Here is a 282,218-nt window from a genome sequence, read left to right on the forward strand (position 1 = left end):
GCTGGATCTCTCCTGATACTCTTGCTGGAATAATGCATTTTTTAAATAGCAGGCATGAGTGGAAGCCAAAACAAGCAAATTTGCCTTTAACTGGTGCTTATAAAGTCTTAATCAGGTAGAAGAATATGAATACTGAATTTGTGAATTCAAACAGATTATTCCCCAGGAGAGTACTAAGACCATGTGAGCAAATGCTATGTAACTGTGCCAAACTGCTGCACATTAATGCACATTGAAGCTTCTTGTGGTAATTCTAATGCAGGAATTTTACTCACTCGCTGCTCATTCACAATCAATCAATGGTTTATTCCTTGTCCTTCGGCTGATATCTATTTACATCTTTCTAGTTTAGGGCAGCAATATTTTCCAACATCTCAAAATTACAAGGGTTGCTATTTTGCATTGCAGAATACCATTTTCTGCTGATTTTTTTCTTTTGTAGGAGACTTAGCTGCGCACTGCATATTTTAGCTGTTGAATTATCACATTCTGAGTCACAGGTTTTTCTCTGACTACTCAATAGGTTCGCTCTTGACGCATAATTCTCATGTGTATCGTAATGCAAAGAGTGAGCCAGGTGTGTTCTCCTTTCCCACCGGAGATGAGATCACTTGGAATTATGGCTAACTTTCATAAAAGCAGCCGACAAATCTGCTGCCGTCAATATTTTGTTTCTGAAAAGATAGAGCAATACGGTCAGCCGTATTGAGTTACAGAGGCCCAAAAAACTATTAGCAACTATTAGCAAGGTAAGCTTGAGTTTACTACTTTGTTAAATTGGTTCATTCAGTCAATTTTATAATATGCCTCAGTTTATTTATTTTTAAAGCAGAAGCTGTAATGTAACTACAAATTAATCAGAAGATGTATAGACTGACCATTAAAAGTCAGTGCTCTCTAGATTTACTCACAGTCTAGTATCTATTTGAGGTGAGTATCATTATTTGGTAGAGGTCTCTGTTAATTGGCCTCTTATTCTATGGACATGCTATTACCAGTTATGCAGGTTGGTCTTGTGAATGTACGAATGTTCTTATTACATAAAGCAACACAACAATCCTTTACTTACAAAGTGACAAATTATACGGGCTACCGATTCTAACTGGAGCAACTGCTATGAAGATGCGCTTTTTTAAAGGTACAATTCCCAATTTTTCTTTTTCAGGCTAGACTTTTAAAAGAACCACACAGGCACTCACAGACAATGGAAAACTGTGGCAATCCACACAGTCTCACATTCCCCCAAGTGGGACGAAAGAAAACAGACACTTAAGCCCCTGGGGACCCAAAAAACCTCCACCACTCGGTTGGCTTCACCTGAGACTTTTCAAATATTTCTGAGATGACACATCAAAATGCAATGATTTGTCCTGAAACAATAACAGCAGCAGATATGAACTAATAGAATTTCTCAGGAATATACTGCCATAAGGACTGCTTACCCAATAGTGCGGTAAGAAGTCTCACAACACCATATTAAAGTCCAAAAGATTTATTTGGAATCATGAGCTTTCAGAGTGCTGCTCCTTCATCAGTTGAGACTCACCTGATGAAGGAGCAGCGCTCCGAAAGCTCATGATTTCAAATAAACCTGTTGGACTTTAACCCGGCGTCGCAGGACTTCTTATCATGCCACCCCAATCCAACGCCGGCATCTCCACATCATGGCTACCAAACAATAGGGACAGAATGAAAGACAATGCTGTACTGAACATAGGTTTTGAAGCTGTATGCCCCTCTGCTTCTTTCTCTCAGACATATCGTGCCCTGTTTTGCAAAATAACCATCCTGACAGCGAAATCTGCTGCAAATAGACCTTTTGGAATAAACTGTAAAAATATGCTTCATACATTTATACCCAGGAAGACAACTGAAGAGAAAGACCACATCATACAATCACTGCATTAAGACCAGCTATGAAATAGCTAACCGTACGCTCCTCTGTTTTATTTTTCATGAACTATAAAAACTCTACATACCTATCCTCTTACTCTGCCATCCGTACGTGTGTGTTGTAATTTATCTAGTTTTGTAAAGTTTGGGATATGCTTTAAATAAACTTATCTTGTTCTTTGATTAACCTAAAACACCCTGCCTTACTATTCTTTGAAATCTGAAAGTGTAAATAGTGGGACTCTTACACAATTGGCACAGCACACCCTTTCTAAGTTCACAAAAAAAGTAAGGTCAAACCTGAAGTTGGAGAATAGGGGAGACATTTCACCTCTCCTCATGTGGTAGTAACACAGCTGAAATAAGAATTTCTAAGCAACCAGATTCAACACTGATCTCAATCTCTTGCACATCCCTAAAGCAACATTTATGGGGAAGGAAAGTGCCTTGACTCAATAATCTCTCATACTTATAGGTTAACTTTCATACTCGAAATGACTCTTATCGTGACTTTAAAAAAGTGTCATACTTTCATCATGGGCGTTACTATCAACAGGCTATTTGAGTATAAGGAGAATTCTACACATTAAACTGCTGAATACTGAGTTCCTTCAAATGAGTCTGGGTGACGCCATATCCTCTGAACATCAGTCATGAGTTACAGTTCACCCATCCTCAGTTAGTGAATACAAGATGAAACATATGATTCTGTTTTAGAAATTCATCAAAACAGTTCTAAGGATTTTTTTTACCCCGTGGATAAACTGTGATTTCAAATTTCAGTACCCCTGAAGTTACACAGTCCAAATATTAGTGTTTGAATGATGTCGCTTTGTCCATTGTTTTAAAAGGATCTAAAGCCATTTGAAATAAACGAATGGGTTAAAGTGTCCTTTAAAATAGCGGACAAAAGAATGCTATGTGAGGACATTGTGTTTTCTACAGTAAAAGTAGCAATGTTAACGTTTGTGAATCTTTCAGCGTGAAGGCATCCATTTTATCATAAAGGGCAATGTCCTGAACTACGAGAAAACCAGAGAGTTTGAAGCTGATACTGGCTTTACACCTACACGGATGAAGTTAGCTGAAGCCTTAGATCAATGCTGCATGAACAAAGAGCAGAATGTATAGAATACTGACTATGGTAATAATCAAAATAACACTTAGCAAGTTTTATCACTGAATTACACTCTATTCCATGTGTCATAGGCATGACAAATCAAGCAAATTAATATATGCAACATTTAAGTCATTCCTAGCAGCAGTGTCCAAGGACATTATTAGGACATTGTTAGCTTAGAAACCACATCATTATAGACTGGGACTAGACCAGCTTGTTTCTAGATTCTCTGAACCTTGCCCAATTCAGGGCAGTATTGTTTATAACTACTTCGCAGGAAGCAGGAATGCATGTGAATGTGGATTATTAACTAAAATCTAAAATTAAATACACAGCAATGTTTTTTTTAAAGTTACTGCTAAGGACTTGTATTCATTCCTTTGAAGCTCTTGTCAGCAATAGCAGCTTCAAGCTTCAACTCTGATCCCATATGTTGACATGAACCAGAGTCTCAAACTTTGGGTAAATAAACAGTTGCAAAAAGATCAGTAACATGTCAAATTTTCTTCAACTTTAACTTTGGGAGACGTGGAGACACTGCAGCACAAGGTAAACTCCTGGCTGAGCAAGTTTTACAACATTGAAAAGCCACTTATAAAATTACTTGAATTTCCTTGTTCTGCAGGCACCCAGATTACAAATGAGCACAAAGTTTGAATCTGACAATCGTGAATTCTGCCAGTGTTCATCCACACTTCCATCTCATCTACACTTGGGTCAATCTCCTTAAACCAGTGTCCTCCTGGACAGAAACATTGGACAGTACAGCAAAATATGGGGTGACATCCCTCAGCCAGTGATAGAGAAGGTAGCAAATTCAATTGTCCTTTTGGGGTTTCTTTGGCTTCTCTGGTAAATACAGCTGCTGTTTTGTTACCCAACCAATTTACAAATAACCAGAAGTATTAATTTTTGAGTAACAGCACTGTTTCTTAGATGGTTGTCACAAGATGCAACTGCACTAGGTATAATGAGACTATGTGGCGCTGGAAACATTTCTCTAGATCTGGGTGGATCTAATCTGTGAGCACTCTACGTTGACCAGGATCTCTCTCTCCCTCCCCAAAGTAAACAGTTAACAAGATAACTTCTCGAACAGCAAATTTAATACTGATTTTGATTTTGTGACACTCTAAACACATTACAAAACTTTTTCTATATAGAATTGATAGTGCACCATTACCCACCCCAATTACAGACACACTGACTGTTGGATTGATGGAAATATTGCAATACTGAGGTTCTTTTCTATCGCAATTAATCATAATTTTGCATCTGGGCAAGTGAAAATTGGCAGAATGCACCCAATGACGGTGAAGTGTCGCTTTTAGGGGGTATGTCAGATCCAAACATTTTTGTTCCTCCTTAACCTGAGATGCAAATTCTAATATGTCTTAGTTATTGTAAATATCACCATTTAAAATTGCACATACACAAACAGACATGATGAGGGGCTTGGCAGCTCGTCCAGAGGATGCTCGGAGGCTGACATACAACCAAATTTACAATTAAGTCAAAAAGACATTTTAAAAATAAAATTTGATCAGAGGGAAATGAGTTCATCAGGGAAAGACCACAACAGGATTTGACTGTACAATGTCTACCCTATCCCTGATTTATACACATGCTAAAAAGTAGGAGCAAACGAACAAAGCCCAATCTGAATTGCCCAAGGTTAAATGTAATAAGAGTGTGTATGGAGCGACCACCTCCTTAGTTTCCAGAGACTGGAAGCTTGAAGAAACTGCAGAGTGAGGGTGCTGGGCTCATACAACTCCCGATTTTGGGCCAGTTTGGTCTGGTTTGACTTCTTGTTCGTATCTCCCTAATAAAAAACTAGCTATGTAGAAAATAGAAAACGCTTTTGTTTTGCCTTCAGCTAATAATTTCAAACTGTATTGGGTAATGTGCAGTAATACATTAAAAACATGGTTGTTGAGTTCACAGTCAGCTGTCAGCAAACCTTAGCACAAGTTACACCTGACAACTTCTATTCACTGATATGTTAATATGAGATGATCACATTGGCAGCTATAAAAATGATATGAGAACTTTTCTTTCAATTTAACGCACAGCGAACAAACAAATGATAAATATACATCTAAATAGTCTGTTGCGGAACAGTACATATAATAGGGAAGAAGGTGGCTATAGTCTATAACATTATATAATCCTGATTGCCTTCAGCCTTACGTTCAATCATCGTCAATTGCTTCTGTCTTGATCTCACTTCCACCCTGGCCGGCCAAAGCTAGGACTGAATGATTGACAGCTGCCATTTCGACAGCCAATGAGATAGGGTCTTGCTGATGGTCACTATGGCAAGTATTTTCATCCTATGGAGAGGAGGAGGGGAAAACACAAACTGCCATATAAGTAGCACTGGATTTAACAAAAATTCAACATAATCTTACAGTTTAGCTTTAACATCAATTGTGTGTCCATCTATTTTCTGGAGGCCGCTCTGTAAAAAAAAACTCTCTCTTATTACACTTAGAACTGCACTCTCAGAATCTCAACAGGTCAACCTTCGGCTCTCCATTCACCAAGGCACTCACTGCCCTTGCCCTGAGCTCACATTTTTCTCTAGTTTCTTGCCTATCTCTCCTCATGCCCTCCCTGAGCTCACCTTGTTCATGAGGCCCATTTCCTTCCCTCAATCCTATTCCTATTAAATTCTTGACCACCCAACTTCCCTCTATTACTCCCATGCTAGTTGACATTGTTAATGGTTTTCCCTCCACAGATGCTGTGCCCTTCTCTTCCAAATCTCCCTGTCATCAACTCAAGCCTCAAAAAGCACTTCACCTTTGCAAACGACCACTCCATATTCCACCTCCCCATCCTCTCCAAAGGCCTTAAACATTGTGTAGCCTCCCAACAGTACCCATTTTTCCTAGAACTCCACATCTGAACACCTCCCCATCATGTTTCTGCACCTGTCACAGTACCAAACTGTATAAAATCATGAGGAGCACTGGTAGGATGAATGCACAGTCTTTTTCCTAGGGTAGGAGAAATGAAAATTAGAGGCTGTAGGTTTAAGGTGAGAGAGGAAAGATTTAAAAGGGACCTGAGAGGTAACTTCTTCACACAGAGGATGGTGAGTATATGGAATAAGCTGCCAGAGAAAGTGGTTGAGGCAGGCTCAATAGCAGCATTTAAAAAGCATTTGGATAAGTATATAGATGGGAAAGGATTAGAGGGAAATGGGTCAAATGTGGGAATTGGGACTAGCTGGGAGGGCACTATGGTCGGCATGGACCAGTTGGGCTGAAGGGCCTATTTCCATGCAGTATTGCTCTATGACTCTAAGTGCATCTTATCAAAGTCACAAATGGTACCATATATGACTGTGACCACTGTAAAACTCCTCTTGTTCTTCTCTATGCTAAATGCTGTTTGATAATATTCCTATGAATCTCATTGGGACGTTTTACTATGATAAGAGTGCTATATAATAAAACCTCTTCTACTCTCTATGGAGATACATCTGTATGTCCACTGCCTGAGGTGTAACTTCCTCAACCACTCACTTGAAACAAACATTTATCCAAGAAACCCACAGAAGATGCAGATTTTTTCCCAATATATATAATAATAATTGCTTATTAATTCTCTTCATTAATGAGGCCAGTGAATATTCTTCCAAAATTCTTTATCTTCCTGATTCTGATATTACAACATTGCACCCGCTGTGGTCAGGTGCTAGAATTGTTAACATTGAGAATCTATGATACCAAAAAATTCCCTGGATATTTATTTAGAGCCTTTGATTTGGATATTGTATGTGCTGTTTTAAGAACAATAGAAAATAATAATGGAGCACGTGTCAGCAACTATCTACAGCCAGCATTTTTTAAACCAAATCTCACTCTAGATATCCTCTCAGGACTGGAATAAATGCTTCTGAAGCAAAATCAGAATGCTTTTTTCCGTTAAAAGCAAATTATTGTTGGAGACAATGGCTGCTTCATTTTAACTCCTCCAACCAGTTAACACTTTTTTATACAAAGAACAAGCTTGGAGGAGTGATTATTGCAAATGTTATCTAACATTCATCAATAATCCTATTCATCAAGATGTGGAGATGCTGGCGTTGGACTGGAGTGGGCAGAGTAAAATGACTCACATCAGGTGACTCACTTGATGAAGAATTAGTGTTTCGAAAGCTCGTGCTACCAAATAAACCTTTTGGACGTTAACCTGGTGTTGTGAGACTTCTTATTGTGCCTATTCACCAAGGCACTGTATCACTGCTTTCTAATGAGTGTCTGAGAGTGAGTGATAAGATTCTAAAGTAATTTCGCAGATTTGGATAACACATAAAATAGTAGAGCCTTAGTGGTTTCTCCTAAATCAAATGAGGAACAGTGTGTGCAATTTCAATAAGATGCCCATTGGAATCTGACACTTCAAGCAGGGCGAGGATGGCATGACCAGTGATGCCTTCACGTCAGGTTCTTGCCAGGCTGGAACAGGAAACATTTCCAACATCTTGCAGCCACTGTTATACAATGGCAGTCACGGATGCTTTGGACGGGGAGGTTTTTAAAAATTCTTTCATAGGATGTGTGCTTTTCTGGCTAGGCCAACATTTAGTGTCCATCCCTAATTGCCCTTGAGAAGATGGTAGTGACCTGACTTCTTGAACTGCTGCAATCCATGTGGTATAGATACACAAACAATCTGTTAAGGGAGTCCTGGATTTTGATCCAGAGGCAGCAAGGAATGACAATATAGTTCTGAGTCAGACAAGTATGTGGCTTTGAAGGGAACTTGGAGGTGGTGATTTCCCCATGCATCTGCTACCCTAGTCTTACTTGGTTTTTGAGGTCACAGGTCTGGAAGGTGCTGTCTCAGAACTTTGGTGATTGCTGCAGTGCACCTTATAGATGATACTCAGTGCTGCTACGATGCATTGGTGGTGGAGGGAATGAATGTTGAAGGTGGTGGGTGGAATGTCAATCAAGTGAGCTGTTTTGTCCTGGATGGAGTGCTGTTGGAGCTGCACTCATCCAGGCAAGTGGAGAGTTTTCCATTACACTCTTGACTTGTACAGCAGGCTTTGGGAGTCACAATGTGAGTTACCTGCTGTAGGATTACCAGCCTCTGACCAGCTCTTGTAGCCACAATGGTCCAGTTCAGTTTCTGGTCAACAGTAACCCAAAAGATGTTGTCAATTGGGGAATTCAGAGATGGTACAGCAATTGAGTGTCACAAATGTAACTTGCCATTTATCAGCAGAAGTCTGAATATTGTCCAGGTCTTGCTTCATATGGACACAGACTGCATCAGTATTTGAGGAGCTGCGAATGGTCCTGGACACTGTGCAATCATCAGCAAACATTTTCACTCTGACCTTACAATGGAAGAAAGGTCATTGATGATTGACCTCCAACAAGCACAACCATCTTCCTTTGTGCCAGCCATGATTCCAACTAGTGCAAAGCTTTCTCCCTTTTTCCCTTGACATAGGTTTTGATAGGGCTCCTTGATGCCACAACCATACAAGTGCATTCTTGATGTTAAGGGCAGTTGCTTTTGCCTCACCTCTGGAATTCAGGGCTTATGTCCATATTTGAACCAAGGCGCTAAGGAGGTCAGAAGCTGAATGGCCCTGGTGGAATCTAAAGTGCGTCTATGACCAGGTTATTGCTGAGTAAGTGTTGCTTGATAGCACTGTTGATGACCCCTTCCACCACTTTAGTGATGATCGAGAGTAGACTGATTGGATGGTTTCAAATATTTTGTACAGATTGTCTATAGCATTGGATTATTTCTGTTTTTGTGGATAGCACATACCTGGGCAATTTCCACATTGCCGGGTAGATGCCAGTGTTGTAGCTGCACTAGAATAGCTTGATGGGAGGGTGGGGTAGCGTGGCAAGTTAATAGCACAAGTCTTCTGTACTTTGCCAGGATATTGGCAGGGTCAATTGCCTTTGCAGCATCCAGTACCTTCACATTGGGTGAATCGAGTTGGCTGAAGATTGGCAACTGTGATGCTGGGGATCTCTGGAGGAAGCCAAGATAGTTCATCCACACAGCACTTCCTGCTGAGGGTGTTTGCAAATATTTCAGCCTTGTTGTTTAGTATTGATATGTTGGGCTCCCACATCACTGCAGATGGGGATAGTTGTGAAGGCTTCCGGCTTGTTCATTGGATGTGGCTGGACCTGCAGAGCTTAGATCTGATCTGATGATTGTGGGATCTGTTGCATGCTGCTTATGCTGTTTGGCATGCAAGAGGTCCTGAGTTTGTAGCTTCACCAGGTTGACTCCTTACTTTTCGATATACTTGATGCTGCTCCTAAATTTATTTATTAGTCACAGGTAAGACTTACATTAACACTGCAATGAAGTTATTGTGAAATTCTCCTAGTCGCCACACTCCAGCACCTGTTTCGGTAAATACTTCTAACCATATGTCTTTCAAATTGTGGGAAGAAACTAGAGCAGCCAGAGGAAACCCATGCAGACACGGGGAGAACGTGCAAACTCCACACAGACAGTGACCCAAGCCAGGATTCAAACCCAGGTCTCTGAAGCAGCAGTGCTAACCACTGTGCCACCATGCCACTCCCTGGCATGTCTTCCTATACTCTTTATTGAATCTGGGTTGATCCCCCAGTTTGATGGTAATGGTCAAGTGGGAATATGCCAAGCCATGAGGTTGCAGATTATATCTGAGTGTAATTCTGCTGTTGCTGATGGCCCATAGCACCTCATAAATACTCAACTTTGAGTTGCTAAATCTGTTCAAAATCTAACCCCTTTAGCATGGTAGAGTCACACCAGATGATAGGCAGTATTCGCATTGTGAAGTCAGGACTTTGTTTCTCTACGAGTCTGTGCAGTGGTCACTCTTACCAATACTGTCACGGACAGATACATCTGTGGCAGATTGGTGAGTATGAGATCAAGAAGGTTTTTCCTTCTTGTTGGCTCTCTCACCAGCTGTTAGTTCCAGTCTGGCAGCCACATCCTTTAGGTCTCAATCAGCTCAGTCTGTAGGTGGTATTACTGAGCCACTCTTGGTGACGGGCATTGAAATCTCCCACCCAGAGTACAGTCTGTGCCCTTGCCATCTTCAGTGTTTCTTCCAAGTGGAAGGAAGAGGCAATTCATCAGTTGAAATGGAGTGGTGAGCAGGAGGAGGTTTTCTTACACGTATTTGACCTGGTGCCATGAGACTTCATGGGGTCCAAAGTCAATGTTGAGGATTTGCACGCGAATACCCTCTCTACTATATATTAGTGTGCTGCCACCTCTGGTAGATCTGTCCTGCTGGTGACAGAACATACCCAGGGAAGGTAATGGTGGTGTCTGGGACATTATTTGTAAGGTATCATTCTGTAAGAATGACTATGTCAGTCTGTTGCATTACTATTCTGTGGGACAGCTCTCCCAATTTTGGCACATAGCCCTATGTGTTAGCAAGGAGGACTGTGCAGGGTCATCAGGGCTGAGTTTGCTGTTGTCATTTTGGTGTCACATCAATGCCAGGTGGTCTTTTTTTAGGCTTCATAGCAGTATGTTGCAACTAGATGGCTTGATAAGACAGTTAAGAGTCAATGACATTGCTCTGACTCTGGGGTCACATATAGGCCAGACCGACTAAGGACGGTCATGGCACCACTGACTGCACAGGTAAAACTGCATGAGTCTGATGGAAATTCAGAGGCACAGTACAACCAGAAAGGGTTCCATTCTCTCAATGTCCAGTTGGCGTGTGATTGTACACATCACATAATGCAGGTTAATAGTTGGTATCCTGACAGCAATCACGATGCTATAAAAACAGAGAATAGTGGGAATACTCAGCAGTCTTGGCAACAATCCATGGTGAGTGAAACAGAGGTAATGTTTCAGGGTTGCGGTCAGTTGAGTGTTTATAGCATTTTCTGTTTTTATTTCAGATTTGCAACGTCCATAGTATTTTGCTTTTATATTAGAAATCACAATGTCTTTATTCTGTGCCAGTTCACTGTGTGCTACCAGCATTCCAGTCACCATGAGAAACCAGGAGATGATGGGTTGGTCGAAAAGGCCTATTTACCAAACACACGGCTCATGACTCCAGTGCCATAACCAGTGTGTCGGTGAAAAGCATGCATGTAACTAGAGACATGCTGCCGCTTAGGCACTGTTACTTTGAAAGCTCTGGAGGATTCTTGCACTACTCACTTAAGCTCATGTCACATTTTGCTGCAGCCTCCATAATCTTGCTCATCATGATGTAATAGTGCCTTCCTCCAGGAAAGCATCTAAGAAAGAGGAGGGAGGATGAAATCAACACATCCCCTTTCTGGCTGGGGTTCTCTGAGATTGGTTCATCCAACTGCATTAACAGTGTTCACAAGCCCAACTGCCCAAAAACAAAGACCTGAATTTTCCCCTGCCGCCCGCCATGGCAGGATAGGATCATGAGGTCCTTTGACCTCGGACAGGATTTTCTGGTTTTGGTGCGAGCGCAACCCGAAAATCTCACCCAAATAGTCCAATACCTTCCATTCCTTCTTTTACTCATCATCGCAGCAACCTCTTGACCACAATGCTGAAATAAACAATGTCACAAAACAAAGGTCCACACCGCTTTACCAATCAGACCATCCACAGCAGCATGGTAGCACAGTGATTAGCACTGCTGCTTCACAGCACCAGGGACCCAGGTTCGATTCCTGGCTTTGGTCATTGTCTGTGTGGAGTTTGTACATTCTCCCCGGGTCTGCGTGGTGTTCAGATTTCCTCCCACATTCTGAAAGACATGCTGGTTAGGTGCATTGACCCGAACAGGCACCGGACTGTGGCGACTAGGGGAATTTCACAGTAATTCATTGCAGGGTTAATGTAAGCCTTACTTGTGACAATAAATTAACTTTATGTCCAATAGTCAGCCACTCCTTCGCGAATTTCCTTAGTGTCTGTCTCCTGTGTATTTTTGCTTACCCTGGCTTTCCTGCCCCTCTGGGGCTGCAGAATGGTTGATGGGTGGAAGGCTGCTGACTTCCCATGAGGGAGACTGCAGACAGCTTTACAGGATGAATTTGCGACACTCTGGCCCCAGAAAGTCCAACTTTGAATGTCACCACCTCAGAATAGGCAGCAGCTGGATGACTGATAGACTGGCGGTGGTAGGAGGACAAATGCTGTCATCCTGAGAGAGGATAGCAGGTTCATGCTGAACAGTGCCATTGCCATTCCTCTGATGGAGCGGTTTAGCAATGGTATCAATGGGTTGAGGGGTTGATTGCTGTGAGACCCTGTCTCGTTGAACACTGGTATCCATATCCATGATGGATACAGACTGAGCCTGCATGGCAAACAAACTGCTCCTGTTTGACTTTAATTTAAGCTTCCACTGCTGAAAGGTGACATTACATAACCACAGGACAGGACCTGCATGGGAAATCCAGAACTAGGCGATACAATTTGAAAATAATAGGTCTCCCATTTTAAGATGAAGATGAGAAGGAATTTCTTTTCTGAGTGCCACTGACATTTGGAATTCTCTTCCACTGCTCAGTCATCGAATATATTCAAGGCTGAATTAGATAGTTTAATTGACAAGAGAGTCAAGGGTTATGGGAGACAGGCAGAAAAGTGGAGTTAAAGCCACACCAGATCAGCCATGAACTGATTGCCTGGCAGAACATGCTCAAGGGGCCAAATAACCAACTTCTGCTCCTCTTGAGGTTCTAGGTCTTATGACTCCGAGCTCTGTGCAAAGCTGGTTCCAAACCCTTCCGTGCTCCTTGGTTAGAATTGTAGGCTTTCTGGCAGACCAGCCAAAGCACCAAGCATTTCATTCTGCATAACCTCAGTCTTTTTCTCTGGTTCATCCCATCAAAATACTCACGTGACTCCACTGCAGAACTTGTGTATAACCTTAAGATGGAATGGCACCTCTGCTACCCTTTTGCACTGCCTTGGCAACTACTCACTCATGCCCAGTGTATCACCCACCATATGTAGATTCCCCCACCTAAACCATGCACAGTCTCAGTATCTGAATTGTTGGCTGTGAATGAGAGATTGAATGATAGTGTTCCTTTATCACCCGAATCTTCTTCCTTTTGTGTTCTTGCTGCTACACTGCTGCCTGGCCAGGTTGCAGCTCTTGGGCATCAGGAAGGAGTAGTGGAGAAAAGCAAAATATGCAAACTTAAGACCATCTGGAGCTTGTGAATCAGAAGAGATTGTAGGATGTGAGGGAAGTAGGATGCAAGAAAGTCCCCTCATATTTCTCGCTGGGAGATGGTCACCCTGGCTGTGCCTGTCCCAGCCAGTTAGATGCTGCTTCCTGCAGTTGTGTGCTACCTTCCCTGCAAGAGTGAGGGAAGCATTTTAAGGGGCGTCTTAGTTCAGCTGGGTAGCGTGGTTAGTGCAGGCTTGAGCGATGGAAGGTCTGTTAATGTGCTGTAATTTTCTTTGTTCATGTCATTTGTTAATAGAATCCAAGCTGGCTGATGAAGTCAAAATCAAGACACAGGACTTCTCTTTATTGAGAGAGTTTATTAACCAGTTCAATGACCCAGTTCCTCTCAATACCTAGTGCCCCAACTGTCCCGATGGTCCTTAAAGTACTTAAGATGCATGGGGAAAATCATGTTTAATTAACAATATAACATTGTTCATAACATATGTTATAGCGTAACAATATAACATATTATTCATATACAGGAGGCCGCCATTTGGCCCTTCAAGCCTGCTCCACCATTCAACCTGATCACGGCTGATCATCCAATTCAATAGCCTAATCCTACTTTTTCTCCATAACCTTTCATGCCATTCACCCCAAATGCTATATCTAGCTGCTTCTTGAATACATTCAATGTTTTGGCATCAACTACTTCCTGTGGTAATGAACTCCACAGGCTCACCATTCTTTGGGTAAAGAAATGTCTCCTCACCTCCATCCTAAATGGTCTACCCTGAATCCTCAAACTGTGACTCCTGGTTCTGGGCTCCCCCACCATTGGGAACATTCTTCCTGCATCTATCCTATGTAGTCCTGTTAGAAATTTATAAGTCTCTATGAGATTGTTTGAATTCCAGCAAAAACAATCCTAACCTACTCAATCTCTCCTCATACATCAGTCCCGCCATCCCTGGAATCATCCTGGTAAACCTTCTCTGCACTCCCTTGAGAGCAAAAACATCCTTCCTCAAAAAAGGAGACAAACTGCACACAATACTCTTATGGATTATGGAATTTAATCCTGACAAATGCGAGGTGATGTATTTTGGAAGGAATAATGCAGAGAGGAGCTACGTGATAAAGGGTAGACCGATTAGGAGTATAGAAATACAGAGGGATCTGGGAGTGCAGGTTCACAAGTCTATGAAGGTTGTGACACAAGTGGAGAAGGTTGTGAGGAAAGCTTATGGAATGCTAGCCTTTGTAGGAAGGGGTATAGAGTATAGGAGCTGCCGTCTAATGCTTCAGTTGTACAGAACGTTAGTTAGACCGCATTTGGAGTTCTGCGTCCAGTTCTGGTCACCTTACTACCGGAAGGACGTGGAGACTCTGGAGAGGGTGCAGAGGAGGTTTACCAGGATGTTGCCTGGCATGGAGGCACTGAGTTACGAGGAAAGGTTGGAGAAACTGGGACTTTTCTCCTTGGAAAGACGGAGATTGAGGGGAGACATGATAGAGGTATATAAGATACTGAAGGGAATAGATAGAGTCAATAGTGAGAGACTGCTCCCTAGACTGGGTACAATTACGAGAGGTCATGATCTAAGGGTGAGGGGGGAGAAGTATAATTTGGATGTGAGAGGAAGGTTCTTCACGCAGAGGGTCGTGGGGGTATGGAACGCGCTACCGAGTAGGGTGGTGGAGGCAGGAACGTTGGACTCGTTTAAGGTTTACTTAGATAGACACATGAGCGAAACAAGGATGGAGGGTTATAGTAGGGGGTATTAAATAGGGTCAGAGCCTCGGGAGACACCGGAAATGCAGACTTATATGTTAACGTTTTTATCTTTTTATTCCGCAGGTGGAGGTCCACCTTGTTGTCAAACGAGGGGCATGCACACGGTGGGTCGTGCGTGGGCTGCTCTTGGAGGTTCTGGGAGTGGTCTAGTACTTTGTGTCGGTGTGTGTGCTTGATCCTGGACCAGTAGACGGGCACCGCAACAGCTCAGTGACTAGCACTGCTAGCTGTGCAGATACATGGATTTGGGCCTGTGTCTGTGGGAGTTTGCGCATCCTCCCTGTGGTTGCGTGGGTTTCCTCCGGGCGCTCCGGTTTCCTCCCACACCCCAAAGATGTGCTCTTAGGCTGATTGGTTTACCAAATTGACACTATTCTCCCCTGAATTTGGCTAAGTAAGGGGTTCCACTCGCAGACATGCAGGGTAGAGTAGGTGTAGGAGGATGCGGCGGCGCGGGCTCGTTGGGCCGAAGGGCCTGTTTCCCGTGCTGGGTTGTTCTTTGTTCTTGGTGTGGCCTCACTAAGGCCCTTTATAACTACAATAATACATCCCTGCTCCTGTACTTGAAACCTCTCACAATGAAGGTCAACATGCCATTTGCCTTCTTTACTGCCTGCTACACCTGTATGCTCACCTTCAGTGACTGGTGCACAAGACACCAAAGTCCTGCTGCACACTCCTCTCTGCCAATTTACAGCCATTCAGGTAGTAATCCGCCTTCTTGTTTTTGCTTCTGCCTTCTTGTATTCACACACCCCTAAGTGCGGTGAAATTTGGTGATATTTCTGACCTGGCTGACTAGCTGACAGTGAGTACAAGCTGTGAGTCTTGGGTGCAAGGTTGTAGCAATTCTAAGTGTGTGAGGGTGAGGTCAAGCTACAATGTGAGGTATGAGTCGTGGTTGATGGATATTCTTGGTGGATGAGTGAAGGGGTGGTGGTGAATTGAGCAGTGTGCAAGGCCAAGGGCTCATTTGTAAGGGCATTTGAAGATGCATTCTCTGACCTTCAGTGAGGTCACTGAACTACTTACAGCATTGCATGTAGGTTCTCGTGGTCACACAGCTGCCACTGACCACAATGGCTATCTGTACTATCTCGAGGGCCTCCTGGTCCACTGAGGATACAGTTCTTCTCTGCTCCTGTCCCCTTCCTGCACCAAGGCCTCCAATGCTATATCAGTGAACCTTGGCGCATACTCTCTGGCCTGTTGTGCCAATTTTCAAAGTTCTTCCTGTGCAGACATTCTTCCCCAGTCACTTCCAGCATCTATTGCAATCAAAATGCACCTCTCTAGTGGAGGCTAGCCTTTATTTGCACTCACTGTTCAGGCATGGAAGCACTCACCAGCGCACTTTGCACTGGCTTGCACATCCCATGCAGCTTACATTGAGAACAAAGGACTGCATTGGGAACAAAGGGCATGGGGTTAATCGCCCATAGTGATCCTGATGCCCATTTTCCAGCCTTGCCATATTTTACAGCAATTGTCTTATGGTACCTCCTATAGAATCCTAGGGTCATAGAGGTTTACAGCATGGAAACAGACCCTTTGGTCCAATTTGTCCATGCCACCCAATTTTTATCTCTAAGCTGGTCCCAATTGCCCACATTTGTTCCATATCTCTCTATACCTATCTTAGCCATGTAACAGTCTAAATGCTTTTTAAAAGACAAAATTGTACCCACCTCTACTACTGCCTCTGGTAACTAGATCCAGATACTCACTACCCTCTGAGTGAAAAAATTGCCCCTCTGGACCCTTTTGTATCTCTCCCCGTAAACCTATGCCCTCTAGTTTTAGACTCCCCTGCTGACTATCTACCTTATCTATGCCCCTCATTATTTTATAAACCACTATAAGATCACACCTAAGTCTCCTCGGCTTCAAGAAATAAGTTCCAGTCTACCCAGCCTCTCCTTTTAACTCAAACCATCAAGTCCCAGTAGCATCCTAGTAAACTTTTTCTGCAGTCTTTCTAGTTTAATAATATCCTTTCTATAATAGGGTGACCAGAACTGTCGACAGTATTCCAAATGTGGCCCCACTAATGTCTTGTACAATTTCAACAAGACGTCCCAACTCCTGTGTTCAATGTTAACTGAAGCACTGCAATCAGAATTTGATGCTGCCTGAAATGCTATTGTAAATACTGTTGAAAGTGTTGCTCAGAAAGTGTGAATTAGATGCAACTTGCATTCTATTGTTAAAAGGATGTTAAAATCTGCTAAACAGATTTGTGGATCTATTAAGCAGCAGCTGGTGGGTTCCGATAGGTTCTAAATGCTTCAATTAGGAATCTGTTGTTTTATGAAACATTGGCTGGTTAAATGAAAATAACCAAGGTTAGGTTTTAACCTGGTTTTTATATGCTAGGGTACTTGAAGAATGTATTGACAAGACTTTACCAGTGATCAGGCAAAAACCTAACTACACTAAAGCATATCCCTCATTGAAGGACATCAATAAAGACAAATGGATGATACTTTTAAATACAAATCAATATAAAATAAATAGCAATCAGTAAATGCAATAGTCAATTCCATGTGGTGTCCACTGGTTAGCTTGCAAGATTCAAATGTTTCTGATTTGCTTGCTCTCTGCACCAGGTTTGTAAAGTCATGCTACTCAACACAAGGGCTGTCTTTTAAAAAGTGTAAACATTCTTCAAATGTTGTTTTGATGAAATCACGTCAAACAAATGAATCTACATTAGGTAAATACTTCAAATCAGTCGTAAGTAATGCAAAGAAATCCAACAAAACAATGCAAAAAAATTATTCATCGTAATCTTAAAACACAAGATATATTTAGAAGAATGCATTAGGTCGGAGTCATTTTGAGGCCTAATTGCTCAATTAGTAGCCTGTGAGGAATAACTTATCTCTTTGAAAATGTGTGTATCAAATCTTAGTGTCAATGTGAAGCTAATCACACTAAGTGTTAGTGAATCAACTGCACAAATTAAATCTACTGGAATACATTGGTTGACTTGTGTAATTCACAGAAAGGAAAATCTGATTGCTGATTTGAACAAAAACATTTAACTGGATAAAGCTCACTAAGCAAGCACTAGGACATTGGCTGAGTGTGGCTATTCAGAGTGAGAGTTTGGGAATTTGGCGAGCAATAGAATTTTAAGGGTTAATCTCTTTGTAAAATGTAGTTCAGTTTTCATTTAAAATTTCGCTACAAACTAGGGTGGCACGGTGGCACACTGGTTAGTACTGCTGCCCCATAGTGCAGGAACCCGGGTTCAATTCCCAGCTTGGGTGACTGTCTATTGGGGTTTGCACGTTCTCCCTGTGAGTTTCCTCCAGGTGCTCTGGTTTCCTCCCACAGTCCAAAGACATGCAGGCTAGGTGGATTGGTCATGCTAAATTGCCCCTTAGTGTCCCAAGATGTGTATATTAGGGATTAGCAGGGTAACTATGTGGAGTTATGGGGGTAGGCCTGGGTGGGATTGTTGTCGGTGCAGGCTCAACGGGCCTGCACTGTAGGGAGTTTATGATTTTATGATCCATGATGGCAGCGTTTGTCAGTTCCATCATGTATCATCCAAATATGATTCGACTTTACTATTACAGTTAAGTTTCTTTCGGTCTTAGTTAGGGATAAAAGAGCTCCAGAACGAGAGGCAGCTACAGTTAGCTGAGTAGATAACTAGTTTGTACCAGATTCTCTGGATGCAGTGCTGACTCATCTCTGTAGAATTTCAGCTAGTATAAATAGAGGACCTTGCTAACTGGACAAAGTGAGCAAGCAAGAAGACAGCAGCTACAGTTAGTTGAGTAGATAACTAGTTTGAACCAGACTGAAAGAAACTTAACCGTAATAGTAAAGTTGAATCATATTTGGATGATACATGATAGAACGGACAAACACTGCCATCATGCAAGCAAGAAGACAGCAGCTGGTCACTGAGTGCAGCAAGTCACAGAATGTGTTAAAGTTTATATTTATTAGTCACAAGTAGGCTTACATTTACACTGAAATGAAGTTACTGTGAAAATCCCCTAGTCGCCACAGTCTGGCACCTGTTCAGGTACACTGAGGGAGAATTTCGCATAGCCAATTCACCTAACCTGTACATTGTTGGACGGTGGGAGGCAACTGGAGCACCCGGAGGAAACCCACGCAGACACGGGAGAATGTGCAAACTCCACACGGATAGTGACCCAAGCTGGGAATTGAACCCGGGTCCCTAGTGCTGTGAGGCAGCTGTGTTAACCACTGTGCCACCGTGCTGCCCAGAGCTTGGGATTTTGATGAGTGAAGGAATTCATTGCAGTGAGAGAGGGGGTGCTGTTCACATAAACAGCTAATTATTCTTTTGTTTAAAGGAACACAGAGAACAGTTTAAAAGAGCCAGGGGTTTCAGTCTGAAAACAATTCAGAAGCTAACATCACTGAGAAACAGGTAAGTCAAAATCTGGTAATTTAGTCGTAACTATAAGATTTTATTAGTAGTAGTAGTAAGGTTTACCAGTAGTAAAGTTTATTAGAAATAGGAGGGTCCAGGTTTCTAATCTCCAGTTTGTAATAACTAGTCTGTAATGTAAAGTTATGGTAGGGCAGCTCAGCTATGTGGAATGCCCATCCTGTAACACATAGAAAGTCATGGATGCTTCCTATGGCCTAAGATGTCCACACGTGCAGAAGTTTAACAAAAACAGAAAATGCTGGAAAATCTCAACAGGTCTGACAGCATCTACAGTGAGAGAACAGTGCTAATGTTTCAAGACTGGATGACCTTCCACCAGAGCACGAAGCAGGAAGTGTCACCAGCTGCAGAAACTTAAGCTCCGTGTTTTAGAAGCTGAGTGGCGACTGGAGTCACTGTGGTGCATCCAACAAGCAGAGAACTACGTGAATGCTGTGTTTAGGGAGCTGGTCACACTGCAGGTTAGGAGAGTATAGCAGACGCAGAATGGGTGACCATCCAGGCAGGTAGTGCAGGAGTCCCCCTGTATCAATCTTATTCAATAATAATAAGTTTTTGAATAATGAGAGGAGTGCAGCCAAAGACATGTCTGTGGCACTGCCACTGGCTCAGCTGTCCAAGGGAGGAGAAGGAAGAGTGGAAGAACAGCTGTAGGGCATTCTTATGGAGGAAGGCGAACAATCAGAGGCTGTGTTCCACACTGGTACCAATGACACAGGTGGAGAAAGGGATGAGATGCTGAAAGCAGATTTGAGAGAGCTAGGAGAGAGGTTAAGAAGTGGAACTTCAAAGGCAGTCATCTCAGGATTGCTCCCAGTGCCATGTGTTCATGAGTTCAGAAATAGGAGGATAGAGCAAACAAACTCATGACGTCAAAGATGTGTAGGTGGGAGGGCTTTAGTTTTCTGGGACAATTCTGGGGTAGGTGGAACCTGTACCAGGTGAATGAGTTCCACATGAGTAGGACCAGGGTCAATATCCTCGCCGGAAGATTTGCTAGTGTTATGGGAGAGGATTTATACTAGCTTAGCAGTGGCATGGAAAACAGAGGGATTCAGATAGGAGCGAAACAAAGCTGGTACTGGTAGGAAGAAAAGTAGTAAGCAAAATTGGAAGGTAGAGGTAACAAAGGCCAGCATCAAATAGGATCAAAACATGGGAAAATGTTGAAAAGGCAAAATTAATGACACTTTATCTGAATGCACACAGTATTTCCAATAAGGTAGATGAATTGACAGCACAAATAGAAGTAAACTAGTCTGATCTAATTGCCATTAAGGAGGTGTGGCTGCTGGGTGACCAAGATTTGGAATGAAATGTTCAAGGGTATTCAACATTTAGAAAGGATAGGAAAAAAGGAAAAGGAGATGAGGTTAATAACAGATCACATCAGTAAATTAGTGAAGGAAGATTTTAGGGTTGGATTTTCCAGCCTCTTCCACCAGCAGGATCTTCCAGTTCTGCCAAAGTCAACAGACATTTGAATGGCTCATCCCACATCCGCCATGGCGGGCCCAGAAAATCCTGGTTTAAGGTTGGAAGATAAAGCTGTCGAATCAGTTTGGATGCAGCTAAGAAGCAACAAAGAGCAGCAAACATTGGTAAGAGTTATTTATAGGCCACTGAACAAGTAGTGGTAATGTCGCACAATTTAAATCAGGAAATTAAAGGTGAACATAATAAGGATAATACAGTAATCATGGAGGACTTCAATCTACATTCCGGTCAGGTAAGTTAAATTGGTACTAATTCTGTGAAGGGTAAATTCTTGGAATGTATACAAGATGGTTTTCTTGAACAGTATGTTGAGGAACCAACTAGATAACAGGCTATTTTAAATCTAGAATTGTGAAATGAAAAATAGCTAATTAATAATCTCATTGTAAAGGAGCATTTAGATAGTCATGATAATATGACAGAATTTTACATTAAGTTTGAAAGTGAGTAATTAAATTCGAAACCCAGGTCTTAAATCTAAACAAAGGAAACTGAAAAAACATGAGGGGTAGGTTGTTTGTGGTAGATTGGGAAAGTACAGCAGATGGTCAACAGGCAATGGCTAGCATTTAAAGAATTAATACACGGTTTCTAACAAATATACACTGAGGTACAAAAACCCAGCAGGATAAGTCATCAAACCACAGTTAACAACAGAAGTTAAAGATTGGATTAGACCAAAGGAAAAGGCCTACATAATTGCCAAAAAAGTACACCTGAAGACTGACAGCAAAAGAAGACAAGAAACTGATTAAGAAAAAGCAATTAGGACATGAAATAAACTGGCGAGAAACATAAAACCAGACTTTTAAAAATTGCTATAGGCACATAAAAAGAGAAAGATTAGCAAAGACAAGTGTGGGTCTGTTATGGGCAAAGATGGAGATAATTTATAATGTGGAATAAGGAAAGCAGAGAAACTAAACAAATATTTCACAGAGGAAGATGTAAAGGACTTCCCAGAAATGTTAGAGAACCAAGGGCCCAGCAGGAATGAAGAATTGAAATAATTAGTTTGAGTCAAAAATGTAGTGCTGGAAAGGTTAATGTGGTTGAAATTTGTGTCCCTGGGAGATGATGATCTATATCCCAGAGTCTTGAAAGAGATAGTGGTTGCAATGCTGATCATCTTCCAAGTTCTACTGATTTTAAAATGGCTTCTGCAGATTGGAAGGTAACAAATGTAACCTTACTGTTTAAGAAAAGAAGGGAGAGAGAAAACAGTGACCTATTAGCCTGATGTTAGTAATAGGGAAAATACTAGAATCTATAATGAAGGATGTGATAACTATACACTTTTAATATAATTGAAGGATTGTGCAAAGCCAACATGGATTTATGAAGGGAAATAATGTCTGATTAACCTGTTAAGAGTTCTTTTTTGAAGAGATAATTGGCAGAATAGAAAAGGAGGAACCAGTGGATGTGCTGTATTTGAGCTTTCAGAGGGCTTTCAATAAGGTCCCAAACAAAAGATTAATAATAAACCAATTGGAGTGCACAGGATTGGTGTAATAATTGACTAAAGGACAGAAAACAGTAGGAATAGATGCACCATTTGCAGGTTGGCAAGCTGTGATGAGTTGGGGACTATAACGATCAGTGCTTGGGTCCCAGCTATTCACAACCAATGAACTAAATATTGGGGGTCAAATTAAATATTTCCAAGTTTGCTGATGACACGAAATTAGATAGGAATGTGAGGTTTGAGGAGGATGAAAAGAAACTTCAACAGGATTTAGACAGATTAAATGAATGGGAAATGGAAAATAATGTGGTTTGGGTAGGTAAAACAGAAATATTTTTAAAATAATGAGACATTGGGAAGTGTTGATGTCCAAAGGGATTTAGATGTCAATAAAAACTAGCATGCAAGTGCAACAAGCAATTAGGAAGGCAAATGGTGCATTGACATTTATTGCAAGGAGGTTTGAGTACAGGATTAAAGATATGATGTGGAGATGCCGGCCTTGGACTGGGGTAAGCAAAGTAAGTAATCTCACAACACCAGGTTAAAGTCCAACAGGTTTATTTGGTAGCAAAAGCTTTTGGAGCTTTTCATCACATTCCGTCAAATGCTGTCTTGATGTCAAGGCCAGTAACTCAGCACTTAGGTTCATGTTTGAACTGAAGCTGTAATGAAGCCCGGAGCTGAGTGGTCCTAGCAGAACCAAGATTGTGCATTGACAAGCTGGTAATTGCTGAGTATCATGTAATAGCACTATTAATGACTTATTCTACCCCTTTTGTTGATGAGTGGGAATATGCTGATGGGGCAGTAATTGAGTTTGTCCCATTTTTTGTCAACAAAGCATACGTGGGAATAGAGTTAGAAGGCTATTTTATCATGAAGGCATCATATAGCTGGCAGATCTGGTCTGCACTTGACATTCACTTTTGAGAGATCATGAGCAGTGATCAAAAGCAGGAATCCTAAGCTTGTTGTGTGGTAAGTCTAGTTGAGCTCTGGGAATTAACATTCTACCATGCTGTGTCCAAAGAGGGTTTTAGAACTGCATAATGTCCTGCACTTCTCTTAAAAAATGCACTCCCATACAATCAAATTATCTCTAAAGTTTGCAAAAAACTTGTCTAGGTTCTTGTTTCCTCCTTTAAATGCCATCCATAAGTCCCTCCTCCCATCTCATATGTGCCAGCATCTTTGTGAACTGGGATTCCTTTATGGCTTGAACACACAGTATGAACCATAACAGCACAGTGAAGTTGTCTCTAAGAACACTTTGCAGAATTCATGCTCCTACCAACAAATGATGATTTAGATCTAGTCTTAAATTGCCTATAATGAAAACCATTAATCTGTCATCTGACAAATGGCTGCTCAATGACACAGACTAGAAGATGGTAATAAGTTCTATTTATATAAAAATACATTTATTAAACACACCTGTTAGAGAGAAATAAGAAGATTCAAAGAAGTAACTTTTGTAGTTCTAACCTCTAATAGTCGTGACTCACTTGCTCACAGTAGTCATTGCCCTCGATGTCGTCACTATTGGAATGTCCACCAGGACTCTGAACATCAATCCCATGGCTCTCCAGGATTGCTGCTTCTTTGAAAAGAAGATTGATCAGAAACTAACTAAACTTAAAAAACAACCTACATTACGTATACTTTAAAAGCAAGCCCAAATCTGTAAAAGCAACTATTGGTTTCCATCAGGGGTCATGGTCACAGCAATCATGAGTGGAAGCTCTGGATGGCATTCTCCTCCCTAGCCAAGGTCATGAAGACTTACTGTCACATTAACTGAAAGCAGACAAAGCAGGGCAGACTGAAGATGGACTTCCGCTTCAGTATGTCTAAATCAATTGGGAGCTCAATTCTATGAACAATATTCCATTTAAAGAAAAAATAATTAATTATTTACCTACTTTAAAAGGGTTACAAAAATTAGTGCACTTTTCTTTAAACAGATTTTTTACTTTCTCTTTAAAGGTGCAAAGCCAATGCCCAGAACGGATCAGAAAACCCAAATCCATTTCCTGCCAGTTCCAAAAACCAAATTCAAATTTCAATTGAATCAAGTTAATGGTCCCCACAAGAGAAATCAATAAGATCCAAGCTGACAAGATGAGGCGTTGCAACCCATCTCAGGCTTGATCTGATGCTTGATCTTAGCCAAAGGGCTGAGAAACAAAAAATTAGTGTACTATTAAACTGAAATACTTTCTGCCATATGGCCTCTTGTAGCAGGATAGTCAGCTACAGACAGAATGAAACCTGTTCTGCTACACATTTGGTCAATGCAGCTGTGTTTTCAACACTATGTGGGCAGAATATCTGTCTGAATCTTGGCTTGCTACAGTGTGGTGTTTCATCTAGAGGTCAGTGGAGAGCTGGATGTAGCTGTGACCAGAGCTTGAATACAAAAGAACTTCATTTTTAAATTCACCACGATGTAGAGCTGAAGCAAGTATTCGACAGCTTGTAAATTTCTGCAAAATTGTCAGATATTTTATATTTTCCATTGGATTATAATTTCAGGTATCTCAGACCTTATAGAGAGAGATTTCAATGGCCTTACCTATGTTTGCCCTTCTCTTCATCTCCTTCCGACGATTTGCAAACCAGTTGTACACTTTCAGAGGGGTAACTCGCTCAAACTCTGATAACTTTTTACCTGATAAGAGTAAGCAACAGACAGGAAAATTTGTTAAACTTAAAAAAGACTTCATCATACATATATACATTTAATATAATTATCTGATGTTAACAATGTCTTTTTTTTTACAATAATAGCAGAAAATGTTGGGGAAACTCAGCAGGTCTGGCAGCATCTGCGGAGAGAGAAACGGATTTAACATTTTGAGCCTGTATGACTCTCCTTCAGGGCTGAAGACTGGGAGAAATGTATACATGTAAGGGGTGGGGCAGATGAAGTGAAATAGAATATTAGTGATAGGTGGGAGCTAGGAGAGATTGCACAAAGATATGTATGGCACAAGACTACAGGTAGCCTGGGTCTGATGTTCTGTCAGAGTTATATTGTGTGTGTTTGTGTGTGTATATGGATGAGCTGTGTGTGTGTGGGTGGGGGTGAAGGGATGTGTGTGCGTGCATATGCATCTAATTACAAAAGGGATCAAGATGGAGAGCAGAGCTCACAGTCTAAAGTTTAATGTTTATTTATTAGTATCACAAGTAGGCTTACATTAACACTGCAATGAAATTACTGTGAAATTCCTCTTATCGCCATACGCCTTCGCCTGCTCAGGTACAGAGGGGGAATTTAGCATGGCCAATGCACCTAACCAGTACATCTTCCAACTGTAAAAGGACACTGGAGCATCCGGAGGAAACCCACACAGACTTGGGAGAATGTGCACACTCCGCTCAGTGAACCAAGCCAGGAATCAAACCTGTGAGGCAGCACTGCTAACCACTGTGTCAACATAAAGCTATTGAACTCAGTCTGGGGTCCTGAGGGCTGCAACGTGTCCAGTTGAAAAATAAGTTTCTGTTCCTCTAGCCTATGTTGGGAACATCTTCCTTTAATACAACATCAATGTTAGAATTCATGAAAGTTACAAAAGAGTTTTAAAAAAGCTTAACTTGCAGTAGAACTTGATCGGTTTGTATTGATCAATAACATAATGGGCATTTAAAGTTGGCAGCTTGATTGAAAGTCTTGTCTAAGCTTTCCTGTTCTTAGTTTCCCAACACTTCAGATTTTATATGACTGCTCACTTTTTATCCAACAATCATTGTCTCTATACTATTTGGGCTTGCGAATGTTAAGATTGAGGATGAGCAAAGGAGAACTTTTAAAACACTCAAAGATTGCAGCTTTTGTGTAGGAGGTTCACCACTTTTTGTGTAATGTCATATCTGGCTGCTTCGTAATTATGTAGATTTAACAAAATTTGTTTCCTGATACAGCATGCCCATTTTATAACTCTTCCAACAATCTGCTCATCGCCATTTGAAAATATGCAAAGTTTGAATTGAAAATACAAGAGGCTTGCAAAGTGTTCAGTGCAAGTGGTGCAGCACTAACCAAATTTTGAAATAGTGAATACTGTTCTGTATTTGGGCTGTTTTTGACACATTTAGTGCCAGAAACCAAGTCATTGATTTCTAGGGATTTTCCAGTCTCGCCTGCTGTAGGGATCATTGGGGTGGAAGGAATCTTTGGCAAATCAGCAAAAGGTCCATCAACTTCAGGCAAGATAACCCTGGCAAAGCTGTTTCTTTTTGCATTATTTTACACTAACTGCAAACCATGACTGCTTACCTGGTTTCTGTATGACTGTATTGCAGGCATTTGCAATTTCTTCACGCTTTGCCTCATCTGGATACTGATTTTCACCAAAATAACTATAAGACATTGAAATCAAACAAAGCACAATTACAAACTAGCTCAAGCTCTGATATGTTGTTATTTAGTATTTGCAGTCAGTAGAGGAATATAAAAATGTTAAAGTCACTCTTGTGCAAAATCAAGTTTCACATTAACTCTGAAGGTTAAGTGGTGTCCATTGGTTATGAGCTACGGCTCAATGTATGGTCAATACAGTTATCAGCTGAGAAGTAAATTGAACTCTCATTTGGCTGTGCTAATAAATAACTATTTTAAGGCCTGAATCATAGGATCCCTACAGTGCAGAAGGAGGCCATTTGGCCCATTCAGCCTGCACTGATAACATTTCCACCCAAGCATTATTCCCCGTAACTCCACGTATTTACCCTGCCAGTCCCCCTGAAACTAAGGGGCAATTTAGCATGGCACATCTTTGGAGTGAGAGGGGAAACCAGAGCACCCATAGGAAACCCAAGTAGACATGTGGAGAATATGCAAACTCCACACAGACAGTCACACAAGGCTAGAATTGAATTCAGGTCCCTGGCGCTGTAAGGCATTTGTGCTATCCACTGTGCCACCATGCCATCCTAATTTACACTAGATAGTGACTGTGGAATTCTGACCAGTATTGCTCGTAGAAACCTTTATAGAATCCCTACAGCGCAGAAACAGGCCATCTGGCCCATCGAGTTTGTACTGACCACAATCCCACCCAGGCCCTACCCCCATATCCCTACACATTTACCCGCTAATCCCTCTAACCTACGCATCTCAGGACACTAAGGGGCAATTTTAGCATGGCCAATCAACTTAACCCATTCTTCAGTCTCCAATGCAAAAAAGATTTGGTGGTTCATAGCAATGGTATGATTATACGTAGTTAGTTATAGAAGCCCTCACTGATTCTTGTCCATATGAGAACAACACATGGAACTCTGTATTAAAGTATGGCACTGCCCACTCAATCATGTAACATGTGGCATTTATCACCAAGAGGGGAAAATCGGAGGGAAGTATTAAGGAAAATATTCTAAGATAGCATAAGCGGCCAGTGTAAATTGGGCTGGAAATGTGACAGTCTTTTTGTAATGAGATGCTGTTTGGTTTTTGCACCAGAGGACTAATAATAGCAAGGTATCATGAAAGCTAGAATGTCAATCAGACACATGGTGTATACAGCAGCCATTATGGCCATTTTTGGCTCAATTTATACTGGCCAGTTATACTGTTTTAGAATATTTCCCTCTGAGCTTTCTCTCTTGGTGAAAAATGCCACATGTTGCTACATGATTGAATGGGTAGTACTTTACTCCAATACTTCATTCCATGTGTTATTCTCATACGAATACCTGGACAAGAGTCAGTGAGGGCTACCATAACTAAATCCAGGCCTATATTCACTCTAGTTTCAAATATGCAATGTTGTATTAGGCTTGCTGGTTGGGAGGGGAGAAGCTTACTGTCCTCCATCCCCAGCTCACCCTATTCTGGGAACACAAACCAAGTGTGCACTGGTGTAAACAAGTCTTTGAAATGAGTGGTACCCCTCCATTTACCAACCTTTCCATGACAGACAGGCACTCTTTGCGCCAGGTGAATCTACTTCCTCTTCTAAGACGAAAGTTTCCGGTCACTGGACTGACGTTTGATCGCCACTCAGGATCCTCTGTTGTTGTGGTTGAAACTGGCCTCATACTTAAAGTAGCACCTGAATGGGTAAAAATGAAAGCTGTACTGATATTGTTCACCTGGATTTTATTAGAAAAATATTTGATTTTTCATCAAGCTTAACTCAAGTCCTCACAACATATTATTACAAATGTTGTCTACATGGGTGGGAGATTGTTGAATTAGATGACAGGGAAAAATTATAAGGTTATATCCGTGAAGAAAGAATGTAAAATGAACTGCAATCATAGGTAAACAAAAAAAATACTGCTTCAAATGCAAAGCTCCTATAATTTCTTTTCTAAATATTAACAATATGTTTATCACACATGGTGAAGCAGGAAGTAACTTTTTTACACATTTACAGAAATGCATTCGATTTGTATTTTTATGTGAGGTTACACTCTCTAAGTGGATGCATCTGTTTCCTATGTCCCACCCTCTACTTTTGCCTCAGAATAGTCTGAAATAACATTGCTTAACGATAGAAGTTTGCTGTTTGTCCAGGACATTTAAGGATTAATTCCATACGACTGCAGTCAGAATAGAGAAACTGTGTCCGATGGAACAAGGACTAGAGATAGCCCTAATTCTTCAATTCGTGCTCACTAAAAACGTGGACATATGAGTTAACCAATTAATCCTTTGGTACACAGCTTAGGTTTTTTACCTCCTCATCAGTGGAGGTACAGAGGGTCAGATTTCCAGCAGCCAGTCTGAGCCAGATATAATTCTACCCAACTTATGCATTTAGAATGAACAGTTGCTTGGTTGGACAGATCTTGAATATTGCCAAAAAGAGAGGCAGGTTGCTGAAGTCTTTTGTCTTGCACTCATCAGGACAAACACACAAATGCCAAATTTCAAATGATCACAACAAATTTACACTGCAGAAGGAAAATGTTGGCAAGTTGGCTCTGATTGGCTGAGAAGTTGCCAAGGAAAAAGCAAACTATCAGTTCCCCTAGCTCCTGGGTAATTTAAAAAAGGTGGAAGGCTTGAACATACAGTATTCCTTTTATTTGCAGAGATTGGACCCTCAAATGTAAATGCTCGTAACATGGCTCATTATTTATCAATGCTTGGCATTTATTGAAAATTCAAGGACAATGGGTAAACTTGAAGTTTGTTTTTTTACATTACTTCACTTGGACTTCTTTTTTAACTTTACAGAATGTTGCTCACCTGGACTATTTTTTTCTAGAAGGTACCATCTATAAAATGCCCTCTTCTTGGGCTCACTCATATCAAGACCCTGCTGCAACAGCCACTGGGATATATAGCTTTGGCTAATACCTGTATTAAAAGAAAATTCAGAAGTTAATTCGAATTTTACAATAAATAATTAAAGCTATCAAGGTTAATACTTTTATTTCTTTCCTTCTGAAATGAAAAAAAACTTCCTATGTCCAAAACACTTTGCAGCTCACATTAAATAAAACTACTGAAGGTTACATATCAAAATGATGCTTTTAGGGCCCCTGTTCCTGTTTTAGCTCTTTTGCTAAAGCAATCCAAAACTAGGCCCGCTGCCCATGCGCGCTCTCTCTCTCCATAACTCTGTACTTATCCAATTTCCCCATAAAAGATACAGTGATCATTACGTTATCAAACCCTATGGCAAAGCATCCCATGTCCCAACAATTGACTTCATAAAGACTGATTTAATTGCAGCGTTGAAGTCTACATGCCTGGATAGGACCATACACATTTCATACAGAGGCTGCATGTTCAACCCCGTTCACCACTTTTCCCAAAAGTCCACTGGCAAGCCTCTATATTAAAAATCGTTTTTCTATCCAATTACCATCTCATATGCTATTGATCCCATTTATTAAACACAGTAATAATAAATAGATGCAAGAGCACAAGTGAAGCTTGCAAAATCACACCTGGATCATGCCGAATCATGAATTCAAGGGGAGAACAAACAATGCTGTTTAATACGTACAAGGAATGGAGGGAATGGGAAAGGAACAAATCAAAGAGGGACAAACTAACAGTATAGCATGGCTCGAAGGGAAAAATAAGAGGGGGGGAGGATGGGAAGAAAATAAGAGCAAAAATAAAGTTTTAGCCTTTGAAAATTGAATATGTTTTCAATGTTTGAATCCAGTCTTACTAATTTGATTAAAATGTGAAAGCAACTTCCAATTTCCCTCAATTATAAAGCTGCTGTCATACTATTTGGATTAACAGTGGTAGAAACTGAAGGCACCCTTTAGCTTCCTTAAGATCACAGCCTCAAACCTTTGAAAATTGTTGGGCTAATATCATGCAGAGTCACTACTGCTTACTATTGCATTGTTTCTTTCCTGGGCCCTCAAATTCTAAAATTCAAATCACTGCCATCTTGGGATACAATGCACAAAACTTGAAAACCAAGTTTTTTTAAAACATGCTAATCAAGCTGTAAAAAGGATAGGCAAAGGAGAGATGAAAGGGGATATGATGTAAAGGAAAGGGATAGTGGGAAAGCAAAGAGTGAAAGGGAGGAATGTGAGAAAGGAGGACAAAAGGGACAGGGTGTGGATAGGAAGGGAACACCAAGCATTACAGGCTGCACTTTCCTTGCATTTATCACAGAAAAATATTTCCAAAAATGCTAAACAGTTCCTTGGCTCATCCCTCCATATCATCTTCCAACAGAAAGGAACAAAAAAATTGCAGAAGAGACAGAGTGAGTAAGTAAGAGAAAAGATACACTGTACGCTCCCGCTTATTGTGAACAATATCAAATGAGATCCAACAATATAGATTTTTAAAAATTCTCTCACAGGATGTGGGCATCATTGACCAGGCCAGCATTTGTTAGGCCGTAAGAGGTAGGAGCAGAAGTAGGCCATTCAGCCCATAGATCTGCTCTGCCATTCAATGAGATCATGGCTGAACTGATTAATTCTCAACTACATTTTATTGCTTTATCCCCATGACCATTTATTTCCTTACTGATTGTTGCCTATCCAGAATAGCTCTCGAGAAGGCGGTGGCCCATTGTCAGGAAGCAGAGGTAGTTCTAAGTGATCTATATCCATATTGCTGAATGTTAGAAATAAGGTACAAATTTAAGTGGGTTTAATTTAGTATTTGTGTGTGAAAAAGGGTAAAATTCTAGATAGATTCCCGTCTGCTCTTCTCTCTGCAACTGGATCCTTGACTTCCTAACCCACAGACCACGATCTGGAAGGAAAGGCAACAACACCTCCTCCAAGATTATCCTCATCACCCGGTGCCGCACAAGGCTGTGTCCTCAACCCCTTACTATACTCCTTATACAACTATGACTGTGTGGCCAAATTCCACTCCAACTCCATTTTCAAGTTTACTGATGACACCACCATAGTGGGTCGGATCTCAAACAACGACGAGACAGAATACAGGAAAGAAATACAGAATTTGGTGAGATGGTGTGACAACAATAATCTCTACATCAATGTCAGTAAAATGAAGGAGCTAGTCATTGACCTCAGAAAACATAGTGCAGGGCATGCCCCTATCCACATCAATGGTGCTGGAGTGGAGGTGGTCAAGAGCTTCAGGTTTCTAGGTGTCCAGATCACCAACAATCTGTCCTGAACCCTCCACACTGATGCTATAGTTAAGAAAGTCCACCAACATCTCTACTTTCTCAGAAGGCTAAAGAAATTTGGCATGTCCACTATGACTCTCAACAATTTTTGCAGATGCAACATAGAAAGCATCCTACCAGATGCATCACAGTGGAGTACAGCTCCTGCTCTGTCCATGACTGCAAGAAACTACAAAGAGCTGTGAATGAAGCCCAGTCCATCACACAAACCCGCCTCCCAACCACTGACTCCATCAACTCTTCCTGCTACCTTGGAAAAACAGCCAGCATAATCAAGGACCCCACGCACTCCAGTTATATGCTCCTCCAACTTTTTCCAATGGGAAAAAGAGATAAAGGTCTGAAAACCTGTACCAGACTCAAGAACAGCTTCTTTCCTGCTGCCATCAGACTTTTGAATGGTCCTATTATAAATAAAGCTAATTTTTCTCTTTACCCTACTTGTAAATACAAAACTATATTCTGCACTCTTTCCTTTTCCCCTAAGTATTTAATGAAAGTTATGTTTTGTGTGTATAATGTGCAAGAACCAATATTTTTCACTGTACAAGTGACAATAATAAATCAAATTAAGGGTGTTTGCATGTATGGGAGTTTTGGTTTCAGTTCAAACTATGGCTGTAGAGTGCTGAGAGAATTTATGACATGTGAAGTAAACACAGGACCTGGAAAAAGAATGAGATGTTGCTTAGCAACTAGGGGCCACTTTAGGAGAGACAGACCTTGTGATTTTATTTTAGCTGAATTCAAAGCAGATGGAGCTAGGAAGTTAGCATAGAGCAGCTCTCTCAGCTCTGCCAGAAGCAGGGCAAGGGAATTACAAAAAGTAGACTTCTCAGAAAGAACACCTGAAGCTAAAGAACAGTTAGATATGGAAGCTAAAGAATAGAAAGAGACGTTCCGGGAAGTTTGAAGAAACTGGAACAGGGTACTGTTCATTGAAGTCACAGGCACAGCTGAGAAAAAGTTGTCTAGGGAGAAGCCAAAGATATCTGAAGTGATCATAAAGTTTGTAATAGTTTACTATAGTCAATGAAGTGATAGTTGATGCAATTGTGAGACAACACGTGGCTGGATCTCAAGAGTTTGTGTGAAAGGTTGAAACCATTCAACACAAAGGAATAATGAAAGAAGAGTTTCAAAAACTGGAAGCAGATCCTTGTTGCTGAGGGCAAGCACTGTTTGAAAGAAGATTCTAAAGCATGTTGTTTTGAGAGTGGAATTTGGAATCATTTGTGTGGAAGCCAGAATCCATGAGATAAGAACATAAGACATAGGAGCAGGAGTAGGCCATCTAGCCCTTCGAGCCTGCCCCGCCATTCAATAAGATCATGGCTGATCTGAAGTGGCTCAGTTCCACTTTCCTGCTTTCTCCCCATAACCCTTAATTCCCTTGTCTGTCAAAAACCTATCTACCTGTGTCTTAAATATATTTAGCGAGGTAGCCTCCACCACTTCAACGGGCAGAGAATTCCAGACATTCACCACCCTTTGAGTGAAGAAATTCCTCCTCAACTCTGTTCTACACTGCCCCCCCTTTATCTTGAGGCTGTGCCCTCTAGTCCTGCTGTCCTTTCTGAGCGGGAAGAATCTCTCTACCTCTACCCTATCCATCCCTTTCATTATCTTATACGTCTCTATAAGATCCCCCCTCATCCTTCTAAACTCCAACGAGTACAGACCCAGTCTATTTAGTCTCTCTTCATAGTCCAACCCCCTCATCTCCGGTATCAGCCTAGTGAACCTCCTCTGCACTCCCTCCAAGGCCAAAATATCCTTGCGCAAGTGCGGCGACCAAAACTGCACACAGATAAAAGCAAATTACTGCTGATGCTGGAATCTGAAATAAAAATAGAAAATACTAGAAAAACTCAGAGGTCTGACAGCATCTGTGGAGAGAAAACAGAACTAATGTTGTTCACTCTCCACAGATGCTATCAGACCTCTGAGATCTTACAACATTTTCTGTTTTGGTCCAGTGAGATAGGTTGGCTCATGGTGCAAGAAGGGGGATTTAAGGAGAAATCCAAATATGTTCACTTGGGTAGTGTCTGTCACTTGGTTTCAGAGTGGAATGTCTCTGACCACAGTCAGCCTGTGGGTTTAAAGTGACTATATGTTTATTGAGAACATTATAGCATAAGATATGTTGTGTAATTTGTGTTTTCCTTGAAATCTGAGTATATTGTTGAAAATAAGAGAGAAGTGAAGGAGTACTGTATTATAGTCAAACTTTTCATGTTTAATGATTTTTTTTCCCCTTGTTGTTAAAAGCTATTTGGCAGTCCTGTGACTCTGTTAATTTTATGTTTTCTTAAAAAAAAAGTAAAAATTACAATCTTTTGAGCCAAGGTTCCATTCTGGGTTCTTCCCATCCAGTTATAACATCAACTGTGATCATAGGCGGCATGGTGGCACAGTGGATGACACGGTGACACAGTGGTTAGCACTGCTGCCTCACAGAACCAGAGACTCAAGATCTATACCCATCATGGGTCACTGTCTGTGCTGAGTCTGCATGGGTTTCCTCCGCGTGCTCCGATTTCCTCCCACAATCCGAAAGATGTGCTGGTTAAGTACATTGGCCATGCTAAATTCATCCTCAGTGCACCCGAACAGGCACCAGAGTGCAGCGACTAAGGGATTCGCACAGTAACTTCATTGCAGTGTTAATGTAAGCCTACTTGTGACACTAATAAATTTTTAAAAATCCATACTGCCTGTTAGGAAGAGAATTCCAGATTTTTGACCCAACGACAGTGAAGGAACAACAATGTTGTTCTAATGTCAGATGGTGTATGGTTCGGAGGGGAACTTTCAGATGGCGGTGTTCCCATGTATCTGCTGCCCTTGTTCTTCTAGGTGATAGGTGCTATTAAAGAACTCTTATTGAGTTTCTGCTGTGCATCTTGTAGATTGTACACACAGTGCTACTACTATGTTTTGATAGTGGAGAGAGTGAATGTTGAAAATGATGGATGGGGTGTGGATCTAGTGGGCTGCTTTGACCTGGAAGGTGTCGAGTTTCTTAAGGGTTGTCATCCAGACAAGTTGCACATTAAAAAATAAGTCTGACATCTACTTTGCTGCCCACAGTAACACTCAGCTCTCATATCTAAATCATCAATTGTTTTTTTTAAAAACAGCAAGTTTATTTTGAGCTACTTTCTTCTGATCTGGAGCCAGCAATTTACAAGTACTTATCAATCTATAAACTACATGAGATCTTATAACACATATAAATATATAAAAACTTCAACAGCAGTGATTGTGCTAACTTTTCTATTTCTGGAATATACCTCAATAAGATGGTTTGCATTAATTGAAAAAAATTGACACAAACCATCTTGCTCAACACAATATGTTCCCCCTTATTGGCTGATTACAAAAGGGTACTATTATTTGAAGCTATGCTAATGTCTCTGCCCTATTTACAAACTTGACAGTGAAAGGGAGAAACAGCAGAAGCCCAGTACAGGGAGCTCTATCTGGAATTAGCAATAGAGTACCTTAGACTCACCAAAGACAATTTTTTTTGCAATTTAATTTCATGCCTGATTTCAGGAACAGTGCAAAGCACAGATAATAAAGTAAGCCAAAGAATAATTGACCTCATAAGCAATTTTGACCCTTTTTAAACTTACCTGTGACTTGCCCGACTACAGCCTGAGAAATTCTCCGATTGGCTAAAAATGCTTTGATTTCTTCTTTTACTGCATTACTGTCCCTTCTGGAAAAAAAAGAGAACATTCATTGATTTGTCAGTTTGCTTTATTATTTCCTTTCATCCCCCACACCAGCCCGAACTTCCCATTTGTTCAGACTGTGCATGCTGACCTGGTCCTCCTCATCCAGCAAACCCAGCTGCTTTGGTTCATGAACATAATACACTGCCACCATCAACATTGCTCCTACATTGGCCAAGGGAGGAAGCAATTCAGATGTGACCTTTTTCCCTCTGTCTGCAAAACACCTCTTTCTGTATTAGAATCCTTCAAAATAGTTTATTAAAAGTTAAAGTTTATTTTTTAGTCATAAGTAGGCTTACATTAATACTGCAATGAAGTTACTGTGAAAATCCCCAAGTCACCACACTCTAGCGCCTGATTGGATACACTGAGGGAGAATTTAGCATGGCTAATGCACCTAACCTTTTGGACTGGGTAGGCAAGAAAGACAAAACTCAAGCTATGATGGATGGTGCAACTTAATCTATGACCTTTTAACAGCTGTGGAGTACAAAATCCTGGAACTACCCTGAATACTTATGTGTCTACATGGATTTTCCACATTACCTCATGTACTCCTCCACTTTATCCTCCAAATCTGCATCATCATCTCCTGTGTCAAAACTATATGACCTCTGACTCCCACTGTTCTGGTACCGCGGAGACAATGTTCCGCTGGCGACAAGTCTCTCATTTGTGGTGCTTTCTCGCCCTGTGTGGCTTGCATTGTAGGGTGGAGGCGATGTATCGTAGCTATTGCTAGGTGACGGCGATTGCGCTATACTTTGAGTCTGTGTAGCAGCAGAAGCAGTTGAAGAGGACGCTGACACGTTGTTGCCATAGTTGCTGCTGTAGTTGGGCCGCCTGACAAATTTCTCATTTTGTTCCTGATCTAGCCGTTCCATTGTTTCAAGTGCATGAATGATTTCGTGTTTAGTCATTCCTGATCGACGCAGGCGCTGCAGAAGATCAATTTGTTCAATAGTGTATCGGGGCTCATCATTGTAGTAAGACATGATGTCATCTGCAAAGAAGAAATAGGGGACAGGTTAGTGAAAAATTAGAGAAACCAAGGCTGGGGATGTCCAATAACTACACTGAAGACTTGGTTACCTATTAAGACTCGCATTCCAACCATTATCTTGTAATTGAGTTTGTATCTTTATACGCCCTTTTGTGAAACAAATTCTGCACTCACCTGATGAAGAGGCAGCGCTCCGAAAGCTCATACTACCAAATAAACCTGTTGGACTTTAACCTGGTGTTGTGAGACTACTTATTGCGCTTACTCCAGTCCAATGCCAGCAACTCCACATCATCCATTATTTTTACTCTTCTAGATCAAACATTTACAACCAGCTCTGATTAAAGATTCTGATCTGAACTGGTCACTTCTTTTTTACTACACAGATGCTGAGTATTTTCAGCATTTTCTATTTTCATTTCAGATTTCCAGCATCCATAGTATTTTGCCTTGATATCCACATTAACTCCTTTAGCTCTTCCCTCTCCTCCTAAAATGTTGACTTTTGCTTGGTCTTATCACAACAAGGGTTACTTCAGTCTAGTGGATACTCCCCATATCCGACTCTAGACAATGAATGTTATCAGGCTCTTCACAGGGCATTACAGCCCTGCCCACTTCTATTTTCAGTTGATATGCACACAGTTTAATTTTCTAGCATAGAAAGGTTACAGGATATTAATCAGGGATGAAAACATTAATTAACTTTCATCTTTCTAATCTGAGCACAGGGGCACCTAATGTTACTAACCTGGCTGAGATAGCTAACTCAGCATAGAACAGAAATTAAAATCTTTTAGATTGTATGATCTAGTGCTTCTCCTGAGAAGCCTCTGAAATATGAATGTTCCGTATGATGTATCTTTGCAAAACTTTGATTTCTACCGATGGAACATTACACTACACTCTTTTGCTCAAGTTTTTGTTCCCAACAGACAGCCTCTCCTTTGTGGTGAAAGTCGTAAGTCCCACCCCTAAACAAGGCACTTCTCATTGTTGTGGAGGCTGTAACAGGGAAGCGATTCAGGCCACCTAAATCATCAGCTGCCTCCACTAAAGTCAGATTTTGGTAGCCCAAAAGTGCACCAATTAAACCAGGAATGAACTTTGTAGATTTGTTTGGATTGCCGAGATGCCTCTCCAAGAGCACCTTTGGGAGGTCAAGTATCCTATTTGGGGAGTTAAGGTGTCCCTTTGGTGGGAACAGGTGCCGTTTGGAATTGTTAAAAGTTAGCATGAATGTGCATAAGTATCAGGAGGATCTATCAAAAGTGTGAAAACACCTGTTAAAGGGAGCTGTCAAAAGTGTCAAGAGAAACTGTAAAAAGCACCTGACAAAGAAAGCTGACAAGGCATTTAAAAGTTCTGCTCTGTAAATCTAGGAAAAAATGGAGTGTAAAATAATTGATTGCTTGTTATTTTACTCCTGTCTTTTGACAAAAGGTACAAGGAACGAGTAGCGTGTGTTGACATGGATAGGGCATGGAAAGTTTGTCAGGGGCCAGGGTGTGAGGAATAATGGCTAGAGCAATGTTTTTAATCTAGTGCACCCCATTTCACCAAAACGAAAATCTGATGTCTGGGCAGCCATTTCTAGAAGTTGAGTTTGTAGATCCAGAAAGTCTCCTGACTCTGCACGCCTGACTCTCAGACAAACATCCAACCATTAGATCAATGTCAATTACATTCAGTTTTGCATCAATGAAAGAATGCAGCATCAGTAAAGTTGGACAGATGACATTCTAGCAGATGGTGCGAATCTACTTTGAAGATGCAATCTCACGCTGGTTCAACTGCACTTTCATTGTTATAAACATTCATCACAGACTCACAGCTGCCCTATTATCATTTTAAAATTGTGACCAGGTTCTTTATTTCCATCCATCCCTTTACAAAATAGTTGGTGCTGAGGCGATGAGAAAAGTTAGGTGGTGAAAGTCACTCTTTGCCTCTACGTATGTTCTGCCTTTGCAGATCAATGCAGGCTTGAATCCGTCACTCTTTGCCTCTGTGTATGTTCTGCCTTTGCAGATCAAGATGTGGATATGCCGGTGTTGGACTGGGGTAAACACAGTAAAAAGTCTGACAACACCAGGCTTAAGTCCAACCGATTTATTTGATAGTAAACTCACAAGCCCCCTCCATTCACCTGACGAAGGGACAAACCCCGAAAGCTTGTGAGTTTACTATCAAATAAATCGGTTGGACTTAAACCTGGTGTTGTCAGACTTTTTACTTTGCAGATCAATGCAGGCTTGAATCTGTCATTGCTTCACTGATTGTCCACTTCATCAAATCTTCCAAGATTTCATCACTTCATCAAATCTCCAAGATTACAGTAAAATTCATTTTCAGTTTATCATTTTCCCTCCATTTCTGAAAAGGTAAATTTCTAAACTTGTGAAAATAATGGAGATAAAGGAATTTGATGTGCTTGTCTATGGTTTATGGCCCATCCACCTTGACTTGGCTGCCGATTGAACCTTTCCACAGAAACTTGCAACATTAACTTTTGATTAACTCAGGGATTCTCCATCAACATGGACTACGTGCATTCTCTCTAAAATTTCACAATTCTAACGCGTGCAGAATGAGATTTGAACATAAGAACATAAGAAATAGGAGCAGGAGTAGGCCATCTAGCCCCTCGAGCCTGCCCCGCCATTCAATAAGATCATGGCTGATCTGTCGTGACTCAGTTCCACATTCTCGCCCTCTCCCCATAACCCTTAATCCCCTTGCCTATCAAAAACCTATCAACCCGTGTCTTAAATATATTTAGCGAGGCAGCCTCCACCACTTCAACGGGCAGAGAATTCCAGAGATTCACCACCCTTTGAGTGAAGAAGTTCCTCCTCAACTCCGTTCTAAACCGTCCCCCGCTTTATCTTGAGGCTGTGCCCTCTAGTCCTGCTGTCCTTTCTGAGCGGGAAGAGCCATTTGGACCAAAAAATGCATGGCAGACCAATTTCAAAATGAGTTTAACATTAACTGTTCCCTTCAACTCTGATCTAGGCATTGGTATAATCATAGAAGGCAGGGAGAGGCCATTTGGCCCATCGAGTCAGTACCAACTCTGTGTAAGGACATTCTGTCCAGTTCTACTCCCTGCCTTATCCCCGTAACCTTACACATTTTTTCAGACAGCAACTCAATTCTCTTTACAATACCTTGATCAAAACTGTTTCCACCACCCTCTCAGGAAGTTTGTTTTAGACTCCAATCACCTTTTGAGTGGAAACATTTACCCTCACTCCTTTTCCCATTATTTTGAATCTGTGCCCTCTCGTTCTCAATGTACTCTTCAGAGGGCACCGTTTATTTTCCACCTTGTCCATACCTCTCTGGATCTTGAATATCTCTGTTAAGTCTCCTCTCAGTCTCCTTTTCTCCAAGAAAGACGGATCCTCTTCAGTCTACCTTCATTGCTATAGTTTGTCACTGGATGAGTAATCCAGAGGCTAATGCTATGGAGACATAGGTTCAAATCCTGTCACAGCAGTGGTGGAATTTGAATTCCATTAATAGATTGGAAATATAAAACAAGTCTCAGTAATGGAGGCCATGAAATGATCAGCAATTATTGTAAGAACCCATCTCACTCACTAAAGTCCATTAGGGAAGAAAATCTGCCATTCTTACCTGGCCTGGACTACAGGTGACTCAAAGCCCACAGCAATGATTTGATTTGATTTAATATTGTCATATGTATTGGGATACAGTGAAAAGTATTGTTTTTTTGCAAGGTATACAGACAAAGCAAACCATACATAGAGAAGGAAAGGAGAGGGTGCAGAATATACTGTAACAGTCATAGTTATGGTATAGAGAAAGATCAACTTAATGTATGGTAGGTTCATTCAAAAGTCTGATGGCAGCAGGGAGGAAGTTGGTACGTGACCTCAGACTTTTGTACCTTTTTCCTGACAGAAGAAGGTGGAAGACAGAATGTCCGGGGTGCGTGGGGTCCTCGATTATGCTGGCTACTTTTCCAAGGCAGCGGGAAGTGTAGAAGAATTAATGGATGTGAGGCTGGTTTACCTGATGGACTGGATTTCACTCATTATAGTTTCTTGCAGTCTTGGACAGAGCAAGAGCCATACCAAGTTGTGATATAACCAAAAAGAATGCTTTCTATGGTGCATCTGTAAAAGTTGGTGCGAGTCTTAGTGGACATACTGAATTTCCTCAGCCTCCTGAGAAAGTAGAGGTGTTGAGGGTTTTCTTAACTATAGCGTCGGCATGGAGGGACCAGGACTGGTTGTTAGTGATCTGGACACTTAGAAACTTGAAGCCCTCAACCATTTCCATTTTATCCCCATTGATGTAGACAGGGCCATGTCCTCCACTATGCTTCCTGAAGTCAATGACTATCTCCTTTGTTTTGCTGACATTAAGGGAAAGATTATTGTTATCGGACCAGTTCACCAGATTCTCAATCTCTTTTCTGTACTCCAACTCATCAATGTTTGAGAGTCGATGCACTACAGTGGTGTCATCAGCAAACTTGAAAATCGAGTTAGAGGGGAATTTGGCCACACGGTAATAGGTGGATAAGGAGTGAAGTAGGGGACTGAGAACAGAGTCTTATGGGGCACTGGTGTTGAGGATAATCGTGGAGGAGGTGTTCCTGCCTATTCTTATTGATTGCGGTCTGTGGGTTAGGAAGTCTCAGATCCAGTTGCAGAGGAAGGAACCGAACCCCAGACCACAGAGTTTGGAGATGAGTTTTGTAGGAATAATCATGTTGAATGTAATTGTGGTTGACCATAAGCTTCCCTCTGAAATAGTTTAGTGAGTCAGTCAATTCATGAGCAATTAGAGATGGGCAACAAATGCTGGCCCAGCCGGCGACGCTCATGTAAGAATAATGAAAAACTAAATCAAATGCGACAATCCTCAAATAGCCACTTTGAAAGTACATGCCACAACTTCAAATGTCTGTGGTACGGGGCTGTTTACTCACAGAGGAAAAATGTTGTCACTGATGTGTGTTCATAGAGGTCTTAGAATCCCTACAGTACAAGAGGAAGCCATGCAGCTCACATGAGTCCGCACCAACTCTTGACAGAGCATCTTATCCAGGCCCTATCCATGTTTTTACTCCATAAATCCCCCTAATCGGGCACTATGGGGCAATTTAGCATGGCCAATCAAGCTAACCTGCACACCTTTGGACTATTATCTGTACACTGCTGTTTGAAATGATCCTTCAAGTCAGTCATATCACAGTAAACTGTTCCCAATGGTGTAAGGATCAAGACCCAGATAACTCAGATCTAAGGCCACTGGCAAAAGCAATGGCAACACTAGGAAAACCTTTCTCACACAGTGAGTTATTAGAACCTGGAATAGAGTTCCTGACACTGTAGTGGGAGCAGGTTTAATCAAGGCACATAAAAGGGAATTGGATCACTACATGATTAAGAAAAATGTGCAGGGCTACTAGGAAAAGGCAGGGAAGGGGCACTAGGTGATTTGCTCCTGTAACTATTCCATGTTTCTACGCAGTTCTCACAATTCCTCATGATACAAATAGTCAAAATGCACCAGCAGGTCATGCACCAACCTTGCTCCCTCATTGACTGTCAGTTTAAATAAAATATTCCAGAGGAACAAGTTACTAACCTGAAGTGCAGGAGCTCCAGTTACTACAACTCTCCACATCTGGGCCTCCTCGAATTATAAACAGCTCCTGTCCTCTTGGCCTTTCTTGTGCAGCATGGGGAAATCCACAAAGGAGGAAAACAAAATAAGTCTTACATAAATTTTAAAACCAGTCCACTACCAGAAGTATTTGGCTCCACAAATTCACTGCATTCTCCCCTTACCAACTGGAGATTTCTTACAAACCTGACCAAACGTAAATCAGCAGGTTAATATAAACTGTGCCAATTTTCGTGAGATTTGCCAGCTGAAATTTATCGGAATGTCTCTGCAGGAGAAGCTACAATTTGAAAAACAAATTTTTGCTGAATATGGTTCACAGTGGTTAGTCTTAACATGATGACAGGAGAAACAGGTATTCCATTTTGAATTTAAACCTAATCTTGCAAATTCATCTGTCTGTATGAACACTGTTTTGCCACAGTACCAGCTGCATGGCAACTATATCGTACATGTTAACTGACCAAATTCCTTTAGAGCCTCAAGTTTAATCGCGTACACCTTTGATGACAATTTTCTCACACTTAACAGGGCAAGAATTGATTCCAGCTAAACACAGACAGAGGACTTATCATTAATTGTATTCTCTAAACAAGCTACAACGCTGTAAATTTGTCATTGACAAACTGCTTCCAGCTGTTTTGCAAACAGCTCCCAGCCTGTGGTTTTCAAATTTAAAGTTTTTTAAAAACTTTATTCATTAGTGCCACAAGTAGGCTTACAATAACATTGCAATAATGCTACTGTGAAAATCTTAGTCGCCACACTCTGGCACCTATTCAGGTGGATTTACTGAGGGAGAATTTAGCATGGCGAATGCACCTAACCAGCACATCTTTCGGGCTGTGGGAGGAAACAAGAGCACCTGGATGAAACCCACGCAGACATGCGGAGAACGTGTAGACTGCACACAGACAGTGACCCAACCCAGGAATTGAACCCGGGTCCCTAGTGCTGTGAGGCAGCAATGCTAACCACTGTGCCACCGATGTTTGTAGTTAGCAAAAGGCTGCCGAGAGGCTGAAGGTCGTTACTCTTAAAGGTGTTTAGATGAAGTGAGTGACAAAGTGGTGACTGAGGAAGGGAGCAAACAAGAACACAAATAATCCTCTGATGGAGTACCAAGGGAGAGAATCCACCAATGTGGAATTTGTCAAGTCTTTGACGGACTGTCCACCATTCAGGTCGACCATAACTAAAGTGATAATATATCTACTCCTTGAAGTTTTCTAGGAACATCGAATCTAGAAACAGGAGTAGGCCATTCAACCCTTCGAGCCTGTTCTGCTATTCATTTTGATCATGGTTGATCATCGAATTTAATTACCTGATCTTCCCTTCCCCCTAGAGGTCATTTGATAAAGTGACAAATCAAAGGTTATTGCAGAAATTAAAAGCTCGTCATGTCAGGAAAAAATGTATTGGCATGGATTAAAGATTTGCCAAATAACAGGAACTGAAAAATGTCAAATGACTGCACTTCATTAATGGCACTGTGCTCATTTTTAACTCTTTTTTAAATGGGGGTAATGCACGAATCAAACAAGCAGTCAGCATAGTACAGAATTTATTCATGTTTACTTAATAACTTCTGTGAATGGCAAAAGAAACAAAAATCCCATATTATACTCCATTGCATCCGTTTGTGAATTTTAGTATAAGCAATCCACAGGACAGCAGCAATGTCTGTATGGGATTCCCCTGCACAGAAAACTCTCTGGCCAGAATTTTATATCATTTGAGTGGGTGTGCAGCTGAGCCGACAGCATGTGAAACTGTGTGAGAAGACATCGAGCACAGTCATCACGCACTCGCGTGATATTTCATTCAGCTGGCCCACAACGGTCAGAAGCATGCCCGTGGACAAATAAACTGGAAATTAAGCCCATTAAGGAGTCATTTGAAAGTGATTTTATGTGGCCTGTCCACTTTTAAAGTTGGTGAATGGGCAAATTGCTCATCAAGGTTTTGCAATAACCTCAGTGTAGGCCGCGATGAAATGTCCAGGGTGAATATAATGTTAAAAATTTCTGGGGATTGATGCTTTCTGAGTTGTGATGTCAGGTGCTTGAATATGCAGCATAGACACAATTTGCTGTATTTTTTAAAACTTATTTAATTTGTACAGGTCTGCAGCTCACTGAGACAGAATCACAGCAGCTGTCTGAGAGTTTGTCAAAAGTGCCCGCCCACATCCTCACTTTTCTGTGTGCCGCCCTCTCCTCCCTCACTGCACCTCCCGCACTTGGACTTTCCTGTTTATGTGGCTGAGCTATTCACTGAATAAACTCACGAGCCATCTGGCAGCTTCTTAATTACAGAAGTAAATTTAAGCTTCCTTGACTGAGCCATTTACAATGTCATAGCTTTGAGTTGTATGTAGTCACCACAAGGTTTACTGCTTACTTTCGGAGTTCCAGCACCTAGAGACGATAAAATCTAGGCTTCCAGCACTGAGCCAGCCACTCGGCCAACCACTCAATGTAAAGATGTTTGTGGTTACCACACTCCCAGTGGGTCATTAAACTTTCACGAGGAAATCAAGCCAGGTCAGGCAACAACATGACGTTGAGCAATTCGCTGGCATCTTATACCTTTTTTTGGGGTATTTTCAAAACCAGAAACCTGCATTCATCATACGTGGAATGCTTTATTTATTGTGCATTAAGGAAAAACATTCATCACGGTAAGATTAAACTTAAGATGTTTCAGAATTGGCTATGTGTTTGAAACCAACAAGTAAATATTAACACATGAAGGTGTTTCCCAAATATACAATGAACTTACAGCACAGAAACAGGGGCCGCGATTTTTGCATCTCGACTGCAACTTTTCTGGTGGGTTGGGATGGGAGATGAGCATCACTGGCCTTGTTCCGGGATTTGTGCATGCGCTGGGAATGCATGCATCTCCCAGAACAGTCGCAGGACAGACCACAGGACACTTTGCAGATGACACTAAGATGGCTGGACTGGCAGACAGTGAGGAGCAGTGTCAGACAATACAACAGGATATAGAAAGGCTGGTATATTGGACAGATAAATGGCAGATGGAATTTAATTCTGATAAATGTGAGGTGATGCGTTTTGGAAGAAATAATGTAGGGGGGAGTTATATGATAAAGGGTAGAGCTATTAAGAGTATAGAAACGCAGAAGGACCTGGGGGTACAAGTGCACAAGTCTTTGAAGGTGGCAGTACAGGTGGAGAAGGTTGTGAAGAAAGCTTACGGTATGTTAGCCTGTATAGGAAGGGGCATAGAGTACAAGAGCTGGCGTCTAATGTTGCAGTTGTATAGAACGTTGGTTAGGCCGCATTTGGAGTACTGCATCCAGTTCTGGTCGCTTTACTACCAGAAAGACGTAGAGACCCTGGAGAGAGTTCAGAGGTTTACCTGGATGCTGCCTGGTATGGAAGGACTGGGTTATGAGGAAAGATTGGGCAAATTGGGGCTGTTTTCCTTAAAAAGACTGAGAATTAGGGGAGATCTAATAGAGGTGTATAAGATTATGAAGGGTATAGGTACAGTAAACAGTGGTAAGCTTTTTCCTAGATTGGAAACAAATATTACGAGGGGCCACGGGCTTAGGGTGGGTGGGGCGGGGGGGGGGGTATAATTTGGATGTTAGGGGGAGGTTTTTCCACACAGAGGGTTGTAGGGGTATGGAATACACTGCCAAGTAAGGTGGTGGAGGCAGGCACGCTGGAGTTGTTTAAGGGATACTTAGATAGGCACATGAGCAGGATGGAGATGGAGGGATATAGGAGACTGTTTTAAATAAGGATCAAGAGCCTTGGGATGTCCCTGGGAATCAATTGATTCCTATGGACCTTCCAACATATTTTCCGGCTCACTTGTTTTACTTTTGAGCTTCTGCGGATTCCCTTGAATGTTTGCATAAGATGTACATGTTATTGATGTTTTTCTCTTTTAATCCACAGGTGCTTCAGTCCATCTTGTTGTCTAACAAGGGGCATACCCGCGGTGGGTCGTGCGAGGGCTGCTCTTGGATGTTTCAAGAGTAGCCTAGTGCTTCACGTCATTAGTGTACTCTTAAACTGGACCAGCTGATGGGCAACACAACAGCTCAGTGACTACCACTGTTTGCTGTGCAGATACATGGATTTGGGCCAGTGTCTGTGGGAGTTTGCGCATTCTCCCCATGCTTGTGTGGGTTTTCTCCGGGCGCTCCGGTTTCCTCCCACACCCCAAAGATGTGCTCTTAGGCTGATTGGTGAAACAAATTGTCCCTAAATTAGTCTCCCCTCAATCTGGTTTCCAACGTGGAGTGCCATAAACGTAGACAAGGGTCATGGGTGGAAGAAGGGACGCATTGTTGAAATGGCGGCGCGGGCTCGTTGGGCTGAAGGGCCTGTTTCCTGTGCTGTGTTGTTCTTTGTTCATACTGGAAACTGACGGGAAGGCAGGTAAGTAATGTGAATCTTTTTTTAACATGTCTTAAATTTCTTTTGAATTTAATTATCAGGAACTTACTGTTCCCGACTGAATCTCCCACCCCTGCCAGAAGTACTTCATTCTGGCGGGGTTTAGAGTACCTCCCCATGTTCAGGGCACCTGCGGGAGACCCCACTGGAATGAAGGAGGGGGTGGGGGAGGGGTCGAATGGTGGTGGAGGGTTGCCCCCAGGATATGGGCACCCTGGCAGTGCCTGCCTGTGCTCCATCACAGGCTAAGGGCAAAGTGCCCATGCCTGGGGGACACCTTGACACCAGTATCAGGCAGTGCCAAGAGGGGAGGGGAGGGGCGCAGGGCCTTTTGTGGGCGAGGCCTAGAGGTGATCAGTGCCACTCTGCAAACAGGATAGGTCTGGGATGGAGGGAGGGCAGTGATCAGGGTGGGGAGGGCCCTGCCGGGTTGAGGGTATCGCCACTGCTGGGGAGGGGGTTCCTGGAGGGGCAGCACTGTGGGGGGTCCTGGACTGGCCAGCGATTGGGCTGGCCAACAAACGGGGAGTCTGACAAATCAGGGTCACTGCGCATGTCCAGGGTTCCAGAACCGCCTGCTCCCCGACGTGGGTTTTTAATGACATTCACGATTGGGACCTCAGCAGTGCACAGAGTGCAGAGATTTGGGTGAGGAGTTGAACTGACAAAACAGTCAGGATCCAGCACAGTTTTCCCGCCAATTCAGCACTTTTGGGAGAATTGCACCCAAGGTTTTTGACCTAAAGTCTGTCTATGCCCCATTAAAGCTTCCTCATCTTCTTATTCATATAATGCTTAGCTTAACCCTTTTCACTCTTATACTTATCTAGTTTCCACTTAAATTACTTTTTTATTGACCTTTCCCATTCCCTGTGAGTTCCGCATTCTCACCACTTTCTAAGTAAAGAAGTTTCTTCTGAATTCCCTATTTCTTGGTGACTAACCCACATTGAAGACCTCTAACTTTGCTCTTTTCCACAAGTTGAATCACTTTTCTGTATCTACTCTATCAATCCTTTCATAATTTTAAAAGACCTCTAACGGATCATGCCTCATCCTTCTCTTTTCAAGAGAAAGGAGATCCAGCCAGTGTATCCTTTCCTGAGAGGTAAAACCTTTGCAATATCAGCCTTGCAAAATCTTTGCGCCCTCTCTGGTGCTTCTTTATCCTTTTTATAATATTGCAACCAGAACTGTACAAAGTACAATACTGTTCTCTAATAGAAGTACAACATATAACTTCTCTACTTTTCAATTCTATCCCTTTAGAAGTAAACCCAAGTGTTTGGTTTGCTTTTTTTAGGCTAAGAGTGATGTAAAAGAGGGATTATATTGAAGATTAATTTTCCATTTGACCGTCTCTACAAAGTAAACTGTAAAACTGAGACATGGCTCCTAAAGACAGCAACCTGACCTCATTCTAAACTAATTTAGCCACCACTGAATTACAGTAGAAAAAGCTTCAAAGAGCAATTTGAATCTGTATGATTCCACATGTTTTGTTACTGGAATTCACTATAAAATAAAACGTAATGTAAAACAGCAAAAGAAATTCTGTTTTCGATGGAACAAAAGAGTCAAGGAAAGGAACTATAAGATTACTAGTTTAATCATAGCCACCTACCCAACCTTTACATAAGCCTTTTAATGTCTAATAAAGCAAAAAAAAATCCTTATCCTAAATATAGAATGAATGTTTCAGATTTCACTGAAAACACTAGAAAGTCCCTCTAAACTAAGGGAACATTAGTTTTGTAGAGAAAATGCTACTTTTATCAATGTTTTTCCATTTAATTGTCAGTTTCTCTCAGAAGCTCCTACAGTCAATGTTTAAACGCCATGTATTTATCCTACAACAGAATATCTGAGGAAGGATGTCCTTGCTATTGAGGGAGTAAGTATATGTTTGCTAGGTTGATTCCTGGGATGGCAAGTCTGTCACATGAGAAAAGTTGGTGAGGATTATATTCACTGGAGTTTAGAAGAGAGGGGATTTCATCAAAACTATAAAATTCTAACAGGGTTATACAGGGTAGATTCAGAAAGAATATTCCGAGAGTGGCAGAGTCCAGGACTAGAGGTCATAGTTTGAGTGCTCAGCAGAAATTTATTCCGATGGTTAAAAAGGACAGTAGGAGGAGAGGTAATAAGCCGTGGGTAACGAAGGAGGTGAAGGAAAGTGTTAAATTAAAAGCGGAGGCGTTTAGAGTAGCTAAGAGTAGTGGGTGAGAAGAGGATTGGGAGAGGTTTAAATGTCAACAAAGATTGACAAAGAAGTTGATAAAGAAGGGTAGGAGAAACTATGAAGCTGGGCTAGCACTTAATATAAAAAAGGATAGCAAGAGTTTTTATAAATATATAAAAAGGAAGAGGCTGGCTAGGGTGAACGTTGGTCCCTTAGAGGATGAGAAGGGGGACTTAGTGGTAGGGGATGGGGATATGGCTGAGGTCTTGAATAACTTTTTTGTTTCTGTCTTCACGGAGGAGGACGTGAATAATTTGCCAGGTGTTAGAGATGGAAAGGTGGTAGGACTGGAGGGTCTTAATGACATTACTGTTACTAGAGAGGCGGTGCTCGACAGACTGGAGGGGCTGATTGTGGACAAGTCACCAGGACTGGATGGAATGCATCCGAGGGTTCTGAAAGAAATGGCAGAGGTGATAGTGGATGCCTTGGTGGTTATTTTCCAGACGTCGCTGGATTCCGGGGAAGTGCCGGAAGATTGGAAAACGGCTAATATTACCCCGCTGTTTAAGAAGGGTGCCAGGCAAAAGGCAGGGAATTATAGGCCGGTTAGTTTAACGTCTGTTGTAGGTAAAATGTTAAAATCCGTCATCAAGGAGGAAATAGCGAGGCATCTTGAGGGGAATTGCTTGATAGAGCAGACGCAGAACGGTTTCGTTAAAGGGAAGTCGTGTCTGACAAATTTACTGGAGTTCTATGAGGATGTGTTTAGGGCGGTGGATAGAGGAGAGCCGATGGATGTGGTCTTTCTGGATTTCCAGAAGGCGTTTGACAAGGTACCTCACAAGAGGTTATTGCAGAAGGTCAGGGGACACGGAGTTGGGGGTAGGGTGTTAGCGTGGATAGAGGATTGGTTGTCAAATAGGAGGCAGAGAGTGGGGGTCAATGGGTGCTATTCAGGTTGGCGGATGGTGACTAGTGGAGTGCCCCAGGGGTCGGTGCTGGGGCCTCAGCTATTTACCATTTATATAGATGATCTGGAGGAGGGAACCGAGTGTATGGTGTCAAAATTTGCTGATGACACCAAGATTGGTGGAACAGCAAATTGTGCGGAGGGTGTGGAGAGTCTACAGAAGGATCTAGATAGGCTGGGCGAATGGGCCAGGAACTGGCAAATGGAATTTAATGTTGGCAAGTGCGAGGTGGTCCACTTTGGTAGGAATAATGGTAGGAAGGACTATTACTTACGTGGCGAAAAACTGCAGCAGGCGACGGTGCAGAGGGACCTCAGGGTCCTTGTGCATGAGTCGCAAAAACCCAGCTTGCAGGTGCAGCAGGTGGTCAGGAAGGCAAATGGGATGCTGGCCTTCATAGCGAGGGGGATTGAATATAAAAGTAGGGAGGTCTTGCTGCAGCTGTATAGGACATTGATGAGGCCGCAGCTGGAGTACGGTGTGCAGTTTTGGGCGCCGTACTTACGCAAGGATATTTTGGCCTTGGAGGGAGTGCAGAGGAGGTTTATTAGGCTGATGCCAGAGTTGAGGGGGTTGGGCTATGAGGAGAGGCTGAATAAACTAGGCTTGTACTCGTTAGAGTTTAGAAGAATGAGGGGGGATCTCATTGAGACGTATAAGATGATGAATGGGATGGATAGGATAGAGGTGGAGAGACTCTTCCCGCTCAGAAAAGACAGTAGGACTAGGGGGCACAGCCTCAAGATAAAAGGGGGGCGGTTTAGAACGGAGTTGAGGAGGAACTTCTTCACTCAAAGGGTGGTGAATCTCTGGAATTCTCTGCCCATTGAAGTGGTGGAGGCTACCTCGCTAAATATTTTTAAGATGCGGGTTGATGGGTTTTTGATAAGAGAGGGGATTAAGGGTTATGGGGAGAGGGCGGGAATGTGGAACTGAGCCACGACAGATCAGCCATGATCTTATTGAATGGCGGGGCAGGCTCAAAGGGCTAGATGGCCTACTCCTGCTCCTATTTCTTATGTTCTTATGTTCTTATAAGGGTAAATCTTTTAGAACTGAGATGAGGAGAAATTTCTTCAGCCAGAGAGTGATGAATGTGTGGAATTCACCACCACAGAATACAGTTGAGGCCAAAATATTGTCTGATTTCAAGAAAAAGTTAGATATAGTTTTCAGTTTAAGTGTATTTATTTGTCAGAAGTAGGCTTACATTAACACTACAAAAAAGAGTTACTGCGAAAATTCCTTCGTCATCACACTCCGGCACCTCTTTGGGCACACAGAGAAAATTTAGCATGGCCAATGCACCTAACCAGCACATCTTTTGGATGGCGGGAGGAAACTGGAGGACCCAGAGAAAACCCACACAGACATGGGGAGAATGTGCAAACTCCACACAGGCAGTGACCCAAGTCGAGAATCAAACTCAGGTCCCTGGTGCTGTGAGGCAGCAATGCTAATCACTGTGTCACCCAGGGGCTAAAGGGATCAAGAGAAATGGGTGGGGGTGGAGAGAATATGATCAAAATGAATGGCAGAGCAGGCTCAAAGGGCTGAATGGCCTACACTTGCTTCTAATTTCTATGTAATAGAGTTGCACAATCATTAATTAAAAATGCTAAGATGATATTTTCTGTATAATTAACACCAAGAAAAATAAGAAGAATATCTCATTTTACAAATGGCTTGTTCTACCATTTGCAGATATTCTGCCTCCTGTGATTATGTTACAGGTGACTGCAGCTGTAACTCCCAATTGTGTAAATAAGCCTAAGTTACTGAACTGTAATATTAACCATTTAAAAGAGAAATTTGTGTATTGTCTAAAACAACAGATATTGGGGAAGGTAAAATATACCACAGTCTAGGCCATTAAATTGTGCCAAAGGCCTGAACTTAGACCAGTGTTTCACTTGAAGGCTACTGGCCGGAATGTTCAAATAATTTGTATTCAAGGATAACGATGAGGGTCTATGCCCACAATTCCTCATGTTGTGTTCCTGATTTCAACTGTGTGGTAGAGTCACCAGGTGGCCCTTTTCACTTGTGCTAATTACATCTGGATTTCCCACCCCTTTACAGTTTATTCACTTGAACAAAAGAAGGCGAAACAACACTGAATCTTGGGAAAATAGGGACAGGAGAAGGCCATTCAGCCCTTCAAGCACATTCCACAGTTCACAACTAGATCATGACTGATCTGTACACTGACTCAATTCATCGGCCTTTGCTCCAGATCTATTACCAAGGGGGAATTTTATGGAGGCAAACCAGGATTCAGCTGCCGGCTGGAGAGTTGGTGAGAGACCCACCAATCAGACAGTTGAGGGATCTTCCAAGAGATCAGAGCCTGGGGTGGGAATCCCACCCACTGAAAGCTGCTGGCCAATCAGAGGCCGGTAGCTCTTTTGCTCACAGCACCACTGCTGGGGCAGTGGTTGTTGCCAGAGCGACCCCCACCAACGGTGCAGAACACCTGATGGCGAGAGGAGTTCTGGGAGTGGGGTCATGGGGGTGGGTGTGCAAGGCAGTTGGAAGCAAGCTTGCCAGGGTAACTCTCCATAGGTCCCCATTCCTGATCATGCACAAAATGCCTTTGAACAATGGCAAATCCACCCAGTGGCAGTAGGAAGAGGCCCGTAATTAGGCATTAATTGCCCTGTAGGGGCCTCAATTGGCAGTGATGCAACAAGGTCATCCATGGCCTGCCCACCTTGGACTTAGCTGAGTGGAGGTGCCAAGTCATCACACCCCACCCCCTTCCACCATTACACCAACTAAATACCCGCCCCACCTCCAAACTCACCAGAGCATAAAATACTATCCTGGAATAGTAATATTGCTGAATTTTACGTCAGGGAGGAAGTTTCACAGCCGGCTGAAAGAGGGTCCCAAGACTGAGTGAGTAGGTTGTGGTCAGGTTGTCATCCAATTGAAGATGACTACCTTCCTCTCAGAGCTGCCATCCCAATCAACTGAAACAACTCCATGATGGTTTAGCCTAGGACACCATCAGTCTTTGCTGGCAGTAATTACCAGCTCTAACCAGTTGCCTAATTAACTAAACGTGCAACTGCCACTTGCAAGCAGTTTGTTTATCACTAACACTATGGAATAAACCACAAGATTAGTATTTAGCTAAATGCAAAATTTAACTAAATTTTGGAAAGAAATCAATCCTTAAAATTCCCACATCTCTGAACTTCGTGCTCTGTACAGTCAACAATACAGTAGAGATCGTGCATTAGAAAAGCCTCATTTATAAACACATTTACAGTATTGTACTAAATTCTATTCTCATTTTTAATCCCAGAAAACCGTCATGACTGAGCAAGCAATTTTTTAAGATGATGGTAGAATAAAATGGCCATAATGTGTGTGGAGAGGCTACACCACCCATTAGCCCCTCAGAATGTAAAATGTTTTCAGAGACAATCATGTTTTTGAAAACACATTTAATCTTAAACTTTCAGAAAGTTTTTTGATCCAATATATAAATGACCTTTTGTTTTCTATTAGAAATGATCATTTGTTATAGTATTATGGCTGTGTATTTAATTATTAAATAATAATTGCAAGAGCAATTAAACCAGCCATGATACAGTATTTTAAAATGTTGCCTGAAATATTTAATTCTTTATAAATTATGATCATAAATGATTATGATCCCAGGACATTGTGGGAGGCTAGGGAGGAAACTGTGGGTCCCCTAGCCGTGATATTTGAATCATTGATTGTTAGAGGTGAGGTGCCTTAAGATTGCAGAGTGGCAAATGCCTTTGTTTAAAAAGAGCTGCAGGGAAAATCCTGGGAACTACAGGCCAGTGAGCTTCACATCTGTGGAGAGTAAATTGTTCCAAGGTATTTTGAGAGACAGGATCTATAGGCATTTAGAGATGCAAGTACTGATTAGGGACAGTTAGCATGGCTTTGTGAGCGGAAAATCATATCTCACAAATTTGATTGAGTTTTTTGAAGGGGTAACCAAGAAGGTAGCTGAGGAAAGTGCAGTTGACATTGTCTACATGGACTTTAGTAAGGCCTTTGATGAAGTACCACATGGTAGGTTGTTGCATAAGGTAAAGTCTCAAGAGATCCAGGGTAAGGTATTTAAATGGATCCAAAATGGCTTCTTCACAGAAGCCAGGGGGTGGTTGTAGAGAACTGTTTTTCAAACTGGAGGCCTGTGACAGCAGTGTGCCTCAGGGATCAGTGCTGGGTCCACTGTTACTTGTTATTTATATTAATGATTTGGATGAGAATATAGGGGGCATGGTTAGTAAGTTTACACATGACACGAAGATTGGTGGCATAGTGGACAGTGAAGGAAGTTATCTCCAATTGATAGGGGATCTTGATCAATTGGGCCAGTGGACGACGAATTTAGACAAATGCGAAGTGATGCATTTTGGTAGACTGAACCAGGGCAGGACTTACTCAGTTAATGGTAGGGCATTGGAGAGAGTTCCAGAACAAAGAGATCTAGGGGTACATGTTCATAGCTCATAAAGTGGAGTCACAGATGGACAGAGTAGTGAAGAAGGCATTTGGCATGCTTGGTTTCATTGGTCAGAACACTGAATACAGGAGTTGGAATGTCTTGTTGAAGTTGTATAAGACATTGATAATGCCACACTTGGAATACTGTGTGCAATTCTGGTCAGCCAATTATAGAAAGGATATTATTAAACTAGAAAGAGTGCAGAAAAGATTTATTAGGATGCTACTGGGACTTGATGGATTGAGTTATAAGGAGAGGCTGAATAGACTGGGACTTTTTCCTCTGGAGCGTAGGAGGCTGAGGTCTATAAAATAATGAGGGGCACAGATCAGCTAGATAGTCAATATCTTTTCCCAAAGGTAGGGGAGTTTAAAACTAGATGGCAAAAGTTTAAGGTGAGAGGGGAGAGATACAAAAGTATCCAGAGGGGCAATTTTTTCACACAGAGAGTGGTGAGTGTCTGGAACAAGCTCCCAGAAGTACCAGTGGTGGCCGGTACAATTTTGTCTTTTAAAAAGCATTTGCATAGCTACATGGATACGATGGGTATGGAGGGATATGGGCCATATGCGGGCAATTGGGATTATCTTAGTTTTAAAAAGAAAAAGGATGGCATGGACAAGTTGGGCCGAAGGGCCTGTTTCCATGTTGTAAACCTCTATTACTCTATAAACTTAATAAAATAAAAATGATGATTTTGATTCAGGTCAAGATTAAATCTTCCGTGAAAGTGGGTTTCAAATCCCATTTGTGATATAAGGTGGAATATTTTCTCTATTCTTTCAGTGAGTGTTGCTGGCAAGGCCAGCATTTGTTGCTCATCCCAATTACTCTGGAGACAGTGCTAAGCCTTCTTCTTGAACCATTGCAGTCCATCTAGAGTAGAAACAACCAGAGGATTCCTTTTCCACTTCAGCTGTTTGGTACAACTGAGTGTGAGAGAGAAGTTAAGAATCAACCAGGTTGCTGAGGGTATGACCAGGCCAGGCCAGATAAGGACAACAGATTTCCTTCTGTAAAGTACACCAGCGAATGAGATGGGTTTTACAACAATCAGTTTAATTTCCTCCACTACTGAGACTAGCTTTTAATTCCAGATTTATTTATTAATTCAATTTAAATTACACCAGCTGCCATGGTGGGATTTGAACACGTGTCCCCAGAGCATTCGTCAAGCCTCTGGATTACTAGTTCAGTAACATTGCCATGACCACGTCACTACCCCCTTTTATCACAGACTTCATTTATTTAACATGCAGTTGCCTTACAATACCAGATCTAAGAGATAGCCTTTCAATTGAGTAAACTGAAAGTCTTAGTATTAAGTATTCTGCTCTCTTTAGTTGAATATTTTTAGGAAAGGTGTTTCTGTTAGTGTGCCTTACTAGTCGTTCAAAATACCAGATGGTTGCTCATACCCAAGGAACTGCATCGCAGTTAGGGTAAGCGTAACAAGGGAGATTGATGGCTAACTTGTATTCCTCGGAATCAAAGGTTTACGGATAAATAAACTTGTTATTAGTGATCATTTTTTAGCATCCTCATTTTTACTCCACTGCAGGAAGACCAATCCATCAGAAATACCCGATAAGTGAATTAAAACAATGTCATTCTTTCCATTGTCTTCAGTCCTTCAACTGGCCTCAAGATAGACCACTTGCTCTTCATGAAGTAAACTGCAGTTACAGCAGCTAATCACAAGGGACACTCACAGATACACCAAATGTTGGAAGTTTGTTACAGTGTGTTGCATGCTACAGGTGATGTTTACAAATCATGGTCAAGCATTAGCTGTACTTTGTGCAACATTTCCAATGTAGTCCTTGACTATTTTCATGAAAATAGCCATACATTAAAAGTTCATCAAGAAGCCAAGAATGAAACTGCTTTGGTATTTTGCTGAACAGTACATGTACAATCTATTAACAATCACCCAATGAAATATGGCTTCGATGAAAGGGTTCCGTAGCAAACTGTGATATCAGTTCTTTCCAAATTTATTCAGTACAATATTTAACTAGTAACTCATGGATTTTCTATTTTTCTGTGATATTGTAATGCTGCTGGTTTTTTTAACAGCTGTTGGAAGTGTAAATTAAACATTTGCTGAGTATTCCGTTTTTACATTTTTTAAATATAACTCCATTATAAAATGCTGTGCAATTACTTAAAAGCCAGAAAACCTCAAACCACAAAGCAACTTCAGATTAGTGCACTGTGCTTCATCAGTATCTAGACACCAATTCATAATTACTATCAGTTTGCAGTTTTGTGAAACTTGTAACCCAAAACAAACCACAAAAACAATTATTTTAATGTCCTGCAATTTTTTTTTGTTTCCATTATAATGAATCAGCACAGAAGCATTCTGCAAGGGTTAAGATAAAAATTAAGGTTTGGAGGGCATTCCAGATAATAACATACATATTTATATCATGGTAAACTTACAATTTCAAACTGAGCTTCTTATGTACCTATTGAAATGTACTCGAATTTAGTTCCTAAAATCATCAGTATGCAAGGAAAGGCTTATCTGCAGTAACTAGATCAGGTCTGATGAAGGGTCATCCTAACTTAAAACATTGGCTCTATCCTCTCTCCACAGATGCTGTTAGACTTGCTGAGATTTTCCAGCATTTTCTGTTTTTGTTTCAGATTCCAGCATCCGCAGTATTTTGCTTTTATTTTAGCTCAGTTATTTGTCTGATGCTGTACTAAACTATTAACAACCTTGGCATCCTATGCTACCCTGGTCTGGTCATACTATCCTCATCATCACCAAAACATCCTGCTTTTGGTTCATTGGATTGCTTGTCTCTTCCCCTTAACTCAACCCATCTCTGCTGAAGCTCTCAGCCATGCCTTTGTTACCTCTACTTAACTATTTCAAAACTCTCCTGGCCAGCCTCCCTTCTTATGCCTTCCGTAAATTTGAACTCATCCAAAACTCTTCAGTCCATATCCGGACTTGAAACAAGACCTACCACCTCTGTGCTTGTTGATCTGCACTGACTCCCAATCCATCAGCCCCTAAATTTTTAAAGTTCTCATTCTGCAAATCCTTGTCTGGTTTTGTCCCTCTCTTTCCTTGTGACCTCCTCCAGCCCTACTAGCCCCTAATAACTCTGCATTCCTCCAATTCTGGCCCCGTGCATCTTCAATTTCCTTTGCACTCAATTTCCTTTGCACCTGTGGCCTCAGCTGTCTCATGGCTTAAGTTCTGAAATACCCTCCCTAACCTTCCCAGTCTCTCTCTCTCTCCCTCTCTTCCTTTAAGACATTTATTAATCTCCACCTCTTTTACCAAGCTTATGATATGTGGCCTTGGGTCAAATTTTACCTCATAACACTCCTATGGAGTGGCTTATTATGTAGACGATGTTATATAAATACAAGTTTGTGCTGTTAATAGGTCCAATGTTCAAACTTCATGTTGCAGATAATGATTTTATTTTTTTTTCATTCTGCGATAGAGGTTCTGGGCATGATACTGTCTCCCAACAACATCCTATTTTGTCTACAGCCAAATATAAGATGTCAAGAAAGATTTGCTTTTCTTTTATGTTGATGGGAAACCATTTTGCCTCCGCTGAAATTTTCACGCAGGAGCGAAGGGGATTAACCCAGATCTTCTTGTTTCAGTGATGCAGGACCTTTCCAATTTTTAGTTACGTCTCTGGTCAATTTTGACAAAAATGCCAAGAAAAAGTTACCTCAGAAAAGCTAATTGGGTGTCAGTAACCAACATTTTTTTCCTCATGTTTCATTGATTAAAGTAGACTTTTATGTTGCTGAATTCCTCATCTTATTAATCTCAGCCGCTGTTATCCTCCATTTCTATAATAACATGTTTAAAATTTCTCACACTAAAGAGATTAAAGGCCTGAATCTTCTGGGGAAGAGACAACTATCATTGGATTGCCATTTGCTTCTACTTTTCTGTGCCATGCCACAGCTTCAATCCAATTTGTGGAGCATACCAGAAATTGGACTCTTTCTTGCAGTGCTAGATTACCAGTAGAAGAACTGCTACAACAAGTCTTTGAACAGTAAAGGAATTAAGGGTTATGGTGAGCGGGTGGGTAACTGGAGCTAAGTCCATGAAAAGATCAGCCATGATCTTACTGAATGGAGGGACAGGCTCAAGGAGCCAGAAGGCCTACTCCTGCTCCAAGTTCTCATGTTCTTAAAATGAGGGCCATTTGCATGCTTAACAGACTTAATTAATTACCCTTTCAATTGTCAGTGGGCATGCTTACAACTCACATTCAACTGCGTCCTCACCTGTCGTCCGAATACACCTTGGCGGGCCTTGTTGCTGTCGGGCGGTGGATGTCCCTTTACGGAGGGATCGCCCCCAATTACATCGGGGACCTGGGGTGGAGGGTGATGCATGCAACCGTTCCACACAACCTTAGGATTCACTGGTTCACAGGCTCCGAAGCTTGCCCCTTCTGTGGCCTTGTGGAGTCCGTGGACCATGTCTATGTTGCGTGTCCTAGGTCGCACTCCCTTTTTGTTTTCCTGAAGAACCTTTTTTAATGTTTTGCTTGCACTTCAGTCCCACACTCCTGATCTACGGGCACCTGGTGTGAAGAGGGGAGGGTTGGGATGGCGACCTCCTCATGAACCTGCTCCTGGGCCTGGTGAAACGCGCCATTTACATGTCCAGGCGATGGGCGATTGAGGGGGTCGTCTATCCTGACTGTCTGCCCCTCTACCGCGGCTACGTTTGCGGCCAGGTGTCCCTGGAGAGGGAGCATGCAGTGTCCAGGGGCGCAGTTGACGCCTTCTGCGCCCATTGGACACAGCAGTGGATGGGGTGCATTATTGACCCTAATAATCACATTTTAACTTAATGTTTTCAAGTTTCCTTTGCACTTTGATTTTGTTCGGGCTGTTCCCCTTCCTTTTGGGGGGCTGCCCCTTTTACTTTGTCCTGATTTAACTTGAGTTTGTTTATTTGGTTTGACCTTAAAAGAGGCCAACTTGCATTCAACTGAAATTTCACACATCAGGGTGCTTGTTGTAATAAATTCAATCAGGGCACTGAGGTTGGCCTATTGGAATATGAACTCCCTGATTAAGGATTGGGCCAATCAGGGAGTCTTTGCCTTGTACTTAACTGGGAGTATCAGTTCCTCTGACACCCCCAGAAGTAGACTGCAATTGATAGCAGTCTGTGTACTGCTGTTAAGAGCTTGTAAATAAAGGGATTTGTTCAAGGGACTTCCGCCTCCGAATACTTATTACACGTGTTTGATGTTTTTCTGTGCAATTCCATGCAGACTTGTGTCAAGCACACACCTGTTCAAACTGGGTAAAATTCTGGCTAATGTCATCAATCTTCACCTGCCCTCTGTTTTCATTCCTTTCTCACTATATGCTCCTCCTATTCATTTAGGCCTCAAATGCCATCCTTCCCCCACACCACCTTCACAGCTACCCATTTTATTTTCCTTTACCTAAATGTGTAATTCTTAGCTCTTACCTGTATTCAAAATTTCCAGATGCTGAGAAACGTGGTGCAAAAATATTGTTCATCACAAGTAGGTAGGGTGAGGAAAGGGCAATTCAGAGAATTGTGAGCCTAAGTTAGACACTGAAGTATAAATGGAAAACATACAATAGTAATTTGATCCAAGTCACTAATTTATAGTTTTTACAAAAATATACTCAGTTGCTGAATTTGACCTGCAAAATATTGCTGTAAGTTGCATGATTCCAACCAATAAATGTGGATTAATTATATTTGCTAATCTTATTTAAATGACTTTATTAATATGCTTATCCCATAACACACCACATGTTAATATCAAAAAAGCATAACCTTTGATTGACAACAAAGAACGCAAAGGGAAAAATCACTGCTAATATGTTAAGAACATGCTGCAAGGCATACACTTTTTAAAATTATTTCACGGTATGTGGGCATCCCTAATTGCCCTTGAGGAAGCTGTGTTCAGTTGCATTCTTGAATTGCTACAGTCCATGTGTCGTCCAGGATTTTAACTCAGTGACAATGAAAGAATGGTGATATAATTCCAAGTCAGGGTGTTGTGTGTCATGACAGGGAACTTGCAGGTGATTGTTTTCTACGCATCTCCTGTCCTTGTCCTTTTTGGTAGATAGAGGTCATGGGTTTAGAAAGTGCAGTCAAAGAAACTGTGCTGCTGCAACACAACTTAGCTAAACACTACTGCCAGTGCATGTCAATGGTAGAGGAAATGAATGTTTAAGGTGGTGGATGCTGTGTCAGTAAAGTGGGTTGCTTTGTCCTGGATAGTGTTGAGCTTCATGAAGGTTGTTGGAGCTGCACCCGTACAGACAAGTGGAAAATATTCCATCACACTCTCGACTTGTGCCTTATAGAAACTTTGGAGAGTCAGGAGGTCAGTTACTCACTGCAGAATTCCCAGCCTCTAACCTGCTCTTGTAGCCATATTATTTATATGGTTGGTCCAGTTAAATGTTTGGTCAATGGTGACCCTCCCCAACAGGATGTTGATCGTGGGTTCAATTCCAGCTTCAGGTGACTGTGTGAAGTTGGCATTTTCTCCCTGTGTATGCATGGGATTCCTCCGGATGCTCCAGTTTCCTTCCACATTGCAAAGATGTGCAGGTTAAGTTGATTGGTCATGCTAACTTGCCCCCAAGGGGATCAGCAGGGTAAATATGCTTCTAGGTGGGATTATTCTTGGTGCAGGCTTGACAGGCCAAATGGCCTTTCTACACTGTAAAGATTTTATAACCTCTTTTTATGGCCTTAGTTGCCATTTTCTGTTAAATAAAAACTTCAAGTATCCCAAAGCTGCTTTGAAAAGCTGCAAAGAGAAGGCAAATGAGTAAGGGGGTAGGGTGAGTGAATAAATGGGTAGGGTGGGCAAGAGGGTAGGGTGGCAGTTGGGTTGAGCAGTTAGGCAAGTGGGTAAGGGAGCAGGATGGTTGAGGGGTTGATGGCAGGTGAGTATAGCAGTTAAGTAAATGGGTTAGGGGTTGGTTGCTTAAGAGGGTAGGATGGCAGCTGGGCAGGTTGATGAGGTCAGGTCAGGTAGGGAAATTCCCAAAGAGTCATTCCATTGGGACTTCCGAGGGATGCTGTAACACATATTAGGCAGTAGGTCCAGACTCTGAGATAGGAAAATCTGGGCCTTTAGTTTCAACATTTCAATTGGATTGAATTCAATTTCTATTCTGATTTTAATACAGGATCAAATTGCATCTGTACTTTATAGACTACAATAACAGAATGGAATATAGAAAGTAGGCTATATGTGATAAATAATTTGCAATTCACATACAACATATTAAAACACATTATGGTCACCAATAAACAAAGGCCACTGATAACTACCCTAACAATATGTTAAAAGGTCAAGTTTCAATCGGCAAAGGGATAAGGCCGACCTAAAATGTAGCTGTGACATTTTGATCTAATGCATTATTAGCTAAACTCAATTTTTTTCAATCACTGCACTCTTGGCTTGCATTTTCAGAAGTTATACTGTGCACTTTGAAATCTACTGCAGTAACAAACAAAATTACTCTACAATTTATACACAATATAATCAAAAACTAAAATATTGCATTTTTGCACAAGCTGGCCTTTTACGCTGTCACAGGTTGTGCTCTATTATCTGCTATCACAATTAGAGATCCATTTTATTGTTTTGTAAACCATATCTGATCATACCGGAAGTTACAAATCTGAACCATTAAATTTAGCTGTGGGGACAGATGGAACAAAAAACATATACCACAAGTTTGTAATAGTTGTGAAATATGCAAATCTGTGGTGTAACCTAGATCGGAAAATATGAGTGCAAATCCAAATTGTAGATGGTACGAAAGCAGAATTGATTAATTATCTAGATGGTCAATCTTAGGGTTCTGATGACTTACAAAAGTGAGGGAAGTAAAAGACCATTTGATCCATCAAGCCTGCCCGGTCATAATGGCTGGATCTTCATGATTGAATACTTCCTATTCCTCTCCATCCATCCCCCACAGACCATCCCCATTCTGATTCCCTACAGTTTTGAAATGTCCTGGGAGAGACATTAAAAGAAGAGGCACCACACTTCAATTGTTTACCCTGAAAGCACCTAAGCTGCTTCTGCTTTAGTAGAAATATTAACTATTAAAAGCAGAGAAAAAATGCAGAAGAGCCAAAACAAAGCATTCTCAAGCAAGATATTTAATGCCACCATCTGTATTTAATTATTAATGATCTACAAGAGGTTCCAAGAAGTACTAACAGTTAGAAAGCATCTGGTTGCCAAACCAATATAATCTTAACAATCGGTTATTTCAATTTTTGAGTGTAACTGATTGAAAAAAAACGAGTTAAAGCTATTCAGGGTCTTTGAGCATTTCTGTGCTATTCCAATCATTTTAATTAGGATTTGGGCATTACTGGCCTGATTGGCCCTGACCTGAGTGGCTTGGCTAGGCCATTTCAGAGGACATTTAAATAGTCAACCACATTGCAGTGGATCCGGAGTTACATATAGGTCACACCAGGTAAGAATGGCAGATTTCCCTCCCTAAAGAATGTTAGCGAACCAGTTGGGTTTTTGTGACAATTGACAATGGCTTCAACATTAGAATTTTAATTCCAATTTTTACTAAATTCAAATTTCACTATCTGCTGGTGTGGGATTTGAAATCATGATGTGGAGATGCCAGTGTTGGACTCAGGTAAACACAGTAAGAAGCCCCACAACACCAGGTTAAAGTCCAACTGGTTTATTTGGTAGCAAAAGCCACTAGCTTTCAAAGCACTGCTTCTTCATCAGGTGAGTGGGATTTCAGAAATCTGTATTCTGTAAAGAAGTATTCTGAAATTCCACTCACCTGTTGAAGCAGCAGCACTTCAAAAGTTTTTGCTACCAAATAAATCTGTTGGACTTTAACCTGGTGTTGTGAAACTTCTTAGTGGGGTTTGAACCCAGCTCCCCAGGGTAAAGCTCTCTGGATTATTAGTCCAGTGAAACTAACTGCACCACCAACTTCCGTAAATATGTTTATGTCATATTTTTAATGGGAACCTCATTTCAGAAAAGAATTTCCTGTCAATTATGTAATTCAATAGGCTGAGCAATTCTCTGACATTCAGAAATGCCTGCTATTTAAATTGGCATCTAGGATTGTGGGCACAGAAGTAGATTTAAGAGCTCAGTTTGAATATTTCAGTAACATTTTCAAAAAAGCCCTCTTCCTTGCTATTAGTTGTCAGAAGTCTTTGTGGCAACTGGTGTGGTTGTTTTGCAATGCTAATAGTGATACAATGGGTTTCAGTGAATCAGAGAATTGTTACAGTGGGAATCACCCTGTACTCATGCTTATGTTTTTCTTCAGGAATGTAAGGAAAGGCAATGGAAATAAGCCAGACAGGTAGGCTGCATTACCAGCATCTTACACTCACCAATTAGTACCATGACACTTGCATTTACACAGAGAGGTGTAAAGACCTGCCTTTATTAATGAGCTCTGTATGCCCAAAGAGAGGGCATGATTGTAGATCTAATGTCATGAACGCAACCCGTGAATCTTTAATTAACCTGAATGCTCTTAGTTCCGTAAAAGCATTCCAATCACAGTATTCAGACTTTCAGATGCTATTGGAAAAGGCATGTTAGGGAGATCAAAAGTCAACAATACTTGATTGCTCATTGCTGACATAATATCACAAACCATATCTGTATATCCAGATATATCAGTTTGCAAGAACCACAGGGAACTGTTCACAGTCTCCAGGTAGAAAGAACTTCTATATATGCAGCATCTTCCCATTACTTCAAATTCCAATTGCTTCACTATCAATGAAGTCTTTTTGAAATGCACTTATTGCGAAGAAACAAGACAGCAAATTTGCATACAACAAGTGCCCACAAAAGTATTACGACAAGGATCAGAAAACTTTGAGGACTGAATGCTGGCTGGGTCTCTGGAACAAATCTGCTCTTATTTGCATCATTCAGGTCAGTAGGCATCCCTGAAGCAGAGTTAATAAGCACCATTGCCAGTATACAGTTCATTTATTTATTAGTCACAAGTAGGATTACAGTCACGCTGCAATTAAGTTACTGTGAAAATCCTCCAGTTGCCACACTCCAGCACCTGTTCGGATGCACTGAGGGAGTATTTAGCATGGTCAATGCACTTAACCTGCACATCTTCGGACTGTGGGAGGAAACCAGAGCACCCAGAGGAAACACATGCAGTCACAAGGAGAATGTGCAAACTTTACACAAACAGCGACCCAAGCTGGGAATCAAACCAGGGTCCCTGGCACTGTGAGGCAGCAGTGCTAACCACCATACCACCATGCTGCCCCTGTTGCAGTAAATCCTCAGCTGCAGCCACAACTCTGTCTATAATGCCCATACCACACTGCTCTCAGGTTGAGTGTCTCAGAATGTAAAACAAGATGAACTTTCCAAAAGCTTCTCATGTCTTGCAGCTACTTAAGTGGCTCATCCCTTCAAACATTACTGTATCAGAAAATACACCATGTTTTCTGAACTACAATAAAAATCCTTGCTTTCATAGTGCTTTTCATGACCACCTGACGTCGCAAAGCAATATACAGCCAAAAAAGCACTTGTAAAGTATCGTCAATGTTGAAATGAACAAAATAGGGGAGTCAAATGTGTGCATAGCAAGCTGCCACAAACAGCAATTAACATTGACCCAGTAATCTGTTTTTGATGTTGATCAACTCCCCTGCTCTCAATACCACAGGATATTTTACATCCACAAATTTTGCAGTCGAGTATCCTGCATTTGGGGACATCACAGGCGTTAGCACACGCACAGCGCAACGGGATAGTGTAAGAGAATTTGCTCTAATACTTGTAATTGAAATACGTGTGATGAAGCAGGTTCAAAATGGAAGATGGAGTGAAACCAGCATGGCACTCAAAGTATGTTATCGAATGTAATTAGTATAGTAGTCAGACTGATATGACTGAATGAAATATAACCAATATAATTACCCATGTAACCCACCAAAGTTGGTATAGTAAACACTTATTAATGAATATAGACAGTAGCCTCCTGAGGAACACTGGACATTGTCCAGTTGTCCAGCTTAATACGTGACTATAGCAAAAAGGAGAGTAAAATAAACACGTTTTCTTCACTAATTGATCTAAGTTAGCTAAACCACGATTATTGTATAAACAGAATAGTTTAGATAAGGGCAGAGACTGGAACTACCATGGTTTCAAGGGCAAAGAGATGTATTAATGAGGGACCAATCTCAAGCAGGGTAGATAAAGGGCTAGCCCAGAAATAATGATGGCTAAAACAAGGAAATCTAAGGGTAAGATAAGAGTTCTGAGATATAGAGCTGTAATGTGCATAAAAAGACTGTAAGCAGAATGATTCATTGGATTGATCCGGACATCCTGGCTTTATTGTCTTGTACTGGAAAATAAAGTCTACTGCTTGGAGGATTACGACTCAGACTCTCTATTTCAAAAGGTTAAAATCAGTTGTTGTCCTGGGGAACCACGACAATAGCCTCGTCCTGAGCAAACCACCTGCTTGATCATGGTTTCACCCCTGTAGGAACAGGCAGGGCCTGGAGTTAATGTGTCATCTGAAAGACAGTACTTCCAACAATGCAGCACTTCTTCAAACATTAGAGTGTCAGCCTTGAATTTGTGCTCATGTCCTAGAGTGGGACTTGAACTCCTGGAGACATGTACTACCAACTGAGCCACAGCTGAACAGATAAACTTCTCTGCATCACATGCAACTGGACATAACGCCTGATTGAGAGCTGAATGTATTCTCTTAACCTTTTTTTTATATTAAGCATTCCATGGCAATTCCATTCACAAGAACAGAGTCATCTCTGTATCTCCTTCCCCTTTTTTGTAATCCAAGTCACTTGCTAACTTTGAAAGGAGCTAGCAAGTTAGCTAGGACCTTAGGAAAGAAAATCTGCCATTCTTATCTGGTTTGGCTCCATGGAGTCTATATGTGACTCCAGACCCACAGCAACGTGGTTGACTCTTAACTGCCGTCAGTAATGGAAATAAATGCTGGCCTAGCCAGCGATGCCCACATCCCATGTATGAATAAAAAAGAGATATAAAGCAGGAACTTCCTGCATGCAGAAACTATGGTCCTGCGTCTACTCTTCTTAGCTTACTTATTTCTCATCATCTTGACCTTGTGATTACAAATAAAAGTTAAACATAAATTGAAGGAGCAGAACATTAGATCATATAATCACCTTTTAGTTTATCTGTACTCTGAAACAATGCACACAAACTAACCTCTTTTGTTTTCAGTTGCAATTTAAACCAAATACACCACCTATCAAACACATCTCTTTTTTTATTCATACATGGGATGTGGGCATCGTTGGCTGGGCCAGCATTTATTTCCATTACTGAGTGCAGTTAAGAGTCAACCACGTTGCTATGGGTCTGGAATCATATATAGGCCAAACCAGATAAGAATGTGGACAGAATGAAGGAGAAGTTTAGAGAGTGAATTTTGGAGCCTTTCCAGTTTTCTTATCAGCTGACAGTAACAATTCACCCCGAAACATACACATTTGATCTTCACCATATTTCCTGCAGAATAACAATCTGACCTCCTGCAGCTTTTTTTTCTGATATGACTATAAACATCACTCTGGAAAATGATACCAGCACAATTTATTTTCCAGGTTTCTGTTTAAACTAATGTATTTGCATTCAAAATCAAAAGTTAAAACTTATGAAGAAGTTACAGAAGATACCCTTAAGTTGTTGATCAATGGTAATATATTCTCCTACATCACGTTTTACTTGACTTCTTTCTCTCCTTGATACAAGTTGTGTCCTGTGACTAGGCTACTCCAATGACCTGACCCAGACTTCTCTATGTGGCTTTGTAACATGCTCCAGGAAATGCAAGTCTTATGGAAAAGGATTCATTTGTCAACTTTCCGTTCTAGCATTTAGAAAATGACTCGCTCCAATGGGCTGGCTTACCACTTTCAGGGCATTTAGTTCCTAATTTTCAGTTAGTTAATTATCATAAGCAAATTCTTCAGTGAAGGTAATGGACCTAGATGCCACACATATTTTGTCTTCCATAAGTCCCCCTCACTTGCTGTAATTCAGAACGAAGTTCTGGCAGCTCATTGCTAGTCTCTTCTAGTCAACCAGAATCCATATCAACCAATGCACTGTCAGGTTTCACTCCCAGCACCAACCTTTTCAATTATTTTTGGATTGCTCACTTAAGCAGAATTCCTGGTCAAATATACACAACTTCAAGTTTTTTTTCTATCTCACTGGCTTGCAACTCTAGCTTCATTTTGAGTACTCAGAGTGAGACTTAATTTAAACAACTTGGTCCAACTTGCTTGAGCCCCAACAAACACTTGTCATATCTCTGCTCAAATTTCATCCTATTTAAGAATGAAAGATTTTTAGCAGCTATACAAAATATGGAAGAAAAAATTTACTGAATAATTTACCTTCTCAATAAAGTTGATTTATGATCTCACATTACACTGTGTAAAATTAAAATATAAATACTTTTATACAAGAAATTCCACTGTCCACAATTTAATTGAAGGTGGTCATCAGTTTTTTAAAAATTCATTCATGGGATATAGGCATTGCTGAGAATATATTTTATTGTCCTTCCCTCATTGCCCTTAAGGGAAGGTTCAGCTACTCCTTGAACACAACTGAGATGATTGCTAGGCCATTTCAAATCTAAGTGTCAACCATATTTACTGTGGGTCTAGAGTCACATGTAGGCCAAAGCGGGTAAAGATGACAGATCCCTTACCTAAAAGGTACGAATGAATCAGATGAATTTTACATTAATCCAATAGGTTCAGAGCTACCTTTAGTGATGTTAGCTTTGTCATTGCATATTGAATTTAAATTGAGATTTGAATTACTTTTTGAATCTTTTGTCCAACCACTTAATCACCAGCCCAGTGACACAACCTGTGTCACCATAACCCCAATGTAAACTAACACTGAAATAAATCTTGTTTACATGCAGTAATATTAAACTACACAAATTCAAATCCCTTAAATGTGTTTTGATTACATCTGGGACCTGATTTGAATAAACATTCCTGATGTTTTTTAAGAAAATGGTCTAATGCAGCAGATTGTTTATGTAATATACAGCATGGTGACAAAACCTGAACCAGACTAGGCAACTCAAATATTAAACAAAATCTGAAGAATCGCATGTCTCAGGGATCTGTTTCCACAGGGGGGGGCGGAATTTATTGTAGCAAACATTTTGTATTATAGTCAAGTCTCATTCATTTTGAGTTTCAACATCCAATTTTGCTGTAAACATCTTAGCCCTTTAGCCAGAGCCAACTGCAAGGAACAGAACTTGATGCACCTAAATTATTTTGCAATCTGCCCAATCGCTGAAAATGTAATGGCTTGTAAAAGGAAATTCTGGGGGTCAGGGGCTGGGGAAGAAAAACAAAACCTCGACTCTCTCCCCTTTACAAGATTAGAGAGATATTTAACTTTGCACTGGTTCGGATATCCTTGATGGCGAACAGTAGGAGAGGGAGATAAACAAAAAACACCATTCAAATGGGCAGATCTTTCTTTAAAAGAGGATGAAAATGATTGTAAACAATGCACGGGGGTGGGGAGCCTCCAAGCTGCTGATCTGCATTCTTTTATTACAGTTCACTTCACAAATTGAGGGGGGGGGGGGAATTTAAAAAAAACATCCGAACATTAAACAAAAGACCGGTTGAAATTTTTTTTTTAAACTGTGGGGACAACTCCGCGGCTTTGGGTTCAGGGAGGAGTGCTGTCCTCCTGAAAACTCGCCACCAAAACACAGCGAACAATGTGTGGGGGGGGGGGGGGGGGGCGGTGGCGGTTCTCAGCAATCAGAAGCTCTCATCTCCTGAGCGGCCGAGGTCCCTCCAGGAGGAGGGAGAAGAGGAGGAGGAGGGGGGAGTGGGGGAACCCGCCGTCCCGGCAGCAAAATATCAAATAAATAAATAACCACACAAAATAACTCACCGGCTCGTCCTGGCGATCCCCCGCCCGGGCCGCTTTCAGAGCCGCCACCGCCGCCGCTCCGAGTTACACTGAAGCCAAAGTCTGAGCTCCATCATTCGCCATGACAGCCTGTGAGGAGCTCTCACCCCTGACCCCTCACCTCTTACCCCTCCCCTGACCCCCCCCGCACCCCCGGAACTGATTGCGATGGAAGGCAGGGCAACTTGGAGGTGCCCCTGTGGAGAGGGAGAGGTGGGTTTGTCCCTCATTGCTGCTATAACACACACACACACACACACACAGTCCTTGCTGTAACCGCACGTTAAAAAAAAGTGCTCCAGTGTTTGGAGATTTTATTTATTTCTGCCTCACGGTTGGAATGTTGACATGCCACTTTTACCTAAGTACCAGGTCTCACCCAAGGAGTGGGTGACCCATTTCTACAGAGCTATTAATACATTAAAGATCAGTTATACATTTTGGTGGCGCAACTTTATTGTGGGAACAGCCTGTGCAAGAAACAATACTTTTCACTTTACTAATGTATGTGACAAATCAAATCCTTCTCCCCTATGTACTCAGTGAATGGTCTGTTTTGCCTGTATAGCACACAAGTAACAGTACTTTTCACTGTATACTAATATATGTGACAATAATAAATCCTTCTCCCCATGTACTCTATGAATGGTATGTTTTGCCTGTATAGCACACAAGAAACGATACTTTTCACTGTATGCTAATACTTGTGATGATAAATCAAATTCTTCTCCCCTATGTACTCTATGAACAGTATGTTTTGTCTACAGCATGCAAGAAACAATGCTTTTCACTGTATACTAATACATGTGACAATAATAAATCAATAAAATTGAATTCTTGCTGCAGTCGCATTCTCCCCTCTTGTGGAGATACTACAGCCCTGTCACTGGCAGGACAGGGTAATTACATCATGATATGTTTACATCGATGCTTTTCATTCCAAATGTGAAGCCAATGTCCCCAGTATCAATGCACTGGTCACGCTTGACCGGTTGCAATGGGCAGGCCATGCCTGCATGTCCAACACAAGATTCCTGAAACAAGGGCTCTACTTTGAGCTCGGCAATGGCAAACGGTCATTAGGAGGGCAGAGGAAACACTATAAGGACAGTCTGAGAGCCTCCCTAAATAAATGCAACATCCCCATTGATGCATGCGTTAGAACGCACAAACTGAAGTAAACACATCTGCGAAGGTACCAATCACCTTGAGTGTCACCGGGTGCAGCATAAAGGTAAACAGTGAAAAGAAAGTGCAGAATCCAGAACACTCCACTCACCCACTTCATCAAACACCACCTGTCCCACCAGTGGCGGAGCCTGCAGCTCCCTGATTAGACTATTTAGCCATGGCAGAACCCACTTCCCTGGAGGTGAAGCAAGTAGTCCTCGACCCTGAGGGACTGCCAAAGAAGAAGATACAGCCTACTAAATAATGCATCAATGACATCCACAAGCCCTGAATTATTCTAACCTTGCTTCGTTTGAATGCTATACTTGGTCTTGATTCCTTCTCTATTATTATGTGGGTGGTTGACTGGTAATATATTGGCTTGGACTTTGCACTAAGAATAACGGTGAACATGCAGCATCATTATGGAGTCAATCAGACAGCCATTTCTATAGCACACACATACACAATTAAACATGGAAATTTGCCAGTTGTGGTCCATATTACACTGCATCTCCACAGTCTGCACTAACACAGTACCTCACTGGTAGATTCAGCATTGAAAGTTTCTATACTTACCCACCACTTAGGGAAAGTTAAGACTGATACATTAGACAGTAGGTAAATTTGTGATGGCTCGATTAGCAATAGTTGCTGCCAAACTACCTCTGGCCCTGAAAATTGTAGCGTGCAAGTGCAAGATCTCATTCCTGACAAAGTTTTAGATTTTTCCTGTCTCTTTTATTTTTCCCTCTTAATCCCATCTTTCTTTCCTAACTTTTTAAATTTCTGTTACAGTATTTCAATCTATTTTATAATTTGTGGTTTATACTTCCTAGTTTAGATGGTGTGTCTCAGTGAGCATTCTTCAAACTGATTGATCGAAGAATCTTACTGTCTCTGGTTTTCTCACATCTGCCACTGATCATCTCACAGATCACATCTCTCAGATACTATAAAGCATCAAGCAAATCACAAGAATCATTAGTAACAGGCAAGAAGCATCTTGAAAAGATATAAAAGTAAAAGTGAGAAAGCTAGTATTTTTCTGCCCTTTTCCAATCTGGTCTTTACCCAAAGGTAACAACTAAGCATTTACAATCAGTTGCCAGTCTAAACTCAACATTCCCTTAGCAAATATAAATATAATGAGGATTATGGGGATAGGACTTGGGTGGGATTGTTGTCGGTGGGCCAAATGACCTCCTTCTGGGGCAGCACAATGGCACAGTGGTGCTGCCTCACAGTGTCAGGGACCTGGGTTTGATTCCCAGTTTAGGTCACAATCTGTGTAGAGTTTGCATCTTCTCCCCATGTCTGATTGGGTTTCCTCTGGGTGCTCTGGTTTCCTCCCACAGTCCAAAGATGTGTGGGTTAGGTGGATTGGCTATGATAAGTTCCCCTTGGTGTTAGGGGGACTAGCTTAGGGTAAATACATGGGGTAATGGGAATAGAGCCTGGGTGGGATTGTGGTTGGTGGAGACTCGATGGGCCAAATGGCTGCCTTCTGCACTACAGGATTCTAGAACATAGAAAGAACATAGAAAAACTACAGCACAAACAGGCCCTTTGGCCTACAAGTTGCACCAATGATATCCATATCTACTAGGCTTACCTATAACCCTTAATTCTACTAAGTTCCATGTTCTCATCCAGAAGTCTCTTGAAAGACCCTATCGAATTTGCCTCCACCACCACCGACGGCAGCCGATTCCACTCACCCACCACCGTCTGAGTGAAAAACTTACCCCTGATATCTCCTCTGTACCTACTCCCCAGCACCTTAAACCTGTGTCCTCTTGTAGCAACCATTCCAGCCCTTGGAAAAAGCCTCTGAGAATCCACCTGATCTATATCTCTCAACATCTTATACACTTCTATCAGGTCACCTCTCATCCTTCATCTCTCTAAGGAGAGAAGACCGAGCTCCCTCAACTTATCCTTATAAGGCATGCCACTCAATCCAGGCAACATCCTTGTAAATCTCCTCTGCACCCTTTCAATAGCTTCCACATCCTTCCTGTAATGAAGCGACCAGAGCTGAGATTCTGTAATTCACTTCTGCATTGTAGATTCTGTGATTTAAAATGATTATTTGGGTGTCATTTGATAAAAATCTCCTCTCACATGAAACAATATATCCATAGACCTGCAGTAATGTGAGAGGGAGAAGACTCAGTTTACGTACTATAACTTTCCTCCCTATTACTGGTTTGTCCCCACTCAGACCTCTTCCCTCCAAAATTGACCCTGTTTCTCCCATTATATGGTAAATATTAATTATTGATTGTGGTTTGTAGTGGTATTCATCCAAAACAATAAAACCTGGTAGCAGTGGCGCATTGTGAAATTTCTACAATAGGCAACGATAATCATTTAATTGTTGGATCATTCGTTCCAACTGAAGGTAATATATGAGTTCAGGTATCAATACCTAAATCTGTTGAGTTCTTTGCATCTGAAGAGAGATTCATTCATTGGGGGACACTGAATGGTTTATGATCTGTCGTCATTTTGAGATTGTTACCATCAGTCAAATAAATAAGAACATAAGAAATAGGAGCAGGAGTAGGCCATCCAGCCCTTCGAGCCTGCCCCGCCATTCAATAAGATCATGGCTGATCTGTCGTGGCTCAGTTCCACCTTCCCGCCCTCTCCCCATAACCCTTAATCCCCTCTCTTATCTTACTGTTACTAGAGAGGCGGTGCTCGACAGACTGGAGGGGCTGATTGTGGACAAGTCCCCAGGACCGGATGGAATGCATCCGAGGGTTCTGAAAGAAATGGCGGAGGTGATAGTGGATGCCTTGGTGGTTATTTTCCAGACGTCGCTGGATTCCGGGGAAGTGCCGGAAGATTGGAAAACGGCTAATGTTACGCCGTTGTTTAAGAAGGGTGCCAGGCAAAAGGCGGGGAATTATAGGCCGGTTAGTTTAACGTCTGTGGTAGGTAAAATGTTAGAATCCGTCATTAAGGAGGAAATTGCGAGGCATCTTGAAGGCAATTGCTTGATAGAGCGGACGCAGCTTGGTTTCATTAAAGGGAAGTCGTGTCTGACAAATTTACTGGAGTTCTATGAGGATGTGTCTAGGGCGGTGGATAGAGGAGAGCCAGTGGATGTGGTCTTTCTGGATTTTCAGAAGGCGTTTGACAAAGTACCTCACAAGAGGTTATTGCAGAAGGTCGAGGGACATGGAGTTGGGGGTAGGGTGTTAGCGTGGATAGAGGATTGGTTGTCAAATAGGAGGCAGAGAGTGGGGGTCAACGGGTGCTATTCGGATTGGCGGATGGTGACTAGTGGAGTGCCCCAGGGGTCGGTGCTGGGGCCTCAGCTTTTTACCATTTATATAGATGATCTGGAGGAGGGAACCGAGTGTAGGGTGTCGAAATTTGCTGATGACACCAAGATTGGGGGAACGGCAAATTGTGCAGAGGGTGTGGAGAGTCTACAGAAGGATCTAGATAGGCTGGGCGAATGGGCCAGGAAATGGCAAATGGAATTTAATGTTGGCAAGTGTGAGGTGGTCCACTTTGGTAGGAATAATGGTAGGAAGGACTATTACTTACGTGGCGAAAAACTGCAGCAGGCAGCAGTGCAGAAGGACCTCGGGGTCCTTGTGCATGAGTCGCAAAAACCCAGCTTGCAGGTGCAGCAGGTGGTCAGGAAGGCGAATGGGATGCTGGCCTTCATAGCGAGGGGGATTGAATATAAAAGTAGGGAGGTCTTGCTGCAGCTGTATAGGGCATTGGTGAGGCCGCAGCTGGAGTACTGTGTGCAGTTTTGGGCGCCGCACCTGCGCAAGGATATTTTGGCCTTGGAGGGAGTGCAGAGGAGGTTTACTAGGCTGATACCGGAGTTGAGGGGGTTGAGCTATGAGGAGAGGCTGAATAAACTAGGCTTGTACTTGTTGGAGTTTAGAAGAATGAGGGGAGACCTCATTGAGACGTATAAGATGATGAATGGGATGGATAGGATAGAGGTGGAGAGACTCTTCCTGCTCAAAAAAGACAGTAGGACTAGGGGGCACAGCCTCAAGATAAAGGGGGGGGCGGTTTAGAATGGAGTTGAGGAGGAACTTCTTCACTCAAAGGGTGGTGAATCTCCGTCAATGTTAGCTTTTAAAATTAAAAATAGGTGCTACATACACATAACTGAGTCATGTGGTTCCTGGTTTTACCGCATCAAGAAAATACGCAGATATCATTCAGTCTTGGACACAATGTCCTCTGAAAAGCTTCTGTACACTCTGGTACATAAGTGGAACTGGTCTCTTAATCTATATTTATATAGTTCTGTTTGATCAGTCCTGGGTACATGCATAGATAGAGCTCATTGTTATTTAAAAGCAAATTACTGCAGATGCTGGAGTCTGAAACAAAAACAGAAAAGGCTGGAAAATCTCAACAGGTCTGACAGCATCTGTGGAGGGAGAATAGAGCCAATGTTGAATTTTCCCTTCCCACCTACCACGGGAATCATAGTGGGCGGGATACAGACCATACAAAAGTCTGATGACCTAGGGCATGACTTTCTAACTTCAGGGCAGGTGCAGCCAGAAATTCCTGCCCAATGTTTCAAGAATACCTGATTCTGTTCTGACAAAGGGTCATCCAAGCTCGAAAGCATTTTCTGCTCATTGTTATTGAGATGAATATTCACTCAGTCTGGATTAAAAGAACTGCTGGACAATATGCTTCCACCCTTAAGGTGAAAGTTCTCTTCACCAAGACCAGAAATTTAGAGGGAAAGTTAAATCCCCAAACCTAGCTAATGTGGAATTGAATTTTGGTCCCATTGATCCATTAATATTCTTGAAACTGTTAAGCAAATGGCCTTGAAATCAAATCTTTTCCAAAGAAACTAATCCCAACCTCCTTAAACTTTCTTCAGAACAGAATGTCACCCATGTTGACAAAATGTTCTGGGCTTCGTTCACGACCCTTTGTAGTTTCTTGCAGTCTTGGACAGAGCGGGAGCCATACCAAGCTCTGATACAACCAGAAAGGATGCTTCTATGGTGCATCTGTGGGGAGTAAAACAAAACAGAGCATAACACAATTAAAGAGAATGTAATATTTTACCGCATGACGATCTGAAAGTTCAGGATTTTAAATTGCAGAAGACTGTATCTTGAATGAGAGTATTAAGTACTGCACCCAATGAAGTACTAATAAGCTTTTATTAATCTATGAATTATCAATTTATCGTTGTTCCAAAACTTTCTGATAAACATTTGCACTGATTTAAGTAATATACGACACCAGAGGAATGTATAAGAATTGCTTTAAATGTAAACGTGAACAACAGTATCAACAGTGGCATATTTTACTTATAAATATAAATTCAAAAAATGAAAAACCAGAGTTCCATTTGGAACAGTTGATAGTCTAAAATGGTTTACGAATATATCAGTTTTGATCTATTACCTTCTATATTATTCAAAAGCCGCACCTTCATTTATTTTTGAAATTTTTACAGATGCACCATAGAAGTGTCCTTTCTGGTTGTATCAGAGCTTGGTGTGGCTCCCGCTCCGTCTAAGACTGCAAGAAACTACAAAAGGTCGTGAACGAAGCCCAGTCTGTCATGCAAACCAGACTCCCATCCATTGACTCTGCATACAATTCCCGCTGCTGGCATTGATCAAGGCATGATCAAGGACCCCATGGATCCCGAACGTTCTTTCACCTTTCCTCATCAGGAAAAAGATACAAATGTCTGAGATCACTTAACAACTGATTCAAGAACAGCTTCTTCCCTGCTGCCATCAGACTTTAGAACAGACCTACCTTGCATTAAGTTGATTTTTTTTACACCATAGCTATTACTGCAACACTACATTCTGCACCCTCTTCTTTTCTCCTCTATGAATGGTATGCTTTATCTGTATAGCGCAAGAAACAATACTTTTCACTGTATACTAACACATGTGGCAATAATAAATCAAATCTAATATGACCAACATTGTCAGTTTTTGAGTCTGGAGACTGTGTTCAGGGTTGAATCGGAGACTGGGATTTTAAAAGTCTTGGCTCAACCTGAAACGTGGATGGAGATGAAATTGCTGGTGAGGGTAGGAATTTTATGCAAATACCGACCATAATGACTTTGGTCTTCCCGATTTTTAATGGGAAATTGTGGTTTATCAAAGGTTGGATATTGAACAAAACAAGCAAACCAACAGAGGGAGCAGATAGGAAGAGAGATAGTGCAAAGATAGAGATGACTCCATTTTGCAGATGGTACCAAGAGACAGCATATAGATGAGAATGAGGAGGGATAATGATGGAATCAAAGGTCAGGGGAGTGGGGGTGGGAAATGGGTGCATGGAGAAAGAAAAAGGAACATTTTCTGAAGATGTTCTGGTTATAATTGCATGGGTAAACAGAACTTAATGTGGTTGGTCTCTGTGAGTTGGACAATAGAAGAAAAGAGGATGATGTAATTGACTTTGCAGGAACAAATTGAGTCACCCGGATAAGATGAACTCAGCGGTGACATGGAGGAAAATAAAGAACTACAGGAAATGGTGGGGTTGTTGTGGGGAAAGATTGGTGCAAGATACTCTTATTGGACAAAGTGAAGGGGAGTACACAAGAGGAAGCCTGACAGATGGTTTCAATCTTAGTGATAATTCAATTGCAAGCTGATAAAGAAGCCCTTGGTCTTTCTGTAGTTGCTGATGATGTTGATGGTGGAAGAAGTATTCTCAGCAGCTTCATCAATGATCTTCACGCTGTATTACTGATGATTTCAGTGTGCTGTTCAATTTGCAATTAATTTGATGTTGAAACAGATAATGCAAGACTAAAGTGAGAGCTGGGTAATATCCTGGTTTGGGTTGACACATGGCATTTAACACAGGCAGCACATAAGCATAAAACATAATGACCTTTTTAACTAACATTGTCATGTTCTCCACTGTCAACAGTTTAGAAGTTCCTGATTAGAAGCTTAATAACACCAGTCATATAAATGCTGCAAGAATGAGGGAGAAGCTGGGTACTCCGACAGCTGTGGATTGATAGATCCACAAACTATAAAGGCATTAAATCAGCTGCATGATGGAATGCTTGGATAGATGCATCTGCAACAAACACCATCTTAAATGAAATTTGATCCTATCAATAGGCTCAATACCCACTACTCTGCCAGTTGACTGTGGTTGTAACATATTATTTTCCATGAGGCACTTCCACTTTTAGCCACACCAAGCACAGCCTTAGCTATCTTGGCTCTATCCTTCATAACTCTGACTACTGGCCACTTCCGTCAGCTCTCCCAAATGCTTAATCATCCATCCCTTACGTTGTTTCAATCATGCTTTCCATGTGAAATGGTTGAAATGCAGGTTTCTTTTAATGCGTTGGGAGCATGGTAGCACAGTGGTTAGTGCTGCTGCCTACACAGCACCAGGGACTTGGGTTCAATTCCTGCTTGGGTCACTGTCTGTATGAAGTCTGCATGTTCTCCCTTTGTCTGTATGGGTTTTCTCTGGTTTCCTCCCATAATCCACAAGACCTGCTGGCTGGTACATTGGCTGTACTAAAAAAAACTCTCTCAATGTACCCGAACAGGCGCTGGAGTGTGGCGACTGGGTGATTTTCATAGTAATTTAATTGCAGTGTTAATATAAACTTGTGACACTAATAAAACAAATTGCCAAGCATAATGAGTGAGCCAAATATCCTTTGCATGGTGTGAATATTTTAGAAAGACTTACTTTACAAATGATGGCAGGATGAAATGCTGTCCAAGTGGCAATTGCAAGCATAATAAAGTGCTTTAAAAATATCTATTTTATCAATCATATTTTTAAAAAAATGAATGCAGCCCTCCCTGTTTGAATGGATTTGCATTCTTTGCAAGTTTAATTGACTGAGGTGAGGGTGGGAAATTACATTAGCTGCAGTATGACAAACATTACACTACAAATCCTATCTGTATCTTTTTGGCACGACTGTTGCAGAGAGCACGTGACCCCCATTGACCCGGCCCCGCCCCTAATCCCAGTTCCGCCCCTGCGCACCTAAGTCCCGCCCTCCGGCCCCGCCCCCGGTCCGGTAAGAGGAAAACACTCCCGGTCCCGCCCCCTCGCACCCCGGCCCCGCCCATCCACACGTAACCGCCCCAGCCCGGCCCCGCCTCTCCGCCCCTCTTGCACGTGACTCGCCTACTGACCGCGCCCACTCCCGGGCGTAACCACGTCAGTTCCGCCAACGCAACAGTCAGTCGCCGCTAAGTCACGGAGGTGGACGGTGCTGAGTGTTTATCGAGCTCCTTATTCCCCGCGCTTGTCTCCTGTCTGAGTCTCACTGCTACCTGGGCAGGCCCCGCCAGGTGAGTTTACCGCGGCTGCCTTTCCGTGCGAGGGCGAGGAGTCGATCTGTGATTGCCCCTATTCCCGGGGGTGCGAGCTCTTCGCCGAGAACGGGCGGTGGCGCAGTTTTTTGGTGCTAGGCCACACAGCCTCCTCCTCCCTCCTTCCTTCCCCCCCCCCCCCCCAGCCCAGCTCTCTGGAGCTCTCCTGTAGCCGCCTAACTTTGGATTGAGGTCGTCCAGGGATGCTGTTTTCTCCCTACCCCCAATATCTCGTCTCTCGGTGCTATTGGGCGAAGCTTTGCCATCATGTTTTTGTCTTTTGTTCAGTTTTGGGAGGAATCGGATGTGAGCCCGCTTCACTGGCGAGAAAAATCCCTTTCACCTTAAAATAAATGTCGCCTTCTTCACCAAGCAGAAAATCTCAATTTCATTTCCTCCGGCGCATATCGTACCGCCATTGCGCTGGGTGTTTAGTAAAGCTTGAGTGGTTTATACAGCTTTCAGTGGAGAAAAACATTCGGCCCCTCCAGCACTCCGATTTCCGTTTTACCCCTCTTCCTCAATTGTAACCTAACTGGGTGTATTAATTTTGAAATTTTCAATTGACTTCCAGCCTCCAGTATTTAGGGGTTGAAAATTCCATATTTCCGCTACCCTTTGTCTGTTTTCTTATATGGCTACTGAATAGCCTACCTAATTTGAGCCTGGATGAGGCAGGATTATCCAGACTTGAAACTCTTTCTCCCTGGATGCTGTCAGACCTGTTGAGATTTTCCAGCATTCTATTTTGAGCTTAACTAATTTTTCAACTGTGACTACTTTACTCCCGCCAGAGTAAATTGTTTCCTTATCTTCTATTGTCTTTTGCTGTATTCCTCCAAACTAAATCACAATCTTCTAAACGTAAGCAACTATATGCAACTTAATTTAAGCTCTTTCACCTGTTAAATCTGCTCAATCTACACTGCACCTTTTTACAGCAGTATAACTTTCCTGTGGTATAGTGCTCAGATGAATGCAGTGTTCTGGCTGAGGGCCTATTAAAAGGTGTACAGCCTTTCCTCTGTCCTGAACACTTCACTTTGGATTACCTCCTTGTCTTTGGAGAGCTATCACTGAGTCAAGGTTTGCACCTTGTGTAATGTTTTGTTTAGTTGGGCTTCATGTGCCAGTCCTCATATTTGTAGGGGTAAAGGTTGCATTACATTTTTAGATGGGGATAAAATTAAGAATTATGGTGGCCTGGGATGACTACAGGTGGCATGTAATTGCAAAATATAAATCTGACCATTTCCTGACCCTATATTTGAAGCTGTGATATCGCTAACCTCTCTACCGTGGCTACGTTCGTGGCTGGGTGTTCCTGGAGAGGGAGCATGCGGTGTCTGCGGGCACAGTCGAGGCCTTCTGTGCCTGTTGGGCACTGCAGGGGCTGAGGTGTGTTATAGACCCTGACAATCACGTTTTGATTTGACTTAAGTTTCCTTTGTACTTTTTCTGCTTGGGCTGTTCCCCCTCCTTTTGGGGAGCTGCCCTTTTCCTTTGTCCGAATGTAATTTGTTTACTACTTTTGACCTGAAAGACCGAGTTATGTGGGTGAAAATCAAGCATGTTGCTTGATAAGTTTGTCACACCCATCTTGTCTGCTGATTTTTGTTAATGAGTACATAGCCTAATTCTACTTGCACTGCATACATGCCCTTTTAATAATTCTTGAATAGTTACATAGTTATTAATAGTTGACAGTAGCATATATTTCACAGATGGTGAGTGGGACAGGAGGTAGTAATAGAGGTGGGTACAATTTTTTAAAAAGCATTTAGATAACTACATGGGTGTGATGGGTATGGAGGGATGTGGGCCAAATGTAGGCAATTGAGATTAGCTTAGGGGCTTTCAAAAAAGGTGGTGTGGACAAGTTGGACCAAAGGGCCTGTTTCCATGCTATAAACATCTGACTTGTGTACTGCCTTTAGTGTGATAGTGTCCAAAAATGTAGCAGTTATTTGACAAAATATTGACCCCAAATCTTGGGGGATATTAGGGCAGCTGAACAAACTTGTTTAGAAGTATGTTTTAAGGTCAGTCTTTAAGTAAAGAAGTTGAGGGAGGGAATTAGTAATTTAATTCTGGAATGCTCAAAATTCCTGAATTGGAGAAGCATGGAAATCTCAAGGGTTGTGTAGCTGAAGGCAGTGAATAATACTGAAAGCTGAGAAAATGGAAAAAGAGGATCAAAATTTTAAAATTCTTTCATTCTATTGTGAACCAGATATAAAAGGGAAGAGCTAGAGTAGATGCTTAGCAGTTTTGTGGGAGTTGAGTTGAGTGTTCGGTGGTTGGTCTTGAGTTTTAATTTGGAGGGTGTGGTGGGGTATGAGTGGAGATGAAGGAAAATGGAAATTTGGGCTAGGATAGGGGGAGACCAAGGGGAGAGAAGCAACAGTACCTGATCAGGTGGTCTCAATTTTGGTGTTAGAAAAGCTCATGTGCTCCTTCCACTTAGAAATGAGGGTGGAAGAGTGATTGGTAGTAGAGAAACACAGATGATCTTGGACTAAACAATTTCAGTAGGCAATTATTGGACCCATTGCACTGGGTCTGGCAATGAATCACCAATCTAATTACCATATTATTCAAAAGGCACAGACTTGAACTTGAGAGGTGGTGATGAGCACAACTAGGGGAACAGCCAGGGTGAGGGAGTGTAAAGGTTTTAATGTGGGACTAGTGATGGAGGCAAGGGTGTGCTTCAAATCAGTAGCTTACTTCAATAGATTTCATAAGTTTCAACAATAATTGGCAGCAGCTCTTTCTTGGTTAACTTTTTCTAACCCTCCTAGATCATGACTTTAACAGTTCTAATTGTTCACCAGGAAATCTATAACTGCTCTTTATAATTAAAGTTTATCAAGTCAGTGGCTTGAATCTCAGCTTTTACCCTTTCATATTAAAATAACAATCTTGGTCACTTTCCCTTTTAAGGTGCTGAAAAACTAAGTATTCCAGCTGTGGTTTAATAAATTTGTCACTGTTCTTGTGTACACAAAGTACAAGGTTACTGTTTTTCTTTGTGGTCTTATCTACTTGTACTACCAGCTTTAAAATAACCTGTGTATCTGCACATCAAGGTCACCCTGCTACTCTGTTTACGACGATTACTTGGCCAATGGCAACAGTGTGGACGGCCCTCTGAATGAAGTAGAGTTGAGGGGCTGAATAGCTGCACTTCCCTAATTCTATCAAATTGACATCCTTCCCTCAAACTTAATTGCAAATATTTTTTGCTACCCTGACATGCATCTTTCCAGATTGAGAAGTTTTCTTCACTTGCTGTGTACAGAAAGAGCTCCTATGAAAGCCACAGATGCCATCTTATTCAATTGAAAACAAACTATCTCATTGTTCTTGCCCTATTAACAGCTCTTTGCATGGTTGATCATATTATCCTCTGACATTCAGCTGGCTGGGCTGAGATTCCATTCTTTACATCATCTTAGCCAGGAACTCACTTTGTGGCTTCTCCTCACTTCTGCAGTTATCCCCACTGTCCCTTTGCCCCCTCACTTACCTACATGCTGTCTTGTGGCATCACTGGAAAAACCTCTTTCTACATGTACACTGGCATCCAGCTTTACTGTAGTGCCACTCTTCCACTCTAAATTCATACTGTCATGTCAAGTACTGGATAGGCAGAAATTTCCTGTAATGAAATATTGGGATGGTCAAAGCAATGGTCTCTCCTGTGCTTGCCACAAACTTTGTTCCCTGGCTTCTGCCTTCATCCCTGTCCCTGGCAATTGTCTGAGGATGAATTGGCTGTTTTGCAATCTTGGTATCATATTTGACCCAGAGATGAGCTGCTGTCATGTCTAAGATTCCCTGCTTCCAGCTCTGGCACTGCCTGGCTTTACCCTGCCTCATATGATATGGGATGGCAGTGGTTAGCACTGCTGCCTTGGTGCCAGGGTTCAATTCCTGGCCTGGGTCACTGCGAACTCTGCACATTCTCTCAGGTTTCCTCCCATAATTGAAGATGTGCTGGTTGAGTGCATTGGCCATGCTAAATTCTCCCTCAGTGTACCCGAACACATCCCAGAGTCTGACAAGGAGACTTTCACTAACTTCATTGCGGTGTTAATGTAAGCCTACTTGTGACACTAATAAACATCATCTAGTAAAACCTTGATGATTTTGTTTCCTCCAAACTTGGTTGTTCTGTCATACTCCTGGTCTACCTCCCATGTTCCACCCTCAACATAGCATCTAAAATCCTGCTCATGTACTAAACTCATCCCAAGATTTGTTCATCCATTATCCTTAAATCTAAAATTTTCATTCTTATTTTCAAACCCTCTCTGGTCTGGGTCTTATCTATAATCTCTAGCCCTACAATACTCGGATATCTGCACCCCTCCAGCTCTGGTCTCTTGAGCACCTCCAGTTTTGACAGCACCACCATTGGTTGTTGTGCATACAACTGTTCAGGCCCTAAACCCTCTACCTCATTTTCCTCCTTGAAGACATTTCTTAAAACTTACCCCTTTATCAAGCGATTGGTCATTTACACTAATTGCCTTGCATGGCTGTTTATTTTGATTTCTGAAGTGCTTTGCAACATTTTATTACTATTTTTGCCACAGCTCTATCCTTAAACATTTCTCCATATATTGCATTATCTTTGTCATATACCTCAAATGGTATCTTGCCATAGTTTTAAATGTGTTTTTTTCTTTTCTGGATAATGTTTGTTCAAACTGCAGTTTAAGTTCCATTTTTGGAATGGAAATGAATTGATATTGCAGGCTGATAACTATCCTCACAAAGGATACTTGAGGTTCTGGCCCTAACCTTCCAGATAGCTTTATTTTACAATTAATGCATGATTGCTTCAACATCATGAACAGCCCCTCTGTCTTTGGTTAATGGCAAAGCAGTGTAAATTTTGCACCAACTTCTGTATTTTTACCAAGTTGTGATTTGCACAATGGCAAATGCAATTAAACTCGTTTGGCAGAACATTGTGTTTGTGCAGTTTGGTAGAAAGTCTGACACCAGGTTTCAGTCCAACCGATTTATTTGATAATACTCACAAGCTTTCGAGGGGACTGCCTCTTTGTCAGGTGAATGCCATAGGTAATTTGCTGGTTCTTTGTCTTCAATCAAACTTTCACTTTTGCCTAAGCAGCATGCACTAAATGCTGTTAAATTTGAATTAATGTGCCCAATGATTCAAAATGATCAATACATGTTTGCTTGCTACAATGATTAATTTGCACTTTTTGTTTCTTTCCCACTTGGCATTCAGCTGCTGGGATTGCACATTTGTGATTTGCTCTACATTTGCTAGGGTGCCTAAAAGAGGTCCCATTCAAATTGAGAGCTTTATAATTTGATGCATTTTCTTTTGACAACTTTCTCCAGTGTTGCCTGTAGTGACTTTCATTATCAAGTACAGTAACTGAAACTGCTTTATTCTTTCCTAGATTTCCTGAGTTTCATCATGGCTCGTGGACAGCAGAAGATACAAGCCCAGCAGAAGAATGCCAAAAGGCAGGCTGAAAAGAAAAAGGGAGGCTCTGATCAAAAAGCAGCAGCAAAAGCAGCACTTGTGCACACATGTCCAGTTTGCAAGGTAAAGATCTAGGCCATCAGTGCAATGCTGTAATGTTTGTTTTTGGAAGTACAAGTTGTGCTATTTAGATCAACTGCTGTGAGCTGTTGTTTTAATTGCCAGGTTTTCTTTAAAATTTGAGGCTGAGATTACAGACTAATGACTATTTACACTGAATCAATTCATTTCTATCATGGGTCATCAGTTTCATACCTTGTATTTCTATGTTGCTAATGGTAATAGCAAGGTTTTCATTACTGGCATAGCTGATTAACACTGCATTTCTGAGCTATACAGACCAGAAGGATCTGGCTTATACCTCTGGCCGTATGATGGCACATTAGTTAACACTGCTGTCACAGTGCTAGGGACCCTGGTTCAATTCTGGCCTTGGCTCACTGGAGTTTGCGCATACTCCCTGTGTCTGCATGGATGTTCTCTGGGTGCTCTGCTTTCTTCCCACAGTCCAAAGATGTGCAGGTTAGGTTGATTGGCCGTGCTAAACTGACCCTAGTGCCAAGGGGATTAGCAGGATAAACCTGTGTTTACAGGAATAGGGCCTGGGTGGGATTGTGGTCAGTACAGACTTGATGGTCTGGTCTCCTTCTGTAGTGTAGGGATTCTGATACCAAGTAAAGTGATCATGAACTGGGCCATAGTCAGGATTTGCCAATGGTTTCACTGTCTCTGGGTTTATCAGGGACAGTTTCAGTTCCTGAAAGCTGATGGTGTGCATTTATGGATGCCACTGAGGGGAAGGTTTGAATCTAGCACAGGAAGACACTGATTCTGCTCTGGTGTTTCTTGACGTTAAGTATCCAGCTTGCTGTTGTTTGCATATGGAATTTACATTGTACAAGATAATGAACAATGGCCCCAACATGTGGAAATGTGCCTTGTCAAAGTATAAGGATCAGGCTAGAGAAAAGTCAGTTTTGAACCATAGTGTTTTCAACTCTGGTTCTTGAGTTTAATTCCAGCACACAGAATTGTTGCACTTGCATTACTACCCTGCGTGGTGTCTGCAGGCACAGTTGATGCCTTCTGTGCCCATTGGGCACAGTAAAAAGTCTGACACCACCAGGTTTTAGTCCCAACCGATTTATTTGATAGTGTAAACACAAGCTTTCGGGGTTAGTCCCTTCGGGTGAATGGAGAGTTCTGTCCATTCACCTGACGAAGGGACTAACCTTGAAAGCTTGTGCGTTTACTATCAAATAAATCGGTTGGACTAAAACCTGGTGGTGTCAGACTTTTTACTGTTTACGCCAGTCCAACGCTGGCATACCCACATCATGCCCATTGGGCACTGCAGGGGCTGAGGTGCCTTATAGACCCTAACAATCACATTTTGATTTGACGTCTTAAGTTTCCTTTGTACTTTTTGTTTCTGTTCGGGCTGTTCCCCCCCCTCCTTTTGGGGAGCTGCCCTCTCCTTTGTCGGAATGTGATCTGAGTTTGTTTACTTGGTTTGACCCAAAAGACTTGCATTACTACCCTGGTTCAGATCAATTGAATTCAACATGGGTTAGTGTTTCAATTGCAACTGCTCAATGTTGAAACTCTCAATTCAGTGCAATGATGCAGTGTTACTGGATAATTTTCAGTTTTTTATTGCTGTTTTAAGTAATCAGGCACTAAGAATTATAATAGTTACTTACAGCTGTGATATAATTTTATTTTTCAGACACAGATGCCAGATCCAAAAACTTTCAAACAGCATTTTGAGAGTAAACACCCTAAATCTCCTTTGCCTCCTGAATTGGTTGATGTACAGGCATAAAGAAAGCAAAACTTGGATTTGGGTGAGAATTCTTTGAAGTTCATTCCTAAATAGACCCAAAAAAACTCTATGCGGTCTTTAAATTTCAGAGCTGACAATTCCTTGGCTTTGCTGAATGATCTGCTGAGGCACTTTCAAGAACTTGTGCAATTGTTTGTCACATGGCAATTAATTATGAAGATTTTAAAATTTAGAAATCAAAGCATAAAAAGCACCAATTCTAATTGCTAATGTTTTATCATTTTTAATCTTGTAGATATTGCTGCTTTAATGAAAAACTCATTTTTCTAAATGTTTTTCTCGTTTTTTCTTGTAGCTGCTTGACTAAGGCTGGAGATTGGCAAATAAATCACTAGGAATCATGTAAATGTGGTTTGGCATGTCTTTGCTTTTTACCAGCAGAAAATGCTTTGCTCTGACTTAGTCCCCTCTTACTGCAGCAGAGCTTTAAAAAAGAATGGGTATGGGTAACTGGATGGTTTGTATCATTTCACATATTTTTGTAGTTACAAACAGGGTCCCTTTATTCTGCAAGAGCGAAACAAATTTTAGCCAAGCTGATTTTTGCAACAAAAACATAGACCCTGAGATAGGATTTCAAAATGCTCCAAATTAAATACTTAAAATGTTAGCTATTTAAAACTGCTCTCAACTTTGGCTATCTTACCTGACAAAATATGACAGCCAGGTGTTGAGTTGTAGTGAGCCAAACCTGTCCCAATTTTACAGGACTGGCATCTAAGCATGGTACCTTTGGCACTATGGAGCCAGGGCACAATACTGTTCAAATGTTTTCCACATTCAAGTTTCCTATTTAATGAGCCAGTTAATCTAGTTGAGGCTTGATAACTGATTCCTTCATTCAATGGTCTATACTTAAGCTGGGAACTACATTATTGTAAACTTGAATGTTAAATTGACATTGAAATTTGCTTTTATCAGAACTTGGTTAGAATTCAATACTTAAACCCAAGATGAGTATCTGGGTCATCTGTGCTCAGCATCTGCAAAGCCAGCTGACAAAGGAGTTGAAAAATGTGGCTAGTACCTCTTTTGGTCAGCCTTTGCTTTAAAGCTGCTCATGTTGCTGAAGAATCTTAACTATTTTAAGACATTATCCACACCACTGACATACCCTTGCACTTTCGATTGGCAACTGCTGATAGGTTGAGTTGCTCAGGCCTGACCTTGCATCATCCAACATGCTGCCTTGAATCAAACTTGACTATAATCTTGTTTTGTTAGACAATTGGTCCTTATTGCAGCTTCAATGTAGCAAACCATCTTGGGGTGCTGCTTCAGGTGTGGGGAACAATAATCCTCTTTTGAGAAAGGTGGAATTAGAGTAAATTACTGAAGTTGCAATTTTGAGTTTTGAAGGTGAGGGTAGATGTAAGAATGGCTGCTGGCTTTGCCACTGCAGGGGGAACATAGCATAATTGATATGTAAACAGCTGTAGGATGACTAAAGTTGGTTGAATTTGCACATGGAGAAATTTACAGGTGAAGGTTTTGAAATTAGTGTACTGAGGATACTGGCCAAGGTAGAAGTGATGGATACTCAAGAATGAGTCCAAAGATTGCAAGTGGAATTTGGGATGAGTTTGAGAAGTGTCTGGATGTATTAATTTAATACATGAAGTGGGAAGGCTGTCTCTGCAGATATGGGGAATGAGGGGTTTGATGATCAAGAGGATCAAATGGGCTATTGAAGTTGCTAACAAGCTGGAACAGATGAATAAAAACATGAAGTGTTTGGCAGGTCTTGTGTCTGTCTCATGAAATAGAATTCATGTTCTTGGTTCATTGGATTGGATGATAGGTTTTGATAGTGTCCAAGCTGTTTCCAGCCTCAGGTTATTCTGATTGGCTCATCTGCAGTTTGCTGAATGGCGATTGTGCCATCAACAGAAATAAGTCTGCAAATGGTGCTGTGACTAGATAAGGAGTAGATGGCCAAGAATGAAACATTGGGTTATGTGAAAGGTGACTATGCTGGTGTGGTGAGAGTACAATTAGAGGAAATGCACATGAACCTTGAAGGGAGGCAGTGAAATTGTGGCAGAAAGACAAAAGCAGACCTAGACCATTGAGCCCATGTAATGTAACCAGCCACAGCATACACTTGAGTATGCTTCTTCCTAGTATTAATGTGAATTGTATTCCATTGCACAGATGTAGGTGAAGGTGCTTAATTTGATATTCCAGATATGTGCTTTTAACACTGCTTTAAGTTACTGCCACTAGCAGTTCCCTTCCCAGTAACATCTGACATAAATATTGTGGAATGATGCACACTGTTTGCAGATTGCCAGAAGTTAGAATTTTGTAGGCATTTGAAGCCCAGAGCTGCTTTAAATCTCTCCTTGTTACCAACAAACATTCAAGGACTTTGCATCCACTGCTACTTGAAGCATTCCAGAGACACTAACCCACAATCTTCTATCTGTCTTAAATGGGTGACCCTTGATTTTTAAAGTTCTAGACTCTTGCACAAAAGGAAACACGCCCTCCACATCCACCCTGTCAAGCTCAAGATCTTGCAGATTTCAATTAATTCAACTCAATCTTCTAAACACCTGTGAATGCAAGTCTAGCCTATCCAATCTTGAGGTAACATGCCCATTCCTGGCATTGGTAGACCTCTGAACTTACTTATATCCTTCCTAAAGGAGACTAATGGAAATAGTATTCTAGGTGTGGTTTGCACATAATCACAAGGATATGAAAAAATTGTTATTTGGCATGATTGATTTGATAATTGGGAGATTATAACTGTCCTGGCTTTGGACAATTTACACCTAACCTGTGCTGAATCCCCTTGCCACTCACATTGTCTACACCTGTTGAGACTCACATTCCAACCATTATCCATTTAACCATGTAATTGTTTGTCTGTATATGCCCTCTTTGTGAAACAAATCCTGCACTCTTCTGATGAAGGGGCAGTGCTTCGAAAGCTCACGCTACCAAATAAACCTGTTGGACGTTAACCTGGTGTTGAGACTAACTGCATTTTTGGGAGTGGTAGAAAATAAACATGCTGAAATGTTCAAACTTGGATTCTGTTTGCATTGAGTCATTTTTACTCATTTTTGTAAATTCAGCTGTGCCATGGAAAATAGATGTTTTGTTCCCTACTTTAACCTGACACCTGCACATCATCCTTTCCATTTAACCTACTTTCCCCATTGATTCATGTGGTACTCCAGATATTCCACTGGAATCTGATTTATCAACATGTATTGCTGTAGTTGAGGTAATTACAAGCTGAGCCTTACATCAGTGATGGAAATAAATCCTGTCTTGAAGAATCCTCTCCAATAATTTCCCTATGTGGAAATAAGTAGGTGTATTAGTGAGGCAGCATGGCTTTGTGAAGGGGAGGTCATGTCTCTCATTTGATTGTGTTTTCAGGAAGTGATGGAGATTGAGGGTAGGGCAGTGGATGTTGTCTACATGGACTTAAGGCCTTTGACAGGGTCCCTCATGCACACTGGTACAGAATGTGACATTGCATTGGATCAGATGAGCTGGCAAGGTGGATACAAAACTGGCTTGGTCAAAGGACAGGGTAGCTGTGGAAGGGTGCATTTCTAAATGGAGGGCTGTGACAAGTGTTCCTCAGGGATCAGTGCTTGGACCTTTGCTGTTTGTAATATGTATAAATTTGGAGGAAAATGTAACTGGGTTGAGTAAGTTTGCAGATGACAAAGTTGGTGGATTTGCAAATAGTGGAGGACCTTCAGAGGATACAGCAGGATATAGATCAGTTGGAGACTTGGGCAGAGATGGCAGATGGAGTTTCCTCTGGACAAATGAGATAATGCTTTTTGGAAGGCCTAATAGGAAATATACAGTAAATGGCAGAATCCTTAGCTGTATTGATGGGCAAAGATCTCTGTGTATAGGTACACAGATCACAAAGTGGCAACGCAGGTGAAGGTAATAAAGGCATATGGTATGCTTGCCTTCATCAGCTGGGGTATTGAGTTTAAAAAGTTTACAGCTTTATAGAATCTTAATTAGGCCACACTTGGAATAGCATTCAATTCTGGTCACCACATTACCAGAAGGATGCAGAGGCTTTGGAGAGGGTACAGAAAAGAATTTCTAGGATGTTGCATGGTATGGACAGCATTAGCTATGGGGAAAGGTTGGAGAAACTTGGTTTTTCACTGGAGTGACAGGTTGAGAAAACTCTTGACAGAAGTTTACAAGATTGAGATATGGACAGTGGATTTCCCAGAGTGGAAGAGTCAATTATTGGGGGTGGGGGGGAGAGGTTTAAAGTCAGGTGTATGGTTTGAAAGAGATGTATGAGGCAGATTTTAGTGGTGCATGCCTGAAACTTGTTAACTGGGGAGGTAGTGGAAGCAGATATTGTAGTAACTTTTTTAAGGAGCATCTTGAAAGTACATGAATGAGATGGGAATAGAGGGATATGGCCCCTATAAAAGGGGGTTTTAAGTTGGGCAGCATGGTTGGTGCAGGTTTGGAGGGCCGAAGGGCCTATTCCTGTGCTGTAATTTTCTGTTCTTTGTAACCAGATTGAATAATTTGGCTAACTAATTCTGGGTTAATTTGTATAGATAAACCATATTGTAATCTACATTTCAGGTTGAGTGATAAGATGTTAACATTCTCAAACATGTAAAGAAAGCACTGATATCTCCATGCTGTGTTAATGTTATTACAATTACACAGCTGTTCTTTGTGGTGCTTCCCTGGCTGATGCCCTAACTACAAAACTAAGAATATTTCTGTTGAGCTTCCACACTTTGACAGCTGTGACAAATTCTACTGCTTCTCAGCCTTTTGGCTAAGATCAAGTGTAGTATCAACATGCTGCACTTGGTTGAAGTCATTGGGTTACATTTCAGCTTCATTTGAAGCAATTTTTTAAAGTGGCATCTCGGCCTTTTGGCTAAAATGCAAATAAGATCAGGCCTTGGGGGAGGAGCTACACCTACTCCAGTCAGCTTGGATCATGTAGATCAAGCCCAAGAAAGGTGGTGAGAGCCCTGTCCTGTCAGCTTGGATCAGGAATGTCCCAACTTGTTGGGACTCTGAATTGGCTTATTCCAATCCAATCAAGTCAAATTAAAGTTTAAAAAAAATTCTACTGCAACAATTGAGATCCATAATGTTCTTAAAGCAATCAACATTTCTAAATCAAACAACACTTGGGAAATGGGGCAAATTGACTTTCTTTACAATGTTAACCAGTCCTTAAACTCATGAACAGTCTGCATATTCATCAAAAACTAATCGGCTTTTCCCTATTGTTTATCAAGCTTAGTTTAAATCCATTATGTTTGAAGATCTTTTTCAGACTAAAAGGTGAAAAGTTATCTCTGCTATTGAAAGTTGAGAATTTCAAATTAAACAGTTAATCTTATTTGACTATTGTGCAACTATGTTAGTGGTCTGTACAGTTGATGTAAATTTTAAATGAATTCATTTGAATGCTCTGTTAGATTTTACAGACACTTGCTGGTTGAAACTGAGTTTGGTACTTTTTGCTAACATGTATTTCGTGATTACTTTCAGACTTGGAATTCTGCTGACATGATGCACTGAACCTACTACACAAGGCCTGGAAAAGATGAAGAATATTTGATTCTTCAACCTTTTCACTTTCTACTTACTACTGAGCTATCAATGTTTATTCCTTATGTTTTGGGGACAAGGGAGCATTGGAGTGAACATTTTTCTTTTCAGACATTACAAAGCTGCCAATTCTTTGTGGGCTGGGTGAGAAAGGGGTACTGTCCTAGTGATCAGTACTAGTATTTGCTTATCCTTTTCATTCACTCTAAGCACTGGCATCATTGTGATACTTGTACTGTTGGAGATTGTTGCAAAACCATAATGTGGAAGCATATAATCTGTGGCTTACAGTTACATTGGTTTTGCAGGAACCTCTATCAGTGAATGTTGTGTTGCTTTTACAAGTTTGGTTAGGTTAGTGTACTGGCCTATCACTAAAATATCTTGACCCTGCTAAGCACAGGCCAGTTGTCCACAACAGGATATGTATCCATTGTACAGCTTGTGTTCACCTTCTTTGGAGAAGGGTTGTTGCAATATATTAATTGTTTCCCTGTTGCAATCTTAACTTAAATGATAATTGCAATCAAACCATGAAGAATTTTGAAGATGACAGTAGGGTCTTTCTCACTGGCCATAAAGTGGATGTTTTCAGATTGCAGAACAGGTTAAACTTGTAACCACTTCTCATTTTAAAACCACTTATTTTATGAAGTGCTTAATTAGATGGAAATAACAGACTTCATCTGAGCTCCATGATTTTTCTATTGCAGATCATACTGTAGTATCCTGAACAGTTTAAAATACATTGATGTGGAGCAGGCAGTTAGAGACAAAGTCTCTAGATGCATAAGTGCTAATAATTGGATGTGTCTGAGCTTTGACTGTTTAAACTGTTGCTTTGTAGCTATTGAATTGTAGAGTTAACATCGCAAAGTTGGCAGGTTGATAGTAACATGCCTTAAACTAGTTGTGTTTTTGTCAACGCAAGTTGGAGGCTCCACAAATGTAGAAGGATGGTAATTCTGAAGACTTGAGAAAATTCCTGTTTGAAATCACTAACTGGGGTTGCAGTAGCTTGTATTTCACCTAGTTCTGTCCTTCGGCCCTGTTAAGTCTTTGTTCTGTACAACCTTTGCATAATCATAAATGCAGTATTTTGTGATTTATCTGGAGCTCATTGTATTTCTTTAATAAATATCAGAAGCACATTTTCTTGTAAATGGAATGGCTCAGAATTCCTTATTCTTCCTAGTGCTATACTGAGTCTAGTATTGCTGATGTATTGCTTCCTAGAAAATGTAGCATTTGATTTTCATTATCAGTATCATTTTTGGATTAAAGTGAACCTGTACTGTAAACTGCATGGTGTAGTCTAGCACTGTTTCTTACAACTGTTGATTTGAATGGAAGCAGGACCAGCTGTACAAATGCATAAAATGTGGAAATGAAAATATTTTTACTGTTCAGGTGTGGTTTGCAGTATGGGAGTTAAGTAAAATAGTCATTTTTCTTGAGGTGTGCTGTTAAGTTGTAATTGGATACAGTAAGAATGTATCCATTTATTAATGAGTCAAATACTCTGTACTACCGAGATATCAAAGGAAGAAACCAATTGAAAGTAGTTTCTTCCAAGTAGAAGTCAAATTAGCTGCAAAACAGAATTGATCAGAAAGCAAGCAAATTCAAATTTGCCAGGTTTGGTGTTAAACTGCCAATCAAATTTGAAAAATAGCTTCTTGCCAATTTAACACCCAATGTTTTGACATGTTTCATTCACTCATTGTGCTCATCAAATTGGCTGGATTAGTTTTGCCCTAATCTAGCCAAAATTTAAAATCTTATGGCAACTTCTGTAAAATGATCTTGTTTTGAGCCTTGTATTAAAACTTAAATTCTCTAAAATTGCACTTACAAAAATTTTTGTATTTGAAAGATGGTTCAAATTTGGTTACATTTGCTTAAGGCCATGTTGTCAAATGGTTGTTAGTCTTGGTTTATATCCCCTGCTTTTCTGTTAATTCCTGCCTTCAATAGCTTTTGTCTTGCATGTGTTTTAAATATAGATTTGTGGGGTGGGGGAGGGAATCGTCTTGGGGAGGAAATGGGATTTATACTCTAAAAGTGGCTCAACAGTTGGGGTACAGGAAGATATTTGTAACATTGACACAATCTATAGCTTTATTTTTGGTAATTCAATTTTAATTGCTGTGATCAGAAATGTTCTGGGATCTATTTGCAGGGGATTTGTAACTTAAAATTTCTCATTTCCTAAAGTTTTGTGCTTTTGAATCTTGAACTTAACATATTTCATACAATTGTGCCAATAGATTTAATGTTATTTTTCCCAATAGAACTTAAGTTTATTGGTCTCATCAAATGAATTTTAAGGTACAAAAATTTAGAGAAACTGTTCTAATGACATTTAGAATATGTATAGCAGGGAATTCTGTATAATGCCAGCAAATGGGGAGCCATCTGGTAGTAAGATCTTTAGATGGATTTCAGTCAAGAATTGGTCATTTGACAGCTACTAAATTACCAGTGAAATGTTTAAGTGGTGAGTACCTACTTTTTCCTGAAATCAATCAGCTAGTGCTAAAATAAGTAAAGCAAGATGTTTAGTACTGGATGTTTAAAGCAAAAATGCCAATTGCTCCAGCTTTTGTTAATACTGTTTAATTGCACATCAAAAACAAAAGAGCAAAATTGCATGAATCTAAAGGTCATAAAATACTGTATGAAACATTACCAATGGTTATAGGCCCATTATAAATTGTCAAGGACTAGTTCAAATCAAACTAGGAGTGATGACCAAAGGAATGCTGGAAAATCTCAGCAGATCTGGCAGCATCTGTAAGGAGAGGAGCTGACAGAGTCCAATTGACCCTTTGTCAAAGTTGCTTTTCTCCTTAGATGCTGCTGGACCTGCTGAGATTTTCCAGCGTTTTCTCTTTAGGGTTTCAGATTCCAGCATCCATAGTAATTTGCTTTTATGTAGGAATGATCATGTAAATTTGCCAAATGTTTAAGTTTGGCTTGCTTTGTGGAAGGATGAGATTGAAATGATTTCCCCTTCCCTGTGGAGAAGTTTACTATCGGTCCTTGATCACCAAATGAAGAACAAGCTACTTTCAAATATCTTATCAATAGATAATTTGAAATTTAGCAAAAGTGAAAACTTTCTACTGAATATTGACCAAGGAATGAGATTTTTAATTGTAGCTGGGGGGATAATGTTTATCGGGAGACAATTTTACATAGTAATCAAATATTGTAAACAGGAAGCCACTTTGGTGTAGAATATATAATGTGTTGGTTTGGAAAATATCTTGCATAACCTAACTTTATTGTTAACCTCACTGTAGACTGAGAATTTTGCCAATTGTTGATTCTTGTATGGACCTGTATTCTGAAAGTGGTATTTCACCTTTTTTCTCAGTTTTAATGTAATTTATTGTCCTGATTTTGAAAGGATCCAGATTGAGGCAGAAATGTCAACAGATTTTTCAAAATAAACAAAGCCTGTTCAATTTTAAACTGAATTGCTGGAGCCATGGTGTTAGGGAACAAACTAGAATGACTGCATTTTATGAATTTGTAAAAAGCTGCAGAATTCAACAAGGCTGTTACTAAAGCTTGAAGTGTTAAGAATGAGATGAAATGTCAAGATGGATGAGAAATTCTGTAGGATTAATGGGACGACTTTTTGCTTTTGACGTTGGACTGTTTTGGATGTGTGAATCCCAATTTACATTGAAAATTTACTCAGTGCAAGACAAACTCCATGAGGGACAATGTGAAAACATTTCAAGCACTACCAGAGTGGTTCACAATATCTAATTAGACTAGTAACTTTCACTAGTAACTACCTGTGAAAGATAATTTGAAGGTATTTTGGGAGTTGACAGGCTGTCATGAAAATGCTTTTGTAGACATGAGAAATAATGAAAATTGGCATGAAATGAAAAGAGTGGACTTCAGGTTCTATTTTAAGTAAATTCAATGTGTTTGAAAATTGAGTGTAATCAAGTTGCATATTACATAAAATATAGTATCAAAACAATGGAGTTTCAAATTCTAGAAGTTGCCTGAGCAGTACCCTTTGTCAGAGCATAGCTTGAATATTCAGCCCTGGTTGCTGAGATGGGAAGGGAAACATTCAAACATAGTTCCCTAGCATCAGGAGATTAAGTGGGGTGGATGGCACAGTGGTTAGCAAAGCTGTCTTACTTACAGCACTGCTGACCAGGTTCCATTCTGGCCTCAGATCACTGAAGTTTGCACATTCTCCATGTCTGCATGGGTTTCCACCAGGTGCTCTGGTTTCTCCCACAGTCCAAAATGTCATTTAGGTTGACTGGCCATGCTAATTTGACATGGTATTGGGATTAACAGGGTAAATATGTGGTGTAACCAGAATACAGCCTGGATGCGATTGTGGTTGCTGCAGACTTGAGGGGCTGAATGACAACCTTTTGCACTAGTGATTCAATGAGGGAGGAAGATGAATGTGGACAATTTTGAGGATCAACTTTTAAAGATGTATCTACTTTGGACCAAACCATTATAGTACTAGAATTGTAGAAGTTTACACCATGGTGTGTGGCCCATTCTGTCCAAATCAGTTAACCACTAGTCATTCTCTAAGCTTTTCAGCTTGTAGGCTGCAGCACTTGCAGTACATAAAGTACTAAATGTTTTTGCCTCCTATCCAATGTTCTAAATCCCCTTCACACAGGATTTCCCCTTTCAGCTGTTCTAAATCACTTGCCCTAAATCTATGCCCCATGGCTGTGGACCTTGATCGAGAGCCGTAGCTTTCCTATCCACTGAGACCCTTCATGGGTATCAAAGCTCTGATAGAATGGATTTTTGGGTACAGTATTGGAAGTAACAAAAGATGTCATGATATAAATAGGTTAAGATCAGAGGAGATCGTTAACATTTTGAAAAAGTAAATTAAAGGAGATCTCAAGTTTGAAGACTTTTACTGTAACAAGCTAATCAATATTGCACACTGATCTTTATTCAACTAATGTTCTGAACTACAAAACAAATATTCCTTAGTTTCTTAACATGACTGACAATCCAATGCCATGTTAATGAATTATGCTGTATTAGCAATATGGCCTTATTTTTAAAGTTGACTCACCCTTAGCATTTTGACACTCCCTGTTTTAACAAGGCAAATAATCCAAAGTCCTTTTAAAAATTTCTTCATGTAATTTGATCATACTCAATGAACTTCAAGCAGAAAGGCACCACTTCGACTTTTCTTATCCCTATGGTAAGGTCAGTTTTCTTCACATGTGGAATCTATTCTCACCAACATGTTTTCATGCAGTCACTTTTCTGCATCTTCATCCAGATTCATCATTACACTGTCTTCATGGTCTCTGAGCCTGACTAATAGGTCTTTTACTTAAGAGACCATTTAAAACAACCATCTTATAAAACATTGCATAACAGGAAAGAGCCAAATGGTCTTGTCTATTTACCTTTGATTCAATCAGAATTGGAAATGGCTTGATGTGTATTTTGACTTCTGTCCTGGGGTTTCATTGTATAACAAAAGTTAACATTCTATGATTTGGAATTGAGGACTTAAGAACTCTCCCTGTATATTTTTATAAAATAGATATCCTCATTGTTTAATAGATTTTGAAACTGAAGATTCTTAAATAGGCATATGTTCTGCCATTTTGACTTTCTGAACAAAAGTCTGTCACAAACAAGCTTGCATTAACACTGCAGTGAAGTTACTGTGAACCATTCAGGGAAACTCTAATCTTGAGCCACTGATGAACACTTGTGAATGGCATGGTGCAACAACAAAGGCCATTTGCATTTAATAACCCAGCTTGGCCAGAGAGACTGGTCTAAGACAAAAGGCTCCCCCACCTTTCAATTTGTAATAGCTGAGATATTTAGCAATCTTCCAAACTATACACATCCTATGATGGAAATCATATGAAATAGACCTCTGGCTTGTTGAACATGTTTAATATTGCCTTGCTGAGTTGAATAGCTGTCTGCTGTTTACCATTTGACTTGCAGCTTCTCTGACAAGGAGTGCTGGCCAGGTGGAACGCCTGGCCCTACCTACACTGCTTCTGCTAGAAATTCTGTATCATCACCTACAAGACTGATTCGTCTTTATCTAGCTCCTCTTGTGAAGTCAGTACCACTGGAAAAGTGAATTATACAGCATTGGTTTTTAAGCCTGCTGACTTCCATGAAGGAAAACCTCATTGGACTTTGATTCTGGACTCTAGAACACATTTGAACAATATCTCAAAGTTCTCTAACCCTTTTTACTGTATGAATGTAAGGGGGTACTATTGTGACAGTCCTTTCCACTTTTATGTGCAACTAAATTAACCCAATGAGTTTATCTAAACTTGTGTGTTGTGGATTTATTAATAGAAAATTGGTTCACACCAAAACTGAGGATAGGAAAATATGCCACCATGTGAGAAGACAAACAAATCAAAACTTTTATAGAAAGGTGATATTAAGAGCCAGGCCAAAGGTTCTGAAGTATTTTGTGATGTTACTTTAGACCTTAAATGTTACACTTGATTTTGGCATTGGCATGTAAAAGCTGTTTCACTCCAGGTATTATTCAAGACACCCACTAGAAAGCTTTTATCAAACAAAGTCTAAGAACAGTGAGAAAATAATGCAATCAGTAAAAGTTATGCTAATTTGTAAGTCCTAATTAGCAATTAGGAGCTTTATTGGTACTTATTCCAAGATAAAGCAATATCCCACAGCCATAAACCCTTCTCAGCATTAGTTAGTGCAAGACTGAGTATGCTCACATGATGCCAGATTTCCAGCTTTAACACTTCTGGACAGTGAAACTGAGCAGTTTTCAGAGAAGGATATGTCCTCCAAACAGCACAGCCTGAGGTAAACCCAGTCTCTGGTAGTATTTGAACAAAGCAACAGTAAAAACCCCAAAGAGTGGGGGGGAAAACACTGCTGTTTCTCTTCAAGCTACTTCTGAAAGCACAACTGAAGCCAGAATACTTAAAGTAGCTGTCCCTCAGTCACGTGACAGCCTGTCATTCACCCCCAATCAAGCTCCACTCAGCAATCCCAGGGGAAAATTAAAACCATTGAACACTGCATTCAAATCAAATCAGTTTGGATTAAAATCAACATGACAATTATACTGCTTCAGTAACAAAGGACACCAGCTACTGACAGCATGGTGTTGACAAAATATCCTGCAGAGAAACATGATTTAAATACATTTCCTAAAGGCACAATATTGCCACAGTAGGGAGAGGAGAAACTAGCGCTGTTAATGTGAACCTGTCCTGTATTTAAAGGGATGCCTGTTTGGCTCATGCCTGAAAAAACTATCCAAGTTCCATTTTGCTGCCCCTTCTCATACTTTCAAGTATTTTCCAATTTCTCTTAAAGTTACTTAAGTATCCCACATGCTAACAAGTGTATATTGAAAATAAATCTCCTAACCACCTTTTGAGTGATCACTTTGTACACATTATATCCATTTAGCTATTGAATCTCTGGGCAGTAGAATTATTTTCCTCTGATTTGCCTTATCACATCTCTACACTCTGCCAACAACATACCCCCCCAGGCTCTTCCTTGCCCTAATGAAAAATATTGGAGTTTACATGTTTCCTCATTATTAAAGCTTCATCTCTGGTAGTAACTCGGTGAATTCCTTTTCAAAAGAGAACCCTCTAAGCCCTTGCCATATTTTTAAAGGCACCCAAAACTGGACGAATGGTGGGATTTTACAGCTGTGCCTGTCCCAAACCATAAAATCCTATCCCAGGTCAACGGATCTTTCCATGGTCATTCCCTCACCTGCTCCGATTCCTGTGGCAGACAGAACAGTAAAATTCACCCCAAAGTCTTAACTAATGATTGAACTCTGTTAACATTACTCTACCCATGTTTATTTACTATTGTGCCCCTACTTATCATTCTACCTGGAAGAGCTCTTTAATGGCTTAATAACATGTCCTGCCACTTGTATAGACTTGCACATCTAAACCATCAAATTTATTCTTTTACAGGCTATCATAGTACAAGATTTGTCCTTGTTCATTATAACACTGCTCCCAAATTTACAACTGGCATTTATCCATTGTTTCCGAGGGTTCTGAAAGAAATGGCGGAGGTGATAGTGGATGCCTTGGTGGTTATTTTCCAGACGTCGCTGGATTCCGGGGAAGTGCCGGAGGATTGGAAAACGGCTAATATTACGCCGTTGTTTAAGAAGGGTGCCAGGCAAAAGGCGGGGAATTATAGGCCGGTTAGTTTAACGTCAGTGGTAGGTAAAATGTTAGAATCCGTCATTAAGGAGGAAATTGTGAGGCATCTTGAAGGGAACTGCTTGATAGAGCAGGCGCAGCATGGTTTCATTAAAGGGAAGTCGTGTCTGACAAATTTACTGGAGTTCTATGAGGATGTGTCTAGGGCGGTGGATAGAGGAGAGCCGGTGGATGTGGTCTTTCTGGATTTTCAGAAGGCGTTTGACAAAGTACCTCACAAGAGGTTATTGCAGAAGGTCAAGGGACATGGAGTTGGGGGTAGGGTGTTAGCGTGGATAGAGGACTGGTTGTCAAGTAGGAGGCAGAGAGTGGGGGTCAACGGGTGCTATTCGGATTGGCGGATGGTGACTAGTGGAGTGCCCCAGGGGTCGGTGCTGGGGCCTCAGCTTTTTACCATTTATATAGATGATCTGGAGGAGGGAACCGAGTGTAGGGTGTCGAAATTTGCTGATGACACCAAGATTGGGGGAACGGCAAATTGCGTGGAGGGTGTGGAGAGTCTGCAGAAGGATCTAGATAGGCTGGGCGAATGGGCCAGGAAATGGCAAATGGAATTTAATGTTAGCAAGTGTGAGGTGGTCCACTTTGGTAGGAAGAATGGTAGGAAGGACTATTACTTACGTGGCGAAAAACTGCAGCAGGCGACGGTGCAGAGGGACCTCGGGGTCCTTGTGCATGAGTCGCAAAAACCCAGCTTGCAGGTGCAGCAGGTGGTCAGGAAGGCGAATGGGATGCTGGCCTTCATAGCGAGGGGGATTGAATATAAAAGTAGGGAGGTCTTGCTGCAGCTGTATAGGGCATTGGTGAGGCCGCAGCTGGAGTACTGTGTGCAGTTTTGGGTGCCGCACCTGCGCAAGGATATTTTGGCCTTGGAGGGAGTGCAGAGGAGGTTTGCTAGGCTGATACCGGAGTTGAGGGGGTTGAGCTATGAGGAGAGGCTGAATAAACTGGGCTTGTACTTGTTAGAGTTTAGAAGAATGAGGGGAGATCTCATTTGAGATGTATAAGATGATGAATGGGATGGATAGGATAGAGGTGGAGAGACTCTTCCTGCTCAAAAAAGACAGTAGGACTAGGGGGCACAGCCTCAAGATAAAGGGGGGGCGGTTTAGAACGGAGTTGAGGAGGAACTTCTTCACTCAAAGGGTGGTGAATCTCTGGAATTCTCTGCCTGTTGAAGTGGTGGAGGCTGCCTCGCTAAATATTTTTAAGACGCGGGTTGGTGGGTTTTTGATAAGAGAGGGGATTAAGGGTTATGGGGAGAGGGTGGGAAAGTGGAACTGAGCCACGACAGATCAGCCATGATCTTATTGAATGGCGGGGCAGGCTCGAAGGGCTAGATGGCCTACTCCTGCTCCTATTTCTTACGTTCTTATGTTCTCCTGATATCTATCTAGCTAAACCGTCTGCTTAAGGTTACAATCCTTGGTTAACTGTATTTACCATGTTGTGTTGCTGTTGCTGTTACCTTGATTTTGAACGCTGATTTAATTTGATAATTAAGCTTTTTGAGGTATTTTCTCAAATGACTTTTGAAAACCCAGATACAACCCATTGTTTGCTGGAGCAGACAAGTGAAGGAGCAGAGAGACAGATAAGAAATTACCTGTTAAAAACCTGTTTAAATAAGTTTAAAGCACTTTTGTAGTAAGAACGTACCTGTAGAACTGTTTAAATCATTTAAGAGCATTTTTGTGGGCTTTTTGTATTTACCGCTTTAAGAATTCTAAGGGAGTGGATAGCAGGGAGTTGTGGGGGAGCAGGCTTTAAAACAGCGCCTGGTTTAAAAGGAGGCCTGGTGTAGACAGCGGGCAGTGTCAGAGCGGGCAGTGGAGTGAGTGGGAAGCAGAGTGAGATGTTAGGGCTTAGGATCAAAAGGGCTTGGGGGAAAAAGGGCTAGGTAAGTTTGTGTGGAAATTTTCAATACTAGTACAGTGAATAATGGAGGGGCATGTGATGTGTTGTTTCTGTATGATGTGGGAACTGATGGACCCCAGGGTCCTTCCCAGTGACCATGTCTGCAGTAAGTGCAGGTTGCTGGAGGAGCTCCAGCTCAAGGTAGATGAGCTGGCCTCTGAGCTACAGACACTGAGGCTCATCAGGGGGAGGGAGGGTGCCATTGTCAATGGGGTGCGAGTGACATCCACCCCTCCTAGACTGGCTAACTCTAAGGGTCAGGAACAAGAGGGGGCTGCTGAGCAGAGGAAGGGGGGTGGGGAGCAGATGCCTCAGCCTCTCAAGCTGCATAACAGGTTTGAGGTTCTTGCTTCCAGTCTGGACGAGAACGAGGGAGGTGAGGTTGGTGAGCAAACTGCACACGGTACAGTGATACAGCAGGACATAGGCAAAGAGAAGGTGAAAAGGAACATAGTAGTAATTGGGGATAGTGGGGTGAAGGGTGTTGACACTGTCCTTTGTCACAATGACAAAGTGCATAGAAGGGTGTGTTGTCTGCCTGGTGCTCGGGTCCGGGATGTCGCATCTGGGCTGCAGAGGAACCTGGAATGGGAGGGTGAGAATCCAGTCGTTGTGGTACATGTGGGTGCCAACGACGTAGGCAAAATGCGAACTGAGGATCTGGGGAGGGAGTATGAAAAGCTGGGAATGGAATTAAAAAGTAGAACCGACAAGGTGGTTATCGCTGGGCTACTGCCTGAACAGAGTGCAGACAGGCATAAGGTTGATAAGATTAAGGAAGTGAATAGGTGGCTCAGGGATTGGTGTGGGAAGAATGGGTTTGAATTTATGGGGCATTGGCATCAGTATTGGGGTAGGTGGGACCTGTTTGGGTGGGATGGGGTTGGTCTGAACCGTGCTGGGACCAGAGTCCTGGCGAATCGTGTAAATAGGGCTTTAAACTAATTAGGGGGGTGGAGGGTGCGAGGGTAGGTGACATTACGGGGTCTAAAGTTAAGGAGATGGTACAGGTAAGGGAGGAGGCCGAGGATGTCCCAATAATAAAGGGAGTAGGGGGCGTGAGTATGTTTGGTGGCGTACTGGCAAATAGGGTCCAGGTGAAGGCTGGGATGAAGGCACTTTATCTGAATGCACAAAGCATTCGGAATAAAGTGGATGAGCTGGTGGCGCAGATCAGCACAAATGGATATGATCTGGTGGCCATTACAGAGACGTGGCTGCAAGGTGACAAGGACTGGGAGCTGAATGTCCAGGGGTATCAAGTGTTTAGGAAGGATAGGCAGGAGGAAAAAGCTGGGGGGGAGCGTAGCTCTGCTGATTAAGGATAGCCATGATGTGGGTATGCCGGTGTTGGACTGGCGTAAACACAGTAAAAAGTCTGACAACACCAGGTTTTAGTCCAACCTATTTATTTGATAATATACTCACAAGTTTTCGAGGGACACCCTCTTCGTCAGGTGAATGGAGAGTTCTGGCCTCAGACAGAGCATATAAAGCACAGACAGTTTAGAGATTACTGATTAGAATGCGAATCTTTACACCTAACCTGCTGTTCAAGACCTGAAGTGGCTGATAATGTGAGTGGAAGGAGCACTGATCACAGTTTAAAGAGATGTGTATTGTCTCCAGACAGTACAGTAAGTGAGGTTTTGCAAACCCAGGCAAGTCACGGGGGTTACAGATAGTGCGACATGAACCCAAGATCCCTGTTGAGACCGTCCTCGTGTGCGGAACTTGGCTATCAGTCTCTGTTCAGCGACTCTGCGCTGTCGTGTGTCGTGAAGGCCGCCTTGGAGAATGCTTACCCGAAGGTCAGAGGCTGAATGCCCGTGACCACTGAAGTGTTCGCCAACAGGAAGGGAACAGTCTTGCCTGGTGACTGTCGAGCGATGTTCATTCATCCGTTGTCGTAGCGTCTGCATGGTCTCCCCAATGTACCATGCTTCGGGACATCCTTTCTTGCAACGTATCAGGTAGACAATGTTGGCCGAGTTGCAAGAGTATTTACCATGTACCTGGTGGACGGTATTCTCACATGTGATGATGGTATCCATGTCGATGATCCGGCATGTCTTGCAGAGGTTGCTGTGGCAGGGTTGTGTGGTATTGTGGTCACTGTTCTCCTGAAGGCTGGGTAGTTTGCTGCGAACAATGGTCTGTTTGAGGTTGTGTGGTTGTCTGAAAGCAAGAAGTGGGGGTGTGGGGATAGCCCTGGCGAGATGTTCGTCTTCATCAATGATATGTTGAAGACTCCGGAGAAGATGTCGTAGCTTCTCCGCTCCGGGGAAGTACTGGACGACGAAGGGTACTCTGTCCACTGTGTCCTGTGTTTGCCTTCTGAGGAGATCGGTGCGGTTTTTCGCTGTGGCGCATCGGAACAGGGGGCACAGCCTCAAGATAAAGGGGGAGGGAGGCGGTTTAGAACGGAGTTGAGGAAGAACTTCTTCACTCAAAGGGTGGTGAATCTCTGGAATTCTCTGCCCATTGAGGTGGTGGAGGCTGCCTTGCTAAATATTTTTAAGACGCGGGTTGATGGGTTTTTGATAAGTGAGGGGATTAAGGGTTATGGGGAGAGGGTGGGAATGTGGAACTGAGCCACGACAGATCAGCCATGATCTTATTGAATGGCGGGGCAGGCTCAAAGGGCTAGATGGCCTACTCCTGCTCCTATTTCTTATGTTCTTAAAGCACTTACAGCATTTCCTGTATCTAGACATTATTTCACCAATTGCTAAATTAGATTCTTGCCTTTATTTGTCCTTAATCAACCTATGATATGCCAAGGGAATATTAATTTTATCCTATATTGTGGCTTCTAGCCTACTAATAGTTTGAAAGTTTGTTTATTTGTGTTACAAGTAGGCTTGTATTAACACTGCATTGATGTTACTGTGAAAATAGGCTGTTTAGCTTGGATGTTCTAATATTATGCACATCAGTCTTGGCACTGTTTGTTTTCTTGCTTTCATGGTGAAAGCTGGTTTCGTCTTGTGGCCAGTTTCTCTTTTGCTTACTGACCAGCTATCACTGCATTTGGATTGTTGAGGGTTAATCACTATTAGATATTTTGGGTGAAATTTCATAGCCTCTCGTGTGTTGGGATGGACATTTAATTAGGATGGTGGAGTGTCTGAATGCTAAGCCCACCTCCTTTTCCCAGAATTAAGTCTGGGACGTGAAGGTCTGTGTTACAACTTCCCACTCTAATTACGGTCGTCAAGTAGGCAATTAATGACCACTTCCGAGCCTCATCCTGTTGTTGGTATTAACCCAATGGCAGGAGTCTCTTGTTCAAAGACGCATGCTGCCTGATTTGAGAAACACGACATTGGGAAGCAAAGGCCTGCTGACAACCACTCATTCTGCCCTCCCTCCTACAACCCGTATTCTGCATGCCTGCCATTACTTACCTGTGGCCTGTCACAGCTCAATCCTGGGCTTCCAAAAGGTACAGCTCTGGCAGGAGGCACGGCCTTCCCACTGGCACCTCAGTTCAAAATGGCTGCTGGTCTCTTCCTGACCAGCAGCACTTGGTAGCTGGGACTTTTGCCCCAGGTCCTTGATCCCAGGAAAGGCCTGCTGCTGGCTACTTAAGTGGACAAGTGGCATTTAATACTAGTGGGCTTTCTCAACAATATGACTTGTTCATCAGCTCTCTAGCTGGCAGGCAAGGTCACTAGTGCCTCATTAAAATCCAGCCCATCCTTATACCTTCTCAGAATGACCATGCACAGATGCTTCCAGAATGGGGCAGTACAGTGGTTAGCACTGCTGCCTCAGTGCGAGGGACCCAGGTTCGATTCCCAGATTGGGTCTCTGTGTGGGATTTCCTCTGGATGCTCCGATTACTTCCCACAATCCGAAAGACGTGCTGACTAGGTGCATCGGCCATGCTAAAATTCTCCTTCAGTATACCTGAACAAGTGGTGGCAAGGGGATTTTCACTAACATCATTGCAGTGTTAAAGTAAGCCTACTTGTGACACTAATTTTAAAAAGGTAATGATACAACTGAGACATAGGCCATTTCAGAGGGATGTTAATTTCAACCACACGGTACAGAATTGGGTTCACATCTGGATGACATCTAGCCAGTAAGGATGGACAATTTCCTTCTCGGGAGCATTAATGAAGTATTTTGCATTTTCAATGGCAATTCAACAGGCTTGTGGTCACTTTTTGCTGATAGCAACTTCATTTCCAATATTGATTTTTAAAAAAAAAATGAAAATTCTCCAAACTACTGTGTGACATTGGAGCTCACACCTCCCAGATTATTAGTGTTGAAATATATCTATGGCTCTACTTAATATTTGTCATTATGGAGTCAGGGAACACATTCCAGACTGTCACCACTCTGAGTAAAAATGTTTTTCCTCCCATTCCTCCTTCACTTTGAACGTTTATCCCTTCGTGTCTGACCATAAGGGGAACAGCTGCTCCCTATCCTTGTCTGTGCTTCTCATAATCATGTACACCTTGATCAGGTCACCCCCTCGGTCTTCTCTGCTCCAACCTCTCTTCATAACTTAAATGTTCCATCCAAGGCAGCAGCCTGGTGAGTCTCCTCTGCTTCCTGTCCAGTGCAATCGCATAATTGCTCAGTACTCTAGCTGTGGCCTTACCAAAGTTCTAGATAACTCCATGCCTTCACTGCTTTTGTAGTCCATACTGCAATTGATAAAGGCAAGTGTCCCATGTGCCTTTTTCACCACCCCACAAACATGCCCTTCCACTGTCGGAGATGTATGGTTCCTTTAGTGTCACAGAATTTCCTAGCGTTATGTTGTTCATTAAATACTTGTTAAATTATCCTTCTAAAGTGTATTACCTCACTTTTCAGTGTTAAATTCCATCTGCCACTCATCTATCCATTTGACCATTCTGTCTTCTTGCAGCCCAAGACACTTGACCTCACTGTTAACCACCCAACCAATCTTTGTGTGTCATCTGCAAACTTACTAATTCTACCCCTCACATATTCATCTATATCATTTATATAATTGGTGAATAATAGGGAACCCAACAAAAATCCCTGTGGTATGCCACTGGACACCGATTTCCAGTCACTAAAGCAGCCTAATAACTCCGCAAGCAGCTCAGTTGTATCAAACACCTTCTACACAAAAGAAATGCGGCATGTACAGTACACCACCATGTGGACTGCAAATGGTTCAAGAAGGTGATGGCAATGACAAGAACAATCAGATTCGGGGGTAAAAGCATGCTCAAAAGCTTGCAAAAGTTTACTCCCCAAAATAAAATTATTTCATTTATTTATTGTCACGTGTTGGGATACAGTGAAAAACATTGTTTCTTGTGTGCTATATAGACAATATTAAACAACCACAAGGTGCCTCACCAGGCTGTGTTCTTAGCTCCTCCTCCCCCCCCCCCCCCCCCCCCCCCCCACTACTACACCTATGATCATGTGGCTAAATTCCCCTCCAATTTGATTTTCAAGTTTGCTGACGACACTACCGTAGCAGATTTGATCTCAAACAACGAGGAGATGAGTACAGGAATGAGATAAAGAATCTGGTGAACTGGTGTGGTAACAATAATCTCTTCCTCAATGTCAACAAAACAAAGGAGATTGTAATTGAGTTCAGGAAGCATAAAGGAGAACATGCCACTGTCTACATCATCGTGGACGAAGTAGAAAGGGTCGGGAGCTTCAAGTTTTTGGGTGTCCAGATCACCAACAACCTGCCCTGACTTCCCTCATGCTGACACTATAGTTAAGAAAGCCCACCAATGCCTCTGCTTTCTCAGAAAATTAAGGAAATTTGGCTTGTTAGCTATGATTCTCACCAACTTTTACAGATGCACCGTAGAAAGCATTCTTTCTGGTTGTATCAGAGCTTGGTAGGCTCCTGCTCAGTCCAAGACCACAAGGAGTTACAAAAGGTTGTGAATGCAGCCCAATCCGCCATGCAAACTAGCCTCCCATCCATTGACTCTATCTACACTTCCCACTGCCTCGGCAAACAGTCAGCATAATTAAGGACCCCACGCACCTCGGACATTCTCTCTTCCATCTTCTTCCTTCGGGAAAAAGATACAAAAGTCTGAGTACGTGCCAGCCAACTCAAGAACAGGTTCTTCCCTATTGTTGTCAAATTTTTGAATGGACTTATCTTGCATTAAGTTTATCTTTCTCAATACTCTAGTTATGACTGTAACACTACATTCTGCGCTCTCTTGTTTCCTTTTCTATGAATGGTATGCTTTGTATAGTGGACAAGAAATAATACTTTTCGCTGTATTTTTATACATGTGACAAATTAAATTTAAAAAAAAGTCCAAATCTCAAAATAACTAACCACAAACAAAAATTAAAATGTCCGGAATGCTACTTTCGCTACATCCTAACAATGGCTGACAACCACTATATTCTGTACCCTCTCCTTTCCTTCTCCCCTATGTACTCAATGCATGGTATGTTTTGTGAAAAGAAACAATACTTTTCACTACCCGATACATATGACAATAACAAATCAAATCGAATATTAAGCTAATCTTTCTCTTCACTCTATCACTAACTGTAACGTTATATTCTGTATCCTATCCTTTCCTTCTCCCCTATGTACTGTATGAAGGGTATGTTTTGTCTGTATAGCATACAAGAAACAATACTTTTCATTATATCCCAATACATTTGATAATAAATCTAATCCTTTCCCCCATATACTTTTGAATGGTATGTTTTGTCTGTATAGTTAGTGTTCAAGAAACAATACTTTTCACTGTATCCCAATACATGTGATAATAATAGATCAAATCAAATCCTTTTGCACTGTGTACTTTATGAACAGTACATTTTGTCTGTATAGTGTGCAAGAAACAATACTTTTCATGAATCCCAATACGTGATGATCATAAATTAATTCCTTTTCCCCAATGTACTTTATGAACTGCATGGATTGTCTCTATGGCATGCAAGAAACAGTACTTTACAATAATATGTGGCACAGTGGTTAGTCAGGGACCTGGGTTTGATTCCCAGCTTGGGTCCCTGTCTGTGGAGTTTGCATGTTCTTCCTGTGTGTGCGTGGGTTTTTGCCAGGTGCTCCGGTTTCCTTCCACATCCTGAAAGACGTGCTGGTAGGTGCATTGACCTGAACAGGCACCGGATTGTGGCGACTAGGGGAATTTCACAGCAACTTCATTGCAATGTTAATGTAAGCCTTACTTGTGACTAATAATAAATAAACTTTAAGATGTACTTTATGAACAGTATGGATTGTCTGTATAACACACAAGAAACAATGCTTTTCACGGTATCCCAATACATGTGACAACAATAAATCAAATTACCTCCTTCCCTATTTACGTTATGAATGGTACGGGTTGTCTGTCTAGTAACAATACTTTTCACTGTATCCCAATATATGCAACAACAATAAATCAAATCTTTTTTTCCCTGTGTACTTTATGAATGGTTTGTTTTGTCTGTATAGTGCGCAAGCAACAATACTTTTCACTGTATCCTAATATATGTGACAATAATCAATCAATCAGAATTTGGGATGACTCAGATGGGTCAAGTCTTCTGCAGTTTTTTTGGTCTACTCAATGACGTCAGCCCTTGGCTGGGGCAGGGCGCGCGGTGGGGACGGCGCATGCGCAGAGACGCTGTCCGGGGGAAGGAGACCTCAACCGCCATTTGGTTTCGAGGAGTCGAGTGAGTGAGGAAGAGGGAGAGGTAGCTCCGGGTTTTAGCAGGCAGCGCTCAACCGGGGAGAACGCATCAGATCCAAACGGGGGGGCATTTTTAAACATAAAAAAAACAACATATTTAAAAAAAGCAGCAGGTCGGCCATGGATAAGAACGAGCTGGTACAGAAGGCGAAGCTGTCGGAGCAGGCGGAGCGCTACGAGGACATGGCGGCCGCGATGAAGGCGGTCACCGAGTGGGGTGAGGAGCTGTCAAACGAGGAGCGCAACCTGCTCTCGGTAGCCTACAAGAACGTGGTGGGGGCCCGCCGCTCGGCCTGGCGGGTTATCTCCAGCATCGAGCAGAAGACCGGCGAGGGCGGCGGCAGCGAGAAGAAGCTGCACATGGTGAAGGAGTACCGGGAGAAGGTGGAGGCTGAGCTCCGGGAGATCTGCAATGATGTCCTGGTGAGGAAGGAGGAGGAGAGGGGGGGGGGTGGTGAATGTATACACTCGCATTCAATTCAATCATCGGAACGAGATAAAGAAGGGAGAGCCACCCTCTCGCTCCCATCCCCTGACATGTTGGGGAGCTGGTTAATTAATTAACCAGCCGCTGGCTCCAGAGCCGCTCATCCACCATTCAGACACACACAGTGTAACCTGTAGAAAATGGAGGAGAGGACAACCTTTCCTCTGCATTGAGCTGCAGTTATCGGGCGGGGTGGGCGGCTGAAAACGCCAACGTACATCCCAGCGAACACGTCGCCCTCGGCATCCTGTGTGCCTCACCCTTCTCTGGCACCCAAAAGAAATAAAATTAAGATTCATCCGGCCAGCTAGATGATTGCCAGGCTGTGACACATTTCATTCATTTCGAATGAAACCGTGTTTTTTGAAAAACGAGTGGTCCTTTTTTCTAAATATAAAGGGGGCTACCTTTTTTCTTCTTCCTCCCCCTTGTATGAAACAATTTTGTCTCTGCTGGATATTTATCCCTTTTATAAATGAGGGAGCGCTGTGGAGACTTGAGATTTAGGGTCGAGAAGGCTGCCGTTGTTAAATGGGCAATTTGCCATCCCCAAGTGAAAAGAATAACCTCATGCTTTGTTAGCAAGTTGGCGTTAACCGTGTCTGATGGTACAGGAATGATGAGCGGGTATGAGCACATACCCACCCTCCTGTAACTATCAGCTCATGCAAGTGACCTCTTCAGAGGTCATTCATTATAGCCTTGCTTACCACACTGAAATGGGTCAGAGGGTGAATTGCTAATTCATTAAAAATTAATTTTTATGGGGAGCTGTATTGTCAGCATTTAAGCACTGCTTAGGGCCTCAGATTCAAAATTCACCAGGTGGAGATTTGTAATTCATCGATGACATTATATTTAATCGAGGTGGCTATGCACACAAAGCAATTGATTGTACATTTGAGTCTCCAACTAAACTGGCATGCATGTTTTTGTTCCAATAATGTACTGTTTGTACTAAGCCCAAGACTATGCATGAGAAAATTCCAACCTTATGTCAAATTTTTAGTCATTTGTGCTTCCAGATTATATAATAAAAAGTTCTCCATTGACAGACTGAAAGCAAATGACTGCCTCATCAATATATATTTGCAAAGGGTTAGATTGGCTTTGTATTAAAGATGCAAAGCTGCTGTTTAGCTAGCTGGTCTCAGACTTAAATGTAATGGAGAACTAAAGTTCAAATACTGGTATTTCTAATTAATTGTATCGGTATTAAGCCCTTTTGAATATTTTATAAGATGGATACGCAGAGATTTGAGAGATAATGTTTTAAAAATAAAATACAATAATTAACACAAACTAATTGTAGCAAGGACAAGCAACTACTTGCACTGACTTGAATATTAACTTCAGATCCACGTTGGAAGGGAATTTGGCCAAAGATGCTGTGTTTATTTATGGAAGGATTTTGAAGATGTGGAAAGGTGCAGCAAGAGAAGAGATTAGAGGGGCAGTCCCAGAGTTTAAGAATTGAGGATAGGCTCTGCCATTGTGGGCAAAGCAGACTGTGTGGGGGAACTACATAGAATGATCTTGAAGTAAGAAAGGGTGTAGAACAGAATTGCAGGACTTGAGGATGCTGCAAACATCAGGGAAGGATTGTGGTAGCCTTAAAGTGAGATTGACTATGTTGAAGTTGATAAGATGGAGATCCAGTATATTTGATTTTTAGTAGGATTTTGAGTGATATAGAACATAGTGGGTTGGGGGGTCGGGATTGCAGGGAAAGAGGTGACAGGGGTTTTGGAAAAGTTAATTCTGAAAGTGACAATGATGTGGGAGGGATTTTGAGCACCAGTGGGGTGCATCGAGGATTGCTGATAAGGACATCTGAAATTTTGCACCTGTGAGACAATGCACCTTCCTATATACAGTAAAATATACTGTAGAGGTGCATAAAAATGGGTTTATCTAACTAAGGTGGATAATGGGTCACTTTGGGCATCAGATATTTGGTAACATCTCTTTATAGATGTGTGTCAGATTGTTGGCTGCACTTATAACAGAGGTGTTGAATTGGTTTTAAATTAATTACAGTATTTTTAAGTGCTGAGTATGATGAGCAAGAAAAAATTCCTCCAACTGGAATTTGCCCTAACTGACTGCATTTAGAGTCTTAGATTTGAAATTATCGCTAATCTGTGCAGGTAGTTTATGGATTTGAAACTTCTTCTCATTGTTGGGCTGCAGCTTCATAAATGACTAGTATTTCACTCAAGTGCCCCATGTTCCTATGTGAACCTACTGACAAGTTGCACAATTGTGGACTATTATAGTCATGCCAGATCTTCCCACCCATTACATGCTGTCTTTGATTTTCCATGAAGGGATACTGAATAATGATTAGAAGTAAACACTTTGGCTGCCATTCCTTCCTAGCTGAACCATTAAGGCCAATGGTAGCCCTCTGCTGCTCTCCAGACTGTGTTTAATTGGCCATGCATAAATTAGGGACTATATCTGACTCTCTCTTAGCCAGTTTTCCAGCAGTTAGTAGATTTATTAATTGAACCTGGATATTGATTTGTAGATTTGTCGATTGTACTGGGAATATTGATTTCAAGATTAGACATAATGCCTAAATAAGCTAGGATGTAGCTGGCATCCTTTTTAATTGATGAATTTAAGATGTATGATCTTTGCGAATGAGGTGGACTTCCAGAACATTGTTTCACATCCCCTTTGATATTTTTCACTGCTTTGTGTCGCTTCAAGTTATGTTTTATCCCTGGCTGAGCGGTGAGCAGATAACCCACTCTGTCGTCTTCGATGATTCCTTGTTTTCACCAGTAGTCTTCAAGAGAGGCCTAACATCCACTGATTTTAAATTTTATGTAAAAATGGTTAAATTGGAAGATATTAACAGTATCCTTGTCCCTACCATAATGTCAGTCAGCAGACTTAAAATGTTTGCCTCTTTCTGACTGCCAGGAATGATAGGTTAGTGTATTATATTGAATAATTCACATAGACTCTGGACTAAGTTCTTCTTTGCACTGGTACTGTAGTAATGCAGTTTGGAGCATTAAGCATATCCAGGCCATAATTTTGCACTGTTTATTTTGCCCTTTGTTAAAAGAAGCTAGGACACGCATTTTCACTGACTGTTCCATAGCTTGCCAGCTCAACAATGTGCTTGTTGGAGGCCACAATTGGGGGGCACTGTGTTCTGCAGGAAACCTCCAGTAGCACTGCGTTATGTAGATCTACATAAATTAGTGTTGACCTGCAATTTATGGCTAACTGTTTTTAGCTGCTGAATTCCGATCAGTTGACGCTACAAATTCAAATTTTATCAAATGTCTTAAATATTCAATGTCAATTTTTGACCAGTTATTACCAGAGCGTTGAACTTTCCTCCTGTGAGATGTTTAAAAGCAATCAGTGGTTTGTTTCGCAAAAGAAGAAACTTGCAGTGACACAGTGTCTTTCACATCCTTAAGCCATCCCAAAATTCATCAACTATTTTATTGCTATTTGAAGGGTAGCCGCATAAGTAGCTAGATACTACAGCCAGTTGGTGCAGGGCAAGATCCCACAAATGACAAATGATGTTGTTTGCGGATAAATGTTAGGCAGTGCACTGGGAACTCTGTGCTGCTCGTATGATCATGGGATCTTTTATTTTTCACCTGAGGACAGAGGAGCCTTTCTTTAATACTTTGTCAGAGATGCTAACTTTTGCATAGTGCAGCACTCCCTAAGTAATGCACTGAAATGTCATTCTAGATAATGTGCTCAAATCCCATGAGTGTATTTGACCCTATGACTTCTGATTCTAACAAGAATATTACCACGGAACTAAGATTTCCACTATATTATTCTGTATGAGATATAATTTTGCAATTTTATCTTCAGCATCAAAATGCACCTCTAAAAGACACTTGGTTATCCTTGCATTACTTACCAAAAGCCTCTTCCAGTTTGCATCTAAGATGTAGAAAACAATCATTTGAAATCAGTTGAGTGCAAACAAAGAAAACTGAGATACAGTTCTGTGTTGCCTGATTGTGCTTTAAAGATTAAAAGATAATGCACCTTGTATATGTTACATACTGCTGCCGCTGTGGTGGTGTTGGTGGAGGGAACTGAATGTTTAGTTTGGAGGATCAGATGCTGATCAAGTAGGCTGCTTTGTTCTGGATGGTGTTGAGCTTCCTGATGGTGGAGCTGCACTCATCCAGACAAATGGAGTGTATTCCGTTATATTCCTGGCTTGTGTCTTGTAGATGGTTGACAGGCTTTGGAAAGTCAGGAGAAATGTTACTTGTTTCGGAATTCCCTGCCTCTGATCTGTCCTTGTACTTATATGCTGCTTTAGTTCAGTATTTGGTTAGTGATAAGAATGGAACGGGAGATAGTTAGATTCTCTCTTATTGAAGATGGCCATTGTCTGCCACTTAAGTGGCAAGTAACATTCACCCCTCACATCAACTAAACTGAACATTTTACACTTTGTTGCATATGGACATAAATTGTTTCAGTACCTGAGGAGTTGCGCTAGTACAGAACATTGTGTAATTATCAATGAACATTCCCACTTCTGATCTTATGATGGAAGAAATGTCATTGATGAAGCAGCTGAAGGCAGTTGAACCTAGGAAGTTACACTGAATTCCAGCAGTAATGATGTGGGACTGACTTGGCCTCCAGCAACCTTCTTTAGTGCCAAGCATGTCTGCAACTAGTGAAGAGTCATTCTGCCCCGTTTCCCAATGCTTTCAATTTTGCCAGGATTCCTTGAAGCTATAATTGGTGAAAATATATCAAGGGAGGTTGCTCTCACCTCCTCTCTTGATTTTTGGCTCTTTTTGGCACTGTTTTGATGGACTTTCTCCATTTTTGAGGATGGTGATATTTATGGAGGCTTTTTGTCCAGTTAGTTGTTTAATTTTGCGCTATCATTATTGGATGTGGCAGGACTTCAGAGCTGTAATCTGATCCATTGATTATGGAATTGTTCAGCTCTGCTGCATGATGCTTCTGCTCGTGCAAGCTTGACATGCAAATGTGGTTTTAAAAAAAATGAACCAATTCCCAGGGGAACTGCCGCCAAATTTGTTAAACAGAGCTTTGTGAAAGCTGAAGAGGACCGCATGATTGTGTCTCTATGTATCTCAATATGCCTACAAATGCGGCCTACATTAAAACGATAGATTTAAATGTTGAATGAAAACACAATGTGAGGTAACGGGGATAGGGCCTGGATGAGATTGTTGTCAGTGCAGGCCCAATAAGCTGAATGGCCACCTTCTGCACTGTAGGGATTCTATGATCCATGATGGCAGTGTTTGTCAGTTCTATCACGCATCATCCATCTCCATGTAAGTTTCCATGGTTGCCTGCTGGAATTTCCATGCCAGCTTTCCACAGCCAGTTGAAAATACCTTGTCATCAGGTTGGTTGAACATGTTCTGCTCCTCCCCATTCTTATCATCTGGCGCACTTTGAACCTGTTTGAACCACGCATGGTGGAAGCAGGTGACAATCATGGCTTCCTTCATCTTCCATGATTTTTCCATCAGGAACATGGCTTCTAGCATAGTTAGATTCTATTTCTGCTTCCTACCTATGGCCTCAATAACCTGAGTGATCACTTGCCACTGGTTGTGGGTTTTCAGCTTCCTAGCTTTCGTTTCCAGATTATTATTTGCATTTAAATTCTGTCAGCTGCCTTGGTGGGATTTAAACTCATTTTCAGAGCCTATAGCCTGGGCCTCTGGATTATTGGCCCAGTGACATTACGACTATGCCATCATCTCCCCCTAATTTCTTACCATGACATAGACCACTTATAGACTTTTGACTGCATGTCTTAATACTGTGCACTGTATTGGGTGAGTGGGTGCTATTACAATACGTACATATTTGGAGTCTAATTGTATTTGTAGAGAACACCAATATCAATTAACTGTAAGTCACTAATCTAATGAAGACCATAAATTGTAAACCAAAAATCCGTATCATTTGAACCGTGAGATGCTTCCAAAGCATTATATGGTTATTTTAAAATATATAATTTTCAGGGATGTTTTTATCCTCAATCCTTTGCTCCCTATTTCTTCTCCTTTCCTGGAGACAGTTGTGCTGCTGGGATACAGTTTCACAGGTATGTGCAATCGGCTATTTGTGAGAATGAATACGTCCTGAAATAATAGAAAGCTATTTGACCAGTGGGCTCATTGCTGTAATAACTTGTGTTCATTTGCTGACAGAGTCAAATCCTGCAGCACTCAGCAGGTCAGTCAGCAGCTGTGGAAAAGGAAAAAAATGATTAAATTAATAATTCAAGTACATCAATTGACTAAAAGTCATAGACCCAGAAAGTTAATCAAACCATTTTTATATCTACGTAGATATTGCCTGACTGCCAGTATTTCCAGCTATCAAGTGATTTCTGCTTTCTTGTTTGAAACTTTTAATTATTTTTATTTCCAGCAGCAGTTGTTTGATTGTGAATTGCAACCCTGGTTGATTTCTTTATTTTCTCTGCACTTCTACTACCTACCCTTCTGCCCCACCCACACAAAATGATGTGCATATGCGACTTGTACTTCCCAAATTAGCAGGAACCAAGTTCAAGACTTATGTAACCGATTGTTCCACCGGATGGTGCATTCATCTAATGAAAAGAGAGCATGCATTTCTCATATTTTCTGGATATCTCACTGTATTTCACAGGAAATTAATTACTTTTGATGTATAAATCATTATAATCTGGGCAAATGCAGCAGCCAATTTGCAAATAGCAAGGCTAAACAAACAGCAATGAGTTAATCTGTTTTTGTGGTGTTGATTGCTGGGTAAATGTGAGCTTCTGTACCTGGAGCACAGTACTCTTCAGATGTTGATGTGGAATATTTCTGTCCACTTTAATGCCTAAGTTACAGGATTCATTGATGTCACTGCAGAGTTGAAAAAACTGCTGAAGGCCATTTTCATACTTCTAGATAGATCACTTTTATTCTTCTCCTCCCTTTGCCAAGACTAGATGTTGTACTTGACACTGCATCAGTGAGCTACGTTGGAAGCAAAAGCACTGACTCATCTGACTAAGACAGACAGTAACTAAATCGTGCAGACCCAGGTTTGAACTTGGAATCGCTGATTTAGCTGGTAATGTCAGTAAGGTTACTACAACTGACCATAGTGCTGTGGGTTAGCAAGCAGTAGATCAGGATTCACAATTCTTAATGACCATTCCTAGATGTCAGGTGAGAATGGGGTAGCTTTGCCCCTTGTTGTTGAACAGGCTGCCAATACATACTATCAGAAATCAGATGCAAAGTGGTTACTTGGCTGAAACATTACAGGCTATTTGGCATTTGTAGACCTATATATCCACAAAGATGCAGTTTCAGTAAGAGAAAGGGGAAAGGAAGCAGGGAGTGATAGATGGTATTACAAAGTTAGAACAAATGATTAATGATTCATAATTCTTGTCTTATGCTGATTCAGTTCTTCACTCAATGTTTTCTAACCTTATTGATCATAAGCGAATGCATTTTAAACAATAAATGAAGTGATATCAATTAATATTCTAAAACAACCGGTTTCAGTGCAATAAGGGTAATTGTAATAATGCAGCCCAAGACACAACCAATATTGCCAATAGTAAACATTATTAGATCCACTAGGTGCGATTCTCTGACAGCTTGGCCTTAAAATGGAGGTTTTTGATAACAAGGATAGATAAGGTCAGTACAAGAGCAAGTTTGAATTGCTTCATGGTTATTTCCTCTTGCTTGAAAAATGATCTACTTGTAACATGAGGAAAAACATAATTTTACTTTTAGCTGGGTGATTTGCAGCTTGTTTATATTTTGCAAGTTAAACCTTTTTAAATATTTTTGCTACAAGCACATATTTACAAATATTAAGATAATGTTTTTCTTCAATACAGTATTTGGAAAGTACTTTTTTATTCAGATCCTCTGGGATTATCACTTTCAATATTACTGTACATTCTGTATCTCTGCAGAAACAGCACTGCAAAATGTAAAATGGCTTGGTAACATTTAACAAGCAAAGTAAGCAGAATAACTGCCTTTTAACTCACTTGGGTCCCATTTGTTCTGAACCTCAGTATCAGTAAAACAAAGCAACCATGCCGCAAGATATCTGGATGCCAAATTGACCTTATTGATTATGTCAATGGGATTCAGTTGTTTGGCTTAATTTGAAAATAGTAAGCATTATATCTTGGTGTCTCCTGTTCCCCAAATACATCTCATCCTCTTCTAATTCCACACAAATAAATCATGGTCACCTGCTTCCTTATGTTGTGTGGGTTCTGTATTTGTAATACCTCCTATTTAAACAATGTACCTATATCATGCTTTATTCTGAAATCAAATCTATTTTTATAACAATTATAAACCTCTTGTTAGCCTTGATTTGAAGTTAAGAATTGAAGTCTAAAGTGGAATGAGCTGCCAGATGAAGTGGTAAATGCGGGCTCACTTTTAACACTTAAGGAAAACTTGGGCAGTTACATGGATGAGAGGGGTGTGGAGGGATATGGTCTAGGTGCAGGTCAGTGGGACTAGGCAGAAAAATGGTTTGGCACAGCCAAGAAGAGCCAAAAGGCCTGTTTCTGTGCTGTAGTGTTCTGTGGTTCTATGGGTAAATCCTGATCAAAATGATTAAATGTCAGTGATGTTCAACACTTGTGATACATGCCTTGAGTTCACTTCTTATTTCCTCTAAATTGTTTGCTCTATATTTTTCTCTGTTGTAGTGAGGTTGATTTATATGGAGTCATTTGAGTAAGTAATGTTTCAAACAAACTTAGGGATATTGCTCCAGTTAATAGAGATGGGACAATTTAATTCAATTAAGTAATAACACAGCTTTGTTCAAGGACGCAGCTTGACAAGCTAACATATGAATCGCCAGATGAAAAAAAACTAGTTTTCCTACTATCTTGGAAGTTGAATGCAGTGATAATGGAGTTGCTGGCCAGCTGGAGTGCTTCGCAAGCTAAGGCAGTTTAGGATCTCAAATGAAGTGTTGAATACAAGTGATTTTAATTTCAGAGAGAGATGTGCAAGCTGCTGGAAGTGATTTTATTCTAAGCGAGGGATGTTGGTGGCAGGCTGAAAACATAACCGTAAAAATACCTCTACATTAGAGTAAGAAAATTCAGATTCTGCTTGACTGTCTTACTCAATAACCACAGCTTCGTACTTTCTATCAGTCAGGAGCGTGACCCTTGTCCATTTCTTTTCTCCCTGTGCGGTGGACATGGAAGTTAGTTATAGAGCTGTAAATGCTACATCCTGCTGAGATCAGCTAACAGAGCAGGAATCAAACCTGGTCTTTATGGTTTAGCACTGTATGATGTGATGCATTTACCCAATAAGTCATGATGAATTGGTATCTTAAGTTCTCTAGTTTCTGAGAAATAATTTTATTATCTTCAATTCCAGTTGTATTTTTTCAGGGGAAAAAGTAATGCTGAGAATGGAATAGCTTTCTAATTGTGATGCCCATTGCCAGCCTTTGGTACACTCTTATCATTCTGGGGTGGGGCATATGCAAAGTTTCATGTATAATACTGTAACTCCATACCTTTGTTTTAGTTTACGTACCTCCTCCAGTGTGCATATTTTAATTTCCCATGCCAGGAATACTGAATTGCCTCAATGAACTGCTGTTAGGATTGTCATCAAATTTATTTTCATTGCTTTTTTGTGTTGTTTTATGTTCTTCTTCGATATCTCTGGTTTGTTGCAAGCAATTTCACTTTATAGAATTGTTTCAATTTTAAAAATCTCATATCATAGTATTTGGATTTTCTTATAAGAACATAAGAACATAAGAAATAGGAGCAGGAGTAGGCCATCTAGCCCTTCGAGCCTGCCCCGCCATTCAATAAGATCATGGCTGATCTGTTGTGGCTCAGTTCCACTTTCCCGCCCTCTCCCCATAACCCTTAATCCCCTCTCTTATCAAGAACCCATCAACCCGCTTCTTAAAAATATTTAGCAAGGCAGCCTCCACCACTTCAACGGGCAGAGAATTCCAGAGATTCACCACCCTTTGAGTGAAGAAGTTCCTCCTCAACTCCGTTCTAAACCGCCTCCCCTTTATCTTGAGGCTGTGCCCCCTAGTCCTACTGTCTTTTTTAAGCGGGAAGAGTCTCTCCACCTCTATCCTATCCATCCCATTCATCATCTTATACGTCTCAATGAGATCTCCCCTCATTCTTCTAAACTCTAACGAGTACAAGCCTAGTTTATTCAGCCTCTCCTCATAGCTCAATCCCCTCAACTCCGGTATCAGCCTAGTAAACCTCCTCTGCACTCCCTCCAGGGCCAAAATATCCTTGCGCAGGTGCGGCGCCCAAAACTGCACACACTACTCCAGCTGCGGCCTCACCAATGCCCTATACAGCTGCAGCAAGACCTCCCTACTTTTATATTCAATCCCCCTCGCTATGAAGGCCAGCATCCCATTCGCCTTCCTGACCACCTGCTGCACCTGCAAGCTGGGTTTTTGCGACTCATGCACAAGGACCCCGAGGTCCCTCTGCACCGTCGCCTGCTGCAGTTTTTCGCCACGTAAGTAATAGTCCTTCCTACCATTCTTCCTACCAAAGTGGACCACCTCACACTTGCCAACATTAAATTCCATTTGCCATTTCCTGGCCCATTCGCCCAGCCTATCTAGATCCTTCTGCAGACTCTCCACACCCTCCGCACAATTTGCCTTTCCCCCAATCTTGGTGTCATCAGCAAATTTCGACACCCTGCACTCGGTTCCCTCCTCCAGATCATCTATATAAATGGTAAATAGCTGAGGCCCCAGCACCGACCCCTGGGGCACCCCACTAGTCACCAACCGCCAATCCGAATAGCACCCATTGACCCCCACTCTCTGCCTCCTATTTGACAATCTCTCCCAACATAAGAACATAAGAAATAGGAGCAGGAGTAGGCCATCCAGCCCTTCGAGCCTGCCCCGCCATTCAATAAGATCATTCAATAAGAACATGGTCACCATAAATTCCCAATAACTTCCTTTATTTTCTGCAGCCACACTTCTCAGCAATAAACAGGGTTTTTAAAAAACATGGTGTATCTTATGAAGTACAAGTTTTATGGTGTTGATTACATTTCTGAAGAAGTTTCACTGAAGGGAAAATACTTGAGCAGATGATAGCGCACACGTGGAATGATTCCAGCTGTTTATTGAACCAATAGCTGTGGTGAAGTGTTGTGTTAGAAAACTGGTTGGTGCTTCCAGTTTTCCGCAGTACAGTATCTATTAAAAATACATTTTTGGTTCTGAACTATTGACACTTGTCATTTACTACTCCTTTTAGCTGCAAGTTGAACCAACTGCTCAGGTTCGCCTGCGTGTGACCTGAAATGGATCCTATATTTTCCCCCCATAATCCAAGGCCATTTGAATTTTTTTTAGTTTAAGGGGGTGGAGGAAACGAAGAGGGAATTAAATTTGAAGTTTTGCTTTGAAAATTCACAAGTAGGAATGACTCCTGCCGAAGCACCGAGAACTTAAAGCTAGCCAGGAAATACATCCTTCATCCCTTTTTGGCAGCGAAAGAGCCTGGTTCCCACTAAAAATAACATTTTGTTCCAAGTTTCGCTCTGCACTGCTCCACAATGAAATCATTTATATTTTTAAACTCTTGATGTATTTGGGCAATGGGTAACTTTCAGAAGAAACAAGACTTCGAAAAAGGATAAAGAATGGATATTGTCACTAACTCTGGATGCTATAGCAAGGATGACTTGCTGGGTGATACCGTATTGCGGTATCATTGAGCAGTAAAACTAACTGCAGTATAGATTTAACTGATCTTGCTTGATTGCATTTGGAGGGGTGGGATAAGAGTTGAGCACTGTTCTCAGAAGTAGCTGTCAGCTTTTAAAAATTGTTTTTCTCTTCCATGCCCCCAGAATTACCCATATTTGTATTTGGCTTAGGATTGTCCTTATTTTGTTTACATAAAGAAAAGAAACAATTGAAATTGTCCAGTAATTTAAGCCTTGAAAGTCAAATAGTGGTATTTTGTTCATCTTTTTTTCACAACAGCTTACAATTTATTATATCACGGTAACCTTATTCCCTGTTGATATATGGCTTTGTCATTGGAAGGTAAATTCTTCATTCAATGTCTTTTCCTTACTGCAGATAAGTCTGCTGAAAGGTTGGCGATGTCTGTGCTTTTAAAATGCTTAGTGTCAAGCACTTGCCTAACTACTAATTTTATATATCTGTCATTCGTTTGTTTTTTTCTTGGCGTTGTTGGCTGCGTATCGTGAGAGGGGATTTTCACGGAACTCCATTACAATGAAGACAAGTGGAGCATTCGAAATTGCCTCAAAGTGCAGGAAATATTCTAGTCCTTAATATCTGTGGAGAGAGTGAATGTTTTTGGATCAAAGACCTTTCATCAAAACCATGAAATGTTAATGATGTGATACATTTTTAAACAAGCACAGTTAGTGAAAGGAAAGAGGATGGGAAAGAGAGCAAAAGGGAAGGTCTAAGATGGGATGAAAGATTAAATGGCAGAATAATTGCATAAGGTATGGACTTTTAATCACCACATTCAGTGTTCGAGATTTCACTTGTGCTACTGAGTAGTTTTTTGTGAAAAGACCAAATATTTCTGCTTAGGAACAAAGTGAAAGAGCACTGGCACTCGATTCCAATTTGCTCAACATTCCTTAAGAGGGATGTCTGGAGATTTGCTGCACTAAAGGTGAAGGGTCATGAGTTGCTCTCGCTGTAAGAGCACCACTGTGCTAGGTTCTCCTTGATGTGAAAGGAGGAGCAAACTAAGCGCTTTTCACATCCTCAGGATATCTCACTTCAGAGTTGATTAGCTATTTTGCAATATAGTCATTACTCTTTTGTAGAAAGTGATTTGATTTTTTTTAATGCATTCATGAGATGCAGGCATTGCTGGCAGGGCCAGCATTTATTCTCTACCCCTAATCACGCTTCATTAGGTGTTGAGGAGCCAACTTCACGCACTGCTGCAGTGTGTGTGATGTAATTGCACCCACAGTACTGTTAGGGAGGAAGTTTCAGTATTTTCACCCAGCAACAGTGAAGGAATGGCAATATAGTTCTAGGTAAGGACAGTGTGTGACTTGGGGAGGAACTTGCAGGTGTTGGTGCCTTTTGCCCTTGTGTTTTTTTAAAAATGGCAGAGATCAATGGTTTTGGTGTTGCTGTCAAAAGAGCCTTGGTGACTTGCTGCTTTGTATCTTGTAAGTGGTACAGACTGTTGACGGATGTATCAGTTGTGGAAGGATCAAATGTTTAAGATGGTGGTTAGGGTATCAGTCAAGCGGAACACGGTGATCGGCAAGATAGAAATCAAATTGGTATGGATAGAGATAAAATATTAGAACGAATCAACCAAAAGATTTATTCTGCAGAAAATACAATAGTAGGACAAAATATGCAGCCAGTTAAGGAATTGAGTAAAAAAAAATTGTGGGCTTTCAATTATTCTGAAATTAGTTGGACAGAAAAGGTAGCTGGAGGGAATGGAGTTCCAGCGATGTATACAGGATGCCCTTCTAATCCAATATATCAAAAAACAAAGGAACATTATCTCGTAATCGGGAATAATTTCAAGAAGAAATTAGACAAATTCTTTGGGGCTAAAGGGGTATGGGGGAAGGGGGGGAATCAGGATATTGAATTTGATCAAATTGAATGGTGGAGCAGGCTCGAATGGCCTACTGCTTCTGATTTTTATGTTGGAATGAACCAGAGATGATGAGGGAAAATGAAAGAAAGGGAACATCTAGGCAATAGTGTCATAATGTAATATGCTTTAAGCTGATGATATCTATGGCAAAAACCAGGTTAATAAATTGAAGAAAAGCTGATTTTGTGGGGGTGAAAAATAAAGTATAGCAACAGCATTGACAAACAACAATGGAGAATGATAATTGGAGACAATTTCAATTGTTTCCAATGGAGTGCAGGAAATATATATTCCAGTAAAAGAAAAGAACAAACCAAACAGAAGTTGAGCCTCCAAGGATGAATAAGGACACAAGGGAACAATTGAGGTTTAGGAAAAAGCATGTATTGAGTGCATGTGTATTAAGTGCACAGCAGAAGTATGATGAGAGAGACTATGGAGGAATTGGGAGAGATAAAAAAAATCGGAAAACAAAAGATCCGTAACATGTTATCAGGGGACATTAGCAAAATAGCAAAATATTTTACAGGCACATCAATGATAAAAGGAAGACTGTGTTAGGAGTAGGACCATAAATCAATAGGCAGGATAATCCCACAAGTAACACTAGAAATATAGCAGAAATATTAAATAATTTCACTGTTATTTATCAGGGAGATATAACAGTTATGACATTGAATGATGTGTGAGTAATGAGAAATGCTTTTAAAACATAATAATTCAGGAGGTGGTGGGAAAATGGATTGCTATGAAACATTCTAAAAGAATCTAAGGAAAAAGATAGTGGCAATGAAAGGCATAGTGAGAAATGATCCTGGTTTGGTAGGTCAAGATGTAGAATCAGTTTGGTTAGAGATGAGAAATAGCAATGGCAAACCCTGAAGGTACGAATAGTTTAGAGGCCCCTGCGATAGTAATGAAATTGTAGGACAAAATATAAATCAAGAAATGATGGGGGCTTGTAGGAAAGGTACTATAATAATTCTGGGAGATTTTAATCTTCTTGATTGGATGAATCAATTTGGCAAAGGTAGCCTGTAGGTCTTGTTCATAAGACTGTATCTGGGGCAGTTTCTCAGAATGACAGATTCTGGAACCAAGAGAGGAGTCTGTTTTAAACCTGGTAGTGTGTAATGAGAGAGAGATAATTAATAACCGCATAGTAAAGAATCCTCTCAGTTAAAATGATATAAGTGATAGGATTTTATATTCAGTTTGAAGATCAGAAATGTAGTTTGGAAAATAGTCTTAAACATAAAGGCAATTACAAAGACAGGAGGCGATGGCCTAGTGGCATTGCTAGACTATTAATCCAGAAACTCAGCTAATGTTCTGGGGACTCCAGTTTGAATGCTGCCACAGCAGTGAAATTTGAATTCAATTAAAAAAAAATCTGGAATTAAGAATCTGCTGATGACCATGAAGCTATTGTTGATTGTAGGAAAAACCCATCTGATTCACTAATGTCTCTGCAGGGAAGGAAATCTTCAATCCTTACCCAGTCTGCCCTACATGTGACTCCAAAGCCACAGCAATGTGGTTGACTCCCAACTGCCCCCTGAAATGACAAAATGAGACACTCAGTTCAAAGGAAGTTAGGAATAGGTAATAAATGGTGTCCCAGCCAGTGATGCCCATATCCCACGAATGAATAAAAAATGAACATAGAGTTGGTTAAAATTAGATGGGCTATGGTACGGAATTTTGCTGCTATCCAGAAAAATGCATCCTTTGCATCCTTAATCCACGAGATGAAGCTTTTGGTCTTTTATCCACACTAAAGTGAGGTTGCCTTCCTTCCACTGGGTGGGATACAGACGTCCTGAGTGATATGTGGCATGCACAATGCTGCCCATCTGCAAGGTGGGAAATGCACTGAAACATCTTCAAAGCAGCGTACCAGGGATTTGTGCTGTACTTAGTTCACAGGGTGACTGTCCTGCATTCAATGATTTTAACACTTCAGGTTAAAAGGTGAGATGGTAGAGAAGCAGTGGCAGATATTTGAGGAGATATTTCAGAACTGAAAAATGTGTTCTATTGAAAAAGATGATTCAGGAGGAGGATGTACCTGTTTGGCTAACCTAGAAAATTACAGATGGTATCAAATTGAAAGAGATTGAAAGATTAGTGGTGGGCCAGAAGATTAGGAAGACTTTAGAAACCCGCAAAGGATGACTTTTAAAAAGGGGAGAAATTAGAGCATGAGAGAAAACTGACAAGAGTTATAAAGGCAGTTTAAAAAAAAAGCAATAAAAATATAAAAAGAGTAGTAACAGTGAGTATTGGTCTCTTAAGATTATGAAACTTGAGGATTTAATAATGGGGAAAATAGAAATAGCAGAGACTTGAGGCAAGTATCTTGTATCCGTCTTCAGAGTATAAGACATAAAAAGTGTCCCAAGAATAATAGAAAATTGGGACACGGAAGGAGGAACTTGAAACAGTCATAATCATTCAAGAAAAAGTGCTGGAAAAGCTAATTGGACCAAAGTCTGGAACTGATATCCTGCTTCCTAGGGTATTAAAAGAAATGACTACATTGGTGGATGTATTGGTTGTAATCATCCAAGATTCTTGAAAGGCCCTAGAAGAAAACTGCAAATGGCGTAACCCCTCAAAGAAAAGAGGGAGACTGAAGGCAGGAAACAAAGTCAGTTAGTCTAATGTTTATCATTGGAAAAATAGTACAATCCCGTATTAAGGGGCTAGTAGCAGAATATTTAGAAAATCATAATACAATCTAGCAAAATCTTTTTTGCGAATTTGTGAAATTGTCGAGTAGTTCAAAGATACAGCCAGTGGGGTGGATAAAGGTGTAGTAGTAGATGCAGCATATTTGGATTTCCAAAAGACATTTGATATGGTGCTGCATAAATGTTTACTGCACAAGATAAGAACTCATGGTGTTCTTACCTTGAGCACATATAAACTAGCATGGATAGAAGACTGGCGGACTAACAGGAAGCAGAGTTGAGATGAATGGATCATTTTCAGATTGGCACATTAACAAGTGGAGTGCCACAGAACAGTGCTGGGATGTCAACTATTTAAGATCTATATTGTTGACTTGGATGAAGGGACTGATTGTATTGTAGCCAAACTTGCTGACAATAGGTAGGGAAGCAAATTATGTGGAGGATGGAGTCTGCAATGGGATATAGATGGGTTAAATGAATGGGCAAAATTAGGCTTATGGTGAATAATATGGGAAAAAATGAGGTTGTCTACTTTGGCAGGAAGAATAGGGAAACAATTATTTAAATGGAGAAATAGTACAGAATGCTATCGTACAAGAGAGATCTGTGTATCCTTGTATATGAATCTCAAAATGTTAGCATGAAGGTAAAGCAAGTAATTAGGAAGACCAATGGAATGTTGGGGCCTTTGTGTAAGAGAAATGGGGTATAGAAGTGGGGGAAGTCTTGCTCCAGCTGTACAGGGCATTGGTGATACTGCACCTAGAGTACTGGGCCTAGTTTGGATTTCCATACTTCAGGAAGATGTGCTTGCGTTGGAAACTTTTCAGTCTGGACTGATGCCTGGAGTGAAGGGCTGTTTTATAAAGAAAGGTTGAGCAGGCTGGGCCTATACACATTGGAGTTTAAAAGAATGAGAGGTGATCTTATTGAAACATATGAGATCTTAAGGGGGTTTGACAGAGTAAATGCTGAAAAGATCTTCCCCTTGTGGGAGAATCCATCATTGAATACATTTAAGGCTGAGCTAGACAGATTTTTGACCTACAACAGAGTTGAGAATTAATGCAGGAATGTGGAGTTAAGGCCACAATCTGATTAGCCATAATATTGAATGATGGAGTAGGCTTAATATGCCAAATAGTTCACTTCTGCTTCTGTGGCAAATAGCTAGCATTCCAAAATTTAAGAAAGGGGACAGAATATGTCCAATGAATTATAGATCAGTCACTTTAACAGTGGTTGTAGGAAAAATAAAGGCATTGATATTAAAGGTGACAATTGAACAACAGCAAGAAATGAGAAATATAGTAATGAAAAATCAGCTTTGTTTTCAAAGGGAAAACAGTTTGACCAATCTTACTGAATTTTTTGAGATTGTAACAGAGTAAACAATGGTAAATGCAGCTGATGTAATTTAACTGGATTTTCATAAGGCATTCAATAAAATGCCATATAGTAGACTAATGAATAAGATCAGAGAACATTGAGTTGGGTAAGTAGTTGAGTGGATTCTGGCTTCAAGGCAGAGAGTGGGAGTAAAGGTTAACTGTTTTGAAGAGGGAGAAGGTGTTCCATGGGGATCAGTGCTGTGGCTACTGTTCACATTTGCATTAACAATTGGCTGGAATTCTCTGGCCATTCACACCAGCAGGATTCTCTGGTCCCACTGCAGTGTAGACACGTGGCTGAGCGCCAAATTCTCCATCCTCGCTTGCTTGTGGCAGCAGGGCATGAACTCTGACCATCAACTGGGATGACAAACAATTTCTGAATTTGTGGATGACATAAAATTGGGGAGTGTGTGGATATGGGCAATACTGAGGACTACATAACAAATTAGAGGAAGACATTACTAAATGTGCAGAATGAACAAATAATTGATGAAGTTCCACGCAAGTAAATGTGAAGCAGTATATTTTAATAGGAAGGATAGGGATGTTACTTGTTGGAAGGTGCAAGTCTCGTTGGGATAGAGAAACAAAGGGGCCTTGGAGTACAAATGTATCAAACACTAATGGTTACAGGTTAAGCAAGTCCGTTTAAACAAATCAAACCAAACAGCTAGAGGTATAGAGTTGAAGAGTATAGAAGTGATTGATGTTAGACCAGTATTGAAACTTGGATCACAATTTGAGTACTGTGTGCAGTTCTGGTTACCATATTATAGGAAGGATAGAGAGGCACTCTGCAAATGCAGAGAAGGTTTCCAGGAATAATGTCAGAAATGCATGGCTATAAATATCAGGACAGAATCAATAGACAGCCTTTTTTTTCTCTTGAACGAGCAGTGGGCAGTGGCAGGGAGAAGGGTGACCTAATAGAGATCTTTAAAATTATAAAATGTTTTGTTGGAGTGCACACAGAAATAGTGTTCCCTCCTGTGGGGAAGTACATAACTAGAGGCCATCAATATAAGATAAACATCAAGAAATCCAATAGGGAATTTAAGAGAAACCTGTTTACTCTGAGTGGTGAGAATGTGAATCATGTGGGTGGCGTGGTGGCACAGTGGTTAGTACTGTGCCTTATAGCACCAGGGACCTGGATTTGATTCCTGGCTTGGGTCACTAACTGCGGAGTCTGCATGCTGTCCCCGTGTTTGCATACGGTTTCTTCCAGATACTCTGGTTTCCTCCCACAGTCTGAAAGACATGCTGGTTAGATGCATTGGCCATGCTAAATTCTCCCTCCGTGTACCCAAACAGTCGCCAGAGTATGGCGACTCGGGGATTTTCACAGTAACTTCATTGCAGTGTTGATGTAAGCCTACTTGTGACACTAATAATTTATTAGAAATTAATTGTCTTAGAAGGAGGGAGCAATGTGTGTAGTTGCTTTATGTTTACCATGTCCCATCACTCTAGTGAAAACAGGTGTTGGAGGGGAACGTTGCAATTACATGATAGGAAGACACATTATGTTTTTAAATGCTTTATGCTAGATATTCTTTCCTTATTAATTTAGTGCCGGCATATGAAGGGAGCTTTTTTCCATATTTGCAAGATTAACATTTCCGTACACTGACCACTGATGTTTCCTCCCCCAGGCACCTACTGCTGCATTTTGCTACTAAATAATTGAATGATAAATAGTTAACCGTCTTAAGTGTTCAACAGATCACATGTATTGTTTACACTTAATTAAAATTTATTTTACTTTGCTGTAGTCACCATTTGTGTACTTTGGTCATATTGTACAGCTCTAATCAAGTTGTTTTTTTTCCCCCCCAATGATTGGCAGCAAATGCTGGTCTTGCCAGTCTTATCCACATCCCAAGAATTAAAAAAAAACAAGTTCCACATCAACAAACATTTTTGTATTATATTCTTGAAGTTTTATAGAATTGTAATTGTAATAATTGTTGCTACAAGTTTTTATAATTGACTTTTTAGGTACTTTAGAGTTTCAAATAACACAAATAACTTTATTTCTTGCAGGGTTTGCTGGATAAATATCTAATACCAAATTCTACCAATTCAGAGAGCAAAGTCTTCTATCTTAAGATGAAAGGAGATTATTACCGATACCTTGCAGAAGTAGCTATAGCAGAAAGCAAAAAACGTAAGTTGCTTATTTTTGGCATATTTTCTGCAAACAACATGTAGAAGGTGTTTGTGGTACTGTGCGCAAAATCACCAACATATGTGGTGTCGAATGGTGGGTCAAAAAGATTGTATGTATGTATTATTTAAATGCTGAATTACGAATGTCATACTGGTGTCAGTGGAGGAAGATCAAAGTGGTGTATAAATCTGTGGTATTTTGACCATTCCTGTGAGCAGGGATGGTTGTGTGTGAGGTTGCACCATCCGGTGAACATGTCTTTTGATTATATATCTAATAGATAAAGGGCAACTTCTGAGAAGAGGATTGTGAGAATGAGGCTACAATGGGATGGAAGCAATTGGTGTGAGACAGAGCGAGAGAAAGTGATTAAAATGACTGACAAGGAAATACTCAATAATTGAGGAATTTTTAAAATTCTAAGTGAGGACGCTGCTCAAAGAGGATATTTTCAGTTTTTGTTCTGTCTTGCTACAGAAACTGTTGAGAACTCCCAGTCATCATATCAAGAAGCATTTGATATCAGTAAGACGGACATGCAACCAACACAACCTATCCGATTAGGTCTTGCCCTGAACTTCTCAGTATTCTACTATGAAATTCTCAACTCTCCGGAGCAAGCCTGTGCACTGGCCAAGTCGGTAAGCAATTAAGACAAGGACTAACTTTCTTAAATATTCTTCCTAGTTAACTTTTGCGTTGGACATACTGTCTCTTTTGGTTGAGGTGGATAAATGTTTGAAAACAATTGTCACATAATTTTGGAGAAGACTTAGTAGCTTTTTATAATTTTCTTCCATCTTAAACTGGCACAGTAAATAATGAGAATATTTCCAATATGATTCAAATAGTCACTAGGTTGTCCAGAATTTGAGTGTTGCAAGAATAGCAAATTTCAAAGGTTACTGATTTTTTTCCTCATGCAGTGTAAATTGCTCCTTTTGAAATTCCTTGTGATTTTGTTCCTTGAGTGCAAGATGAAAAGCTTTGACAGCATTAGCATGTCTCTTTTTCAGCAAGGCTCAAATATTATTTATCTAAGAATGTCTATTGAGAAATGACAGGCACATTTAAGTCTCAGATTAACTTCAGGCAGACGATGACAGTTTGATATGTATTTTCACTTCTGAAAAATTGCCCAGCTTTGCACTAACTTTAACCCTCTATTATTGAAATGCTTATAACATCGTCTTCCTTGTCTCCAAACTTGACTAATATTGTGTTATTTGCTGGTTCACCATCTTCTACCTTCCATAGACTCTACTTTGCAAACCTTGCTGCTTGAATGCTGTGCCAAGCTCCACTTCCTTATTGTCTGTTCTTGTCAACCTATGTTGGCTCTCCACCTCCCAAAGTCTTGCATTTAGAATGCTTATTCTTTTTAAATTTCTCATTAGCTCTGCTTCACCTTATCGCTGCAACTTCCTCCATCGATTTATCTAAAATGGAACAGTTGTTGTTACAATTTACCATTAACAATTTAGACTGACTCGAGTTGCAAGTAATATTTCTAAATTTGCGGACAATGCTAAATTGGGAGGTGTGGGGAATACGAAAGATGGACAGATTAGTAGAGGTGGTGGCGTAGTGGTGTTGTCACAGGACTAGTAATCCAGAGACCCAGGGTAATGCTTGGGGTTCCAAACCCTCCGCAGCAGATGACCATAATTATGACCATGAAATGTTGTTGTAAAAACCCATCTGCTATTTGCCATGAGTCTGGAGCCACAAAGGCCAGACTGCGTAAGGACAATGTGGTTGGCCCTTAACTGCCTTTGACAGAGCAAACCATTTGGTTTGAGGGCAATTAGAGAGAGGTGCCCACATCCCATGAAAGAATTTTAAAAATTGACAAATTAAAAGACATTGGGGAACTTTGCAGAATAGACATCTAATCGGCAAGCTAATGTCAGTATAGATAAATGGTAGGCAAGGACATAGGAAGAATGAGGAAACCCGCATGCTGCTTAGATGATCCATTGTGGTACAGAAATAAAGGGATCTAGAATTACTGAAGGACAAATCACAAGTAGCAATACAGGTTGTTAAGGCCATTAAAAAACAGAGCAAAACTAGCACTGAGGATTAATTCCAAAAGGTTGGAATTGAAAAACAGGGAAGTCATGTTCAGCATGTATAGAATGTTTTAGAGTACTGTGCACAGTTCTGGTCTCCATATTATAAAACTAATAGAGGTGTTGGAGAAGGTGGACATTAGATTCACAATGATATTAGAGCTGAGGTGTTTTACAAATGAGACAAGACTGAATGTGCTGAGTTTCTGTTCTCTAGAAAAGAGAAGGCCAAGAAATGATGGAAGTAACTCATAAGACAGACGTAAAGACCACATGTCCACTTGTAGAAGCTTCAAGAAACCATCAGTCATAAATATAAGAAATTGAATAAAGATCAGGATAATCATTTTTACCCCAAAAGTGGTAAATGTATGGAGTGTGCTTTCATAAAGAGCAGTTGAGGCCAATAGCATATATGCATTTGAGAATAAACCAGATATGCATATGAGGGGGGAAAAGAATACGAGTAAATTGACAGGGTTAGATGAAGTAGGAAAGGAGATCCATGTGTGGCATAAATGCTGGCATTGACTAATTATCCTCTCTCTCTGTGCTGTAGATTTGATATAACCTGACTAAACTTTGCTGTTAGGATTCTTTCCAAGTTGGTGTGTATTAAAAGCCAGCTTTTGTTTTGCACATAGTGACTTGTTAATATCCACTTAACTAATATTTTAGCAGGAGCAACAATGGTGAATTATTTTGATTTGCCATTCGCTTCAACCTATTTAATGTTTCCTGTAATCTGTACAGGCATAACATTGTAATGATGTTGAAATTGAATTCCAGACTAAAGTTGAAAAATCTTGGATTTTGGGGCATTTGCAAATTATATGTGCTAGTTTCCTTCCACCTCTATAACTTGTTGTTAAATCCATGGACCTTGGACCATGGTTTCAATGCAGAATCTCCAGGGGATTGGTTAATGAATTTCTTGCTATTTATCCCGTTAAAATTTTAGATCTCTGGTTAAATTGACCATATTATAACGTTGGCGTGTAGAAAGGGTTATGCTTCAAAGGTCTGGAATAGTTCCTTACCCCTCACTTCAGAAAACTTAGCTAGTTTAAATTGGATCATTCTTTATTCTATTCTCCTTTACAATCACGATTCAGTTTTATGATCAGTAGATTGTATTGAAATAATTAGGTGAAACAACTAATCTTCTAAGCATACGGTGCCTTCTGCTTATTGATTTTTATTTAAATCTTAAATCCTAGAATTGTTGTTTATTGGGCTTAAAATTGGTATGTCTAAATTTCAATATCTACGTTTGCCCTATCCTTTGGTATCAAACCTGAAGAAAAAGTATCAAAAGAGGCCTTCTGACTTTTTCCTGTTTAGTCAAATTGTGCGATCCGTTTTGAGAGAAGAGGTAGAAAATATTAAAAACATACTTAAACAGGGAGCAAAAATTTAGATAATTCATTTGTTTTGCTTACTTTGCTGTTTTGTCCAATTCTGTCATGGTTGATTTAGATCCTATATGGAGAAAATGGGTAAGTTGATCATATAAAGTACAGTAAAAAAAAAATACAAAGTGGCATAACGTCATGCAAGTTGGAACCTTTCTATTTGTTTCCCTTTGGGTTGTAGATCTGTAGAATGGGCATTCTTTGATTAATATAGTCAATGCTATGTAATTCTTTCTCAAAAAAGTGGATTAATACATGGCTATGAGGAGATTTATGATTATTAATGGTGGTTATAAAAATTGGTTAAATTGTGATTTTCAGCTGTTAGCTATGGAAAAGATAACCACAAAAGTGTAAAAATGTAAGAAGGAGCTTGTCCTAGAAATGCTTCATATTGAGTGAATTGCTGTTGAGTTGTCGTTATTATGCAACCGCTGACTTAGTTGTGTGACAGATGGATTGGGAAAAATTCAGAGCATGTGACTATCACTGGCAAGGCCAGCGTTATTTGCTTTTGAGAAGGTAGCAATTAGCTGCTACCTTAAACCCTTATAATCGTGGTGAAGGCAGGATATAGAGGATTCCAGGATTTTGACTCACAACAACAAAAACTATGCTATATCTCCCAAGTCAGGATAATATATATTACTTGGAAGGAAACTTGGGTGGTAATGTCCCCATGCATGCCTGCTGTCCGTCCTTGTTCAAGAACACTGGTTTTGGAGTCACTGTCACAGAAGCTGTGGCAGCTTCTACAGTGCATTCTAGGCTGTAGGATGTATTGTCGCAGTAGTGACCTGCCTAACAACAAGTTCTCTATTACTTTCTCCATATCTTGTGGCTTTGTGCTTTCCTCATTGCTGTAGGAACCTCCCATTTTCAATTTTAATGAGCAGTATGGCTAGAAAATAATCTTGGTTTCCCATTAGCCTTCTCATGTGCATGATAATACATGTGCCCTTCCTAAAGGATCTTCACTGTCCCTCCAGGTTTTAATTCTTTTACCTCTGGTTCTACTGTTGGCCATCTGGTGCCTTGAAAGGTTTTCCATTGACTTGAACAGAGATGTCTTTTGGTTAAAGGTCTTTTCTGAAAGATAAAATGTCAACCAATGAAGCACTTTATTTTTGTACTGATGTTGGCCTAGTTTCCAGTTTAAATCCAGGATTGGGGTTTCAGCATATAATTTTCGGATTTTAAGCGCTGCCAGCTGAGCAAAATAATATTTGATATTCTGGAATTTTATTGTGTTTTAATTACATAAGTAAATTCAAATTTGCTAATGCTGATATAAAAGTAAAGTTTTTTTGGTTTGCATCACATTTCCACCTCTTTTTTTTCTGATGACTTTCTGAATACCTTGTAGCCAGGAATATTTGGTTCCTCTGTGCGCCATATCTCTGTTCTGTAATACTTCAATCTGATGCCACCCTCCTGCCAAATTTCTTATGAGAACCTTGGCTCCACACTCTTCAAAGTGCAACCTATCTGATCTTGAATTGCTCCCAGCGCTCCAGGAATTGGAAGCCTGCTTCCTGCAGCATTTCTCCAGCTGCATCCTAATGTGCTTTATCCTACTATTTCTATAGTCGCTTGTGTGTGACAGAGTAATCCAATGATTGCCAGCCTTTGAGCTTCTGTTGTTTAACCTGATCCTTTGCACCCGAACCCTTGACTGCAGGAATCAAGCCTTTTCCTTCCTTGATTATGATTTCTTCCGTAATATTTAAATCCAGTAATTTTCACCGTGAGATAATTAAATGCAGAATTCCAGTGTTTTACATTGTGATTTTTTTGGGTGCTTCCCGAAGCTTGCCATTCCAATCTAAAATGGCATATTTTTCATTGATAAAGTTATAACGTTTCTAAATTTTTGCGAGGATATTTTGAACTTCTGAAATTGATTTGCGGTGTTCAAAAATATCTTGGTCTCTGCTGTCTTCAGGCATTTGACGAAGCTATTGCGGAGCTGGATTCACTGAATGAAGACTCTTACAAAGATAGTACACTCATTATGCAACTACTCAGAGATAACCTGACGGTGAGTGAAATTATACAACACTGGAGCGTTTCAAAGAGTGGGGCACAATAAAATCTAGTATGTCTTTGAAGACCAGTAAGACAGGTTCCTGGTTTTCAATATGATGAGTGATACTATTAAGAATGTGAATAAAATGTTTATTTTCAAATCATCCTAATGAATGAAAGTTCTCAAATGGGCTCTTAACAAACATATATCATTTGCAGCAATCTGGGACATTGGACAGCTTTTAGGTGAATGTTATTAGTCAATCCTAGTGAGTTCTTGGTTAGAAATCTTGTGCAAGCTGGGGACATACGTGCATTTAAGTGTTGTCTTAATGGGCAGCACAGTAGTTAGCACTGCTGCTTCACAGCGCCAGGGACCCAGGTTCAATTTTGGCCAAAGGTGACTGTCAGTGAAGTTTGCACTTCCTCCCATGTCCAGGTGCTCTAGTTTCCTTCCACAGTCCAAAGATGTGTGGGTTAGGTTGCTAAATTTTCCCCTTAATGTTGGGGCACTAGCAGGGTAAATAAGTGAGGTTCTGGGGATAGGGCCTGGGTGAGATTGTGATCAGTGCAGACTCGATGGGCCAGATGTCCTCCACCTGTACTGTAGGGAGTCTATGGTTCTTAATTTTTACCTTTTTTTTGACCCGGTCCTACATATGAAGTGCAAATAACCCCTTTCAGGCATGGTGAACCATGGCAGAAATGCCTTTAACTGAACATTAGAAAAACCAAAGAAAGAGTTTTTTTAAGCACCCATCAAAAACTTACATCTTCATGATTGACTCCATTTGCTCTTGCCAGCTTGCCCTCATTGAACTGGAGTGCATGCAAACTTGGGTTCTGTTTGACCCAAAGCTGGTTGTTTATCTCCTTGCATGTTTAAAAGGTTTCTCCAAACACTTCTCTTTGACCAAGCTTTTGATTACCTAGAACAAAGAAAAGTACGCTACAGAGCTAGGCCCTTCGATCGTGGTGCACTAACTAAAGAAAAAACCTGCCCTTACTTGGTCCCTATCTCTCTATTCCCTCCCTATTCAAGTACTCATCCAGATGCCTCTTAAATGTTGCTAATGTGCCTGCTTCTACCACCACATGTGGCAGTGTGTTTCAGACATCCACCACTCTGAGTGAAAACTTCCCCCTCTCACCTTGAACCTGTGCCCCCTTGTAATTGATACTTTCACCCTTGGAAAAAGCCTCTGACTATCCACCCTATTTATACCCCTCAATTTTGTACACCTCTATCAAATCTCCCCTCAACCTCTGTTTTTCCAGTGAAAGACAATCCTCATTTATTCAGCTTCTCATAGCCATAACCCTAGAGACCAGGCAACATCCTTCTTTGCACTCTGTCCAAAGCTTCCACATCCTTCTGGTGGCAACCAGATCTGCACGCAATACTCCAAATGTGGCCTAACCAGAGTTTTACGTAACCTGCAATGTGATTTCCCAACTCTTGTACTTCGTGCCCCAGCTGACGAAGGCAAGCATGCTTTGTGTTGTTAATCACCTTGGCCACCTTTGTTGCCACTTTCAGGGAACTGTGGACCTGCATGTCCTGATGTCTGTTAACCTCTCTCAATCCTCCCGCTTCTTTTTCCTATCTGGGGCACCTTGATAATTTAGTGGCACCATACTAAAGCAAAAAGCATTGATCCATAACTTCAGGTTTCTCAGCATTTTGTTTGGGATGTATCCCAATGATGCACTGGGAAGTACTTCTAGGAAGTTCCCTCATCACGATTTACCTTGTCCCCTCTGGTCTGGGACATGTATCTCCCTCAAGTCTGCTTTTGCAGCCTTGGAAATATGTTTCCAGACAACTATAAAGAATATTTGGTCACTTGGGCCAAGTAGTACTTGATTTGAATTCTTGTTGTATACATTATTGTCAAAGTTATTTTTTAAATGTAGGCTTAAAAGATTGTTAATTTTTTTTGCAGTTATGGACATCAGATAATGCAGCAGATGACGCTGATGGTGGAGAAGGGGGAGAAAACTAACTGCACAGAGGGAGCTGCTGTCCAATCCTCTTTTACATGTCTTCATTCCTTAGTGTTCCACTGACAATTCCAAGAAAGGAATTTCTCAATCACCAATACTGAATAGATGCACATGTGAATGCCACAATTTAGCCTATGAAAATCTGCAGCTTGGAACAAATGCCATTCCTTAGCTTTCTTTTGCTAATTGTTCTGACTTTGTAGTGTGCAGTTGGGCACCTGCTACACAAACAGCAGAGATTAAATTTGCGGCGTATTTGTGAATAAGTTGATGTAGGTCCTTTTTGGTTTGCAAAGGAAGTTCATGATTGCCAAGAGCAGCTATTTTTAATGAATGGAGACTGGAAAATTACTAAAATCCAAAACACAGAATAGAAAGTGTTTGAAGAGCACTTTATATATGGCCATTGATTCTTAAAGACTGTTGCTTGACATTTCAGGTTTAGTATGTGCATACTTTGATATACACCAAATGGTGTATGTCAGATATAAGCACATTGTTGCCCAAAAGTTGTGTATTCAGTTTTTAGTGTCATGGTCCTGAAGGTGGATCAATATTTATTAAAACGAGGTTTTTGGAGCTGCTTGGCAATCTAGCATTTTACGTTTTGTGTTCTGAGCTGGCCGATCAAGGTTCAAGTCCCAGGGCTTTCTGTTGCTCTGAACCCGTTGTATAATGAGTTTTCTCTATTGTTCAGATGCCTTGCTGGAACCCCATTATAGTCAAATTTTGTATTGCTTCTCATTCCTACTAAAAGGAAGTTGCATGGCAGCTACTAGTCTTGTTTTTGTTGGGTGGGATTGATGTGGGATGGTAGGGGCGGTGGAGAAATGAGGAAAGTTTGTTTAAAAGCTGTGCATCAAAAGCAAGTGTCAGCCAGACAGGATTCTAAATAACTCCACCCCTCTGCTCTTTGGTAATAAAGGACCTTGTAATCCTAACTATGTAGGTTAGTGATCTTTCCTAACCCTGCTGAATCGATTTCTATTCTCATCTTTAAACCAGCCAAACTGTAAGATTTTCTCTTCCAATCCTACCAAATCAGTCAGTCACTCTTGTACTGCAGATTCATTCATCAGTAGACTTGACCAGTTTAGGACTAGGACGATAGACTAGATTGGAAAAAATGTAAGAAAGAAATCCAGTTTCAGCTAGGTTAATGAAAGGGAGAAATTACTGTTGGTACAGAATACCTGACTGTCAATCTGTGGTGTTTTGGTAAAAATGCAAAATGTTAACTGAACCATTTCCTATAGCTTACGGTAGTTTGGTATATTTCTTATTGGCTCATGCAGTGTTAGATACTCTGTGCCCTTTATTTTAAGAAGTAACTTGTTTTATTAGTTATTGATTCAGTTCAAGATCTATGAAGTGCTGTGTTATTTTCTACTATGAAATATTTTTGAGGTGAAAACTGACAAAACAAATTGGACTAAAAGAACTTGAAGGGACCTATGGTATGTCAGGTTTAATTGTAGTTTTGTCATCGTGGAAATATTGGCAGTATTTAATCCAGCACTGCTGTGTTTTAATATATACATACATATGTATATGTACGTAAAATTTTAATGAAGGAATTACCCTATTTTGTTTTTAAAGTTTGAAGCTGGTAACAAAGTAATATGCAATGCAAATAAAACATTCTTCACAAATGGACCCAACTGATTCTGATATTCATTCTTGCTACTATTAACCTTTCTCCATCATTGGCAGTTGTACCAAATAATAAATAATTTATTATGGTATGCTTCTACCACAGTTGTGATCTCTGTCTTGATCTCTAAAAGTCAAACAGACTTTCTTTCAGATAACAGATTCCATCTCTTTATCCCAAATACAGATTTGGATAATAGTTGTGTGTAGACTGTAAGTAATGGGATTATGTACCAGTAGCAATGCCTCATAGAAACCCTACAGTGCAGAACAGGGCCAGTCAGCTCAGAGTCTGCACCAATGGCAATCCCATCTAGGCCGTAACCCCATGTATTTACCCTGCTAACCCCCTGACACTTAAGGGGCAAATTAGCATGGCCAATCAACCTAACCTGCACATCTTTGGATTGTGGGACGAAACCCGGAGCACCCACAGGAAACCCACATAGACATGGGGAGAATGTGCAAACTCCACACAGAAAGTCTTTCAAGCCTGCAATTGAACCCAGGTCCCTGACGCTGCAAGGCAGCAGTGCTAACCTCTGCCAAACCTATTCTGGCTCATGAAGGATCTGAAACCAAAGGTAAGGTATTAATAGACCAAGGTTTAAAAAGTCCCTTTAGCAGAAAGTTGATAAACTATTGTGGAATGTGACTTCCAAATCTATTTTAGTTGTACCCTAGGTTTGAAATAGGGCTTATAATCAGTACAGTTACTGATGTTTAATTGGGAAAAAAAAAGTGGTATTTGGGCTTGACCGCTTATTTGAAAATTATAGGAATCTTATCCAAGAGATAATTGTACAGGGGATAATTTGAGGTTTTTCTGTTGGGATGGAGGAAATGAGAATTCTTCCCTTGTACTAACTCAGGGATGAATCTGCAAGGATTCAGTCAAAAGAGTATCTTCATTTCCATTTCCTCATGTTTCTTTAATTTGTAGGCATGTACAATAAATTACAAAACTGTTACTTTGCTAATCTCTGTAGGCTAGACTCCAAGCACTTGTATCTTAATTTTGATTTATTATTGACACGTGTGAATCCACAGTGAAAAGTATTGTCTCTTGTACGCTATACTGTACACAGGGAAAGAAAGGAGAAAGTGCAGAATGTAGTATTACAGTCATAGCTAGGGTATAGACAAAGATCAACTTAATGTTAGGTAGGTCCATTCAAATGTCTGGCAGCAGGGAAGAAGCTGTTTTTTGCGTGGGTTGGTACGTGACTTTTTAGCATCTTTCTCATGACAAGAAGGTGGAAGAGAATGGGGTGGGTGTGGTCCTTAATTATGCTGGCTGCTTTTCTGAGGCAGTGGGAAGTATAGACGTTGTTAATGGATGGGAGGCTGGTTTGAGCGATGGACTGGGCTTTGTTCACAACCCTTGTGGTCTTGGGCAGAGTAGGAGCCAAAACAAGCTGTGACACAACCAGTAAGAGTGCTTTCTGTGCTGCATCTGTAAAAGTTTGAGTGTTGTAGTGGACATGCCAAATTTCCTTAGTCTCCTGAGAATGTACAGGTGTTGGTGGGCTTTCATATCTATAGTGTCCACTTGGAGGGACCAGTACAGATCGTTGGTGATCTGGGTACCTAAAAACTTGAAGCTCTCAACCATTTCTACTTCGTTCCTGTTGATGTAGACCAGGCATACCCTCCACTATGCTTCCTGAAGTTGAAGACTATTTCCTTAGTTTTGTTGACATTGAGGGAGAGACTATTACTGAACAGTTTGCCTGATTCTCTCTTTCCTGTACCGTCTCATCATTGTTTGAGATCTGACTCACAACAGTGGTGTCATCAGTAAACTTGAAAATCGAGTTGGAGGGGAATCTGGCCATTCTTTCAGGCGTATAAAGAGTATAGTAGGGGAGCTGAGAATACAGCATTGCAGAGCACCAGTGTTGAGGATGATTGTGGAGGTGTTGTCTATCCTTACTGACCGCCGTTTGTAGATTCAGAAGTCTAGGATCCAGTTGCAGAGGGAGGAGCCGAGCCCCAGACCACAAAGTTTGGAGATGAGTCTTGTAGGAATAATGATGTTAAAGGCTGCGTTGTAGTCTACGAATAGGAGTCTGACATAGATGTCTTCGTTATCTAGGAGTTCCAGGGTTGAATGTAGGGCCAAGGAAATGGCATCTGCTGTGGACCTGTTGTGGTGATAGGCAAACTGTAAGTGGATCCAAGCAGTCTGGGAGGCAAGAATTGATTTGTGCCATGACTAGCCTTTTGAAGCACTTCATAATGATTGATGTCAGAGCCACTGGACGATGGCCATTAAACCATTGATATAACTCATGGCAGAGCACAGAAGCTATGCATTTTCCAACAATCTTGATTCATCAAATTGTAGTCATGTTTCCCTTTGATTTTTAAAAATCCATCAACCTAGGGGGCAATTTCTAGGTATTACAAGATTTTTTTTTTGTTTGTATATGGGGTGACACACACTTCAATGACGCAAGTCAAAAAATCCCAAACAAAATGGTTCAAGAATGTCAAGCCAAAAAGTGTATACATCAGCAAAGAATTATATTAACATATTTTAAAACAAAACACAAGGGAAGAAAAGGGGCTACAAGGTTAGATTGGTGAAGTTGGGGATGTTCTTGGGAGCAAAGGAAGTTGAAAGAAGTTTTAATAGGTGTGCAAAATAAGACCGGTTTAGATAAAGTAGACAAGGATAAACTTCACATTAGTTGATGGTACAAGGACTAGGGGAACACAATATTTTGAGTAAGGGATATGGGGGTAGGGAAATGTTGAGGAACTCATATGTAGCAAATGGTAATGACCTGGAACTTGCTGCCTAAGGATGATTGAGTAGTGATTTAAAAGATTATTGTGTGGGGACATGAGGGAAATGAACTTGGAGAGTTACAGGGATAAAATAGGGAAAGGGACTGACTTGGTTATGCTACAGAGCTGGTATAGACTGGATGGGCTAAATAGTCTCCTTTTGAGCTGTAATGACAGGGGCTGACTTTGAAAAAGATTACAACTACTTGAGAACCATCAATAGTCTCTCGAGCAGGGAGAGAAACAATAGTGGCACCTACAGGTTAGTTGTGAACATTTCAACACTTTCTAGAAAGATGGTGCAGTGAAATCATTACACAACTTCAATTTGGGCCTAAATATATTTTGTTGCCCTTTGCAACTGAAATGAACTGTTTCTGCTTCAGAAAACGCAAAGCCCTTATCCGAAATTTAAAATAAATATCTTAAGTTTTGGTAACTTTGGAAACAAGTTTTTACACTGTTCTAATTGTCAAATATGGCCTACATAAAGAATCTAGAGTCTCAATTTCTAAACAGTGACAGCTCGTATCAGTGGAATTGTTATATTTGTGCAGGATGTGACATTCTAGTTTTTTCTCAGAGTGGGGGCTGTTCCTGAGAACAGGTAGAACGTGTTCCATTGGTGCTGATGAGTTTAGTAGCAAAGCTAACGTTTATACTAGTTAATTTTTTGTAATGGAAGTTTACATAGAGACAATATGTCTTAATAGAATTATTCTTCATTCTATAAAAATCTGAATATTGAGAAAAAATGCAACATGTTGTTGTGGTTCTGTTGGATCATGAGGCATAGATAACTGCTTTCTGCAGCTTGTTCCTTGAAGATGCTGTTTTATTAAATATTGGAGTGTGCCTGACAGTTTCCAGGATCACCCCTTTGCTAAGAACATCTTCCCCTCTGTCTGATACCTCACCTGATGACCTGGCTGAGATTAAAAATTTGGCATGTGGGGGAGAATGAATGGAATTTGTAGTATCAATGCAAAACGTTGGACCATCCAAATCATTTCCACGCTATTTTCATGTAAAGCAATGTAGAGGCACACAAAAAACCAAGACATAAGATTGTACAGCATCCAAACATGTGGCTGATGGTTGAACAATTGGATGTTCAATTGTATCAGCTGGGTACAAGCAAAATTGCCCTATTCACTGTGAAGCATCCTCCCCAAACATAACATAAAAGGACAACAAAGGACAATGGGTGGTTGTCAGGCTCAACACCTGCAGAATTTAGTAACAGAGATACATAAAATGACATTCATCTTGGCCTTTACAGATGGCACATCACAAAGTATTGCCTGTCAACTTGTCCCAACCAACATCTACTTAATGCAACTTTTCAGCTCTTTCACTGTACTTCATGCAAACTCATATGTATGAGGTTAATAACGTGGGTGAATTGATTTAAAATAATTGATAGAGGATTAGTAGAGGAATTGAGAATGTTTTTTCACCCAGAGGGAGGTGGGGGTTTTGAACTCACTAATTTTAAGAATTATTTGGATATGCATTTGAAGTGCAGTAACCTCTGGACCAAGAGCTGAGAAATAGAATTATTCTTTTTGGGACGTCATAGACACAGTGAACTGAATGGTCTCTTTCTGTGATTCTATGATTCATATGTTAGTTGAAATTGAAAATGCAACATTCAGTCTTTCTGCATTCAGTGGATAAAGGGGAACCTGTGGATATACTGTTCTTAAGATTTCCAGAAGGCATTTGACATTTGCCACATCAAAGGTTATTATGCAAAATAAGAGCTCACAGTGTAGGGGGTAACATACTGGAATGGATAGAGGATTGGCTAGCTAACAAAGAGTAGGGATAAATGGGTGTTTTATGGGTTGGCAAGATGTGACGTATGGAGTGCTGCACGACTCAGTGTTAGGCCTCAACTAATCACAATTTGTAAATCAATGACTTAGATGAAAGGATCCAGTGTACAGTTGCTAAATTTGCTGATGACACAAAGGTACGAATGAATGGAAGTTGTGTAGAGGACATAAGAAATCTACAAAGAGTGTGGCTAGGGTAAGTGAGTGGGCAAACGTTTGGTGAATGGAATATAGTGTGGGAAAATGTGAATTTGTTCATTTTGGCAGGAAGAATGGGAAAACAGAACGTTATTTAAGTAGAGATCAAAGAACAAAAAACAGAGGGATCTGGGTGTCCTGTTACATGAATCAGGAAAAGTTAGTATGCAGATGCAGTAAGTGATTAGGAAGACAAATGAAACGTTTGTTGCAAGGGGAATGAAAAAATAAAAATAGGGATGTTTTACAAGTTGTTCAGGATGTTGATGGAACAATATGTAAAATGCTATGTATGATTTTGGTTTCCTTATTCAAGAAAGAACATAATTGCATCAGAAACATTTCAGAGAAGATTCATTCAACTTAACACTTGGGATGGATTTTCTTACCAGGAAAGATTGGACAGGCTAGGCAATTTAGAAGACTGGAAGGTGATCTTACTTAAACTTAAAAGATTCTGAGGGGACTTGATAGAAAGGATACCCAGAGGATGTTTCCTTTTGTGGGCAAGATTAGGAATAGGGGAGAGGGTTTACAAATAAGGGGTCTCCCATTTTAAGATGAAGATGAGAAGATTTTTTTTCTGAGGGTTGTGAATTTTTGGAACTCTCTTCCCCAAAATGCAATGGAGGTTGGGGTCAATAAATATTTATAAGGTAGAAGCAGATATTTTCTTGACTTACAAAGAAGTCAAAGGTTAGCAGGATGGGCAGGAATGTGGGGTTGAGGTTTCAGTCAGATCAGTCAAGATCTTATTGAATGGCAGAGCAGGGTCGAGGGGCCAAATGGCCTACTTTTGCTCCTAATTTTTTGTGTTTGTGCATCTAACAAAGGTCAAACACCTCAGGTCTTCAGAAAATACCTAGCGGCAGTCTGTTTGGATACTTACTTACGCAGAGATTGGCAATCAGGTTGCGCACATGCACCTCAAAGTGCAAATACTCCCTCAAATCAACATCATTATGAAGTGATTTGAAAGGTTAGTCAGCACAAATCAATTCCAACCTCCCAGACTGCCTAGATCCATTATAGTTTGCCTACTGCTGCAACAAGTCTACAGCAGACGCGATCTCCCTGACCCTGCACTCAACCCTAAAACACTTAGCTAACAAAGACACCTATTTCAGACTCCTTATTTATTGACTACAGCACAGCCTTCAGCACCATTATTCCTATGGACTTCATCTCCAACCTCCGCGGCCTGGGCCTCAGCTCCTCTCTCTGCGACTGGATCCTGAACTTTCTAACCCACAGACCTCAATCAGTAAGGATAGGGAACAACACCTCCTCTACGATCATCCTCAACACTGTGCCCCACAAGGCTGCATTCTCAACCCGCTACTATATTCCTTATGTACCTATGACTGTGTGGCCAAATCCCCTTCCAACTTGATTTTCAAGTTTGCTGATGACACCGCCATAGTGGGTCAGATCTCAAACAATGACGAGACAGAGTACAGGAATGAGACACAGAATCTGGTGAACTGGTGCAGTGACAATAGTCTCTCCCTCAATGTCAACAAAACATATTTTATGTTCCTATATTTATAATTTCAGATGGTAGGAGCAAGGTTGCCGAAATTTCTGTCATCAATGATAGAACGGAGGGAGTGGAGACCAGACTGAAAAGAATGAACAGTGGGAGAAGGCACATCCAAGTTGAGGTTGCAGAAGTTGGACTGAAAGTGACACTAGATACAAAGTTGATATAGAATTATATAACTTGCATTATATAAAATTACATTGACTATACAACATAGAATTAGTCTTGCCTGTGTTGATGTTTATATTTCACTTGAAACAATCCTCATGGAACTCTGTCAGCATGTCTATATTAAAACCAAATAAACATTTTCTTCTAGATGTTAATTACAAATATATTTTTAAAAAATGATCTGGCACATCAGCATCAATACTACTGATTTTGTAAAAATGCACAATTATTTGTACATGAAAACATTTGCACCTGGAGCTGGCAGAAATAGGTCAGTGAAAAAGGTTTCTCCAGTTACTTATGGTAATTGCACGGTACAGCAGTACAGTGGTTAGCACTGCTGCTTCACAGCTCCAGGGACCTGGGTTCAATTCCCGGCTCAGGTCACTGTCTGTGTGGAGTTTGCATGTTTTCCTTGTGTCTGCATGGGTTTCCTCTGGGTGCTCTGGTTTCCTCCCATGGTCCAAAGATGTGCGGGTTAGGTTGATTGGCCATGCTAAAATTGCCTCTTAGTGTCCTGAGGTGCTTAGGTTAGAGGGATTAGTGGGTAAATATGTAGGGATATGGGGGTAGGGCCTGGGTGGGATTGTGGTCAGTGCAGATTCGATGGGCCGAAGGGCCTCTTTCTGCACTGTGGGTTCTATGGTTCTATGGTATTCCCTTCTCCTTCATATGCTTTTCTAACTTTCCGCTAAATAAACCTATACCATTTGCCTCAACCACACCTGGAGTTCAACATTCTCAACACTCTCTGGGTAAAGAAGTTTCTTCTGAATTCCCAACTTGATTTTTGGTGTCTATCTTATATTGATGATCTTTAGTTATACTCTTTCCCACATTCTGTCAACTACATCAAAATCTTTCATGGTTTTAAAGATATCCATAAGGTAACCTCTCAAACTTGTCTTTTCAATTTCATGTATTATTCTTGTAAATCTTTCTTGTGCCCTCTCTGTTGCACCTGTATTATTTACATAACAGGGCAAGTGGAAGTGTTAACAGTATTCCAAATGTCCTCCAAACGTGTTTAGCTTGATTTCAGTTTTATCTTTTCAATTTTATCCATGATGAAGAAACTCTGGTGCTTGCTTTGCTCTGCTATAGTTTTATTAACCTCCTGCATTGTTATCTTGTGAATTGTACTCCTAGATCTTTGTTCTTCTACCACATTTAGATTCATTTTTCAATTGATATGCAGACCTCTGAATCTTCTTACTAAGGTGTAATAATGCATACTTGTTGAAATGAATTTGCCAATTAAATGCCAAATCTGCAATTTTATTAATGCCGTCTCATTATTTGTTGCAATCCACCTCTGTATTGAATTTGGTACCATCTTCAAATTTAGCAATTGTGTTTTCATACCAGTCCAAATCATTTCTATAAATTGTGAATAGCAGTAGTGCCAGCACTGTGTGTTGTGGTACTCCAATTTTCACCTCCTGCCAATCCTAATGTTTTCTGTCTTGCAGCAGGTTTGCTGTCAATTCTGCAATTTGTTTCGATTTTAACTTTATTCATTGATCTATTAAATTGTACCTATTTAAGATCTTTTGAAGGAGAGCATCTTGGATATGGTGACCATAATTCTATCTCCTTCACAATTGCGTTGGAACGAGATAGGATCAGGCAGGCTAGGAAGGTGTTTGTCTGGGGTAAGGGGAGATACGAAGAAGTCAGGAAGTTACTTGGACAAATAAACTGGAAGGAGGCGTTCTTAGGGAAAAGTACCGAAGGAAGGTGGCAGATATTCAAGGAATGTGTGTCTGGAGCTCTGAATGACAACGTTCCGATGAGACGAGGGGGTTTTGGTGGGTCGAGGGAACCGTGGTGCACAAAGGATGTGTTGAACCTAGTCAGGAAGAAAAGGAAGGTGTACAAGAGGTTCAGGGAATTAGGAGATGTTAAAGATCTTGAGGAGTATAAGGACTGTAGGAGGGAACTTAAAAGGGAAATTAGGAGAGCCAGAAGGGGTCATGAGAAGACCTTGGCGGGTAAGATTAAGGAGAATCCCAAGGCCTTCTATAAATATGTGAAAGGTAAAAGGATGAGAAGAGAAGGGATAGGACCGATAAAAGGTGAGGGGGGAAAGGTTTGTGTGGAACCAGAAGAAATGGCGGAGGTGCTTAACGAGTACTTCGCCTCAGTATTCACGGTGGAAGCCGATCTGGGAGATTTTGTTATGGATTTGCAGCAGATGGAAAGGATTGAGTACGTGAATATTAAGGAGGAGGATGTGTTGGAACTTTTGAATTCTATCAAGGTAGATAAGTCGCCGGGACCAGATGGGATGTACCCCAGGATACTGTGGGAGGCGAGGGAAGAGATTGCAGAACCCCTGGCGATGATCTTTGCGTCGTCAATGGAGACGGGAGAGGTTCCAGAGGATTGGAGGATTGCGGATGTAGTTCCTATTTTTAAGAAAGGGAACAGAGATAGCCCGGGAAATTACCGACCGGTGAGTCTGACCTCAGTGGTTGGTAAGCTGATGGAGAGGCTTCTGAGGGACAAGATTTACGAACATTTGGAGAGGTTTGACATGATCAGGAATAGTCAGCATGGATTTGTCAAGGGCAGGTCGTGCCTTACAAGCCTAGTTGAGTTCTTCGATAATGTGACTGAACACATTGACGAAGGAAGTGCCGTGGACGTAGTGTACATGGACTTCAGCAAGGCGTTTGATAAGGTCCCCCATGCAAGACTTCTTGAGAAGGTGAGAGGGCATGGGATCCAAGGGCCTTTGGCCTTGTGGATCCAGAACTGGCTTGCCTGCAGAAGGCAGAGAGTGGTTGTGGATGGGGCTTTTTCTGAATGGAGGTCAGTCACCAGCGGAGTGCCTCAAGGATCTGTTCTGGGACCCTTGTTGTTTGTCATTTTCATAAATGACCTGGATGAGGAAGTGGAGGGATGGGTAAGTAAGTTCGCTGATGACACGAAGGTCGGTGGTGTTGTGGATGATCTGGAAGGATGGCAAAAGTTGCAGCAGGACATAGATAGGATGCAGGACTGGGCGGAGAAGTGGCAGATGGACTTCAACGCGGATAAATGTGTTGTCGTCCATTTTGGCAGAACCAACGGGATGAACGAGTACACTATTAAGGGCAGAAGTCTGAGTAGTGTTGAGGAGCAGAAGGATCTTGGGGTCCGGGTCCACAGGACTCTTAAATCGGCCTCGCAGGTGGAGGAGGTGGTCAAGAAGGCGTATGGTGTACTGGCCTTCATTAATCGAGGGATTGAGTTTAGGAGTCGGGAGGTAATGCTGGAACTTTATAAGACCCTTGTCAGGCCTCATTTGGAGTATTGTGCGCAGTTCTGGTCGCCTCACTATAGGAAAGATGTAGAAGCTATTGAAAGGGTGCAGAGGAGATTTACAAGGATGTTGCCTGGACTGGGAGGCATGCCTTATGAAGTTAGGTTGAGGGAGCTGGGACTCTTTTCCCTGGAGAGACGAAGGTTGAGAGGCGACCTGATAGAAGTTTACAAAATGTTGAGAGGGATAGATAGGGTGGACTCTCAGAGGCTATTTCCCCGGTTTGAAATGGTCGCTACGAGAGGACACAGATTTAAGGTGCGGGGAGGGAGGTTCAGAAGTGATGTTAGGGGTAAGTTTTTCACTCAGAGGGTGGTGAGTGAATGGAATCGGCTGCCGTCAGTGGTGGTGGAGGCGAACTCGCTGGGGTCTTTTAAAAGACTTCTGGATGAGTATATGGGGTTTAATGAGATTGAGGGTTATAGATAGGTCTGTAGGTTGGTAGGTGATGTGGTCGGCGCAACTTGTGGGCCGAAGGGCCTGTTTGTGCTGTAGTGTTCTATGTTCTATGTTCTATGAAAGTCTAGATAAATTACATCTACTACACTACATTTATCTATTCACTTTGTTATCACTGCAAATAACATAAGGAGATTGATTAAATAGTAGGTTCAATTTCAAAATCCATTCATTATAACATTTTTAGCTTAGAATCCCTACAACGCAGCAACAGGCCATTCGGCCCATCGAGTCTGCACTCTCTCCCAAAGAGCATTGTACCTCCCCATCCTATCCCCATAACCCCACACATTTACCATGGCTAATCCTCCTAACCTACACGTCTTTTGACTATGAGAAGAAATTGGAGCACCTGGACGAAACCCATGCAGACATGGAGAGAACATCCAAACTTAATGCAGTCACCCAAGGCTGGAATTGAACATGGGTCCCTGGTGCTGTGAGGTGGGAGTGCTAATCATTGTACCGCCATGCCACCCAACCACTGTGCCACTGTGCTGCCATGTTTTTCTACTCTTTTCCTCTAGTAGGAATTCCATTTTTTCTACCACTGATGTTAAGCTAACTAACCAGTCCATTGTTCCGTCTCTCTTCTTAAATATAGGTATATCATTAATGATTCACCAGTTCTCTCGCACTGCACCATTTTCTAATGATTTATTAGGAATGTATAAAGGTATTTCTACTATTTTTTTCTTTAGGTTTTTAGAGGAGGACTTTGAAGTCGGTGCACAGATGGCAGTAATAAAAGTAGGAAAGAATACGAGTGACAGGTAAGCAGAACTTGGTGTGGGATAAAATGCAGACAATGGAATTTGGAATAAAATAGACCCTGGAAAGTTAACACAAAAAATGCTGGAGTAGTTGAAGCTGGAAGAGTTGAATCAGAGGTGAGGGTTCTAGTAGAGGTGTAGATCAGTCAGGGACAGAGGTTGAAAACATATTTTCAAGGTGGTCTTGTTGTTGGACTGGATAAATGATCTTGAAGCTCAGTTCAGAAATATATTTAAAAATAAAAGAAGGAACAAAAATGGGAAGAATTTTGATTCATACAAAAATCAGAGCAAAACAGAATACATAAATTCATGGAGTTTTACAGCACAAATAGAGGCCTTTGGCCTATCGTGACGGCACTGGATACCAAGAACCTTTCTATTTGAATCCCATTTTCCAGCACTTGGTCTGTAGCCTTGTATGCTATGGCATTTCAAGTGCTCATCCAAATGTTTCTTAAATGTTGTGTGGGTTCCCACCTTTACCTCCTTTTCAAGTGGTGAGTTCCAGATTCCCACCATCCTCTAGGTGAAAAGGTTTTTCCTCAAATCTCCCCTAAATCTCCTGCCCATAATCTTAAATCTATGCCCCCTGGTTATTGACCTCTCTGTTAATAGGGAAAACTTTTTTCCTATCTATCCTATTTATGTTCCTCATAATTTTATACATCTTATAGTGGCACAGTGGCATAATGGTTCGCACTGCTGCCTCACAGTGCCAGCAACCTTGATTCAATTTCGCTCTTGCAGAGTCTGCTCATTCTCCCAGCGTCTGTCTGCGTTTCCTCGGGGTGCTCCCATTTCCTCCCAGCGTTCAAAGATGTGCAGATTAGGTGGATTGGCCATGCTAAATTGCCCTTAAGATGTGTAGGTTAGATGGAATAACCATGGGGAAATGTGTGGGGTTATAGGAATAGGGTGGGGAGGGTGCTTGGGTATAATATTCTGTGAGGGAGTTGGTACCAACTTGATGGGCCAAATGGCTTCTTCGGCTCTGCAGTGATTCTATGAGAACAACTGATTCAATAACAGCTTCATCCCTGCTGCCATCAGACATTTGAATGGACCTACCATATTATTAAGCTGATCTTTTTCTACAGCCAATCTATAACTTCAACACTATATTGTGCACTCTCTCCTTTCCTTCTCCCCTATGTACTCTATGCAAGGTATGCTTTGAGGTGCAATAAATACTTTTCCCTGCATTTGTGTGACAGTAATGAAATCGAAGTGATTCTATGATCTCAATCATGTTCTCCACTCAGCCTTTTTGTATAGGTTACAAACGGAAGCTGGAGTGAATCCAAAAAGTTTGACAATTATTTCAACATGTTATAACAATTTGCACAGAGCATGATCCCATAGATAACAATGGAATGAATGCACAATGGAGTTATCGATTGGGAGAAATCAATCATGCTGAAGGCGATGAGGAGAAGGATAGCAGCTATTGCTTTGGGAAATAGGGCACAGTGAATATTGGCAATCTGAAAGAGCAGCCGGTGCCGTAGATACTCAACAGGTCAGGCAGTACCTACAGATGGAGTGACTGAGGGTCATTCCTCCCTAAACCCAGGGGATGAGAGCACGTGACCATGAGGTCACAGGCAGAAGACGTCATAAAGGGCGCGTCATGGCAACCTAGTGATTGACAGTAGAATGAACTAATCAGCGACCAGAGAGTTGTGGGGAATGGACCAATGAGCGGTGGGGGGGCGGGCCAATGGCGTGAGGAGTGGGCGGGCGTTCGGGCGCGAGCGAGGCGGGTTGTTGTTTAGTCGGAGATGGCCAGTTACCCATACGGATCGGTGAGTGTCCGAGGAGAAGGGGGGATAGGAGCGGGGCTTCGGGCCGAAGCGCTTGGACCTCGGCCAGGAGGAGGAGGGGACGGTGATTGGGAAGCGGCCTCGCCCGGGGGAAGTTGGGCTGAAAGTTGAGGGCGAGGCGTGGGCCGGCCTATTCCGGCCCCGGGGTGAGAGAGGGAGGCTGTGCCCCGGGAGCTTCAGCCCCAGCCAGGGCCTGGGCACAGGTGGGGATAGAGGGGCTGAAGGGCAGAATCCTCCCTTCCAGGAAAGTGCTGGTGCCTTGAAATCCCCTCTGGACTTGCTGCTCCAGCTGTGAGGCCGGACCCGGGGCTGGTTATCAGATCAGTCAGCGACACTGTGGACTTATTTACACATTTGGAAAGGGATTTCTCCAAACCTCTTTAGCCCAGGAAGGCCCAGATCCAGAGAGACCTTTTCCCTCACTAGCCCTCCCTCACTGCCCTGCCACACCTGTAAGCTTCTCATATCTGGGGCACTGATTATTCTGCATTTTTTTGCATCAGATTGGAACCTGTTTAGTTTCAGGCATTGAACCTATTAAGCACTTGCAACCTGTTACATTTATCATGGGATCTGATGCAGCATTTTTTATGTTTAATTCTTCTGCTATCCTTCGAGGCTCCCCAGGCGATGGAACGTGGACTGGAGCTCCAGCAGCTCCAGGTGTAGCTGATCCTGTTAGCTGAGGCTAGTACTGTTGCCTGATAGTGCCAGGGACCTGTTCAGTTCCACCCTTGGATGACTGTGTGGAGCTTGCATGTTCTTCCCCAGTCTGTGTGGGTACTCCAGTTTTCTCCCACAGTCCAAATATTTGTAAATTGCCTTTAGTTTCCCAAGATGTGTAGGGTAGTGGAATTAGCAATGGTAAATGAGTGGGGTTACAGGTATAGGGTGGGGAAGAAGATCTGGTGAGATATTCAGTCAGAGTTGGTGCAAGCTCAATGGGCCAAATGACCTCTTCTGCATTGTAGGGATTCTATGAAAAAGAAAATTTCAGATTGCGCATTCTAAAATGCGGATGTTGGACTGGGGTGGGCACAGTAGGAAGTCTCACAACATCGGGTTAAAGTCCAACGGGTTTATTTGGAATCACAAGCTTTTGGAGCACTACTCCTTCATCAGATGGACTGGTGTTGTGAAATTTCTTACTGTGCCTCCCCAATCCAATGCCGGCATCTCCACGTCATGGTTGCCATTAACACTGCAAACCACCAGCTCAAAGTGGAGCCACTCACCTGATGAAGGAGCAGCGCTCTGAAAGCTTGCGATTCCAAACAAACTTGTTGGACTTTAACCTGGCGTTGTGATTTTAAAATGACACAAAGAATATCTCGCTTTCTCTCTTCAGGTACCATGCCCTAAGAGGGCATTGGTGACCATAAGCCTTGCTGTAGTCTTGTGTGCCATTATCATTGGTGCATCACTCCAGTTTGTGAGGATTTAAAAAGGTTCGCTGTCTTAATCTCTTTTGCCCTTGATCTTTCCCATCAGCATCAGACATTCTAAATCATGATTTCTTAGTACGTGCCCAAAAAATTCCAACTATCTCTCCCTGATCTTGGACAGTAGAGTTCTTTTGGTCTTAGATTTTACCAGTGCAATTTCACTGGTAGAATGTATTGTCAAGATAAGCTTAAAGAAGCATCTGAATATAGAAGCATAAACCATTCAGTCCATCAAGCCTGCTCTGTCTTTCAATATGATAATGGCTGATCGGATACGTCAGTGCCTTTCACCCACTCTCCCCATAACTGTTTATGTTATTGTTAATCAGAAATCTATCAATCTCTGTCTTAAACATACACTGACTGAGCTTTCACAGCTCTCTGGGGTAGAACATTCCAAAGATTTAAAACTTTGAGTAAAGACATTTCCCCTCATCTTGGACCTAAATGACATCTCCCTTATTTTGAAGTTGTGCCCCCGGTTCAAGACTCCCAGCCAATGGAAACATCTTGCCTGCACCTATCCTGTCTCTCCCTTTCAGTATCTTGTAGTTTTCAATTAGATCACCTCTCATTCTTTGAAACTTTAGAGAATACGTGCCCATTTTGTCCAATCTGTCTTCACAAGACAGTCCACCATCCCAAGAATAAGGCTGGTGAACCTTCATTGCGCTCTCTCTAAAGCAATAATATCCTTTCTGAGGTAGGTCGTCTAAATCTGCGCACAGTACTCCAGGTGTGGTCTAACCAAGCTCCTGTACAATTGAAGCAAGACCTCACGACTCCTGTCTTCAAATCCTCTTGTGATAGGCTAACAGAATGTTAACCTCTTCCTAATAGCTTGCTAGCTAGCCTTCAGTGACTTATGGACAAGGACATCCATTTTCCTCTGTACATCTACACTTACTAATTCCTTACCATTTAGGAAACTCCCTGCACATCTGTTCCTTCTACCAAAATAAATTACCTCACATTTTTCCACATTATTTTCCATTTCCTTCTGATTGTTGGAAAGAAAATATTTCCTTGCCATCCTTGCAGATATCAGTCCTTCAAAGCAGGTTTTGATTTGATTTATTACTGTCACATGTATCAGTATACAGTGAAAAGTATTTTCTTATACACTATACCATTCATAGAGAAGGAAACGGGAAAATGCAGAATGTAGTGTTACAGTCATAGCTAGGGTACAGAGAAAGATCAACTTAGTGCAAGGTAGGTCCCTTCAGAAGTCTGATGGCAATAGGGAAGAAGAATCTGTTCTTGAATTGGTTGGTACGTGACCTCAGACTTTTCTATCCTTTTCCAGATGGAAAAAGGTGGAAGAGAGAATGTCCAGGGTGCATAGGGTCCTTAATTATGCTGGCTGCTTTTCTGGCAGCAGAAAGTGTAGACAGAATAAATGGAAAGGAGGCTGGTTTGTGTGATGGATTGGACTACATTCACAACCTCTTGTAGTTGCTTGCGGTTTATTTGGAGGGATTTATAAGCTAATGTGGATACTGCCCCAGGAGTGGATTTGTGGACTATAGCTGTCTTTACAAGGCAATGTGCCTCTTCCACCTTTTTCACTTTCTTCTTCTCCAATCAAAAGCTAGTACAGAAACATGAAGGCTTCCTCAGAAGGAGATGTAGGCCATCAGACAGCAAGAAAGATACAAAGGCAGCCTCAGATTCATGATGATAGTGCGGGATAAAACATTTTTTCTGACAGGCTGGGGGAATAATGATGATGGCACACAGTCAATAGCTTATTTGTCTTTCTCTCATCAGTCATTTATACCTGGTTGAGAAACATGTTTTTCTTTACGCCATTCAAGTGGTTTGAAATATTTCTAAACAGCTATCCCTTTCAAAAAAGTGTTACATTTATGCATGAGTGGCTGTTCAAAATTGCTTATTCTGTTCATCCCACGGATGTGCTGACAGGGAATAACTATTAACCAGAATAGCACACTGGTGTAGATGTTTTGTTCATGTCCTGTTATTGCGGCAGTGCAGTTAAATCTGTGGTTGACTGTACAGCCTCTCCAGACCAAGGCTTATGTTTACTTGTCTGTGTTAGCTGAGCTTTTTGCTTCGCAATAAGCCTGGTTAATGAAACATAACGAAGCATCATATAAGGATATGAATTTCTCACTCTGGTTAAGTTTAATTCTGTGATAACTGTTGTGTCTGGCACATCTGTGGTGTGTATATGTTTTGGATGGGTGCTGTTTGAAAGTTGAAATGTGACCGACCGACCCCCACCGTCTGCATTTACTAGTTTGTATCAACATAAAATCTCACTACCTTTGAGGGAACAGAGGATACTGCAGATTTCTGAAAAATTATCATTTCTCTTAGACAAGAATCCTGATGTTCTACCAATATGTGACTTGATATTGTGGGCTATACCTCCCAGTATATGATCAACAGTCAGCCAATGTATTCTTCTAAGTGTAGTTTAAAATTGCAAGTAATGTGCATTGGGTTGGCACAGTAGTTAGCACTGCCTCACAGCGCCAGGGAGCAGGGTTTGATTCTCTACTTGGACCACTGTCTTTGTGGAGTTTGCGCAGTCCCCCCATGTCTCTGTGGGTTTCCTCCAAAGATGTGCAGGTTAGATGGATTGGCCATGCTAAATTGCTGTTTACTGTCCAGGGGTGGTTACTGTAGGGATTCTATAATTAGAATTTTGCCGAATGAGTATTCAGAGTACTTTAGTATGACAAAATGAATTTGTAACTAAATGTAGCATGTTATAGTGGTAACCTACTCAAAAGCAGGAGGTCCCACTCATTTCTTCCTACTTTGTGGTCTTGCACTTTCCTCTCTAGTTGCTCGTAGGAGCCTCCTATTTACAAGTTGAGTGAGCAATATGGCTAGGGACAAGAATACAGGAGGTGGTTTCCTGTTGCCGTCCTCATGTGAACTTCAAGGAAACAGAAGTCTTGATCCCAAAGGATCCTTCACCTGAGTAGCTGTTGTCTCTGGGGGTTCTTTCACCATTGCCATGGAAAATTTGACACTTCCGCCCTTGGCTGTTGTTGGTAACCTTGAGGATGGGACCGTGACCTGGGCAACTCCTGAAAGGAAAGGAAAGGAATAACCATCCCCTGAGGTGTTGCATCTCCCTGCTACCCTGAAATGTAAGGAGGTATTTATTGTGTTTCATAATGCAACACTTCAAAATATTTCAAACCACTTGGGGGATGATGCACAAGTGGCATGTTTCTCAGCAGGGAATATATAAATACCTGGTAAGAGAAAAACAAATGAACTTTTGATTTTGTGTTGTCATTACCTTCGACCAACCATTTATCACACTTGTTTTCACTTCACACCGTTCCTCCCACTCCACTCTTGTTCCTTGTCTCCCTGTTACTTGGGATTTCTCTCCAGCTTCATGCCACCTTTTGACTTGTCATACTGCTAACATTTGGTTTTGATTCTTTTTGGTAATGGATTCTGTTCATACATCGAGTGGAATGGAATATAGACTTGCACCATTAGCTCCAGCCTTTGTGAATTGTGTTATATAATTTACCTTTCATATTACAGAACTACCCTGGATCATCAGGACCTGCACCAGGGGCTCCACCAGGCAGCTACTTCTCGAGTCAGCACCAAGCTGGAGGTCAATATGGCCCCCATTCTGGCCAGTATGGAGGTCCACCACCAGGTAGTCCTTACGGAGGGCCACAACCGAGCGCACCTTATGGAACATCAGCAGCAGGTGGGCAATATGGAAACCAAGCACCGGGTGCACCATATGGAGCTCCACCACCAGGAGGGCACTTTGGAGCCCCTGCGCAAGGAGGCCAGTACGGACCTTCAGCTCCAGGGGCCCCATATGGGAGTGCATCTTCAGCAGGACCATATGGAGGTGCACCTTCAGCAGGACCATATGGAAGTGCACCTTCAGCAGGACCATATGGAAGTGCACCTTCAGCAGGACCATATGGAAGGCCAGCACCAGGTGGTCCATATGGAGGACAGCCATATGGAATTCCACAGCAAGGGCCATATGGATCAGGTGCTCCTTCAGCTGGTAACTATCTGTTGCAATAAGCTGGCTTGTTTCTGGAGGGAAATCGGAGATGTGCTTTGCTTATGTCAATGAGCTGAGGAACTAAATCAGATTTACTCTTCCAAGAGCAGTAGGATTGCCCACGTAACACTCCTGGAGGTGAATGTGTAAGCTGTAATGGAATTCAGTTTCCATTTTGTGCAGCCCGTAAGTTAACAGGGTTTGGAGTGGGGCAACAGGATATTTACTTTTTACTATTTACTTTTCTCCCTGAACTTTTCCTTGAAGCAGGCTGGCTGAGATCTGGAACTCATTTCAATTTCAATGCCGTAGTCTTGGATTCAAATGTCAGGCACTCAGAACAGTGAATAGGACTGTTGTGTGTACAAGTGTGTGAACACTGGAACTTGAGAAGAAACCACCTCGGGTACTAATGTACCAATTAGGAGTCAATGTCAAGCGCTGTAACTTGATCGTGCAGTGTCTCTCTTACCTTTGTGGTTGTTTAGTAGAGGCATGTATTGTGAAGTAAATAGATCAGTTAGCACTTGAAGGAGGTCTGTAAGCGGAATCCTGAAGTTATGTCACAAAACTTTGCCCAGAATGTTCTTTTAAAAGTTATGTTGTCTAAATCATAGCCAGGCCTTTTGAGATGAGGCTGTTGGCAAACTTACGATGTTTAAACATTATAACAGTGTAGAATGCTGTGAATGTGATGAAACAGGACAATTGTAGTGAATGTACAGTCCCCAGCCAGTAACAAGTTTCCCTGCTGGTACAGTCTGAAATTGCCACGTTCGTTAAAGTAACTGAAACTGCTTTGGAAGTACAGTATCTCTGTGCTTCAGCGATGTCACTGGAATACCCCACAAATAAGGAGACCCAAAAAGGTAGATCTCTGAGGAAACATTTCATAAAAGACATTGAGTATTTAAGAAAACATATTATAATACACAAGATAGTCAATGTGACTTCTGTTTAATCTTGTGCAGAAAAACCTACTTTCATTTACTCTGAGATTTATACATGACTGGATTATGTCATTCAGAAAACAGATTTTTCTTGGGCTGTCTACCTTTAAAAATTTTTTATCTCTTTTTAAGATTTTTATCTCTTTTGTTAGATCTTTTAAGTGGAAATTGGCTTTCAATTAAGTGGAAAATGCGAATCTTAAATGCTTCTCATTTCTAATCTCTTGTTCGTTCCTGCTATTTGTATTGTAGTCCACTCTGTTCCCCATTTAAAATAACATTGTGAAACTTGCCATTGTGCAGGTGTACCAGCAGGTGTAGATCCCGAAGCCTATTCCTGGTTCCAGTCGGTGGATGCGGATCACAGTGGCTACATCTCGCTGAAGGAACTCAAACAGGCACTTGTCAATGGCAACTGGTCAACGTTTAATGATGACACCTGCTACATGCTGCTCAGTAAGTTTGGAACCCAAAATTTGGGGCGGCACAGTGGTTAGCACTGCTGCCCCTCATAGTGCCAAAAACCTGGGTTTAATTCTGGCCTTGGCTGACTGTGTGGAGTTTGCACTTTCTTCCGTGTCTGTGTGGGGTTCCCCTGGGGTGCCCCGGTTTCCTTTCACGGTCCAAAGATATGCAGGCTAGATTGATTGACCATGATAAATTGCCCCTGAGTGTCAGGGGAACTAGCAGGATAAATACATAGAGTTGTGGGGCTGGGGTTCAGAGGGATTGTTGTCAGTGCAGACGTAATGGAGCAAATGGCCTCCATCTGCACTGTAGGAATTCTATGATTCTCATCTTTTTTAAACTTACTCACAGGCAGAATGGAGGACTCTTTGCCCAGGCAATTGTCCAACAGGTTTGAGAGTCTATCATCTTGTACGGATGAGAGAGGAAGAATGCAGCATAAATGAGCAAGCTGACCATAGTATGGGAAACCATTCAAGTGGAGGGAATGAACAGGAGTGCAATGGTTGTAGTGAGCAGTATAGTTAGGAGGATAGCCATAATTCTCTGTAGTTGAGAGTGAGAGTCCAGAAGGCAAGGTTGCCTGCATGCTGACAGGTCCAGAATATCTGCTTAGGGCTGGAGAGGAACTTGCTTGGGAAGGGGAGGATCCAATTGTCGTGGGCTAAGTAGGCATCCTTATCTAACACAGCAACCCATGCAGAATCTCATGGGAATTATGGGTAGCTAAGGGTAAATTTAAAAGCAGAGCCTCAAAGAGAATAATTTGTGAATTATTACCTGAATCAAGATCAAATTGGCAAAAGGTTTGTAAGGTTAGGGATTAATAACAAATTGGATGAATTGACAGCATAGAAATAAATATGCATGACCTGATAGTCATTGCAGAGATATGGCTGCATGGTGACCAAGGCTGGGGCCTGAATATTGAAGGGTACTTGACATTTTGAGGCAGAAAGCTAGGAAAAGGTAATGGGGTTGCTGTGTTAATAAAGATGGTATTATTACAACAGTGAGAAATTACCTTGGTTCTAAAGATCAAGGTGTCAAATCAGTTTGGGTAGAGATAAGAAATAGCAACAGTAAGAAGTCACTTGCGGAAGTAGTTTATAGGCCCCTGTAGTTAGTTACACTGTAGGAATGAGAAATAAGAGAGATTATCAGAAAGATGTAATAATAATCAATGATGATTTTATTCTAACTATAGATTTGACAAATTAGACAGGCAAAGGTAGCTTTGAAGATGAGTTAATAGTGTTTTGGGATGGGATCTTACAACAGCACATTCTAGAACTGCCCAGAGTGCAGACTTTTCTAGACCTAGTCATATGGACTAATTGCTGACTTCATGGTAAGAGAACCTCTTTGGAGCAGGTATCATAATATAACAAAATAAAAGCAAATTTCTGCAGATGCTGGAAATCAGAAATGAAAACAGAAAACAATGGGAAAATGCAGGTTTGGCAGCATCTGTGGACAGAGAAAGAGTTAATGTTTCAAATCTGTATGACTCTTCAAAGCTCATAACATGCAACAATCAAATTTTGCATTCAGTTTGAGAGAGAGAGAGAGATCTTTGACAAGTTTTTAAACTTTAAAATGCAATTACAAGGGTATGAGGACAGCTGGCTAAAATGGATTAGGAAATTGGATTAAGAGGTAGGTCAGTCGAGACGCAGTGGCAGACGTTTATGGGGATATTCCATAACACTCAGCAAAGATACATTGCATTGAGAAAAAAAGATTCAAGGAGGAGGATGCACAATTCGTGGTAACCAAAGGATAATATTAAACTAGAAGAAAGGGCTCATAATTCTGTTAAGATTGGTGGCAGGACAGATGACTGACAGAATTTAGAAACCAGCAAAGCCTACTGGAAAAAACACAAGATATTCGAGAGTATGAGAGAAATCTGACTAGGAGTATAAAAACAGATGGGCAGAATTTCTCCAAGTATATAAAATAGAAAAGATTAACTAAAGAGAATGTTGGTCTTCTAGGGAGTGGGATAATAATGGGAAATAAGGAAATGGTGCAAGTGTTGAACAGATACTTTGCGCTGTAGAGGACACACAAACGTTGAGAAATACCTGCAAGCAAAAGGAGGGAGGAACTTAAAACTATTAAAATTGCCAAGGGAAGAGTACTGAGAAAACTATTAGAGCTAAAGAATAAAATCAAAACTGTTGCTCTCAATACTTTGTGACTGGTGGTTGGGGTTTTGTTCAGACTGCCTGTAATTTATCCAAAGTGAAAGCATACTTTAAGTTTTAATTTAATATGCATTATGTGCCACTTGACCACAAAGTGCATATCTTGGTTTGGTTAATCATAACCTTGTCTTCTCAGAACATACTAACTCAGTATAAACCCTATTTATCTTTCTAAAATATATGCATTACTGCTGCTAAATGGGCTAACTAATTGGTCCAATTAAATCAGATTTGAATTTGGCTTTCTCTTTTGTAAATTGAGGATGAAATGGGCCTTTCTTTCTGGACTGGTGATCAAAGTGACATCTGGTCCAAATCTTAGAGGCTGTTGAAACAAGCAAAGTTTTATTTTTGGAAGAAAGTATTATAATGACAGGCCAGCAAGCCATTTTGACTTCAACTGAATCATTTCCCAGGTGCCTTCCTGCAAAATCAGTATTTTTAGTGAATTATTTTTGAAAGTTTTCAGTTCAACATTGAGCAAGTGTTTTAAATGATAAAGCTAGTGTGTTAGAAAATTATATTCTTTTTAAAATCAATCTGGGAAGTGTAAGATCCATTTAATTTATATCATGGTTGTGCAATATCATTTATCGTATGCTCTTGGTAGCTTCAGTGTATAGTGTGTTATTTGTTTTGGCAAATTATGATCAATTAGAGCTCATGTTACTTTCAAACAAAAACTTGTGTTATCTTTTTAATAAGGATTAAGAGGGCAGGTGGGTGACTGATTTATTCAGGCTACTAGGAACGCAATGCTACTCTGAACTAGTACCAGCAGTGCACAAGTCTCGTCTGGTGTTCGTCCCTCTCCCAACTGCCTCTGATGCTCATCCAAGAGTAGTTTTCATTTTTCTCAGGCTCAGCTATTGAGTTTGCATATGATAAATGCTTGAAGGCAATTTTACTTTTTGCCCCTGCAGATATGTTTGATAAAAACAAACTTGGTAAGATCGATATGTATGGATTTTCTGCATTGTGGGGATTTCTTCAGCAGTGGCGCAACATGTTCCAGCAGTTTGATCGGGACAGATCAGGAACCATAAACCCCCAGGAGCTACACCAAGGTGAGGCAAAGGAGCTGGTTTGTGTTTGTTCTCCTTGTGTCTACGTCAGGGTAATTGCATCTCAATGTACAGAGTGATCTTTGAATTAAACAAAATGAGAGCAGTAGAGAGATTGATGGGTGCGAAGTAGGATTAACATGGTTTTGTTTACCGTAGACTCAGTTGAATACAAAAACTGTACACTAACGGGTTGAAGTCGGTTGATGTGATAACGTAATTAAAAATCACGGGTTGAAGATTGTCAAAGTTCAAGTTCTTTCACTGGTGTAAAATATTCACTCAACTGGATAGAAATGGTCTGAATAATGACGTGTGTTGAACAATTGAGATTTAGCAAAATTGTTAAACTGATTTTTATAATTTGTATCAATTAACATTTATTTATTTCATCAATCCATCCTTCTGGATTTTGACATTTGTTTTTCTGTCAGCCTCAGTAATTTGCTTCCATGATTTGCCTAGAGTCGCAGAGCTCTGCAGCACAGACCCATCATATCTGCACAGTCATCAAGCTCCAATCTATTCTAATCCCATTTCCAGCACTTGGTCCATAGCATACGCTATGTTTGTGCAAGTAACTTTAATTTACTGTGTAAATTGGAATTGAAGTTTAATTAGATGCTCAAATTAATCTTTTATTAGGATCTTTTATAATATTTTGCATTTTTTTTGTTTGAATTTTGTTCTGTTTTGCAGCTCTCTCTCAAATGGGTTACAACTTAAGCCCACAGTTTGTCCAGTTCCTAATAACACGGTATGCACAAAGAACAGCTCAGTCCACCATTCAGCTGGACAGTTTCATCCAGATTTGTACACAGCTACAGAGTACAACCGATGCCTTCAAAGAGAAAGACACCAGCCGTACTGGAAATGTCCGCATCAGTTATGAGGACTTCCTCATTCTTGCTGTATCATGCATGCTATGATCTGTTGTGATATCAGAAAAGGCAAACAGTTGGAGAGCTAGGTTGAGTGTCCATTCACCTACTGTGGTTGACTAAATTGGATTAAAAATAGGATTGCAAGTTTTAAAATGTAATGTGAACAAAGGGAGCAATTTGGAATGGTTGACATCACTGTGATGTCTTGTACCACCAGTTATGGACCAATGCTGTACTTTCAATGCACTGTAATTATAGCACTGTATTAATGTATTTGCATATAACAAACACTCATTGCTTGGAATCTATTAAAATATATGCTTATTTTTAAACTTTGTTGTAAATCAAATGGGAATAATGTTTGGTTTGAATCCACTTCCAACTTGGCATGACCTGCAGAAAGTGGATTCTGTGTTTTAAGAATGGCCCTGTGCAGCAAAGTCCAGAGTTGTAGCCTATGATTCAAAATGGGTGTCATTTCAACAAAGCTCCTTTTATTAATTTTTGCATAGAGTAACTTTACATACATGGAATAGATTATATTTTTTCCATCTTGATTTTTTTGCCATATTGCCCCTCAAAAATTAAAAAGAAAATTTCAGTGACATTCTGATTGGGCTTTGTTACATGGTGAAATATGAGGAATAGAAAATAGGAACAGGAGGAGGCCGTTCAGCCCATCAAGGCTGTTCCACTGTTCAGTGTAATCATGGGTAGTCTTTTGTCTCAATGCCACACCGCAAACCATTTGACGCCTTCAGTGTCTAGAAATCTATCTACTTCCTTAAATACATTCAGTGACCTGTCTTCTACAGCCTGACAGGTTCACTGTTCTGAATGAAGAAATTGTTCCTTACCTCATACTCTGCCTATCCTGAGACCGTGACCCCTTGTACTAGATACCACTGCCCCCAGCCAGAGGAAACAACATCCCTGAATCCAGTGTGTCTAGCCTTGCCAGAATTTTATATGTTTCAATGAGATCCCATCTCATTTTTTCTAAACTCCAGTTAACACAGGCCTGGTTGACTGACCCAATTTTTCCTCCTACGACGATCCTGCTATCCCTGGAATCAGTCAGGAAACATCAATAGCGCAATTCTCTTTTTAAAAAATATCATCAGATTTTGTGTTTCAGTTGTCTTATAGGAGAGCTCTGCATAGAAGCTGTAAACCTTTTGCAAACTTGATAAAGATTAGTGCTGGATTTGTTTGTACTGCTGAGGTTTGGACAAGTGGATTAAATATTTTTGGACTGCAGTTATTTTTACTGGTTGTGAATCTAGCAGCATATAAACAAACACCAACCTATACTTGTGCCTTTGCAATAGTACTGTATCTCTGTAATCTTCAGCATCATTAAAACAAAAAATAAATATGCCATGAACTGAATTCATTCACATTCATAAAAATGTTAGCCAGTAATGTGATTTAGAATTGTGCACGGTTTTATATTGGGGTTTGTTGGCATCACAGCTTTTTCTGGGGAGGCGATGACCTAGTGATATTATTAATTTGAATTCAATTAAAAAAAATGGAATTAAGTATCTACCAATGACTGTGAAACCATTGCTGATTGTCAGAAAAAAACATCTGCTTCACTAATGTCCTTTTGGGAAGAAAGTCTCTTCTGAGCTGGCATGGCCTACATGTGATTCCAGAGCCATAGCAATGCGGTTGACTCTCAATTCCCCTCTGAAATAGCCTAGCAAGCCACTCAGTTGTATTAGTTGCTACAAAGTCAAGGGCAACTAGGGATGGGCAATAAATGCTGGCCAGCCAGTAACGCCCATGCCCTATGAAGGAATTAAAAAAATCTCAGTTGGGTTGTTACTGTTTGCAGAACTGTTGTTGGCAGTACATTAAACGCTATTCTTTTAACCTATTTGCTTTAACTTTAACATAATGTTTTAATCCAAAATTTTGGAAGAGTGTGTGTGCTTCTATTTAGGCTTGTGTTATCTCAAACTTCCACCCATGATTTTTTGTCCTTTTATTTAGGATGCAGGGTCATTTACGAGGCCAGTATTTATTGCCCAGCCCTAATTGTATTTGAGAAAGTAAGGTGAATCATCACTTCAAAGTTTGTATTGTGAGGTCATAGAGTTATAGAGGTTTACAGCACGGAAATAGGCCCAACTTCCCCATGCTGCCCAGTTTTTACCACTGTTAATCCCAATTGCCTGCATTTGCCCCCTATCTCTCTATACCCATCTTATTCATGTAATTGTCTAAATGCTTTTTAAAAGACAAAATTGTACCTACCTCTATTACTGCTTCTGCAACTTATTCTAGACACTAACCATCTTCTGGGTGAAAAAAATTGCCCCTCTAGACCTTTTGTATCTCTCGTGTCTCACCTTAAACATTGCCCTCTAGTTTTAGAGTCCCTTACCTTTGGGAAAAGATGTTGACTATATATCTTAATTATGCTCTTCATTATTTTATTGACCTCTATAAGATCACTGCTAAGCCTCCTACATTTCAGGGGGAAAAATGTTCCAGACTATCCAGCCTCATAATGCAGACCTTCAAGTCTCGGTAGCATCTTTGTAAATCTTTTCTGCGCTCTTTCTAGTTTAATAGTATCCTTTCTATAATAGGATGACTGGGTGCTCTCACATTACTGTTGGGGAGATCCAGGGACATGATCCTACAGCAATGATGGAGTGGCTGATGGAAGCAAACCAGAACAGAGAGGGATGAAGAAAGTAGGTGGTGTTAGTGATGGAGAGAACATGGGGTCAAAAGCTGAACTCGGGGGTCAAATGCCAAATGTGTGACGAGGTTGGAGCAGCCTCATTGGCCAGAAAGAGGGATGGAATTGGTGGCTAGCAAATGGCAAAGGCTGAAAGAAATGGCTTCAGGTGCCCAAAAGTGAAGTAAGTTTTTGCTCATCCAATACTGGATGTCAGATGAGTAGGGTGACAAATTATAGTAGTGAAGGAACTGAAAAACTTGGTGGTGAGGTAGAGCTGGACTCCTGTAGGTGTGGAAGCTGGTATTGTGTTTTTGCATGATGATGCTGAGGGGCAGCATTTAAGCTTTAGATAAACATAAGCCGTCACTGAGCAGAACGTCATCACAATCTCAGAGAAATTGTTGATTAATCCCTATTATCTGCTTGCTTCTTTTTATTAAAATTTCAATCCAATTGCTTCCTCCTAAACTTCATACATTGTGAACTTCAATAACCCTGTCAAAGTCTTTCTGAAAAATTCACAATTCCTCTCCATTTTGTCTCTTGCTTTCTCAAAGAACTTTATCAGATTTACTTATTAGGGTCATTTCTAATTATTTTCTTTTTATCTCTGTCCAGGAGTGGTGGTGGTGGGAGTGCAGCATGGTGGCACAGTGATTGGCATTGCTGCTTCACAGTTCCAGGCATTCAATTCAATTGGGTGACTGTGTGGAATTTTCATATTCTCCCGGTGTCTGTGTGGGTTTCCTCCAAGTGCCCTGGTTTCATCTCACAGTCCAAAAATGTGCAAATTAGGTGGATTGGCCATGCTAAATTGCTCCTTAATGTCCCAAAATGTGCAGGTTAGGTGGATGGTAAATGCGTGGAGTTACAGGGATAGGGTGGGGGAGAGGGCCTGGTCTGAGACTCGGTGGAGACTCCATGGGCTGAATGGCCTTTTCTTAGAATATATTGTGTATCAAATGAGCATTTATATATTAAAATGTTCACAATTGGAATTGCAACTTGGAAATCACTTCTACAGATGAAAAAATGATGAAAATCTTCAAGTTTGACTTGATTTATTATTGTCACATGCATTGGGATACAGTAAAAAATTTTGTTTCTTGTGTGCTATACAGACAAAACCATACCATTCATAGAGTACACAGGGGAGAAAAAGAGGGTGCAGAATGTAGTCTTACAATCAAAACTAAGCTGTAGAGAAACATCAGCTTAATATGTGAAAGGGCCATTCGAAAGTCTGATGGCAACAGGGAAAAAACTGCTCATGAATTGGTTGGTACATGATCTCAGACTTTTGTATCATTTCCCGACAGAAGAAGGTGGAAGAGAGAATGTCCAGGGTACATGGGGTCCTTGATTAGGCTGGCTGCTTTCCTGAGGCAGCAGGAAGTGTAGGCAGAGTCACTGGATGAGAGGCTGCTTTGCGTGATGGACTGGGCTATGTTCACAACTATGTTTTTGCGGTCTTGAATGGAACAGGAGTCATACCAAGCTATGATACATCCAGAAAGGGTGTTTTCTATGGTGCATCTGTAAAAATTGTTAAGAGTCTTAGTGGACATGCTGAATTCCCTTACCCTCCTGACAAAGTTGAGGTGTTGGCGGGCTTCTTTAAGTATTGCGGCAGGTTGGAGGGACCAGGATAGGTTGTTGGTGTTCTGGATAGTAGAAACTTGAACCTCTCAACCATTTCCACTTCATCACTGTTGATTCAGATAGAGGCACGTCCTCCACTATACTTCCTGAAGTCGATGACTATCTCTTTCGTTTTACTGATATTGTGGGAGAAATTATTGTCGTCGCACCATTTCACCAGGCTCTCTGTCTCTTTCCTATACTCCGTCTCATCATTGTTTGAGATCCGACCCACAACAGTGGTGTCATCAGCAAACTTGAAAATGTAATTGGAGGGGAATTTGGCCACACAGTCATAAGTGTATACATACAGTAAGGGACTGAGGACAGAGCCTTGTGGGGCACTGGTATTGAGGAAAATCATGGAGGAGGTGTCGTTGCCTATCCTTACTAATTGCGGTTTGTAGGTTAGGATATCTAGGATCCAGTTGCGGAGGGAGGAGCCAAGCCCTAGGCCATGGAGTTTGCAGATGAGTTTTCTTGGGATAATGTGGTTGAAGACGGAGCTGTAGTCACTGAAGAGTGTGAATCAGAATGATTAATACCCAGTTGCTCAGTTGGAATAATTGCAGCATAGGTATTTTAACTGGTGTTCAAATCTTTCAGTGCTGCAAAAAAAATGATTTCCATTTTGCTTATTCTGGGGCGGAAAAGCCAACCTTTCAGTTGATGCTAAACTAGTGATCGGGACGGGTAAGTTCCAAATTCTCCTATGAGCTTCTATTCAGATACACAATGGGCTGGATTCTCCAACTTTGCCTGCAGCTGAGATTCCCCGGTCCCACTGCAGTGAATGGAGATTAGGCTGAGCGCCCAATTCTCTCTGGCAGCAGTGGTGGGGCATGAGCGGCTGGAGAATCCCAGCCTATATGTTTGGATGCTCTTGGTTCTATGAGATGATCTATGAAAGCACAGTGGCAATGCCAGTCAGAACAAGAGGCTCAGAAACTCTGGATACAGTGTCGAACTTGCCAGTCTTTAGAGTGATAGATTTTTGGCTCCTTGTGTGTGTTTGGCATTTGAACTTGTTTTGCAACTGAGCTCCAGGTAAACAGCGTGAAAATGCTGCCTTGAACTCCTTCCGAAACTTCCCTGAGAAAAGAGAACAGTTCATTTAGTCAACACTCTCCTGGAGTATACTTTAGGGCTTGGACATTTTTACTTGCTATTAACTTCATTATTTCTTTCCATGTCTCTATTGGTAACATTTGGAGGTACATGAGCAAAACAAGCATTTACCAACAGTGCTAGTGATGCGATGAAGGGCATTAGGGTTACTAGATTTTCACACCAAGTCCGTTTGACTTCAGTCAGTTGTAAAATCTTTGGCATTCCTCTGCTACCTGTGTAAATCTTTGATTTATATATTGTGGGAGATTGTTTTGGGATGAGCAGCATCAACACAAAACAGCAGTATCACAAAACATTAAAGTGTTTTGGTTTAAGCGGATGTAGGAGCCCTGTGACAATACCTGCCTTTAAGAACAGTATTTGGGTCATATTCCTGGTGCAGGATCTGTTTACCAGTCAGTTCTATTAGCTAGTGTTGTTTTGTCTGGATCTGTTGTTCCTGCAGCAACATAATTGATTTTAATTTCTAAAGTGTTTGTTTTAATCTGGACCAATGCAGGGTTGTAATTTTAGAGTTTTCCTTGGGGCTTGATTAGGTTAATTGACAGATAGGGTCATATGATTGGGCAGGACTCAGATTACACAGAGAAAACTAGCTCAGTTGATGTTTGGATCTGAAAAGAACAGAAATAGCTCAGTGTCTCTCTGAAGTCTCTCTATTAACCATTATGCTTTGTCATATATGCAAGTTATTTTTGTCATAACTGTTCTTGAATAAAGCTTATTTTAATAAAAGTTTCCTAATGGGTCAACCAAATCATACCTAGAGGGGCTTTGGGCACACATAGAGGGGGTTCAGGGCTTCATAGAGGAGATTTAGGGCCATATAGAGGGGCTTTGGGTGTCACATCCGACCCACGGGCAGTGCCTTGAACAAGTTTGATATCACGCAGAACTGTAAATTATCTTTTTAAGTCTTTCTCCTTGGTAAGATTATGATCTCTTTGTTAGTGTTAGTACCAATAATTATAGGCAGCTCACTTGAAGAATAACTTTGCTCTCCTGGGACAGTAATATTCTCTACTGCCCTCAAAGTCCCAAAGCCTTACCACTGAAGAAGTTGTAGATGATGGGGTTGGCAGCACTGTTTGCATACACAAGCCAGTGAGAGAAGGTGAACCAGGCATAGATGGCATCTCTTTCATCAGAGTTTTTAAACATCCCAAAGACCCTGAAGAGAAAGCAAACTTACAATTCAGAAAAGCAACATTGTTTTATATTATTAAACTGTCCATCTTGTTGTTTATTCCAATTTGATCACAACATGAGGCTTCTTCATGCTGCCCATTCTTGGAATGTTCATGTTGATTTGCATCAAACTCTTTTGCCACATGGGGGATCTCACAGAAGATGCTGAAATCACTTAGCGCCTGGACATGATCAAATAACAAGGGTGGCATGGTGGCTCAGTGGTTAGCACTGCTGCCTCACAGCACCAGGGTCCTGGGCTCAATTCTGCCTCTGGGCGACTATCTGTGTGAAGTTTGCACATTGTCAGCATGGGTTTTCTCCGGGTGCTCCGGTTTCCTCCCACATTCCAAAGATGTGCAGGTTAGGTGGATTGACCATGCTAAATTGCACCTTAGTGTCAGGGGGGCTAGCCAAGGTAAATACATGGGGATAGGTCCTGGGTGGGATTGCTGTTGGTGCAGACTCGATGGGGCTGAATAGCCTCCTTCTGCACTGTAGAGATTCTATGGTTCTATGACTACCACAAAGCACATGATATTTGCAAAGGTGTGAGAGCTCCTTACATTAACTCACCTCTTTAGGATGTTTAATGTACTAATGGGAAGGTAGCACAATGCAAACACTAGCAGTAGCACCAACAGCATGCGAGCTGTCTTTCTCCGGGCCCTCATCTGTTTCACCTCTGCTGTCAGTGTCCTTTGGGCTGTGCCTTCTTGTGAATGAGTGGAACAATGTGCAGAGTGTGGCTTCCATTTACGCGCAAGTGTGATTGACGATGTTCCAGGAATCTGAGGAAAGAAACAGGAGAATTTTCTGAGGGTTTCTCATAACTCAGTGAGTACAAGGTGTGGAATCCAGATACACGTGTCAAATAAGCTACCAAATCAGCTTGGATGCATTTCCAAAGATTTCATCACAGGAACCCCCCCAATCAAATGGCCATTTTTTTCTTATCTCCAATATTCTGATAACTATTATTTATTTATTATTTATTAGTGTCACAAGTAGAATCATAGAATTCTACACTGCAGAAGGAGGCCATTCGGCCCATCGAGTCTGCACCGACCACAATCCCACACAGACCTTGTCCCCACAATCCCATGCATTTACCCCAGCTAGCCCCCCTGACACTAAGGGTCAATTGAGCATGGCCAGTGCACCTAACCTGCACATCTTGTAGGCTTGCATTAACACTGCAACAGAGTTACTGTGAAAATCTCTGCATCTCCACAGTTTGGCACCTGTTTGGGTACACTGAGGGAGAATGTAGCACCTAGTCAGCACATCTTTTGGACTGTGGGAGGAAACTGGAGCATCCAGAGGAAACCCATGCAGATATGGGGAGAATGTGCAGACTCCACTCAGGCAATGACCCAAGCCAGGAATCAAACTGAGGGTTATGTGGCAGCTGTGCTAACCACTGTGCCACCATGAAACAAAAGTGGTCAAAGAAAATGAAACAAAAAGCACAACGATTTTCAATGGATTTTCATCCTGGGCTGCTCACAGGACAAGAAAATTTAAAGTAAAGTTTAAGTTTATTTAGGTCTACATTAACACTGCAATGAAGTTACTGTGAAAATCCCCTAGTCGCCACACTCCAGCAGTTCAGGTACAGTGAGGGAGAATTTAGCATGGCGAATGCACCTAACCTGCACATCTTTGGATTGTGGGAGGAACCCAGAGCACCTGGAGGAAACCCACACAAACACGGGGAGAATGTGCTAACTCCACAGAAGATAAATCTTCCATTTCTGGAGACTCGGGTTACTCCTGGGTGGTTGGCAACCTCATGTGGCTCCCAAATCAGAACTCCGCTGTGCCAAATGGGTGGGAATGTCGACATACCAAGTGATAGCGGAGAGTAGGATTGCCAGAATTTGGCTTAACTGTGATGGCCTTTGTGATGTCCACCAGCCCATTACTACTCACTGTCGAGGTGCCACGTATTTACACAGGTGCCAGAGGAATACCTGAGTGGGTGGAACCACAGCACTGCACAAGTCAGCACTGCACAGGTCAGCACTTTGTGGGTGGCTACAAGAAGAAAACTCCAGAAAAAAAGAACAATATCAGAGTGAAAAGCGGGTTTAAAAATAAAAGTGAGTTACTTGCTGTTAGAACAGGAAACTGGAGAAGCAAAATCCTTGATTGGAATAATTTCTAACATGTTTCCTTTTGTGATTTGTTAAAAATTAAAATTGGATTCTTGAAAATAATCTATGCATGTGAATATTTTATGAAGTCATTGAAGGCAAACGCATTATGAAACATGACAGGTACATGTATATTTTATCAAACATTTATAGTATAGTTTTTATAGGAAGATGTTCCTCTGCTTTACCAAATGATTTTCCTATATTCAAGGCAGAGTTAGGCAGGTATTTATTAATCGGGGAGGGGGCTGGGGGGGTTGGGGGAATGTGGTGCAGGCTCAAAGGACAAACTGAACATTTTCTTAATTCATTCTATAGGATGTAGGTATTGCTCTGGCTGGACCAAGCATTATTTGTTGCCTGTCCCTAACTGCCCTCTATTTCAGAGGGCATTTAAGAGTCACATGTAGGCCATAAGGTCAGCAGATTTCCTTCCCTTAGTGAACCAGATGGGTTTCTATGGCAATTACAATGGTTTCATGGTCACCATTCGAATTTTAATTCCAGGTTTTTATTGGATTCAAATTTCACCATCTGCCATGGCGGGATTTGAACTCAGATCCCCAGTGCATGACGCTGGGTCTCTGGATTACTAGTCCAGTGACGATACCACTACCTCCCCTTATCCTGCATTAATGTTTGAAAGTATTCAAATTTTAGACACTCAGGCTTTTTCTCTGGAGCTGTGGGGCAGCACAGTGGCACAGTGGTTAGCACTGCTGCCTCACAGTGCCAGGAACCCAGGTTTGATTCCCAGCTTGGATCACTGTCTGTGTGGAGTCTGCACATTCTCCCCGTGTCTGCGTGGGCTTCATTTGGGTGCTCCAGTTTTCTCCCACAATCCTAAAGACATGTTGGTTAAGTGTGTTGGCCATGCTAAATTTTCCCTCACTGTATCTGAACAGGCAGCGGTCTGTGGCACAGTAACTTCATTGCAGTATTAATGTAAGCCTAGTTGTGACACTAATAAATAAAATAAAAATAAAAATATATAATTGCAACCCACTTTTGTCTTTACCACCATTTCCATGTAGGTTTCTGATTTTGAAGCAAATTATTAATGATTTATTTGTTACTCCTTTATGTGCCATGCAACTCTCCCGTGGCATTGCTCACTCTGAATCTCCAACCATTCCAATGCTCTCTCGGCCACTCTTCTATCCAAACTCATCTGAAACTTCACTTCCTGGTTCCTCACCAGAACCACATCCTATGACACCCCCCCCACTCTTCTTTCCACTACTGGTGCTCATAACTTCAGATATCCAGGCCTCATCAGTCCCGGTTCACTTTGCAAACTGTTCCTTCCCTTTACATGTGTCTGGAGGCCCAGGAATGGGAGCTTTGAGAGACTGTTAGGGTTGGCGAGGGTCAAAGTTTGACCATTAGAACTGGAGGTGGGCAATATTATGGGGGGAAAATGGGCAGTTTTTTTTAGTTACTCTTCTTAATATTTCTTTTGACCTCTTGCCATCTATTTATATTGATAATACTTCTGTGAAATATTTGGGAATTTTTTTTTTATTCGGACTTTAGAATCCCTGATGTGCAGATGTAGACTACTTGGCCCATAATGTCAGCATGACCCTCCAAAAGATTCAGGCTATCCCTCTAATCTATCCCCGTAATCCTACGGATTTACCATGGCTAGTGCATTTAAGCTACACATCATAGGACATTTAGGGATTAATTAAGCATGGCCAATGCACCTAACCTGCGCATCTTTGGACTGTGGGAGGAAACTGGAGCACCCGGAGGAAACCCACGCAGACACAGGGAGAACTTACAGACTCCATCCACACAGACAGTGACCCAAGGCCGGAATTGATCCCGGGTCCCTGGCACTATGAGGTAGCAATGCTGTGCCACCATGCTACCGTGCTGATCCGTGTTGGTAAAAGACAACATGTAAATACAAGTTAATGTTTTTCCAAATATTTTGGATGATAAACTGATTCATCCCCTTGAAGAAATGCCACTTTTGGAAAGAACAATCAGAGTTTTGACATACATGCACTCCATCCAATCAACTTCAAATTCAATCTTGAACACTTGGCATGTTTTATACAAATAAGAAGTTTTCCTTCTGAGTAGTTTTAGTGAAATACACATTGCATAATGTTTTCAGAGGGCACAATTTTTCATTGGCTTTTCTTAGGAAATAACCAGTTCCTAGATGTTAAAATGTTGGTTTTCCAAACGCTGCTCCTGCACTTACCTTTTTACACCAAAGCTCTCTAAATATTTGAAAATATGCCAGAAATATCAAACATAATGGAGCCACGTAGGTTACTATACAAAAGCACACGTGATAGACCTTGGGGTAGATGTTATCTGAAAAGAAGAAGGCAGATTTTATTGTCATTGTTGACGGGACGATGGAATGTTTTGCTCCTGTCAATCTCCATTTTCTTCTCCCAGCTACAGGGTTTATATTATCTTTACTGCTTTTTCCAACCTTGGGATGTCCTGAGTTCGGAGCCTGCTTTTATTCTTCATATTCTTTTATGGGATGTGGCTATCACTAACTGGGCCAACATTTGTTGCCCATCCCTAATTACCCTTGAACCGAGGATTGGGCCAATTTAGAAGCTAATTGAGAGTCAACCATGTTATTATGGGTCTGCAGTCACATGTAGGCCAGACTAGGTAATATTGGCAGATTTCCCCCCCTTAAGTGAACCAGATGGGTTTTTAACAACAACTGATGATGGTTTCATGGTTGCCATTACTGAGACTAGCTTTTTAATTCCAGATATTTAATTGGATTTCAATTCCACCAGCTGTGGTGGTGGGATTTGAACCTGTGTCCCCAGAATATTAGCCTGGGCCTCTGGATTGCCAGGCAAGCGATATTACCACTCCACCACCAACTCTCTCATAAGATGTAAAATCCCTGTAACAATATACCCTTCCTCATTGAATAAATGTTCTCCTCTGGGTGGGTAAGTCTGCTTGATGAAGGGTGTTCATTTTAATCTCTAGATGCTCAGAAACAAGATTTAAACTTGCCTACTCGTTGGTTGATACTTATGGCTGACAAACGTTATTCATTTGCTTTCATCCTTTTATTCCTTTCATCCTTGCTTTCATCCTTTTATGCAGAAGGACCTAGATAGGCTGGGCGAATGGGCCAGGAAATGGCAAATGGAATTTAATGTTGGCAAGTGTGAGGTGGTCCACTTTGGTAGGAATAATGGTAGGAAGGACTATTACTTACGTGGCGAAAAACTGCAGCAGGCGACGGTGCAGAGGGACCTCGGGGTCCTTGTGCATGAGTCGCAAAAACCCAGCTTGCAGGTGCAGCAGGTGGTCAGGAAGGCGAATGGGATGCTGGCCTTCATAGCGAGGGGGATTGAATATAAAAGTAGGGAGGTCTTGCTGCAGCTGTATAGGGCATTGGTGAGGCCGCAGCTGGAGTACTGTGTGCAGTTTTGGGCGCCGCACCTGCGCAAAGATATTTTGGCCTTGGAGGGAGTGCAGAGGAGGTTTACTAGGCTGATACCGGAGTTGAGGGGGTTGAGCTATGAGGAGAGGCTGAATAAACTAGGCTTGTACTCGTTAGAGTTTAGAAGAATGAGGGGAGATCTCATTGAGACGTATAAGATGATGAATGGGATGGATAGGATAGAGGTGGAGAGACTCTTCCCGCTCAAAAAAGACAGTAGGACTAGGGGGCACAGCCTCAAGATAAAAGGGGGGCGGTTTAGAACGGAGTTGAGGAGGAACTTCTTCACTCAAAGGGTGGTGAATCTCTGGAATTCTCTGCCCGTTGAAGTGGTGGAGGCTGCCTCACTAAATATTTTTAAGACGCGGGTTGATGGGTTTTTGATAAGAGAGGGGATTAAGGGTTATGGGGAGAGGGCGGGAAAGTGGAACTGAGCCACGTCAGATCAGCCATGATCTTATTGAATGGCGGGGCAGGCTCAAAGGGCTAGATGGCCTACTCCTGCTCCTATTTCTTATGTTCTTATGTTCTTATGTTCCCTAAAAGACAAAAGCAGTTTTCACTTGTCAAAATCTTTTGCTGTTATTAATTTCTTTTACGAACAGAGAAGAAAGGCAAACCTGAATTCCTTTCTTTGTCTCCCCATCTGACTGCAGCAGAGTTGTTTTAATTTTTGAAACAGGCTGCGGCCTAGTTCCCTACGCTGTCTGTTTGTGAGGTTAGTTTTTAAAGTGACCTGCAGCAAACTCTCCTGACGATTAACCCAGAAGTTTAGTTTATTCGCACATTTAAACCCAGGGATTGGCCGTAACTTTGCACCCACAAATAAGCACACAATAACAAGGTCGAAAAAAGGAGATTTTACAACGCTGAATAACTTAGAAGTAAAAGCACCACAGTTATAGACATCAATTCATGTGATTGGAAGTCAGAGTTCGGTGAGGGTTTCTTCATGGAGGAGTTACAGTTCAGCGAGCTGAAACAGAATTTGCAGAATTGGCTTAAAGCTGATGGTGACAAAGCTGAGTTTGGTATAGAAATACTTGGTCTGCTTGGCAGAAGAAAACAGAAATCTTCCAGAGAAAATGACTCTGAGGGGGTTTACACTGATGCAGGCTGTTGGTCAGCCCGGAGTCCTGCTGTGATGAATGCATGCTGGAGGTTAAAAAGCAGACTGAACTAGAATCCCTACAGTGCAGAAGGAGGCCATTTGGCCCGTCAAGTCTGCGCCAACTGCAATCCCACTCAGGCCCTATCCCAAAACCCCACATTTTTACCCTGCTAGTCCCCCTGACTCTAAGGGGCAATTTATCATGGCCAATCAACCTAAACCGCATATCTTTGGAGTGTGAGATGAAACCAGAGCACCTGGAGGAAACCCACACAGATACAGGGAGAATGTGCAAACTCCACACAGACAGTGACCCAAGGCTGAAATTGAACCCGCGTCCCTGGCACTGTGAGGCAGCAGTGCTAACCACTGTGCTGTCATGCTGCCCCCGGTTCTGAGTCTAGAAATGCAATATTAAAACTTTCCAAAGACCAGAAGCTTAGATCAGTGATGTTGTCCATTAATGAGCCAGTTGCAGGCTAACAAGTAGTTTCTATGCCTCTAGCCAAAATCCAAAGTTCACCTAAGGAGATAAATGGTTTATAGCTTATCTGTAGGTATAATGAATTTCAATCTTTTATTAAAGGATGAGGATTTGAAGACAGATTGCTAGTCCCTGGTTTCATTGATTGTAATGTATCCTTGTGATGGGAGTTGTAAGATTCCACGAGGATGTGGGTTGAACTTATGTTGGAAATTTCCAGAAATGTTGCCAACTTGTGAATCATGAGAACTGTAACAGCCATCTTTTTGGTTGAGCAAGTTCCACTTCTTAAAAAAAAAGGTAAGGTTTAATTTAAACAGTTCCTGGTCCCTTTTATGTCTTAGGGACATGACAAGTTAATTCACTGATCTGTGTGAAGCTATCTGAATGGAACATTTGTGCACAAGGCAAGCTATTAAAATGATATCACAGCCACCAGGAAAAGGTGGACGAGAAATTCCAACTTGCAATGATACATTTAAATTGGCAGTGTTATCCTGGTAAAATAGGAGCTGACTGAGTCAGTTGACTAAATGGCTAGCCTGTGGTTTCATAATAACTCCAACTGCATGGGTTTGATTCACGTTCCAGCTGAGGTTGACCTTGCTTCTGTCTCCTCACCCCCCCCATCTGTTAGCAGAAGGCAGTGGTGAACCATCACTGCCAAAAAAACTGCCAAGAAAAAATGATTCAGAATAAAGGCTGAGCAGACAGTGAGCCAATCCAGAACACTCAGCTGGAACATGAATCAAACCCACGCAGTTGGAGTTATTATGAACCACAGGCTAGCCATGTAGTCAACTGACTCAATCAGCTCCCATTTTATCAGAATAACACTGCCAATTTAAATGTATCATTGCAAGTCGTGAAAGATGTAGGAAAATATGATAAGGTATCTTTCAATGCCCTTCCCTGCAGCAGATAGGGCCCAATGAGGTGACTGGTGATGATATTTTCTGCTACCATTTTATTCACAAAAATGTGAAAATGCTTGTCCTTTAACATTGGGAAGTGATGGCGTAGTGGTATTGTCACTGGACTAGCACTCCAGAGCCCCAGGGTAATGCTCTGGGGGACCTGAGTTCATATCCCACCATGGCAGATGGTGATTTGGTTTCAGTAAAAATCTGGAATTGTAAATACAATGATGACCATTGTCGATTTTTGTAAAAATCCATCTGGTTCATTCATGTCCTTTGGGGACAGAAGTCCACCATCTTTATCTGGTCTGGTCTACATGTGACTACAGGCTCACAGCAATGTCCTCTTAAATGGCCTAGCAAGACACTCAGCTCAAAGGCAATTAGGGATGGGCAATAACAAGCAATCAGGTGGCATGGCGGTGCAGGGACCTGGGTTTGATTCCTTGCTTAGGTCACTGTCTGTGCAGAGTCTGCACATTCTCCCTGTGTCTGCGTGGGTTACCTCCGGGTGCTCTTGTTTCCTTCCACAGTCTGAAAGACGTGCTGGTTGGGTGCATTGACCATGCTAAATTCTCCCCTCATGTACCCAAACAGGCGCTGGAGTGTGGCGATTAGGGGATTTTCACAGTAAGTTTATTGCAGTGATAATATAAGCCTACTTGTGTCTAGGGCGGTGGATAGAGGAGAGCCGGTGGATGTGGTCTTTCTGGATTTTCAGAAGGCGTTTGATAAGGTACCTCACAAGAGGTTACTGCAGAAGGTCAGAGGACATGGAGTTGGGGGTAGGGTGTTAGCGTGGATAGAGGATTGGTTGTCAAATAGGAGGCAGAGAGTGGGGGTCAATGGGTGCTATTCGGATTGGCGGTTGGTGACTAGTGGGGTGCCCCAGGGGTCGGTGCTGGGGCCTCAGCTATTTACCATTTATATAGATGATCTGGAGGAGGGAACCGAGTGTAGGGTGTCGAAATTTGCTGATGACACCAAGATTGGGGGAAAGGCAAATTGTGCGGAGGGTGTGGAGAGTCTGCAGAAGGATCTAGATAGGCTGGGCGAATGGGCCAGGAAATGGCAAATGGAATTTAATGTTGGCAAGTGTGAGGTGGTCCACTTTGGTAGGAAGAATGGTAGGAAGGACTATTACTTACGTGGCGAAAAACTGCAGCAGGCGACGGTGCAGAGGGACCTCGGGGTCCTTGTGCATGAGTCGCAAAAACCCAGCCTGCAGGTGCAGCAGGTGGTCAGGAAGGCGAATGGGATGCTGGCCTTCATAGCGAGGGGGATTGAATATAAAAGTAGGGAGGTCTTGCTGCAGCTGTATAGGGCATTGGTGAGGCCGCAGCTGGAGTACTGTGTGCAGTTTTGGGCGCCGCACCTGCGCAAGGATATTTTGGCCTTGGAGGGAGTGCAGAGGAGGTTTACTAGGCTGATACCGGAGTTGAGGGGGTTGAGCTATGAGGAGAGGCTGAATAAACTAGGCTTGTACTCGTTAGAGTTTAGAAGAATGAGGGGAGATCTCATTGAGACGTATAAGATGATGAATGGGATGGATAGGATAGAGGTGGAAAGACTCTTCCCGCTCAAAAAAGACAGTAGGACTAGGGGGCACAGCCTCAAGATAAAGGGGGGGCAGTTCAGAACGGAGTTGAGGAGGAACTTCTTCACTCAAAGGGTGGTGAATCTCTGGAATTCTCTGCCTGTTGAAGTGGTGGAGGCTGCCTCACTAAATATTTTTAAGAAGCGGGTTGATGGGTTTTTGATAAGAGAGGGGATTAAGGGTTATGGGGAGAGGGCGGGAAAGTGGAACTGAGCCACGACAGATCAGCCATGATCTTATTGAATGGCGGGGCAGGCTCGAAGGGCCAGATGGCCTACTCCTGCTCCTATTTCTTATGTTCTTATGTTCTTATGTTCTTGTGACTAATAAATAAAACTTTAAAAACTAGGGGATTTTCACAGTAACTTAATCATAGTATGAATATAAGCCTCGTTGTGACACTAAGAAATAAACTTTAAATTTAAATGCTGGCCTAGCCAGCATCGCAAGAACAAATGTTTAAAAATGTATTGTGTAAACACATTGCGGAGTTCCACATGGCTGCTGCGGCAGTGTTCCTGGAGTGGCTTGCTGCAGCACTGCTCAAAACAGCAACATCATCCCTTTGAACAGCAGCAGTGCTGAATTCAGTGTCTCATTATGCTGGAGGAGCTCTCTGTTTAATGTGAGTAAAATTGACGCAGCAATCCCAATCCAGGAGATGCAGGAAATTGAAAAATCCACACTGCTGCTGCAGGGGACGCTGTTGTGATGTTGATGTTAAGTTGTGCTGTCAGGCAGAGTGCAGGAACATTTAATATTCAACTGCTATTAACAAACCTGAGCAGAATATTTGTGATATTAATGCAGCAAAAATGAGAAAGTGTTTAAATTCAAATTACTGACATTCCTATCGTCAATGAGCATCAAATTAAACTTCACCCAGAACAAAAAAGAACGCACATTCTTGTTTATTTTACTCCCAGGTTGCTAGATTGATGAAAGATCTCCTCCTCTCTTCCTGTATCTCTCCATCAGTTGGTACATCAAATTTTCACTAAAAAATTAATGAATCTGCTACCTAGTTAATTTAGCCATGTTTAATTGTTTAACACAATGGTTGGCAAGGTGGCACAATGGTTAGTACTGCTGCCTCACAGTGCCAGGGAGACGGATGCGATTCCTGGCTTGGGTCACTGTCTGTCTGGAGTCTGCATGTTCTCCCTGTGCCTGCGTGGGTTTCCTCCCACAGTCCAAATGTGTGCGGCTTAGGTGGATTGGCTATGCTAAATTGCCCCTTAGTCTCCCAAGATGTGCAGGTTAGTGGGGTAAATATGTGGGGTTGTGGTGATAGGGCCTGGGTAAGGCGCTCCTTTGAAGAGTTGGTACAAGTCCGACAGGCCGAATGGCCTCCTTCTGCACTGCAGGGATTCAGTGTCAATGGTAACCAATTAATTTGACAGCGTCCCAAACTCTCACCATAATAAATGTAAACTTGATCTTTCCTTCACATAAAACAATTATAGGTGAGAAAGTTTATTTCTAAGATTTATTCCCTTTGTATATTTACAAATACACCACACCCCTTGATTTCTGAGTTTGAGTCTGCCCAACCAAATGCTTTATAACAGATGCTGAGCTAATGTGAACTTGTTTTCTAAGGCTTGATGATCCCTCAATGTCTCTGGAAGAGATGGAGAATAGTCAGATGGGATAGGTTTTTGCCTGCTGCTGTGGTATCTATCCCATCTCAAATGGCAGGGGGATGGTCATCTGAATACTCAAGGTTGGAACCTGTTGAGTATCAACTTGTAAAAGGCTGCTAACACACCAATGGCAGGCAGTAAGAGAAGGAGAGACTTCTGGTTAACCTTCTTGATATAATCCTCTGATGATAGGCTAATGGCCTTTTGAGAGGAAAAACTAGCTATGGGAACAGATGGAAGTTAGAATAAAGAACAAAGAACATACAGTACAGGAAAAGGCCCCTCAAGCCCGTGTCGATCATGATGCCATAACCAAACAAAAAAAAACCTTCTGCCCTTACTCGGTTCATATCTCTCTATTCTCTCCCTATTTATGTAACCACCCAGATGCCTGTTAAATGTTGCCAATGTGCCTGCTTCCAACACTTCCAGGCACCCACCACTCGCTGTGTGAAAACTTCCCCCACATCTCCCTTAAACTTTTCCCCTCTCGCCATGAATCTGTGGCACCTTGTAATTCTCACTTCCACCCTCTGACTATCCACCCTGTCTACGCCTCACATAATTTTGTTCACCTTCTATCAGGTCTCCCCTCTGCCTCCATCTTTCCAGTGAAACCATTTAGTCTTGCGCCCCACTGGGTGTGGGAAAAGAAAGAACAAGAGATAGTGGTTAACTAACCCATATGCTTCGACAGTTTAGTTCAGCTATTATACAGTACGGCTCAATAATGTATTCTGTACTCACCTCCCCACTGCTCTTCGCAGACCGAGAACAGCAGGGTTTTGTTGGCTAGTTCTGGGATTATGCTGCTGTATTCCATTACAATCGCCTGCGGAATCATTATCAGCAGGGATACGATCCAGATAGCGATGATGCTGTTCCTTGCCCGCTTTGTTGTGCTTTTAAACATCAAAGGACGGCAAATTGCATACCAGCGCTCAAGAGCTATGAAGCTGAGAGTCAGAACTGACACAGACACTGACACTGTCTGCAAAGGAAAGGTCATTGTCAGAATCAAACCAAAACACAATTGTTATGTTGTGAATCTGAAACCACTTCTATCTGCTTTGGTAGCAGTAATTTATGCTAATCTTATTCTGTGAGCTTTTCTGTAAAGGACTTTTATTTCAAATCGATGTTTTTTTTGAAAAGTAGCATCCTTATTTTGTAAAATTGATGTAAATTCATTTCAGATGCATGTCAATGTGAAGTTTTTTTTCTACAAAGTTTTCCCATCTTTGTGAAATTGACAAGTTTATATTGCAGTTGCCATTGAAGGAGTGAGTGCTACTGGATAGCAACCAGTGCTGGGAGATCCCCCCACAGCCAATGGTTAAAGCACTTTTAAATCAAATCTTTGATAATTTCAAACCAATATTGGCGAGATTAGTCCTGTCTTGACTCTTTTCACCCTGGGCTCAGTGGAGAGGCGATGGTTAGATTCTCAGGACACATCATGCTCCACCTGTTAACTAACAGCAAGTTGGTTCAGAAATTTGCTTAGTGAAACAGAACTTGGATATAGCTGGACAGAGAAACATGTTGCCAAAGCTTTTCATCAGGATTAATGGAGGGGGTGGCACGGTGATGCTGTGGTTAGCACTGCTGCCTCACAATCCCAGGGATCCAGGTTCAAATCCAGATTCCAGCTTTGGGTGACTGTCTAAGTGGAGTTTGCACATTCTCCCTGTGTCTGTGTGGGTTTCCTCTGGGTGATCAAAGAACAAAGAAAAGTACAAAACGGGAACAGGTCCCTGGTTTCCTCCCACAGTCTAAGGATCTGCAGGTTAGGTGGATTTGCTGTGTTAAATTGCCCCTTAGTGTCCCAAGATGTGTAGATTAGGTGGATTGTCCACAAGAAATATGCGGGCTGATGGAATTAGGGAAGGCAATTGGGCCTAGGAGTGGTGCTGTTCCAGAGAGTCAGTGCAGACTTGATTGGCTGAATGGCCTCTTCTGCTATGTAGGGATTCTGTGATGATTCTATGATGAATGCATGAACACCAATTTTTTAGCAATTGGAAATACGCCATGTTACAAGCGCAACTGATTATCTTAAATTGTTAGTGTAATAATGAGTGCACTCAGGATTGTTCAACAAGTGCTGCCCAATTATGGAATCACAGCTACCAATAGTCTCGTGTGGCTCATTTCCACTTGCTAAAAGTGACATACATTCGTTCCAAGGACCTAATCTGCAAACAAAAGGAACATGTTCAAGCCTGGCATCTTTTTTAATTATTTGGGAGCTTACGGTTCCCCATTGCTTTCTCCATGGCAACATCTCGGCCAATCAGATCCAACTTGCCAATCAACCTTTTCTCCAGTAGAATAAATTGTTGTGATTGTTTGAAATTTGGTATTCTTGTATTTGCCCTGATGGGTGGAGGATGAAAATCTCAGGTAACATGTATCCCGTTCCAACAATAACAAGGTAATTGGTGAAAAGTCATTTCCCTCAGTTTATAGTAGGAATGTTACAATCAGATGAAGGGATGAATATTGAACTGAAATTTGAATCTTAAACTTATCTGAGTAGTTCAGTTCAGGTGGCCTGAGCAGATAAAAACATCTATAAGTATATCAAAGGGAAAAGATCAGTGAAGGCAAATGTAGGTCCCTCATAGTCCAAAACAGGAGAATTTACAATAGAGAACAAGGAAATGGCAGAGTATTAAAGAATTAATTTAGTTCTGTCTTCACTAAGGAAGACACAAATAACTTCCCAGAGATGTGAGAAGGAGGAATTGAAGGAAATTAGTATTACTAAACAAATGATTCTGGAGGAATTAACGGGACTGAAAACTGATAGATCCCCAGGGCCTGATACTAAAGGAGGTGGCCATGGATATAGTGGCTATATTAGGCAGCACGGTGGGACACTGGTTAGCACTGCTGCCTCATAGCTCTAGAGACCCGGGTTCAATTCCCGGTTTGAGCCACCCTTTGTGTGGAGTCTGCATGTTCTCCCCGTGTTTGTGTGTGTTTCCTCCTGGTGCTCCGGTTTCCTCCCACAGTCCGAAAGACATGCTGGTTAGTTGGATTGGCCATGCTAAATTGACTGTTATTATCAGGGTGATTAATAGGGTAAACATGTGGGGTTAGGGGGATAGGGCCTGGGTGGGATTGTGGTCAGTGCAAACTCGATGGGCCAAATGGCCCTCTTCTGCACCGTAGGGGTTCTATGATCTGGTTGTCATCTTCCAAAATTCTGTAGATTCCGCGACAGATTAGAGGGTAGCAATGTAACCCCACTATTTAAAAAGGAAGGAGGGACAAAACAGGGAATTATACACTGGTTCACCTAAAATCAGCAATAGGGAAAATTCTAGGGTATTATAAGGATGTGATAACAGAACACTTAGAAAATATCAACAGGATTAGACAAAGTCAACATGGATTTATGAAAGGGAATCATGTTTACCAAACCTACTAGAGTTTTTTTGAGAATGTAACTAATAGAAAAGGGAAAACTAGTCAGTGTGGTGTATTTGGATATTCAGAAAGCTTCTGATAAAGTCCACATAAGAGGTTAGTGCACAAAATTAAAGTGCTGTGGATTCAGGTAACATATTGGCATGATTAAGAATTAGTTAGCAAGCAGGAAACTGAGAGAAGAAATAAATGGTTTTTTTTTGAAGTGGCAAGAGGTGATCTCACAGGAATCAGTGCTTGGGCCCCAGTGAGGGAATCAAATGTAATATTTCCAAGTTTGCTGATGACACAAAACTTGGTGGGTACATGAATGGTGAGGAGGATGCTAAGAGGCTTCAAGGTGGTGAGACAAGCTAAGTGAGTCGACAAATGTGTGGCAGATGCAGTGTAACATGGATAAATGTAAGTTATCCATTTTGGAATAAGAAACAGAATGGCAGAGTTATTTAAATGATGATAGATTGGAAAATGTTCACTTTCAAAGAGACCTGGATACACCAGTCTTTGAAAGCAACCATGCAGACACAGCATGCAGTTAGGAAGGCAAATGGTACATAGAACATAGAACACTACAGCACAAACAGGCCCTTCGGCCCACAAGTTGCGCCGATCACATCATCACCTACCAACCTACAGACCTATCTATAACCCTCAATCTCATTAAACCCCATATACTCATCCAGGAGTCTTTTAAAAGACCCCAGCGAGTTCGCCTCCACCACCACTGACGGCAGCCGATTCCATTCACTTGGGTTTCATTGCAAGGGGTCTTGAATACAGGAGAAAAAATGTCTTACTGCAGCTGTCCAGGCCTTAGTGAGACCACAACTGGAGTATTATGTGCAACTTTGGTCTCCTAATATAAGAAGGGTTGTACTTGACATAGAGGGAGTGCAGTGAAGGTTCGCCAGACTGATTCCTGGGATGGCAGGATTGTTGTATGAAGAAAGTTTAGGCCAATTGGACCTGTATTCACTGGAATTTAAAAGAATGAGAGAGGATCTAATTGAACATATAAAATTCTGACAGGGTTGGACAGTCTGGATGCAGGGATGTTGTTTCCTCTAGTTGGGGGTCTAGAACAAGGACTCAGAGTCTTGGGATAGGGATAGGCCATTTAGGACTGAGATGAGGAGAAACTTCTTCACTCAGAGGATGTGAACCTATGGAATTCTCTACCACAGAAGGCTGTGGAGGCCAAATCACTGAGTGTACTTAAGAAAGAAAGAAATAGATTTCTGGACACTATAGGTGTTAAGAGGTATTGGGAGAGCGCTGGGTATGGGGTTGAGATTGAGGGTCAGCCATGATCATGTTGAATATCGATGCAGGCTCGAATGGCCTACTCCTGCTCCTACTTTCGATGTTTTTAGTTGACCTCAAAGAGCCGTTGTATGGACAATGTTTCAAAAATAAATTCTGCAGGATATTAAATGATGTGATTGGCTGGTTTTGGTTTGCAGTCCTTCTCACGTGCAACACTGTAGTGGGGCTTTGACTCCCCATCAAAAGGTAAAAGTTCAAGGCTCCATTTTGACTGACAAAACTGACATTTCTCCTCATGTCTGTGTGGGTTTCTTCCCACAGTCCAAAGATGTGCAGGTTAGCTGGATTAGCCGTGCTAAATTACGCCTTGGTGTCCCAAGATGTGTAGGTTAGATGGATCAGCCATGGTAAATGTGTGAGGTTACAAGGATAAAGTGGGGGAGAGGTAAATTGGGTAAGATACTCTGTCAGAGAGCTGGTGCAGACTTGTTGGGCTGAATGGCCTCTTCTGAACAAGTAAGGATTCTATGATTTAATGAAAACAAGCTCTCATTGCAAGAGTTGTCATTGAGGATGCTGGGATTGATCTTGGTGGGTGAATGGTTGAGAGGGACAGACAACTGGCTGGAATGGTTTTCTTCACAATGACCCTACTCTCTGTCAGACAGGAAACAGCTGTAAAGAGTCTTTGGCCTGGAACATCCATTAGGAGACAAAGAAAATAGAAAGGATCCAGAAAAGCTGTGGTGGATAGAATTTATTTTTAAATGGTCTGATGATAATTGAACAGTGTTAAATGGGCAGCACAGTGGCACAATGGGTGACATGGCAGCACAGTGGTTAGCACTGCTACCCCACAGCGCCAGGAACCTGGGTTCAATTCCTGGCTTGAGTCACTGTCTGTGTGGAGTTTGCACTTTCTCCCCATGTCTGCGTGGGTTTCCTCCGGGTGTTCTGGTTTCCTCCCATAGTCCAAAGATGTGCGTGTTAGGTGGGTTGGCCATACTAAATTGCCCCTTAGCTTCCCAAGATGTGTGGGTTAGAAGGATTAACTATGCTCAATTGACCCTTGGTGTTCCAAGATGTGTAGATTGGCAGGGTATATATACAGGGTTATGGGAGTGGGGTGGAGCTGAGATGCTCTATTGGAGAGTCGGTGTAGATTCAATGGGCCAAATGGCCTCCTCCTGCACTGTAGAGATTCTATGAAATGAAGGTAGGAAGTCTTAAATTGAGCTGTGGGATTCAGGCATAATTTCATGTGAAATTATTTTCCATGCTGTTCTCATGAAGGTAGTGTTCCATCTATTTTAAATGAGTTAATGCCTCTGTTAAAATGTCCCCACTTGTAATTTCAAAGGCAGTGAGGTTAAGTGTTAAATGGCAGTTCAAAGTGACAAGATGAGCCGTACCTGTAAATAGGGTATCACTTTGCAAAGGGCTTGACCGAAAAACCAGGTCTCGGTGATGTCCACCACCAGACTGACAGGTAGACAGATAGCAGTGACCAGCACGTCCGCCACTGACAGGTTCAGGATGAAGTAGTTCGTCACGGTGTGCATGTGATGGTTCCTCCACACTGCGAGGCACACTAGAACACGGTAAAGGTCAGACTGAATTAAAATGAAAAATCCCACCCCAAAATATTAATCAGTTCTCTCTCAGATGCCAATTGGCCCATTTAGCGTTTTTGAGAATTTTGAGTTTCTGATTGTGCCTTTCCTACAGTTTTTGGCACTGGGCCATTGGAGGATTTTAATACCCCCCATCCCCACAGTGAGTTTGGTGGCAGAGGGCATTTAATCAGGTGGGAGAATCAGAGATGGTGAGATCCCCAGCATTGCAGCTTTTAGGGATAGCAGGCTGAATTAAATGCCTTTTGTTTGGTATGAAGAGGGGGATGTTTGAGTTTTGAAATGTAACTGAGCGACATGTCCGTCTGGCTTGCTGTAGTCACGTGACTCTGCCATGAGGTAAGCTCATTGAAGGCTGCCAAAAAGGTTCAATAAAGCCTCTCACTGAGACAGACATGGAAGAAGACTGCGTGCAACAGTGCCACTCAGGCACTTAACTGGACAGTGGCCAATCTTCCCTGGGATCAAAGATGCTGGGGTGCAGTGGGGTGGAGGGGTGGGTGGTTGCCTCCAGAGAGCAGTTGGCCAATCAGATGCCAGCAGCTCTATTGAACTGCAGCACCACAGGGGAGATGGTGGCTGCTGCCGATAATGCACCCACTCAGGGTGTGGGATAGTTGGTGGATCCCAGGATCAGGTGAGAGATGGTGGAAGGGGTTTGAGAGTTATGGGGCTGGCAGGGTGATGGGCATCAATGAAAAGGCAGGGAGTCACTCCTAGCCGACAAGAGCTGAGGAGCAGAACCCTTTTGGGAACTTGCAAGCAACCTTACAAGGGTTAGCTTGTTGCTCTCTCCTTTGGTAAGTCGTAAACCACCACTTAGTAACAGAAGCAGCTGGGGGTATTAATTGCCCAATTAAAGGCTTCAGTTGGCACCAGGGCAGAAAGTTGTCCAGGTGTCTTTCTACCATGGACTTAATCGAGGCAGTGACAGGATGGGAGAGGGGGCCCCTACTTGCCATCCTCCTGCTTATTAATACCAGTTGCCACCAGGGGAGGGCATTAAATTCCACTCCATGAGTCACATAGATTCCTCATTCTTCTCCAATGGTTATAACAAGAATTTTATATTAAAATAAAGTCCTAAATGAATAATAGTGCACAGTGAATAATAGCAACCAAAACCTCTCAGAAAAGTAATCCTCTGGACTAGAATTTAGATCCTTAAAGTGAAAAGATCCAGACGTGTCAAAATTTTGCAAAGATTAAGACTCGAGACATTTCCTTCCTGATGGTCAGAAGAGATGGACTATAATGAGCAGGAGTAAACATCTCTTCTGATAAATATAATTGTTATTTCAATTCTGCAGTGAATCAGGTGAAGAACAGCACCATTCACACTAACCCTGCATCATTAATGTGGCTGATGCAGAAACAAGTCCAAATGGTAAGAAACAAAAGAGGATGCACAGGAAATTCACTGCCAAAGAATCATATTATTATCTTTACCGCACCATTCCACCTTACAAATGAAGAACAGCAAGTCAAGCTGAGTTTTGAATTTGCCGAATTATGTCCAACAGTCATTCTGTGCTCCCATTCCATCATCCACTGCAGGCACATTTTAGTGAGAAATGGATTCAATAATAATTCAGAATGTTCACAACCCAGTTTCGTCAGCTGAGGGCAGTCTAACCTTACAGCAATCAGTTAGCTGACTGCAAGCAGAGGACAGAATGGATTACAGAAATTGCACAAACTTAAAGTAAATTTATTAGTCACAAGTAAGGCGTACATTAACGCTGCAGTGAAGCTACTGTGAAATTCTCCTAGTTGCCACACTCTGGCGACTGTTCGGGTCAATGCAGCTAACCAGCAGGTCTTTCAGATTATGGGAGGAAAAGGGGGCACCCGGAGGGAACCCACACAGACATGGGGAGAATGTGCAAACTCCCCACAGACTGTGACCCAAGCCGGGAATTGAACCAGGGTCCCTGGTGCTGTGATGCAGCAGTGTTAACCACAGTGCCACCGTGCTGCCCATACTTGGAATTGAAATTGATGAACAGAAATTTCACAAACTTGGAATGAAAATTGATGCGGGGGTGGGGGTGGGGGACACTAACCCGGTACATTGTATAAGAAAATTCTATCGTTTATTAACATGCTTCACTTAAATAAATAAATAGTGACTGGTTTAACCTGTTAAACCAGTTCAGTAGTGAGTCAATAAACTTTGCATCATGTCGGACACGGGTGAGTCACAATGAGTTACTGCTAAAGGAAGAGTCTGCATTTTTGACTAACTTCAACAAAATCTTTGATACAAGATGCTTAGACAGTTCTAAAAGCTCTGGTTGTTCTGTGCTTGTTCTTGTTGATGTACTTTGGACTTATTTGTCAATCTGGATAATTTCAGGCAAAGAAACAAAGGCCTTTTTACTGTAGACCACAGAGTCCCAACGTCAGACTGGAAAACAGGTCCTGGGCCCATAGGAATGTAAGATTTAGGAATAGGAGTATAAGCCACTCAGCCCGTCCATTCTGTTCCACCATTCAGCAAGACCGTTGCTAATCTGATTGTGATTTCAATTCCATTTTCCTGTCTGCCCCCAACCTCTCCCTCAAACCCTTGTCTCCCTAGTTTATTAAAGATCTGTCTAACTCAGCACAGAATATCTTCAATGACCCCCAGTCTCCACTGCTGTCTGGGGAAGAGAATTGATCAGACTAACATCCCCCCAAGAGGAAGGAATTCTCTTTATTTCGTCTTAAAAGGGGGATCTTTTATTCTCAAATTGTGTCGCCTTGTTCTATATTCCCCACAATAAAGAGACATCCCCCAGATGTCCATCCTGTTAAATTCCCTCAGCATCTTTGAGGCTTCAATAAGATCGTCTTTCGTTCTTCTGAATTCCAACAGGATACAGATCTGCAACTATCGACAATGGCGCAGTCTCAGTCATCTGACCACAGATGGGCCTCCTTATTGGCTGCTTGTGGGCACAACAGCTAATGAGGGCAGTCGTGCTACTGAGGTTGCTGGGCCAATCAGAGAGCTGGCAGCTCTGATGGCACTGGGGGAGGTGGGTGATGTTGGGGCAGGCATGGGACCTCGAGCCTCTGACTGATAAGTTCCAGAAAAATAATAAAAATTTGAGGGGTAGTGGATCAAATGGAAACCATTCTGGGAGTATCACTGGGGTCTGGGGCTGGGGGGCAGCTTTCCCGCCTGTGGTCCCCTTTTTAGGCCATAGAGCCCACGGTTCTGATACTTTCCCTGGGCAACTGCAGGGTGACCACCTCCTCATGCAGTGTCATTGGCAAAATGCCAGTCACTCGCAATAGGATATTTTATACCATTATAGAAAGGATATTATTAAACTGGAAAGAATACAGAAAAGATTTACCAGGATGCTACTGGGACTTGATGGTTTGAGTTATAAGGAGAGGTTGGATAGACTGGGACTTTTTCCCCTGGAGCATAGGAGGCTAAGGCCTATCTTACAGTGGTCTATAAAATAATGAGGGGCATAGATCAGCTAGATAGTCAACATCTTTTCCCAAAGGTAGGGAAGTCTAAACCTATCCAGCATAGGTTTAAGGTGAGAAGGAAGAAATACAAAGCGGTCCAGAGGGGCTGTTTTTTCACCCAAAGGGTGGTGAGTGTCTGAAACAAGCTGCCAGATGTAGTAGTAGAGGCAGGTAAAATTTTGTCTTTCAAAAAGCGTTTAGACAGTTACACGGGTAAGATGGGTATAGAGGGATGTGGGTCAAACGTGGGGGATTGGGACTAGCTTAGTGGGAAAAAAAAGGGCAGCATGAACAAGTTGGGTCAAAGGGCCTTTTTCCATGCTGTAAACCCCTAAGACTCTATCCATGAGTCTGTACAACATGGTTGGCTACCTGCTTGGAGCTGGCAACCATTCTGCATCGAGTCCTACTACTGGAAAAATGTCCCTGTAGTGGAAATGTGTTGGGAAACCTTCTCGACGCAACCCGTCCCAATGTTCCACTGATCCCACTGTCTCCCAGTCCACCAACCACTCCAAGATATTTCAGTCTCCATTGTTCTATTGCAGGCAGACCAGGTCATTCCTGGGATCAGCTCTGGGTCCACACAAGCTGGCACAATGGTTAGCACTGCTGCCTCACAGTGCCTGGGTCTCAGGTTCGATTCACTGTCTGTGCGGAGTTTGCATGTTCTCCCTGTGTCTGCATGTATTTCCTCCGGGCGCTCCAGTTTCCTCCCAAAGTCTGAAAGGCGTGCTGGTTAGGTGCATTGGCCATGCCAAATTCTCCCTCAGCGTGTCTGAAAAGGCGCCGGATTGTGGTGACTAGGGGATTTTCACAGTAACTTCATTACAGTGTTAATGTAAGCCTACTTCTGACACTAAGAAATGAACTTGAACTTAATTGATTTGGATGCAGGGACCAATTGTAATATGTCCAAACCTGCTGATGACACAAAACCAGATGGGAAGGTAAATTGTGAGGAAGTTTCAAAGGGGCTTGGGCAGGCTAATCGCATGGGCAAGAACTTGGCAGAAGGAATATAAAATGAATAAGTGTGAGGCATTCCACTTTGCTAGAAAAATCAGAAAGAAAGGGGGCAGTATTGTCTGGCAGTTCATTCCAATGGGATTTCTCGTCCCGCTGCAGTGAATGGAGATTTGGCTGAGTGCCAGAATCCTCATCCTGTTTGCATTGGAGGCAAGTCATGAACAGCTGGAAAATTCTGGCCAGAGTATTCCTGAAGTGGAGGGAGATTGGGAAGTGCTGGTGTCCTAAACAACCTTGGTATCTACCAGCAATGAAATTCATCAGCTTTTCAACGACATGTGGATTTATTTTCTTTAAAAGCCTTTTACCTACCTAAAATATTTCCAACCAGAGCCACCACAAAGACAATAATGTACCCGATGATAAAGACCCACTCGTACTGCTTGGGATAGAGATACTCCCTCCATATGTACTGCAGAAATTCAGCGTCATTGTCAAGGCTGGCTCCTCCTGTCGGTGTCACATTGGAGATGGGAGCAGTCAGATTAACCACACGGAAAATACCATTAAAATATTCAGCTGTACCTCTGGAATTGGGGCACACATCAACACAACTCATCTCCAACATCATTGTGCCAGTCAGGTAGTTACTTAGATAGCTGAATGTAATCGGGACTCCAAAACCTGAAAAATAGGATGAACATTCATAAGAATTTCTACAAGAAGATATTTGGACCAGAACCATCAAAATGTATCCATTTCTGAGTGGTCCTGAAGACAAGTAAGATTGTATCAGAATCTTTTTTTTAATTCATTCATCCATAGATGGGTGTCGCTGGCTGGCCAGCATTTATTGCCTATTTCTAGTTGCTTAAGGGTAATTGAGAGTCAACCACATTGTTGTGGCTCTGGAGACACATGTAGGCCAGACCAGATGAGAACAGCAGATTTCCTTCCTTAAAGGACATGATTGAACCAGATGGGTTTTTCCAAAAATCAACAACGATTTCCTGGTCATCAGTTGATTCTTAATTCCAATTTTTTTAATTGAATTCAAATTCCACCATCTGCTGTGGTGGGATTTGAATCCAGGGTCTCCAGAACATTAGCTGAGTTTCTGGATTAATAGCAAGAATACCACTAGGCCATCGCCTCCCTCATTTTGCAAAATGAGCTATCATCAAGATTTGTCTTAAGTATGAAATTCTGAATCCTTCCTGACTGGCTCAAGTCACTGGACATTGTGAGTTTATTAATTTCAATCTCTCAGGGCTAGCTGAAACTTAACATGGACATAACTTAGTCAATTTAGCTGAATAAACTTTTACTAATGGGTCATTAATTGTATTTAATTAGAAGAATTTAAAAAATGTTGAGCATATCTACACACACACACACACACACACACACACACGCTGGAATTTCCGACCATTCACCTCTCCCATGCAAAGTTACTGCAAGCAAGGATGGAGAACTTGTCACTCAGTCAAATCTCAGTTCACTGCAGCGGAAGCAGAAAATCCCAGCAGCGTGAATGGCAGGAAAATTCCACTCAAGCTTTTTTCCCTTTGAGGGAATAGTGGGGGTAAGGATTCCCCAGTGGATTATCAGCCCATTAAATCATATTATGAATCCGCCTTCCGTGGCCATTAAGTCCTGGTGTTGGACTTGAACCTGAAGCTTTGGTTCAGAGGTAGAGATGCTACCACTGCAACACAAGACCTCCAACACTGGAAGAATATTAGCTGAGCACAACCAGCAAATGGGAAGAAACACTTTGATCATGTGCTAATATGAAGCACACATATTATTCAGAGATTATCCGTGGGATTTTCTGGCTGTGCTCACCACAAAACTGGAAAAATCTATCCGAGATTGACAGACTTTTGCATGGTCCACATCCCCCCGACCCACAACAATTTCCGCCGTGGGTGAGACAGGAAAATTAGCCCCTATGTCAGCCTGATTTCCTTCAACTGTATAAAGTAGCATATTTGGTAAGATAAAGTCTATTTATTAGTCACGATTAATGCAATGGAGTTACTGTGAAAATCCCCTAGTCGCCACACCTGTTCAGATACACTGAGGGAGAATTAAGCATGGCTAAATGCACTTAACTTGCACGTTGTTGGACTATGGGACAGACGGGGAGAACGTGCAAACTCCACGCAGACAGTGACCCAAGCTGGGAATTGAACCTGGGTCCCTGGGGCTGTGAGATAGCAATGCTGACCACTGTACTACTGTGCTGCCTGAACCCGAAGCTGAAGCACGTACTACTTTGAAGGCTTGGGAGGTAAAATGCAGTGAAACATGATTTCATACAGATATTTTCAACAATGAATAGTGCTCGGAAATGTTGGAGATATGGCCTTACTGCTCACAGTGGAATTGGAATGCTGCTTTAACAGAATGTGAAAGTTCTGAAATGTCAGCCACTGAACTTTGGGCACTTCATTACTGTCTATGTAATAGACCTATTTACCTTTCTCACAAAGTAACTTCTGGATTTTCGAGCCTCGGTTTTACAATGACGCATTAAGTGGTCTGAAGAGTATTCTCAGAAGTCAGAATGAAAGTTTACAGCAGGTGGCACAGATCTGTAGACTTCAACAGCTATAATTTGCAAACCATCAAAACATTAACTCAGTGGGTAAAAGTCAGTCAGCAGCTAATCTGAATAGGCCACCTACCCAATAAATAGTGGCAGCATTTTCTGCGGCTGGGCACAGGTTAGCTGGTGTGTTCAGGTCAAAAACAGCAGTGCTGCAGTCAAATCAGTCCTGCAGTTAGACTAACGTGACAAGCTGCCTACTCTACATCCTTTCAGTACATGCTCCCCTGTACCTACACTCACACTCTGACCAACAGGACGGCTAGCATGATAGCATTGGGACAGTGCAACGACACTGTGGGTGCCACTTCGGGGCCAAAAGCATGTCTGCTGTACAATGGGATTTTCAACCTATGTGAGTCAGTGAAGACCCTCCCATCTGATTGGTTAAAAATGTAACAACAGAAAATGCTGGAAAATCTCAGCATGTCTGACAGCATCTGTGGAGAGAGAATAGATGTGGAGTTGCCGGCTTTAGGCTGGGGTAAACACAGTAAGAAGTCTCACAACACCAGGTTAAAGTCCAACCAGTTTATTTGATAGAGAACCCACTATCAAATAAACTGGTTGGACTTTAACCTGGTGTTGTGAGACTTCTTACTGAGAGAGAATAGAGACAGCATTCGACAAGAATGAATGTGATAGCCCCCATGATCTGCATGGGAATCACTGATCGACCTCCCAGTTGGGCTCATTGACTACGAGCTCCTGGGGATTGGCCAACCAGGCGGATCTCGCATACCAAACCCGGTATAAAGCAAGACCCTGAGAGGATCCATTAACTTTTTAGTCCCAGTTGGGACCTGTTGTGTTCACCGCAGGCTCATAGCTGTTGTTTATATTCACTTTGTGCAACAAAGTCACGGTTCCTTCACAGCTGGATCCTGGAGTTATTACAGTCAACATCCTGTTGGCTCTGTTCTCTCTTCACAGAGGCTGACGGACTTGCTGAGATTTCCCTGCATTTTCTCTTTTTGTTTCAGATTCCAGCATCTGCAGCACTTTGCTTTTATTTTGGTTAAAGTGATAACACTGTTTACTCATGTTTACACACTCCACAGGTCCCCTGCAGATGGCACCGCACTGCAAAATATCTCCAGTGACAGTAATTGTTCGCTCAAAGGACATGCAAATCATTGATTCGTCTCTGAAAGTAGAATGAACGATAACCATGTTCCTATGTTGCTGGTCCCAAAATACGGGAAAATATATTTAATCCAAAAACAATTCTGTTCCACTGTGAGCATTGAATCCACACCTCTGAAAGTTTTAATTGCAAAATACCACAAAGCCAGTTATTATTAAAAATGCATTCACTGAAAGATATTTTGCATTAACTAATGGTGATACTCACATTTTTGCACTTATGTAAATAAAAACAAACCAGACTTGGAAATCTGACTTAATTTAAACCTAATGAGAAATTGCCCAAACACTAATCTTTTGTCATATTCCACTTTCCAGTATCCACGGCTAATCTCTTCATGCCTAAAGTGGAGCTAATCATCAAAATGGAATTCAATGTTGCATAACGCACTGAACAAATTCAATGTTGTCTCATTTCAGCTGCAGCTCCCAATTCAAGACCAAGTGCTACCAGACTATTGTAACATTCATTGCATAGAATGGCATAGAATAGAATCCCTACAGTGCAGAAGGAGGCCATTCAGCTCGTTAATTCTGTACCAACTTGCCATTTTACTCATGTCCTATCTCCATAACCACACTTATTTACTCCATTAATCCCCCTAACCTACACTTCATGGGACACTAAGGGGCAATTTAGCATGGCTGATCCAACTAACCAGCACATCTTTGGATTGTGGGAGGAACCTGGAGCACCCGGAGGAAACCCACACAGACACGGAGAGAACATGCAAACCCCACACACACAGTGAGCCAAGGCTGGAATTGAACCCAGGTCCTTGGCACTGTGAGGCAGCAGTGCTAACCACTGTGCCACCATGCCAGCCAGAAACCTATTGAATCTGTGAGATCATTGTCTGGATTGGAAAATAAACACTATCAATTATAACTCATTGTCTGACTCTGGCAATTGTACCATGTAGCAAAGTAAATGATATAGATGATATCTTTATTTCATTCTTGGGTTGTTCAGGGTAAGCAACATTTCCTGATGGATTTGCAAGCATTCACACCAAATACTATGTATTCTTGTGCCAACACATGGTGTGGCATAAGACCTCTGCAGACTGATCTTTTTAAATATTCTTTCATGGGATGTGGGCATCACTGGCTGAGCCGGCATTTGTTGCCCTTCCCTAATTGCCCTTAAACTGAAGGCAGTTAAAAGTCATCCACATTGCTGTATGGATCTGGAATCACATGTAAGCCAGACCGGGTAAGCATGGCAGATTTCCTTCCCATAGGACAGTACTGAACCAGATGGGTTTTTACAATAATCATTCCATGGTCATCATCAGACTTTTAATTCCAGATTTTGTTTCTATTTTTTAATTGAATGCAGATTGCACCATCTGCCATTGTGGGTTTTGAACCCTGGTCCTTAGAACATTTCCCTGGGTCTCTGGATCTCTGAATTACTTATCAAGTAACAATACCACTATGCCATTGCCCAGCACCATCTGCTGCCTGTTTTCCCCTCTGTTTAGGATCTTTAAAGTCGGAATATAAGGAGGTCAGCATTGCAGAATCATGGATGTGAACCTACATTCCACCAATCTGTAGATCAGTGCATTATACCAGTTTACTGAAATACCTTTCTTCATATACTAACAGCTGTCACAGGCACTTAGGGGTTGGTTAATCCAAAGGGGAAATTGACTGTTGTTTTGTGTCCAAGGTTTTATAGAAATTCTCAAAATGCAAGTGTCTGGAATCCAAATATATAAATTGGGACAATTTGTAAAGTTACAGAACAGACCATAGATAACTGGGCATCGCTGGGCACATATGCGAAACAATTTACATCAGTTTTCCAAATATAGTTGATGTTCTGTCTTGTGGATCCTGGAGAATACTTTGCAGTTAAAACGATTTATTATATTTGAACATTTGAGTTCAATGCTGGTCACTGGGTTTCAACTAGGGCTGTGAGTGGGAGGAAGACAATGAATCTCTGAATGTTAAACACAGACCTTTGGACAATTTGTGTAGTCATTCCTGTTCTGTTTTCATGAACATTAAAAAATTAACCTGGTGGTAGAATAAATCCCGCTTCATAATATTAATAGCACTACATCAGAAGTTAGGGGTTTTAACATCTTCAACCTACAGGAGAATTGAAACTGCTATAATAGTTAATAGAAATGTAATAGTGACACTTCAGCCAATTCCAATCTTGCAGTTCTGATGGTAAGTGCAATCACAACCAGAAATTGGGCTGCAAGTTAGATCAACACAGATCTGGCAGTATCTGTGAAGAGAGGAACAGAGTTAACATTTCAACTCTGAATGATTTCTTCAGAATTGCACCACCTTGCCTGCCTCAGAATCGGAGCGGATGAGGCCCGCAGAGCAGAATTCTCTGTTGGCCTCGGGCGGGATTTTGTGAGCCTCGCCCAAGCAAGATTAAAAAATCCCACCAATTAACTCTGTTGCTCTCTCCCTAGGTGCTGCCAGACCTGCTGAGCTTTTCCAGTATTTTACATTTTTATTTCAGCTTTCCAGCATCTGTTGCATTTTGTTTTAATTTAGATAATCACGCTGAAAGGTCACAGACCTGAAATGTTCACCAGAATCTTGCTGCCATTCATGCCAGTGGGACCTTACAGCCCCGTTGGCTGCACACCCACACTGTGGGTTTCCTGATGGCGAGGGGTGTGCTCAATGTGAAACCCCATTGACAATGGTGGGTCTGTATGACTCCACTGCCCAGAGTAGGGCGTCACTTCCCACCGCTGCCAAACATGCCACAGAGGGGAAGGGAAATCCCACCTATCACCTCTGTTTCTCTCCCCACTGCCTGACCTGCTGAATAATTCCAGCATTTTCTATTTTAATTTCAGATTTACAGCATCTGCAGTATTTCATTTTAATCTGATTACGAAGTACAAACATTCACAACACAGTTCATCCTTTGTACTTGCAATGCTGCTCTCCACATGATGGACAACTCACCTTTCACGCCTTCGGAATACTTGTCCATTCTTTGCTTGTGTGGTCACTTTGAACATTGCCTCTGCAACTCTGCTCTTCATAATTCCAATTACCAACTGGCTGAAATCTCTTACTAACCTCTAACTATTAAATTCCAAAGGGCAAGGTTTTATTTGCAGAACAGTACAATTTAAAGAGAGTGTATTTGTCACCAGGGAGATTAAGGCCAGGATTTTACAACTCTGCTCGCCATGGGAATCGGATAGGTGAGGGGTGGGCAATGGGAAGGTCCGTTGATCTCTGGCGGGATTTTACTGTTTTGGGACAAGCAAGGCTGTAATATCCCAACCTAAATGTCAAATATAAATAAAGTGATCCCCTCCTCTCCACACAGTACATCCCTCTTAGGGCCTGGACTTTATTTTAAAGTCCATTACAGGTTGATCAATCTCCTCTCAGTTGTGTGAACTCTTCTAAGTACTGAGAGAATTTTTTCACTGTCTGAGGTTCCAACTTTTGGATGACATATTAAACCTTATGTCTACACTTTCGATTGGACACATAAGATCTCATGACGTTACGTTGAAGAGGTAGAAGGGAGATTTCTCTTCACCCCGAACAATAGTTATTCCTCAGTTAACATCACAAGAAAAGTTATCTGGTCATTTTGGGGCAGCACGTGGCACGGTGGTTAGCACTGCTTCCTCACAGTGCCAGGGACCTGGGTTCAATTCTGACCTTGGGTCACTGTTTGTGTGGAGTTTACATGTTTTCCCCATGTCTGTGTGGGTTTCCTCCAGGTGCTTTGGTTTCCTCCCATAATCCAAAGATGTGTGTGGATTAGGTTAATTAGCCATACTAAATTGCCCCTTAGCATTGGGAGACTTGCAGAGTACATACGTGGGATTATGGGGGTAAGGCCTGGGTGGGATTGTTGATGGTGCTGGTTCAATGGGCTGAATGTCCTCCTTTTGCACTTTAGCGATTCTGTGATTCTATGATTTTCATATTAATGTTTATGGGAGCTTCCTGTACTGGCTGCTGTGTTTCCTTTATTGAAATGGAGACTCTACTTAAAAAGTAATTAGTTGGTTATAAAGCAATTTGAGATGCCCTGTTGATGTGAAAGGTGCTATTTGAATACAAGCTTTCCTTTATACTTTCACAGGACCTGGGCATCCTGGCAAGAAGTCTCAGAACACCAGGTTAAAGTCCAACAGATTTATTTGGTAGCAAAATCCACAAGCTTTCGGAGCGCTCGCTGCTCATTCATCAGGTGAGTGGGATTTCAATTCATAAACAGGGCATGTAAAGACACAAACTCGTCTGCTTTCTTGCATCATTGTAGAAACTTGATGTCTTTGTTGATATGCACAATATGCCCAGTTTATATGCCCTGTTTGTGAATTGAAATCTCACTCACCTGATGAAGGGGCAGCACTCCAAAAGCTAGTGGCTTTAGCTACCAAATAAGCCTGTTGGACATTAACCTGGTGTTGTGAAACTTCCTACTGTGTTTACCCCAGTCCAACGCCGGCATCTCCACATCCTGGCAAAACCAGCATTTATTGCCCTTCTCTAAATCGATTTAACTGAGTGGCTTGATAGCCCTTTTCAGAGGGCAGCTAAGAGTCAATAGCATGGCAGTGGCTCTGGAGTCATGTGTAGGCCTGATCAGGTAAGGACATCAGATTTTTTTCTGAAAGGATGTTAGTGAATCAGATGGGTTTTAAAGACAATTGATGATAGTTTCATGGGCACCAATACTAAGGTAAGCTTTATATTCCAGATTTATTCATTGCATTTCAATTCTGTCAGCTGCTGTAGTGGGATTTGAACCCATGCTCCCAGAGTATTATAAAATCAAAATACTGCGGGTGCTAGAAGTCTGAAATGAGGATAGAAAATGCTGGAAAGGCTCAGCAAGTCTGGCAGCATCTGTGAAGACAAAAACAGAGTAAATCTTTCCAGCCCAATATGACTCTTCTGGGGAATGGGTGGAATGGTGGCACAGTGGTTAGCACTGTTGTCTCACAGTGCCAGGGACCTGGATTCAATTCCGAACTTGGGTGACTGTGTGGAGTTTGCACATGTCTGTATAGGTTTCCTCCAGTCGCTCTGCTTCCACGACAGTCCAAAGCTGTGCAGGTTATGTGGTTGGCAATAACCCCACCTATAGGAATAGGGTGGGAGAGGGCCTGAGTAAGATACTCTGTCAGAGAATTGGTGTAGATTCAATGGGCTGAATGGCCTCTTATTCACTGTGGAGATTCTATGATTCTATGAAATGTCCCCCTCCTTGAACTTTAGTCTGAGTCTCTGGATTACTAGCCTAATGACATTACTGACTACCTTAAACATGTGTCTCTCAGCTAATACAATTTTCCTGCAAAATGCCTTCAAATGTCTTTATTAGAGCTTCTAGCTTTTGCCTATTTAAAGCATCTTCAAATGTGTGTTAAACACTAACTTCTCACCCACATTCAATCATTTGTTGTGTTTTACTCATTCATTTGTCTCTGTTCCAGATTTTGTTTCCATCCAATGTTACAACATTCCCTTCATATTTGTATTGGTTCTGCTGGTTTTAGCTCTACCAGTTTTTCAACAAGCTTCTTTTAACACAGCTGAGGATTGCACATCCTCAGTGACTCTATGAAAAGACTAAAAGGACATTTCTAGTCAAACATGCATTCCCCAAGATGACAGGACACACTGAATCATACCCACCCTCTTTTCCCAGGGCTGGGGCATCAAAGATTATGAAATCCAACCTGTCCATCTTTGGACACTAATGGGCAATTTAGCATGGTCAATCCCCCTAACCTACACATCTTTGGACAATAAGGGACAATTTAACATGGTCAATCCTCCTAACCTACACATCTTGGGACACTAATGGGCAATTTAGCATGCCCAATCCCCCTAACCTACATATCTTTGGATAATAAGGGGCAATTTAGAATGGACAATCCATCTAGCCCGCATATCTTCAGACTGTGGGGTAATTTTCTGAATTTCTTTCATTTTTATAGGTCTCACGGACGATAAAGAATTTTATTTTCTTCCTAGAACTCAATTGATGTTTTGAAGTTGCTGTTCGGGTGAAATCCTATTGAATCTCATCAAACTGGTGCTTTTGGGGGTTAAATTCAGAGTCCAATAATATTGAATACTGGAGATTTCCTCCAAGTCTTCGTTTCCTCCGGATTGCCCAAGGCTGGTGGTCAGTTAACCATTGGGAATTCAATTGCAGTCAGTATACCAATAATTTATCAATAAAATATTAGGCAACATTTCAGCGGGAACAGTTTCAAGTTCAAGGTCTATATAAGATAACAGTTGCATTTTAACGCGGCGAAGTTAAAGACTTAAGTTGAAAATCTGCACATTCGTTTTGATGAATAAACCCCGCACTGCCGGCCAGAATCAAGAATTTTAACTGGGGTTGAGAATCGTGAACATTCGCAGAATACCCATCTTATTTGGACTCTAACCCCACACTATGCTATTAAAGCAAGCCAGTTTTATCCCAGAATGAATAACGAACCGTATTACCTGTTACAATCGTCAGCTAAGGAGTGTGAATTCACACTGGAATATCACAGAACAGCAAAGATTTTCCTCTAAGTGTTGAAGATGTTGTCAACGATTTTCAATGAAATAAAACAAAAGCTCTCTGATATTACATTGGTTTGTAATTGGGCGTTTCAGTTGGGGCATAGGTGAGTCCATCAAAGTTTGGCTCCGGTTAAGGCTGGTCTTGCTAAGAAACGTTGCAGGCGGAGACTGCAATCCCTGTTCCCAATTTCAGCACCTCCACTTGTGGACAGCGCCAGGCTGATGCTGAGAGCCGGTCAGTGTCAAGCAATGTATGTCTCTTCTCCAAAGCAACGTTGTCGAAGGGAGAATGATTGATCTAGATACGCGGAAATGGGCACTTCTGAGAGTCGGGAGAACTAAATTGTTCGATCATTCTCCAAGCTGCAGGTCGGTGAACATAAATTTAATATTGTTGCGTCCAAATTGGTTTGAAAGCCCCGCCTTCATTCATATGGACGCCCATTACAGTAAGGACAAAAACTTTGTCCCTGTAAGATAAATTAGAATCATAGAACCCTACAGTGCAGAAAGAGGCCCTTCGGCCCATCGAGTCTGCACCAAACACAATCCCACCAAGGCCTACATATTATACCCACTAATCCATGCTTCCCTGGACACTAAGGGGCAATTTCTTAGCATGGCCAGTCAACTAACCCACACATCTTTGGACTGCGGGGGAAAACTGGAGTGCCCGGAGGAAACCCACGCAGATACGAGGAGAATGTGCAAACTCCACACAGACAGTGACTCGAGCTGGGAATCAAACCCAGGACCCTGGAGCTCTGAAGCAGCCGTGCTAACCACTGTGCTACTGTGCCACCCTGCAGAAGCTGAAAATCTGAAACAAAAATAGAAAATACTGGAAAATCTCAGCATGTCTGACAGCATCTGTGGAGCGAGAACAAAAGTGTTCAGGGTTACCCAGACTCCAAACATTGTCTCTAATTTTCCCCCACAGATGCTATCAGGCCTGCTGATATTTTGCAGTATTTTCTCTTTGTGTTAACTCTGTTCCTGTGTGTGTCTGGTTCTTTCTCTGTCTCTTTGCTCTATGCATATCTGTGATTCTGTCTCTATGTGGTCCTTGCTCTCACTTTGGTTCAGTTAGTCCTGTATAGTCTTTTGACTGTACACTATCTATGTTTTTATTTTCTCATTTCAGACTTTCAGTCTGATGGGGAGGAGGGCGGCTCCATGGCACAGTGGTTAGCACTGCAGCCTCATAGCACTCGGGACCCAGGTTCATATTCCCAGTTTGGGTCACTGTCTGTGCTGAGTCTGCATGTTCTCCCCATGTCTGCATGGGTTTCCTTCTGGTGCTTGTTTCCTTCCACAGTTCAAAAGATGCGCTGGTTAGTTGCATTGGTCATGCTAAATTCTCCTCAATGTACCTGAATAGGTGCCAAGGGATTTTCATAGTAACTTCATTGCACTGTTAATGTAAACCTATTTGTAACATTAATAATTACTGTCTTATTTAGCATTGAAAGACTTCAGTCCACATGGACGGCAGCATTTCAAGAAGGTAGCTCACCACCACCTTTTCAAGGGGAACTAGGGATGGGTAATAAATGCTGGCCAGCCAATGATGCCCATGTCCCATGACTGAATAAAAAATTGGCCCCTCAAGCCTGCTTCTCCATTCAAGAAAATCTGTTTGTGTTTTGAGTTCCACGTTCCCCTCTACCTCAAAGTAGGGAGTAAAAGTAGGGAGGTCTTGCTGCAGCTGTATAGGGCATTGGTGAGGCCGCAGCTGGAGTACTGTGTGCAGTTTTGGGCGCCGCACCTGCGCAAGGATATTTTGGCCTTGGAGGGAGTGCAGAGGAGGTTTACTAGGCTGATACCGGAGTTGAGGGGGTTGAGCTATGAGGAGAGGCTGAATAAACTAGGCTTGTACTCGTTAGAGTTTAGAAGAATGAGGGGAGATCTCATTGAGACGTATAAGATGATGAATGGGATGGATAGGATAGAGGTGGAAAGACTCTTCCCGCTCAAAAAAGACAGTAGGACTAGGGGGCACAGCCTCAAGATAAAGGGGGGGCAGTTCAGAACGGAGTTGAGGAGGAACTTCTTCACTCAAAGGGTGGTGAATCTCTGGAATTCTCTGCCCGTTGAAGTGGTGGAGGCTGCCTCGCTAAATATTTTTAAGAAGCGGGTTGATGGGTTTTTGATAAGAGAGGGGATTAAGGGTTATGGGGAGAGGGCGGGAAAGTGGAACTGAGCCACGACAGATCAGCCATGATCTTACTGAATGGCGGGGCAGGCTCGAAGGGCCAGATGGCCTACTCCTGCTCCTATTTCTTATGTTCTTATGTTCTTATGTTCAATAACCTATGATTCTCTTGCCTAACAAGAATGTAACATTGAAGATATTTAGTGACCTCAGTTCCACTGCCACTGAGGCAGAGAGTTCCAAAGTTGCACAAGCCTCCGAGAGAAAACAATTCTCCTCACCTCTGTCCTATTACAATGACCCCTAATTTCCAAACAGTGCCCTCCAGTTCTGGATTCACCCACAGCAGAAAACATCTTTTCCACATCCACCTTCTCAGTACCATTCAAGTTCTTATATATTTCCATCAAGCCACCCCTCACTCTTCTAAAGTCTGGTGGAAGCAAGCCCAGCTTATGTAACCTGCTCATTCCAGATATCTGCCTCATAAATCTCGTCTGAATCACACATTTACATCCTTCTTTAACTAAGGAGACTAAAACTGTAAACACTATTCGAGATGCAATGTCATGAATGCCCTGCATAACTGAAACATAACACCCTTTTTATTTTTACACAAACAGAAAATGCTGGTATTATGGCATCTGTGGAGAGAGACGCACCAACATTTCGAGTTAGGATGACTCAGAGCTCTAACGAACAGTCACCCAGACTCAAAGAGTTAGCTATATTCTCTCTCCACAGATGCTGTCAAACCTGTTGAGTTGTTCCAGCAGTTTCTGTTTTAGTTTCAGATTCCAGCATTGGCAGTATTTTGTTTTACCTTACTTTTAGGTTTAATCCTTCTCATAGTAAATTTGATTTGATTTATTATTGTCATATGCATTAGTATGCAGTGAAAGGTATTGTTTCTTGTGTGCTGTCCTGACAAAGCATACCATACATAGAAAAGGAAAGGAGAGAGTGCAGAATGTAGTATTACAGTCAAAGTTAGGGTGTAGAAAAAGATTAATATGAGGTTTTAAATAAAATTTTTTAAGTTGAAGTTTGTTTATTAGTGTCGCAAGTAAGCTTACATTAACACCTTACCCTCATCAATCATCTTTGTCACTTCCTTGAAAAATTCGATCAAAGGCCTCCCCTTCACAAAACCATGTTGCCTCTCACTAATACATCCACTTATTTCCAAGTGGGAATATATCTTGTCTCAAAGAATCCTCTCCAATAATTTCCCGACCACTGATGTAAGGCTCACTTGTAATTACCTGGATTATTCTTGCTGTCCTTCTTAAACAAAGGAACAACATTGGCTATTCTCCAATCCTCTGGGACTTCCCTGGTAGCCAGCGAGGTTACAAAGCTTTCTCTCAAGGCTCTAACAAATTCCTCCCTTGCCTCTCTCAGTATTCTGGGGTATATCCCATCAAGTCCTGGGGACTTGTCTACATTAATGTTTCTCAAGAACCCCAATACCTCCTCCTTTTCGATCTCAACATGACTCAAACTATCTCCACATCCCAGACTCATCATCCACCAATTCCTTCTCTTTGGTGAATACTGGTGCAAAATACTCATCTAATACCTCACCCATTTCCTCTGGCTCCATACATAGATTCTTTCCCTTGTCCTTGAGTGGGCCAACCCTCTCCCTGGCAACCCTCTTGCTCTTTATATATGTATAAAAAGCTTTGGGATTTTTCTTAATCCTGCTGGCCAATGCTTTTTCATGACCCATTTAGCCCTTCTTACTCCTTGCTTATGTTTCCTTCTACTTTCCTTGTATTCCACACTCACTTCATATGTTCCCAGCCTCCTAGCTTTGACAAATATTGTTGTAATTAGCCATCCCCCACTTTAGCTCCTTAACTTGAGGACTACATTTATCTTTATCCAACAGTACCTTAAAGCTTATTGAATTATGGTCACTGTTCCCAAACTGCTCCACTACTAAACATTGACCACTTGGCCAGCTTATTCTCCAATACCAGGTCCAGTATAGCCCCTTCCCTAGTTGGACTCTCTATACTGTTTCAAGAAGACCTCCTGGATGCTCTTTACAAACACTGCTCCATCCATGACCCACTACTAACTGAGTCCCAGTCAATATAAGGGAAGTTAAAATCTCCCACCACAACAAACCTGTTACTTTTACACCTTGCCAAATTCCACCGACATATCTGTTCCTCTATCTTCTTCTGGCAGTTGGGTGGCCTATAGTAAACCCCCAACATTGTGACTACACTTTTCCTATTCCTGAGCTCTACTCATATTGCCTCGCTTTCTGTGCCCTCTGAAGTGTCCTCCTGGAGTATAGCTGTGATATTCTCCTTAACCAGTAGTGCAAGTCCCCCACCCCTTTTACATCCCCCTCTATCCTGCCTGAAACATCTGTATTCTGGAATGTAAAACTGCCAATCCTGTCCTTCCCTTAACCAAGTCTCTGAAATGGCAACAGCATCATAGTTCCTAATACTAATCCAAGCTCTAAGTTCATCTGCCTTACGTGTAACTCTTCTCGCATTGAAACAAATGCACTTCAGTCCACCCCACCCTCTCTGATTAGCAATCCCACCCTGCCTATTGTTTCTCTGAGTCTTACTGGCCCGACCCTCTGGTTCCTCTTCAGCTAATTCACTTTTGCTTTAGTTCCCACCCCCCTGCTAAATTAGTTTAAATCCTCCAGTGCGACACCAGCAAACCCCCTGGCCAGAATATTTATGCCCTTCCAGTTTACATGCAACCCGTCCTTCTTGTACAGGTCCCACCTGCCCTGGAAGAGACCCCAGTGGTTCAGATATCTGAAACCCTCCCTCCTACACCAACTGTTTAGCCACATGTTGAGCTGCATTATCTTCCTATTCCTAGCCTCACTAGCATGTTGCACAGGGAGTAATCCTGAGATTACAACCCTAAAGGTGCTGCTTTTTAACTTTCTACCTAACTCCCTAAACTGCTGATGCAGGACCTTATCACTCTTCCTACCTATGTCATTAGTACCAATATGTATCACAACCTCTGGCTGTTCACCCTGTCCCTTCAGAATGCTTTCTGTCTGTTAGAGGCAACCTGGACCCTAGTACCAGGGAGGCGACATACTATCCTGGAGTTTCTTTCAAGTCCACAGAAATGCCTATTGCACCCCTAACTATAGAATCCTCTATAACTATTGCTCTAGTCCTCTTTATCCCTCCCTGCATAACAACAGAGCCAACTGTATTGCCACTGCTTTGACTGCTGCTGTTATGCCCTGACAGGGCATAGAGAGCGGAGGTAGAAAAAAATCTATGTTGTGAATAATTGGCAAGAAACAACGTTAAACTTCCAGCCTTCCCCTTTGATACGTGTCCAATAATTTCTCTTGGACAATATTCCTTTAAAAATCAGCATTACAAATTACTCTGACTAATTTTCTATCACGTGGATCACTGTTGGAGCAAAATGACTAGCAGATTTGCACATTTAGAAACAAAGAAACTAGAAGCAGGAGTAGGCCATTTGGCCCTTCGAGCCGACTCTGCCATTCATTTTGATTATTGTTGATCATCAAGTTCAATATCCTGACCCTGCCTCCCCTCCATATCTCTTGATCCCTTCAACACCAAGAGCTTTGGGCAGCATGGTGGCACAATGTCAGCACTGCTGCCTCACAGCGCCAGAGACCCGGTTCAATTCCAGCCTTGGATGGAATGACTGTTGGTGTGGAGTTTGCATGTTCTCCTTGTGTTTGTATGGACTTTCTCTGAGTGCTCTGGTTTCCTCCCTCAGTCCAAATATGTGCAGGTTAGGTGCTAAATTGCCCCTTAGTGTCCAAAGATGTGTAGCTTAGGGAGGATTACCTGTGCTAAATTGCCAGTTAGTGTCCAAAGATATGTAGATCTGAGGGATTAGCGGGGTAGATACATAGGGTTGCAGGGTTAGGGCCTGTGGTGGGCCTAGGTAAGATGTTTTTTCTGAGAATCGGTGCAGGCTTGCTGGGCTGAATGGGCTCCTTCTGCATTGTAGAGATTCTTTGATTCAATGATAATATATCCTCTGTGCTTAAAATGATACATTATATAAAGTGCTCTCAACCAATTGAATCCAAAATGTACCATAGAAATACCCTCAATGCAGACTTAATACAGATAGAAAATAGATGGTTGTGTTTAAACAGTGCATTTCATGACCTCAGTTCATGTCAAAGTTTTTCACAGCTAATGGTGTTGTACTTCTGAAATGCAGTTATTGTTGACATGTGGGAGATGCAGCAACCACATTGTCTACAGCAAATATTTGGAAGATACTCCCTATGGGGAGATTAACATTAATGCCGTTCTACAAAAGGAATGACAAGCTTGAATTCTCTAAGGCCAATGTGATGTTCTGAGGGCATGTGTTAGACATATCAGGAATTAACATGGGCTGGGGGAAAGTGAAGAATTATTATCACGTCCCTAAGATTTGTTTCCTGAGTATCTTGAACTGACTAAGGAAACTCATTGTTTTGCCCTAAGGAAGAACATAAGAACATAAGAACATAAGAAATAGGAGCAGGAGTAGGCCATCTAGCCCTTCGAGCCTGCCCCGCCATTCAATAAGGTCATGGCTGATCTGTCGTGGCTCAGTTCCACATTCCCGCCCTCTCCCCATAACCCTTAATCCCCTCTCTTATCAAAAACCCATCAACCCGCGTCTTAAAAATATTTAGCGAGGTAGCCTCCACCATTTCAACGGGCAGAGAATTCCAGAGATTCACCACCCTTTGAGTGAAGAAGTTCCTCCTCAACTCCGTTCTAAACCGCCCCCCCTTTATCTTGAGGCTGTGCCCCCTCGTCCTACTATCCTTTCTGAGTGGGAAGAGTCTCTCCACCTCTATCCTATCCATCCCATTCATCATCTTATACGTCTCAATGAGATCTCCCCTCATTCTTCTAAACTCTAACGAGTACAAGCCTAGTTTATTCAGCCTCTCCTCATAGCTCAACCCCCTCAACTCCGGCATCAGCCTAGTAAACCTCCTCTGCACTCCCTCCAAGGCCAAAATATCTCTGCGTAAGTGCGGCGCCCAAAACTGCACACAGTACTCCAGCTGCGGCCTCACCAATGCCCTATACAGCCTATAAGGCACGCTAGGGAGAAAATTTCAATTCATGACAAAGGATTATGATAGCGGCAAAGTAAAACAGTGCTTAGCACTGCTGCCTCACATCTCCAGGGACCCAGACTCCTGCCTTGGGTGACTCTGTGGAGTTCGCATGTTTTTTTCTGTAAATGCATAAGTTTCCTCCAGGTGACCCAGTCATGGTGGCACAGTGGTTAGCACTGTTACCTCACAGTGCCAGGGATCTGGGTTCAATTCCCGGCTTGCGTCACTGTTTGTGTGGAGTTTGCATGTTCTCCCCATGTCTGCGTAGGTTTCATCCGGGTGCTCTGCTTTCTTCCTACAGTCCAAAAGATGTGCTGGTTAGGTGCATTGGCCATGCTAAATTCTCCCACAGTGTACCTGAACACGTGCTGGAGTGTGGCAACTAGGAGATTTTCACAGTAACTTCATTGCAGTGTTAATGTAAGCCTATTTGTGACTAATAAATAAACTTTAACGTTTTCCTCCCACAGATGTGCAGGTTAGGTAGATTGGCCATGCTAAATTGCCCAAGATGTGTAGATTAGGGGATTATGGGGTAAATATGTGGGGTTACAGGGATAGGGCCTGACTAAGATGCTTTATTGGAGAGTTGGTGCAGACTCAATAAGCCAAATGGCCTCCTACTACACTGTAGGGATCCAGCCTGCACAATGGACACAGGAAACAAAGTAAGACAAGAATAATCCATACATTAGCCATTTGCTATTGATGACATGTTATTGACTCTTCACACAAAAGGACCAAACTCTGTGATAATGATTGATAATCTAATAAAGGATTCTTTATTGAAGACTAACTGTATTCCAGAGGAACTCTTCATGCACATGTTACGTGTTATCATCACTGCTCCAACAATCTAATCATATGTTAGCTTGCATCACTTTCTTTTTTATTAATTTGTGGGACATGGGCATGGCTGGCTGGCCAGCATTTATTGCCCATCCCTAGTTGCCCTTGAGAAGGTGATGGTGAGCTGCCTTCTTGAATCGCTGCATTGACCCACAATGCCATTAGGGAGAGAATTCCAGGAATTTGACCCAGCGACTGTGAAGGAAAGGTGATATATTTTCAAGCCAAGCTGGTAAGTGGCTTGGAGGGGAACTTGCAGGTGGCGGTGTTCCAACGTATCTGCTGCCCTTATCCTTCTAGATGGAAGTGGTGGTGCATTTGGAAGGTGCTATCTAAGGATCTTTGGTGAATTGCTGCAGTGCATCCTGTAAATAGCCCACACTGCTACTACAGAACGTCGGTGGTGGAGGGATTGCTTTGTCCTGGATGATGTCAAGCTTCTTGAGTGTTGTTGGAGCTGCACCCATTCAGGCAAGTGAAGAGTATTCCATCATCCCCCTAACTTGTGCCTCGTAGTGGATAAAGAGCTGAACTCCAGAGGTGAGGGGAGAGTAACTGTCCTTGACATCAAGGTAGCATTTGACCGAGTGTGGTGTCACAGCACCCCCGAGCAAAATCATAATTCCTTCACTGTTGCTGGATCAAAAACCTGGAACCCCCTTCCTAAGAACACCGTGAGGGCATCTAAACGACAAGAACTGCAGCGGTACAAGGAGGCGGTTCACCATCACACATTCTGAAGGGCAATTAGGGATGGGCAATAAATGCTGGTGTCACCAGCAGCACTCACATCCCCAGAAAATAGTTTTAAAAATCTTATTTGGTAAAGAGCTCAAAACATGATCATATTTCACTCCATGGTTTAGCATTTGGAACCAAAATGTTATTGTAACGCTGACTTTTGCTCACTGTGAATCCAGCTGTTTCGAGGAGTGTAGAATCACGGAATTTAGCCTCGAATCCACATAGAAAAATATCTTTGAGGCTATCTGTTACCTTTCAGATCTTACCAATATTTGTTCACAAAATAATAAAGTGCGTTCAAAAAGTGTAAGAAATGCAGTTATTTCTGCCGTGATATTTTTGTTACTGTGAGATAATCATAAAATCCCTGCAGTATAGAAGGATGCCATTTGGCCCATTGAGTCTGTACTGATCACAATCCCACCCAGGCCCTATTGCCGTAATCCCACATATTTGCCCTGCTAATCCCCCTGACATTAGGGCCAATTCAGCAAGGCCAATTCATCTAACTCACACATCTTTGGACTCAAAGGTTGTGGAGGCAACAAGCAGAGAGGCCAAGCAGGAACCCTACCACTCCGGCAAGATGCCAAGCTACAGAAATCATCAATAATTCACCTTAATTTGGCCTCCGAGTCTATTTACAAAGGAGTGGCGGTCATTCCTATTGAGCTAAGGAGCATTGAGGGCCAAGCTGCATAGTATAGAGGCAGGAGTCACATGTAGGCCCAACCATGTACAACTGGCAGATTTTCTTCCATAAGGGATGTTTATGCATTTGTTGAGTTACCATGGCAGCTTTGTTAGTCATTTGCCCAGACCAACCTACCAACCCCATTAAATTCCATTCCCCAGCTATGGGATTTGAGCTGACTCATGTGGGAAATTGCTGAACACTATAAACGGTCCACTGCCACTCTAAACATCCCTGAGGTCATTTCCTTCTAAATGTTTATAAAATTCAAATGTTGATGAGGTAATTGTACATTGTTATAGGTCCAGTGTTTCCTGAAGAAATATTTATACAATTAATGTGTGGGTGTAATATCTTTCACTGCATGAAATGGTTCATTCCTAGAAGTTTAGAGTATAAATTATTCCAAAACACAATGTATAAGACATTAAAAGACGTTAAGAATCTTAAATAACGTGTTCACGCTCCTTGCACTAGAGAGTTAATAGTGGCACACTGCTTATTTCTGCTGCCTCACAGTGCCAGGGACTTGGCGTTTGATTCTTGGCTTGGGTCACTGTCTGTGAGGGGTTTCCACAATCTCCCTGTGTCTGCGTGGGTTTCCTCTGAGTGCTCCGGTTTCCTCCCAGTCTGAAAGACGTGCATTAGCCGTGCTCCCTCAGCGTACCTGAAAAGGCGCCAGAGTGTGGCAAAAAGGGGATTTTCACTGCGACTTCATTGCAGTGTTAATGTAAGCCTACTCGTGACACTGATAAATAAATAATAGAATTCAACATACCTTATTTAATGAGACCTCTCTGGGCCTCCTTTCATTCTTTGGTGCTTATTAAACACACCGGCTAAGAATTTTAGGATCCATCACTGTTCTCTGGAAGGGGATTGCATCAGTTGGACCGGACGATCTGTGCTGCAGATTCTATGTAATTCAATTGGCTGAATTATAGATTTCTGGCTCCCCAGCTAAAACATTGTGAATACTAGGCAGAGAGCCCACCCCAGGGAAAGACGGCTGCCCTGCAGACATGGTGGCCATTATGATAGGCTGGAGATGGGATTTCCACTCCTTAGGATTAGCAAGACCCGTCTCGGCAAGCTACTGGCCAATCAGAGGTCGGCAGCACTCGCTGTACCGGTAGCACCACAGGGAGAGGTGGCCACTGCTGGTACTGCACCTTGGGCAATGAGGAGACAAGCTTGGATGGATCAGCACTTCGTGTTAGGGGTGGGGTGAACTGGATCGGCAAGGGAGGAGGGGACTGCAGTTTGAGATGCCATGGTGGTAGGGCAACCTAGGGGAGGTTACGCCATTGGGTGAGGGTGCTCCTCTGGGCCCAGAAAAACCTGCCAGCTGGCCACTTGACTTGGCCCGCTCTTGATTCCTGTGATGGTTAAATGCCAACGGCAAAGAAATGAGGCCCATTTCAGAGATTCAATTAGCCCACCAACAGAGAGGCCATCAGATAGCATTCCCCTTTTCCAGATAATGGCCCCTGAGTGGGTGGGTAGGTGTGTGCAGGCTACCCGCTGGATTTAATGTGCCCCCACCTTCAAACCTGCTGGCAGAGAAGCAGTAAATCCAGCCATGTGTGTAATTGGTCTCAGGCTGCTCTTGTCTCATTTACAAGAAATACTGTTTCTCCTGTTCATGGTGTGAGAGTCCCAGATCACAAATCTCTGTTATATTGCGACACAGCATGAGATGATGTCATGGCAAATCTTCAGTAGATTCTGTTGCTGTGATATTGTGTTGTCATGTATGCAGTTTAACATACTGCAAAATATGTAAATGCTTTAGTACACATCATCACAAGAAGGGGAGACAATAGTCCAGTAGTATTTTCGCCAGACTATTAATCCAGAAACTCAGCTAATGTTCTGGGGATCGGGGTTCGAGTCCCATCACAGCAGATGGTGGAATTTGAATTCAGTAAAGAAATCTGGAGATTTAAGAGTCTACTGATGACCAGGAAACCATTGTCAATAGTTGTAAAAACCATCTGGTTCACAAATGGCCTTAAGGAAAGGAAATCTGCCATCCTTACCTGGTCTGGCTTACATATGACTCCAGAGCCACAGCAATGTGGTTGATTCTCAACTGCCCTCTGAAATGGCCTAGCAAGCCACTCGGTTGTATTAATTGTTATGAAATCAATGAAAGAAAGGAAATGAAACTGGATGGGCAAGCTGGCATTGACTTAGGCACTAGAAAAGACGACAGCAAAACAAACAGCCCTGTCAATCCTGCAAAGTCTTCCTTACTAACTTCTGGGGCTAGTACCAAAATTGGGAGAACTGCCTCACAGACTAGTCAAGCAACAGCCTGATGTAGTCATTCTCATGGAACCATACCTTATAGATAACATCCCAGACACCACCATTATCATCCGTGGATATGTCCTGTCCCACCGGCAAGACAGGCCCAGCAGAGGTGGTGGCACAGTGGTATACAGTTGGAAGGAAGTTGCCCTGGCAATCCTCAACATTGACTCCGGACCCCATGAAGTCTCATGGTTTCAGGTTAAACATGGGCAGGGAAACCTCTTACTGGTCACCATGTACCATCCTCCTTTGGCTGATGAATAATTAATCCTCCACATTGAATAGCATTTGGAGGAAGCACTGAGGGTGGCTCCCTCATTGGGGGAATCAGTGTACAGCACCAAGAGTGGCTCAGCCAAAGCATTACTGATCGAACTGGTCAGGTCCTAAAGGATATAACTGCTCAGGTCGTGAAGGAACCAACAAGAGGGAATAACATATTTGACCTCATCCTTACCAATCTGCCAGCTGTAGATGCCTCAGTCCATGATGGTGTCACTAAGAGTGATCACCGCACAGTCCTTGTGGAGACAAAGTCCCGCATGCAAACTGAGAATAATTCCCGTCGTGTTATGTGGCACTATCACTGTGCTAAATGGAACAGATCTAGCGACTCAAGACTGGACATCCATGAGACACTGTGAGCCATCAACAGTAGCAGAATTGTACTCCAGCAAAATCTGCAGCCTCATGGCCTGGCATTTCCCCCACTCAACCATTACCAGCAAACCAGGGGATCAACCCTGGTTCAATGGAGATTGCAGGAGGGCACGCCAGGAGCAGCACCAGGCATACCTGAAAACAAGGGTGTCAACCTGATGAAGTTGTCAAATAGGACTACTTGCATGCTGAACGGCAAAAGCAGCAAGTGATAAACAGGGCTAAGGGATTCCACAACCAACGAATCAGATACAAACTCTGCAGTCTTTCCACATCCAAAAGTGAATGGCGGTGGGCATTTAACTCATTGGAGGAGGAGGCCCCACAAATATCCCCATCCTCAGTGCTGGAGGAGCCCAGCACATCACTGCAAAAGATACAGCTGAAGCATTTGCAGCAATCTTCAGCCAGAAGTGCCAAGTGAATGATTCACCTCAGCCTCCTCCAGGATCTCAGATGCCAGTCTCCAGCCAATTCGATTGACTCCACGTGATATCAAGAAATGGTTGGAGGCACCGGCAATGGGCCCGATAACATTCTGGCAACAGTACTGAAGACTTGTGCTCCAGAACTTGCTGCTCTTCTAGCCAAGCATCTACAACACTGGCATCTACCCAACAATATGGAAAATTGCTGAGTTATGTCCTGTATACAAAAAGCAGGACACATGCTATCTGTCAACCCCATCAGTCTACTGTCAATCGTCAGTAAAGTGATGGAAGGGGTCGTCAACAGTGCTATCAAGCAGCACCTGCTAGGCAAAAACCTGCTGTAACGTCCCATTTGGGCTTTGCCAGGGTCACTCGGCTCCTGGCCTCATTACAGAGCTGAGGTGAGAGTGCCAGACCTTGGCATCAAGGTCACATTCGACCAAGTGTGACATCAACGAGTCCTAGCAAAACTGGACTCAATGGGTATCAGGGGCAAACTCTCCACTGGTAGGAGTCACACTTGGTACATAGGAGGATGGTTGTGGTTGTGGAACATCATGTCCAGAACATCTCTGCAGAGTGCCTCAGGGTAGTGTCCTAGACCCAGCCATCTCCAGCTGCTTCAACAATGACCTTCCCTCCATCATGAGGTCAGGAGTGGGGATGTTCGCTGATGATTGCACAACGTTCAGCATCATTCGTGACTCCTCAGGCACTGAAACACTCCATGTTTAAATGCAACAAGATCTGGACAATATCCAGGGTTGGGCTGACAAGTGGCAGGTAACATTCACGCCACACAAATGCCAGGCAGTAATCATCACCAATAAGAGACAATCTAACCACTGCCCTTTGACATTTAATGGTGTTACCATAACTGACTTCCCCACTGTCAAATTTCTTGAGGTTTCCATTGATCAAAAGCTCAACTGGACCCACCACATAAACATACTCGCTACGAGAGCAGGTCAGAAGCTAGGAATACTACAGCAAGTAACTCATCTTCTGACTCCCCAAAGCTTATCCACTAGGTTGGGTGGGATGCTGTTTTGGAGAATCAGTGTAGAACTGGATCAGCTGGATGGCCTCTTTCTGCATCGTAGGGATTCTGGGGTTCTACCTGAGTCCCTTTCAGTTGAATCTTTTAGTCTGAATGACTTAATGGGAAAAATGCTAAACATGGAAAGGTGTACAATTCCACGATAGACTTCAATCATGGCAACAGATAGAAAATTGCCTGAATCAAAATAAAAAACTAGTCTATACCTGCTCACTAGAATCATAGAGATCTGCATCTGAGGCTGAACATTAAGAACGTTCCTCAGATCAGAACAGGTTCCTGACGAATGCACTGGAATATTAATAAATTGTCAATTAGAATTTGAGTCTAATTGTTACTTAGTGGCGCATTTTTCATTCTTATTGAAGCGTGTCTACATCCCACTAATCATTAAGTTATGTGATTAGCAATCTGCAGCTCATTGTGGACAGGATGATAATAGGTGAAGGAGTGAAAGACATTACCCCAGTAGAAGACTGTGGAGGGACAATTATTGCAACTAATATTTGAAGGGTGACTGGGTGAGTCACTTAGTAACTCACTACTATATTTAGTCAAATAGATTCTGTTAACTTGTGGCAGACCTTTAAAGTAAAATTGTCAGCTGCTGCTTGATCTGTTTGCAACTAAATTTTGAGCTTAACAAAAATCACCTGCTGTGTTCATCATTGTAAAATTAAAAGGAAAAATTCAATCAAAGCTGTAAAACTATCTCTTAGTCTTTCTTGCCTGATTATGTGGGATGAACTAGTGACAATAATCTGCAAGGTTTTATTTAATATCACACAACAGAACACCAAGATCTGAAGCTCAATCACACCTTGAATGCCAATGATGTGGAGATGCCGGTGTTGGACTGGGGTAAACACAGTAAGAAGTCTCACGACACCAGGTTAAAGTCCAAAAGATTTATTTGGAATCGTGACCTTTCAGAGCACTGCCTCGTCATCAGGTGAGTTACATTTAATGTCATATATGTAATACAAATATCAGAAATTATCACAAGTTCAGGTAGAAAGAAAAACAAAAAATGCTGGCAAAAGCTCAGTTTTTTGTTTTGAAACATTGGTTCTATTCTCTCTCTACAGATGATGTCAGTCCTGCTGAGTTTTTCCAACATTTTTTGTTTTTGTTTCAGATTCCAGCATCCACAGTATTTTGCCTTTATAGAAGTTCTCTCTTCCAACTTCTTCCATCGGAAAAAATATGCAAAAGCCCAAGGCCACATACCAAGAATGGCTTCTTCCTTGCTCCCATCAGACTTTTGAATGGACCTACCTTGCATTAAGTTGATCTTTCTCTTCACCCTAGCTATGACTGTAACATTACATTCTGCACTCTCTCATTTCCTTCTCTAAGAATGGTACACTTTGTCTGTATAGCATGCACGAAACAGTACTTTTCATTTATCAATAATAGTATTATTGATTTGATAATAAATCACATCAAAGTTCAGGCAGTATCTTTGTGTAATAAGTATTCAAATGCAAAAGTTCCTTCACCAGAACTTCTTTATTTACAATTCCAACAGCAGTCCGTAAAGTGCTATCACTCAGCAATCTATGTTTGGGAGTGCCAGAGAAACTGACACTCCCTGTTAAATACCAGGGAAAGACTCCCTGTTAGCTCACAAATTGAACCCTTAATCAGGGAGTTCATATTCAATAGGCCAATCTCAATGGCCTGATTGATGTCATTACACTTTGGAGAGAGGAAGATAGGTTTATTGGCTGGGATTTATTATGGGTGATAGAGGACTCGCCCATCTATTGGAAAGGAAGCAGGAACCCTGCATTGCTTTACTCTGGGAAATCTGGAAGTATCCTGAGATAATCAGGCAGTTACCTGGACAACATCTGGCCTTGTTCTGAGTTAAGGCCCCCAACTGGGTGAAATTCCCACCCCTGAGATCAGCCAGCCAATTAGATTGTTGGCAGCTCTCCAGCACCACCAAGTGCAATGGCCACTGCCGGTACTACAATGAGGCCGAGCTTGAGGATTGCCAATGGATCCCTCAGACAGAGATGAGTGCAGGCTGGATATGGGAAGGTGGGCACCGGTGAGGTGGAAGGGGGTCCACAGCAAGGAAGAGGTTTTCCCCTTTCTGTTACTGAGTCCCTTGATTAGGGAGCCCATTAATGAGGAACACTGTCCTCTTGGGGGGCTGTAGGCAAGCCCAACCAGATGTTTTGGGTGGCCACCCCACATGGCGAGTCCCTGCCCACTGCTGGGTGAATACCAACGACAGTGGGATGAGGCCCTTTGGTAGCCTGTTAAGGACCTCGATTGGTGGGAAGGCTGCCCCTGAAGCTTTCCTGCTGCAGACATCATCAGATGAAGCTTTTAAAGTTTATTTATTAGTGTCACAAGTAGGCTTACATTAACACTGCAATGGAGTTACTGTGAAAATCTCTCAGTCGCCACACTCCGGCGCCTGTTCAGACACACTGAGGGAGAATTTATCATAACCAACAACGTGCTAACCAGCACGTCTTTTGGATTGTGGGAGGAAACTAGAGCATCTGGAGGAAACCCACGCAGACATGGGGGGAATGTGCAGACTCCATACAGACAGTGACCCAAGCAGGGAATCAAACCCGGTCCCTGGCGCTGTGAGGCAGCAGTGCTAACCATTGTGCCACTGTGGCAGGATGATGCCAGGACCTTCACTCTGTACCCTCTCAGCCGATCATGGGTACCTCCTTCTCCTCCCAATTGGCCTGGTGGGGGGGGAAGGGGTGGGATTAAGTGGGCAATGTGGTGGCATTAAATTCCACCCATGGTTTCAGTTCAGTTGCTTTCTGTCAGGTTTGACAAGCTTATTGTACCTTCCTTTCTCCAGATTCTGCCTGGCTGGCTGACGACTTCTAGCTTTCTATTTTTTATTTATGATTCCCAGAACCTGCAAGTGCTTTCTTTTAGGTTAAAAAGAATATAATTTGGATTGAATGCTGTAATTGGTATGCTTGATACAGTTTAATGCCTGGTGTTTGTAGCAATTTGTGGTGGGGATAGTCTGAAAATGTTGACTCAAAACAAATTGAAATTTCTTTTCAGCTGCGTCAATTGTATAAGAGAGAAGCAGCCTTCATATTTATTTATTCTTTCTCTATGCGATCCTCCGCAGCTGCAAAAGTAATCTGGTTTCTATGACACAGATTTCCGTATAGTTTACATCAAATCCTTATTACACTATTCAGCAATTCATATAATCAAAGAATCCTTACGGTGCAGAAGGAGCCATTCGGCCCATCGAGCCTGCACCAACAGCCAACTCTGTTCTCGTATACCCACGCATTTACCCTGCTAATACCCCTGACACTAAGGGTCAATTTAGCATGGCCAATCATCCTAACCTGCACCTCTTTGGAGTGTGGGAGGAAACTGGAGCATCCGGAGGAAACCCATGCAGACATGGGGAGAATGTGCAGACTCTGCACACATAGTCTTCGAAGGCTGGAATCGAACCTGGGTCCGTGGCACTGTGAGGCGTCAGTGCTAACTACTGTGTCATCGTGCCAGCTGTGGGTTCATGGGACACGAGGAATCTGCCCGTCAGTTGATACTTCAGAATTTTCTAGGTGTAAATGAAGGGAGGCATTGGTGAAAAACCCATCATCTCAGTGCGATTGCTGTCACTTCAGCTACAAAGAATGAAATATTTTCTGAGCTGCAAGCTAGTATTGGATCATATAACTTATGCAAGGGTTTGCTCTAAGTCATCATGATGTAATCAGGAGAATGGGAATGGCTCCTTTCACATCAAGTATTGCATCTATCAGTAATTCACTCCTATCCCTCCCTGAGATTTTTAAACAATTTGTTCCACTCGTTCCAGCCTCTGCCCTTGGCCGGCTGGAGCTGGTTAGCTTCTAATGGTCACAGCCTCCATATAGATCACAGGACCTCCAAAGATGAGCTCTTACTGAGCTCCCTAATGACTTGCTTCGAGCAAAGGACATAGAGTTATAGAGTCATAGTGCTTTACAGCATGGAAACAGGCCCTTTGGCTCAACTTGTCCATGCTGCCCTCTTTTTTTCTATTGACTAAGCTAGCCCCAATTGGTCACATTTGGCCCTATCCCTTGATAGCCATCTTACTCATGTAATGCTTTTAAAAGACAAAATTGTACCCGCTTCTACTACTAATTCTGGCAGCTTGTTCCAGACACTCATCACCCTCTGTGTGAAACAATTGCCCCTCTGGAACTTTTGTATCTCTCCCATCTCACCTTAAACCTATGCCCTCTAATTTTAGACTCCCTACCTTTGGGAAAAGATATTGACTATCTAGCTGATTATGCCCCTCATTATTTTATAGACCTCTGTAAGATCACCTCTCAGCCTACTACGCTCCAGAGAAAAAAGGTCCCAGTCAATCCAGCCTCTCCTTATAAGTCAAACCATCAAATCCTGGTAGCATCCTAGTGAATCTTTTCTGCATGCTTTCTAGTTTAATGATATCCTTTCTATAATAGGGTGACCAGAACCACAGTATTACTAGTATGGCCTTACCAATGTCTTGTACAACTTCAACAAGACGTCTCAACTCCTATATTCAATGTTCTGACCAATGAAACAACGCATGCTAGCATACTAGGATGGTACCAGGACTTGATGGTTTGTGTTATAAGGATAGGCCGGATAAACTGGGACTTTTTTCTCTGGCGCATAGAAGGCTGAAAGGTGATCTTATGAGATCTATAAAGTAATGAGGAGTATAGGTCAACTAGATGGTCAATACCTTTCCCCAAAGGTAGGAGAGTCTAAAACTAGAGGGCATAGGTTTAAGGTGAGAGAGGAGAGATACAAAAGGGCCCAGGAGAGGAATTCTTTCACACAGAGGGTGGTGAGTGTCTGGAACAAGCTGCCAAAGGTAGTAGTAGAAGCAGGTACAATTTTGTCTTTTAGAAAGCATTTAGCCAGTTATATGGGTAGGATGGGTATAAAGGAATATGGGCCAAATGCAGGCAATTGGCATTAGCTTTGGAGTTTAAAAAAAAAAGGACGCATGGACAAGTTGGGCTGAAGGGCCTGTTTCCATGCTGTAAACCTCTCTGACATGCTGAATTTCCTTAGCCTCCTGAGAAAGTAAAGGCACTGGTAGGCTTTCTTAACTATAGCATCATGTTAAAAATACAAACAAAAACTAAAATTCAGGATTAAGATTGTCAAATTTTAAAGTTACAGCTTGAAAGGAATACGAGAGAATCAGATTTGTTGTTGATGTACAGTAGGATCTGGATGGGTGCATTAACAGGTTCCCATTCATAACTGACCAGTGCACTTCCAAAGGCAGCTTAAACCAGGCAGAAGTAGCTGTCACTAAAAAGGAATGGGAACTTCATTATTATATATTGAGACATCAGAATAATATTATTGTTAAAATAGAATGATTCCAGCACAGCAGGAGGCCACTTGGCCAGACGTGTCCAAACTGGCCCTCTGAAAGAGCAACTTGCCTTGTGCCACTCCCCTCCACTCCGTGCATCCTTGCGAAGATTTTCCTTTTCTGTTGAGCCTGCCTCCATCAAACACCCGAGCAGTGTATCCCTGATCCCAACCACTCAATACAATGAAACATTTTTAAGGCAGAGATGAGGAGGAACTTCTCTCTCTCAGAGGATGGTGAATGTGTGAAATTCCTTACCGCAGAGGACTGTAGAGGCTGGGTCATTAAGTCTGTTCAAGGCTGAGATGGACAGATTTTTAATCATTCAGGGAATCAAGAGTTGCGGGGATAAGGCGGGGAAGTGGAAGTGAGGATTATAATCAGATCAGTTAGGATCTCATCGAAAGGTGGAGCAGGCTCAATGGGCTGAATGGCCTATTTCTGATCCTATGTCTTATGGTCTTATATTCCTCATGTCACCATTGCTTCTTTTGTCAATAATCTTAAAAGAGACGGCTAGTGGTTAGCACTAGCCACTGCCTCACTGCGCCAGGCACCTGGGTTCAATTCCTGGTTTGGGTCACTGTCTGTACGGAGTCTGCATGTTCTCCCCATGTCTGCGTGGGTTTCCTCTCACAGTCTGAAAGATGTGCTAGCAAATGCATCCTGAAAGCAGCCCTTGTTACAGGCTCCCTCCTCCGTTCCCCATTCCCCTGTGCCTGCCCTCCGCCAAGTGATCTGTGTGGGCCTCAACAAGTCAACTGTGTTTCATGACTAAACGTTGGAATTGTGAAATGATGAGAAAAACACAGTCGTTGCCAAAAGTCTCGATTGTTTGAGTTGGCTGAATTCCAATCCCCGCTCCCAGTGTGAGATAACAACCATTGAAAATTACTGGCAGTTTGAATAACTCATGAGACAAAGTCAGAATTGCTCAGAGGCAGACCCCTTTTGTTACAGAAGGTTAGGGGGCATGGAGTTGGGGGTAAGGGTTAGCGTGGATAGGGGATTGGCTGTCAAATAGGAGGCAGAGAGTTGGTATCAATGGATGCTATTCGGATTGGCGGATGGTGACTAGTGGCGTGCCCCAGGGATCGGTGCTGGGGCCTCAGCTATTTACCATTTATATAGATGATCTGGAGGAGGGAGCCGAGTGTAAGGTGTTGAAATTTGCCGATGACACAAAGATAAGTGGAACAGCAAATTGTGCGGAGGGTGTGGAAAGTCTGCAGAGGGATCTAGATAGGCTGAGCGAGTGGGCGAGGACCTGGCAGGTGGAATACAATGTTGGCAAGTGTGAGGTTATCCACTTTGGTAGGAATAATAGTAGGAAGGACTACGACTTACAGGGCAAAAAGCTGCAGCATGCTACGGTGCAGAGGGACCTGGGGGTCCTTGTGCATGAGTCGCAAAAACCCAGCCCACAGGAGCAACAGGTGGTCAGGAAGGCAAATGGGATGCTGGCCTTCATAATGAGGGGGATTGAATATAAAAGTAGGGAGGTCTTGCTGCAACTGTACGGGGCACTGGTGAGGCCGCAGCTGGAGTACTGTGTGCAGTTTTGGTCGCCGCACTTGCGCAAGGATATTTTGGCCTTGGAGGGAGTGCAGAGGAGGTTCACTAGGCTGATACTGGAGTTGAGGGGGTTGAGCTATGAGGAGAGGCTGAATAGACTGGGCTTGTACTCGTTAGAGTTTAGAAGGATAAGGGGAGTTCTCATTGAGATGTATAAGATGATGAAAGGGATGGATAGGGTAGAGGTGGAGAGGTTCTTCCTGCTCAGGAAGGACAGCAGAACTAGAGGGCACAGCCTCAAGATAAAGGGGGGGCGGTTTAGAACGGAGTTGAGGAGGAACTTCTTCACTCAAAGGGTGGTGAATCTCTGGAATTCTCTGCCCGTTGAAGTGGTGGAGGCTACCTCGCTAAATATATTTAAGATGCGGGTAGATAGGTTTTTGGTAGGCAAGGGGATTAAGGGTTATGGGGAGAAAGCGGGAATGTGGAACTGAGCCACTTCAGATCAGCCATGATCTTATTGAATGGCGGGGCAGGCTCGAAGGGCTAGATGGCCTACTCCTGCTCCTATTTCTTATGTTCTTATGTGCAATGATGGAGGTGACAATTGTTGAAACAGTCTGGAAATAATTGCATTATCTCAAAAGTTCTCACATTGTGAAGGCTAGACTATCAAAAAAGCAATGGATGGAATTTTCTGGGTGCGCCTACTCCAAAACTAGAAAATCCCACCTGAGGTCAAAGGACTTTGCATTGCACACGCCCGCACCACCTCCCCCACCCCCCCGCGGCTCTGATTCTTGTGATGTGAGTCAAAAATTCCCCCCCCATGAGTGAAACGTTGCCACCGTCCCTTTGAGGGGAGGAGCGAACTGGTGATGATTTCACTTGAGGATCACCACACCTCAGGCCAGGGGCAAGGTTGAGAAGGTTCATGAATAACATCAGTTGGTACGGCAATTGAACCCACGCTGTTGGTGTTGCTCTGGATCACAAACCAACCACCCAGCCAACTGAGTTAACCAACCCCAAGCTAATTTGTACTTGCAGGTGTTGTAATGCTTGAATAGATATTCTTTTGGGTGTTGAAAATGTGGCCCAGAAATATGTATGTGCCCATCTTGGGCATACTGGCACACGGACTGTAGTTATAGACCATTGCTATAGTTAAGAAAGTACACCAAGGCTAAGGAAATTCAGCATGTCCGCTACGACTCTCACTAATTTTTATAGATGCACCATACAAAGCATCCTTTCTGGATGTATCGCAGCTTGGTATGACTTCTGCTCTGACCAAGACCGCAAGGAACTACAAAGAATTGTGAATGTAGCCCAGTGAACGCAATTGTGAACGCAAACCAGCCTCCCATCCATTGACTCTGTCTACACTTCCTGCTGCCTTGGAAAAACAACCAGCATAATCAAGGAACCTATGCACCCCAGACATTCTCTCTTCAATCTTCTTCCATCGGGAGAAAGATACAAAAGTCTAAGGACACATACTAATCAACACAATAACAGATTCTCCCCTGCTACCATCAGACTTTTGAATGGACCTACCTTATATTAAGGTGATCTTTCGCTACACACTAGCTATGACTGTAAGGTTACGTTCTGCACTCTTTCCTTTCCTTCTCTCTGAATAGTATGCTTTGTCTGTATTGCGCAAGAAACAATATTTTTCACAGTATACTAATACATGGTGACAATAATAAATCAAATCATAAATCTATTACCCTGCATTGGAAACCATCTGACTTAAAACTTTGGCTGGTTCTGACTGTCTCTACAGGAACAGTACCAAAAAAATTCCATCTACTTCTAACTCCTGAGTGACCATACGACTGAACAGACAGTGCTGTAAGGGGTGGCACGTTGGCACAGTAGTTGGTGCTGCTGCCTCACAGCATTAGGGACTTGAGTTTGATTCCAGCCTTGGGTGACTTTCTGAGTGGAATTTGCATATTTTCCCCATGTCTGCGTGAGTTTGCTCCCCGTGCTCCCACGCTTCAAGGATGTGTGGGTTAGATTGATAGGCCATGCTAAATTGCCCCTTAGTGTCAGGGTAAATATGCAGATAAGGCCTGGGTGGGATTGTTGTCAGTGCAGACCTGATAGGCCAAATGATCTCCTTCTGCACTGTAGGGATTCTATTCAATGTTATGGCTGTTATGGTGTCATCAAGAGATTACAGACTTTATTTGGAACAAGTGGTATTTATTGCTAAGAGAACCTTAGGTATGGGAGGTTAGCAGCTCTGGGCTGTCCTGGGGCAGCAGCTCCAGTCTTTACACGCTTACTACATGGCTGCTCGATGATTCTACCCAAGAGAGGACTTCACTCTCTGGAGTGATCACTCACTCTTGGTCCCCATTGGCTCTTCAAGTCAGGTGACCCACATCGATAGTCTTAAAGAGACAGGCACCACGTGCACAGCACCATTAAAAAAAGGTGCCTTCCCTTGATGGAGAGCCTCAGGAATCCACTGCACTGGTGTCACCCTGCCTGAGTTGGAAAGCTTAGTGAGGAGGATGTGGCTGGGTTTCGGAGTAAGTAACTGGGAGCAGAACAGCAATCTGACTGTGATCTCCACTCTTCAGAAGCTATGGCATTAAAATTTAAAGTTTTAAGAACTTTTTAAAGTTCATTTATTAGTATCACAAATAGGCTTACGTTAGCTCTCCAATGAAATTACTATGAAATTATATTCATCTGCAATAATTAAAATGTACTAAAAGAAATCTGGTTAGAGAAAACATGAGGTTCTGTAAAGCAAATTAACATTATTGTGGCAGCTGTTGGCTTAGCTCTTTGAGAGATTATTGTCTGCTTTGTAAAAGCTCTTTCCAGAAAGGGTGAGTGTATTATAATCTTTCTGAGCACTTCCTCCCACAGTCCAAAGATATGCAAGCTAGGTTGCTTGACTGTGCTTAACTGCCTCTTAGCTTCCCAAGGTTTGCAGGTCTGGAGGGTTAGCTTTTGGAGATGTGTGGGGTTACGGGGATAGGGTGGGAGGGAGGGCCTGTGTAAGATACTCTATCAGAGTGTCGGTGCAGACTCAATGGGCCGAATGGCTTCTTTCGCACTGTAGGTATTCTATATACACTGCAGTGCTGAAAAGAAGAGTTAATCATCCTTACTGAATACGGGGGCAGAGGCAACATGCACAAAAGTGTAATCGAAAAGCAGAGTACTGCAAATGTGGAAATCTCAAGTAGGAACAGAACACACAGGGAAAACTCATTTGGTTACAGCAGCAACTGCGAAAGAAACAGAGTTAGCATTCCAGGTAATGATCAGAGCTGGGAAAAATTAGAGTTGTGAGAGGTTTTTGAGTAGCGTGGGGGTGGGACACAGAGAAAAGGAAGGTCCGTGAAGGGTGAAAGTCAAGAGGTATTGAATGATGGAAAAGAGAATCTTCCAGGGCCACAGACTGTAATGCAATAAGAAATAAAGAAACTAAAATAAAAGCAAAATACTGTGGATGCTGGAATCTGAAACAAAAACAGAGAATGCGGCAAAACCTCAGCAGGTCTGACAGCATCTGTGGGGAGGGAATAGAGCCAATGTTTAGATGACCTTTTGCCAGAGCTGGGCCAACATTTTGAGTACAGATGACCCTTTGTTAGAGCTGGAGCTCTGATGAAGGGTCACCTAGATTCAAAATGTTGGCTCTATTCTTTCCCCACAGGTGCTGTCAGACCCACTGAGATTTTCCAGCATTTCTTGCTTTTGTTTGACAAAGAATTCTTTTTATTCATTCATGGGACATAGGCATCACTGGCTAGGCCAGTATTTATTGCCCATCTCCAGTTGCCCTTGAGATGGTGGTGGTGAGCTGCCTTCTTGAATCGCTGCAGTCTATGTTCTCTGGGTTGACCCGCAATGCCGTTAGGGCGGGAATTCCAGGATTTTGACTCAGCGACTGCGAAGGTGAGTGGCTTGGAGGGGAACCTGCAGGTGGTGGCGTTCCCATTTATCTGTTGCCCTTGTCCTTCCAGATGGAAGTGCTCATGGGTTTGGAAGGTGCTGTCTAAGGATGTTTGGTGAATTGCTGCTGTGCATTTTGTAGGTAGTACACACTGCTGCTATTCAGCATCGATGGTGGAGAGATTGAATGTTTGTAGATGTGGTTCCAATCAAGCGGGCTGCTTTGTCCTGGATGGTGTCAAGCTTCTTGAGTGTTGTTGGAGCTGTACTCATCCAGGCAAGTGGGGAGTATTCCATCACACTCCTGACTTGTGCCTTTTAGGTGATGGGGAGTCAGGAGGTGAGTTACTCGTCGCAGTATTCCTAGCCTCTGATCTGCTCTTGTAGCCACTAAAGATGTGCTCAGGGTTTCAGAATTAATTCCACACTGGATTTGTGCATGCAGTGCTGCGTTGGTCACATTTGCCAAAAACGATCTTGATGCACGTACCGTTGACTGAAAGAGAAGCAAACAAAGGAACAGGATGGAATGGAGATTATAGCCTGAAATTGTTGAATTCAATGTTTAGCTGAGAAGGCTGTGAGTGCCTGATTGAAAGGCAAAAAGGAACAGTACCTCAGTCTGATGGAAAATCATTTTCATGAAGCATTACTGCTATAACCTGCTAAGTATTTCCAGCATTTTCTGTTATTATGTTTGAAAGGGTCCTTCCACATGGCACCAATGTCTTATTCAAAATTAACTTGTTCTAGCACTGTGCAAAACATTCATTCCAAAGCTTTCTCCTGGCCTCTTAGAGGCTGCAGTGTTGTTACAAATGAATTCCAGATGCAAGACAACTTTGAGGTGTGCTGTCAAATCTATCAAATTCAAGGGTGGCATGGTGGCACCTTGGTTAGCACTGCTGCCTCACAGCACAGGGGAACCTCAGTTCAATTCCAGCCTTGGGTCACTGTCTGTGTGGAATTTGCACATTCTCCCTGTCTCTGCGTGGGTTTCCTCTGGGTGCTCCGGATTCCTCTCACAGTCTAAAAATATGCTGGTTAGTTGGATTGGCCATGCTAAATTGCCCATTAGTGTTCAAAGATGTACAGATTAGGTGAATTAGCCATAGTAAATGGTTATGGGGATAGGATGGAGAGGGGGGCCGAGGTGGAATGCTCTTTCCGAGAGCCAGTGCAGACTAGGTGGGCCGGCTGGCCTCTTTTTGCACTGTTCAGAAAGATTCTCTGTGCAGGTTAGGTGATTAGGCTATGCTAAATTGCCCCTTAGCAACCCAAGACGTATAGGAGGTGTTTATTGGGCTACATACTTGGGGTCACAAGGATAAGTCAGGGTGGGCCTTGGTAGGATCCTCTGTCAGAGGGTTGCTGTGGACTGGATGGGCTGAATGGCCTCATTCTATACCACAGGGATTTTATTGAAATAATTTCACTTCACTCTTTAGGTGGTTAGAGAGAGGAGAGAGGCCATCTCCCCAAAAATGGAAACACCAAGCCCACAGAATTGATTTGTCGTCTTTGTTCCAATCAGCTAATGTATCTGATTTCTAAATTTCTCTCAGAGAGTAGCTCCAGTGTGATCCTTTATCTCAGGGAATGCAAAACTTCAAACAAAATGAAAATGTCATCTGAAAATTTATAATTAATCATCAGAAATTAAACTACAGGACTTAGTGTTTTCAAACACACTTGTCTCTATGAGGCCCAAATCAATAGCTGTCTGTGATTAATGCAAGCTCATGTGAAAAATTTGATTGTATCTTTTGAGACTGAAAATGGATGTCAAAAATTGACATGTGGTACAACAAGCAAAAAAAATCCCAAACCATGACATTGCAGGAATCTATAAGATCCTTTCATTGCAGAAGGAGGCCATTTAGCCCATCGTGTCTGCGTCAATCCTCCACAGGACTACTCAGTTTAGGCTCACATCCCTGCCCGTGACCCCATGCAGGAATCATGGCTAATCCATTGAACCTGTTCATCTTTAGATTGTGGGAAGAAACCCACGCAGACGTAGGGGAGAATGTACAAACTCCAAACAGACAATCTCCTGGAATTGAACTCGAGTCCCAGACGCTGTGAGGTAGCACCACTAGCCACTGTGCCACCATGTCAACTTATGAAATCATAGGTTGATTGGCTGGTGAGTATTGCTCTTTAAAGACTGAGGGGCTGATCCTTCTGGCTTGTCATGCCTGTCAATCATTGTGGCGAGCCAGTAAGATCGCGAGAGAAGCAAAAAACTGGGTTCACTTCCAGTTTCCTGCCTCTCATGAGCTTTAAATCGTAATTAAAATATGATCAGTGTGCCCGGGATGGAATCGTCCAGGCTCACTTGCATTAATCGCCTTGTTGCTGGAAGTCCTCACTGGAGAGGATCATGTATGGTCAGGGACCTGATGTAATGGCCTTGCTGGTGGGACTAGAGCCACTGAGGCCCCCTGGTGAGATTCCAGGGGAAGGGCAGTGCCTGGCACTGCCAGCCTGGAACCCTGCGCTGCCCACTGAGCTTCTTGACAATGCCCACCGGACACTGGGTTGGGCTGTGATAAGGGTGGGGCCTAAGGGAGGTGAGCAGTGCACTCTGCGATTGGGGATCAACTGGAGGGGAGAGGGTATCGGTGACTGGACAGGGCTGAAGGTGTGTATCTGGGCAATATCTGAGGGGGGGAGGCCAGCGATCGGTGGGAGCGGGGGGATGGGGCAATATCTTCAGTGTCCAATGTACACTTTACGCAGAATGCTGAAATCTGCACCTGTGTAATGGCAACCCCTTGCCGGCTTTCTGGTGAGAATACACTCCATCCACTACCCTTACTGGCGTGAATCACACTTTGCCTCATTTTTTGCACTGAGTGGTATAAAATCGTGTCTGAAAGCTTGCTGAAAAAATAATGGGCTGCAATTCTCTCCCATTTTTACGCTCATTCAGCACTTAGAATTTTTTTTGGTAAGATCGCCCCCACTGTGTCTATAACAGAGACCTTGCTCAAAGTGGAACAGGACTTAATTAATTGAGTAATTAACAAGTGTTAAATATTCTTCATTCCAAGGTGTTCAGGAAAAATAGGAAAGGAAGAGGAATAGAAGTATCGATTAAGGAGAGCATTGCAATGTTGGAGTGAGAGAGAATGTCCCAGAAGGGTCAAGGACCAAATCTATTTGGCGAGAGCTAATGAATAATAATGATGCAATTACATTGCTTAGTGTAGGCTACAGTTACCAACAAGTGTTAAAAATTTGTTTGGAAGTTACAGAGTACAGGTATTATCCAATACAGATTGGGAGAGGAGTAGGGTGAAGTGCAGAGAGAGGAAAGAGTTCCTAGAATGTGTTCAGAAGAATGTTCTGCAGCACTACATTTCCAATCCTTGGGAAGGAAATGGGATGAATGCATCATGTTCAGTAGGGGAACAATTAGTGGACAGCGATCATTGTATTATAAGATTCTGGTTGGTAATGGAAAAGGATAACCCAGAAAGCCAACTTCATAGGTGTGAGAATATATCTGCTCCAGATCAGCTGTAATCAAAGATTAATTCATAGAGAAGGAAATGAGAGAGTGCAGAATGTAGTGTTACAGTCATTGCTAAGATGTAGAGAAAGATCAACTTAATGCAAGGTAAGTCCATTCAAAAATCTGACAGCAGCAGGGAAGAAGCTGTTCTTGAGTCGGTTGATATGGGACCTTGGGCTTTTGTATCTTTTTCCAGACAGAAGAAGGTGGAAGAGAGAATTTCTGGGGTGTGTGGCGTCCTTGATTATGTTGTCTGCTTTCCTAAGGCAGTGGGAAGTGTAGACAGAATCAGTGGATGGGAGGCTGGTTTGTGTGATGGACTAGGTATTGTTCACGACTTTTCATAGTTTTTGTGGTCTTAGACAGAGCAAGAGCCATACCAAGCTGTGATACAATCAGAAAGGATGCTTTCTGTGGTGCATCTTTAAAAGTTGACATGCCAAATTTCCTTAGCCTCTTGAGAGAGTAGAGGCATTGGTGGGATTTCTTAACTATAGCATTGGCATGGAGCGACCAGGACAGGTTGTTGGTGATCTGGATGCCTAGAAATCTGAAGCTTTTTACCATTTCCACTTCATCCCCATTGACGTAGACACATCCTCCTCTACACTTCCTGAAGTTGATGACTATCTCCTTTTTTAACTGACATTGAGGGGGAGGTTATTGTTGTCGCACCAATTCACCAGATTCCCTTGGCAGAATTCTCTGGCTGCGTTGGTTTAAAAGCTGGAAATTCCTGCCCGATTGTTAATGGGGTTTCACATTGTCTGCAACACGCCTGCTAAAATTCCGTGGCGGGCGGGATGGGAGAATTCCGTTCCCTATCTCTGTCGCCCGTCCTTTGTAACCTTAAGCAGCCAGTGGTGAGTCTTTCTCTTAAAGTGATTAATTCTGATGAGGAATCATTTTGGGTTCAGGCTTAACCCTGTTTCTTGCTCCACAGATGCTGCCAGGCCTGTTGAGTTTTTTTCTGGCACTTACTGTTTTTATTCTAGATCTCCAGCATCCACCGTATTTCGCTTTTATTTTAAAGGATTTACTGCGCAACTGAACAGCATTCAAAGCCGTTTCTGAGAGATTGAAACGTCAACCATATGAAGTCGAGTGTAGGCCAGAGTTGGAAGGGCTAGCCCGCTACCCTTTTAGGAAGAAATTAGTGGAACTTTTAAGTTTCTGATGATCACAATGCGTGAGATTTTGTGGTCATTTTTCTGATGCCACCACACAGACGATCAGATTTATAAAATCCAATTGTACTGTGATGGGGTCTGAACTTGTAATGGATTACAAGAACTACGATACCTTACACAAGATCAGACTTCACTGCTTAAACCTAACCATCAGGCTAGTAACTGAGGCAGAAGAGTGACTGCAGTTATACCTCAGGGTCTGTGCCCATGCTAATAATCTTTGTGCGATACGAGGGGCACAATGCCACACATTGTTTCTTCTGTTTGTAAAATATTGCCCAGAGGGTGTCATTCATAAAACTCTTCCCCCCGTTTGCAGAAGTTGAAAAGCATAAATAGATACCACTTGGCTTATTTTTAAACCATTTCTTGGAATTTTAGATTTGCCAGCAAGGACAACATTTATTGCCTATAGCCAGCTACCCTTAAGAAGGTACCTTCTTCTTGGAAAGGCGGTGGGGGGGGGCGGGGTGGGGGTGCAGTGCAGTGGTGTAGTGGTATTAGCACTAGTTTATTAATCCAGAAACTCAGCTAATGTTCTGGGGACCTGGGTTCAAATCCCATCAGAGCAGATGGTGGAATTTGAATTCAATAAAAAATATCTGGGATTAAGAATCTACTGATGACCATGAAATCATTGTTGATTGTGGTGGCATGGTGGCACAGTGGTTAACACTGCTGCCTCACAGCGTCAGGGACCTGGGTTCAATTCCCAGTTTGCGTTACTCTCTGTGTGGAATCTGCACATTCTCCCTGTGTCTGTGTGGGTTTCCTCCAGATGCTCCAGTTTCCTCCTACAGTCTGAAAGATATGCATTAGCAATGCTAAACCCTCCTTCAGCGCACCTGAACAGGCGCCAGAGTGTGGCGACTAGAGGATTTTCACAGTAACTTCATTGCAGTGTTGATCAAGCCTACTTGTGACACTAATAAATAAAACTTTTAAAAACCCATCTGGTTCACTAATGTCCTTACCCAATCTGGTCTACATATGACTCCAGAGCCACAGCCATGTGGCTGACTCTCAAGTGCCCTCTGAACTAGGGCAATTAGGGATGGGCAATAAATGCTGGCCAGCCAGTGATGCCCATATCCCACAAATGAATAAACGAAGTTGAAAGGACTTCCTCCTCACTCCTGCACCTGAACATGTCTCCCCTGTGACTCACTTTTTGGGAGTGACATACAACAAATGCTGTTATGAATTCTTATTCACTTTGATCAGGCTTATTCATTGTTGTGAAATCTGCAGTAATCTGCGCATTACAATTGCCGATTGAATTGAGAATGTCCACAAATTTCCCGATGTGGAGATGCCGGCGTTGGACTGGGGTAAACACAGTAAGAAGTCTGACAACACCAGGTTTAAGTCTAACCGATTTATTTGATAGTAAACTCACAAGCTTTTGGGGTTTGCCCCTTCGTCAGGTGAATGGAGAGTTCTGGCCTCAGACAGAGCATATAATAGCACACACAGTTTACAGATTACTGATTAGAATGCGAGTCTTTACAACTAACCTGCTGTTCAAGTCTTAAAGAGGCTGACAATGTGAGTGGAAAGAGCATTAAGCACAGGTAATGTCAAACACATAATGCACAGGTAAAGGTAAATTGCAGCAAATTGAAGTGACAGATGGTTTGAAATTTGCACAGGGTGGTTATCTCGACATTCACAATAACTTTCGATCATGAAGATAGGCAGTGGCATTTAATGCAAGTATCATTTAGTTGCAAATGTGATTGAAAAAGTTCAGAAACTCTTTACTAAAGTTTGAAGCAATCTGAGTAAATAAGATTTGATTTGATTTGACTTATTATTGTCACATGTATTAGTATACAGTGAAAAGTATTGTTTCTTGCATGGTACGCAGTCAAAACAAACTGTTCATAGAGAAGGAAAGGAGAGAGTGCAGAATGTAGTGTTACAGTCATGGCTAGGGTGCAGAGAAAGATCAAATTGGTGCGAGATAGGTCCATTCAAAAGTCTGATAGTAGCAGGGAAGAAGCTGTTCTTGAGTCGGTTGGTGTGCGACCTCAGACTTCTGTATTTTTTTCCCGATGGAAGAAGGTGGAAGAGAGAACGTCCGGGATGCGTGGGGTCCTTAATTATGCTGGCTGTTTTTCTGAGGCAGCGGGAAGTATAGACAGAGTCAACGGATGGGAAGCTGGTTTGCATGATGGATAGGGTTACATTCACGACCTTTCGTAGTTTCTTGCGATTTTGGGCAGAGTAGGAGCCTTACCAAGCTGCGATACAATCAGAAAGAATGCTTTCTATGGTGCATCTGTGACCTAGTGGACATGCCAAGTAGTAGAAAGTGAGTGTAGGAAGAGGGAATGGAGTGAAACGCCAATTATTAAAATGTGTAGAATTTATGTTTTCCTTTGGGTTTATCTGAAATTAAAGATTTGTTTGTAATGTTAGTGGCAGACATTGAACCATTGAAGGAATTAATCCACATGTAACAATGGAAACTGTATCCTTCTCCCCTTGCCTCCTCAGCAGCCAACAAGATGCAACAATTCCACTGTACCAATATCAATAACAGAAACAAGAATATAGTTCAACCCCAAACATTTCAAATGAAACACTACTAGTGACCAAAAGGATATTTCACAGTTCAATGTGAAATGAAAATAATTTTTCAATTATTGGAGTGGCGGAGGCTGAGGAGGGATCTAATAGAGGTCCATTAAGTAATGAGAGGCATAGATAGGATTGACAGTCAGAATCTTTTTTTCCAGAGTCTAATACTTGGGGCAAGCACTTAAGGCGAGAGGGGAAAGTTCAAAGAAAATGCGAGGGGCATTTTTTTTTACACAGAGAGGTGTCTGGAACGCGCTATCAGGGGTGGTAGTGGAAGTGGATACGATAAGGGCTTTTAAGGAACTTTTAGATAAGCACATAAATATGCCAAGAATAGAGAGATATGGACCAAGGACTCGCAGAAGGGATTTGTTTAATCTGATGTTACTTTGGCCTGACATAGTGGGCTGAAGGGCCTGCTCCTATACTATACTGTTCTACGTTCTATGCTCTAACCATACTCTACGATGATCCATTCAAAAGGAGGGATGAGGTGGACACTAAGAAATATCACTTTGCTTTATTCTAAGTATTCAAGTTTCAAAGAAAGCGGTGATAAAATGTTTAATGTTGTGCTTTAATTTGGAGTAATGCCCAATTATCTGTACACAGTTTTAATGTATATTTACTTTAATGGCTCTCTTTTCAAAAGGAACTTAAGGCAAATGGATTTGTAAAAAAACAATCATTTACTGTGTATTACTAGAGAATTGACAGTTTGGAGAAGTGGGTGACAACAACAAAGTGCTTGTATAGCAGTGGAGAGAAAAATCAATCATCTATTATCTTTGTTATTGGCAAACTGAGTGAAATGTAGATAATTTATGGTCAGTAAGTTAATATGCCTTTATCACCTTATATAACTGAGGAAGGTAGTGATAACACAACTATTAAATGGTGCATGGCAAAAATTGATTTGATTTGATTTATTATTGTCACATGTATTAACATACAGTGATAAGTATTGTTTCGTGTGTGCTATACAGACAAAGCATACCGCTTATAGGGAAGGAAATGAGAGAATGCAGAATGTAGTGTTACAGTCATAGCTAGGATGTAGAGAAAGACGAGGTAGGTCCATTCAAAAGTCTGACAGCAGCAGGGAAGAAGCTGTTCTTGAGTCAGTTGGTATGTGACCTCAGACTTTTGTATCTTTTTCCCAACAGAAGAAGGTGGAAGAGAGTAAGTCAGGGGTGTGTGGGGTTCTTAATTATGCTGGCTGCTTTTCTGAGGCTGTGGGAAGTGTAGACAGAGTAATGAATGGGAAGTTGGTTTGCGTGACGGACTGGGCTTCATTTAAGATCCTTTGTAGTTTCTTGCAGTCTTGCGAAAGGGATGATTCCAATCTCTGTTGGTGATCTCAATCTTTCAGTGATGAAGCAACTCTCTGTTATACACCACTGACCCTTCAACGAATCGGTAAATTGGGCATGAGAGTAACATCTTGCTGGCGCGCTGTTTCCAGCTTCCACCCCTGTCCAGATTAAAAATGACTTCTGCTGTTGATTGAGATCGTCTAATTGGGCAGCTCACCTTGGAAATCATGAGTTGGAGGTTGAAACCACTGTCATTAAAATGGAATTACTCTCTGCTTCACTACTTCAGGATGGTAAATTACAGTAATGTCACGGAAAGAAAAGTTTCTGAAAATGCAATTATAGTTCCCTGGAGCAGAAAATAAATGTCAAGTGCTCAATGCAGATTGCCAGATGCTTTTAATATAAATTGGTAATCAGTTATTCTTAGCATTGCTTTCACTTGGATGAATTAGTTGCCCCTCAAATCCCACTTTGTGTCAACGCTATACCATAACCTTCAATTCTTTACTGACTACAATAAAGGTGGCCTGTGAATAAAGGTATTCACTCCATTTTGTTCTTTATTTTCTTGAGTGCTTTTGCCCTTGAGATGGTGACAAAGGAAAAGTCAATCAGACTGATAACATATTGTGTTGCACTGAATTGTATTGGGATTGAATAGCATGCATTAATAACTCTTTCAGCTTGTGACATGTTGTGTATTGTGCAAGATGAGGCCATGAGGTAGAGAGTTGAGCAGCACACAAAGGACCGATTCAATGGAACCCATCAGAGCAGGCAAAATGACACAGGAAGGCTGGGAGAATTGGGCATGAGCAATTGATTGACCTGGGTGCAATTCCGGCATTGGGTCACTGTCTGTGCGTAGTTTGGTAAGAAGTCTCACAACACCAGGTTAAAGTCCAACAGGTTTATTTGGTAGTAAATGCCACTAGCTTTTGGAACGCTGTTCCTTCGTCAGGTGAGTGGAGAGTTCTGTTCACAAACAGGGCATATAAAGGCACACACAGTTTACAGAAGTTTGCACAGTCTCCCCATGTCTGCGTGGGTTTCCTCCAGGTGCTCCGGTTTACTTCCACAACACAAAGATGTATAGGTTAGGTTGATTGGCCATACTAAATTGCCCCTTATTATTGTCAGGGGAATTGTAGGGTAAATACATGGGATTATGGAGATGTGGAAGTTATAATGCTTAGATTTAAAAAAAATCATGCCTTCTCTGTAACAGCTTGTGGGAACATTATCAGTTGCAAATCTTCAAGGGATTCTGCCTGCTTTCAGTATAATCTTCACTTGCATAGTTCTCATAACATTCTGCTTTTTGACCTTCACTAGAGGGTGAGCAGGACTGAATTTTTCGATAACAAATACCAAAGGCGTGATATGGGGATATACTAGAGAAATGAAGGATTAGCAGAAGTCACTTTTTCATCGAATGAGAACGAGTGAAAAACCAGGATTGAATTGGTAAATATGTATGTCAATGAAGGATGGGAACAAAATGCTTGTTCCTGATTTGTTGTAATTGACTATAACTACTAAGTTGTTTTTCTGTAACATCAGAACCTCTCCAACCATTTTGATGGAGGCCTCCTTGTGCACAAGTAATTAAAGATCTTGCATTGGATGTGTGGTGTCCAGCGCAGTTTGTATTAAGGGCTGACTAAGTATGCCTATAAGGGTGCTGGTACTCAAGGATCTCTAATGGGGATAGAGCCTGGGTGGGATTGCTGTTAGTTCAGGCTTGACGGACTGAATGGCCTCCTTCTGCACTGTAGGGATCCTGATTCTATGATACATGTTGGCACTTGAACCCCATCTAACAGCAACAGATAAATGGATCCCAAGTCAGATGATGAAGTATGAAGCAGGGTGGGATATTCCAGCCCTGCCCTCCCTAGTGTTTTCCAGTCCTGCCAAAAGTCAATGGACTTACGGCTGGGCCGCCAAACCTCCCGTGGCGGATTGTGCCATGATAGGGCCGGAAGCTCCCAGCCATAAATTATTTTCTTCCTAGTTCCTCTATTTATAGAATGCAGTATTACACATGTCTGTTCCTATCTAACAACTCTGGCGACCTCTCTTTATACTCTTTTAATAAAACCAATAATGAGGAAATTCAACAAATGAGGGGTGGGACGGTGACAGCTCTATGTGGCTGTAACTAAAATGAAATGTCAAATGGAAAGTTAACTAATTCAAACTAAAATGTTATTCTGGGAGTGATGATGCATCCCAGCCCCTGCAGTGTCCACTGGTCATGAATGACCTGAAGCACGGTCTCTCTTTGTAAGTGCTCTAAGTAACTGCCACCCTTCAGCATATCTTGGACCTATTTCCCCTTCTTGTTGTTTTAGTTTTTCTGAAAGTGTAAGTAACTATAAATCTAGAAAGAGATTGGCTGGGAAACTCTGAAATTATACCCCCTCGAGCTTTGGAATATCCGGGTGGAAAGTCCAGATAGAAAGGCTAGCTTTGAATTCTTCTAGAAATGAATGAGCAGAGACATGATGAGTCAGTTGGCCTCCGAGTGTGTTGCATGCCTCTATTGTTTTATTGGTTATGCTACACCAGATATAGATGTTGTTGAAAAAAAGAGGCATACTATCAAAGCTTTTTGTCTTGCACTGATCAAGACAAAATGGCAAGAATGCCAAACCTCAAAGGAAATGACAATTTATATTGTATGAGAAGTGGGTGATAATTGGCTGGCAAGTGCACTTTGATACGTAAAGGTGTTGCCAGGGAGAATGCATCGGGGAACAGTTAACTGCCAAACTTTAGTTTAAGTTCAAACTGTGCTGGTCAACTTTGGTCCATGGGGAATGATATGGAGATGCCGGCATTGGATTGGGGTAAGCACAGTAAGAAGTCTCACAACACCAGGTTAAAGTCCAATGTGTTTATTTGGCAGCACAAGCTTTCGGAGCACTGCCCCTTCATGGGGAATGAACCAGGGGATGGCTGTTCCCTAAGCCATTCTTGAAAAAGGTACAATATGTGGTTATCGCCTTTTTGCTTCCAGATGACAGGGTCATGTGTGTGAATACATCACATGTCAATCGATGAGACCATCTGCGAATCTTAAATTGGCTACCAGTGCAATTCTTAGCACATTCAGGATTGTTAATTAAGTGCTGTCCAAGTGTGGAATCATATCTAAACATTAGACACTATGTTTTGAGTTTTGCAAGCATGGGCTGATTGGATGCAGTCAGTATTTTGCCTGGTATGAACAGTCAAAGGGATATGCAGTTTGACTTGAATCCCTATCATTGGGATATACAGCCTATGTAGTTGGCATCCCAAATTCATATACCACGTTTGTGTGATAGCAGAATGGCTTTTTTGGCAGCATCCTACATCCTGTTAGTGATGAATACCACTCGTGTTGCTACTGTAAAAATGCAGCGTTAAACAGCTAGCTTCTCCTGTCCAGGGTAATGTGGGAGGTAGCCTGGGCATTTTTCAGGACTGAATATGGTGGCCTTGGGCCCATTCATGAGTTCCCTGCCCATCAGATTGGCAGTTTACTGTGAAAGGAATTTTCTGAGGTGTCCCTCTGGGAGTCTTGTACTCAACTGACCTCACTCAACCAATGCAGAAACCATGAAAGACGGCATGTATTTAAAGAATGAAAGAAGGTTTATTGCTAATGCATGCATCAGGAAAAAAGACAGTCAGTGAGTGCCAACTACCCTCCCTGATGTAACAGTATATGTTTGAGATAGATATACATTTTCCGGATATTTAGACCTCTTGCCCAGTTTGCCACTCAAACTGGATGGTCCAATTACAATATTACACATTATTACCTTAGCCAATAATGCTCCACTCTCAGGAAGATCAGGAGCTCATTAGTCCACTCATTAGCTCATTAGGAAGGAAAATCTGCTGTCCTTACCTGGTCTGGCCTACATGTGGCTCCAGAGCCACAGCAATGTGGTTGACTCTCAACTGCCCTCGGGCAACTATGGCTAGGCAATAAATGCTGGCCAGCCAGTGATTCCCATGTCCCACGAATGAATTAAAAAAACACAGATAACCTTCCTACGTCTTCTGGAATCTCCTTTTTTTTAACTGAACTCAATATCATCTTTGAAATAGAAATCAAACTTTTCAATTTGATTCCAGGCAGTAACTTATTTTTATTGCTCGTTCTTTACCTTAAATAATATCATTTTATTCAGGTAACTTACTTAGAGCACATTTTCTTATGTCAGAAATATCCCAAACTCCGGAAACAGTGTTGTGAGCTTTCAAATGTCCATTATTGTCTATCTTATCTCTTCTTTTTTTCATAAAAACTTTGTCCCCCCATCCATAGCTATCACCCAAACTGTGTTTTACTTTCTAGAATCCCTTTATCTCTTTTATCCAATGAATCCCACACTTAATTTTGACCTTCTCTGTTTACTATCAGCTTTTCTGTAATGTATCTTTTTGTTACCCTCTTCACTTTCTTTTCTCATTTATTCCAATGAATTATCTCCCTCATCTCTAATTATGTTAATTTGTCAATTTGGTGTTAGGGCCTGTCTTTCCCCTTTTAGCCCTCTGGCATCTAATACAGTTTTCAACCTTCCCATATTCAAAATTTGCTTTGCGTTCAGAACTGCTTCTCCCGGTCTTGTGATTCATTCACTAACTTTGAATATCCATGTCACACATTTCTATCGTGTGGGGTTCGCATGCTCTCCCTGTGTCTGTGTGGGTTTTCTCCAGGTTTTCCGGTTTCCTCCCACAGTCCATAGATGTATAGGTTAGGTGGATTGGCCATGCTAAATTGCCCCTTAGAGTCAAGGGGACTAGCTAGGATAAATGCATGGGATTATGGGGATTGGGGCTGGGTGGGATTGCGGTTGATGCAGACTCGATGGGCCAAATGGCCTCCTTCCGCACTGTAGGATTCAAACTAGAATATATTATGGCAATATAATAATTCCCCTCATGAAACACGCACTCCCATTCTGCCTTATGTAACTCCTCACTAAAAGTTCTCACCCCTTCTGTTAGATTTTTGATCTAAGCCAACAATCTCTACAATATAGAAAATCTACAATTAAATTCTCAAATATCTTAAAACTACTGCAAGTCTTATAGCTCAAAGATCCATCCCGTCTGGGACAGAATGGGTTAATCCTTTGTTTGTTTCAGCAGGGGCAGGGTATGTTTTCTCAGATCGATGTCATCATGTCATCACTTCACACATTCCAGAATGATTCTTTCCACTTATTGTTTCATTGCCAATTTTTATCAGAAAATATTTTTGAATTTAACCAGGAAGCTTTAATCCAGGTTAACCCAAAACAAGATCATCATCACTTTTAAATGTTCCTACTAAATTAAGACTTTTACACGTACAATGTCTCCAGTTTAAGTTAAAATGTGCATGTTTAATCATTTCTACAACTCTGCTTCTGTAACTGATACAGGCAGATACACGATCAAGTCAACTGTTTGCTGAAAGTTTAACTCTCCTTTTTGAACAGAACATAACGCATTTGATGTTTGATGCAGCTACCTTCCGAAAAATTTGCAGAGTTCAAATCTCTTTCAGATTCCGATTCTTGAAAATGACATTGGCCATCGACCATTAGCAAAATTAAGGAATTTAGAATTCATCTTGATCCTACATCAATCTCACTATCGTAAAATCTCAACTGGGAGGGTGGGGGGGGGAATAATTTATTAAACCTACACACAGAAAAACAAATAGAAACCTTTGTTTTCTTTCGTCCATATTATATTGACAAAATTACACTGACCTGCCATATTCTAATTCTCCACATGATGGTACTCTGGAACATATGATTCTCCCTCTCTCTCTCTCTTTCCCTTTGTCACAAAGACAGAAAGCCAGTTTGCTGCTTGTTTCTTTTAACTCTTAACTCCCCTCTTTCATCTATGGTGCTCCAGACTAACCAATTTCACTCCGTCTCTCTCTCACATGAGTCTCCCACAGGACTTCTCCTTGCCAGTTTGCTCACATGGCCTTCATCCCCTTGTCACCCAAACCTCTCCCTGTGAGTTCTATGCACCCAAGCCAGCCACTGCCATCGGTACCATCCAGCCACTTGATGCTGCCCTGCTACACAGCTTTACGCACTGCTGCATAGGAAGTCCAAGTGTCCATCCCTGGCCCCGCTATGTTTAAGTGTAGCTTCTCTGCAAATGCCTTTTCTACCCAGGTGGCTTCCTGTGCTGCTCTGTAGGAGGTCCAAGTGCCCCTACCAGGTTAAATGTGGGTTCTTTACGTATGTACTGCTTTCACCCCTCTTCCCCAGTCCGAGATACTGAATGGGATGAATGGCCTTCACTCGTGCAGCGGGTTTCACTCTGGGTGTGAAAGCACTGGAGGGGGTAGAGAGGACATTCACAGGATGTTGCCGGGGATGGAGTATTTGAGCTTATAAGGAGAGACTAGATAGACTGGGTAAAAGCAAGTTACTGCGGATGCTGGTATTCTTTATTCTCTCTGTGGACAGCTATTAGCAATCCTTTTCCCCTGGTTTCTATGGCTATGAATCAGACCTCAGCCTCTTTCTGCACTGTAGGGTTTCTATGATTCTATGACCCATTGTGAAAGCTAAAAGGCATAGAAAGTGGGAGATATTTATACTGCTGGGGGAGGGAATGAGGCTCCCCCGGCAGTATAAATATCTCTCACTTTCTACGTCTTTTAGCTTTCACAATGGGTCATAGAATCATAGAAACCCTACAGTGCAGAAAAAGGCCATCAAGTCTGCACCAACCACAATCCCACCCAGGTCCTACCCCCATATCCCTACATATTTTACCCACTAATCCCTCTAAGCTATGCATTTCAGGACACTAAGGGGCAATTTTAGCATGGCCAATCAACCTAACCCGCACATCTTTGGAAGGAAACTGGAGCACCTGGAGGAAACTTATGAAGACATGGGGAGAATGTGCAAACTCCACACAGACAGTGACCCAAGCCGGGAATCGAACCCAGGTCCCTGGAGCTGTGAAGCAGCAGTGCTAACCACTGTGTTACCATGCCGCCCATAATCATCTGGACTCAAAACACCAGCTCTCTTCTCTCCTTACAGATGCTGCCCGACCTGCTGAGATTTTCCAGCGTTTTCTCACTAGATAGGCTGGGATTGTTTTCTTTAGAGCGGAGAAGGCTGAGGGGAGACATGACTGAGGCGGGTAAGATTATGAGGGGTACGGACAGGATGAGCCGCTGTTCCCCTTGTTTGAAGGATCAGTCACGAGGGGGCAGAGTATTAGGGTAAAGGGCAGGGGACTCAGAGGGGATTTGAGAAAACACTTTTCAGTCAGAGGGTGGTGGGATTCTGGAATGCACTGCCTGGGAAGGTAGTGGAGGCTGGAAACCTTACAGTCTTGAAAAGAATTTGGATGAGCACTTAAAATATCAGAATATTCCAAGATATGGGACAAGTGCAGGAAAATGGGTGAGCCCACCTTTAATGATAATTATTGTTGGTGCAGACTCGATGGGCCGAAGGGCCTTTTCTGCACTGTACGACTCTCTGACTATGACTGCGACTCTATGACTCTCTCCACTTTTTACCCCTTGAGCACTGCTCCTCAGTGCAGTAGCGTGGCCCCTTTAATGGGAGGGGGCGCGATTCCTGAGGGCTATATGATCGGGCTGGACCCTATGGAGAGGCAGTGTGGGAAGCCGAGCCAATCGGGTGCAAGGACATGTGTCCTGGGTCGGGGAGGCGTCTTGGTTGGAACCAGGGAGGGGGGGGGGTGGTGGTGAAGAGAATAGACATGCGTTGCAGTACATAGACTGTCGCTTGTACATCTATAAATTTTATTAATAAACCCTTCATAACTTGGTGAAAGCAAATTACTGCAGATGCTGGAATCTAAAACCAAAAGAGAAAATCTCAGCATATCTGGTAACATCTGTAAAGAGAGAAAAGAGCTGACGTTTCAAGTCGAGATGATCCTTTGTCAGAGCTAAAAGGCAGAGAAAGTGAGAGATAGTTATACCGCAGGAGGAGAGAATGAAAGATGAGTCACAGCCACAGAAACCAGGGGAAAGGCTGCTAATGGCAGTCCGTAGAGAGAACAGAAGGTGTGGATGGCCAAATGGCAGAGAAGCTGAAATCAGAGGGTAAACTGTGACAGATGAAGACGTGGGGGGAGGGAAGGGGTGGGTGGGAGAGGTAAAATGGAGAAAAGGGGGGTAAACAAAGGGGAGAAAAGATAAAGAGTAGGGGGACAAAATGGGGGGGGAAGAGTGCGGAAGAAAAATAAAGAAAGACAATAAAGAAATGAAAGGTAGAGAACAGTTAAAAATTAAATAAAATGAAAACAAAGGGGTTGGGGTGAGGTAGAGCTAATCATTGAAGTTGTTGAATTTGATGTTCAGACCAGAAGGCTGAAAAGTGCCTAGCTGGAAGATGATGTACTGTTCCTCCAGTTTGCGTTGAGCTTCACTGGAACATTGCAGCAGCCAAGGACAGAGAAATGGGCATGGGAGCAGGATTGTATGTTAAAATGGCAAGCTAATGGTCAGGGTCCTGATTATGCAACATGCATGAGGGAGAGCAGAACTCATGGCTATAACTACAACTTGCTTCTGAGCTAATGTACTGAGCATTGGTGCTTAAAGATTTGTATACCCTTTTCTTTACATTACAAAGCATTACATTTACATCCGGTAGTCAGATTGTTACTTTGAATTGGTTACGGTTCTCTTTTTGATTACATTATAAGGTTCCATTGACTTGTGTGCTTTAGTTTTAATTGTTTCCTGGACGTCTCCTGTCTACCTGTAGAGTTGTGTTTGTCAAACTGATTTCAATGGGGTGTTAATTATGCATCCTTCTGGATACTTGATTAAGTTTTCAGAGGCACAATGGTTCCTCTAGACTTGATAAGTGATATCAATTCTTATATGGTTGTTGTAACCTTGGAGTGATACCACCTGGGATCTGACTGTTTTAGTGCCATCTGAGATTTAGTTATTTGTATTTTATCCTGTGTGCCTGCAGTGAGTGTGGATGCTACAATGCTATTTTCTCCATGTTATCTCTCTCCCAAAACTTAATCAAGTATCCAGGAGAATGGATGATTCACACCCCAGCGAAATCAGTTCGACAAACAATGCTTTCTCTTTAATCCTTTCCATACACTCCTCCCCTGCTACAGCCCACACTGCTTGGGTTTTCCCTACTGTACTGGCAATTCTCTTTTCATGAGCCGATTGCCATACTCTGATTAGTGACAACAACAACACATGATTAGAATACACTCTACTGTCTGACCGCAAAAAAAATTTCTGTTTGTGGAAGTCACATCCATTTCAATATCTCCCTTTAAAATCAGTGATCAGATGTTTGCAGACAGAGCTCCACCAAAAGTCATCAATCTAGCTGCCAGCCAGCCAGCAAGCAGCTCAGTTCATTTACAGTAATACCTTTGAAAGTGGGAGAGCTCACCTGAGAGGCCTTTCCAACCAGTTGAAGTTCACCTGAGAAGCAATCTCGTAGAAATTTGGCTACAGCAAACCTCGCAGTCTGCTGAGAATCCTTCACCCTACCAGACCCTTGCTTCAACTTAACTCTCAGTTCCATCTAATAAAGCACATCTCTAGGAGAATTAAACACTGTAATGGTATAGTACCTCGACCTGTATCTAATCTTCGTGCGTGTGTGAGTGAGCCAAAGTTTACCCCTCAAACAGCATCCTTAAAACAGATGATTCAGTATATATTATAAACAGCAAATAACATTGTTATTTTCAGGCTAAGTCTGAGATAATAAGCGATCTTCTTTATTTTTAAACTCACAGAAAGCTTGCTGCTGGAATTGTTCAATTAGGATGCTCACTCTGATGGTTAGAAAACACGCACTAGTTGCGTACAAATATACTAATTGTGGGCAATGAAAGGAAACACATAGGCCAGAATTGTTCAGCTATTCTCAGTGGCAGGATCTTCTAGACCTGCCAATGGTGAACCCCTGCTGTGAGATTCCTGGTGGCAATATGGGGGAGGTGCATAGACCTCTATTGATATGGAGCAGCACAGTGGCACAGTAGTTAGCAGTGCTGCCTCACAGATTTGATTCCCGGCTTGGGTCACTGTATATGTGGAATTTGCACCCTCTCCTCGTGTCTGTGTGGGTTTCCTCCCATAGTCCAAAGGCGTGCAGGCTGGATGAATTGGCCACGCTAAATTATTCCTTAGTGTCAGGCAAACTAGCTAGGGTAAATGGGGATGGGGCCTGGGTTGTGATTGTGATCAGTGCAGACTCGATGGGCCGAATGGCCTCTTTCTGCACTGTGGGGATTCTATGACTTTATCACAGTGGCAGGGTCAAAAGTTCCCACTGCTGACCGATGGTGGGCCATCTCTGCTGCTGTGAAGCACACAGCGAGGAGTGGGTGGGGGCTGGTGCGGGGAGCATGGAACATTCTGCCCATAGTCTGTGAAACATATAAGTTCCCGAGGGGACTTGATAGGGTGAAGATTGAAAAGATATTTCCCGTGGTGCAGGGGGAGGGGGGGTTCGAAGCTTCTTCAAAATAACATAGCGAGCAATCTCTCAAGAACAATCAAGTGTGTGGATGCTAGAGCCAATGGAGTAATTTCTAACTCTTAGAACCTGTCTTGTCATCAAAAGGCAAAAGGAATATCCGATGCACATGTGAAAATATTGCGGATTTGGATCGGGAGTTAACGTTCTGACAGGGATGCTCGATGGGAAGCCTGAAGAAGGCAGCAGCACGAGCTATCCCATAATATAAGAAAGCTGGAACATTCAGAGCATGACAGTCTAATGGACTGAACAATTTAAAAATCTGGCGCTAGAAGAACTTCACGGTGTACAGCATGAACCGCCTCCTGCAGTGGCTTAGCAACAGCAAGGAATTACTTCTATTCTCTGTAAATTAATTCCACAAATGATTCCACTTGGTATACCCAGCACTTTGCCAACTGTAACAGAAAAAATTTGAATGAAGAAACAGACGGGCAACTTTAATTAAAACGATGACCACAGGAGATGGAAGTCAGGTGATGAATGTCCATGAACATTACCATAAGACCATAAGACCATAAGACATAGGAGTAGAATTAGGCCACTTGGCCCATCGAGTCTAGTCTGCCATTCAATCATGGCTGATATTTTTCTCATCCCCATTCTCCTGCCTTTTCCCCATTACCCCTGATCCCCTTACTAATCAGGAACCTATCTATCTCTGTCTTAAAGACACTCAATGACCTGGCCTCCACAGCCTTCTGTGGCAAAGAGTTCCACAGATTCACCCTCTCTGGCTGAAGAAAATTCCTCCTCACCTCTGTTTTAAAGGATCGTCCCGTTAGCCTGAGGTTGTGCCCTCTGGTTCTAGTTTTTCTAGTGGAAATATCCTCTCCACAGTATCCTGTAGGTTTCAATAAGATTCCCCTTATCCTTCTAAACTCCAACAAATACAGACCCAGAGTCCTCAACTGTTCCACAAATAGCAAGTTGTTCATTCCAGGGATCACTCGTATGAACCTCCTCTGAACCCTTTCCAAGGCCAGCACATCCTTCCTTAGATACAGGGCCCAAAACAGCTCACAATATTCATTGCAATAGTATCAAGATTATGTTGTTAACATTAATGGAAAACAGTTCCAAGTAATCCAATCTGACTCTCGGTTATATTAAAAATAAACGATCTGTGATTCAATGCAGGATACAGTTCATGCTCCCTGTGCTGTGCTTGTTCTCATGATGTGAAGATGCCGGTGTTGGATTTGGGTAAACACAGTAAGAAGTCTCACAACACCAGGTTAAAGTCCAACAGGTTTATTTGGTAGCAAATGCCACTAGCTAGTGGCAGGGATGCTTGAGGGGAAGCCTGAAGAATGCAGCAGCACGGGCTATCCCATAATTGTTGTGGCATGTTTTACTTATAATACCACAAAATAAAGGAGTAGAATTAGGCCATTCAGCCCATCGCGTCTGCTCTGCCATTCGATCGTAGCTGGTATGTTTCTCAACCCCACACTCCCGCAATTTCCCTGTAATCTTTGATCCCCTTACCGATCGAGTGCTGACTGGAATCTACCCCCCACTCCCCTCTCCCCCACCTGCCCCCAACCCCCCCACCCACCCCCATCCCACCCTCCCCTCACCCCTTCACTGCTGCCACAATGCCTGATATTCCGCAACATCAGCAGGAAAACATTCCAGTCCAGCACGCACCTGGAGGAATGTGGCGTACGGAAGTCGGGATTTACCTGCAGAAGCCCTGGGGGGGATACCTCCAGAGTTTGGGATGGAGGCTGCCATTGACTCTGGGCCTTGGAATTTCACAGCAGGGGTGGGGGGAGGGGAGGGGGGGAGGAAGGGGGAGCATCCATCAGGAGGGTTCCCCAAGCTTCTGTATCACCATGGAGGTCCACCTTCCAGCCTCAGAGCGTTCCCGGGGATCCGTCTTCCTTTTCGAGAGGTCCATCTTCTTCCTTCAACAGTGGGTCAGTGGAGCTGGATGACTTTTCAATACGGCGCTGGGAAATGCATGCAACCAGGCCACCCCACCACGGAATACGATGCCAAACACCAGGATGCTTAATTAATGAAGTCAGGATGGGAAGATTTCTTATCAGCCTTGACAGCAGGGAACATGCCCCCAACCCCGTCACCGGCGCTGGTCCCAGGTGGCAGAATTCCACCCATTACATTAGTTAATGTTGCTGTTTCTCAGTTTGCAGTTTAATGTAGTTTAGAGTTCTTCTAATTTAATAAATTACTCAAATTCCGGTGTTTCTATTGCAGTTGGTGGCATTTAAAACTGATTTTTTTAAAAGTTTATTTATTAGTGTCACAAGTAGACTGACATTAACATTGCAATAAAGTAGCTGTGAAAATCCCCTAGCCGCCACACTCTGGCGCTTGTTCGGGTACACTGAGGGTGAATTTCGCAGGGTCAATGCACCTAACCAACACATCTTTCAGACTGTGGGACACGGACATGGGGAAAAATTCCACAGTGACCCAAGCCGGGATATCGAACCCAGGTCCCTGGCGCTGTGAAGCAGCGGTGCTAACCGTTGTGCCACCATGGGGGTGGGAACCTGAATCGTAGCTCCAGCATGCAGGAGGTTGAGAGTGGTGAGGTCACGAATAAGATTTCAAGGTTGCAAGAGTGTACTGGCCATTTGAGGTGTGTCCAGTTCAACTCCAGGGGCATCCAGAATAAGGTGGGTGAATTTGCAGCATGGGTTAGTACCTGGGACTGCGATGTTGTGGCCATTTTGGAGACATGGATAGAGCAGGGGCAGGAATGGTTGTTGTAGGTTCCGAGATTTAGATGATTCAGTGAGATCAGAGAAGGTGGTAAAAGAGGGGGAGCTGTGGCGTTGTTAGTCAAGGACAGTATTACGGTGGCAGAAAGGACATTTGATGATGATTCATCTACTGAAGTAGTATGGGCTGAGTTTAGAAACAGGAAAGGAGAGGTCATCCTGTTGGAAGTTTTCTATAAGCCTCTGAAAAGTTCCAGACATGTAAGGGAAATGATTGCAAAGATGATTCTGGATAGGAGCGAAAGTAACAGGGTCGTTGCTATGGGGGATTTTAACTTTACAAATATTGACTGGAAAAGCTATAGTTCGAGTACTTTAGATGGGTCAGTTTTTTCCAATGTGTGCAGGAGGGTTTCCTGACACAGTATGTAGATAGGCCAACAAGAGGTGAAGCTACATTGGATTTGGTACTGGGTAATGAACCAGGCCAGATGTTAGATTTGGTGATAGTGACCACAATTCGGTTATGTTTACATCAGCGATGGAAAGGCATAGGTATATACCGCAGGGCATGATTATAGCTGGGGGAAAGGAAATTATGATGCGATTAGCTGAGATTTAGAATGCATAGGATGTGGAAGGAAACTGCAGGGGATGGGCACAGTTGAAATGTGGAGCTTGTTCAACGAACAGCTATCGCGTGTCCTTGATAAGTATGTACCTGTCAGGTAGGGAGGAAGTGGTCGAGCGAGAGAACCGTGGTTTACTAATGAAGTTGAATCTCTTGTGGAGAGGAAGAAGGAGACTTATGTCAAGATGAGACGTGAAGGCTCAGTTAGGGCCCTTGAGAATTACAAGTTAGCCAGAAAGGACCTAAAGAGAGTGCTAAGAAGAGCCAGGAGGGGACAGGAGAAGTCTTTGGCAGGTAGAATCAAGGAAAACCCTAAAGCTTTCTACAGGCATGTCAGGAATAAAAGAATGACTAGGGTAAGATTAGGGCCAGTTAAGGACAGTAGTGGGAAGTTGTGCGTGGAGTCCGAAGAGATAGGAGAGGCGCTAAATGAATATTTTTCGTCAGTATTCACGCAGGAAAAAGACAATGTTGTCGAGGAGAATACTGAGATACACGCTATTAGACTAGATGAGATTAAGGCTCATAAAGAGGAAGTGTTAGCAATTCTGGAAAGTATGAAAATAGATAAGTCCCCTGGGCCGGATGGGATTTATCCTAGGATTTTCTGGGAGGCTAAGGAGAAGGTTGCAGAGCCTTTGGCTTTGATCTTTAGGTCGTCATTGTCTACAGAAATAGTGCCAGAAAACTGGAGGATAACAAATGTTGTCCCCTTGTTCAAGAAGGGGAGTACAGACACCCCTGGTAATTATAGACCAGTGAGCCTTACTTCTGTTGTGGGAAAAGTTTTGGAACGAATTATAAGAGATAGGATATATAATCATCTAGAAAGGAATAATTTGATTAGGGATAGTCAGCAAGGTTTTGTGAAGGGTAGATTGTGCCTCTCAAACCTTACTGAGTTCTTTGAGAAGGTGACCAAAGAGGTGGATGAGGGTAAAGGAGTTGATGTGTTGTGAATGGATTTCAGAAAAGCATTTGATAAGGTTCCCCACGGTAAGCTATTGCAGAAGATACAGAGGCATGGGATTGAGGTGATCTAGTGGTTTGGATCAACAATTGGCTAGCTGTAAGGAGACAGAGGGTGGTGGTTGATGGGAAATGTTCATCCTGGAGTTCAGTTACTAGTGGTATACTGCAAGGATTTGTTTTGGGGCCACTGCTGTGTCATTTTTATAAGTGACCTGGATGAGGGCGTAGAAGGATGGGTTAGTAAATTTGCAGACGACACTAAAGTTGGTGGAGTTGTGGACAGTGCGGAAGGATGTTACAGGTTACAGTGGGACATAGATAAGCTGCAGAGCTGGGCTGAGAGGTGACAAATGGAGTTTAATGCGGAAAAATGTGAAGTGATTCACTTTGGAAGGAGTAACGGGAATACAGAGTACTGGGCTAATGGTAAGTTACTTGGCAGTGTGGTTGAGCAGAGATCTCGGTGTCCATGTGCATAGATCCCTGAAAGTTAGCACCCAGGTTGGTAGGGTTGTTAAGGAGGTGTACGGTGTGTTAGCTTTTATTATAGAGGGATTGAGTTTAGGAGCCATGAAGTCATGTTGCAGTTTTACAAAACTCTGGTGCGGCCACACTTGGAGTATTGCGTACAGTTCTGGTTGCCGCATTATAGGAAGGATGTGGAAGCATTGGAAAGGGTGCAGAGGAGATTTACCAGGATGTTGCCTGGTATGGTGGGAAGGTTTATAAGGAAAGCCTGAGGGACTTGAGGCTGTTTTAGTTAGAGAGAAGAAGATTAAGAGGCTTTTTTCCAGGGCTGAAATGGCTGCCAGTAGAGGACACAAGTTTAGGGTGCTGGGGAGTAGGTACAGAGGAGATGTCAGAGGTAAGTTTTTCACTCAGAGGGTGGTGGGTGCGCGGAATCGGCTGCCGGCAGTGGTGGTGGAGGCAGATTTGATAGGATCTTTTAAGACACTTTTGAATGAGTACATGGGACTTTGTAAGATAGAGAGTTATAGTAAGCCTAGTAGGCAGGTGTTGTAGGTAAAGATACCTCTAAGACTAATTGTGAGTCAAAGTACAGCAAGTTTATTCAAAAGCTTTTGGGAGATACACCTGGTACCTAACAGCGGTTCCCCAGGCTTCTCTCTGAACACAACTTAAGAGCATATATTTATAACCCCCCCCCGTTAGGCATGCATCTTCTCAGCTTCAGCAGTTCCCCAGGCTGTGGGTTGTCCTCCATCGTGGGAACATGGCTGCCTCGGTGTTTCTTCATGGTTATCTCAAGGCCGCGATTGATGTGTGTGATTAGCCCTTAGCTAACATACAGGCCGACAAGACAAGTTAAAACTAACAGGACTGGTGTAACAATCTATGTTCGTAAGTTGTATAGCATATAATATGTTGGTACATGACACATAAGCAGTATATAACGAATATATATATGAATATATATTTAGGGCATGCAAGCTTCACTATGTTAGGCAAAAGTCCACAAAATTAAAGATACAAACGCAGATACGAGTTGGGTCAGCTACATTTCTGAACAGTCTATCATAAGCTTGTGTACAACAGGAAGGGTAGCTGCAGCCTCTCTGTCTTGGTCACACGAAAACAAATTTTGCATCTATCTGAGGGACATGAAAACAAGCTGCGTGTAAGTTGCACGATATCTTTCTTTTCATTCTCCCGAGTATTACAAAGTTCATTAACCCATTCCCTACGGCAGCAGGGATATGTTTGGCGCAACTTGTGGGCCGAAGGGCCTGTTTGTGCTGTAGTTTTTCTATGTTCTATGTTAATAGAGGCATATAAGATGATCAGAGGATTAGATAGGGTGGACAGTGAGAGCCTTTTTCCTCGGATGGAGATGGCTAGCATGAGGGGTGATAGATATAGGGCAGATGTCAGAGGTAGGTTCTTTACTCAGAGAGTAGTAAGAACGTGGAATGCCCTGCTGGCAACAGTAGTGGATTTGCCAACATTAGAGGCATTTAAATGGTCACTGGACAAACATATGGATGATATTGGAATCGTGTAGATTAGATGGGCTTTAGATTGGTTTCACAGGTCGGCGCAATATTGAGGGCTGAAGGGCCCGTACTGCGCTGTAATGTTCTATGTTCTATGCCACCCCTGATTCTGCCTTCACAGGATGAATCTGATATCTAAAATTAAAATTGTGTTGATTTTTTGAATGATATTCTTCTTCCACCTTTCCACTATCCTCCTTCCTCACCGCCAGGCCTCACCAAAGCCAATGTGCTTCAATGGGTATCGGCCTTTGCAAACTGAAAAGACTTCAATGTGCGAGCCTTGTCAGTGAGACACTCAATCCATGGGAAGCATCATAGTTGAGTTAGATCCAGGCCCCATCTACTGTCTCCACGTGTAGACCTCATGTAGATCTACTGTCCCCACGTGTAGACCTCATGTAGACCTACTGTCCCCACATGTAGACCTCCCAGCATGGGGTCAGCGATCAAGGAAAAATATGTAAAGAACAAAGAACAGTACAGCTCAGGGACAGGCACTTTGACTCTCTAGGCCTGTTCCAACACATGATGCCTTTCAGAACTAAAGACCTTTTATGTCTCCCTGTAGTCAGTATCCCTCTATTCCCTGCCTATTCATGTGGGGAGGTGATGGCATTAGCACTGGATTATCAATCCAGAAACTCAGCTAATGTTCTGGGGACCGGGGTTTGCATCCCGCTACAGCAGATGGTAGAATTTGAATTCAATAAAAAGTATCTGGAATTAAGAATCTACTGATGACTGTGAAACCATTGTCGATTGTTGGAAAAATCCATCTTGTTCACTAATGTCCTTTAGGGACGGAAATTTGCCATTCCTTATCTGGTCTGGTTTATATGTGACCCCAGAGCCATGGCAATGTGTTGACTTTCAACTGCCCTCTGAAATGGCAGAGACACTCAGTTGAAGATCGATTAGGGATGGGCAATAATTGCTGGCCACCCAGTGACACCCATGTCTCAGGAATGGACAAGAATATTCTGATTGGATGAGCCTTAAATGTTACTCTTATATCTTTCCTTCCCAGTTTTATAAAGTGACTGTCACTCTGGCAGACGTCAGCTAACTGAGGGAACTTGAAAACTGCTTGGTCCCTGTGGCTTATTCCTGGATCAGTTGATATGTGCAGCCTCCCCTCCCTCCACCATTCATCTACCTCCCATCTTGCCCCCACCCCTGAGACATTATTATTATTGATACCCTGTCCTAAACTTTTGTGTCTACAATGTTATGTTCAAATTTTTAAGTTTAAGTTTATTTATTAGTTCACAAGTAATTAGATTACTTGTGTTACTTGCCTTAGATTAACACTGCAATAAAGTTACTGCGAAGTTACTGTGAAACCAAGAACAGAAAATGTTGGAAAATCTCAGCAGGTCTGACAGCATCTGTGGGGAAAGGATAGAGCCAATGTTTCAAGACTAGATGACCCTTCATCAGAGTGTCATTAAAATATATTATGCTTTTATCTTACTGCAAAAATCCCCTACACTTCCCGCTGCCTTGGAAAAGCACCCACTCTAGTGAATATTCCTTCAGGAATCTAGAGACAAGTAACAGTTGTACGTGCTGCATGGGGCTGCTTTGATTAATATTATAGCCAGTGCACAATTAGGCTGTGTGCTAAAGGTGTTCCAAAAGGAAAAATAATTTCTGCAATAGCAAATAAAATTATCTGAGCAAACAAGGATATTTTCAATCATTGAATATTCTATCCATAACAGAATAAAAGCAACAGTTCTGATTATTTTTATTATTATTGATACCCTGTCCTAAACTTTTGTGTCTAGAATGTTATATTCAAATTTTTAAGTTTAAGTTTATTTATTAGTTCACAAGTAGCCTTAGATTAACACTGCAATTAAGTTACTATGAAATCAAGAACAGAAAATATTGGAAAATCTCAGCAGGTCTAACAGCATCTGTGGGGAAAGAATAGAGCCAATGTTTCAAGACTAGATGACCCTTTGTCAGAGTGTCATTAAAATATATTATGCTTTTATCTTACTGCAAAAGTTCCCTACACTTCCCGCTGCCTTGGCAAAGCACCCAGCATAATTAAGGACCCTATGCACCCCGGACATTCTCTCTTCCACCTTCTTCATTCGGGAAAGATACAGAAGTCTGAGGTCACGTACCAACTGACTCAAGAGCAGCTTCTTCCCTGCTGCCGTCAGACTTTTGAACGGACCTACCTTGCATTATGTTGATCTTTCTCTACACCCTAGCTATGACTGTAACACTACATTCTGCAGCCTCTCATTACCTTCTCTGTGAACAGTATGCTTTGTCTGTGTAGTGTGCAAGAAACAATACGTTTCACTGAATACTAATACATGTGACAACAATAAATCCAGCAAATTAAATAATAAATGTGAGGTTAAGATATGGGGCAGGGTGCTGGGTTAGATGTTCTGTGGAACAGTCAGTGCAGACTCAATGGGCCGAATGGCCTCCTTTTGCTCTGTAGAAATTCAATGATTCTATGAATATCCTTCATGGTTTTTTGGAGGATGAGAGAAATCGCACGATTCAAAGGCTGGCCTCTGAAATTGCTGCCTCCGGTTGTTGGCCATTGGAAACATTATTGCTGCTGATAACCACGTGCTCTTACTGGCAATTGAACAAATTAATGATATTATTGTTCTGACACACATCAGCCATGCTAAATTGACCGTAGATGCATAGGTTAGAGGATTAGTGGGTAAAATGTGTCTGGATATGGGGTAAGGCCTGGGTGGGATTGTGGTCAGTGCAGACTCGATGGGCCAAATGGCCTCTTTTTGTACTGTAGGGTTTCTATGATTTCTACACAGGTATTTATTTTAGCCTTCTGGTGAGGATCTTATGTAGATAGTTTTTCAGATGCAAGCCTTGCGTGTATCCATGAATTCTGTTGCATTCATGACCTGATAAGTGTCAGGTGATTCATTTTGGTAGGACGAACTTGAATGTGGATTACAGGGTCAACGGCAGGGTTCTGAGGAATGGGGAGGAACAGGGAGATCTTGGGGTTCATATCCACAGATCTCTGAAGGTTGCCACTCAAGTGGATAGAGCTGTGAAGAAGGCTTATAGTGTGTTAGCATTTATTAATAGAGGGTTTGAGTTTAAGAGCAGTGGGGTTATGCTGGAACTATACCAGACCTTGGTGAGACCACATTTGGAATATTGTGTGCAGTTCTGGTCACCTCACTATAAGAAGGATGTGGAAGCATTGGAGGGAGTGCAGAGGAGATTTACCAGGATGCTGCCTGGTTTGGAGGGTAAGTCTTATGAGGAAAAGTTGAAGGAGCTGGGCTTTTCTCTTTAGAGGGGTGGAAGATGAGAGGTGACATAATAGAAGCTTATATGATGAGGGGATAGCTAGACTGGATGTGCAGAGGCTATTTCCTTGGGTGGCTGTAGCTGTTAGTAGGGGGCATAACTATAAGGTTCATGGCGGGAGATATAGGAGGGATGTCCAAGGTAGATTCTTCACACTCAGAGAGTGGTTGGGGTGTGGAATGCACTGCCTGCTGTGATAGTGGAGTCAGACACTTTAAGAACTTTCAAGCGGTTATTGGATAGGCACATGGAGCACACCAGAATGATAGGGAGTGGGATAGCTTGATCTTGGGTTTGGACATAGCTCGGCACAACATTGAGGGCCGAAGGGCCTGTACTGTTCTATGTTTCTAGGTAGATATCACTCACCCTCCCCCCCAACACAGACATTGCTGCCCCTCTCCCCCCCATACAGACATCGCTATCCCCCTCCCCCAGAGATATCGTGGGGCACTCCCCCTATCAGACATGGCTGCCTGCTCACCCTCCCCTCCCATACAGATATTGCTGGCCCCTCGCCCCCCATACAGACATTGCTGTCCCCCTTCTCCACACAGATATCGTGGGGCGGCCCCCCAACAGACATGGCTGCTCACTGACCCCATGCCCCCATGGGTCCAGATAACGTGGGTAGCCCATCCCTCCATCCTTTGAACATACTGACCTCGCTGCTGCTCTGCAGAGAACTTGCGCTGTGCTGACACGCACAACCCCAGCTTGCGAGCATTCCCTCTGGGAGTCTTGAGTATTGCATACCCCCACAGCAGCTAACCGTTTAGAAGCCCTGAGTATTGCACCTCAGCAGTTTATTGAATGGTAGCCAATCGAGGGATGCACGACACTCAACTGAAAGCAGCCTTCAAAACTTCTCACAAGGAGTTGTTGCCAATGGGCCCTTGAGTGGCCACACTCGCTGCACCCGCACTCCCCAAATAAGCCAGAGCTGTATATAAGCTGCAGGAATGGACACGTAGCCAGTCACGCCACAAAGATGTATTCCAGGAGACCTGCCCCAAGATTTGCCAAGGCCGACCAGGACTGCCAGCTTGTTGCTGTGGAGGAGAGGCGTGAACGGATCCTCTCCAGCCAGGGCCCTCACCTAAGGCGTGCATCCGCCAAGGCATCGTGTAAGAGGTGGCAGAAGTGGTGAATGCCAGGAGCCTGACACTACTCCTGGCTGGCAGTGTAGAAAGAAAAACGTACCACCTTTTTTGAGCGGCAAGGGTGAGTGAGTATCCCACTTGGAACCCCGCACGTGCTTGGCATGGATCTCAAACCCTGCTTAGACACCTGAAGGGCATGCAACAAGTTACCCTTCCCCCAGGAACGGACTCTAACCCCACCCCCTTACCCCTCAACAAGCACCCTTCAGTGGTGACCCTTTCCCCAAAACTGCCAGCACAATGCCCGGGACACAGGCACACATTGTTCTTCAGTATATTAATGCTTGCTATCTACCTTATGTTTCCACAGGAGAAAAGCATACACAACCAGCGCAAGATGGCACAGACTGGTGGTGGTGTGCCTGACCTCTGGCAGCTGACCAGCCTTGAACATTGTGCTACGGAGCTGGCAGTAGGTGATGGGGCAGCCAGAATGGAACCAGGCTGGCATCCAGCATACAACTGAGCATCAGTGAAGCCCTCACCCTAGGTCCCCCTTGATGTGAGAGCGATGCTGCGTAGAATGACTTACCTCCCTTCCCCTAATGTGTGTTCTTTATTGCAGCTCTGGACCCAGAGGAACCCACTCCTTTGGGTGTTGGCCCCCCATCCCCTCTGCTGTTCTGGAGCAAACACCCCATGACCCCCTGGATGACACCTTGGAGAGAATCTCTGAAGAATCCTCCGAGGGCAGCACCTCTGAAGCTGCACCGGCATGTACCACACAACCCACCAACACAGAAACTATCACCAGGGTGGGTACCTTTAGTGTTGAGGCTTCTGGGTCATGAACTGATGTGCACATCACAGAAACTGATGCTCATCAGGTGGAAGCGGGCACATCCGAGAGTTTGGGCACACAGAGGTCTGCCGGAGGCCAGGATTCAGCTGACCCCAAGCCAGATGCCAGGCCTCAGGGTTCATTCATCCCAAGGCTGGTGGAGATGCATCAGCAAACCTGGGGGGTTGTGGAAGGGCTGCCAGCAACCATGCTGTGATTGCAAAGCTGTTTAGGGGAGTCCAACTGAGTGCTGTTACAAGAGGTGGTCCAACACAGCGTGAGACCCAGGCCAACACTGCAAAGGTGGCGACCGCAGTGGAAAGTCTGGCTCAGGGGTCTATTCTCATGGGTGATGGGGTCCAGGCCATTCTGTTGACACAGTGGGCCTTGGGCGAGTCTGTTTCCGGTGCCCAGGAGGCACATCATTCCATGGCCATGGGTATCGGGGGCAGGTGGGAGACATTGCTGGCAATGGCTGGAGCTCTTGCTGGCATTCTGGAGACACAGCAGGCCATAGCTGTGAGCCTTGACAACTTAGCCCAGGCTCAGAGGGCTACTGCTGAGGGGCTCCAGATCCTGGCTCACTCACAGAATGCTGTAGCGGAGGGGCTCCAGAGCTTGGCTCAATCTCAGAGGGCTGAGGGATCACAGGCCATGGGGCAGACGCAGCTAGACATCCAGGACTGGCAGAGCCAGGTGACACCCGAGCTTTTGGAGCTCAGTCCAGCTACCCTGGCGTCCCATGGAGTGCCCCTGGAGCCTCTGGGCACCCCAAGGGAGGAGGAAGGGTTACAGCACATTCCGGGCCTTCCACCCAGGAAATGCCGGAGTCTCGAGACATTTCGCTTTCCTCCTTCCTCACACTGGGGCATCTCAGGGCCAGCGAGATGAACCGGGTGGCATAGAAACATCAGTGTCATCCACAAGTCAGCGGGGGCCCTTCAGGTCTCAGCTTCGCAGGGGGTGGCTGCCAAGGGCATCACAGGCAACGGGGCGTGGATCACAGCTGCACCCCTCCATCTTCGATGTACATCAAGAAGCAGTAGACTGCACAAAGTTAGAAAGTTGTGGTTCACTAAGAGAGTATGGGTGAAGGTCACCAGCAGTCAGGGTTTATTTCTCACTAATAAGTGGAGGGAGCGAGGTCTTTTCTCCCTGGAGAGACGAAGGATGAGAGGTGACCTGATAGAGGTTTATAAGATGTTGAGAGGTATAGATCGGGTGGATCCTCAGAGGCTATTTCCCAGGGCTGAAATGGTCACTACGAGAGGACACAGGTTTAAGGTGCTGGGGAGCAGGTACAGAGGAGATGTCAGGGGTAAGTTTTTCACTCAAAGGGTCGTGGGTGAGTGGAATCGGCTGCCATTGGTGGTGGTGGAGGCGAACTCGTTGGCGTCTTTTAAGAGACATCTGGATGAGTACATGGGATTTAATGGGATTGAGGGTTATAGATAGGCCTGGTAGGTAGGGATATGGTCAGCGCAACTTGTGGGCCAAAGGGCCTGTTCGTGCTGTAGTGTTCTATGTTCTAATGTTACGAACACAATAAACTTCTTTGTGCACCTCACAGCTGTGACTGATGTGTCTCTGATTCTCACCCGCCACCTCCTGACAGAGTTGTGTGGTCCCCATTTCCATGCAATGAGGTGCTGTCTGTTGTGCCTTGTGAGATTTGGCCATATGTTCCAGCTACCTTCCCCAACATCCACTAGACCTTAGTGCAAATGCGCCCCTCCATCACCACCTCCCAACCTGCTCCCACCGACTGCTCAAACATGTGTCCAGAACCCTATGGCTAGTGGGCCAAGATGGCAGTGTGCATTCGGAGTACAGATAGGGGTCGGACTTGAGTGGCACCAGGGCCAGCATCCCAGTGTGTACAACAGTGAATCGTCATTGTCCTCCAGCCTTTGACCAAGACTCACAACCATTACCAGCCCAGGCCTATTAACAGGTTTGGATGTTTTGGGAGATAGGGTAGTGGGATGAGGGGAACCGGTGGATGTGGTGTTTTAGATTTCCAGAAGGCGTTTGATAAGGTGCCTCACAAAAGATTAGGGTGCATGGAGTTGGGGGTAAGGTGTTAGCGTGGATTGAGGATTGGTTGTCTAACAGGAAGCAGAGAGTTGGAATCAATGGGTGCTATTCTGGTTGGCAGTTGGTGACTAGTGGAGTGCTGCAGGGATTGGTGCTGGGGCCTCAGCTATTTACCATTTATATAGACGATCTGGAGGAGGGGGCTGAGTGTAGGGTAACGAAATTTGCTGATGACACGAAGATGAGTGGAAAAGCAAATTGCATGGAAGGCACAGAAAGTCTGCAGAGAGATCTGGATAGGCTGTGTGAGTGGGCGAGGACCTGGCAGATGGAGTATAATGTTTGCAACTGTGAGGTTATCCACTTTGGTAGAAATAATAGTTGGAGGGATTATTATTTAAAGGGCGAAAAGCTGCAGCATGCTACGGTGCAGAGGGACCTGGGGGTCCTTGTGCATGAATTGCAAAAACGCAGTCTGCAGGTGCAGCAGGTGATCAAGAAGGCAAATGGGATGCTGGCCTTTATAGCGAGGGGGATAGAATATAAAAGCAGGGAGGTCTTGCTGCAACTGTACAGGGCACTGGTGAGGCCACAACTGGAGTACTGTGTGCAGTTTTGGTCGCCGCATTTGCGAAAGGATATATTGACCTTGGAGGGAGTACAGAGAAGGTTCACTAGGCTGATACTGGAGATGAGGGGGTTAGCCTATGAAGAGAGATTGAATAGACTGGGTCTGTACTCCTTAGAGTTTAGAAGGCTGAGGGGGGATCTTATAGAGACATATAAGATAACGAAGGGGATGGATAGGGTAGAGGTAGAGAGATTCTTCCCGCTTAGAAAGGACAGCAGGACTAGAGGGCACAGCCTCAAAATAAGGGGGGGGGGTGCAGTTTAGATCAGAGTTGAGGAGGAACTTCTTCACTCAAAGGGTGGTGAGTCTCTGGAATTCTCTGCCCGTTGAAGTGGTGGAGGCTACCTCGCTGAATATATTTAAGTCACGGGTAGATAGGTTTCTGACCGACAAGGGTATGAAGGGTTATGGGGAGAAAGCGGGAAAGTGGAACTGATCCACTTCAGATCAGCTATGATCTTGTTGCATGGTGGGGCAGGCTCGAAGGGCTAGATGGCCTACTCCTGCTCCTATTTCTTATGTTCTTATCAGACAGGCTGGGGAAGGGTGATGTGGTGGTTTGAGGGCTCAGTTCGGTTGGGAGGGGGAGTGGTGGTTGCACATGCTGCTGGGGTGTGATGGATGTGATGGGTGTGCGGTGATTGCAGCTCTCTCACTGCACAACACCAGCTGGGTGAAACGGGCTGCAATTAAGGCATCTCTCGCTGTCCTTCCTTGCTGGACACCTACCATCACCGCCTGTCCTCTTTCCTCCGACTCCTCATATGGCAGGATGTCTACCTCACCCCCTCACTGCTCCTCCTCCTCCTCCGGGTGGTCTCCCTGCTGCTGGGTGATGTTGTGGAGATTGCAGCAGACAATTATAATGTGTGAGGCACGCACAGGGTCCCCCTCAGAACCGTATCTTCAGCGGGCTGGTGCACTGCTCTGAGATGGACCAGGTGGCTGCATGGACCTCCTTATAGTAGCTCTCTGCCTCAGTTCCGGACCTCGGCACAGGCGTCATCAGCCATGACCTTAGTGGGTAACCTTTCTCACCTAGTAGCCATCCTGGTCTTCAAAGAAAGAATTCTTACAACACCAGGTTAAAGTCCAACAAGTTTATTTGATGGTAAACCCACAAGCTTTCAGGGTTTGCCCCTTCATCAGGTGAGTGGAGAGTTCTGGTCTCAAACAGAGCATATAAAGGCACACACAGTTTACAGAATACTGATTAGCTGTAAAGACTCGCATTCTAATCAATTCTTAAAAGGTGCAGACAACGTGGGTGGAGTAGGGAGGTCTTGCTGCGGCTGTATAGGGCATTGGTGAGGTCGCAGCTGGAGTACTGTGTGCAGTTTTGGGCGCCGTACTTACGCAAGGATATTTTGGCCTTGGAGGGAGCGCAGAGGAGGTTTACTAGGCTGATGCCGGAGTTGAGGGGGTTGAGCTTTGAGGAGAGGCTGAATAAACTAGGCTTGTACTTGTTAGAGTTTAGAAGAATGAGGGGAGATCTCATTGAGAAGTATAAGATGATGAATGGGATGGATAGGATAGAGGTGGAGAGACTCTTCCCGCTCAGAAAGGATAGTAGGACTAGGGGGCACAGCCTCAAGATAAAGGGGGGGCGGTTTAGAACGGAGTTGAGGAGGAACTTCTTCACTCAAAGGGTGGTGAATCTCTGGAATTCTCTGCCCGTTGAAGTGGTGGAGGCTGCCTCGTTAAATATTTTTAAGACGCGGGTTGATGGGTTTTTGATAAGAGAGGGGATTAAGGATTATGGGGAGAGGGCGGGAATGTGGAACTGAGCCACGACAGATCAGCCATGATCTTATTGAACGGCGGGGCAGGCTCGAAGGGCTAGTTGGCCCACTCCTGCTCCTATTTCTTATGTTCTTATGATAGCATTAAGCATAGATTAAAGAGATGTGTATTGTCTCCAGACAGGACAGTGAGTGAGATGTTGCAAGCCCCGGCAAATCATGGGGATACAAGATAGTGCGACATGAACCCAAGATTAGCTGTAAAGACTCACATTCTAATCAGTATTCTGTAAACTGTGTGTGCCTTTATATGCTCTGTTTGAGACCAGAACTCTCCACTCACCTGATGAAGGGGCAAACCCCGAAAGCTTGTGGGTTTACCATCAAATAAACTTGTTGGATTTTAACCTGGTGTTGTAAGACTTCTTACTGTGTTTACCCCAGTCCAACACCTGCATCTAGACATCATGGTCTTCAAAGAGCCCATGGATGTCTGACTGCCTGAGCACAAAGCTGTCATGGACACTCCCTGGGTGGCATGCATTGACTTGTGTGATCCTCATTAGATGGTCACATATGTTCTGCACATTGAGGGAATGGAACCCTTTCCTGCTGACAAATTGCTGCGGTCCTGCATGTGGGGCTCGCAAGGTGATGTGTGCCCCGTTCACTGTTTCCTGGACATTGGGAATTCCAGCAATGGCAGTGAAGCCTAGAGACCAGGCCTCTTGCTGTGCACAGCCCACAAAGTGTATGTACTGCCTGGCCTGGGCAAACAGGGCATCTGTGACCTGCTGCACACATCTGTGCACAGAGGCCTGGGAGATTCCAGCTAGGTCACCACTGGGTGCCTGAAATGACCCAAATGCAAAAAAATCCAGCCGTAACCTTCATGTCCACAGGGTGAGAGTGGCAGCCCCTTCCCTGAGGTGCCAGCTGTGCCGCACCGTGGTCTTGGAGAGCCGCAGCTGGTGACGGCACATCTCTGAGAGGACCTCAGATTAATTCCGAGCCTGTACCTCCTTGGCCTTGGCACTCTTCCTTTTGTGACCCTGCTCACTTGCCTCCTGGCCTTCAGCGGCAGCCCCCTACCATCCTCTGAGGGACCAGTATTGGCTGCTCCTGCGGTGCACCCGCCACCTCTTCCTCTGCCACCATGATGCCCATCTCCAAATCAATCACACCAAGATCCATCTGCACACTGGGGTTTGGAAAGAGCAAAGAATGACGGATTAGTGTCTTTGGCTGCATAGACCCAGCACAACCTCAATCTCTCACTTGGGCCAGTACCCCCACTTGTGGGAGCTGGCAACACCACACAATCCATGGTGCCATGCGTGGCCTGATTAGATTGTGGGAGATTCCCATCATTGCAAATGTTGGCACAGATTATGCAGGTGGGTGTGCAGCCGTGGGCAATGTGGACCCTTGAGTCATTGCTGTGTGCGCAACTGCAGCATCCGTTACAGGCACGTGCTGCTGGTCCGTGTCACAGGGCAGGGACAGACTGTAAAGCAGCACCAGATGGGTGCCCAGTGACAGCAGATTCCACGCAGTCTATGCCTGAACCTCTGCACCCCGGCCTGGAACAGTAGCTGCTTCATCTGATTAGGCCTTGGTCAGCACATGGTGCTCTCCTCCCCCACCTTGGAACACCAGCACTGAGTCCCTGACCAGGCCCCACAACAAGACAATGCCTGGTGTGGAAGGTCGAGCATGACTCCTTCAGGGACCATGTGAAATGGCCAACATGCACATCTCCCAACCTGTAGCGCCAAAAAAATGTGTGCATCACAATGGGAGAATTGGGCCCAATATTCTCTTCAGTTTAACATATTTGAGTTTTTTTTAATTCAGTCGCAGGACATGGCAATCACTGACTGGGCCAGCATGTGTTGCTACCCCTAATTGGCCTGGGTGGCTTGCTAGGGCAAAGGGCAGTTGAGAGTCAACCACATTGTTGTGAATATGGGGCCACATGTAGGCCAGACCAGGTAAGGAAGGCAGATTTCCTTCTTTCAAAAGGACATTAGCCAACCAGATGGATTTTTCTAACAATCAACAATGGTTTCATGGTCATCAGTAGATTCTTCATTCCAGATATTTTTATTGAATTCAAATTCCGCCATCTGCCATGGCGGGATTTGAACCTGGGTCCCTGAGAACATAAGCCGAGTTTCTTGATTAATAGTCTAGTGATAATACCACTAGGCCATTGCCTCCAAGTGTTTGTAGCATCTTGACCAATGATAGTGAGACCTGCATGATAGTCACTGGAAGGTCTTGAAACTGGATTGTATCTACTGTCAGTAAAAATTTTAAAAAAGCAGGGAAAAGACTTTGATTTTCCAAATGTAAAGATTCATGAAGACAGAAGGTGAAGCCACAAAGAGATTATATTTAGTTGCCTTGCATAGTGTGGGCAACTTGTTAGGAAATGGTGTTTGATGGATGGACAACCCACCTGATGGCTGTTGAGAAGACACCGTCAAAAGGCAAATAAACAACTTGGGTTGAGAAGTCTACAAAGCCTTGTGGTACCTGTGAGGAGAATTGATAAGGACATTGGCTCATCCGACTTTTGTGAACTTTGTGGAAGTTTGAACAAAGTCTCAAAAGGCTGGAATGGAGCCAGAAGTTTGGCTTAAAGGGACTCTGCTTCCAGCAGCTACATCCAGTGTACAACAGTCAACCACTGGTGGCTAATGGGAGGAAGCATTGGCAATGGAGTGAGTGACTGCAATGCCCACCCATTGTAAAGATTATTCAGAGGCTTGGTCATGTATGAACCTTGGGGGGTTTTACCTAATTAGGTTTCCTGTTGTGGAATAGACTAATTTGGGGTTACCAATTTTGGGGGAACTTTCCACAACAGACCAACCTGGGGTTAAAAAACGTTTAGTTACAAGTGGTCCTACATTCACACTGTAATGAAGTTAGTGAAAATCCCCTGGTTGCCACACTCCAGCACCTGTTCAGGTACACTGAGGGAGAAGTTAGCACATCTAACCTGCACATCTTTGGACTGTGGCAGGAAACTGGAGCATCTGGAAGAAACACATGCAAATGTGGGGAGAAGGTGCAACTTGACATAGACAGTGACCCAAGGCCAGAATTGAACCCAGCTCCCTAGCATTGAGGCAGCAGTGCTAACCATTGTGACACTGCCACCTCACATTTGCAATACAGTCTACAAGTAGATTTATCTTCCTTCCGCCAGAGCTTTCTCCTTTCAATAAGTTACTTTCTCCATGATCAATTTTAATTCTAATTAAAATTGTTCAATAAAATTGTTTAAATACGTTACTTAGCATTGTCACTCACTCTTGTTATATCCACAGTTCCAAAGGGGCTCTCATACCCCTCACACACTCACTGTAACACTTGTCCCAGGATATTGCGGTTCCACTTTCTTTGCAGTCCCTGTACATCCTGAGTAATGAGTGGTGTACTGAGGACTGCCAGAGGGAAAAAAACAATTCACTGAGATGCCCTCACATGGAACCCATTTGGCCCATCAAGGCTTCACCAACCACAATCCCACCCTGACCCTATCCCCATACCCCCATGCATTTACCTTAGCTAGCCCGCCGACTCTAAGGGGCAATTTAGCATGGCCAATCCACCTAACACACACATCTTTAGACTGTGAGAGAAAGTCAAAGGACCCAGAAGAAACTCACGCAGACACGAGGAAAACATGCAAACTCCACACAGACAGCAACATGAAATTGGAATTGAACCTGAGTCCCTAGCATTGCTAACCATTGTGCCAGGTGATATCCAAACTGCTAGCCTTTGTTATTATCCCACTGGAACATTGGAACCTTCTGAGGGGAGATCTCATTGAGACATATAAGATGATGAATGGGATGGATAGGATAGAGGTGGAGAGACTCTTCCTGCTCAAAAAAGACAGTAGGACTAGGGGGCACAGCCTCAAGATAAAAGGGGGGGCGGTTTAGAACGGAGTTGAGAAGGAACTTCTTCACTCAAAGGGTGGTGAATCTCTGGAATTCTCTGCCCGTTGAAGTGGTGGAGGCTGCCTCGCTAAATATTTTTAAGATGCGGGTTGATGGGTTTTTGATAAGCGAGGGGATTAAGGGTTATGGAGAGAGGGCGGGAAAGTGGAACTGAGCCACGACAGATCAGCCATGATCTTATTGAATGGCGGGGCAGGCTCGAAGGGCTAGATGGCCTACTCCTGCTCCTATTTCTTATGTTCTTATGTTCTTATGTTAATGTGGAAACAGTCCGTGATTCTCTGCCTCTTCAGAGTGTGCACTACTGAAACACTGCTCCCCATACCAAAAAAAATCAAAGAAATTGGGAAGAACTTCTATTCTACACAATATTAGTCTCACTGTAACACCCCTTGGAAAAGTTACTGAGGTGAATGGGACGTAACAGGATTTTTAAATGGAGTACAAACTTTAGAATTACTGAACACACTGATGCTGAAATGCTATTTTTGTATTGTGGATCATTGAATTTCTTCACAAATGATGGAGAATGCACATTAAGAAATATATACTTCTCATTAAAAAACCCTTTGTTTAGCTTAATCATTCATTTGAAAGTCTGAAGCTTTAAATTCAAAGCTGTGTGTATATTGGAAAGCCATTGGCTACTCACATTGTTGCTGTTGTTGGCCAGTATATCCCTTAGACCTGGCACTACATTTTAAATTATTGAGGGGGAAAAATTGTCCCACAAAGATAACTGAATCCTTGTCGGCACGTTTTGAGGTCAGTGGCGAGCACCCTTGCTTTGTTGACTGTTAAGGTATGAGGAGTGTGCCTGAAAGGTAGTTCTCCCAACAATACCCAAGCATTGTTAACCAGAGTGGTGTTTGATCCCCAAGTGGCAGAACTTTAAATGTGAAACCAGAATCGTGTGTACTTTGGTTGCCAAACCACCCCACTGATGGTAAATCTAGGGTATTCCAAATATCCGACGGGAAACATGGAACGCTGGTTCCTATGTTTGATTTGCAATTTGATATAATGTGAGGAAAGATGAAGACTACAGTGGTAATTCAACAGGAAAGATTTATTAAACAGTAAAACACATGGCGGTGGGGGGGGGCAAAAATAAAGGAAAGATTACATTCAACTAAAATGAGGGCTACACACAATACATTTTAATCAATCCCATTCCAACCTCTACTTTCATAAATTCAGATATGCCTCCCCAAAACATCCCATAGGCTTTAACTTTTTTTTATTCCCAGGCAAAAGCCTGTTTTGGGAGAGAACACAACTTGAATCTCAAGTTAGAGAGTAGCCTGGCCTCCCCCCGACTCTGACCTAACTCCCCAGGCCCTTACTCAACCCCCTGGGCAGACCTTTACCCAACTCCTGGGCTCAACTACGTTTCACACACTCACCACCCTCTGGTTGAAAACATTTCTCCTCACCTCAGTCCTAAAATGTCTACCCCTTATCCTCAAACTATGACCCCTAATTCTGGACTCCCAAACCATCAGGAACATTCTTTGAATCTACCCTGTTAGAATTTTATACATTTCCTGAGATCGCCTCTCACTCTTCTAAACACCAGTGAATACAATCCTAACCAATTCTCTCTCCTCATAACAGACCTGTCACCTCAGGAATCAGTCTGGTAAACCTTTATTGCACTCCCTCTGTACCAAGGACAGCCTTCCTCAGATAAGGACATCAAAACTGCACACAATATTCCAGGTATGACCTCGCCAACGTCCTGTACAATTGCAGTAAAACATCCCTATTCCTATACTCAAATCTTTTGCTATGAAGGCAAACATGCCATTTGCCTCCTTTACTGCTTCCTGTACCTGAATTTTTACTTTGAGTGACTGATGCACAAGGACACCAGGGTTTCACAAGGTATTCACCTTTCTCAAGTTACACCCATTCAAGTATTAATCTGCCTTCCTATTTTCACGACCAAAGTGGATAACCTCACATTTTCCACACTTATACAGCATCTGCCTTGCATACGCTCACTCACTCAGCCTGTCTCTGCATCTTGCACACAGCTCATCCTCCCACCCAACTTTTTCTCCAGTTTAACAGCTTTCATAGGTTTCGAACACAACGCGTTGCCAAACACTCCCCTTTCTCTCATGTAGTTGCAGAGAGTTCTTCCATGCGTCCACTTAGACACTGGACATTACAACCACCTCAGATATTCAAGCTGTCGAGAATCATACAGGGCTGGCATCGATTCAATGGGCCGCATGGTCTTCCTCTGTATCATGGTGAGTCCATAAATACAGGTGGATTCCTTATGGCTCCCACATGTGGATCATTCATTTGTCTCCATTCCATCCATTCAGACACATGAACAAAGAGCAGTCAGTTCACATCCATCAGCATCCCTGAAGCACCACACAAAACTCATTCATCAGAGGATCACTTACAACAACCAACAGCGCACTGTCAAATCCAAGGAGGCCTCATGGTGGATCTGGAATTGTGTGTTTGATATTCATATATTTGAGTTTCTGTAATATCAGAAACAGAACTGTATTTATAAATACAAAGCTCAGAATAAGACCTATTGTGACTTGATACCAATAGCAGTGAACGTCTGCTTTCGGAGTTGAATCTTCTGAAAGTAAAAATTTTAAAAAAAAGTTTTAGTCATTGAATATAAAGGAATCAGAAAAATAAGAGACAAACTCCTTATGGATTTTATCAAAGAACAAAGAACAGTACAGCACAGGAACAGGCCCTTTGGCCCCTCCTCCCAGCCTGTGCGGATCACGTCATCCTATCTAAACCAAGCTTAATTCCCTCTATTCCCCATTTGTTCATATGCCTATCAAAATGAGTCTTAAATGTGGCTAATGTAACTGCCTCAACCACCTCACTTGGCAGTGCATTCCAGGCCCCCACCACCTTTCCCCACACATTCCCCCTATGTAATTGTCATTTCTGCCCTGAGCTAAAGCTTCCAGCTGTTCACCCTATCTATACCTCTCATAATTTGTCTGTAATTTCTGTCTGGTCACACCTCAGCCTCTCTTTCCAGGGACAACAATCCTAGCTTACTCAATCAGTTGTCAATGCGGCTTCTGAAGCCAACTGGCAAATTATTTCATATTCCAGGCTAATAAACTGTGACTAATCATTGGCCACATGTATTTTTGGTGCCTCTGACAGCTCCAGCATGACAAGCCCAGACTTAAGGCTACCAGAATCATGCAGAGTGTGGCACCAAAGCAGTCTCGAAACTTAATTCCAGCGCAAGCACCGCTCTGGATGAGAAAGAGTCTCTTATCCATTCCTTCAGCTGCAGAAGGGGCCTCCTACAGAATCCGACTTGTAATGGCCAACTTTCAGATGAGGCACTTTTGATTTTGTTTTGCTGTTGTAAAGTTAGAGGGAGCTCTACGTTTGGTGTTGGAGGAATTTTGCCGATTTGTGGATTTACAAAGGGAGGGGTTTGGAATCTTGACAACGAGGTCCGAAGAAATAGAAAGCCTGCCAGGAAAAGCTGTTTCAGGAAAAGGGCGCTGCATCCTGCTATTTCCTTACATTCACTGGAGACATGGCTTTAACTTTCCAAGTCTGTGTTTGCCTTGCCAAGCAAGCATTTGTCTTCTTAGATACAAAATATTCCACGTCACAGTTGCCCAATAAACTAACTCTGGTCAGAAATGTTTAGGACAATGCTATTTCTGAACTGCAGAATGCCTAACCGCAGATGTATGAATGGAAATCATTACGTCATTAATGTTCGAGAGTTTTAATTTCATAAATACTAGGTCGGAATACTGAAGAAAAGGACAGCGAGTTGGCGAGTTAGTGTATCAGATTTCCACACTTCATTGTGGACAATCTAGGCGGTATCTTGCACACACCTCCCCCACCCACCCCTTCCCTCCTTCCTACCCACCACCTCCTCCTCCCTACCCCACCTATCACCCTCTCCCTCTCCACTATCCCCCCTCTCCTCACACCCACCCCCCCCTCCATGCCATGGCAGTGGGGGGATGTTCTTGAAGTAGCAGAGGTGACCTGGATCCTCCAGTCAATGGGGTTTCCCGTTGTTCTCACCCTCTGCTGCTGGGGAAGGCAGGCAGGGAGTCACCATTGGCGGGACTGGAAGCTGCGGGAGTGATTGGAAAATCCTGCCCTCCTATTTGCATCTTATTGAAATCAACTTAAGCTAAATCTAGAGTTACAGTAGCTATTTCACATTTCTACCTTTCAAACAACAGGGGGAACTTGATGATACTGTGTTACATAAATGCTCGTGTGCCATTAGGCAGAGATCAGTGGGGAGATCGACGGAGATCCGAAAAGAATTTAACGTCCTGTGATGAGCAAATATTTCGTATCCAAGGAAACAAGGGCGTGATTGCCAAGGCAAGCACAGCCTTGGGCACTTAGACAGAACAAAAAGTACAAATCCTCATTTGCGGGAAGGATATGGACAAAAACGGGCGGCAGAACACGGAGTAAGAACTACAAAGAGGGAAACTTAAAGGAACTTTGCATAATTATGAAAATCAACACAAATTTTTCTTCTTTCTAATGTAATTGTAAAACAGTGTCCCCCTTGGCAACCGATAAGTGACACTGTCAATGAACGCAAGGAAATGACAGGATGTAGCGTCCTTTTCCAGAAAGAGCTACAAAGAGGGAAAATGAAAAGGGTTTTGCAGCTCTATCCACACCAGGTTTGGTGGGAGGCAGCGTGTGCTCACTGGGAGCTGCACCTCATGGTCCAAAAAATATGAAGGTTAGATCCGTTGGCCATGCCAAGTTACCCGTTAGTGTCCCGGGATGCATAGGTTAAAGAGGGTAAATATGTGGGGTTACAGAGATAAGGCCTAGATGGAACTGTTGTCAGTGCAGAGTCAATGGGCCAAATGGCCTCCTTCTGTGCTGAAGGGGTTCTATGATTCCATGTTGTCAATAGGATTTTCCTTTGAACACACCCTTTTCCGTCGGGAAACCCACAGGGCATGCAAGATCCCTGCCAGCGAGAATGGCAGCAAGATTTTGGTGTAAATCTTGCTCAGTATTCATTAATTAAATAAATGGTCCATCTCCTTTGTGGCTCCTGAGCAGGATTGTTGCAAACAGAGAATTATCCCAGATACCTTTCTCTGATAATGAAATTGAAGTCTATAACCCACCCTGATGCCTTCAGGCGAGACAAAGTTGGTGAGAAAGCAGCAGAGCTTACCGGTTAGCAAAGTGAATGTCCGAGAGATAGTTTGATTGACAACAGCATTTTCTAAAACAAACGTGTAGGTAGGACATTTTCCTGTGTCACTGACTTCCATTGAGCTTTGGATTGTCCACAGACCATCAGTAGCTTGACAGGAAAAATTGGACACAAAAGAATCGTCTAGACTATTTCCATTGTACCAGGAAATATTTGCCTTTGGGTAGCCACGGGACACATATGTCAGAATGCTGCTTGACAGCTCTTGTTTGATGATCAGCATTGGCTCATTGTAGAATGCTGTGAAACAGTAACAGTAATCAGTGAGGCTGCAACCCCCTCACGCACACACTTTCCATCTACTCCCCCCACCATACTCTCTCCTCCACACTCACCCTGCCCCCAACACCAGTGAGGCAGCATGGTGACAGTGGTTAGCACTGCTGCCTCGTAGTGCCAGGGACACAGGTTCGATTCCTGGCTTGGGTCACTGGTCTGTGTGGAGTTTGCACATTCTCCCCGTGTCTATGTGGGTTTCCTCCATGTGCTCTCGTTTCCTCCTACAGTCTAAAGATGTGCAGGTTAGGTGGATTAGCATGGTAAATTTTTCCTCAGTGTACTTGAACAGGCACCGGAGTGTGGTGACTAGGGGATTTTCACAATAGCTTCATTGCAGTGTGAATGTAAGCCTACTTGTGACTAATAAATAACTTTACTTTATACTTTTACTTTTTAGTGAGAATCTCTGAGGTGCAGAAGCTCATTAGAAAGTGTGAGGAATTATAACTTCAGTCTTCTATTGCATTGTTTTCCTATTTATCAATCATTTCACTCCCCAAAATCAGTGACATTTTAGTTAGTGCCAGTTGACATTTTAATTCATAGAATCATAGAACCCCTACAGTGCAGAAGGAGGCTATTTAGCCCATCGAGTCTGCACTGACAACAATCTCACTTTGGCCTTATTTCTGTAAGCTCACACATTTATCCCACTGAACTACACCTCCCAGGACACCAAGGGGCAATTTAGCTTGGCCAATGCACCTAACCCAAACATCTTTGCAGTGTGGGAGGAAACCAGAGCACCTGGAGGAAACCCACGCAGACGCAGGGAGAATGTGCTGAGTCCACATATACAATGACCCAAGCTGGGAATCAAACACAGGTCCCTGGAGCTGTGAGATAGCAGTGCTAACCACCGTGCCACTGTGAATCATTAGTCATTCATAGGATGATAGAAACCCTACAGTGCAGAAGGAGACCATTCAACCCATCGAGTCTGCACTGACCACAATCCCACCCAGGCCCTACCCCCCCATGTCCCTACACATTTATCTGCTAATCTCTCTAACCAACACATCTCAGGACACTAAGGGACAATTTTAGCATGGCCTATCGACCTAATCTGCACATCTTTGGACTGTGGGAGGAAACCGGAGCACCTGGAGGAAACTCATGCAAACATGAGGAGAATGTGCAAACGCCACACAGACAGTGACCCAAGCCAGGAATCAAACCCAGGTCCCTGGAGCTGTGAAGCAGCAGTGCTGACCACTGTACTACTGTGCCGCTCCTTAGTACAGCTAGAAATTCATTAAGCAGTTTAATTATCTAATTGAAGCCTATTATAAATATTTATTACAGAGCTTTGCCAACAAGATATGGAACAAAATTGGGTAAATAGAGTTAACACACTGATGTGCCATAACAGCAGAACAAACTAAAGGTTGAATGGCCTATTCCTTGCTCCTATCCTGATATTAATGAATGGCACTTGGCACATACAATCAAGCATTCATGCATCAAGCTCTTTGAGTCAATTCAAATGAGCTCAGATCTAAGAACTATTAGTCAGCTAAATTAATGGCTTTCATAGTACCTCTCTTATTTTCAACAGATTACAATGTTAAAATGTCATCAGGTTCGGAAACCCAAACAAGCACCTCAAACCAAGCTAAGGCCCTTTGTGAATTTACATTTGAGGCGTCAATAACTAAAGCATTTTGTGCTGTATTATCTTCAATGGTAGAAATGAACACAAAACATCTACATTACAGTTCAGCCATATCTTCCTCCTCAATCCTAACCACCATTATAAATTTTACAAAAGCCTTTTCTAGCCAGAACAGAACACAAGATGTTAACACGGGAATGTACCAGATCAGTTGTTTTTTTTCCACAACTCATTTTTAGCTTTCACATATGGCTTTCATTAGCTTCAGTGTATTTGATACTTATCCATGCAATCTTGCCAACGTTTTATGCTTTGTGAAGTATTTATTTTTGAGGCTATTAAAGTAACTTCAGTTTTCTTCTTTATAAGACGTGTGGATTAGGTGGATTGACCATGCTCAATTGCCCCTTAGCCTCTTTTAAGGTCAAACCAAACAGACAAACTCAAACTAAATTAGGACAAAGTAAAAGGGGCAGCTCCCCAAAAGGAAGGGGAACAGCCCGAACAAAAATACAAAGGAAACTTAAGACACATCAAATCAAAACGTGATTGTCGGGGTCTATAACACACCCCAGCCCCTGCAGTGCCCAGGGTAAATACACGGAGTTACAGGGATAAGGCCTGGGTGGGATTGTTGTTGGGTTAGGCTCAATGGACCAAATAGCCACTTTCTGAAAGGATTCTGTGATAACTTATTTCCATCAACCAGCAAACCCCAATTTCCATATTTGAAACCATTTAAACTTGAAATTTGAACACATTCTTACAGCAAGTACCAGGTGCCTGCAGCAATAATTTTCTCAACCAAACAAAACGTATGGGGGTGGGAACCTACAGCCTCCTTGCCTCGTGTTCCCAGTGGTGGAGGACAGTGCACTGCTCGCTAGTGGCAACGGATTGCTGGCCGATGGGATTTCCCACTAATATCACCTCAGATGGCCACAAAACTCATGGGTGGGGATGCGCTGCTGGTCGGACTGGTGTGAACGGAGAATTCCAGTCGTTGATATTATGACCATTGATGGGAGTTGAGGGCTTCTTAGGAAGCCAAATGTTCCCACCAGAAACAGTGGCAGGAATAAACTCCATTGTACATTTGAACTGGAATTCTCTGGCCATGGTATCAAATTACCATTAGATGCCAACTGACATCAGCGTGGCGACACAGTGGTTAGCACTGCTGCCTTACAGCGCCAGTGATCCGGGTTCAATTCCAGCTTCGAGTCACTGTGTGGAGTTTGGACGTTCTCCCCGTGTCTGTGTGGGCTTCCTCTGAGTGCCCCGGTTTCCTCCCACAGTCCAAAGATGTGCGGGTTAGGTGGATTGGCCATGTTAAATTGACCCCTAGTCTCAGGGGGGATTGGCAGGATAAATACGTGGGGTTACGGGGATAGGGCTGGGCTGGGATTGTGATTGGTACAGACAGGATGGGCCGAATGGCCTCCTTCTGCACTGTAGGGATTCTATAATTAGGACATGTTGACTCTATAATACAACCAGCTCATGCTCAGCGCACACTAACTCCCTCACCATGGTGGTGTTCCTTCGGAAGCAGCGTGGGTGAATGGCAGGTAAATTAGTTGCAGTGCTATTTTAAGCCATCGTAAAACTAAATTTTTACAATATCATGATTCTCTTCAAATTCTTACCCAGGGCATCTGAGAGAAAAAAGTTTGAGAAATATACTGCTAACCCAAGGATAGAATAAAGGCCATTTTAGCTTCAGTGGGCTCTGCACTTATTAACACTGAGGTGGGGGGGGAGGTTTACAATACGTGGCCTGTTATAAATTGATCGAGAGGTGACATTACCTTTGCAAACCCACTTTCAGAAACTTTGGAAAAACAAGAGAAACCCGTTGGGTGGGTTTTACGGCCTCGCTGGTCCCAAAACCATAAAATCCCACCTGAGGCCAACGGATCTTTCCGTGGTCCACGCCACGCCCGCTCTGTTTCCCGTGGTGGGCGGAACGGGAAGATTCCACCCATTAAGTATATTTACCTGCAGGTTTGACGGAAATGATTTTTATATAATTTTTAGCCATATTGCTGACGTAGCACTGATACGTTCCCACGTCCTTTGGTTTTACGTCCACGAGACTCAATGAGGCATTTCCGTTTTTAAACTCCTCTGGAAATAGATTTGTCCTGCCTGAAAATTGATGATGCTGTTTATCAAGCTGGTCTTTTCCTCTGTAGTAACTGTGGACAACATCAAGTGTCTCCACACGTTGCCAGTTGATTGTAATATTCTTTAAGTTATCCAATGATTCTTCAATTATATTGAAGTGACATTCTAGCAAAATAGTTTGATTAATGACAGCTATTTGTTCTCCCTTCACCACTTGGTCTCTAAATCCAACTGCAAACCATGCTGTAAATAAACCAAAAAGGAACAATAAAATATTGGCAGTCTGAAACAAACACAGAAGATGGTAAAACAGTGCCTTCTCATTTATAGAGTGTATTCACAATGGACAGGCATTGGGTGGCCCACTTACCCATGGGTTACTTAACAGCCACTTACAGACCTTCTCATGCCATCAGTAGAATTTTAGACACACCAACAAATGTCAGCTGCAGGGCTAGGTTGCGATGCCCACCCAATGAATAGTGAGCATCCATTACCTCAGGAAAGAGTTGATACCAAAACACTGAATGTAGTCAAGAAGCGGCTGGATGTGGCACTTGGGGTGAATGAGATCAAAGATTATGCGGAGAAAACAGGACTAGGCTATTAGAACATAGAACAGTACAGGCCCTTCAGCCCTCCATGTTGTGCCGAGCTATGTCCAAACCCAAGATCAAGCTATCCCACTCCCTATCATTCTGGTGTGCTCCACGTGCCTATCCATAACTGCTTGAAAGTTGCTAAAGTGTCCGACTCCACTATCACAGCAGGCAGTGCATTCCACACCCCAACCATTCTGAGTAAAGGATCTACCTCGGACATCCCTCCCAGATCTCCCACCATGAACCTTAGCGTTATGCCCCCTAGTAACAGCTGCATCCACCCAAGGAAATAGTCTCTGAACGTCCACTATCTATCCCCCTTATCACCTTATAAACTTCTATTAAGTCGCCTCTCATCCTCCTCCTCGCTAAAGAGAAAAACCCTAGCTCCCTCAACCTTTCCTCATAAGACCTACGCTCTAAACCAGGCAGCATCCTGGTAAATCTCCTCTGCACTTTCTCCAATGCTTCCATATCCTTCTTATAGTGAGGTGACCAGAATTGCACACAATATTTCAAATGTGGTCTCACCAAGGTCTGGTATAACCCCAACATAACCCACAGCTCTTAAACTCAAATCCCCTGTTAATAAACGCTAACACACTATAAGCCTTCTTCACAGCTCTCTCCACTGGAGTGGCAACCTTCAGAGATCTGTAGATATGAACTCCAAGATCTCTTTTCCTCCGCATTCCTCGGAACCCTGCCTTGACTCAGTTGCAAGGGAGTTGGACAATCTACAAATACCAGTTTAATCCGCATTCAAACTTATCCTACCAAAATGAATCACCTTGCATTTATCAGGGTTAAACTTCAACTGCCACTTTTCTGCCCAGCTCTATATCCTATCAATGTCTCCTTGCAGTCTACAAGAGCCATCCACCTCATCCACTACTCCATCAATCTTTGTGTCATTAGCAAATTTACTAACCCACCCCTCAGCCCTTTCTTCCAAGTCATTGATAAAAATCACAAATAGAGAATCCAGCACTGATCACTGTGGAACACCACTGGTAACTGGCCTCCAGTCTGAAATTTTCCCTCCACCACCCCCCTGTGTCTTCTATGAGACAGCCAGCTACTTATCCAATCGGCCAAATTTCCTTCTACCCCATACCTCTTTACTTTCTTCAGGAGCCTAACATGGGGAACCTTATCAAACACCTTACTAAAATCCATGTATCAACTGCTCTACCTTCATCTACACACTTAGTTACCTCCTCAAAGAATTCAATCGAATTTGTGAGGCAGGACTTACCCCTCACGAAATCGTGCTGACCATCCTGGATTAAGCTGCATCTTTCCAAATGGTCATAAATCCTATCTCTCAGGACCTTTCCATTAACTTACTGACCAAAGAAAGACTAACTGGCCTTTAATTACCAGCGTCATTCCTATTTCCTTTCTTGAAGAGAGGAACAAGATTTGCCACTCTCCAGTCCTCTGGCACAATCCCTGCAGGCAGTGAGGACTCAAAGATCAAAGCTAAAGGCTCCACAATCTCATTCCTTGCCTCCAAAGTATCCTAAGATGTATCCCATCTGGCCCAGGGGACTTATTGACCCTCAGGTTTTTCAAAATTGCTAATACACCTTCCCTCAGAACATCTACCTCCTCCACCCTATCAGCCTGTATCACACACTCATCCTCAAAAACATGGCCCCTCTCCTTTGTGAGCACTGAAGAAAAGTATTCATTCAATGTCTCACCTATATAGATGATCTGGAGGAGGGAACCGAGTGTATGGTGTCGAAATTTGCTGATGACGCCAAGATTGGGGGAACGGCAAACTGCGCGGAGGGTGTGGAGAGTCTGCAGAAGGATCTAGATAGGCTGGGCGAATGGGCCAGGAAATGGCAAATGGAATTTAATGTTCGCAAGTGCGAGGTGGTCCACTTTGGTAGGAATAATGGTAGGAAGGACTATTACTTACGTGGAGAAAAACTGCAGCAGGCGACGGTGCAGAGGGACCTCAGGGTCCTTGTGCATGAGTCGCAAAAACCCAGCCTGCAGGTGCAGCAGGTGGTCAGGAAGGCTAATGTGATGCTGGCCTTCATAGCGAGGGGGATTGAATATAAAAGTAGGGAGGTCTTGCTGCGGCTGTATAGGGCATTGGTGAGACCACAGCTGGAGTACTGTGTGCAGTTTTGGTCGCCGCACTTATGCAAGGATATTTTGGCCTTGGAGGGAGTGCAGAGGAGGTTTACTAGGCTGATACCGGAGTTGAGGGGGTTGAGCTATGAGGAGAGGCTGAATAAACTAGGCTTGTACTCGTTAGAGTTTAGAAGAATGAGGGGAGATCTCATTGAGACGTATAAGATGATGAATGGGATGGATAGGATAGAGGTGGGGAGACTCTTCCCGCTCAGAAAGGACAGTAGGACTAGGGGGCACAGCCTCAAGATAAAGGGGGGGCGGTTTAGAACGGAGTTGAGGAGGAACTTCTTCACTCAAAGGGTGGTGAATCTCTGGAATTCTCTGCCCGTTGAGGTGGTGGAGGCTGCCTCGCTAAATATTTTTAAGACGCGGGTTGATGGGTTTTTGATAAGAGAGGGGATTAAGGGTTATGGGGAGAGGGCGGGAAAGTGGAACTGAGCCACGACAGATCAGCCATGATCTTATTGAATGGCGGGGCAGGCTCGAAGGGCTAGATGGCCTACTCCTGCTCCTATTTCTTATGTTCTTATGTTATCTCTTCTGGCTCCATGCACAAGTTCCCACTACCATCCTTGACTGGCCCTAATCTCACCCTGGTCATTCTTTGATTTCTCACATAAGAATAAAAAGCCTTGGGGTTTTCCTTTATACAAAGAACAACACAGCACGGGAAACAGGCCCTTCGGCCCAACGAGCCCGTGCCGCCGTCCCACTGTCTCAGTGACCTATTCATGATTTTAGTCTACGCCTAATGTGCGAGGATCAGGGAGGTCCAATATAGGGACAATTTAGTACCCAATCAATCAGCCTAAAAGCACATCTTTGGGATGTGGGAGGAAACCGGAGTACCCGGAGGAAACCCACACAACCACGGGGAGAACGTGCAAACTCCCACAGACACAGGCCCAAATCCATGTGTCCGCACAGCAACAGAGATAGTCTCTGAGCTGTCATGTTGCCCTCGAGATGGTCCAGTTTAAGCACACTAATGACATGAAGCAATAGGCAACTCCCGAAGCAACGTCCAAGAGCAGCCCACTACAACCTGCTGCATGCATGCCCCTTGCTGGACTTAAATGCCTGTGGAGACAAAAAAATTCATTATTAAACAGGCAAAGACTGTAACATCCCTGAGGCAAAAGCGTAATCCCAAGCCTACAATGTTTAGTAAGGCCTGCTATATCCCCCTATATGTAGCCCGCTCATGTGGCTGTCTAAGTGACTCTTAAACAACCCTAGCGTGCTTGCTTCCACCACCTTACTCGGCAGTGCGTTCCACACCCCCACTACCCTTTGCGTGAAAAACTGCCCTCTAATATTTGTCTTATACCTAGCCCCCCTCACCCTAAGCCCGTGACCCCTCGTTCTATCCATTTCTAATAGCGGAAAAAGCTTACCACCATTTACTCTATCTATCCCCTTCATAATCTTATAAACCTCTATTAGATCCCCCCTGAGCCGTCGTCTCTCAAGGGAAAACAGCCCAAGTTCGTTCAATCTTTCCTCGTAAGACAGCCCTTCCATACCAGGCAGCATCCTGGTAAATCTCCTCTGCACTCTCTCCAGGATCTCTACATCCTTCCGGTAGTACGGCGACCAGAACTGGACGCAGTACTCCAAGTGAGGCCTAACCAACGTTCTATACAACTGCAACATCAGACTCCTACTCTTATATTCTATACCTCTTCCTATGAAGGCTAACATACCATACGCTTTCATCACATTCTGCACCTGCACCGACACCTTCAGGGACTTGTGCACTTGCACCCCCAGGTCTCTCTGCGTATCTATACTCCGGATAGTTCTACCTTTTATCGTATAACTCCCCTCCACATTATTCCGGCCAAAGTGCATCACCTCGCATTTCTCCGGATTAAATTCCATTTGCCATCTATCTGCCCAATCTACCAGCCTGTCTATGTCCTGTTGCATTGCCAGGCACTGCTCCTCAGTACCCGCCAATCCAACCATCTTAGTGTCATCAGCAAATTTGCTGATCACACCACCTACCCCCTCTTCCAAGTCATTAATATATACCACAAATAGAAGAGGTCCTAGTACCGAGCCCTGCGGCACACCACTGGTGAGAGACCTCCAATTGGAAAAGGAGCCTTCCACTACTACCCGCTGTCTCCTCCTCCCAAGCCAGTTCTCCTCCCATCTACATACCTGGCCTTGTATCCCATGAGCCTTCACCTTTTCTATCAGCCTACCATGAGGGACCTTGTCAAACGCCTTACTGAAATCCATATAGACGACATCAACGGCTTGTCCTTCGTCAACCGTTTTTGTCACCTCTTCAAAAAATTCCACTAGATTCGTAAGGCACGACCTCCCTGTAATGAAGCCATGCTGCGTATCCCTGATCAGATTGCAGCGCTCCAGATGTTCATACATCCTATCCTTGAGGATCCTCTCCATTAGCTTGCCTATAACTGAAGTCAAGCTCACTGGCCTATAATTCCCTGGGTTATCCCTCTGACCCTTTTTAAACAACGGTACTACATTTGCAATCTGCCAATCCTCTGGGACCTCACCTGTGTCCAAAGAAGAGACAAAGATTTGCGTCAGAGGCCCAGCAATTTCATCCCTCACCTCCCTTAGCAGCCTGGGATAGATGCCATCAGGCCCCGGAGATTTATCCGTCTTTATACTGTCTAAAAGTCCCAACACCTCTTCCCTCGTGATGACTATTTCCCTCAACGGATCCTCAAACTCCTCAAGCACAGCACCAGACATCAGGCCCCTCTCCTGCGTGAATACCGACGCAAAGTATTCATTCAAGATCTCCCCCATTCCCCCAGGCTCCAAGCATAGTTCCCCTCCTCTGTCCCTGAGAGGACCAATCTTCCCTCTAACCATCCTTTTGTTTCTAACATAGGAGTAAAATGCCTTAGGATTTTCTTTAATCCTACCCGCCAAAGCCATTTCGTGGCCCCTTTTTGCCTTTCTGATGCCCCTTTTAAGTTCTCTCCTACATTCTCTGTATTCTTCTAACGCTATCTCTGTCCTCAAATGCCTAGATCTAATGTACGCCTCCCTCTTCCTCCTGACCAGGTCCTCAATATCCCTAGTTACCCACGGCTCTCTAATCCTACCCTTCCCATCCTTCCTCTTGACCGGCACATGTCTTTCCTGCAAAGATTTTAGTTTTCCCTTGAGAGACTCCCACATATCCAGCGTCGACCTGCCATCAAACAGCTTACCCCAGTCCGTATCTTTAAGATCCTGCCTAATCCGGTTGTATCTAGCCCTCCCCCAGTTTAACACCCTCCCCTTAGGACAGGCTTCATCTTTATCCATTAATATCTTAAACCAGACAGAGTTGTGGTCACTGTTAGCCACATGCTCTCCTACTTCAACGTCAACCACCTGCCCAGGCTCATTCCCCAGAACCAAGTCCAGTATAGCCCCCTCTCTGGTCGGGCTATCCACATACTGCTCCAGGGATCCTTCCATTACACACTGTACAAATTCCTCCCCGTCAGCACCCTCTGA

At 42.6% G+C, this 282,218-nt stretch overlaps 5 protein-coding genes and 1 non-coding gene across 10 annotated transcripts; 4 read left to right on the forward strand and 2 right to left on the reverse strand.

Annotated features, from left to right (window-relative positions):
* Positions 1–1,609: 1,609 nt before the first annotated feature.
* Positions 1,610–69,637, reverse strand: LOC145358018 (homeobox-containing protein 1-like). Of its 4 annotated transcripts, none has more exons than XM_080211707.1 (10): positions 69,538–69,637; positions 42,359–42,442; positions 36,274–36,730; positions 35,623–35,708; positions 29,575–29,685; positions 28,282–28,429; positions 26,653–26,735; positions 24,943–25,038; positions 23,873–23,964; positions 1,610–5,349 (listed from the first exon to the last, which is right to left on the reverse strand). In XM_080211707.1, the coding sequence occupies exons 3-10, from the start codon at positions 36,720–36,722 to the stop codon at positions 5,209–5,211; spliced, it is 1,206 nt and encodes a 401-aa protein (XP_080067833.1). In that variant the 5' UTR covers positions 36,723–36,730; positions 42,359–42,442; positions 69,538–69,637; the 3' UTR covers positions 1,610–5,208. The 4 variants fall into 4 exon arrangements, with proteins under 4 accessions (XP_080067833.1, XP_080067831.1, XP_080067832.1 ...); XM_080211705.1 differs by having other exon boundaries at positions 23,873–23,967; XM_080211706.1 differs by having other exon boundaries at positions 23,873–23,967; positions 42,359–42,438; positions 69,538–69,629.
* A 9,302-nt stretch (positions 69,638–78,939) lies between these two features.
* Positions 78,940–93,222, forward strand: LOC145357687 (zinc finger protein 706). Its single transcript, XM_080211112.1, has 4 exons — positions 78,940–79,067; positions 84,536–84,684; positions 86,351–86,468; positions 92,000–93,222. The coding sequence occupies exons 2-3, from the start codon at positions 84,553–84,555 to the stop codon at positions 86,444–86,446; spliced, it is 228 nt and encodes a 75-aa protein (XP_080067238.1). The 5' UTR covers positions 78,940–79,067; positions 84,536–84,552; the 3' UTR covers positions 86,447–86,468; positions 92,000–93,222.
* On the forward strand, positions 91,249–91,440 carry LOC145358050 (U2 spliceosomal RNA). Its single transcript, XR_013889421.1, has one exon. It is a non-coding gene; the product is annotated as a U2 spliceosomal RNA (small nuclear RNA).
* A 16,660-nt stretch (positions 93,223–109,882) lies between the features above and the next one.
* On the forward strand, positions 109,883–139,576 carry LOC145357782 (14-3-3 protein beta/alpha-1-like). The gene is made up of 5 exons (XM_080211263.1): positions 109,883–110,363; positions 130,269–130,392; positions 130,873–131,036; positions 135,831–135,926; positions 137,860–139,576. Exons 1-5 carry the CDS (start codon positions 110,061–110,063, stop codon positions 137,917–137,919), a joined length of 747 nt encoding a protein of 248 aa, XP_080067389.1. The 5' UTR covers positions 109,883–110,060; the 3' UTR covers positions 137,920–139,576.
* A 12,826-nt stretch (positions 139,577–152,402) lies between these two features.
* pef1 (penta-EF-hand domain containing 1) lies at positions 152,403–164,653 on the forward strand. Of its 2 annotated transcripts, none has more exons than XM_080211448.1 (5): positions 152,403–152,472; positions 157,479–157,968; positions 159,222–159,374; positions 162,523–162,666; positions 163,363–164,653. In XM_080211448.1, the coding sequence occupies exons 1-5, from the start codon at positions 152,449–152,451 to the stop codon at positions 163,590–163,592; spliced, it is 1,041 nt and encodes a 346-aa protein (XP_080067574.1). In that variant the 5' UTR covers positions 152,403–152,448; the 3' UTR covers positions 163,593–164,653. The 2 variants fall into 2 exon arrangements, with proteins under 2 accessions (XP_080067574.1, XP_080067575.1); XM_080211449.1 differs by having other exon boundaries at positions 157,479–157,653.
* A 4,137-nt stretch (positions 164,654–168,790) lies between these two features.
* LOC145357720 (orexin/Hypocretin receptor type 1-like) lies at positions 168,791–199,097 on the reverse strand. The gene is made up of 8 exons (XM_080211144.1): positions 199,070–199,097; positions 192,727–193,038; positions 187,690–187,868; positions 182,321–182,564; positions 174,586–174,701; positions 170,785–170,999; positions 170,070–170,191; positions 168,791–168,981 (listed from the first exon to the last, which is right to left on the reverse strand). Exons 1-8 carry the CDS (start codon positions 199,095–199,097, stop codon positions 168,791–168,793), a joined length of 1,407 nt encoding a protein of 468 aa, XP_080067270.1.
* Between the last annotated feature and the right edge of the window lie 83,121 nt (positions 199,098–282,218).

Source organism: Carcharhinus amblyrhynchos, chromosome 24, assembly GCF_965287045.1.
Source record: "Carcharhinus amblyrhynchos chromosome 24, sCarAmb.v2.hapA, whole genome shotgun sequence".
NCBI classification, from domain to species: Eukaryota; Metazoa; Chordata; class Chondrichthyes; order Carcharhiniformes; family Carcharhinidae; genus Carcharhinus; species Carcharhinus amblyrhynchos.

What these genes read in the sequence shown, in the direction of transcription:
- LOC145357782 (XM_080211263.1), top strand. Translation starts at nt 110,061, where the DNA reads ATGGATAAGAACGAGCTGGTACAGAAGGCGAAGCTGTCGGAGCAGGCG. An exon ending in CCTGTGCACTGGCCAAGTCG is followed by an intron (nt 131,037 to 135,830) that starts GTAAGCAATTAA and finishes TGCTGTCTTCAG; the next exon opens with GCATTTGACGAAGCTATTGC. An exon ending in TACTCAGAGATAACCTGACG is followed by an intron (nt 135,927 to 137,859) that starts GTGAGTGAAATT and finishes TTTTTTTTGCAG; the next exon opens with TTATGGACATCAGATAATGC.
- pef1 (XM_080211448.1), top strand. Translation starts at nt 152,449, where the DNA reads ATGGCCAGTTACCCATACGGATCG. An exon ending in CCAGTTACCCATACGGATCG is followed by an intron (nt 152,473 to 157,478) that starts GTGAGTGTCCGA and finishes TTCATATTACAG; the next exon opens with AACTACCCTGGATCATCAGG. An exon ending in CACCTGCTACATGCTGCTCA is followed by an intron (nt 159,375 to 162,522) that starts GTAAGTTTGGAA and finishes TTGCCCCTGCAG; the next exon opens with ATATGTTTGATAAAAACAAA.
- LOC145358018 (XM_080211705.1), bottom strand. Translation starts at nt 36,722, where the DNA reads ATGTCTTACTACAATGATGAGCCCCGATACACTATTGAACAAATTGAT. An exon ending in TGCCTGTCTGTCATGGAAAG is followed by an intron (nt 26,736 to 28,281) that starts GTTGGTAAATGG and finishes AATGTCTTATAG; the next exon opens with TTATTTTGGTGAAAATCAGT. An exon ending in GCAATGACTACTGTGAGCAA is followed by an intron (nt 5,350 to 23,872) that starts GTGAGTCACGAC and finishes TCCTCTCCATAG; the next exon opens with GATGAAAATACTTGCCATAG.
- LOC145357720 (XM_080211144.1), bottom strand. Translation starts at nt 199,097, where the DNA reads ATGGACAAGTATTCCGAAGGCGTGAAAG. An exon ending in TCTGGTTGGAAATATTTTAG is followed by an intron (nt 187,869 to 192,726) that starts GTAGGTAAAAGG and finishes ACCGTGTTCTAG; the next exon opens with TGTGCCTCGCAGTGTGGAGG. An exon ending in CTGCGAAGAGCAGTGGGGAG is followed by an intron (nt 174,702 to 182,320) that starts GTGAGTACAGAA and finishes TCTTCTTTTCAG; the next exon opens with ATAACATCTACCCCAAGGTC.
- LOC145357687 (XM_080211112.1), top strand. Translation starts at nt 84,553, where the DNA reads ATGGCTCGTGGACAGCAGAAGATACAAGCCCAGCAGAAGAATGCCAAA. An exon ending in ACACATGTCCAGTTTGCAAG is followed by an intron (nt 84,685 to 86,350) that starts GTAAAGATCTAG and finishes TTTATTTTTCAG; the next exon opens with ACACAGATGCCAGATCCAAA.